The 288358-nt window shown below is 39.6% G+C and overlaps 1 protein-coding gene across 2 annotated transcripts; it reads left to right on the forward strand.

Annotated features, from left to right (window-relative positions):
- Positions 1 to 37633: 37633 nt before the first annotated feature.
- EPHA3 (EPH receptor A3) lies at positions 37634 to 213965 on the forward strand. Of its 2 annotated transcripts, none has more exons than XM_083854330.1 (17): positions 37634 to 37906; positions 53526 to 53590; positions 91227 to 91887; positions 153248 to 153403; positions 153873 to 154208; positions 166161 to 166285; positions 173075 to 173237; positions 174773 to 174875; positions 175327 to 175394; positions 178975 to 179100; positions 183670 to 183855; positions 187486 to 187547; positions 189804 to 190013; positions 196657 to 196806; positions 198764 to 198957; positions 209753 to 209908; positions 211264 to 213965. In XM_083854330.1, the coding sequence occupies exons 1-17, from the start codon at positions 37780 to 37782 to the stop codon at positions 211367 to 211369; spliced, it is 2994 nt and encodes a 997-aa protein (XP_083710456.1). In that variant the 5' UTR covers positions 37634 to 37779; the 3' UTR covers positions 211370 to 213965. The 2 variants fall into 2 exon arrangements, with proteins under 2 accessions (XP_083710456.1, XP_083710455.1); XM_083854329.1 differs by lacking the exon at positions 37634 to 37906 and adding an exon at positions 48332 to 48407.
- The last annotated feature ends 74393 nt before the right edge of the window (positions 213966 to 288358 follow it).

The following is a 288358-nucleotide window of genomic DNA, read 5'->3' on the forward strand; positions in this document are numbered from 1 at the left end:
TTATCACCCTTCTCAAAAAGACTCCATTTGATTTTTTGATTTGGGAGGAATCTTGAAGAAAGGAGAATAGGTAAGTTTTCCCTTGTGAAGAAACATTCCCAGGAAAATAAAATAGGTGTGGAGATACATAATTTTTCATCACCAGATTTCTATAGGGATTTCCAAATCTTTGTATTTGCATTCCAGGATCATCTGCTTAGAGGACAAGTACAGGTCTATAAAATATTTCTGGCCTAAGTGATTTACAAGCTGTATGATACAAAACTGTAAGTGAAATTCACTTGAGTGAGTGAAAATGGAGTCTCTCTTTAAGCTGATAAACAGACTTTTATTCTGCTGTAAAGCTGTGCTGGTTTTTTCCTTTTTTAAATTTTTTCCCCCTATTGGATAGAATATTTAAATTTAGGTTTGAAAACATCAGAAGACCATTTATTGTGAGGAGCCCTGACCTTCACGCAAGAATATTCCATGGAGAGCCTGTGTAAATACTGTTATATCTCCTTTGCTGCAAGGGTGAATTCTCATCTGTTAGTATCTGATATGTTTGTGGGCCAGATGTGCAGCTCCAATGGGATTTTTCTGTACTTCTAGGAAGAAGGAATCACACCTGGGATGAGCCCAGAACATCCTTTTTTACCTGCTTTGGTTCTGATAACCTAAGGCCCTGATGCTTGGCTTCTCCATCCAGCTGAGTTGACTTTCTTGCAGTGAGCTGCAACATTTACATCCAAGCCACCTGGTCAGAATATTTTAATATTTCACACTGAAAAGCTATTTCTAGTTCAGGCCAGGCTTCTAATTTAAAGTAGCCCTGCTGGTTTTGATGGGACATGGTAAACACTGAAGCCCTGCATCAGTCCAGTCAGTCCAGATATCAACAAGGAGGTTCCAGCCAGAACTCAGGATAATTAGGCTGTGTATTTATGCTGTGGTAGTTTGTTTTATTTTCTTTTCTCTTGCCAATACCTGAGCTTGATGTCTTCAATTTATCCATGTAAAGACACATTTGCTGCAGTCATGCTGCTGACTGTGGTGTAGACATAGCCTGTGTCTCATTTTGCAGGGGAAATAGGCAAGTTTTCCTGGCATAAATAGGATAAAAACTAATGGCTACATCTACTTTTCTTCATTATCGTCATCATTTTGCTGCTGCTCTTAGGCAACACATCAGCATTTAGTCGTAAACATCTCTGTAAAAAATGTGTGCTGACAAACATCACGTTACACTGCATGTACACATCAGATTTCTGAGTGGGTTTTTTTGTTTTATTTTGTTTTTTTCCATGACTGTAGGATTTTTTTCTGCGGGTGATACTACTTACTGATCTCTATATTTTTTTCCAATTTTATTAATTGTCCCTTGCTGCACAGATTTGTTTTGGGTATAAATAGTGGGAGTGTCTGGTAAAGAAAGGTACTGTTTGTGAATTCATGTGCTCAAAAGGAAAGAAACACAGAGCTGGTATTTTGTCAATTTTATTTGATGGAAATAAATGTGAATATGAGTTTTACTCTGGAAAAAGGAAGATCACAAGACTTGTTTGTATGAAATACCCATTTGTGGATAAATTTCCAAAAATTTGATCCTTTTTAATTAAGCTGCAACTTGGCAATTGAAGGGGAAAAAATGGTTTGGACTAAATTGATTAAAAACATAGAAAGGACTCTTATGGAATTTTCCCCGAATTTAAACCTCTTGATGTATTTGAGTCAAGTCATTATGTGCCACATTCACAATTTATACCAGCTGACTTTAAGGGTACTTCATTAGTGTAATGCCAGTGAGAATTTTCCACTTACTGAAAACCTAATGAATGCAGAAGATTTAACAACCTTTGAGTCCTCATTAATCTAAAACATGAAGAATCAAAAATAACAATGAAATTTTCACTTATAATGCAATTTATCATGTTAGTGAACACATAGGCTAGAATCATTACATCTTTTTTTGATATCTTGAGAAGAGTTAATGAAGAAAATTTATATGTAATGTATTCCTTGCAGTAAGTGATCATCAGTTATTGCACACCTCCTGGAATTTATTCTAAAAACAACAGCAAATTTATCTCAAATAAAATCTAGTTCTTCAATACCTCAGTCTTTTAGATGAGTTTTGCATTAGCTTGAATAGAATTTTGTTTGTAGAAGTAGGGTGTCTTTTTTTATTCAATGCTTGCAGTAAGTTGTTCCTCTGAAAAATGTGAATGGATTTGGAGTTTTTATCTTATTGCTAGTTCTAGTAATGAATTGTTTGTTAATGTGAGCAGTTGGAAGACTTCTCAAACTGAAATTCTTAAGCTGGAAATTTCTTTTCAACATTTCTATATAAATGATCTGATTCTGGTCTCCTACTTTTTATCCTTGAGTTATTCCAATGCTGCTGCTTGGGTTTCTATGCCATCCAAAGTCATGACTTGGCTCAGTGGGAAACTGAAAGGTTTTTAACCTAAAGTTTAAATAATTAGCACTTAGTTGAGCATTATTTGGGGATCAGTAATATTAATATTTTAAATCTTTATATCCAATTAATTAAACTCTCTTAAGAGCCACCATGACTGCAGGAGCAGTAGTCCTGTTATGTTATGGATCTGCATCCAGCTTTAAAGCCAAATTTGAAATCAGTTCCTGTCTGCAGCTTTTTTAGCAGTCAGACTGAGTTAAGATGGTTTAATAAACCCACAAATGTCAGTAAGCAATGACAGCTTACCATAATTTCTAAAAAAAACTTCCTAATATTACCAAAAAGGAAAGTCACGTGCTGTGCTGCAGAAATCACAGAAATTCGTGTACTCTTCTAAAAGCCTCTAAAGTTTCTGTGCAGCTCTCACACTACAACTCCATGAATATGTTAATTGACTTTTTCATTAACATAAATCTTTATGTATTATGATGTCAAATGAGTGAAGGTTTCAGCACAAAAATTTTAAGCATTTTGGAAGGAGAATGATTTAAAAAGAGATGACAGAGATGGGAATCTTAGCCTCCAGTCTATGCTCCATTAATCTTAGGCAGTAAAATAATATAAATATAGTGACAGGGAGAGCCAAATTTGGATTTCAGTTCCATGAAGGAATATTGAGAGTGTTTTCTGCCATCAGCTAGGCTAAAATGTTGAAAATTTTGAGTCTTAACTATGTTTGCAGAATATTATATCGACATTACTGATTATATATATACATACACACACACACATATATATATATATATATGTGCACACACTTCTAAAAAGTAGATTTTAGGGAGTGAATAATCTGTCAAATCACACTGATCTGACATTTTTTTAGCAGCATTCAGGTGCTGCTCTGGAAATGTGGAGCCCTCAACCACGTGTGCTGCCCCAATATACATCTTGAACACCATGGGAGGATCTAAACCAGCATTTAATGCATATATTTAGGCAGCTGAATACCATTGTAATCATATGCATAACATACTTACCATTTCTATTGCTTTCCCTTTGTATCTCGTGGAAAGAATAAATTTTCACATTGCAAAATTAATTCTATGAAGAAGTTAATGAAGTAGAGCATTTAATTATTTAACTCAGTTGCTTTCACTTCATCTGCTATAGAAAATTTCTTAATTTTTAGTAACTCTTTGAAATATCTTGGATATTTCCAATGGCAGAAAGGTGGTTAATGGCAGTTAGGTGGTTTAAATTGCTGGGAATGTTTATACAAGCAATAGTTCAAGAAATTAAATTCAGACACATAGAGAAGAAGTCATGCTTAACTATTTTCAGATATCATTTTTAGTGCTGTGGAGATGATACTCTGCATTGAGCAGGTAAGACACACAGACATTTAGTTTCAAATAGGCAGGAAAAAGAGGATGTTTGTGAAGAAAACTAACACTGAAAATTAGTAAAATAATTAAAGTTCAATAAATGAAAGAGATCTAGGAGAGCTGTGGTCCTACAAAGAGGAAAGTGCAATAAACCATGATTAACCCCAAGAAGAAGAAAATCAGAACTGGTTCTCACCTGCAAGGAAGAGAAATACTGACAGAAAAAGGTGCAACAGCAAGGCCAAGTCAGCAGTTATCAGCCGTGAATCATGGTATTTTTCTTAAAATTCTGGGCACCAATTTCCGCAATTTTCATAGTTAAAGCATTAAAATTAGAATAGAGTAAGTGCAGAGCAGGTAATTGTATGGATACGTATAATTGCTGTCTTTTCTCTTTCACATAGAGAACACATTGTGATAATATTTTTGCTGAGCATTACTGACAGAAGCTGAGGCAGACAAAACCAATAAATTTTACATGCAAATAGAGGCTCTCATGAATCAGCCCAGTGTCCTGTTTGCCAGTGTAGGGGAAATACAGTATGGGAGACATAGGAAATCAATGCAACTGCAACACCTTAAACACTCTGAGATTCTAAAGGTCACATCAGTCTGGGTTTTCTGCATTCACTTCTGCTACAGATGTCCCTGATGAGGTTGTCTTAAAAAAAGAAAAAAAAAAATCTTTAAACTTACATGATTTTGATTTTGTAATGCTGCAATTTATGGCAGCTCAACAAATAACCTTTATTTGGAAATAAGTGATGTGATTCTTATTGCAAAGAGAGATCTTAGTATGGGCAGGGGTATTTAGAAAGGAAAATCATGCAACAGCATGAAAAAGAGAGCATAAGAAATATGATGTTAGCTTCCAGTTCACATATGAGACTGGTCCCATAATGGGGAATCACAGAAACATTGGCTGGAAGGGACCTGTGGAGGTCCAACCATATGCTCAGTGCAGGACTGTCACCAATGGGCAGATTAACTCAGCTGTGGCTTCATGTAGCTGAGCCTCAAAAACATCTGAGGTGGTTGCAACGTCTTTCTGGACAGAAAAATGAGGAAAAAAGTGCCCATAAATCAAGCTGAAGCCAGGTTATGAGCCATTTCTTGGCCTCATCAGCCATTTCTTTGTGCAGAGCCGAGAGAACACAGACATTTAAAACTGATAATTCGTGTATTCTGTTTAATTTTTCACAGATATGTGGATCCATATTATGTTGCTGAAGAGCTGCATTATTTCAACACAACCCCACCTCCTCACTGGGTGATTTATACACAGCAGCACAAGGCACTGTCAATAAGCCACAGGTACAATCTGGATGAGTAGGGGAAATTTTGGTAGAGAATAATCCTTTATGCACTAAACTGCTATTTTTCAAAAGGGATTCTTTTCATACATAGCTACGGGCTGCACAGAGTACATGTCAATATATAAAAGAGAAATATGCCCATTTCCTTAACAAATGAGACTTGACTTGTACCTTTCATTGGGAGAAAAGACCTGAAGGAGCTGAGTATAGCAGGGTATGTTCCATATTGCAGCACCGCTGGATCACTTACCTCTTCCTCAGTTATCTGGGTGGGTGAACACGTGCTGAGAGTGTAGCACTGAGATTTCAGTGATTGATGCTGCTGGGAAAAATGAAAATGTGTCAGTTTTTCCCACACCTGGTGCAAAATAGATGCAGCATGAGTGCCTCTACAGAAGTTCCTTGAGAACTTTAAAAATGGGATTGTGAGGAAACGTGGATGCTGCTTTGTGATTGCTTTTCTCTCTTGGCTTAAGTTCTTGTTTCTATTTGTTGTTTCTGAATGCTATGGGATTTTGTTGCAGAACAAGAGAGTTCATTTAAATGGTGGGTAATATTTCTAAATAATGGACTACAGCTACATGGATGCTGATTTCACATCATGCTTTATGAAATGTGTGCAGTAAAAAGCAAAGTGAAGCAAACTGTTTCCATGAGAGTAAAGCAGAGTTGTTGGATCAAATTGATAAAGCTGAGGTTTCCTATTGTGTGTACTTTGTCTTGCTTTACTTTTGGGAACTTGGAAAAATACTTATCCAGGTGTACATTCTGATGTTCACTAGAACAGAAACCATCTAATTTCCATAGGATTAGGATGATACACAAAGCAGAAAGAGACCAAATTATCGGCAAAGAATTCAAATTCCCTACTTGGGGCTTCTGTGCCATCACATCTTACAAGCACTACTAAGCAAACCACAGTAATATTTAGTAGTAGGCACCCTAACCAGTCTTGCTAAATTCTGGATAAAACAATCACCATAAAGCTATTTGTAAGTTTTCTCACATTTCTAAGCTTGTCAATATTCTCACGACAATTTTAAGAGGCCAGGAGAATTGCTGAGTTATTGATGCTACTGCTAACAGTAACAAACACCACAATAAACAACAATTTAAAAAACCCTCCATGTCTGTGGAGGATAAAAAATATTAGTTCTGCTTTCTTTAGCATTTCTGTAATGTTTTTGAATATCACAGGACATATAAAAATGAGAATGCTCTACCTTGTGGTAGTCAAGCTATCCTCAGCCCAATGATGGAAAAAGTACAGAAGCTGCAATTTTGAACTATATTTGGGGTTTTTTTAATAGCAAACATTCAAATCATAAGTGTATTTTGGAATTCCATTTTCAGTATTTCTGGACCTGCCCATTTACAGTCCAAGTTGTCCCTTAGTGTTTGCAAAAAGAAGGGAAATTATGTAAATGTGAGGATATTCTCACATCCCCAACTGCTTACTGACTGAAGTATTTTTTTAAAAAATGTATTTTATGCAGTTAAAGCTGGTGTCATCTTTACAGAATTGCTACTCTAGACGAGTTTGAAAGTTGTACTCTATCACTGGAGTGATATTCCCAAGCTGCTTCATATTTGTCTTTGTTAATAGGATTTTATAGAAGTGAATACTTTGAGCTCAGCCTTGTGTTTGCTTCAGGTTGGACTAAAAGTCTCACATGAAAGGAACTGGATCTTCTCATGTTTTTTGGGAAAAAAAGAATGCATGTTTTTGCTTCATCTGGTTGCACTTAAGTTCATTAAGCTGAAAATGAAATCTGTCAAAGAGAGTCATGTGTAGCTTTGTTTGTTTATTTGTCTTTTTCCCAAAAATGCCTGTAGCAGGAGTTTGTGTTCATCTGCAGCCCTCTCCAGACTGGGGTTTCTCTACAAAAGTGTGCAGAAGTTGTGGTTTTTTCTTTCTTAGTTTTAGTTCTTAAGATTTTGCAGCATTCTCTGTTTGAATAGCTGAATAGCAAAGCAGAAAGTCAGCCCTTTATAGCATGTAATCAAGCTTTTTATATGCTGAGCATTTTTTCATTAGTATAGGGGGAAAAAATTGCTTCCTTTGTGTGGTGTTTTGACAGTGAATACAGTGAATACACTTCTTTCATTATTCCAGGTAGATTTTTTGGGAAACCAACACTTTAAACAGAGATTTGCCTTTCTTTGCAAAGGATATGGATAAAGTATAACAGAAAATTAGAGGTGAGCCCTAATGCAAGGCACGTAACAGAGATCACATTTTCATTGCACATCCTTGCAGAAGTCCGTGTGTGACAATTTCTGACAATCAGTGCAAATCAAGCACCGTGCACCACGCTGAGCCTGGAATCAGCATTCACCACACAGCCCTCAGGAGAGAAATAGGTGGTGCTGGTGGGGATGGGAACTGATGTGGATGCAAACTCTGAAAAGTAGAAAAATAGATCCCCCGACGACAAAATCACACCTGGTGTTAAAGCCTAGGCTCTCATTAAGTAATGATTATTGCCTGCTGTGTATAAAAATAGCCAACACAAATAGCAGAGCTTAGCAGTGCTAATTTAATAGTTGACTGTGCTTACGGGTGTTCAGTGGAGCAGAGAGAATAATCTGCTGAGAGTTGTCTATTGAGTGATTTTAGTCCCTTTTTTCTACTTCTGGAATCACAATCACAAACAGATCACAATTTCCTGGAGTTCATCTCTTCAAATATCTTTTATTAACAACTTTTCCCAGATACAATTGACTGGGTTGATTGATCATGAATATTCTCAATTCAAACCGCTGTGTATGCTTATGGTTAATCAGATAAGTCACATTTAATCATTTTTGTTGACTGGCTGAGTAAATTCACAACAGCTCTCAGGGAGATGAACCCAGCCATGTGTTAAAGAAGCAAATGTACAAAACCCCACATACATCTAAAGCATATTTACCAAAACACATTTGCATTAGTTATTTTCAAATTTGGTAAAAAAGGGTCTTCACATTGTGCATTAATTAGGACTAGAATGAGACCTGCAACTTTGCACCTCATGAAAAGTTACGTTTTGCAATTACAGATGTGTATTCTAGTGGGTAATGTGTATGCTATATTTCCTTCACAATTTAAGGTGAAATAAGACTCATCCACTGTCTTTTCAATGTTGGAAGGAAATGTCATTCTGGAAAGGCATAGAAGATTTAAATATTGTATCTTTAATATGGGAAATAGTGACCAGATGATGTCACCAAAATACAACACAGTATGGGACTTTCCAGATCACTCTAATGCCCTTGTGTGATTTATGTATGGTCTGTATCACAGAGGAGCAAGACTTTTTAATATTTATTTTTCAGTGCTTGGGTCAACGGGGAAGCCTGGGAGGTGTTATCATGTTGCAAATCCAAAGTACCTCAATTATATTTAACTTGCTGAATTTTATCTCTTGTAGCTCTTACTTCAAAACTTAGCAGATTCTACCATTCTACAGGTCATCCCATGGTCATGCATTCGTTTGTGGCTGCTGGAAGAAAACAAAGATGAAATAAGAAGTGAAAATAATCTTGGAACATAACTGGTATTGGTTGTCTCATTTAGTGTTTTTCTAAATCTTTCTACACCTGGCAGTTGCTGATGATTTTTCCTCCAAAAAAACCAGGAATTAAATTAGCAATAGTTTGGAAACAATAAATGAAAAGGATGCTTGAAAAAGGAAACTATCAGAATTTAAATACTAAATTGTAAAACTGGAAAATCTTGCTCTGAAATGAAGCTAACCACCTTTTTCTGGGGGCAATTTTTTTATTGATAGGGTTTACTTATGCTTTTCTCCATCTGCTTTCCCTTCTTCCTTTTAAAAAGAAAAAAAAAATAGATAAAATATTACAAAAGAGCAGCTGCATTGGCTGATGCAGTTTGCTGAGGAGGTAACTGTCAGCCCAGCAGGAAAGAACAAGCATGAGGGGATTCTTCTGCTGGTTTCAGACTGTTCACAAGTCTTTCTCCCAGATCCATGAAACCACAGCTCTACACCTCTGACAGTGAGGTATCATAAGAAAGAGCACCATCAAATGGGTAATTGGGACACAAATTGAATTTTTATAGCCAGAGGTGCTAAGCATTTTCATCACTTAGTGATTCACTGACAAGTACCTGCATTCTACACTGCCTAATCCCAAGCTGCTTTTATTTGCATATTTAAACTTGAACATAACTTTTTTTGGCTGCAGAACTAAAAATTTACCCCAAAACAGATCTTCAGTTCCAATTTCGGCATGTGTGTCTTTAAAAACATATCTAATCAGGGCCTTCATTGCTTGGAGATTTAGTAAATCAGCTTTATCTTGTTTATTTGGGCAACTGATAGGGTTTTCAAAACATGGATAACAAGGCATGGACACAGCTGACTGTGCTGTAACAGAAATTAAGGAATCTTCAGATTTTTTCTGTGTCAAAGGCACTGTTTGACATAAATAATAATATTCTGAGTTAAGTAACAACAGTCAGAATTACTGTATGGTCTAAAATATAACCAGAAGTGTGGGAAAGCCTCTGTCTCAGTGAGCTCAGTTATATTCATGCATCATCTCTTTTTTTCAGATGTCCTCCAGTAGATCCCAGCTGGGTCTCCTTCAGCCTGGGAACTTGAGGAGTGAACTTAAAAATGCTCTCTTCACTCCTATCCACCTTAACTGGAAATGATTCAAATCTGTTTTATTCAGTGAAACTTGCTCTCTCCTTTTACCCCTAGGAGGAGCATGTTTTCTAAGGATGGGTGTTGGATGATATCATTTATTTCCTGGGTTTGGAGAGGCTTTTCCTTTGTTTCCATAGCTTTCCTTTAAAGCAGAAACATATCCAGGGCTAGGTAGGTGCCTTTCTAAGTGAGTTCTGCACAGGCAGATACTTGGTTCAACTGTTCCTGACTGGGTTTTTTTTCTCCCTCACTCTTCTTTCCTTCTCCTTTATACACTCCTAAACTGTTCTCTACTTCACAGGTAGTAAATAACTTTAACTTTACTCAGTAGAGTCTCAGCTTGTATCTGTCTCATCTTTATCTTGGTTCTTTTGACTTATATTTACCTCTGAATCTGTTGTGTTTGTTAAAAACCAGAACAAATCTGCCCGACTTTCTGAACTGCACCTGTTGGCTTTATAAAGATTTTACTTCTATCTTCAAATCGGTTGAAGCAGTGGATTTATCCAGCATAATTTGTGTCTTATTCATGTACTCCTTTTTCAGGAAGATAGCATCAAGGTTAAAGACACATCTTTAAAACTTAATTACAAGTATCATGAGGAAGACAGAGTGATCCTGCCTCTCATCTTGCCAAGCCATAGGTAAGCTGTGATATATGACAAATACTAAAGCCAGAGATGACACACAGTTCACTGAGGAAGATTTAAACACTGTAGGGTGATGTAAACACAAATGAATGTTTTCTTGAACCACAGGGGTGATTTATGAAGGCTGTGATTTCTAAAATAAGAAATGAGAATGTTTCATGGAAAGCTGTCTTCCCTCCTCTAAATGAGTGACAAATGGAACAAGGCAGAGAGGTCCCCTGTCACCACAGGTATAGGCTCGCCTGAACTTTTGCTCTGTGGATATTTAAAAAAAATTCCCAAACCCCTTCAATATTCTCTTACAGTGCTTTATGTTACACTAGTTATATCGCTACTGTTTAATTTTCCTGAGCTGAGAGCTCATTGGTGAAGTTCTAAACCAGTGCTTCATTATATTTTCTAATTATCTATGAAGATAGCTGCTGTTATTTGGCTAATAAATGAATTTCAGTATGTGTGGAGAAATAACATTAATAGAAAAAAAAAATTAAAAAGTTATAAAATTTCTAGATTGGCTCAAGTGAATTAGGGGGAAAAAATCAAAAATAGAGCTTTGACTCATTTTACTTGATCTAAAATGATCAGTTCATCCTGCTAGGTACACTTTTTATAATTTGACCTTGAGTGAAAGAGCTTTCGTTCCTGATAGAAACTAATTGTACGTGTAGTGTTCAAACCATAGTGTTGAAATTAAATTAGTACTGCACAGGAGGGGATCATACAAGGAAAAGCACACTGTCTTAATGGGCTATAAACCTGAGTGAAGCACTGTTTTCAAACCAATGAAATAGCTATAAAGTCATCTTTGCTCTTTATGATTCAAATATACCCCTGAAAGTTATAATTTATACCTTAAATACAAAAAACCATAGAGAGTGAAAAACTGCATGTTTCAGTAACATGACAATAAGCCCTCAGTTCAGTTTTTTACCAAATATTTATGCTGAGAGTTGAAATGAAAAGTTTTCTGTATGTTCTTTGAAGGGAAGTCAGGTTTCATTATATTAGTAGGAGTCTTTGAGCTGTGCTTCTCTCTTCTAGGAGCACGTGTTTTAAATTAATGCAGTTTCCATCTCCCTTCTTCTGCAGCACGCCTCCCTTTCAGTGTGCACAGCGATCTGATCTCGGCTTGTTTGCTCTGAGGATAATGTAAGTTTTGCCAATGACTTTGACAAAGAAAAGCACTTTGCCCAGTAATTGCTTGTAATATGCAGATATAACTATCTATAACAATACGTGCTGTATTTCAAAAATGGAAGGAACAAGAAATGTAAAGCCATAATACCGGAGAATTCTGGGGCTTCACTGCACCCTCTTTCATCCTGGTGAGCTCTGGCAAGGTACAGCACTCTTGAAATGGTGTAATTATGAATTTGGGTCACTTCAAGGTTGCTTTACACAATGTAAAGAAGCCTTTGCATACCATGGGAGTGGTGTTTGGGTATTGTCTTCAAACTCTTTTCTTCTGTAAAGAACAGTATGATATTGAGGACTGCCCCAGGAAAAGAAACACAGCACAAAAGTCCTTGTGGCTGTGTGTCTGTTCTTGCATGTGGACGGGATGGTCTGTGCTGGTGTGTAGTGAGCACCATCAGCACATCCCACTGTGTTTGAGCTGGATATCATCCTAGACAGTGCTCAAAGTCAACTGGAAACATCAGCACTGGCTGAGATGTTCATAAACAACTGCTGGGAGTTTGTAAACTGAAATTCTTGTTTGTTAAACCCCATCAATGATTATGAAAGCCTTCACTAGTTTAAATTTGGGACCTAAGGATCTAAACTGATATGCTCTTTGCCTTTTCCTTCCTCTGTTTTGGAAATACTCTTCAGCAGAAGGTGATGAAGCTTTATCACTGAAAGGGGTGAAGCTTGTAGTGCTTCTGAAAACAAATTTATCTGTGCAGAGTGAAGGTAACTTTCTAGAAATTCTGAAATTCAGTAATTTCTGCTATCCTGCCTTCAGACATTTAGAAAGATACAAGAATTACACCTGCTGCCACTCCTGGGATACATATTTAGTGAGGATTCACACTCCACAACACCCATTTAAAGGCATATTTCTGAGTCTGCTTGTTAAGTGGAAAAGTCTCAGCTTTTATTTAACTAAACTTCTGTCTTCAGAGATAGACTTGTAAGTGTAAAACCAAACTGAAGGGAAGAAAAACAAACTTCCTGTCTTGGGCTTTTTTGTAGTTTAGTGAAGGAGGGAATCTGTTCAGCACTGAATAGTTTGATGCCCTTCTCTACTTTACTCAGGTAAAATTAATTTGTTTTCTGAGAGTAAAAAAGCACACAAAGTAAATAAAAACACTTATGGCATGACTTAAGATATCCATGTTCACTTACAGCCACTTTTTAAAAATAAATACTGCACATCAGGATCCTCTTCCACTGTGTAGTGGAATTTTGGTGTTGCAAATGCATCTAAGAAAGAGTTTGAATAAGTTTTGCTTATCAAGAAGTCCTAATCCTGCAGATTCTTGTGAATGAACAATCACCTGATCCTCTTGGGCTTTTATAGCTGAGTAAACTGAGTAAAAAGGCTGGGCCAGCCTTAAAAAAACCTTGTTTTATAACTGTATGCATTCCCATTCCTTTGGGTTTTATAGCAGAGGGGATTTGTGTAGAGATTTTGATGAAAACTGTAAAATATTTACTATTAACATACAGCATCTAACAGAAAAAATGTTACTCAAGTACAAACTACCAGTTCACACCTCTGGACCCTCATTTCTAATTTATTTCTTGTCAACAGAACAAAATGGGTTTGGCATCTTTGTTTAACATTCACACCTCTGAAACTGCTGCTGTGGCTCTTTCCAGCAGGCACTGGAGTTATGCTCCAGTGAAATTAAAGGCATTTCATTTGCCTCTATCTTTGGCAACTGAATAAGGGAGTTGATAAGAGGAAGTCTTTGCCAATTGTCTCCCACCTCAGTAGTGAGACAAGGTGGTGTCTGTGAGGTGCATCTCTGAATCAGGAAAGGATTGAATAGATTACATTTGTCTGCATTAGAGAGAAAAAACCCAAACAACAATTTTTCAAAAATTTCATAAAATTATACAGGACCTATTGGACAAAAATTCAATTCCATTTCTGTGTTGTAACTGTCAGTTTACAGTGGAAGAGCTGCTTTTTTAGCAGTGACTAATAACTGTACAAGACAAATTCAACAAACATAATGATATTGGCTTTCTCTGTTATTTCTCTGAAAGCAAGGCCTAGTTTTCAAATTACAGATGCAGAAGCATCGCTGTCAGTAACCAAATCATAAACATCAAAAGCCACATTTTGAAAAGCCAGAAAAATCATCCATTCTTTGTTTCAAACAGAAGGTTTTCTTAACTTTCACACTGCTATAAACTGTTGTTAACTCCAGGGGGATCTAAACGTATATTTTTGCTGTTGATTCCTGTTTCAGAGTGTTTGAAGTGAACTGTGATCCGTGTTTATGTTGAGAGGAAAGTTGTCTGGGAGTGAGGATGTGACTGAACCACTGTATTTTCACACAAAGTTGGGTTTTTTCCATGGAAAGTACTGGAAGTATGTACTATTCAATTACATGTATGAAATATTTTCACTTTTACATCAGATAAGGACTACTGTGAAACCATTTAGGGGCTTGGAAAATAAGATCGGCAATTTACAAAAAATATCTTTCAAGAAGCATTTGGAAAAACCCCAATCCTATTCCTTAAAAAACAAATTAACTACAAATATCGGGTTTGATGCAAATTGACAAATCACTTCAGCTGATCTGAGCATGAATATTGGTGTGGACAAACAGCTTGGCTGGATAAAAATTAAAATGTGCATATTTTCAATTTATAATGAGATCTAGAGAATACAGATACCCTCCAGACTGAAGTGCATGAGATGAAATTTGAAACACATTTATGGAAAAATGCAAATATTTTGCGCATGAATTATAATGTGGCTGCAACCCTGTTGTTTATAGCTGAGAAGGAAGACACACGATATACCCAAAGTGAAAACACTTGTGAGTTAATGGCAAATTTTTCTTCATCCTGCAAAAACATCCTGACAATCCTTGAGTTTCCAATCCATGCCCAGAGCCATTGGTCCAATTCAGGTTTCACTGATCTGTTTTACCACGAGCAAGGGCCATGCAAAAAGTCCTTTCCAACAAAGGTTTCCATTGTAAGGCTTCAGGCCAAGGGTAATAAATTGCAACACCAAAATCATGTGCATTATTGGTGATGATTTTAGGAGGATCAAATAAATTGTGTATGAATTTAAAGGTGGGATTGATGTAGCAGAGAATTTGAGCCCTGTTGTTTCACACAGTTAATTTTGAATTAGTTGAAACCTAAAGGTGGTAGCACTTTCTCAGAGACCCACAAATATCAATGCACAAAGAGAGTTTTTCTCCTTTTTGTTCAAATAGTGCCCTTGGCTAGAAATCTTAAAAAGAACAGCTCTACACTTTTAACATGGTATTTTTTTTCCTTTTGGTTATGATCTGAGGGTAATCTGACATCTAGATTGGCTTCACACTTTCCTACAGGCAATGTGTGACAAGAGAGGAAACTGAGATGGGCGCATTATCTAAATGATATGAGGAAAAGCAGCAAGACATCCTAATAAACCACACTTACTCACGTCAGAGCAGTAGCATTTATAATTGGCACAATGTTAACTCAGTTTCAGAGTGTAACTCAGCACATATTTTGTCTCTTTTCTAGGAGGAACAGAAAATCCTCACCAGGATTAATTTAGTTAGAGCACATTATGAACTTTTAGGCAGTGAAACATGTCCAGAACTTGGTGAGTGTCCTCAAAAGGGAAGTATTCATGACAGTTCCAATTCTTTTTTAATATAATGCCATTATGTGAAAGTGAGAGATTGCTGGAAACATTTTCCCTTAAAGAGGAAAAAATTGTAGTCACTTTCCCTTGCAGATGGGAGGTATCAGGGAAGCAGCTTTAACCACAAAAAGGGAATAGTTTTGCTGCAAGGAGTAATATAAATCAGATGCATCTTCAAAATTAATTCCACTGCAACTTTTTTTTTTTTGCCACTAGTTTCAGAATCTAGGGAAAATAACACATAAATAAATGAAAATGTGGCTGCTTTCTACCTTAGGGATATAGAATGGATTAATTTAATTTAATTAGATGAATGTGCTGCTTAAGTGGAAAACAGTTCCTTGGTGGAGTAAACAGACAAGAAGGCTGAACTTCTGAAACTTTGTTAAACTTCAAGTTAAGCTCCCTCAAATAAGTTTCCCTTTGATTCCTTCCTTTAGAAAGAAGAACAAGAAGAAAAAAACAACAGAGCATATTATTAATGTTCAGAAATGAACAGATTTTTCCTAATTGTATGAGCTGTTTCCCCATCACATCTTTTTGTTTTCAAGTTCAGATTGCATCCAGTTTTAGAAATTACTTTTTTCCCCATCACAGTCACATCAACTGTTTGCTGTCCTCCTTTCCAGTAAAAACATGCAAGATGGTGATGAGTGTCAATATTTGCCATGACTTCATGTTTTTCAGACAGGAGAAAATGCTATCACAATGTCTGTTATGTCCAGATCATAAAATCAGTACTTTTTCACAAAAGCAGATGGAGAGAAATGTGAATATAACAACAAAATCATTGCTTTCATTTTGTATGGAACCTTCCTCTTTGCAAAACCTAATTATTTCTTTTTCTGAAGTTAAGGCATCATCCAGACTAAGAGCCCCAGATTGGCTGTGCGTGTATTTGTGATTTAAAATTTCATGTTCTTTTAGTACTAATGAAAAACAAATGACAAAACAAGTTTTGTTCTCACAAAAATAGAGAAAGATTTTATCTCTGCAAGAAGAATAAGAGTGATTTTCATTCTCTTACCTACTTTACATGTTTGGGTTGTTTATGTAGTTGATTTTGGCTGCTTGAAACCAGCTCTAAAAGAAACTTACTGTGTTCTGCTTTCCCTGTTAAATCTGGCACAGGGGATGGAATCAGTGCTGGGAAACATTATTTCTTGCAGGAATAATGAAGCAATAGGAACATTGCTGCCCCTTTTTTTTTTTTTTTTTTTTTTTTTTTTTTTTTTTTTTTTTTTTTTCCTCTCTTAAAGTGGATTTGGATATACCCAGTGGTTTGAAAAAATCATACACTGTAATGTCCCATGAGGAATTACATGCTTATTTTTGGATTTATTTGAAAATCCATTCTCACATTCTTAAATTCAGCCTGTGGATAAGAAATGTCATCAAATGGGGAGTAATTCCACTCAGGGCAGCAGGAACTGTCCCCACCTGACTCACTGCAGATAGCAGGAGATACAAAACAGAAAAAGACAAGCAGAATTTTGAACTTATAATTTAGGTGTATTAATGGTACTGCCTGCACAGAAAGAAGTTTTGAAACTTTTCCCTGAGAACCATTTCAGGTGTAGTATTCCTTGATGGATTATTCACTATATTAGTCACAGCCTCAATCCTGTTCCTGTGCCCATTGTTTAATTTATCTTTCTCCTTTTATTTTTCTTTTCTTTTCTGGTTCTCTGAGCAAGTGTCTCTTGAACTTCACTGTTCTAGTGAGAAGTCATTTATGTTCAGAATAATTATATTGCTACACACCTCTGTCAGGGCTTACAGTTACCTGGATCCACCTGAAGCTTTGCAGACCTTCATCCAAGACCTTATTGTGTAACTAAAAGTTACTTTAAAATTGATTATTGCAGAATAGAAAGCATTGCCACTGTGGGACTGTGCAGCTCTGACCAAAGTGTCACGATGCAGGCACAAATTTTAAATCTGTAATCAGTTATTGACCAGCTCTGGGTGACTTAAACTTGCTGCCCTGTGTACCCTTCATCAATGTTGTTAGATCATGATTATTCTAAGCTATATGACTTGTGTATGATAGGGCTGGCCTGTGGTATCAGGAATAGTAATTAAATAACATTGTGATAACCTTTGCAAATGGGCTCATTTGGATTCACAGTGCAAATAGCACCACTGTAGACATGATTTGCATCTCACATGGCTGGTGCTTTTCTGACTGAACCACACAGATTATAAAAATTCACTGTTTATCATATTTTCCTCAAAAATTCCAAGTAGTTTTTTGTATTTTTTTCACGTTTAAATTCTTGAAGTAAATTTATATTTTAAAAAAATATTGCTGAAAAAAGTCCAGAAACTTATGTTTGTATTTCCAGATGCTAAAAAACCCAGAGAGAGGCACAGCAAGCTTCCACTTCTATTTATGAAAAATTGAAAATTAGCTAAGGAGGATGTAGAACTTTTGGAAGGTGTCCCTGTGGTTAATGAGGAACAAACCTTGCAGTTGCCCAAAGCAGACAAGAAATTTTGCAAATTTGTTTCAAAAAAATGTGGAGTCATAACACATAAAAAATGTTTGCATTCTCTGTCTCAGGACAAACTGACATTTTCATCCTTCAAAGTCTTCCCTATAGGTATTATTTGGGTTAAGAACATTTTAGGACAAGAAAGTTCCTAAACTATTCTCTTCTTGCTCTGCATGGTGTGAAGAAGTCAAAGCTAATAACAAATGTGGTGGCTCTCTGGCAGACTCTAGGTGTAACACGTAAAATATGTGACATAATTATCTATATATCTCCTAAGCATATGTGCTTTCTAATTTCTCTCTTGGCAGTTGCTAATGTAATTTTGATCCATGGTAGAAGAAGTATCATCACCTTGGGGTCAGGGAAAATGTGCATTTGAGTGACTAAATGCCCCAGCTGGATCTGGACTTTATTTGGCTGCCCTGTCTGATCTATCCCGAAGTGCAGAAAGGCAAATCAGGGTCCTTCTGTCACTCAGGGCCCTTCAGTCACTCAGGGCCCTTCAGTCTTGGTGGGACGTGCTTGGCAAGGGGTTTTAAGGACATGTTTGGCCTCACTGGGATGGCCACAAGGCTGGTGGCTTCCCTGTGAACCAGCCTGGTTTCCAGGTGTCCATCTGTGTGAATCAGGAAGCAGCAAAGCACTCTGGTGAGGAGCCCGATTTAGTTTTGTTTCGCCTCAGCAATGGCTGTCGGAGGCACACGTGGGAGGGGGCAAGCAGAAGGAGCCAGGTCTGTGGGAACACTGTACCACCAGCCTGAGGCCTTTGGAGCTTCTGCCTTCGGGAGGGTCTTGGATCTTATGCTTTTTGTCTCTTTGGCGGCTCTTGGAGCCTATGCTTTTTGTCTGGATCAATTTTGTTCCTGACCCATCTATTTTTAAAAGAAGTCCTTGCAGTTCCCCACAGTGGAACATTAACGTTCTGGCGTGTTGCTGAGGAACAGTGACAAAATAAACCTCAGCTCCTTAGAGACTCTTGATGCATTTGAGATTTTTTGCCTGCTTGAAAGGGCTAGTAGGACAAATCATGTGGATCTTCTTCTAACCCTGGTTGCTGTGTCTCACAGACGATGCCTGTATTAGACAAATGTGATAACTTGAGCTGCAGCTGATGGGAATTGCCTCAGATGCACAGGCAAAGACAGTTGTGGGCCCAAGGCTCCAATTTTAAGAGTGAATCCTGACTTCACTGTACATTAAGTAACATATCCCTGGTTATCATTACATCTGCATCCAGATAGAGGATGTCCAACTTTATGGCCACCTGTCAGAACATGACAGTTCCTTTTTTTCCCTTGGGGTAGATGTAGAGGAAAGAGGACACCTCAAACCAGGTGCTGCCTTGGAGCAGGCCTGGCACAGCACCCCAGGTTCATATTTAAGAGTGTGAATTAGCTTCCATCACCTGGTTGCTCACAGTCACATCCTTTAAAGCTGGGGCAGCCTCTGCAAAGCTTGGCAAGCAGCTCCTGCTTTTTCTGGAGCTCAGGAGAAGCTGGGAACCCTGATGACCTTGTGCAGCTGGGCTTCCTGAGAAAATCTGGGATCTGTGCAAGGTGAGCTGTGCAGCTTTGTTACCTCACTGTGCTGGCCTGTGTGCTAGTTCTTTCTCCATGCATCCACATTTTCACCTGACACCCTGCTAAGGAGGTGGACATTGCAGTAACAGGGAATTGGGACTGCCAAACTCTGTCACTTGCTGAAGGCAGGCAACTCCTTCACCTAACAAAGCCTTTTATTGCAATCAAATGAAACGGGGAATTAAATGGCCAAGCAGTTTGTCAGCAAGTCAGGATAAATATGACAGCTCTGCCTGATTACATGGAGGTTAGAAGTGCTCAGAATTGCTGTTCTACTGAGAAGCAGATCAGAAGTGCAGCTGGTGGTTTCTGACCTGCCTGTGTTGTCTGAGAAATGTCATAGCAGCAAAGAAGCACAGGAGGGACACTGCAGGAACATGAAGGAGAGGCAGAAGAAGCAAGAGGACCTGATAACTGGAAACTAAAGAGCCTGGCAACTGCAGATAAGCAGATGCTTATTACTTAATCTGTGAAGAAGTATCATGAGACAAGTAGCGGGGCTGACATGCCACAGAATTTATTTCATGTGTCCCTTTTTGTTTTGCTTCTCATTCCTCTTTGGAACTTAGGGTTGTGCTTTTCCTGTTGGTACAGGAATGTACTGATTTAAGTGCACAGGTCCTACAAAGCTTACAGACTTTGCAGTTAGTGGGTTCTGTAATATCTGCAAATCAAACTGAAGGCACAAATGTTGGCTTTCTGGATGCTGAGGTACATGCAAGCCACAACTCATGGTCCTTGTTGAACAGATCTCAAGGAAGAAATTCCACTCATTTTTACAAACCTGACTTTTTCCAGGGCAGCTGCAATGTAAGCTGAAATAGAAATAGTTGTGCCATAGAATTGGAATATACTGTTTGGAAAAAAGCCTCTTACAAAGTCTGCTGTTCTTTAGTAAATATAGTGATAACAACAAAAAGGCTTGATGTAATTATACCTGATTATGTTCAAAGCTTCTTTCTGTTGACAGAAACATGAAGGACTTGGTAGCTGCAAGAATGCAGCAGTTTAGAAGAGAAAGATTCTTTCAAAGACTGCAGAGGGGGAGAAATAGTGAATATAAAGGAAGACACATTACAGATTTTAACCACAGAAGACATTGGAGTATTCAGCCCCAGGAAATTCAAAGAAGGGGGGATTTACTGCAAATTTAAGAACAATGTGGTTACACTGTAGTTTATATCTTGTGGCATTCAAGAAAAGTGGTTAGAAATTGTGTTTTCTGTGCTTAATGAGAAAAAAAGGTTTTGCTTTGTGCTTTGTAATGTTGAAAGCATTAGGATCCATAAACAGCAGCATAGTTTAATCAAGTTTTACCATCAACTCCTAGGATTATTCCAGAAGTTCGAAGCATTCTGGCAAAGTTTCCCCTCTGCCATATGCACCCAGAATCTTCAATTCTCATCTGATGCTCACAAGGAGTCACCACAGAGGTTGTCATTTCCCTGATCACAGTTCTGCACTGGTGAAACTGCTTTTTACTATGAACCAGTCCCAGCTACAGACTTTTGATATCAACATCATCAAAGCCCTAAAGCAGTTCTGTGTTAGTGTCTTTTAAACTTTTTGTAATCTTGAAATCATCCGTGTTTCTGCCTTTTATGTTTTAATTGTAAAGCCAATTTCATGCAGAACACATTTCATTCCAGTATATCTGATTCTCAAAATATCCACATTCTGAGGTTTATAGTTCAGTTTAGTCATGCTTTCATTTGTTCAGTTGTCTTTATCATGCACTACTCTAGGGAGAGCTTCTTCTGGAACCTTCTCAGGTAGTTTAGAAACTTTGTCTGCATCATTGTCAAAAGTACTGGTGTTAAAGAAATGCCATTTCACTGGCATGATGATGATAGTCTGTATTTTACTGTTTTTTTGGGGAGAGAAATTTCCATTTATAAGTGAGGAATAAGAATGCTGGGGAGCTGACTGTCAAGCTGACTTGCAGCATTTCCTGGAACACCACAGTATCAAGGTTTCAAAAAAGTCAATTCTGAATTTTTTATCAATGTTCTGACAGTCCATGTAAAATGCTTTGCATCCCTTTCTTGGTTGCATGATTTGGTATGTTACATTTACACATAAAACACATTTTTCTACTGTTAAACTTTTGTAAAGAATCTGTCTACCAAAACAAACATTATGGGGGAAAAAAAAGTTGTGTATTTCCAGTAGAAAGGGTTTGGTTTTTTTTTCCCTCTCAGTATTTGCTCTATGATATCTCTGGTCTGGAGCAGGTGTTGTGAGAGGGTTTAGTTCTTTGCTAAATGAGGATAGTAGTTATTATCTGGCCAACCATAGCTTTAAATTTGCTGTGAGCACTGTAGTTAAATGCTTCTTAAATGTTTTCATTTAGAGAGCAATTTAAAAATTATTGTTAACAATTAGTGATTGCTTTATGGTCTAAAAAGTATTACTCTTTGCATTCCTATTTTTGAGGCAGTGAATGTGGGAAGATGGTTTTGAACCTGATCAAGAACTTGTATTTTATATACAGGGTCAGAATAAGTTTGCTTTTGTGTTAATTCTGGCATAGTTGCTTGGCTGGAGATATGAAAATAAATTATGATATAAAGATATAGGAACAAAGGTTTCTAAATCAGATACTTTAAGATATGTATTCTTTTAATATAAAGTCGAAAATATCTGAAAATTTCATTACCTAAAATACACAGAGAAAGTTTGGATGCCTTCATTGCATCAAGTCTTTATATCTATGTCAGTGCATCCAGGAACTCTTTTCTTCCCAAATCAGCTTTCCAGCATCGGAACAAAGCAGCAAATGCCTTCCCTCTCATCTTTCTTCTTGCCCCCACTGTTTTTAATAATGTCTGTCTGACATGCCAACAATCAGGCACATGCTCTGCCGCTGCTGCTGTCTCATCTCAGCTGCCTGAGAATGGCTGGAGAGGGATGAGGAGTGGAATTGCACATCAAGGATCTCTTTTGTCCGTGGAGAAACCAGGAGAGCGTTTCCAATTTGCAGTTTGGCACTGGTGCTTCAGAAGCACCAGGCATGTTTGATACCCACTTGGTTGCCTGCCACCAAACTTGAGGATCAATCACAGGAGACATAAGCAAAAAAAACCCACCAAAGCACACACACACATAAACAAAAAACCCCAAAAAATCAAACCAAATCAAACCAAAAATTGCAGGAAAAATCTGATTTTTATTTTGAAAATAGTAGGACTTCTCACAGATTGAGAATTTTATTGCAAAACATGAAGGAAGAGCAAGTGTTTCTGTGAGTGTGAACATACATGCTTGTATTTCTTTTTCATAATATCTCACAGACAAAATATTTCATAATTTGATTCCATGGACAGTTTTTGAATTAAACCAGGGATTGCACTGAGCCATTTTTAGGAAACCACATCCAAGTTTGCCCAGGACTTCTTGTGGCAGGTCTGCATTCTTCTTAATCACTTACAGTCAATCAGATTTTAATTTGTCTTTGTCTTCAGCTCTGCAAAGTTTGGGCCTGAAATCTTTTCTGCTTCAAGGATCAAAGAATGTTTTCCCTGTGTGTGTCAGGCACACTTATGGAATGCTCTCGTATGTTTATTTAGCTCCATAATTATTCCATATTAACAAAAGCAGATTGTTTCAGGAATGTTTTTCAGAAGAGCCTGTTTGAAATCAGGCTTTGTTGGAATTATGGCACCTCCAATTCTGCATTTTTCCTCTTGAAATACATTGTAGGAATTCACTAGGAAATCTATAACAACCCTATTCAGGGATGAATGGCTTATTCTGCTTCTTATCTTGTTAATCAATATTGTTAACTAGCTGTGATGGACATAATTAATGGAATGACCCTAGCCCCTCCTAATTAGAGATAATTGCCTTGTTCAGTCACATTCACTCCCAAAATATAAGTGTGTGAGCATAAATGTCATAATTTATTTTAGACTCTGCCATGATCATTATGTGTTCTGTTTTCTTGGTAAAAACTCATTTTAATTCTCGCTCACCCAGCAAAGTTGAAAGTCATGAAAGGGCCCTCTCACCTCTCAGAGCTGGATGGCCAAATAACACATTACTATCTTGCACACTTACAGTCAGGAGAGTAAAATGAGGAAGATAAAACCAGAATTCCACTACTTGGCTCTGGCTTCAATCCATTGCCCAACAGCTTCTCAGGATGAGGGATGTCTTAGCTTGAAGTTAAAAGGCGCTTGCATCAGAAAAAACCTGGATTTTGGTATGCATTTCATGTATCCTTTTATCAGCTTTATTATTTGTTATGCTTTTGCTGAGCTTCCTTGAAGAAGAACAAAAGGGTACACTTATTATGCAGCTATTTCATGAGAGCTATTTAAAATAACATTTGAGGAGGAAAAAACAAATCAAAATGAATAAAAGCCTGGCAAACACATGATGAAACGGAATGAATATCAGAGCTATTAAATTAATAAGCTTGCAAAGCATTATTTATGGTATCTCAATGGAAGTTTTGAAATTGATAGTGACTGCTCCAAATTAATTGAGTACCTTTATTGTATTTCAGGAATACAGATTCAAACTCACCGTGCCTGTTCCATGTGGGGAAAATTGTTCCACCTGCCAAAAACCTCAGGAGTTTCATCTGATTTTCATCTTCTCAAGATAAACAGTGGAGGTATTGACTCAGGATGGCATCCATTCAGCAAAGCTGTGCAGCCTGAGATTGTCTGCAGACACATGTCCTTGCTGTCACAAGCTGCCCATTAAAAGAGTGTTTGAAGCAACAGCCTGAAACAGATTTGACCTCTCCATGGCCAAACCTGCAGAAGGGCAGATGCAGGATTTGGTTTTGAGGACTGATGCTCAGGATGGGCTCAAACCTCCTGCCAGCTCCAAGGCCAGAGGTGTTACTCCTGTGAGGAGCATCTCATGTGCTTGGGGCTGGGGGACATCCCTCAGCTGTGTCCCCAGAGACCTGCAGAGAAGCACAGGATCTGGCACATCTGCACACCAGGTGATAGGACAGGAGAGGCAGAGGATGGAATGATCATGGAGCCTCCAAAACCAGATTTTTTGGATATTATCTTTGCTGCATTCACTAATATTCACTGGTGCAAATCAGATGGAGATAGAGGTGTCCACTTCTCCAGAAATGGAGTGTCAATAGACCAGAGCTGTCTCCTCAGAGTTAGCTGGCTGCTTCCTGATGGCTTTGAATTGTGGTGAGTGGCTGACATTCCAGTCCTTTTTGCTATGGCTAGGAAATCTCCCTGAGTGCCCACATTTCACCATTAAAAGTACATCTGCTAATTCTTCCAGGATAAACTATTTCTGTATGACACTAGTTTGCTCCAGATGTACTAAATTTGGTTATTTCTGTTATAGCTTCTCATGCAGGAATGACAGCTGGAGAGACCCACTGAGAAGTGAACAAGGAAGATGGAAGAGCACTGACAGAAACGATGCCACCTCTGACATTGTTTCACTTTGCTGTTCCATTTCTCTTCCCTCATTTGTGCTTCCCCTTTCCTCTGATCAATCTTTTTCCTGGAGTTTAATTTTTTTAGTGAGAGCTCTTTTCATTTTCTTTTTTAGAACAATTCCCCTGTGTTAAAAAAATTTGTCTAAGTGATATTTTCCAAGTCTCTAACTGCTCAAATTTTACAGTAAAATAAAAATCTCATGTATAATGTGGTGAAGGTTTTAACTTTGTAGTGTTTGGCTTATTATAAGGGTCCTTCTCTTGTAGCATTCAGCTTTCAACCAGTGTGATTTTGCAGAGAAGCTGGTTCCCCCAATGTGAGCTTTAAACAAGATATTGGATGAGAACCCATGATTTCCAGAAAACATTCAGTGATATGTAAAAGAAACAATAGATTAGATTGAATAATAGCACAGGAACAACCAGTTCTGTAATAAGTCTTTCTTGCAGATCTACTTCTGCAAGTAGATTTTCAATTCTGCCAATTGCTGCAAATGTTGCTTGCCAGTACCACGCACCAGTTCATGGTAAGTAGTAAAAGTCTTGTTTATCAAGCTGTTTTTCCCCCCTCATTTTTCCACTTAGAATGCTGATATCTTTAAAATAAATAGTAAAATTTCCAACCAGAATTTCAAAGCTTTGCTCCTTTGACTGGCAGTCATCACCTGGAAGGTGTTACTTGGTGAGCAGGGCCATCTCCCCGTGTCCTCCCTGCTTAACTGAAGAACCTTGTGGGAGCCTGCTATAGATAACTATCAAAGCTTTGGGCCTCATTCCTTTCTTCTGAGGTATTCTCAAAGCACTATTTTCCCTTTTCATATTGTCATTTTTTGTTTCCATTGAAATGTTCCTAACTTGAGCTTCTGAGATGAGCAAGTGTTTCATCTGCTTAGGGTTGTTCTCAGTAAGGGTGAAAGACCCAGGAATTTTTTAGACTGAAAGAGGCAGAGAAAGAATTTTTCCTGATCCACTTTCTATCTGTACATTAGGTTTTGTTTCTCTTTAATTCCTTGCATATTTTTTTGGGTTAATACCAACGACTTTATGGCTCAGGACTGTATTCTCAGAAAGCTTTAAAGGACATTGTTCTTGGCTGGTATTTCCAGACACTGCTATAATGGAAAAATAAAAACAAAAAAAGAAAAGAAAAGAAGAAAGGATAAGATTATATGTGCTGTTTATATTCATGTTTGTACCTGTAGGGATGTGTTGATGGGGAGGTGTGGTGAAATGATAAAAAGGTCATGAAAAGCAGTTATTCCATCCTGAGAAATCAGGAACTCTTAACGGCACCAATTCAGTTCTGGGTGTTCAGTGAAAAGGACCAGAACGATGTAAAGGTAACACAAAAAAAAAAAAAAAAAAAATTGAAAAATTATAATGGAAAAATCTATATTTCAAGCACTGGCAGGAATATATTTATGCATGGAGAGTCTTCTGTGATTGATCTGCAATAAAACTGAGTGAGACACAGAAACAACACAGAGATGTTTGTGTCACTCTGCAACCTCCACTGGAGATAAATATGAAATACACTCATATTTCTTGGGAGATCTATTTTAAGCCTTTGTCCTTACAATGTGCCCTTAACTTTTGTAGTGGATTTGTAACAAATTCCTTGCTTCTGATGGAGTCATGTTCATCTTTTTGACCCATGAAACGGCTTCAGACTTCTGTCCTCAATATTTAAATGCTTACCTTAAACCAAAAAGCCTACAGTTCCCAAAATACATGATGAGAAAAAGGAGCCCTGATTTCTCTCAGTCAAATCTCTTTATCCCCCATTTTCCATTACACAAAGAAAACCATCTGTCACGTTGTCATTAAACTTATTTTTCTATTAACCACAAAGTAGAAAAATGTCTGGTAAATTGAAGTTGTCTTAGTCTTTCCCTGGGTTTGTTCTTTTTTTTTTAAATAATTGGACTTGGTGATGTTAAAGGTACTTTCCAACCTTAATGATTCTGGGGGGGGAGGGGATGAAGAGGATTTGCAATTTCTCATTATTAATATATATTGAATGCACAAAGAATTGACTGGAAAGAAGTACTGGAAAATATATTAAGCAAAACCTCAAGGTTTTCTGAAGTGCAGAAACCAACAGCCAAAACCACCATCATGTCTCCTGATTTGAAACACCAAAGTCACACTCCTGGCATCAAATTTTACATCACCTACCTTGAATTTGACATCCTTTGTTTCTTTAGGGAACTCTTTAAATATTACATTTCCTGATACAGGCTTGAACTCAATATTATTTAGTTACAATTGTTATGATTTGCTGCCAAAAAAAGAAAAATATATTTGAAGATACTATTTTCCTAAATTGGATTGTCTGTTCAGGCTAAAGTGGATAAGGTCCAGAAATGAGACAGGTCAAAGGTAACTTTGTACATCTTTATTTTCAGGGCCTTACAGAATTCCTTAGTGGGAAGAAATTAGGATAATTTTCAGACATGGAAGGGAGAGGAGACTAAAAATCAGGACAAAAATCTTTCCTTCCCATCTTTGTGGATATCTGATATCAATTCAGTAATACTAGAATTTTTGTTTTCATTTCAGAGCCTATAAAAATTAATTTAAAAAAAACCCAACAGAAGTGGCCAAGTGAGTTCAAGTGAGACTTGATATTTACACTCAAGATTGAATGTCCAAGATGAAGAGCTGTGTAAGGTAGTAAATTGTGTCCATGATTCTTTGCCCAAAATAACACCTTGCAAAGGAGATAATGTCTGAGATCCCCCAGAGATAAAAGGAAAATCTTTTGTGATACGATTGGCCTCTGCCTCTAGAAAGCAGCATGATTTATAAAGTATTTTTTGCATTCAGGCAAGTGATGGAAGAATCAGGTTAAACAGTGGTGAGGCTTTATGATAGAAATCTTATTTTCTGTCCTGGCTTTCAAGATTAAGCCTCAAATTTTGTACCACTTGTGTCACAGCACACATAACTTTCAGAGGAAACTGAGTATTTGGCAATGCAGAAAGCAAACTGAATTCCCTTTTGAGAATATGCAGAAGTCACTGGGGTGTCTGCAGGCTGATAGACACAGTGAGGAGAGTCTCCAGAATGAAGTATTAGTTTAAAACCTTACATTTTTTGCATCATATTCTCTAAGATTCACTGATTTGGTCGATTTGGAGTAAAAAAACCGCAAATGAGATAATTGTCGTGCAATTATTGACAGAATGGGATGCTCAGCAGTAAGAAAACTAATCTGGAATTCAAGCCAGGGTGAGGGAAAGTCATTAGCTATGCTATGTAAAGCAGACATATACAATCAATGTGTGAATGTCACGTTTGTCAGGCCAAAGTGATGGGAAAAGACTTCTACTAAAAGAGAGAAAATTGAACACATCTATAACAGTGCAGGATAGTTCATATCCTGTTGTAATTGCAGTGCACTTCAAGCAGAATGAGAATAGCAAGGGGGGGAAAAGACCTCTCCTGAGCTTTACAGCAGCACTGGAATGTGTGACAAAGTAAAGGCTTGGAAGGTGATGTTGGGAAGAAATCTGAGGCCAAGCAAAGAAGATCAGGAAGATGGTGTAGGAGAAAAAAAGCAAAAAATAAAGGCAAAAAACCAAAGCTGAATTGCGCTTTAGGCAGCCAGGGAGAAAGTATCTGTAAAAGAACCCCAGATGGTGCCAGAAAGAACTGATGGTTCTGTTCCTTCTGTCTGTTAAAATGTGTCAAGTGTGCAAGATCAAAGTGCACATGGTGATTTGATGGCAAACAGAGACATGTTAAAAAATTAAACTACTGTGGGAGTTTGGAGATGCATTATTGATAGGTGTGTATTGGGTAAGATATTGAAATGTTGATTATTAAGTATTGCTGCTCGGTCTGGTGGTGTGAGGTGACTGATGTGCCACCAAGGGCAATCCTTCATGGAGGAAAAAGCTGAAAAATTCCCAAAACTGAAAATTGAAATATTACCTCATCACCAAGCCAGGAATCTCAGATTTATTTCAGCTGTGTAGGGTAAAAAGTCCAAAGCTTCTGAGTGTGCACAGAAGAAGGGACGTTTGGAAGTGTGAAATACTTCTTGCTTGAATTCCTGAGGTATTCTAGGTGCTGTAGTTGTAGTCAAAGATCCCATTACACAGTAATAATAATGATGCTAAATAGAGATTGTGAATTAAAATTCCAAAGCATCAGATCACTGCATATAAAGCAAGGGAAATAACAGGTACAGACCTGCCAGCTCTGTACAGTACTTTGTGAGGGGACAGAGGAGGGGACAGTTTGCTCCAGTGCTCCATTTAAGGCTCCTGTTTCACACCTCTGCTGCTGCTGTGGGTCCATCTAAATGCTAAAGGTGCTCAGAAGTGGTGCAAGAGAGAAGAGAATTCTGTATTCCTGCTGTCAGTTTGGGAAAACCTCTCCTTTCCATCTCACAGGGCACTCCAGAAACACAAGCAGCAGCTTCTGTGTGTTAAGGGATTGAAACAGTAAATTTTACAGCACAATTCATCAGTGGCGTCAGTCAGATTTAAGAGAGAGAGAGCAGGTTTTAGCAAAGCTGCACAGATTGCTGTAGCTGAGGTCAACAGCAAGCTCCTGGTGCTTTTAAAAATTGATTTTACTGAAATCTTACTCAATTTTCTTAGTAATAAAGGCCTCCAAGGATTTAAACTGCTGTAAGTAAGAGCAATGTTTGGCCCTGTTCTCTAAGTAGGTGTGGCTTAGCTCCATTACAATTCCAACTCAAATAATAACATCCTTTAAAAATGGAGTGCCCTTCCTAACATTTTAGTGAGCTATTTTTTGTTTTCTCTTGTAAAAGCTGGGAGGTCAAAAGCTTAAACTCCTAAAGTCTCCAAGAAACCTATTTACCTCCTTTGCAAAAAGGCTAACATGAAATCAGACAACATATGTGGAAGGAATATAAATATATTTGCTGATCTGACAAACCCAGTGCAGATTGCTTAATAAAAAAAAATAAAAAAATAAACAACAAAAAAAACTTGGCAAAATCAGCATGACTTAGTTATCTAATTCTAGACAAAACATTTGAGACTGTATAAAATAATAGAAAATGCTCTCTTTATTATTCTAGAGCTCACAAGAATCCTTTGCAGTCTTTCTTAAAGAAAACTAAAGGGCAGGTGGCCCAGCATGCATAGATCTGAAGTTGATACAACAGCAAATTCTTTAGAAGTAGGTGATGTTATAACTTGGATTTTAATTAAAAAGGAAAAAAAAAAATAACCCCCCCCAGCCCCTCAAAAAACCAACACAGAAAAACCCCCAAACAAAACCAAAACCCAAAAACTCAAATCAAAACAAAACCACAAAACCCCTCCACAAACAAACAAAACTCCCAACCCGCCCAACAATCAGGACCCATAATATAAAAGATCTGATCTCTCTTGTGTCCCCTCTGGGTCAGGCTTTTGCACTTTGCTGGAGGTGTTTGCAAGGTTCTCCATGCTGAAGCAGAGATGGAGGTTCCATTCCTCCTTCCACTCTCTGTGATTTTTCTCAGGACTTCTCACTTCTGTAAATGCTGCAGTTTTTGCTCTCTCCTGGGGAATGGGAATAATTCACTCAGCTGCCATCTTAAAGCAAAGTATTATTTAAAACCAAGTCCCAAATTAAGGGAGCACATCCATAAACCCAGCAGAGTACACTGGGTTTGCATAGAATGGGTTTCGGCAAAACCTTCCCCTCCATGCATCTGACAAGTCCCTGAATTTTTTTTCACAGATCCACTGCAAAACATCTCCTTTTTTTTTTCATTTTATGTAAGGCTCTCATTTTATGTCACTTTTGATGAGTGTCCTCTTTTCTCAGGAAATGCTCTTTGATTCTAGTGGGTTTTGGATTTTTAGTTTTGCAGCTTGGCACGCCATTAAAGTTCAGCTTAGGAATTGAATGGGGACTATTTTCTGCTAATTGTCTCCAGCTTTTCCAATACTTTGGGTTTTGTTTTGTTTTGGTGTTTTTTTCCTATGCATTTTTTACAGCTGCCTTTTGAGCCAGATCATTGCATTCATTTAGGAAAATCCTGCAACTCTACGTAATAAATTTCCTCCACCATATTGTACAAATTATTTGTTACTTCTTTCTTTTAATCTTGCTGCTACTTCCCAGTTAAAAAGCTGATGCATCCAAAGGAAATGATTGAGTACTCATTGGCTTTTTTCTCACATTAAAATCTCTAGAGAGATGACTAATTTCAATGCTGGTAAACCTTTTCCAGTAACTCTAGTTTTGTAACACAAATGACAGAGGCTTTCTCCATTTCTGGTACCAAAAAAGTAACTCAGACATTCTTCCAGGTTTTGGTGACAGCTCAAAGAAATGAGGGAATCTCTTTAATCAAATGTTAAAGCCAACATTTAAGTCATGGGCTGTCTGTCTCATGAAAAATAAGCCTGATGAATAAAGAGGTTTTAAAGATTGAAAATTTAGTTCAGATAAACCAAATCTGATATTGCAGTGGGAAAAGATTTTTTTTTCATGTTCAAGGAGACAAGAAATCTTTGTAATACATTGTCCTGACACAGACAGCACATCTCCAGCTCAGAATAAGAAATGTTTGCATTTTCAACCCTCTTTCGTGAATTAGAAAGGTTAAGGAGCTCCATCCTTCTGTACAGAGCTGCAACTGGCTGCAGGGCTGGGGAAGAAAGCCTAAAATATCATAAAATATCCCATTTAATGGATAAGGGCTGCTTGACTCAAGGTTGACAGACTGTCCTGCTATGGTTCATTTGGGCTGGGACAATACTAATGAGGTATAATTATTTATTGCATGTGTTGTCTAATAATTATAAAGAATAATATTTAGATAATGTTAGCTTAGCCTTCTGCAGAAACTGCAATTCTTCATTGCCCAAGTGGCCAAGGAGATTAATAAAAAGCTACCCTGTGCTTTCTGGCAAAGTAATTAACTCATTATAATCAAGAAGAAAACACTGGAAGACTTGAGAACTTCTCAGCACGCACGGGGTGAGCCGGGGTGATGGGTCAGGAGGATGGGGACGTCTCAGAGAAGCTGAAGTCATCCAGCAGCACAGGTGTGACTGCTGAGAACGTGTTCTGCACCCAGCTGAGGGGTGAATACACCCAGCAGCTGGTTTGGGAGGCTGTGGTTAGGGGCTACCTTGGCTTTTCTGGTTTATTTTTGCTGGTATTATGGTTGGACGCTTAGAAATGTTGATACAAGCCAGGCAGGTGAGGAACTTGCCCATGGAGGAACTTCTGAAGGAGCTGTGTACCCTGACAAATTCTGAGCTTATGTAGCTCCTAATTACTACAAATGATGCTGTTCTCACTTTCCAAGGTGATTAATCTCTCCCCAAAGTCCTGAGTGAAGCGGCTTTTGAAGCAAACAGGAACTCTCTGTCTCCATGCAGGCATTAGAATTGGGAACAAGCCTTTGGAAAATTGCTGTCCCCTTTTGAATTCTGATTTTCCTCTTGGGTGGTAGCATTTAGCTGGGAATTAGTAACCATATGTACAGCGTGCAATCAAATACCCACCCTTGCCATTGTGAGCAAAGGTATGAAATGATTTCATGCTTTGATGCTGGATGTGAAGCCGAGGGTTCTAAGATAATTCCACTTTATGGTCTTTTCCCCATCTTATTCCATCCCCTGATGCTTCCTTGGATGTGGACAGAAGTTGTGGTGCCAGTTCCATGAGATTCAAGAGGAGAAAACCAGGGAGGATATGAGGTGATTTGAGAAAAAAACAGCAAATGAACAGAAAATATACCTCAGTCATCTGCAGAATCTCAGGTATTCTTTACTGAGAAAAAAAAAAAAACAACAAACCAAAACATAAAATAAGATAATCCACTCTTGAATGCAAAAAGTTCCCTATGGAAATGAAACCATTAGAGTGTTCTCACATGTTGTGAATGCAGACTCTTCAGAGTATTTGCATTTTGCTGTCTAAAATTGCAGTTGGCCATGGGTGTTTCTCTCTGTTTTTTAGCTGGCAAAAATAGACGACCTATTTTGCTCTCAGTGTGCAAGCCTGGCTCTGCAAGGGCAAGGGAATTCTTCCAATCCAGCTCAGCCAGATTACGGAATTTTGCCTTTGCACTCTCCAAGTGCATTCCCCAGATTGGATGTTGATCCCTAGTATTAGAAGTGCTGTCATATTTATTTTAAATTGTGTCTGCCTATTTTTTGTCCAACGCTGCCTTGCACTTTCCTCTAGAAAAAAAATGAAAAAAGTCAGTGAGTTGAAATACATGAGAAAAATAATTTAATTTCTTGATTGTGGTGGTTTTTTTTTTGTTTTTTTTTTTTTTTTTTTTTTTTTTTTTTTGCCTTAGAACAGAAATTTCTGAACATTCTTTGTGACTTGCCAAGAAGAAAAACAATCTGATCAAACTTATCATTACGCACCTTACTGGAGGTCTGCCAGTGTCTCCATAATACGGTCTGGTTTTACAGGATTCATGGATTTCTACTGTAAGTGCTCCATCCTAAAGCTAAAATTTGGCAAGCTCTTTCATGGTAGCAATACTCTCTCCTGCACATAAATGTTGCTTTTCTCTGAAAACTGGCAGTAACGCTGGTGAAGCTTTTCTTTTATGGCTTCTATAGATTTTTGTTTACAGATAGGTAAATTCAGTCTAAGTGCTTGGACTGTCACCCTTTTATTGCATATTTAACAAACGATTCAGACTTTATGGGGGAAACTTGCAGCTAAACTGCATTTGCATTTTGCTTTTCTACCCTTTTCCATCTCCATACTCTTTTTCATTATGGGATTGGTGTGCAGTTGTTTCACAATTACAAGTTCAGCTTTGTTGCTGCTCAAAGCTGAGTTTTTTTATGCTGCCTTGTTAATCCATTTGTCTGGATTTTCACATAATTATTATGTAAGTATTGATTGGAAAGGGCTATAGCTTAGCTTTACATGACTTATTTAAAGTAACTTTTCACACTTCATTATCATTTGTTTTTATTGCATCCTGCCTTTTACTCTTCCACATCCTGCATTTCCTCATCTGCTTGCATTTTCAGGGCGACACTGTGCATTAGGAGACCTTTGAGTTATGCTGTAAAACCTCTCCCAAAGAATATTAAAAGTTAATCTACTTGGTTGCTCGTGGAAGGGTTTTTCCTCCTTGGTCACCATCTCCAAGACTGGCTTATGTCAGACTTAGGGTGAAATCAAGGAGCAGTGCTTCCATTTATAATATTTTTTATCTGAACACTAAATAATTAATATTAAAACAGATGCATACATATCTATATATATATAAAATATATATACTGAGGTGGTCATTTGGAGGCCTAACTGATAACTGAAGGATTCAAAAAAGCTGTCCCTGTTATGATTTATATGGAAAAGTTCTGTCACTGCAGGTCTGTGTGAAGGGAGGTGTATCAACATCACAAACAAGAACCTGCATAAATAAATCCCAGAAATTGAGGGAGAAATGTTCTCACGCCTCCCAACAATCCCATAGAGGCACAGGCGAGGCATCACTTGGGGACCATTGTTCTGCCTCCTCCCTGAATAAATGGGTGATTGTCCAGCCACCTTTCTTTATGAGTAGTGAACCTGTCATTAATTCTTTTTGTTTGTTTTTAAGAAAAATACTTTAAATCTCTAAGATTAGAACTTTCGTGTCATTCAATTAATTAAACGATGCCACTCAAGAGCCATAAACATTTAAAAGCTTCTTGGAAGCAGGCTGTGGCCCAGTCCATTGGATAAATTGATTGATTACTTCTGTGGCTATTCCTAATAATCTGCAGCATTTTTTCATTAGGCAGAAAGTTGTTTTCCTATTTAGTATGCAAACGTGGGATCCGGAGCATTCTGCCCATGTGTTATGATTTCTTTTTTCCATTATACAATCACAGAATGTGTCACCTCCCTGTTTACAAAAGAAAAATGTAAGAGATAAAATTTGTGTTTAGTAAGGATTTTGATCTCCAATATATTAAAGAAATTAAAGCCCAGGCTTGGCAGAAAATCATAAATCATAGTTATGCGTTTCTCCAGAAGGATTTTATGGATGCTAGGGCAAAGATATTACCATGTGCACTCTGGTTATGTAGAAATGCCACTAGAGGCTATTTTCTTTCTTCAAAGGTGCCCTTTAAGCTCACAGAAAATTACTCTTAATAGAGTAAACATGCAATTTGCACAAAACTAACACAACGTGCGTCAGAGAGAAAAAAGCCTAGTGAAAAATTTGTAATGAATTTAATCTTCCTTTCCTGCTGAGAATTTTCCCATTTTTTTTTGTTGAAGTTTTTTAAAAATTGCATTATTTATTTCAAAATTTTCCAAGTATTTCTTCTATTCATTTTTTCATTTGAGAGGTTTTCTTTCTTAAAAGTTTGATACTAAAATTTTGCATTACATGGATTGTGTTGTTTAATATTCTTTTCTTCCTGCATAAGATGACTCCACTGGTGCTGAGATATTTACAAATTCAGAATGTGATTGCTGTGAGTAACCTCAAAAACTCCCTTCTTTGGAAATATTTTTCCCCTAACTGAAACCATACTTTTGTTGGGTTTTGAGTTGATTGTCATCTTCATTCTTCCCCATTCCCCACCCCTCAGATTTGTTATCTTTCTTCACCATTTTTCTTTCACTCTTTTTCTTTCGCCTTTTCCTCACACCTTAAAAAAATAGATATATTTGCCTGAAATCATGAAAGTGGCTTCAGAGAGACCAGAACTAGTAGTTCTGAGAACTTTAGTAGGGTTTTAAAGACCTATGACAGAAAACAATGAAAACAGTTGTGTATTCCAAAAAAGCTGAGGAAAATGTTGGCAAAAAAGCCTTCAAACTAAAGAAAAAAATGTTTTTATTATTAGGGAAAGTTATATTTTGAGGACTGTGAATTTCTGGCCTTTTTGCTGTGGAAAAGCATCTTTGACCAATGAATGGAAAGGGGTGGTGAAATGAGACTTGAGAAGGACAAAGGAGGACAGGAGATGTTTTTCTCTGGGCCATCCATAGTCAACTGCATGACCAGACCACACTGCTCCTCCCTCTGCCCTTGGAGGTTTCCTGCTCAAGACCTCTGGGCATTTTTTCCATCTTTTGGAAGTCTGACCACAGAGGAAATGGGGTAGATAGTAAATATGAGTGAAAGGAAGGGTTGGAGGCATGAAACAAATGGTATTATATTTGACAATTCTTTAATTTGGTTGATTGAATAATCAAGTCTGGAAACAGAAAAGGAGATTAAAATCATGTTATTTTTTAGTGCTCATGTCCTCCCCTGTGCTCTCCTGAAACAGGAACGTGTCTGAGATGACATCTCACAGCCTTGTCTTTGCTTTGGCTTCCATACCTTTCCAACCCCTTCAGTGCAGTGCACCCCTGGCAGAGTTAAACCAGATGTTTGGGGGGTGCCAACACTGTGCAGGAGAGACCTTGGCATGAGTCCTGGCTTGCAACCAGTGCAGCACCTCCTCTTCTGCTGCTGGGGGCAGGGAAGCTGCATCGCTGCTGGAGCAAGCTAATGATTCTGTGTTGTTTGATAAACCTGGAGCTCAGGTGCTGCAGGCAGCAGTTCCCAGCTGTCCTGCTGGCCCTGGTGACCCTGAGGACAAAAAGACACACAGGACAACGAAGAAGGAGGTTGTTTAGATGTTCACCACACTGGTTTGAGAAAAACTGGGGATTGGTTTCTCTGCTGTCAAAGAGTTTTGATGTTAATTCTGCCATGTAGTTCCACATCTGTTGCCAAAGGCTTCTCTCCTCCCATCCTGTTGCTTGCTGTGTGTGCAGAGAGCACATGGACTCAGAGCTAGACTCTGCGCTACGAGGATGCATAACTTTGGTTTGGATGGAAGTATTTATTTGACCTCAGTATTATTTAGGTATTTCCCCATTTTCCACAGAACCACGCTGGGTGGCTCTGGAGACCTGAGACGAGTCACTTGGGGAGGAAGTTGTCCATATTGTGAAAAAACGATCTACAGAAGAGGAAGCTTGGGAAGCGCTGCTCTGCAGCGATTCCCCCTGAGAGCAGTGGAATAGCAGCATCTCACGCCTGCTTCTCTGCTCTGTGTTCTGACAGGTACTCTGGGGCCTCTGATGGGCTGCAAGGACTGAAGGAAAGGTGCAAGCACGAAGAGAACGCTTCTAAAAAAGTCCTCATTTCACATGGCAACTTCTAGAGTAGAGCTACACACTGCTACAGAGAGCAGCTCTTAGGTGGAGGCCCCTGCCCCAGTTTGCTTTAGTGATGGCAAAGTCAGTCTGTTCTTGGTGCCAGAGTTGTGGTGCGGGCTGCACCGGAGTCCCCTCGGGCAGCCAAGGGACCAACGATGTAATTGGCGCTTCTCCGGCAAGCCAGCTACGGCTGCAGCCTGGAACTCCCGAGGTTTTACAGCCTCTTTGCCGCCGCATTCCGCCCGGGAGAGCCCGGTAATTGGACACGGCCGGATCGGAGCTGCCTGCAACACCCACCCGGGGCTCCCGAGTTACGTGACTCGCGTCAGCCCCTATTGCAGAGCCCCCGCTCCGTGTGACGGGGCATCTCCCGGGGCTGGGACCGGGATATCTCCTGCGGCTGGGGGCGGGCTCCGGGGTATCTCCGGGACTGGGCTCCGGGGTGTCTCCCGGGGCTGGGCTCGGGGCATCTCCCGGGGCTGGGCTCGGGGCACCTCCTGGGGCTGGCGCAGACTGCGGGGGATCTCCCGGGGCTAGGGTCGGGCTCCGGGCATCTCCCGGAGCTTGGGCTGGGCTCGGGGTATCTCCCGGGGCTGGTAGCGAACTCCGGGGCATCTCCCGGGGCCGGGGGCGGTCTCCGGGCCATCTCCCGGGTCCGCGGGCAGGCCGGGCGCTCGGTGGCCGCGGCGGGCGGGGCGGTGCCGTGGGCGGGGCGCGGAGCGGGGCGGGGGCAGCGCGGCGGCGGCGGCGGCGGGGCCGGGCGGGGGCGGCCCCTCCCGGGCGCGGCGCGGAGGCGGGCGCGGGGCATGGTCCCGGCGCCGGGGCCGGTGGCGGCGGCGCGGAGCGGGCGCGGAGCGGTGGCATGCGGCGCGGAGACATGCGGCTGTGCCTGCGCTCTGCCCCGCCGACATGGACCGCCGCCGCCGCCTGCCGCCACCGCCGCCACCACCGCTGCCGCTGCTGCCGCTGCTGCTCCTGCTGCTCCGCGCCGCGCTCGGCGCTGCCGGCCGTCTGAGCGCCCGCCCCGGCAACGAAGGTGAGCCGCGCCGCGCCCGGGTGGCCCCTTCATGCCTCCTTCTTCCTTTCACCTAGTCCCTTTTCTCTGTTTATTTTTTTTTTCTTCTTCTTCTTCTATTTTTTTTTCCCCTTTCTCCCCCCGTTATTCCTCCCCCACCCCGCTCCTCCTTAAGGTGGTCCCGTGCGGCAGCGGCTCCTCGCTCCGGGAGCGCGGGGCTCGTCCTGGCGATGGATGGATGGATGGATGGATGGATGGATGGATGGATGGATGGATGGATGGATGGATGGATGGATGGATGGATGGGGCGGGCAGCCGCCGTGCCCTCCCTGGAGCAAAGCTGGCGGGGGCAGAGCAGCCCCGGCAGCGATGGGCAGCCCGGAGCCGCAGCCCCGGGGCGAGGCGGCAGCGGCGGGGAGGGGAAGGGACTCGGCAGGTGCCCGGGGCCAGCAGCCTCTGCCCCCGCTGCCCCCGCCGCCCTCCGCCCGGGGATAACTCCGCTCCCTTTCTCCTCTGCACGGCTGATCGTCCTAGCTTTCAAAACTTTTAATTAATAGGCAAAAGAAGCTCGTTCTCCTGTAAAGCCTCCTCCCGGTTTCCTTTAGCGGATTTGTATCGGATCGTGTTGTTTGTGTCGGATGTATGTCAAAGTGTTAAAGCTCTGTGTGGTGTGTGTGTATGTGAATGTGTGTAATTTTCCGGAAATAAAGACTGAGTGGTTTATTTTCTTTTGCTGTGTTAATTTTTAAGATGACATTTGCTGAAAACCCATGCTAGGTTTCAGGGAAAAAAAAATAAAATAGTGACAACCAGACACTGAGAAAGTGATTGAAATACTTGGGGAAAAAAACCCTAAAAGAGCCCTGTCCTTTCCCTATTAAGAAAAAAAAGAAAAAAAAAGAAAAAAAAAGAAATTGAGCTTCTGCTTGCTTGCACATAGAAGGCACTCGGTATGACCAGGATGTCCAGTGTAATTATCTGTAGGGATAAAATCTAGAGGGCAGAGGTTGTGAAGAGTTTCTAGCACCCAATAACCATGTAAAACTCGCACCTGCTTGAGTTGGATGGTTGTGCAGAGAAGCTCTGAAAATCTGTCAGAGCAATTGTTTCTCCCTTACAAATAATGTTGATGGACTTATTGATATTCGCGATGCTTGTGCGATAAGGCAGTGAGATAACAACTTTAAATGACTTCTGGAAGGAAAAAGAAACAGAGTAAAAAATAAATACAGAAAGATGCAAACTTTACAAATCCTGAGTAATCTTTAGTCAGTTGCTTTCATTGCTAGGAAATAATTACAGTACCATTATACAAGAAGAGCAGTACGTCATCTGTTTGTATGTTTTATGTAAATTTGTTTTGTATGAAGTGATTTATTGATTTTTTTTTTTAATGAGTATGCATTCAGCAATCACTTTTAAACCTCCAGATAAATGCTATTTTGTAAATATTGTCATGTCTCAAAAATGATTTTCAGAAATGAAAGCAAGAGTGTGACTAGGGGTTACTGTTGTCTTAGGGAATGGTTGGGGTTCTGTCAGTCAGTGGAGCAGCTCTGCCTCCATGGCAGTGGCAGGCAGACACATTCTGCAAACTGAGAGTGTCTATGCCAGAGATATATTGGAGCATTCCAGTTTGCAAAAAAACCCCCCACTTTTTGTGTCTTTGTTTCGAGTCGCTGGTGCTGAGAATTGAGAGAGGAGGGAAAATATGGGTATCATACGGAACGCATGCTAAGTACACTTGTCCAAGTCAGCTTCCAGCAAATGCTGCCTCCCTTCTCTCCTCTCAGCTTCAGAAGCTTGTACAGAATGAGCAATATTTTCAAAACTGGTAGTGAAAACAACACTAAAAATGCAGTTACTGGAGAGTGACCTGCTTTTGAGTGTTTGTTTTTTTTTTTTTTAAGTGTATGTTTCGCTAGGCATTTCAAAAACAGGAATACTGACAGTTTCTTTTAAGAAAAGAGATCAGCTCTAAAAGGCTTTTAATTTTTTTTTTTTTAAAACCCACATTTAGGAAAGCTCAGTAATTTTTTTTTCTTTTCTATTTACATTATACAGATTGATTGTGTGAGTTTAGAAATCTTAATTATTATAATTTGGTGATCCACTAATTTGATGAACAAGTGTTAGCATGCAGCTTTAAATCATGTTGAAGATGATGTTTTTCTCTATCAAATAATCTTTTTCTAACCACTTTATTTAAATTTCTGCTGTTGTTTCCATAAATTTCCTTCCAAAACTAGAGATAGATGTTTCTACATTTCTCTGGAGTATTTAGAAAAGTTTCTTTTTCCACCACTGAGAATAAAAAAAGATATTTTTGGATAGCATTTGTTAATGTAGGCATGTAGATAAAAAATGTCTACCTTTTCCCTTACATTTTATATTAAAGCTACTGTTGAAATTCTCCCCATAAATTGTTTTAACAACGGATGGAACTAATTTTTGGTGTGTTTGTACAGCTTAGTCTAACTTCTAGGGGATGTAAATGTTGCAATGGGCACGTAACAAGAGTGTGGGTAGAGCTATCAGAGAAGTAGCTCCTGAATTTATTTGACTTGAAATAATTATTTTTCTTGTTTTAATTCCAACTTTACTTAACATTTGCAATTAATATTAAAACTGATGACTGGTGGTGGTAGTAATACTACAGTGGAAGTGGATGGGATGAAGGGAGAAAAGGATGAAAGAGGGGCTGAAGACAAACTGCTGGCTTACTGCACTTTGTGGTGCTCGGTACATTCCTTTTTTGTCTTTTTCCTGGAAAGTTTGAGATTTTCTTAATTTGCTTCATCCCAGAGAAGTTTTATTTAGAGTTTTTTCTGGATAAAGAGTAAAATTTCCCCTGAGTTTCAAACTCTCTGCCATGAGAAATCTGCCTGCATTTTCCCTACAGAATCACAGGAGCTCAAGGAGGTTCTCTGAAGCTCAGATTTATCTCTGTTCACTGGTAAAAGGTGTGTGCCGTTTTCTGCGGGGCAGGAAAATGTCAGGAAGATTTAACATCCAACTTTTCCAGTTTGGAGTTTGCAGACTGAGCCCCATAGGTGCACAGAAACCACAGGTTCTCCTGTTCCACTCTGTTGGATATTCTCTGCTTGGTGAGAATTGTGTTTCTTTTTCCTTAGAAGGATGCAGTTCTCTTTCGGAATAATTCCTGTGGTATCACGAAATCAAATGAGTTCTGTCGTTTTCTAATTTAATAATTTCTCCTCAGTCTCTTCTGTAACTATATTGCCTGCCTGAGGGTACCAGCCACCTTAATTTCACTGTTTTATAACCCACAACAGTTAACACTTGACCTAGGTCATTAACAGGATTATCAGCAAATTTGTTTAAGCTTTTACTGACAACCTGAATTGCTTCAATAATATTTTGACTGTGCAGACAGGAAACTTCTTGTAACCTCTCAATCTAGCATAAAATTAATTTCTTGTGAACACAGCTACCAAAAGATCAATATGGGAAATGTGCTTACAGTACTTGGCTTCAAACAAGTGCCTGTTTTGGGTTTACAGTAAGAAGGTTCCAATCAGCCTCTCTTTTCAGTCTGTATTGGATTTGGGACTGCAGTTTCATCTTTCCAGCATTGATTACACTCTCAGAACTTTGCAGAGCCACTCAATTAAATGCACCATTTTTATCCGAGCTGGTCTCTGTTAACACTTAAAATTGCTAAAGACAATTTACTGTGCCTTTGTAGTAGTGACAGCTCTTGATGTGGTTTTGAAAAGTGTGCTGGTTGCACATGGAACAAAATTCTTGCCCAAGTCTTGCGTGTGATTTTGGGAAAGGCTGACAATACTGGGAACTTTTCAATAGAATCAGAAGAGGGAAATGCTTTTTACAAATCTTACTTTGCTCTATGTCATGTATCATTAGGTCAGGGTAAGTCTTCATTTCTCATGACACTATTCCTGCTGCTGCCCCTGGCTTGCAATTGAGTGCTCATCTGCAGAAGAACTTAAAAGTAGGTTTAGAAGTCTGAATGTGATACCTTTTAAAATTTAGTTTCTGAAAGCTCAGAGTCATGGAGGGCTAGAGACTGTTTGTCATACAGCTGTCTTATTCAAAGCTTCTGTGCTTAATCTTAAGCTGTATGATTAGACAAATAATAAACTTGTTTTAAAATTCACACCATGATGGTTTTAAAGCCAGGAGAAGTTGGGTAAATGCGTCATTTTCTGACAACATTTTTGATAGCAAACTGTAAAAATGCGGAATAACTTATTTTCTTTACTTTTTGTCACTGGGCTTTTTCTTGACATACTACTATTTCAGCATAGTATATTAAAAAGAAAAAACCCTCTCCATTGGCTATAGCAAACTTAAAGCAGGTGTTTGAAACACAGGGATGTGCAAATTGGACACAGCAATTAATTCCTATTGCAGTTAATTTGGACACAACGTATTTGCTGCCCAGTGAAGCACTCAGGGCAGAGAAATGGGTCAGAACTCTTCTGTACCCTCAGCTTCAGAAAAAAGGCACCACCAGATGGGCAAGCATGAAGCAGATAATAGGCACACCAAGTTTACAGTGGTTTGCACAAAAGCTTTGCAAATCAGGAGTGCATTCTGACTGAACTGAAATTTTTCATTCCCAGCTGGGAGGATGTACAAATTAGTTAGAATTTTTTTTTTAAATTATTCTCTGTTGGAGTTAGGTAAATTGCTATTAGTATACTTTCTTTTTGATTCTTTTGGAGAACTTGCAAGTTTTCCTTTAGGAAAATGTCTATAATTGCTCTTGTTCGTGTAATCCCCACTTGATGAAAGTTAAGAAATACAGATGCAGGTGTTCATTTTCTCGTTTTCAGAGCTCTGGATTTTATCACCAGTGAGGGTCACTACAGAGCTGTTACCAAATACCACAGTCCTGTTTGTGGAGTTTTACACAGAGCCTGAGTTAGTGCCATAAGATACCTGTAACTCGTGTAGCTTTGTAGCTGCTCTTTGATTTTTTTTTTTTCTGTTAAAGAAAATAAAAATAAATAAGTAACTGGAGCAATAATCATGCCTTTACTTATGGTGAAGTTCAAAGCTCTGCTCAGTGGAGCTGCTATTGAAACCCAGGAGGTAATTCTGATACCCTAAGGTTCAAAATTGGATATTTCCAGAGTTGTTAGATAAATCTCCAGTGGTGGGGCAGAGGGCTCTCCCTAACCCCCTGCCTTTCTAAAACATAATTCCAGCATCCAGAGTGCTTTTTCTGAAATGAAATATTTCTTTTGCATTGTTAGATTTGTTGAAGCATTGCTGAAAATATATTTGCGGGGAGCAAAAAACTTCCCTTAAGAAATGATAGAGTGAAGTAGAAGAATTTTTTTGTTTACTACTGTAAAAGTGATTTTGAATACTGTTAAATGATCTTTTTTCCTAAAAATTCACCACATTGGGGTAACCCTTATTTCTGTAAACACTTCAGAGCAGTAGCTTTTTTTTTTTTTTTTTTTTTTTTTATACCCCATATTTAAACCATTCTAAACAAGAACAAAAACTTTTAAACAAAAATAGGTTAATTCAGAAGATGAGATATGAACTCCCAGGAGTGTAATTTTGGAAACAGAGTGTGGTAGCAATTTGTGGGCTTAGGATTGTATTCCCCAGCAGCAGTCTTGTGTTTTTTTAGTTTCTTAGGCGCTCGCTAAATCCAATCTGCAGTTCTCATTTTGCAGTGTGAAACAGATGCAAGATTAAAATTCAGTCCCTTAAACTGAAAGTTCCTTTCAAATTTCTGCAGTGAATGAATGAAAGAAATAAAGATGTAGAAATAAAGATAATCCTGCCTGAAAGAAACCTTGGGATGGTGACAGAAAAGTTCCAGTCTGCGAGAGTGACGGGGAGCCAGAGTGAAACACCAGCACGTAAAGCCTTAAATTTGCAGAGATGTTATTAAATCAGACACATTGTAAGCAGAAACGGTTGTACCGCTCTCCTTTTTTTTTTTCCTTTTTTTTTCTGTTCATTTAACTACCATGTCCTGCTGTTTCAGGCAAAATATGGAGGAAAATCCCATTAGTCTACTAGGAAAAATATTGATGAAAGAAGAATAGCAGACCAAACGAACAGTGGTTGAAACTTGCTAGCAATTAAGAGAACAATAGGTTGAATGTTAAGGTTCAGTCAGTGCAGTTTAGTGTAATATGGTGTGGGAATGGTGATTTTTTTTTTTTTATTTCCAGCTAGTTTCTCATAATGTTTTTATATCTATATTTGGATAGAAAGATTTGCGTGGCATTTTTTTTTTAAACAATAATTAAACCTGCTCAAGTATAGCTGCCTCACATGAGAGGACAGTAATTAAAAACTGAAACTTTTAAACTGGTGCCTAGGTATGGAGGGGTTTGCAGGAAATCTAGAGTGACAAGTTACTCTTTAAATAAATTACAATTAAAGTACTAAAATATATTTTGGTCTGTGGTAGTCTTCCCACTAACTTTGTGCAGTAACAAATAACAACAATTGACATGGGATTGCTTAATTTAGTTGCTGAAGAGTTAGAAGGCAGCTAGAGGGGGTTTGTTCTTGATTTTTTTTTTAAGTGGCAAGGCTTTTTGAGAGATACATTTTGGAGGGGGAGAGAAGGATTAAAGGAAGAGAATAAGAAGGCAGAGATGAAGAAAATTGGATCTGAATATTAAAAAAACCCCCAAACTTCTTCTGATTACTGACGTTAGGAACCCAGAGTTCAGCCCTGACAGAGATCCTAACAGTGAGCAAGGCACAAATTAAGAAATTCCGTGCCTCCCTGAAAGTCTGAGCTTTGTTTACATTTGTAAGCTTCGTGACTCTGATTTACCAGTGGTGAATTTCCACTGAGGCTGCAGTTAAGAAAGGGTAAAGGCATTTTTACCGTTCTCTTTAATCTTGCTCTGACAGCGCTTTCCTTAAAAAAGAAAAAGAAAAAAAAAAAAAGAAAAACCAAGGCAAGTTATGTCTGCCCAGCCTTGATGTTCACAGGGAAAACTGACTTGATGCCTTTATCTTGAGACAGGTTCTGAGACGGTGAGGGCCTTACCCTGCAAAAACCTTTTTCCCTGTGATTTACCTCAGAAAACAAATGTCCCAGCAATGCTTGAGTGCTCCTGGAGTATGTGGTTCCAGCTGTGGAAGATGTTCTGTGCTCACCCAAACTCTCCAAAGAAAACCCAGCTGTAGGGAAAGCTCATCTGGTTCTTTATTCCCAGCCCACCTGCCCACCCTTCCTCTCATGGACATTTCCAATGGCCTGTGCCATTTTTTCTGTCCCTTCCCTTCCAGAAATCAACATTCAGCCAGAAAGAATAGAAGGCGAAGATCATCTTTTTCTGATTTGAAGGGCTGTGTGCCCAGTCTTCTTTTTACTAAAAGCTATTTACCAGAGGGAGGGATGCTTTGACCCTGTAGATGCCCAGAAGAAAAGACAAAAGAGAAGAATTGAATGTTTCATGGTATTGCTTTTCCTGAAAGAAGGGCCAGAGCTAGACAGAGAGTGTTCAGGAAATTAAAACAGAAGTTTTCCATGCAAACCAAGGAAAGAAACACTGGAGAAGAGGCGTGAGGAACATGCTTAGTTTGTGGAATAGAATGTAAACCCGAGCCCTTTGTGGTAAGGTGGTGGAAGCAGAAGAATAAGCAGAAGACTTGAATATGAAAGTGTCTGGCGGGTCGATGGGAATAGAGCAGTCATTTAGTCATTTACCTTTGTTATAAATATTTGTGCTTCTCACATATGGAAATAGTGAAAAAAGATGTTAGTGGGGTTTTGGTTGCAAAGGCAGCAAATGAAGTCGGGGCAATTCCATTTTTCATACGGATAGCTCAGCACACATGTTCTGCATTAATTACCTCCATAAATTCTGTTAACCTGGCAAACAATGAAAATATCATGTTGGTGACATCACTGTATTGGAAAATAAGAATGGGTTCAGCATCTTGGTTTTCTCAGCATGACATTTGAGGGGATTTCGTATACTATTGGCATTTTACTCCTGCAGTTTGCACCATGGTGTTGAGTCATTTGTTCTGTGGGTTTATTTTATCTCTGGGGCAGCCATGTAAGGATCCAAGCATTCCATGCAAGCTGGAGATCTTTGTTCATGGAAGTAGAGAAGAAAAGCTTGACAAAATTATCAGGGCACACTTGAGTATGTGGCTTTCCAAATGCAGTGGTTCAGGATTCTCAGAATTGTTTTACGATTCTTGACTTCTGTGCTTTAAACTTAGAAAAACAAAACTCAACCAAGCCCAACCCAACTCTATTTTTGTTTTTCTGTGCCCCATGCAAGGAGTTCCTTAAAAGCAATTTTTTTTTTTTTTTTTGTGAGTTGTGGCATGCTGCCAGTTGATTCACTTGGGGGATATCACAGCCTTTTTAACAAATGAATAGTCATTTCCTGGACTTATGTTCTGGTCCCTGTCTCAAAAATTTCTGTCCTCCAAAGGGATATTGATCATTTGCTGTGGACTTTTTTTAATTCCAGGACCTTGAATATGTTTGAACAGCAGTAAAATTTGTGGGAACCTTGGAACTTCTAGTTAGGGGTGTTTCACATGCCCAAGAGTCTTTTCTGTGACAATTTTAGTGTCACAGATTCTAGAAACTGAGCGTGTCATAGTAGGTTTGGACTTCTCAGCTTACCTTAAGTGAACTTGGACACTGACTCAACATTTATTTTCCCCTTTAAGCTGCTAAAAGTCTTCCCAAGGGGGATCTTTGTCACGCTCCAAATCTACCAGACCTTCAGAGAGCTCAGTTCCGTAAAACTAGTGAATACTGGAAATTCCTTTTTTTTTTGTTCCAAGGGAATGTAGAAGTAAAAAGAGATGTGCAGTGTGGTTAAACCTTTCTGAGAAGTGCTTTAGAAGTTACTGAAATGATTTGAGTAATGTTTGCTGCTGAGTTTTGGCTAGACATAACATGTGGTGCCATTTTATGTGTCTCAGGGTTTGGGCACCCGACGGGACTGACAAATATGACACATCCTACAAGAGAGCCACTTCTATTCTGGGCTGATAAAAGGCAGGGATTGGCAGGGTTTTGGTAACTCAATCTCATCCACAGTTTCTGGGATTTTTTTTTCCCTTTGAGAGAGGGAAAAAAACCTTGGGGTTTAGAGGGAATTTAAACTCCCTTTCAACACAGTAGCCCCCATTTTGCATTTGCATATTTAACATGGTGCCTCAGTGATATCAGATTTAATGTCAGAGTGGTGGAATGGAATGAGATCTGTAGGATTTGTGTTTGAATGTGAGTTCAGCTAAGCTCTAATTCAGGTATCTTGAAGCTTTCTGCTTCTTGCTTTTTGTAGGAGGTACTGGAAAACGACCAATTGGAACCATTAAAAAAATGCAAAGAAGCAAAGGCAACACAGTAATTTGGAACCCATTAGGTTAATCCATTTTTAATTTTTATATCCTTGTCTTAATGAAAAGAACTGGCACATATCAACTTACAGGAAATAGCCTAATAAAACTGAAACCTTATTAGGCCCCTTTGATAAACAGTGCATTCCAGCCCACCACCAGTCATATGTTTTTGCATACTTGGAAATTGAGCTTTGTGCCACTTTAACAATATCAAGAGAACGCTCATGTTTCAAAGCAATAAAAAAGAAATAAAAATCCGTTTTGCCTGTTTTCGTCACTGAGAATGGGTGGATGGTTGTCTCTTTTCCACAGGCAGGCTCCATACTTAGCAAAAAGAGGAAGACCACTGGAGAGCTTCCACTTAGCATGGAGTGCAGGTGATATTTTAATTTATAGGCATTCCTGCACTGCTGATTGCTGTCCTGTATTTCCTCCTTCATGGCAGTCTTTGGAGAGAAACCTGCAGTGAGAGCTTGCTGCTTTGGCTGCTTCTTATTTTTCAGCTATAGGAAAAGCTGAGGTATCTAAATCTGGCCTCAGACGCTCTTGGGGACTGTGTTTGATCAGAAGAGTAAAATCTGGGAGGAGGAAAATTAAATTCTTCCTCTTCAAAAATTGTGGGAAGCTGCCATAAAATTAGAATTTGCCAAATCATCCAAATTGATGGTGGAAGCTTTTATGTTCTGCAGAAGCAATAATCTCTAGGGTAATTTGACATATTTTTCTAGTTTTTTGTCTTTTCATCTGATATTTGTAACAAAATCTCTTAATGTTGGAGAATTTTTACTGAATATTTAAATGAAAATAATGGAGGCTTGGTCTTTCCAGTCTTTTCTGAAGATTCCTGTGGTCAGTATTACAGCAACTGTTTTGTCCTTCATTTTGGTTTCTGTTTGCTTGTTCATCCCTTGCCCCTACCCCAGTGGAGTCCTTCAGTCAGCAATTTGACCACAGATTGAACATGACAGTTGCCAAATTTGGAATGTTCTGCACAAAATCATATTTGTGTTGTGCAGTGTCACAGTGCAGGCAGGGAGGGTTGAAAGTGCAGACCTCACAGGGCTGTGCCTCTCTCAGGACTGCAGCCTGGCTTTGGGCTGCATCAGAAATCTCAGGTTTGGGAAACAGCTTTTGAGTAAATGGGCCAAACGGTTGGCGTGTGGGTTGGGTAAGTGCTGCAAAGTTCTGCTGGCTCTTTTTAGATAATTTTCTTCTGAGCAGTTGCTAACATCTTCACTAAAATATTTGAGGGGAAATGCAGGACCATAAAATCACAGGAGGCTTGACTTTTATTATTGAGCAAGCAGCAAATCAGGCTGCTTAAAACCAGGCTTCACGGTTGGACACCTTTTTATTTGTTGTCCCTTCCCAAAGGTTTCTTGGTCTGCCTTAGCTGGTTTCAGCATGATTTTGGCAACATCAGTGTGATAGCTGATCCTAGCTGGAAATTCAAATTGCATCAAGTTGCGACTTTGGCCTTGCCCGAGTTCTGCCTGCCTGTCTATAAATGTTGGTTCTAGCCCCAGAATAATCCAAGACACAAAGGTGATCTGCTGCCACTGCTGGGCCAGTGGAGAGTTGAGAAGACTCAGATCTGTGTTCATAGGTGGATGTAAATACAGGTGCAAGCCTCCTTTGCTGGGAAGGGTTCACCATTCCAAAAATGTACATCAGGCTTTGTGCTGACTCCGCTCGGTCCCACCCCAAAACCAAGTTCTGGCTGACTTTCTACCAGAGTATTTTCTTTGCTGCTTGGGATTATATGACACATTTCAATTAGACTTTAACCAGGTTTTTTTTTTTTTTTTTTTTTTTTTTTTTTTTTTTTTTTTGGTTGCATATCAATTTTAATTTTTCCTGTTTGTTAGCATTTTTTAAATAACTAACCAGAGTGTTTCTAAACACTAAGTTTGTTGCCAAACAAGAGATGACAACATAGTGGTGTGAGGTTTTTTTATGCATTTTTTTTAATGATAAGGGAAAACTTTAATTAGCTGAAGAAAAAAAAAATTATGTATCTTTTGACATTGGCTCTGTATTTTCTTTGTAAAGAAGACAATTTGGAAATGCATTCCACTGGTGAAGTTGTTTGTAGGTGGTTCTCTAAAAATTGCAAGTTGCAGGATCGTGTTCCCTAGCAGGCTTTCCTCGTTTCTTCAGCAGTGAGGGGAATCTCAGAGTGATTCTACCTGGCACAAGATTTGTTTGTTTATTTTCATTCTTGTGGGAGGTATTTATACTGTTTTCAGTTCATTGTAGCAGTTATTACTCCACATGTTTCTGGAAATGCTGCAGCTTTCAGACTGTCTTCAGGAATCACTTTAGTTTTAGGGTTCTTTTCTGAAACATGCTGTTAGTGTGCCCTGGAGCATCAGTCCCAAGTCTGGAAGCAGTTTCTGGTAGCACAAGTGTCATATTCCACCCAAGCCTCCATTCATCTTCTGCTTGTTGCCATGAGAGGGAGAGTGAGAGAACTTTGGCTTTCACATCTGCATCCCTACTCCATGTTGGAAAGAGATTCGTTCTACCCCCTGGAAATCCACATGGAGGGAGCTGATAATGCTTTCTCTTGTGGCTGTGCATGGGGAAGGCCAAGAGAATCAGGCAGGAGAGAGTCTCTAGAAAGAGAACATGTTCTGATTTGGCATTTTAGGGGTGTGCTGCATTGGCAGAAATGATGCATTGTAGTGTGGTGAGCGGGGCTGTTGTACAGGAGGACCAGATCACTAATTTTCAGAGTCAGAAGTCATGGCTGCTCATCTTAATACCAGTGAATTCTCCTTTAGAATTACCACTAGCTTTAAATCAAGTTAATTACATGATGGGAACCAATGCAGGACACTGAGACAGTTAGACAGCACTTTATTTATTTACTTAAAGTGGCTTTATGAGAGCTCCTCCGTGTCTCCTCAGCACAACCAGGAATCCTTTCCAAGGCATTCTGTTGGAAAGAATTATCAGTAGCAATTAAACTGTTCATCTTTTTAAGAGTAACCCTTGGTAACTGGCTGGTGAGCCTCAGAGATTTTTCTAGGAATCAGCTGAGTGATGGTCACACAGTTTTGCAGGAGGAGTTGGTACAAGGAGAGCAAATGAGTTGTGTGAGAAACTCATAAACTTCTTTCATCTAGTAAATACATGACTATAGGCATTTGTGGGATATTTAAGTATTTGCTTTCATTTAACTGTAAAAGTATGTGGAAAAACGAATGAGGATGACACTGAAAAATGCCTGCCAGTGAGGATCCGACTGGGTAAATCTTCATGAAACATTTCATGAATTGGTTCACAAAATGGACCTGACCAAGGGTGGTATTTTGTTACACTAAAGACTCTATCAGGATTAAAAGAAGTTGTAATGAGTTAATGTAGGAATAAAGTGCTTGGGTGGAACATTTTTACTTTTTGCCTAACCATCCAAATCCATGAAAAAAGCCAAAACAGACAATTGCTTTCTGACCCATTCTTTATGTATTTCTTATGTCTTAGTGTAGGGAAATGCTATTTTCCCCTCCAGTTTCCAGATTAATATGTAGTGTTACGATATACAATGACAAAATGTACCATTGCTTCTTCCAGTCATTTTAGTCTAGAGACCAGGATTTCATCTTCTAAGGTCTGTTTTATTGTTAACTCTCTTAAATCACAGGGAAAATGAGTGCCCTACAAACTTTTTATCAGGAAGAGGAAGGTGGTTTTTTTCAGGTTACTACTTGAAAGGAATTTTTTTTGCATTTTAGATACTATTAAAGAACAGCACAACACACATCTGAACTAGAAGCCTCCTGTAGCCAGTGTGAAAAGCTCCCTTGTAAGAACTTCTAAAATGTAATGACACAGGTTTGAGCATGGAAAAGTAGTGGTTCCAGCCTGAAGGAGATGAGGAAAGCAGACTGAAGGAGAGGAGCTGAAAAATTATTCTTGACTTCATAGATTTGATCCTGATGGTGTCAAGTTGCCCCATGGCAGAGACATCTGCCTGTGGTGGGGATATTGAATATTTAATTGCCACCCATGTCCTGTTGTGATGCCTGTGAGGACAAGCTGGACCATGCTGGGCAGATCTAGAGAGGGGAAACTGCCACCAGGCTGTGGGCCCATTGCCTGCTTATGTTTTGCAGATGCAACTGAAGAGTTTGGATTGAGTTCAATAATTTCAGAGTGGCTGCAATCATGTTTTCAAGAAGCTCGTTGTGAAAGAATAAATATATCACTTAAGTTTGCTCCTGAGTGGTTTGCCTCAGCCACTTCTTGCCAAGTGGTTTTCCTCAGGAGTCACTCTTCCCTCAGCACCATGCAGTGCAGATGCACAGATCTGTCCCATCCTGGGAGATGCAGAATCTGTGGGAATTTCTGCTAACAAAAAAGGAGAAGCATGCTTTTTCCTTCTGAATTTTTATTGCTGTTTCCTTTTTACGGATGCAAACCTTGCCTGCCTAGGGCCACGTGTGCTCAATAAAGGACTGACTGGTTTTTCTTTGTGTTCGTGATTGAGGACTGGATTCAGGGCTAAGAAACATGTAGCACTGGATTAGGTTCTTTCTGTAAGATTAGTAAAGATATTTTGTTTATTGATGTAGATAAAATAATGCTATTGTTTTCTTTTAAAGGGGTGTATAACTGCAGGGGGAACATTTTTCCCACATAGATGGCAGAGCAGCTCAGTTGTGGCAGTGTAGCAGTGCACATCTATCCATACAAAACACAAATATGTCTGCACACAAATGTAGAAAATATGTTTATTTATGGTTCTTTGTAGCACAGTCTTATTTCTAATACTGTACACCTGTGTCTCCTTCTGTACAACCTAATTAACAGTAAAAATAATGCCTTCAGAGCTCTGTTTTTTTTTTTAAGTGGTGTCCAAAATTAGTCAGCAGTTAAAAGGAGAATGATGAAATAATACAAGTAGCTTAACTCAGCTGATTCATAGATATTCTCCCTGATTTTCTTTTTTTGTTCTTCCTATTCTTCTGTTTGCTTGGAGCACCGATGCTCAAGCCATCTGGTTATAGGGACAGTGACAACTCTTCAGGTTGACAAACAGAGGATGAAGTTTCTCCAGTGGCCACCTCTAATATATCTGTCATTGCCAGGTGTCAAAATTCCCTAGCATATGCTGAGATTTATTTCATTTCTCATTATCATTAATTTCCATATTGAAAGGGGAAAAAAATAAAGAGGATATGGGGGGTGGTGAACACACCCAGCAAAACTAAGCCCAGATTGCAGGTAATAAATATTACAGTGTTGCCATGCTGAGTATTAATACTTCATTAGTTTATATAGAGGCTATTTTCTTTTGTACAATATTTTGTATAAATTCACCTGTTCTGTTTCATGTTGATAAACAAGTAGTTACTTAGGGAAGTGTGTGATCAAGCACTTGGAGACTATATGGCCAAAATGAGGAAAAGAATTTGTTTTTGTACTTGTAGGAAAACAAATAAATAAATGCCAAAGAAGAATATTCTTTAATTTGTGTGTATGTATTTATTTTAAATTCCCATTGTGTCTAAAAATAAGTATAAACCCACTGAGATTTGATTGACTGGAAAATGTCTGTCAGACTGTTTACAAATAAAATCTTCCTTCTCATGCTGAAAATTACTGCATGGCTCAGAAAAAAAAAGGTAACAGCAAGATTAGCAATCAATTGATGGCCCTCTTTAAAAGCAGGTTTGTCTGAACTTGTAACATTGTAAATAATTACTTTTGTATCTAATATGTTACACATGACATTTAGAAAACACTACTGCAATACAATTTGAGAACAAATTAGATCAGAAGCAAGAAAGAACTGCAGGAAGGACTTTAATCAGCTTTCATTATTTATCCCTGCATTCTGAGAAAATTATAGATGCCAAATACATGCCTTTAATCGAATAATGATTTAAATATTCAGATCTCACCGTTTCGGTTAGATGCAGTGACCCAAATTTGAGGCATCCGAGGGGAAAACGCTGTGGTTTGTGCAGCTGATAGAGGAGTTCTGTTCCCACCCCCTGCTGCAATTAATTTAGCTAGTGATCCATTGTTTGTTTTTTGTCACTTTCCTGGTTTTCAGAAGTTGCCCTGTCTGCTGTGCATAGTGTTTTAAGCTAAACAAGACGATCCTTTTCATTTGTCTGTCTTTTTCTTCTGTGCGGCTCCACTGCCAGGCCACCTGAACAAATCAACTGCTCACAAGGTCCTCAAATAAACACAGCTCTGGGTATGGGTAACTGAGGTTAACTGCGCAGAGGCAAACGAAACTCATTCCTCTTCCTTGTGTCTTCTTTTGCAGTTAATCTGCTGGATTCAAAAACAATTCAAGGGGAGCTGGGCTGGATCTCCTACCCGTCGCATGGGGTGAGTTCACTAGAGTGTGAAATGGAAAAGTGCTGCTACAGACCAATGTGCTATTTAACCATTGTTTCCTCTTCAGAGGACACCGTGCAATAAGGCTTTGGAGCTTCAAAAATAATCTGCTCTCAACTTGCAAAATATGTCTTACACAGCTGTGGGGCCTTCTCTTTAGAGCACACATCCCACTGCAGGTAAACCCCGGAAGAGCTCATTGCTAGGGGAGAAACATGAAAGCAAGACGTGCACTGAACAACAGCAGCAAAAAGTTCTCTTTAAGTGCTGCTTCTTCTCTATGGTAAAGTGTATTTCTAAAAGAGATCATGGCTCTGCTTCATGGTGTTGCTTGCTAATTTGTTCAGATGGAAGTAGTGGAAGGTGAAAAATGTGTGAACGTAGTTAATTGATGTAAGTACTTGTTTGGAACTTTTGTGCTTAATTGTTGCTGAACTCTTCAAGTTATGACTTGAAGTATTACTACAGAAAGGTCTAAATAATATTCTGGAGGTGGTTGGTGGTTGTTTTGTTTACCTTGTATCCAGATCTAATGAAACTGGAGGTTCTATTGGAAGATTTAGAAGTGCAGTCTCAAAGCACCTGTGCTTTGCTAACTCCATCATTTGTAGTTTTTGCCAGCAGATTCTTTATAAAAAAAATCTTGGTAACATAATATTGATGACTAAATAGTGCGTATCTGTCTAGGTTGCTGATATGTGTTCACTCCCCACCTCCATGTCTCTGTGGAATGTGTGTGGATGGAACATCCCATCACTCTTTCTGCATTACATGGTGCAGATATGCAGGATGACTCTTGCATTCCTGCATTCTGTTTCCCCAAAAACAACAAAAAAAACCCCTCCACTTGGCAAGTTGAACCCCCATGTCCAGAGCTACCCTTGCTCTCTGAGAAGGCTGAGCCATCAATTCTTTGTTGAAAGAAAGTACCTGTGAGACTTTCTTCTGCTATTCTTTCATTTTTTAAGTAGCATTGGGCAAGCTGTTCATTCACCTTTATCACCTTTACAGAATCAGTGTTAACAATGCCTTTGCATCTCTGTCTCATGGGATTGCTTTGCTAATGTTTAAGTTGTGCCTTCTTGATATTAAGCATTATGCAGGTGTTTAGCAGTATTTAAGGATGAAGGTTTGGTTCATTTTTTGAGTTTATGCTTGGATTTCTCTCTGCGTCTCTGGATAAAATTGTTCCATTCTCATGGGAAAGATGTGGGAAGAGGGTTCAGGTTTCTTCCTAGTTGCTTTTTCTGCTGACTTTTCCCAATAAGAAACGTCTCTAAACAGGATGTCCAAGAGGGAACTCTCCAGCAATTTCTAGCTCATCAGGGTTGGTTTTTTTTTTTTTTTTTTGTTTTGTTTTGTTTTGTTTTGTTTTGTTTTCACTTGCATTTTTTCTCTCCCAGCTCCCGCTGCTCCTCTGCTTTGCTCTCCTGCTCTGTTCAGCTCCTTGCAGCTGTGCAGATCTGCTGCTCTGCTCCCTACAGCTGTGTCTCTCCTGTTTGGATGCCTAAAACAGTTGGTAGGGAATGATGCAGGGTATCATGGGGGCTATAAGGAAAACAGATGTGCTGCATTACCCCACCAAAAAGGGCCCCCGGATCTGTCAAGGCCAATTTTATTGGCTTCTGCAAATTTTTGTCAGGTAAATCCAGCCCAACTTGTTGTTTGCGTGTGTTTGTACATGCTGTTCCTATTTACTGCCATATCCACGGATGTCGAAGCCAAAGTAAATCATGGAATTTCACTGATGTTCTTACAAGTTAATGAAATTCTTAGTTAAAAATCGCATGGCAGTAAATTAATGTAGATCATATGCTGTGACTGCATTTGGAAGAGAACTGAGGCTTTAGACTGCAGTCATCGAAATACCTTGAAATTTTAAGCTTACATATTGAAATGTAGATGTAAAGTACAGAAATAACAATGTTTATCCTATCCAAATTGGCATTTTGCTGTAAAATGGTGACAACTTGAACATCGTGTGAGAGAGGCGCCGCCTTCTTACAGCCCTTTATTTATAGTCAATTAATTAAACCTGGTAAATATGGCTGTGTCTGTCTCTGAGCTAACTAAAATATGAACTTAAACTTCAGTGGAAAAACATTATAATAAAGATGTCACATCATATTGAAAGATTGCTAATAGCAGAGCAGTGATTTACAAGGTAAAGCTGATAGAGCTGCACTGGAGGCTGTGACTCACAAATGAGAATATTGGTCCTGTGCCAGTTCCTCTCGAGCGTGGAGCAGCGTTCACCTAAATGTCAGTACACCAAAGCTGGTGACTTACAGAGTTTTTAAAAATAGTTTAACTGAAGTGTTTAACAAACCTCTTACTATGTTAATAATTTTATCCTGTTGATACATGATATTGATTGATTGATTTCTGGCAAAATGACCCAAATTGATTGGCTCTTGTTTCCAGCATTCAAGAGCTCTTCTTTATTCCTTTAAATAGGACTTTGGGCATATGTAATAATAGCTTTCCAGAAATTCCTGAATATTCATGTTAAGGCTTGTAGCTCATTTGTATTCAGGGGTTTGTGTGTCCCACATGAGCACACTGTAATGGCAGTGGTTTAGACTCTGGTGAGTAATATCATCCTGGAAGAATGTGATCTCTCCTTGAACCATCCCACACAGCCACAGCCTTGGCTCCAGGAGCACTGGTCTGGTCAAGCTCATTAAAACCCCACCAGCACAAAGCATTGGCCCCTCCAGATAGCAAGGCACAAGAATTAAAAAATATAATAGCAGGTTTTGCTGATGCTTGAGCATGATTGGCAGCCGCCACAAGGCCTCTGTCCTGTGCCACCATCCCCAGCACCTGCCCAGGCAACCTTTTTGTGATGCCAATCAGTCAAGCCCCAGCTCCATTTCTATAGGTTTCATTAAAAGGGAAAGAAAGAAGAGCTACTTACTCTGTGCAGAGTATATTATTGATATGCTGATTAAGCATAATGCAAATGATCATTAACCGTAATTCACATAAATTACTGCAGCACAGATGTGGGGGTTGGGAGGATAAAGCAAGTCACTTTAATAATATACAAGAGAAATGTGATGGATAATTCATACAGGACAAAAGGACTACAGTCTAAACCCTGGTCTGCATATTCATGGGAGGAATTATATTGGTTTCAGCATCATTTTTTAGGGAGAAAGATGTATCTGACTCCTGCTCCATGATTTTTTTTTTGTGAAGTTTGAAAAAAATAAATACATTAGTGACATAATCTCAATCCATCGTTCTGCAGTCATGCAGCTTGTGACTCAGTCTTTACGTGTTAATTAGTCAGGTTTATGGACTTGAAATTTTTGGTCTTTTTTTTTCACACAGTCAGTAGAAGAGTAACAGAAATCACTTTTATCTTGTTTTGTTTGTAGCTAGAGAAGGGAATGCTGTGGCATTTTTTTACTGTCATGTAGAAGATAATTGTCAAAAAAAGAAACCAAACCAAGTCAGGAAAAACAAACCACAAGAGAAACAACTCTAACAAAAAACCCCCGAAACTCAATGAGTTCTGTACGTGGCAAAAGTTAGTAAAACGCAGGCAAAATTTAAAAGACTGATTGGAAAAATAATGATTCTGTCTTTAATTTTGACAGCTTTCTAAATCCCTGGGTTTCTTCAGGAACATTAGATTTCTTTGAGGGCTGGGTGTACTCCATATCTTAAACTTCTGGGCATGTAGTTGGAAATCTGGTGTGGATAACTTGGCTTTTTCTTAGTGGTCACTCTGATGGTCATTTGAACAACTCAAGCTGATCATTTCAGTAATGGAAACTGGTTCATCAGTGTTTGAGGAGAGAAAGGTAACATTCCCTGCTCCCCTAATAGCTGGTGTTGTGCTGGGCAAGCTAGAGCCTGTGTGACTGAGATTAATGAGAGTTTTTCCATCAACCAAAAATTGAGTTAGAATCAAAAAAAAAAATCCAAGTGAAAGTGAGGAAAATGCCTCCTTTCTTATATTTCAAAAGCCTGAAAGTAGTTTGTCTCATTAGCCTGCACTGCTGCCTACCCAGGCTGCTGGCAGCCTCCTTGGTTTCGTTTGTTCTGCTCTCAATAGTTAGCTAATGTGTGGCACTAGAAAAACTTTTGGGTCTTTTCTCTTTGTGGGATATCATGGACAGAGTGACTGCAGAAGAGCCTGACTTACATAAGCCTTTGGATGTCCCTTGTGACTAGGTGAAGGTAGAGGAGAATCTGTGCAGGGTACATCCTGGCTGATGAAGGTGCACTCAAATAAATGTCATTCAAGGATCAGTTTCTCAGGCCACTGTGGCTGGAAAGTTTCTCTGTTGATGCAGAAGACGTTTTGAAGATTAGTAAGTATTTCCATGAGGTTTGTTTTCCTGTAGCTTTGTGTCTTGCTGTTAATTGCATCCTGTTCTGTGGAAGGTTTGGATTTGGTTTTTTTTTTTTTTTTTTTTTTTTTTTTTTTTTTTTTTTTCAGTAGGTCCTTCATGCCAGTGGGTTTCTTTGTGTCATGCTTCAGCCTTCCACTCAGCTGGGCAGAGTTTTTCTTCCTTGCACAAATCTCATATTTTCACACCACTGTGGAACCTCAAGGCAGCTGAGTTGCCAAAAAACCTCAAAACTGGCCAACAAAAGTACAAAAATTTATCAAACACCTCATTTTAGGTTTTTTTTTTGATGCTGATTGACATCTTAGCCTGTGTTAATTTTTTGTCTGACACCAAACTTGACAACTTCTAAGCAGTACTGTCTGTAAACTGGGCAGTGTTGCTGAAATCACTAAGTGGCTGGGAAAATGAGATTCAAAGTGAACCCAGTGATATCAAACAATTCATATGAGACAAAAGACTGAAACTTAAAGGTATCTTGGTAAATTAAAAAATTGAGTCCTTGTTTTAAAAATTAAAACACTCATATTATGCTATATACTTTCTTTTTTCCTATCCATTAGTAGTGGAATTTCCTTAGTACTTCTTAAAACAATGTGTTCTGTTCAAATCAAGATTTATCTGTTTTGCCTGAGCTCTGGTCTCCTTACAACCTCATACTGTTACCCTGCCTTCCAAAATTTGTGTATCACGTCTGAAATGCAGGCAGACCATTGTGACGATTGCAAGTCAAATGAACCACTTGGGATTTTGGTTTTGTGATTCATAGACTTTGTTTCATCTTACAGTGAGTGGCTGACTGGGAAATTTTTTGTTGTTGTTGTTAATAAAAACTTCAGTATGTTCTTTTGGGGTGCACTGAGAGTGTATTTGTTTCACTTGATTCTCCTTTTATCAAAATAATGAAAATTTCAAAAATAAGAGTTTTCATAAGTTTTTCCTTTTACCTTCAGTTTCCTGTAATCAAATGTGCTTTTTCTCATTTTTAGACTTATTTTCTTCCTGGTGGAATAAAACTCTCTGAATATTCTACTGTAAAGTGAATGATTTTGCTTTGGAGAGGGACAGGTTAAAAATTTTCCTGATTTTTGAATTTTTCAAAATCTCTTAATTAACAGTCAGATCCTTGACTCAGAATGCAGTGATGGTTTCTTCAGTTCGTGGGTGCTGCTTTTACACAAAGTCTGAATTAGAAAAAAAATTATTTGTATTGTCCTTTTTTTCCCTTTCTGATGAATCTTTCTTGTAGCATTATAAAGCTATGAGATAGGCCAGATAAATATGTTAATTCTGTGAATATTGTTACATTCACGACTGATTTTGAATAAATGTGAGTTTTGTTGGTATTTTTGGCAGCAGTGTGTGAGTAGTCAATGACAGTGTATTTTTGGTATATTTTAGTTGATTTTGACTCGTGTTTCTACTCTGCACTCTCTCCTGCTGCTTGCATTAAGCATGTGTTTAAAAGGGAAGTTTAAATCAAAAAAGTTAAGTGAAGTTGACTAAAGAAATAAGGGAAATGCTTTGGGGGAAAAAAACCAAAAGAGATTAAACATATTAGTTCAGAATTTTGTGTATCTCTGGTCTTGTTAGGAATTGTTACTAGAGAGAAATGACTTCCCTTTTTGAATGTGGAGCACTGTAATATTCTAAAGATGTGGGTTTTTTGATAATTGTTGTCTGCATTGCATTCATTTGAAAAATTCAATGTGATCATAATGGTCCTGTGTTTTGGTACATTTTTCAAACAGCTTTTAAGTTGATCTAAAGTAGAAACTGTGCTAGTCTCAGTGATTATTTAAGGGAAGGAGGCTTTTCTTTTTTTCTACTTTTGTTACTATGTTACTTCAAATTAAAGAGATTTCTATTTACAAATAATTATAACAACAAGAAGAAAAAGTACAAAAAGGGTATTGTCCTTTTATAATAGTTTATAATGAAAAATATGGACACACTCCCTGTATTTCATTAGCCTCATCAGTCCCTTTATTTACTAGTAATAAGGTTGCTGAAGGTTGGATATCAGTTTTATGTGGTTCCAAATAAAAAGGAAAAAAAGGAAAGAGCAAGTTTTGGCTTTTCTTCTGAGAGTTAAATAAAGATCTTATTTAAAATTGGAAATGCAGACACTTCAGGTTCTAATTTTCCCTTTTAACTTACGAAGCTTAGAAGCAACATCGTTCTCCTCATGGGCAGAATTTTATTTCTGTCAGCATAAATCCAGGCCAGTTGTGAAAAGTTCTCTCGAATGGTCTCATCGCCAGGAGGTATTTTTTCATTTCGTAAAGAAACGCTTACTTCATAATTTTATTCTTTTGTGCTGAATTTATTTGCATAAACCAGAACAGAACAAAGTAAATACAGGAACCGTCATGAAATGCAATATTATTTATCAGAGGGGCACACTGCAGTCAGTTTTAAGGCTGTATTTATAACATCAAGTCCACCCAGACCAGCAACTCCTGTCTCCAGTGAAAAATGCCCATAAATGCTCTCCCCTGGTGGCTTTGCTGTGCTTGTACTTATGGTCCCAACACTTTGGGTAGGTAGTTTATTCTGGATTTTCTTTCTTTTTCCCCCAAATACCTGTAAGCATTCAGTGTGCGATGACAGCAGTTCTAGAAGGGTTTTTTTTGCGGTATGAGGCGCTTTTAAAGGGAGATTGGGCAGTGGGCACCGAGGGCGCTGGGGCTGTGCGGGGCGAGGGAGAGACACTCGCTGGGTGTTTCAAGGCAGGAGACACGCGTTGCTTGGTTTGCCCCTTCCCCCGGTCTTTTAGAGTTGTTAGTGAAAATAACCCGACGGTTGTGTTAATTAATTTCCTAATTTCGCCCTCTTTCCCTTGCCCGGAGCGGCGGCGGGCGGTGCCGGAGGGACAAAGGGACGTGGCCTGTCCTTGTCCTTCCCTCCCCGCCCCGGACACCCTCACCCGGCCTGGGGCACGGCCAGCCCTGCCACGGGACACTGGGCACACACGGGGACGGGCTGCGGCTCGGGCAGAGCCCCGTGCGGTGATCATGATGATGAGGAGGAGTGTGGTGGCAGCAGGAACCGCCCCGCTGTCCCCTCCCAGCCCCCCGGCATCCCCCCGCGGGAGGGAGGGAGACAGGCGACAGGCGTGTGGGACAGAGCTGGGATAGAGAACGGGCATGGTGGTGTCGGTGTCCCACATCAGGGGCTCGGTCCGCACAGCGCTGCCCGGCTGGCTCCGAGCGCAGCATCCCCGCTTCCCCAGCCCCATCCCGCCTCCCGAGCCCCATCCCGCTTCCCGAGCCCCATCCCGCCTCCCATCCCCGCTGTGTGTCCCGGCAGGTGGCGATGTCCCTGCGGGCGGGGACCGGGATACTGTCCCGCACCTCCCACCTCTGATTTAGGCAGCTGCTCTGCTGGGTCCCTTGGGATAAAAACCATCTGGGTCCCTTGGGATAAAAACCATCTGTGTCCCTTGGGATGAACCATCTGGGTCCCTTGGGATGAGCCATCCAGGTGCAGCCCTCAGCCAGCAGCCGGTGTTTCAGTTCCCTGGTTTGGTGTTTGGAGCAGAAGGTGTCACGGTGAAACTCGTGTTTTGCACTCATATTCTGCTTTTAATCAGCGGTGGAGCTGTGTGGTGCTGAGGGCTCTGTGCACCGTGTGCAGGCACCATCCTACACGTAATAAGGTGATGAAATCTCAGAGTTTTTACTCGGTGACATCTGGCCGTTTCATCTGCGGGCTGGTTTCTCCTGCCTAACTGCGATTACTGGAACTTTATTTCCAGCTGTTGGATTTGCAGAGGCCCCAAAGGGCAGCTGGGACACACGGAGTGGTTTGGTTGCTGCCTGTCTGTTAGCAGGAGGATGTGTGGATGAGCGCTGTGCTGCGCTGTGGTTTGTGCGCTCTTGCAGTCGACAAGGAGGGGCAGTCAACACCATCCTTCCTCAAGAGCCTGACAATTGATTTTAGTTGGACTCCAGGGAGGAAAAAAAATAAATTGAATTGCTCTGTGTTGGTGTTTTTAAACAAAATAAAAGCCTAACCCCAAAGTGAATCTCTTAAATCTTGAGGAAAGTTTCTGTTTGCGGTAGCTGAAACTTAGTTCCTAAATTGGATGTCTAGGTTGCACTCTCTCAGTAAAAAGGTAGGAATAAGTATCCCATATCAATTGTTTATCTTGGAATGTTAAAGGTAGATTTTGACCACTAATCCTTTAATTAGTGCCTGTTCAGACTTCATTGATATCAACAAAAGCATTATAGGGAATTAAGTTGGTTTGAGTGAATTCACCCACAAGTTATGACTGATGGGAGAGGGTGATAGTGTTGGTTATGAGTCAGGCTGCAGAATGGCATAAATCAGAATCTACTTTTCGCTTGGAATCTTCATTAAAATGTGGTACTGAAATGGGTCTTATTTTCAGAGATGTAGATTACCAGAGACAAATTAAAATGTTGTTTAGGAGAGTTGCCAGGAGGCCATTTACTCCATCCAGTCTCCTGCTCGGTGCAGGATTATTGCTAAGGCTCTATCAGGGCAGCAGCTTTGGTTTTGGGTAGTGGAATCTGAGGCCAGAGATATACCAGCCCCTCCAGGCAGCCTGTTTCAGTGCTGCTAGTGGGTAGAATTCTGCCAGATACCTAACCTGGATTTTTCAAGACACATTTTGTGGCTGTTTTCTCTTCTTACACCATCTGCTGTTACTGAAGAGAGTTTAACTCCCTTTCAAGTTGTTGCAGTCTGTAATGAGATCATTCCTTAGCTTTTTTCTTTTTACAAGACTGAACAATCCCTGTGTCTTTGCAATGTATCTGTCCTCTAACTTGGTATTGAACAATCCTATTAGGTGTGATGCCGTACTCACTGCTATCCTGGCTTCCTTAATGGGGAGGTTTATATGGAAAACCTCTAGTAGGATGGTGGAAAAATGTCCAAGAGTGGGATGTAGGTGCTTTATCTGTATAACTGATCGAGCGTTTCAGTCTAGAAACACCTCACAGCAACACTGCAGTTTGGTTTACATTCCTTTGACAACCCGGGGATTTAACAAGTATAAGCTAAATGTGTTCTGGAGGGATTTCTTGAAAAGAAAGATAACAGCATAGTGTGGCTTATTTCTTCACAGCTCCTAAAAATGAGAAGTCTGGCCTTACACTAACTTGTGATCAAAAAGCTCTTATAATAGGAGACATGTTTCTCTAAAATCTGAATGTTTTCAAGACCTTTTCCAATCTTAATAGCTCTTTCCAGGATAGCAAAAAATCTTAAGATTGCAATCCCTGCTCAGAGGGGAGATTTTGCCTGTTTAAAATTCAGTAACAGAAGTGCTTTTTGGAAATTGAGTATTTTGGGATTTGTTTGTTTGGGTTGGGGTGGGTTTGTTTGTTTGGATTTTTGTTTGTGGGGGTTTTGTTTGTTAAAAAAACGAAATGTTTTCTGTGGGTAAACAGGATACAGAAATGAAAAAGGAGCTGAGGAAATAATGGCAGCTGAACTGAAGGTGAGAGCTCTGGGTATAGTGACATTAAACATTCAGGTCTGTGTGGAGAGATGTCAGGTGTGAGGGTGAGTGAAGAATCAAAGAGAGGAGTGAAATCTCCAGAAAGTAACCTAGATTTAAATTGCTTATGGAGCTGTTTCTGCTGCCTTCCATCTGGAAGGTTTGGAGCTTCTTTCCCATGTGACAGTGGGGAATAAAGATGCCACAACAACCTTCATGTTCCAGAGAAAACACAGGACCCTTTGGCTTTCTTAAGAGGAGAGAGCTTGTGTTAACTCCTGGTTTCCCTGAGACTCTGACTTCATATTCAGAGATTGATTCAGTGACATTTGTGCCTGTCACCTGTTCAAAACTCTGCCTTTGTGCACCTCTGTAAACACTCACTCAGAGTCCAAACAATCAGGATTCTCACTTTTCTGCTTTTCACAAGAATTAAAATCTCAACCAGATTTTCAGAAGTTAATTTTCTTCCTGACTGTGTAGTTTGATACATGGTGTGCAGTGCATTCCATCAGACTTATGGGATGTGTAACCTGGCAGAGCCAGCACTGCTACTGGAACTTGAGCGTTTATGTTCCCTGATATCCCTGTGTTACCTGTTTAACTTTCACTAATATTTCTGTGACACTTTATTAATAAACATAATGTATCCGTGATGGTAATTTAATTTTACTTTGAAATCTGGTAATAAATGTTTGAACTGCAGAGCATTTCTGTGGAAGTGTTCTAGCCTGAAGAAATGTTTAGAAGAGAGGCTGAGCTGCACTTCTGCTGATGGCACCGTAATTCAGCAGTGTGTATTCAGAAGTAAATGGTTTTCAGATTAGAACATCCTCTTACAATGAAAACATCCAGAGGGTGAATGTTAATCAGATCTTGTAGAAAAGTGCTGTGTGGATGAAGGACAGGCTGAGGTGGTGAGGTAATGCACAAAATAAATGTGCAGTCCAGGTGGAAACTTTCCCTTTACCACAGGGTTGATTTGCCAGAACCACAGCAGTCCTGAATTGTTACTCCTGTAGACTGAGAACTAACTGGAGTATCTAAAAATACTAAAAGCAGGTGTTGGTTTAAAAGCACAGAGAGTGGGGTGGGATGGGCAGATCTGGGAACAAACCCCTTACTGAACATCAGCACTGTCACATTTTTAATTTAAATAGTGTTTTGACAGAAAATTGTGCGTTGTCTGTCTTGTGCAGGAAGCAGAAGGTGCATTGTGGGCTACACCACTGACTTCCTGAAGAGTTTGGGATTTTTTTGTATTAAAGTATTGATAAAGAGAATGGAGGCAGGAACTCGGAGAATGGAAAACATTTTGAAAATAGTAAATGCTGAATGTTGGTGTTCTTAAGATTTTAGGAAAACTGACATATCTTGCATGCTACATTTTGAAAATTCCGTTGTTGGATTTGACTGCACTATTGCAATGTCTTGATTCAGAAGGTGGAGGGCAGCATTAAACCCATAGAGCTAATTTACTGGGGTAAACCACTATTAATAGAGACACAAAGTGAAAGTTCTGCAATCTGTGTTGTATAGACTGAAATGTGGTAACTCTGAGGACAGACCAAAGAAAATACAAAAGGTTTTACTTAACTCAGAGTTGTGTTTTAATCTGAAGAATGGCAGGTTTCTATATAGAAGTGTAAACGAACAATATAATCTGTTATTAAGTACCTAATTTGCATTAAATATGTAATTGTTTGTGTTTATGTCCTTTGAAAAATAGAGGATTCTACAGTGGAGCAAGGAAGTGTCTGAACTGAAGGTTCATGGATTCTCATAATGCTGATGTACAAAAATTTTGCAGGGTTGTATCTGCCACCGTATTTTGTATTTAACATAACATGCATATTTAATTGCCTCTGACATGTTTGGAAGTGAACTTTTTTAAACCATATGCCTTGTAACTGGTGCATGGTAGAGATATTTACAAACACTGGCTGAATGTGATGTAGGTTTGTTTAACCTGCTTCTCTGGCTGAGCTCAAGGCAGTGCTATGACCAAATGTAAACAGGTTTTGTCATGGCCACTTGCAATGTGTTGTATTTAAGAATCAAGTCCATTTAGTAACTTATGGCAGGGTTTTGTTTCTCTTTGTCTATGCCTTGTTCATATTCAAACTGGAATTGTGCTGAATTTCCATTGCAACTGAGGGTAAAATATGACTTAAAGTAGGTAATGCTCCTGCACTGAGACAAGTTAATGTAAAAGTTTTTGTGTTTTGTTTTTTTTTCTTCCTCTGGCATCCTAAATGTGAGTAATGTTTTGTAAATGCATGAACCAAAATGAATATAAATTGTATTTTGGCATTGCGTTCTGTGCCAGACATTGTGGAACGAAGTGGCGGCTGGAAAGGACAGAGGTGGAGTGAGTGTCCGAAGAGGAATCATTGGTTCAATGTGACTGTAAATGCCTTTGTTGTGAAGAGAAAATGAATGCAGAATTGTAATAAGTAACCACTGATGGCTGGTGTGAGCAATGGATATGGGATTCTGGGCAACTGGAAAGGTTAGGGAATAGCTAATGGCATTATTAAAATGATAATAAAGTAAGAATGCCAAAAGGTCAAAATAAATAATAAAGACCTATTGTATTATCTGAGAAAGAATGGGCAAATAAAAAGAAGAAAAAGCGAAGAATCTTAGAAGTAACGCAGCATAATTTGATTAATGTGGAGTTTGCATAAAACCTAAATTGGGTTAAAAACATTATTTCAGTGCCCACAAATCTCTAAAGATATGTAAACAAAGAAAAATGCAAGAAAGATGGTATTGGGATAACTGACAGAGAATAGTTTAGAAGTAGGTTTTTTGGTGCCACTTGACATTTTGTTCACTGAAATGAAGAGGGATATAGGGAAAAATAGGGGATCACAATATAATAGATATTAAAAAGGAGCAAAGAAGATAGAACTGAGGAAGAGACCAAGAGGAAATTCAGGAAGAAGAAGAAAAGAAAAATGAAGGATTCAGTCTTTAAAATACAGTCATGCATGAACAAGCTGCAAACTGAGAAAGTAACAGACATGGTTTATAGGTTTGTTTTTGGTTTTTGTTTTTTTCCCTCTTGTTTATAAACCAAGAAGAAAATCCATGTTTGCTTCCTGCTTAGGGGTCTGTAGGGCAGCATGGTCCATTCTCTCCTGAGGGCTATGTGTTCCTGAAGCAGTGATTCCTTCCATAGCAGCATTTCCCCCTTTTTTCTTTTCTTATTTTCTTTTAAAGTCTCTTTTTCCATGGTTCAGCAGATACCTTAATGAGTACAATAAACACAGAGTTCTGGTCAAAGACACTACAGTATAAAGCAAAATTCTAATAATTCTTTGCCTACAGTTTTAGGGACAGAGTAGAAGTTCTCTGTGGTCTGGTTTTTTTTCCTATGAAGGTCACACAAATGCAAGTATCTTTATTGCCATGCACATACTCTTGTCTGATGAAGAAGTTGAAAAACAAAAAGCTCTACAAATTTATATACATTTAATACTGTGTGCAGCCTTTGCTTTGCATAAAAACATATTTCATAGCCTTAAAGTAGATACTTATTATCTGTGAGTTGCATTAGGTCCTGACAGTTCAAGGTTTTTTATCAGTCCTGCTATACAAATCTTGTCTTTTCTTCATGCAAACAAGTTGGTATTTTTTAGTGTTTGCATGATAATTTCAAAAGACTCATCCAAAAGAAACTTATATTTATTAAACTAGAGCTTCTGCTGCTGGTATATCAGAGCAGCCAAATGCAGTGTATGTAAACTGAGAGAAACACTTGTGGAAATCAGATTTTTATTTTACTGGAAGTTAAAGAAGCCCCAACCACCCACAAATCAAAGAAGCCTTGCCACTCCCCAAAATAGCACCCAATATTAAGAGAATTCAGTTTAATTCAAATGAAGGCTATAGACCAGATCATTGTATTGATATCAAGTTCTTTGTGATTGATGGTACAAGAGTGAATAAGAAATTAATTTGATAGTCATTGATTTTGTACTGCAGTGTATTGACAATGTGCAATGTGATATTTCCCTTACAGAACTTGAGTACTTTCTTATTGCTCTTAAAGGTTATTCTTTATTTCTCTACTTCCTACCTTTTTAATAATATGAAGAAATGAACATTCCAACCTTTCTGTTTTGAGCAACTCATTTGGTTTCACTGGCATGGGGTGGTTTGGCCTGGAGCACTTCCCTCCTTTTGAGGAATGAAGTCTTCATTAAATCTCTTGCTTCTGAAGTTTTCATAATAAAATTAGATTTGATGGATGGCTACATGTACAAAGGTTTTACTGGGTATGCAGATTAAAGTCTAGGGGGTAATTTTGTCTACCTTCTACCATTTTATTTTTTCCTATGTCTTCTTTAAACTCTATTGCCTTTATTCCACAACTGTTTGAATAGTTTCAAACAGTTTCTTTGAAAAGTCATCAAACTTTTATTGTATAAACTTTGGAACTTGGAAAGCATTTGGACATTAATACTGAGGGCAATCTCAGTTTTTGATGGTGTTACCTCTGGCTTTTTGTACTTGTAGACATAGGAAATTTAAGAGGGTATTGGACCTACAGTTGCAGAAGACTTTTGTGTAAGATATGTCATTAGACCTCTCCAAAGGTCTGTCAAAAGAGTAACTTGCAGTAAAAAAATCCTCATATTTGAGGTTTTGTGGCGAATTGGGATCGTTAGCCTGCTTTGCATAAGAGTGTGCCATAGAATTTGTGTAGAGTGGAACACTGGGACAGGTGGAAGCTGTGAAACATGAAAAATAAATTGCAGTTTTCAAAAGGCACCATGCTACTTGAGCAGCTGGAAGTGTAGCTGGAATTGATCCAAGCCAGAGTTTCAGTTTAGAAAATACAATTGTTTGAGTTTGGTGGAATTACCTGAGGAAAGAGCTGGAAAAAGGAGCAAAAATTAAACATTTCAGTCAGTGAGCTGGATCATTTTAGAAAGAACTGCATTTTATCATCGAGGATTACTGTGCTTTTAAAAATATTATTATGTAACACCTCAACAAAACCTAATTTAAGTTTCATTCTTATTTGTGGCATAGGATCTATGGGCTGTGCTCATGATGTGTTTATAGCTGATACGTATCAGCTGTAACAATGTCACATCACATTTTTGAGTTTGAGCATTTTAATTACACATATTTGACTTGAATTGCTTATGCACCTCCTTTAATGATCAAGTAAATGTATATCATAAATCAGAGGAAATCAGACTGTTTTATGACTTAGAGTTTGAGAGTAAAATAATTTTATTCTGTTTTTAAATTTGCATGACCCAGATGTTGCTTCTGTGTCAAGAACAAGCGTGAGCCTCCCTAGAATATTTTTGTCAGAACAAAATAGTTAACGTTGTATTTCAATCATTTCCATAGCTGGGAAAGTTCATATCATTTGAAAAATTTATGGGCAATATATTACAGGGGAGGACTGCAGCGTGATAAGAGAGCACAGGATATTAAAAGAGATTATACATCCCAAAAAACCCGAGAGATTTACTGTACTCAGGAACTGCAGCGTGGATGGGGAAAAATGAGAATAGAAAATTAGCTCGCAGATAAAAAAACCCCAAACAGCTGAAGGTCAAACACTGACAACTTTTGTGTTTGAGTGGGGCTTTGTCCCTTTGCCCGGTGTTCTCCTGCCCCAGTGCTTCCTGCACAGGATAAACTCCCCCTGGAGCTGCCTTGGTCTGGGCCATGGCTCATGGAGGCAGCAGAGCCATGCAGAATTGGAGTGCCATTTCCACCCTTTCCTAGAGAAGAGAATCACAGTCTGCTGTCCTGCTCTGAAATAAAACACCCGGGTGGGGTGAGGGGATAGGCTGCTTGTTTGTTTCTTTTCACCCTGAGTTATGTGTGTTTCGCTGTGTGTAATTGACACCGCAGCTCGCAGCATCTCTGAATTTGTTCCACTTTGTCAGAAATACCTGATACTTCATTGTCCTGTGGTTTTTAGCCTCCTGCAAATGCAGTGAATAGGATTTTATCTTTTTTTTTTTTTTTTTTTTTTTTTTTTCCCTCTAGATACTGTTTTGCTCAAAGCAGATGTTTTATGACAAATAATTTGAGGGTGCAACATGGAAGAGATGTGAAATAAAGCTGCTTGAGTCCAGAAAAAAGAAAGTAGAGGCCTGTGGAAGAAAAATAATGCAAGAGCATGATTGCAATTGTAGTTGGAAAAATTAGTGTATTTATTTTGATAAAATTTGCTCAGAGAATTTTATTTAAGATGACTGATGTTATCGTGCAGTTTGTAGTATAATCCATTATATGAATTTGTTTTGTGGTAAGATTTCATTCGTTTCTAAGCAATATCTGGATGTTGTTTACCTATTAGTTTTAGTTGTTGTGAAAACTTTGCTCATAACAAAGCTTTTGAGTTGTTCATAATAAAAATACTTCTGCTTTGAGGAGAATTTAGCAGTCCATACCTCACATAGAAGGGGTGTGTGATGGGCAGAAAAAAGCTGAAAGATCAGTCTATGCCTTTGTTTTCTCCTTGTGGGAAAAGAAGTGGAAGAAGTCACCTGAATTCCAGAACTTATTTTGCTGTGATTGTATTAATTCAGTCCTGAAGGACCTGGAGATGCCTATTCTGGAGATAGCTATAAATTGCAAAGCACTTTCTTGCTCTTTATAACAAACACAAGCAAGTTGGTAAATAACAAACTTCAGTGGTAGAAGGTCCATAACAATGAAGTGACCACAAGGAAGTCTGACACAGAATTGAGATGAGATTTTGCTGTCATTTTTTCTTCTCCTCTTTAGGAAACTTAGTAAACACCAATTTAGGACGTGTTAGCTTCCTTTGTCTTCTGCCAGAAGTCTGGTGGTGATGCAGAATTGTGTGTCAGCTTTAGTGCTGATCACACTGTGTATAATTCATTAATATTTTAAGAACATCTGATTTTAATAGCAGAGCTATTTTGCGACTAATGTTTTATGAAGCCATCCAGAAGACAGCTTGACTTCATCTTCTCCTGTGTGTGTTCTTTTACATAACATCTTACATTTTTACTTCATTTTTTTTTTCTTAATCTCTGCTCTGATATTTTTGTTGTCTTGATTAAGGAAAGTCACAAAAGATCACATAAACATATCCTTAGCTCCAAAGTGTTCAGAATTTGGCTGGTCTGGATCCTTCATGTTTTGCACTGTTTGCTGAACAGTGGAATATTTTTGTCCCTGAGAGGTTTGAGATATTTGGGTGCCTGAATGGAGGAATTTGTAGATGATTTTTCATGAGTAAGCTTGAAAACTTGTAATTTTTCATTAATATCTCTGGCTACTGTTACACATTTTCTATTGTCTCAAAATGTAACATGTGCTGTGTTCCCAAACTGGAGAGTGCTTAGGAATTATCAGTGGTACATACCGGTTTTTTTATTATTAATTTTTTTTTAATTTTTATTTTATGAGATACATGTTTAGTCCACTGGAAATATTCAGGGTGGGATTTTTTTTTTCAGCTTTGTCTATTTTAAACCTGTAATTTGAATAGTTAAAGTAGCACAAGAACATAGAAGGTACATTCATTACAATGAATGGAATAAGGCTCTGGTTCTGCAAAAGCATCTACATTTTGGATCCCATTGGAATTAATGAGTTTACTATCTGTAAAATTAAACAGATACATCTGAATTTGGGGGAACAAGTGTTTTTATCAATTTTTTTTTCTGGTTGTTAGAAGGAGAAATCTTTTTCTTTTTTGTCTTTTCTGTTAGAAAAGTCAATGTTGTGAAAGTTTTCTTCTTGCCTTAAGAAGGAGTCAGAGCTGTAATAGGGAAAGTTTCAGGGACTGAAACAGCTTTAGTTTTAGAGCATCAGGATTTACTTTGAGGTTGAGGAATTGTGCTTTTCTAAGAACCTTTTCCAGCAGTGTCTTAAAGTGAGGTTGCTGACCTTGTCTCTGAAGTTTTTCCTGTTAGCAAACTTCTTGTCAGGCTGTGAAATACAAAGGCATTGTTAAAAAAGAAGGAACCTTGTTGACATTTTATTGGGAATTTTTAAAGCATCAGAAAACTTTTAATAGGTAGGTTAAATGTGGGCATTGTATTAGGGAAAAAAAAGTAATCTTGAACTAATTTGAAGTCCACAATTAGTTGGGATCACAGGTGGCAAGAAGAAATTTTAATGATAGCCTGGCCCAGGCCTTGAGGTAAATTATGCATAATTATTCATAACTGCTATTTTTGGCTTGCTTGCATTTGTCCTAGACCTCTGCCTGAGGAAACAATTTGAAATAATTAGTGTGCTAGTGCACTGACAATGATGAATGAATCAAATGCATCTGGTGCCAAACACGGATCTTGATAAGAAGCAGATAACTTTGGCAACTGTGGATTTTTTGTTTTTAGATTTCTGAGACTGGGAGCAGTTTGTTCTTGTTGGTTTTTTTTTTTTTTTTTTTTTTTTTTTTTTTAGACTGACATGTTCAACACGGAAAATTACCACTCGCTGGGCCATGATCAAAGAGCCGCCAGCAATTCCAGCATTGCGAACACAAAACAGGTCTGCACGCTGTGTGTGCAGCTATTCAGGGCTCAGAAAATGAAGGGGGTATTAAGGTGGGACATTTTGAAAGCTCAGGTCATCAGAGCCAAAAGTTAATGTTAAAGCAGCAAGATGCATTGCTTATCTTACACAGGTTGCAAGGCACGTTTTACGTCAATATTCAGCAGCGTAAATACAGCTGTGGATCATTATTGGCGCAAAGTTAAAGCAGAAACAGAAGGATTGTGTTCAGGTTCCTGCACTGTAGCTTAGTTAATGCATCTGAAGTCCTCAGAGGTGTTTTCTTTCTCTGGCTTGAATGCTCATTTCTATCTCATTTCTATCTATCACTTTATATGGGTTTAGGTGTAGGTGCTTGTGAGGCTCTATTGAAATTAGATGTGGTTAATGAAGAGGGGAAAAGCTAATTTTGAATTAATGTGCCTTTATCTTCTGGACTTCTACACATTTTTATCTTGTTGGACTAGGGAACAACTGTTGAATAGTTTTGAATTTGTTCCTAATAAATTGATTAAAACAGGGCATAAGGTAGTGCTCAGGTCAGTGACTCCATAACTGAGCTGTGAACAGTAATCTCTCAATCCAGACATTATTTGGCTTCTACTCACAACCTTGAAATTATAACATCGTGAGTAAAGTTCTGCAACAAATATGTCTCTAAAGAAAGATTTTTCAGACAGTAATGCAAGGTATAAATTTTGTGCAAGAGCTGACAGCCTGAGAGTTGATCTGTTTATTGACTTTTGCATGTGCTTCAGGTAAAATTGTTACAATGAGGATTTAAAATTTTGAGCTTGTCGAATGCTGCTGCATGTGTTGTGTTTTAAAGGAGTTTCTTGGTGACAGGCATTTTACGGCTTTGATTTGACCTTAAACTCTGTGCAAACTTTAGCAGAATGCATATAATAAGTTTTTCAACTTCTAGCTAGTCTTTAACCTTCTGCTTCTATATGTAATTAATGTTTTTCCAGTGATTTTTCCGATGCCAATCCTAATATTGCACCAGAAACTTACACCTCTTTGGGCAGTGAAATCTAATATGTTGAGGATGCCTTGGCAGAATATGGATCTAGAGGAGTTTTTAGCCTATCCAAGCAAAATCTGTGTTCCTAAGAGAAGTTCTGCTGTGATCAGATACTTTTTCTTGTAAACATCTCTCAGGGCTGTGTCCAAATTGCCTAAAATCATTGAAGTTTTTTGTTTGTTTGTTCTTTCATCTCAGTGGTCTCTGGATTTTCTGCTTGGTATTGATGTGGGAGCAGGCTGAGGAAAGAAAACATGGGGAATAACTGTATCTACAGATCCTTTAATCCAGAAACTTTTAAAAAAAGTAAACTCAAGTATTAAATGCTGACTCACTGCCTATGCACCTTGCAGGTTGTTCACTCAGGCAAAACATTTAACTAGCATGGGTTATTTTTATCTTAAATGCCAAAGATGCCAGAAGTAAAATGCAAAATGAATGAATGAATGCCTGAGCAATTCAGTCTCTTGAATTGCTGTCACAGTCAGACTGCTCAAAGCCTCTTCTTCTTCATTCTGGATTCTGCCTTTTCCCAGGACTGCTGAGCTCCTGCAGCTGCCCCAGGAGTTCTCTATGCAGAACAAGTGTCCTAAGAGAGATCCAAGAGGATGCTGCATACCACTCTACAAAATCTAGGGGACCCTTGACCTGTGGAATTCCAGAATATGGAATACAATTTTAAAACTCTCTCTTTCTCCAGAAGTATCAGAATCCAGACCAGATTTTGCCATTCATTAGAATTTCCCACTCCTCTTGAAGGTCCTGTAGGGAAGAAGATGTATAATCACTGAATTAGGTGGCATCACCATGTGTGTGCACCCTGTAGTAGAGCTGAATTTCCACACCTCAAAGACCATGCAGTTGTTTGACATTTTAGTGGCTTTGTGGAAAATGATGTTATTTTCTTCATTCCCTTTTTTTTTTTTTTTTTTTTTGAGGATCTGGGGCAGGGGGTGATTCCTTTCCGTAGATGCTCCAAACTTTTCAGTGAAGAGTTTGCACCTCTGGAATCATCCTAACATTTGTTTCCCACCATGTCAAGAGCTTTTGACCTGCAGGGTAAATACAGCCTCTTGACTTGTCCCTGCTTCCCATTTGTGCTGGATTGTTCCATGGGAGATGGGGCAAGGGCAGTGTTTGCTGGGAGCTGGAGGTGTTAGCTGATAGTGCAGTAACTTTTGAATGATGATGATTATTGGGGCACTGGAGGAATGCCCCTTTTTCAAACTGAAAGGAGTAAAATAATTTACAAAAATAGCTTGTGAGCTCTTGTAAGTTGCTCAAGCTTGCAGAGAATCACAAAGCCTGTTCCACAAGCGGCAGAAATAAGTGATTCTTATTTTCTCTAGACTGACATCATAACTACAGATTGCCCACAAATGTCCTGTAGCTTCTTGCCTTCAAAGCAGTGCCATCAGTCTAGTGCCTGTTTGATCTGCTAAAATATGGTTTGTCCTGTTAACTTTGGGTTTGTAGCAGTTCAGTTCTGCTGTTCTTTGCCCCAGCCCATAGAAAAGAAATATTTAAGAGATTTTTGATCATAGTCAAGTTCCTCTATGCATGTGTCCATAGCAGGCTCACTTGCCACCCAAAGAGGCGAGTCTTGGTGAAAATGGAACTTACATAACTGAGGGTTCATTCATTAGTTTTTGGGATTTTTTTCTCTCTCATAGAAGCAGTGATGCTGCAATAATTCGAGAGCTTAGAGTTCTATCGGCCTAATTTTCTTTCTGGAGAAAAGAACTGAATCCTGAGCTCAGGAGAGAGAACTATTTCTCTTTTGCAGCCATTTCGGAAAAATGTAAAATTTTCAATGTAATGAAACGGGAAGATAACCAGACTTAAATAAGTAAATAATTTACCCTGGAAAGACTCTTCAGTGGTCCAAAAACTAGCCGGATTTTTAGGTGGTCATAGGAATGAGAGTAATTTACCTATAAAATTCTTCTTCACAAATCACTTCAATATATTTGATGTGGGGTTGTTTGGGTTTTTTTTTAATATAAACTAATCAGGGTGAAAGATGTTTTCTCAGGGAAAGAAGTGAGTGCTCTTATGATGAGTAAGAAGAGGAAGAATGTTTGTTTGGGGTTTTTTGCATGTTTTTTGAACAGTATTTCATGTGGTTTTTGTTTTATGATGGGAAAATACTTTGTGGTAGATTTGCATGTAATTTGGAGTTACTGCTTTTAATTTTTTTTTGTTTTGAAGTGTACTCCCTTCCCATAAAAAGCAAACTGAAAATGATAATTTCTCTGAGGCAACAGCATTGAACAATGTGCTGGTTTTTCCCAGATGGAAGCAGAGTACAAACAAGAAGCTTTTTTGAGGAGAAGAACGTGTTCTTTGAAGTGGATAGACTTATTTATTGTTAGTATCTGAAGCTGTCACAGTCAGTCTGTGGACTGAGCATGATAATAGCTGCCTCAAAGGTTATCTTCTTGTGCATTCCAACATCTGCACAGAGGGTGGGGTGTGTGTGAGGGTTAGGTAATAGATTTTGCTTTGGTTTGGTTTGTTTGTTTTCCGGATTGTTTGTTTGGTTTGGTTTTTTGGTTTTGTTTGTTTGTTTGTTTGTTTTGGGGGGGCTTTTGGGGTGAGGTTTTTAATGTGTTTTTTAATATTTTTATATGACTTTAAGCAGAAAAAACAGGTCGTTCTTCCTGCCTCCCTCCTGTTTAGTGCTGTGCCAGGAGCTCCTTCTGGGGTTACCCATCCTCAGCTGTTTTGAGTTTCCATGGCAGTATTTCCTGCTGGGCAGGAGGAGACACTGGCAGAGGTATTCAGGTGCTATTGACACCCAGGTAAATAAAATGGGATTATTTAATCCAACTCAGTGCTGATCCTTAAGCCTGGACAACAAAAATCACTCTCATGTCCTTCCTAAAGCTTCATTAACAGAAGAGAGAATACTATTTTGACACATTAACTAGTTGCCACTCTTACTTTTTCTCCAAGTTAACCTTTCCATTGGTCACTTGATTGAAATTACTGATAATTGCAGGGCTGTTAAGAGTCTGTTTGTGCAGAGTGGACTTGAAGGGGCTTTGCTGTCCAAGAGAGGAGGCAAATGGTTCCTATCACCTGGGAGCTGCTGGGTTGTTGTGCTTGTCCAACACTGCTTCCCTTTAAAAAAAGGGCAACTAGGCAGGAAAAAAAGGCAAAGATAAATCCAACAGAATACCACAAGAAGTTACTTTTAAGAAAACCAGTAGTTTCTCATTGGAAATGAAATGAGATAGTGAGAGTGGGCTGACACAAAATTAGCATAGGGAATATTTCTTTGCCTATTTCCTTCCTGCATTATGTTACTATGTTCTGTGCTCAGTTACCAACTTTCAGGAAGATCAGTACATTTTTAATTTTTTTTTAAATGACTACAGAATAATGTATTGTACTCCTCCAGGAAAAGAGTAAGATTTTGGATTGCTTGAAACTTTCTGGCTAAGTAAAACAAAAAAATTGCATAGGTTAACTTAAAACTGGTATGGCTTCCTGCATCTCAGGGTTTTATGTGTAGATGCTTAACATTGTGCTATATTTAATATTTTGCTTTCCGGGTGTAAGACACAGAACCTCACAAAATTTATTTTTCCCTAGCAGACTTCTTTGGGGTTTTTTTGTTTCTTAGCCAATGAAAGGCAACAATGCTTTCCTCTAAATGTTCTTATGACACTTTGTTGCAACTTTTCTCCACTACTTCAGGCAAAGGCCGGCATTTTTGTATAGTTTTGGTTGCCTTTTTCTTAGCTAAGGTCTCTATTTTCAGAAAATAATGTCATTAAAGGATGACTCAGTCCATTTGTTTGCTCAGACATTTGTATTCGAGTGTTACAGAAAAGTCCACTTGAATGTTCTGATTTGTAGTTATTTTAAACTAGGGCATTACAGATACTGTTTAGTCTGATAAAACATGAACTTCTGTTTTGAGAAATGTTGTATTCTTTCTGCTGTGATAATTCACTGTGGAGAGGCATGGGGCCCTCTGTCTCAAATCTGTGTTACAAAATAGCATCTACCATTCAAACAAAACTTTTTATGGGCAGAGATGAGTCATTCTTACAGATTCCTATTATGCCTTTCACAATGGAATTGGTCCTTCTCAGTACTACCACTTTTCAAGTAATAAAGAGAGCAGTAAAAATACTTTCCTGAACTTGTCTGTTACAAAAAAAAAGTGCCATTACCTCATTTTGAGGAACATTAAACTTTTTTTTTTTTTCTTCAGGTGACCTACTTTGTAGAGTAGATATTTCTGAGAGCTCTTCCTTTTTTCACAGCTAATCTGCCTTTACTGTGTAAATCTCAGTTTATTTGTCCTTTACTGCATCCTAAATAATTTTAATTCTAGCTAAATCTTCAATTTTAAGTTAGTGCTGTATTTTGTGATCATAAACCAGAAATACTTGTGTGGATTTTAGGTTGTTTCTGTGACATGGGTTTGTTTGATCCCTCCTTGGATCACACCATGTGCAGTCACCCCAGAATTGCTGTCATGATTAAATTAACATTATTTAAATTAGTGGCTTCTAAGTATAGCCTGGGAATAGGTAACAGAAGTGGTGTTCCTGCTGTGGACTGAGGATACCTTCCCTGCTAACGGAGGAGACAGGTTAACTTAAAACTGCTATAGCTTCCTGCATCTCAGGGTTTTTTTGTATAGATGTTTGACATTGTACTATATTTCCTTTCCAAGTGTAAGACACAGAACCTCACCAAATTTTTTTTTTTTCCCTAACAGACTTTTTTTTTTTTTTTTTTTTTTGTTTGTTTGTTTCTTAGCCAATGAAAGCCAGTAATGTTTCCCACTAAATGTTCTTATGACACTTTGTTTCAACTTTTCTCCACTACTGATGCTGATGGAGGAGACAGGGCCCTTAAGGTACAGGCTTGAGGAGCAGAACATGTTGATTGGGTCTGAGGAATCACAGAAGGTGTCTGGGAAAGCGCTTTTATATAGGAACAAAAGGCCTTGCACACGTATTCAGGGCACACTCTGCTTTCTCATGCTTGGCTGGAATGGGAGTTCTCTCATCATAATTTAAAGAAGCAACTCTGTGACCTGTGTGCAGGCACAGACGCTGCCGAGTGCAGCTACCGAGTTCCTGACTTAACCTTAAATCACCTGCAGAGCAGGATTTGCTCTGTTGCACTGATGTTTGTGCTGTGCTTGCTGCTGCTGCTGCTGAGATGGACAATTTCACCTGCATGGTCAAATGGTTTGTGCCAGACACGGGGTGCTCTCCTGAGAATCACAATGAGGTGGCTGTAAATTATGCAGGAAAGCAGCAGGGCTGGATCTGCTGCCACTGTGTGCTTTTGAGTGATTCCCCTCCATTCTGGGAGGAAAAACAGTCTAGAAAGGAATTGTGTGGCTCTAGATGTCTCTTTACCAAAGTGATCATCTTTTGTTTGGTGAGTTGATGATGTGGCACAGGAACCCAGTTTTGCCAAGGAAAAGTTCTAAGTATTTGTATGTTGTTCCAAGTATGTTGTTCATCCCACACTTCAGGACTTTGCGCTTTGCCTTGCTGAATCTCTTGCAATTCCTCTGAGCCCATTTCTCCAGCCTGTCAAGGTCCCCCTGAGCAGCACCATGACCCTCTGGCACATTGGCCTCTCCTGCCAGCTTTGTGTCACCAGCAGACTGCTGAGGGTGCTCTCAGCCCCATCAGCCATACCATGGATGAGGATGCTGAACAGGATTGGGCTCTTGGGGTGCCTCCAGCCAGACTTTGTGATCACAACCTCCTGATCTTGGCTATTGAGTTTCAGTTCACCTCCCTGTCTGCTCAACTTGTCTGTGTTTTATCAGATTCTCTGTCAGCATGTTACGGGAGAAAATTGTGAAACTGTGCTGACTCTTCTACCTAATGGTTTCCTTGTCCTTTATGTACTTGGAAATAAATTCCCAGGATTACTTTTTCAGTTATCTTCACAGGGATGGAGGCTGAGCAGGCTCTGGTTCCTCCGGATTTCCCTACTCCCCATCCCTCTCTTCCTGTCCCAGCCTAGGAACTGGCATTAACACTTCATGATTGTTGATCATAGCAGCCACTTCTGTGTCTTTACTTAAGGCTGTTTGTTTACCTTTGCTCTATTTTTAGTGTGGTTTTGCCACCAAAATGTTTTGGTATTTTTGTATTTTTGGTTTGTTTTTGACATGCAGATGGATTTTTTCCTTATATCAGCTCCCAGTATGGGCCCTTTAAAGCTGCTGCAGGGGGCAGAAGAAAAGGTAGGAGTAGGAACAGAGCAGAATCAGCAATTAAGCTGTATAGGGCCATGACTTCACTTTCTGTGCAAGTTCAGTTTTCTGTGTAGTGTTTACAGGTCAGATGCACATTTCTGTACTCTTCACAAGAAAAAAACATCAGAGAGAGTATTTTAGCCAAGTGTTTTGTTTGTGCTGTTTTAATTTGCCTTCCCCAGACAGTGGTTGTTTCTTAAGGGCAGTGAATTTTAATTTATGCTTTAGAACATCATATTAGACTATCTTGAGAAAGACAAGCTCATATCCGAAATGTCTCATCTTGAATATTGCAAATTGTCACTCTTACTTAAATTGTCATGCTCTGCCTGTGGAGGAATCCAGTTTGCTGTAGTCAGGCTGCAGCTTGGCTCCAACATGATTATATTGCCTCTCTATCCTGTCACCTTCACAGCCTTCTGATTTAATTAGGAGTTGCCTTCCTAGCTTTGGAAAGCTGCATGAATTTCCCTCTTTGTCTCTCTCTCTCTCTTTGGCTTCTGTTATATCTACTTCCTGATCCAAACCTCGATCTTTCTGGTTCTTTCCCAAATTTCCCAGTGTCTGGGAATATGTCTGGTAAACACCTTTATGTTTACAGTGCCTGCTTTTTCCATTGTTTCTTTGTATCTACGTCCCTCACTTGATTGAATTTCTTTCTTTCCTGAACTCAGTTGTCCATAATAGTTTCTGAATCATAACTGCTTTTGTATTGGATTTTTGGATAATTTTTTATTCTTTTTTCTGATTGCAGCAGCAGTTTTCTTCAGTTCTTGCTTGGCACTTACTATCCTCTTATTGCCTGGTCTTGGAAGTCTCACATCATTTTATCCCCACTTTTCCTCTTCCTCCAATGTATCTGATACTTGAAGCTTTTTTTTCCTGCTTTATATTTCCCTAAAAGCTGCATTTTTGTTTTCTTTCTACTTGGAAAAATATCCTCATCTTTTGAGACAGAGCAATACAAACAATTATCATTTTTTATAGAGGTCAAAAATGCTTTAATTAAAGACAGAAATCACAATACAAAATAAGTATATGTGGTATATAGAGTATTGCTTTTATAACAAAAAGTTATGCCTTAATATTAAAAAAAATAGTTCTTATATTTTTAACTTCTTGGACTCTGCCCACATAATTCTATTTAGCAGAAGTTCTAAGTCTAAGCAATTTCTTCTAAAACTGTGGTATCAGTAGGCATATAAATAGTATTTTATTATTTTTTTTCCCAAATCTGTATATGGTGAATGAAATGTTAAATGTGTTTAAATTATATCTAGGCATGTGAAACATGATTTTTCAGGTTTTTCACTGAATTTTTGTATCCAATTTAAGTAAATAATTGCTGTCTTATCAATAATGGCAACAAAATTATTTTTCAATCGGAAGTGTTCTTATTTATGGAGTGCAGTGTAATTACAGTAGACACAATTTTTCATTTAGCAGGAAATAATATTGCATCTAAAATTAGCAGACTGGAATATTCCAGAATGTTTAATGCATAAATTATAAAACTCCGGGGCATAAAGTGTATATTTAACGTCACCTGCATAAAATACTCCTGTGAGTTCAAAGATATGTTGTGGGTTTTTTAGTTTGTTTGGGTTTTGGTTGGTTGGTTTGTTTGTTTTCCCTGACAATTGAAATGGATAAACAAATTTGCAATTTTGGTATGTTTGGGGCACAAATTGCTACTTTCATGACAAAAAATGTTAGTTTTTACACCTGGAATTTTGGTATATGGAATATGAGGCTTGATGTTGTCAAAGTTAATGTTTATTTAATGGTTTATTTGTTTGCCTGACTCCTTTGCTTTTAGATGCAGCACCACTGAGGTTCATCAGCAATAATTTCATTCAGTATCTTTTCAAAAATAGAACTTCTCTTGTTATGGTTATGAGCTTCCCATGTTCTCCATCTCTTTTTCTGCTGCTGTAGGTGGCATGTGGGTTCAGTTCAAGCTGCGGTTCTCATTTCTCAAAACATTCCCAGTTGGGATGTTGGCTCTGGGACATGTGAATATGAAACAACTCTGAAATGCCCTTCTGCACTGCATTGCCTATCAGTAAATCTGTGTTACTGGCTGTGTTTCATGGGTTATAAATCAACAGTGATACTCGATTTTCCCTGCTTCCTGTGGCTTGAAGCACATTCCAAGTGTTTTCATGTCCTGGGTTTCTCACTAGGTCCTGTCCATCTTCTAGGGGAGAATCCTGATTCTAGCAATGGGAAGGATTCCTGACGGCTCAGGTTCTTTGTGGGCTTTAAATTTTACTCTCACAACCTGTTCAGTTGGACCCTAGGAAGCAAGGGGCTGAAGCTAAAGATCTGAAAGTGTGCTGCAGACACATGGTAGCTTTTCTAACCAAGTATAATTAAAGTGTAAATTTTATCTCTGGTTTATGGGACTTCAAAGACTTAACTCCCCCAGAAAGGCTGTGATGGCCTTGTCTCAGAGTCTTGAAATTGAGTCTTTATCAGAGATGTAAATAATTTGACACAGTCCCTGACCTTGGGGCAGGAAAAGAGCAGAGACAGGGTGAAGGTTGGTTTGTCTGTCCTCCTTCGGGTTGTGATTCACCCATTCCTGTGGAGATCATTGTCAGGACATCCTGGAAGAAAGACCATGTGGTTACTTCTGCAAGGCTACCTGGATGGCAAATACAGGGACTCATTGTATTCTGGTGCTGCGTAAACTTTCACCTCTGGAGCCACAATTCAACAAAATAAATAAAACACTGAAATCCTTGTCTGAATTTTTTTTTCTCTCTCTCTGCAGCCCCAAAAGCAGAGAACCAAGTCAAACACACATTTATTGATGCACATTCCCAGCAGGCTTGCATTTATATTAGTGTGTTTTGTGTTAAAAAATAACAAACCTCTCTCCTGTGCAGTTGTTTTCATTTTGAGCTTTTCACGTCCAGGTAATCAGTGTCTTACTGAGAGCAGTGCAAGCTTAACTTTCTTTTTTAACCACAGGACCTCGAAGTGAGGCAATTTTGAGTGTTTAAATACAAAACTTGCAGAGCAGTACTATTGAGTGTGTTTATATCTAACAGTATGACAAAGAAATGAAGTTGAGTAAATAGAAGTAATATATGGAAGTATTTTTGGCATGAACTCTTTAGGGTAATTCTCTGAACTATGTTTAATCTCTGCTGTAAGGTATTGATACCACTGATAATAATTAGTGTAGTGGATTTCTGGAAGCACTTTGTGCTCCACTGTACCATAGTAAGCTAGAAAATTAAATTTCAGCCTCATTTACATGCAAGGCCTAATGGAGGAATTAGGTGAGTAGGATTATAGGTCAGGAGTTTCTGTTCCTGTTGATGTCTCAACCTCCCACAGAGCAAGTACACACGTATACCTATTTAATGAGATTTGACTTTGAGGTTCTTTGTGAGCCTTCTCAAAAATATGACAATGCCTTTTAATTTTGGATGTATCCTATTCCAAGAGACATTTGGCTCTTCCTTGGGCTTTCTCTGACCTGTGACCAGATTTTTTTTTTTTCAAGTGTCTCTTTGTGTGTTTGTCAGCTGTTTTATCTAATGAGCTTCTGTTTACCCAAGACTGGAACTGAATGAACCTGAGAGCTGTGAAAGTATGATTAACTCTTTGGGGTTTTTTAAATGGTTGGTTGATTTTGGTTTATATTTTTTTGTTTTGTTGTTGTTTATTTGTTTGTTTCTAAAGGTAAAACTACATATTCTTGTGGCACACTCTTGTAGTTCCCAGTGTGTACAATTTATCAAATAACAAACTGAATTTTTAGAAAACTATGTATCTCCAATTTACTGCTACACTATAGGACTGAAAATCAGCTCATCGCTCCTCAAGAATCTGGGTAAAATCCTGGTTGAGTTACTTCTGTTTATTTATCTCATATTAAATTAGGCATGAGTTCTTCTTTCATCCGTAGTCTGACACAGGAAAAGTAATTGTTTAATAATGTTTTAGAGCCTTGAGAAATCAAGAGTGTCTCAGCCAGAGGTTGAGAAGATATCTGGACTATCTCTAGAATTCCCAGTCTAATTACTTTCTTCTTGTTCAACTGAAACAAATTTATCTTTAGAAAATATGAAATGTCAATGAAATATGAGTTCCTGTATTAAACATATTTTTCAATTAGAACAACTAGAAATATGTGCACAGAACTAACTTCTCCTAATTGTATGGTGAGGAAATTAATTTCCATAGAGTTACAGTAAAAATATAATAATTACCATTTCTCTTTTGACTCAGCAGTTGACAAAAGAATAATCACCTTTTTGGAGGTATTTTTAACTTAGCCTTTTAAGCATAATGGTTCTTGTCTGACTTTAGCATGTGTTTAATTTTCAAGACCCTATATCATAGCTATATTTAAAAAGTAGTACGTGTGCTATTTTTATTTATTGCCTTTTTTTGGCAGTACTTCCCAAGCAAGGGATTGGAGGAGACAGTATGAATATTATGCTTTTCAGGTATATTCATAACTATTTTTGGCTTGTCCTCATTAAAGGGGAGGTATGATGGCTGAGACAGGCTTTCAGATGCTCATTTCTTTAAAGGTGTGTTGCCTTCTACAGGAATAAAAAGACAACCTCAGGAGGAAAAACGTGTTTTGTTGACAACTTAGAAGAATATCATAGTATAATTTAAATACCTCTACTGAAGAATGCAGTTTTCAATGAAAGTATGAACTAATGAATGAAAAGGAAGGCTCTACAAGTTGTTATTAAGAAATGATTTTAAAGATGGAAATATGGAGTTATGTGGGTGTGTAACTGCCCATCTAAAGGATATAAAAAGAGGACATTGCCCAAATACCTTTAAATTATGGTAATTACTCTGAGCAGCCTTTTATGGGATTGATTGTGGTCTCCAGCTGTCATGGAAGTTGTCTGAGTTTTCAAATTAAATTGTTGCCTCACCTGAAGTTATGACACATTAGCTATGTGCCACTCACCCAAATTAAAGGCTTCCATTTCTAGATTAGCTCCCCATCTGGGTTCTGCCAGGGAGTCGAAGATTTCCGTGGAATCAAGGCCTTTCAGAAGGGAGAGAGTTACAGTTCCTGCCTTTATGTGCAGGATTACACCCAATGTTGAGATCTTAAAGATTTTGTTGTGTTGGAGGCCAGAGGTGCTGGAGTTTTTCCTCAGAGCCCATGAAGAAGTCCAGCTCCTCGGAATTGGGATCCTCTGAAGCTGCAGAGACACTGCTCCATTCTGCAGGATCCTGCTGCAAGTGTCACTTTGGTAACGCTGTGGTGGCTTTGCCATCATCAAATCTGCTGTAAAGCTGGAAGTAGGGGCACGAATTTTGCATCATGTCCACAGGGCAACTCTTACATTTCCATTCCTCTTTAACTAAAAACCAAACTGTGTTAACCCATAACAGTTGTGCTCGCCTCCTGCTCATTTCAGGGTTAATCTGCTCCTGAGGGGTTAAACTGTCCTGCACAAAATTGGGAATAAATCTCACCTCTGCACTGGCTGGTATGACTCTTTTCTGCATCCAGCATTGCTGTTTCTTGTCTTTCTAACTTGCCAATATATCTTTATTCGTGGCCTGTGCAAGACAGTGGTTGAAGGACACGTTGCTCCAGGAACAGCTGGAGTAAGGATGCCTGGTTTCCTTTTTTTTTTTTTTCCTGTTCTGTTTTGCACTCTAGAAAACAATCAAATATTGTTTGGATTAAAGAAAAAAAAAAGAAAAAAGTCTGCCATGTAAAATTTGCTCAGAACTCTGTATCCCTTTTTGGTTTAATCATCTAAGAACAAATGTGATTTTCTGTAGGGAAATAGTTTTATATGTATTTGTGTTCCTTGCCCTTGTGCAGTAGTACTGCCAATTATATTTATTAGCCCTAAATATTAAACAGCTGGAAGGATTCCATTGTATATAAATAAGACATTTGAGACCTGGAAGGATGCCATTTCTAATACAGCCAGCTGGTGCTTTTTACAGTTACATTCAGCACAACACTACTGAATTTCACTGTACATTGAGTGTTGTGTTAATGACAATAGGAGAACGTGGGGTGGTTTGGGATTTCACTAGGAAATGCCATTGTGTAAAAATACATTGTTCTGAAAGACAGGCTAGCAGGGAAATGCTATATTATGCACCTGTTTTGTGCATTTTGATGTAAATACTTTTTTTGTTTATGTGTTTTGCTGGCAAATACAAAACAACAAACTGCAGGGGCTTTTCAAATGTGAATTTTTAAGTGTTCTTGTGCCACTGATGTTTTTCACTTTCTCTGTTGTGGTGCTGTTTTCCCATTTAACTAATGCTTTCATTTTTAAAAAGTCCTGCTTGCTGATGCTTCTGAAAGCATTTGCTTTTTAAAATTTTTTTATTTTTTTTAATGAAGGCATCATTGTTATGGTACAAGAAATAAATAAAATAGTGACAAAAAACATTGCCCCACTATTAATTTGTTCTGAATCTATTTGTTGGAAAACTGAGGCATAAACTTAGGTAGCCAGCAAACAGTTTGAAGAAGTTGATTCTTCCCACTTTTGGTTGACTGTGTCCTGATTATTTATTTGTAAAGGTTTGCCATCACTGTCTGTAAGCACAAACTACATCCAGTTTTAGGTGCTAGGTAGTGCTTTAGGTGAAGCAGAGGATGGTGCTGGATAACCTGATACTTTTTATTTGTGTTACTATTAAAAATATTTACAGGAGCGGATTTATATGAGATAAGTGTCCTGTCTAATATGGTGTGAAATAATTTCTGATTTTAATTACTTGAAGACACATTCTTTTCTCACCAGATTGCCATATCCACAACTTTGTGTGAGAAATTTATCTTGGGTAAATTTTAATCTCTGAAAGAGCAACATTTAAAGGCTGAATCGTACCTAGTTTATTGAATGTTGTGGAGAAAGGTGCTTTTATAAAAATTATTGTACAGTACAAATTTCAGCCATGGGGGCTGTTGTGTTGAGAACTTCCCAGAAAATCTGCTTAACCTGTGAGATAAATAAGATTGAAACCTGCTTCTCCAGGAGATAGATAACCTAGGAAAAAGAAAATGAAGCTGTAAATTCTTTGCTTGTCCAAGCTCCGGAGGAGTGTTTGAATGCTGGATTCAGATGTCTGTTAGGAAGTCAGATGTTTTCCTCCTTGTGGTGACCTTTTTACCTCTCTGTGATTAAGAGGCTTTTGCTTGCTGAAGGGTGAGAATCAGCTGTCCTTGCAGATTTGATGATGAAGTACTCATCTGTCTACCAATTAGAGATGGGGGAAAAAGATGGCTTTGCTTGTCTTTCTGCAATTTGGTTTAATTATTAGTTCAGTATTCCCATGATAAGGTGTGTGCTCTTGCTTTCTTATTATTGTTTATGTGTGCTTAGCTTCTGTAAGACAGTTATTTCTTATTTATTTTGTTTTACTTCACTCTTCTTTAAAAGCTCAGAAGCATAACTGCATGGAGACAAATCTGTCTGGTTTGGATAATTTGGGATAAGTTTGGGGCTGGTTGTATGGTAAAATGCTAGACCTCAGTTTTTCTTGGGAAAGTTTAGTATCTGTATGCTCTTAATGCGTTTCTCATCTCACTTGAGCACTCAACAGACAAGATATTAATATTTTGTCTTGCTTGTAATTCTGAAACTGTTTTGCTTAGCTGTGAAGGAACCCAAATTTTAGGTTGAAGCTATAAGTTTGTGTCTTATGAAGGTTTATGTGATGGAAATGGTAATTTCACTGTGTGTATAACTCAATCAGAAAACTCCTTCAATGCAACTTACTCTTGCATTTACAACTTTGAAAAAACTAAAAAACTCTGGCTAGAGCCAGTGGCATGAGGTAATTTAATTGATTTTTGAATGTCAAATGTAGAAGAAAGAATTCCATGGTACTTTTAAAGTTTCTTAAAATCCCAAATCAGATAATCTTCTGTCCTCTGATCTCAGCTGGTTGGTATTTATGGGCCTTGAATCAGCATCTTTGGTGATGTTATGAGGAAAGTTTTCATACTGATGAGCTGCCCTGGAATGCATTCTCCTATAATATGGTCATTAGAGGGTTTTTGTTAATAGCAACCTTTCAGAGCTCTTGTGTCCTGCTATTTTGTTAAGCTTTTAAACAGTATGTGGGGAGGTTGTTTTCTTTTGTTTAGACTTGAATTATTTTAATGCTCATCTGAAGTTGGAGTTTTATACTTTGTAGTTTAAGAGTTTTATAGCAATGTGCCGCTGACAGAAAAAAAATGGGGATTTTTTTTGCAATCACACAGTTGCATATATGTTGTATTGTAAATCACAAAATATCCCTCTGTTTCTTATTGTAATTCAGATTTTTTTTTTTTGTTATAATGGCTCAAAAGACACAAAAAGTGATGTCACAGGCAGGATGAAAGAATTGAGATCACTCATGTCCCAGATTCCCACATTGAGAGGGAGCTTTCCATTGAGACTGCTCATGACATCCTAGAAACATCCTACATTCACTTCTGTACATTTCCTTTTGTAAAGAAATTGCAAGAAATAACCCAAAGCCACGAATCCAGCACAGTGCCAGATATTGGAGAAGAAAATCCTTTTTGGCCCAATTTTGTCACTCAGAGACATGAGTTAGACCCTCTCACTGGGGTTCTGGAGATTTTTCTACACCACTGAAAGCAATTTTTGTTTCCTGTCATTAACAGCATCCAAAAAAGATTTTAAAAAGTGAAAAGCAAACAAAAGAACATTTTCCAAAAGTCAAATTACATGCTGGGAAGGGAGTGGTGCTGTGACACTTCTGGACATGCTTCAAATGTATTGAAAGTGCCTGAAGGCATCAGGGGAATATGACATAAATACTGTGTAATAATATGAATTCAGAAATAGTGCCCCACATCCTTCTGTCACAGAGTCCCTGACACTTTTTTATAGACATCTTCGTAAAAAAAATTGAATTTATCATTTCTTTTGGACTTGGAGGAGGGTAGTCCTGTCATTTCATTGTTCCAGAATTTAGGACTTGCCTCTAAATTTCCTCTCTAACAATAGCCAAGACTGATAAATATCCATTAGTTTTATACAGTATTGAAAGATAGAAATTCCAGCTGGGACACCTCTGCAGTGTAATTGCTCCATGGACCAGAGCTACTCAAGATTTAGTTTTTATTTGATCTCATTTGATTGATAATAAATTAGGTCTGTGTCCCCAGGTTGGGTCTGTTTTGTCTGTGGCAGTAACAGATGAGTGATCTCTTCCTCTCATCTCGACCTATGAGTCTTTTGTTGTATTTTCTCTCCCCTGTCCATCTATTTTACTGTTTTCCCTGCCTAATTTCATCCCTGGAATAAGAATTTATCTCTATTTATTATTTTTAATTTTTCAAAATAAATTTTGTAATGATTGTAACTTTACAGAGCAAGTTGAACACGTGAATTGCAAGTACCAAAATAAAAATTAAAACAAGTCAGAATACAGGTGTTTGAGAAACCTGACTTAATAGTAAAAGTTCAATCTTCTTTGTCATCTGTTTACCATTGAGATCCTTTGAAATGGCAATGCTAGACTTACTGGGAAGACTTGTAATGTATGAGCAAGCAAATGTACTGCTTGTTTTTTTACTTTGATCATAATAATTGAATTCCCAAATGTAGTTGAATCTGGTACATGTTGCGATTTGAATGCTCTTCCTGTAGTTTTGGTGACTTATTTCATCTTTTTCTAATGAAATAGCTGTAATCTCCACAGTTTTATAACTGTTAAAGTATTTTAGCCAAATTAGCACCCAGTGTGTGAGTGGCATTTCCCTTCAGCAATGCTTCAGCATTATGTGATAGATTTAAAATTTTGGTTTTTTGTGTAAGTGGACTAACACAGACTTCCAGGCAATTCGATCTTCATTGAAAATGACTGAAATTATAATTGCATGAAGTTATCAATTGAAACTTCTGGATGAAGATCATAGTAGTGATGCTGCCTTTGTTATGCGAGTCCAGTATCTACATTCAAAAGTCTGTGTAAGCATGTTGGATAAGAAAATTATGGCAAAAAAAATATACCATGAGACTTGCTCATAAAACTAGCATCTTGCTGTGGAGATGTTTTTAACTCTGCCAGTTCCTGGTCTTGTCTCTGTCTTCCTCTGGACATTTAGAATAGAACTGATCAGAAATATGGAAATGATAATTACTAGATGACTTTTGAATGAGTGTGAGCTGCTTAAAATGTCTGTAAAATTTGATTTCATTAAATAATTTTGTCTAGTTCCACCTAGGTGTTGTCACTCAGTGTTTATTTGTCCAGGTAAGAGCTGCAGATAAATCAGTGCATCCAGCTTCACTGGAGGCAATTACAGCTCTTGGAGGCAGGGTTAAATTGTTGGCTCAGGGCCTGTGCTTGTGCAAGGACATCTGTCAGAGGAGAGTCCTTCACTTGGTTTTGGGAGGCTGGCAGAGGCTGGGAGCCAGGGTCCAGCTGCCTCCTCATCCTGGTATGGCTGGTGCCAAGCTCTGGAGTGGCCATGAGCTCCAGTGTGGTAATTTTGACTCAAAAAGTCTCTTGCACTGCTGGCTCTTTTTGGAAATAGATTCTGTTGTGGCATGCTGCGGCGTATCAGCTGCTGTAGACACATCCAAGGCTGTTTTAAACTCTGTTGAACTAGTCAGGAAGAGATAAAACTTGTGTATAGTCAGGTCTGTAAAGTGAACTGCAGTAAACTTGGTTTCAATTAGTGGAAAGAGTATTTACACTGCTTTTATCTGCTGGTTTAATAACGTGGTTTAAAATCACATCTTCAGTAGTGTGTGGATGATTTCATTGTGCAGGCCAGCTCTTAGTCAGATCAAAACTTCCTTAAATTAGTGTGTTGAGACTGAGAACTCTCAGATGCTACTCTGATATGTCAATGTTGGGGTTTTTTTGCTTTCTTTGTATATGTCTGTGATATTCATGCATTGTAAACCCAAGAAACTGTATAAACTTCTGCACCATGACTTTTGTCTTTATAGTGGGTATAATTCTTTTTTTCTCCTCTCCTACTGTCTGCACTACACTGAAGTCCTGTAACAAAAGGTGCTTATGTAAAACAAATAATTATTAGACTGAGTTCTTAAATAGGAAATTGAAATTACTTGATTTTTGAGGGAAGATGTTCTTCTGGAAGAAATTCTTCTTTGTCTCCCTTCCTCAGGAGTGGCAGTGACTTCTGATAACATACTTGATTCTCCAGTTTTTGTTGTGGTTTTTGTTTGGTTTTCGTTTTCCTGTGATTAGTAAATATTCCTCTTTGGTAAGCGTGACTTTGGAAACCAAATGTGAGTAATTCTCAAGTAGGAAGGCCCTTCCTTCATATTTTGAGTCAAGAGAGTTTGTCAGCTGATGGCTGCTGTAAAAAACAAATCATGAGCATGTGTTCTTCAAAAACCATTCCAGTGTCACAGCTTACGTAGTCTACAGAAGAACCAACTAAGGTATGGTAAATTGGTAGTAATTCTTAGTCCAACTCAACCCAGTTTCTGAGTTATTGTTTGTCAGGAGTACATACATCCCAAGGAAAATCAATTGTCATGCCTTGAATAAATGTAACATTTTATTGTGACTGTATGGAATTTCAGTTGGAGCCATGGGCTTTTGTTTAATCTTAGAAATAATACTGGTTCTAACAATGCAAATGTGTGTTGTCTTTGAGGATGTCTTCCATTTGCGGTGAGTGTAGCTGTTGTAAAGACATGGAATTGTGGGTGAAAGGACAGCACTGCTTATTGTTTAGGAAATTGTTTTAGGTTTTTATTTCTTTCATTCACTTTGAAGTAACTTGGTAAAATCTGAGTTATTAAGGGTGAATGCTGTGTTCATTTAAGATGTTTCTGTTTTTTAATAAGAAAAAAAGTAAGAGGAGGTTCACTCAGACCTTGCTGTTTATTTTATTGTGATGTCCAACCAAAGTTATTTTTGCTTTTTCACAGCTTTTGGTCTAAACATTATCTTTGTTGGCATAACAGGTAATCTTAAAACATTTTCTTTTCTTCCTTTTCATTTTTTTAATCCAGTGGGAAGAGATTAGTGGTGTTGACGAGCATTACACTCCAATCAGAACTTACCAAGTGTGCAATGTCATGGATCACAGCCAGAACAACTGGCTGCGGACAAACTGGATCCCGCGGAACTCGGCTCAGAAGATCTACGTGGAGCTCAAGTTCACCCTGAGGGACTGCAACAGCATCCCCCTGGTGCTGGGCACCTGCAAAGAGACCTTCAACCTGTACTACATGGAGTCCGACGACGACCACTCGGTCAAGTTCAAGGAGCACCAGTTCACCAAGATCGACACCATTGCGGCTGACGAGAGCTTCACCCAGATGGACCTGGGCGACCGCATCCTCAAGCTGAACACGGAGGTCCGTGAGGTGGGGCCCATCAGCAGGAAAGGCTTCTACCTGGCTTTCCAGGACGTGGGCGCCTGCGTGGCCTTGGTGTCCGTGCGGGTCTACTTCAAGAAGTGCCCTTTCACTGTCAAGAACCTCGCCATGTTCCCGGACACGGTGCCCATGGACTCCCAGTCGCTGGTGGAGGTGCGGGGCTCCTGTGTCAACCACTCCAAGGAGGAAGAGCCCCCCAAGATGTACTGCAGCACGGAGGGAGAGTGGCTGGTGCCCATCGGGAAGTGCTTGTGCAACCCCGGCTACGAGGAGAGAGGCTTTGCATGCCAAGGTAACGTGTCCGTGGTTCTGTGTCCTTACTAATAATAATAATAAATAACATGATTTGCTAAAAATATTTGGTAAGACCCAACAATTGATTTTTAGTAACACATTGTGTAGCCAATCTAGGCCCTCTTGCCACTCTTGGACCTTCTTCCAATTCACAATGATTTTCTTAGACGTTTGTGTCAAAAAAGTGATTTGTTGGAAGTGCTTGTGCAATGTTGGCTACGAAGAAAGAGGCTTTGCCTGCCAAGGTAACGGTGCCCTCCTGTGTCCCTGCTCCCTGTGTTGGGCACTTTCTCCAAGTTCTGGAGAGAAATCAACTAGGTGGTAAAATTGACACAGAAATTGGAGCTTGTTTAAGCTGTGTGAATAACTGTGATTTGCTAAAAATATTTGGTAAGAGCCAACAACTGATTTTTAGTAACACATTGTGTAGCAAATCTAGCCCCTCTTACCACTCTTGGACCTTCTTACAGTTTGCAATGGTTTTCTTAAATGTTTGTGTCCAAAAATGCGTTTTTTTGATGTCTTTTTTTTATCTTTTAAACTTTGGTCTTGATACACAAATTTTGCCACTGAGCTGTGTTGATTAATTGAGATTGGTTGGTAAAAAACATGTGGTATTACTCCTGTAGCATAATTACTAAATGCAGATACATTTAGAAGATTAATAGTTGAAGTTTATTCAGAAATACTCATGCATTTTACCTCAATTTTCTCCAAACCTTTGATTTCTGCAAACTGGCTATGTGAATGCTCCCAAGAACAAGAGTACATTGGGATTTGGATTTTTTACAGAAATAGTCTTTTAAATTTTAGGGAAATGCATATTATATTTACTAGTTTTCATATCAACCAAGATGTAACATTTTTATGCTTTTTATAAAATTGCATTTTGGAGTTTTGTGCCAATTCAATCTTTTCACAGAGTGCCTTAAAGGGTGCTGGCTGTGGCAAAGGGTCTTCCATTAAATATGTAAAAATTAAACAATAACGTATGGAAATCCCATGGTTGGAAGTAGCATAGCTGAGATGTTTACTGAGGGATGTGTGTATGGGTAGAACAGAAATATAAAGTATTCTGAACCTGCTTGGGACAGTGCCTACTCCTTTTTAATCAGCCCTACAGCAATACTTATGTCAAACAAGTAACTCCTGGGGAGCTACTGAGGACCCAACAAACCACAGCCATGACTTTTTCTCAGAAAATGACAGGGAAACGTCTGGGGGAAGGGGTAAGAGTGTTCTTGCTTTGATTTTTCTTTTAAGCAGATTTTAAACCATTTTTTCCCCTTGAATAAATTGAATAGCCAGATCTGAGGATGCTCGTCTGAGGTTAGATACTGTTATTTATAAAAAAACCAATGTAAACTCTTCTGTTAAGGACTTAATTCAGGGGAGAATGTTTTATTGTTCAGAAATGTTTTATCCAGGGCCTCCTATAGCTGCATTTAGAAATGCTAAGACATGAGTGAATCTTTTATCCACTGTGTATATTCTTGCTTGCTACGGAGCCTGTGTTCCTGTGAATGGTTGAAGGCTGTTGGTTTAGAGTTTCAGTTACACGTGAGCACAGAGAGACAAGCACTCCAGAAAGTGACAGACTACAACTGAGCAAAAGTAAAGCTAAATAAATCAAACTAAACTTTTATTAAAAACAAGTTCTCAAATGCTTGGGGCAGGCAAGGCAGCTCCTACTGAGTTCTGCAGAGAAAATCAGACCATAGAATGAATATATTTTTATATTTTGCTTTCTTTTCTACCATGCTTTTTATTTTGTTTTTTTTTTTTTCTTCCTCACTCACTGTTGATCAAGGAGGTTATATATAATGAGGCTGTTAACAATAGCAACAGGTCCTTCTGGTTTATTCTGATTTAATGTAGAATGTTCTGCTGACTTTTATTGGTAGTCATATTGATCAGATTCTTTCAGTGTGCTGTGATTGAAGTGGCTCTTTAAAAGCAGGAACTCAAAACCTCACATTTGTCAGCATTGGTGGTGCAGCAGGAGTTGGAAAACTCAGAAAACCAGTTCGGTTTTGACCTCAGTCTCGAGGCTGCTCCTGCATCTTTCCTTTTCTTTTTCTTCTCTCCTTCTTTTGCTCCATCTTTTAGGGAGTTTATGGATTTTTATGGGTTTTTTTATTTTTTCTTTTGTCACCAAAAGAGCAATAGAATCAGGATTCTACCAATTTAACCCTAAAATGGTGTTACAAGCATGGGCTGGAATGAAGGCATAACTTAGGAAAACATAAGTTTCAGTTGAAGTCTGAGGGAGTAATTAGAAGCAGAGGTTATTGTCTTCCCAGTAGTTGAAAACATTTAAGGGCTTAGTGTCCATCACTACTTGATCCTGTGTTCAGACTGTTTCTGATTTTGTTTGTTTCCATAATGCTGTTTTCATAAACAATGTCATTTTGCATTAGCAGGAGATTATTACTGAGGATTAAAATGAAGGACCTTAATGGTATAAGATCAGCCTATTTAAACTTCATTCGGAACAGCTTTTCTTTGTACTTGGAAAATTAGGCACAGTTATGGCCTCCCAAATAACACAAATGTCACCAGTTTCCTTGACTGCTTTCTTTTCTCTGCATAGCCAGGAAAAGCTGACATAAACTCAGACCATGTTTTGTTATTGGTGCATGTTTTTGTAACACATTTGTATGTAAGCTGTGAAAAGCCAGCTCAGCTGATGGGGTCTTGCTGGGTGGAATATTGTTCTGTTCTGGATCCTGTTGACTGATTTTCACATGTACAGCAGTAACATCCCTACCTGTCAGTCAGTCAGACACTGTGACCATCCTTGTCCTCCTTATTGTGTGTTTGTGGAGCAGAGGTTTCCCAAAAATGATACGCTGGAGGTTAACAGCTTCAGATTTAATTCCTCCTCTAGCAAAGGCTTGTGCCCCTGCTCAGTGTTTTGGAGGGATTAGGGTTTGTCTGAAGTGAAGTAAGATGTGTAGGGGAACAAGTTGGAAATACCACCCTTTCATACCCATTTTTCACTTTAATGAATACATATATTAGTTAATTAAAATGGTATGTATCATACACTATAGGCTATTTGTTATTACAGCTTTTTTAGCATCATAGAGATCCTGTCTATTTAACCTTATTTTGCTATTCCTGGTTGAACAGGACTTTTTCCTCACAACGTCTTTTGTAAATTGTGTCTTCCTGCCACTCTGACCAAACTACATTTCTATGGAATCCTCTCTCTTAGAGTTAGTGTGTTTTAATTAGGGGGAAAACCCCCCAGCTGGCTGGAACTACACACTAAGCTTAATGCTTTCTAATAATCTCCATCCTGCTCCTCAGTCAACAAGATAAAAACCATCTTTTCAATTTGTTCCCCATCAAACAGGCAGAGTAGTTCAGCCCAGATCTGTCTTAATATTCTTTCTCTGACAGTGACTAATGGTATCCTCCTAAGGAAACTAAGGGAAAGTATAAGAAACTATATAAATGTGCTCCTTTCCTGGGTAAAGATTCTGCCAATCTACTGCTGACTTTTAAAGATACATTTTGTAAGACTATGTGCAATACTAATCAGTGACCAGTCTCTTGGCAACTTGTCGGTATTTTGACTCATTTATATTTTTAGTCTCTTAATTTTTGTGGCAGTGAATGGCATATCTTGCCTTGTGTGGAGAACATAACTTCTTGTGTTTAACCCTGCTCTTTTAGAGTCACAGGGACAAGGTTTTCCATGTCTCTGTGTAGTGAGGAAATAACTGCTCCCTTTTCAGCTTCCATAATAACAAATTCTAGGATCTCTTTCATGTCTAATATCTCACCTCTAATACCTCTTTTCTGAACTTTTCCTTCTTTTTTAAAGGACAGTCATTGCTCTATATCTCCTCCTTTTTGACTGCCTCTGTACATATTCAAAGTAAACAGTGTGATTTTTTATGGAAAAGGCAATGAGTCTTGTGTGCACTATTTAAGTTTCAAGTGCAGGAAGGGATTAGACAGTGGCTTAGAGTTTGGAACAGCCCAGACACTGAGTTTAAAAAAGGAACATTCACATCACCTGCCCAGTGAGAGGGGTCTGTACATGGAAAAGCTTGACTCAGTTTTACTTTGAACACTATAGAGGAAATAGGTCTCACTATCTGAAGGTTGATTAGTTGGGGTATTGATACCAAAATAAATGGGAAAATGTAGGATAAATGGCAGAAAATCTATCTGTAGTTCTGTAATGATCTAGAAGGCTCCTCAGGGAAATAATGGAAGCCTCATTTCAGGAGTTGTTTTTTTAAAAAATCGCAGTAACCAGATGATAAAGGAAATCCTGCACTGGCAGGTTGGGACTAATAAATCTTTTCCATCCTGAATGTGACTATTCTGTTGTTCCTTATTTCATGCACTTCAGAAAGACCAGTTGGACATGGAGAAGGTTGTTTTTCATTACAATATGCTTAATTAGCAAGTGTGCAATTGTTTATCCATTTTTGGGACTATGAGTGAGCTTGAATGCTCTTTTGAAGGCTTCCAACAGGTGACTCTCTAGACCAAAACCTAATTTTCTGACTCTGGTTATCAAATGGAAAATTTAAATTGGTGTGCTTGAACAGAATGACCCAAAAAAAGCACAGAATAACAGTTTCTGCATGGTGTTGTTTCAGGGTACAGTTCTGACTTTTAGTTGATGGAATTGAGTGAGTCTGAGCTGTAAATTTCCTGTGTAATGGTATGTAATAAAGTTGTAAGTTTTAACCATGAGTGACTGATACATTTTCTATAACAAAGCCAGAAGGAAAAAGAATGTAACCCACCAGTTCTTCCTTATGTATTTAATTTTAGCTATTAATCAGGTGGATTGAATGGGAGAAAAGGGAGTGAAGGGTAAAGGAGGGAGAGGATAAGTTCACCCACTGTGCCTGGTTATTGCAAAAATGACTTCACAAAATTTCCCCTAGCACTAAATTTTTCAGTGCTTCAAGTTGTGCAGTGAGCATCTCCTAAATCATATTTCTCTCTCTGAGTTTCTGGAGATATGAAAGGAATGCCATCTGTGGCTGCTAAATCTGAACCATCACATATATTGCTTAATTCTTGGAGTGGAATGACTGCTGCACTTGAGGTAAAAATATGTAAAATCATTAATACCAAGGAAGCAAAGCATTTCTCCAGACTTCTTTTTTTTTTTTCCCTCTATGCTTTAAATAACCATTTTGTCTTGCATAAGTAAATCTAATTTTTACTTTTCTAGATCAATAGGAAAAAAAATGTGAATTTACATGTAAAGACAAAAAGATACTGTGAGGAACTACTCAATTTTTATGCAAGTAAAAACAGAAAAGGCACAAATGCTTTTTTGCAACTGCAAAGTTTTCCTTGGAATTAATTGAGTGGCTTGGATGTGTTACACTGTGAAAATGTGTGGCCTTAACTCTTAGACTCTGCGCAAGATCCATTATATTTAATAAAATGTAGGCACTGATTAAATGGAGATCATACAATATAATAATGGAGCTACCAAGAAAGTTCCATTTTACATGAAACCTGAAAAAGTTGGGGATTCAAATTTTTTAAAGCAGAGGTCTGAGGTGGTGTTTTTTTTATTCCTTTGGTTTGTATTGTTTTGATTTTATAAAGCAGGAGATATGCTTTTTAAAAGGACTTTTAATCTTTCAAGCTGGTAAACTAAAATGACAGCAGCTATAAATTATGAATCACTTTATTTGTAAAATATTCATTGTTTTTATCCACTTTAAATTCTAAAAGTACATAAACAGAGCACAACAGTGAAGGATTTACCTTCCTGCATAAAATTTATTTAACTCTTACGAAAGTTATGTTGACGATGTCCAGATGATTTTTATGGGAGAAGAATTATGTTGCATTCAATACTTCCTAAAGATCCCCAGCCAACTTTTTATGTGACATTTTCTGACTGTTACAAATTTGGAAAATATTCTCCAATTTGTTCATCGTCAGCAATAGATATAAAAACGCAAGTTTTTAAGGCTAAATTTATTCGGCACAATGTTGTGGTTTTTTGACTGCTTTTGTAACATCCTGAAGAAAAAAAAAATCTGAAATTACTGCAGAAGAGATTTTTTTAATACAATACTATGCACATTCTTTCCTACATGTAAGAAAAAGTATTCTTTCAGCCTTTTTAGTTTCTTGAAAAAACCTTTACCTTATTTCTTGGAGGTTGTGATAGAAGTATTCAAAACATGATTATAAATATTACTGTAAAGTTTTTAACATTTAATGATTAAGAGCTTGAATGTAACATTACTGTTAATGTTCTTTGAAAACTTAGCAATACATCTCTCCAAGTTGTTCAGTACTACAGTGTCAATATATGGCAGGATTAGATAATTTAAAACTGAATTTTTGTATTCAAAACCAGGTGGGAAATGAAAAAGTTCACTCAGAAATAATGGAAATATTTGCAAAAGTGTTAATGACTCACAAAACACGACTTAATACAGTTGTATGTTTGTTTAATCCACTTTTTAAGTGTTTTTTGTTCTGCCACTTTGTGGGTGCGTTGACAACTTTTTCCTTGTTTCCCTTACCTGCTTTTCCAGCAAAAAAATGACCACCCCACTCCAAATCCTGACAAAAAAAACTCCTCAAACACACCACACCCCACTGCCTGGAACCCAGACACTCTCCAATTTAACAAGTTTATGAAACATTTACTGGCTCTTCTCAACACTCAAATATTTGCCTTAATTCTTTGATACTCACATGTTTGAGGGCACTATCACTGAGTTTGTGTGCAGGATTTTCCTGCAGGAATCTCCTGGGTGTCTGTCACTGAGAATCCTATGGGATCTCACTGGCATTTCCTTAACCTTTTCACTGTAGTGGGTTCCCTTCTTTGGAGGTTTTCAAAAGATTAAAGCCTAAATAATGGGCATCATCCTCAGCAGGTTTCACTCGCCGTGCCTTGGGTGGTTTTTCAGTCTTGGGATTGCACAAAGATTGCATTGTCAGTGGGAATTCAGGGAACCTTTCCCATTGGTGTCCCTGCCACTGGGCAGGGTTTATAGAGCCATTTGACAATCACCTATTAGTTCCAGAGTGGGACTTACAAAGGTTAACAGGGGTTTGCATTACCACTGGCAGCTGGCACTGGGCTTTAAATAGAGAGCAATTGCAGCAAGAGCTGTGAGTTTTGATAACACAGCTCTGAAAACGCTCTCTGAGTAAGGACCATCTTGAAAGATGAGTACAAGATGAGGAGATTCTTCTCTCAGTCTGCTTCTCCTCAGTGTGAAGCACAAGATGTTGTCAAAACATGCTGTTGGCAGACATCTAAATAACCAGCAATTGATAGCAGATTTTATTGAAGCACTCAGACTGAGGGAGAAGTATCAGCATTTGCTGTTTCTTGGATGACAAATTGAATAACGTTCACTTCATTTGTATGTCTCCTTGTGTTTGAAATTGCAGCGTTATTCTTTGTAGCACGCCAAGAAAATAATAACTTGGACTTCACACAGCCTGTTTAGGGAGAGAAAATGCAAAGTTCACTGCCTGGAATTTGTTTGTAGCTTCAGCTTTAAGTACCTGCATCAGATGCCCTGGCAATTAGTGTAGGTGGTGTTCTGGGGCAGGGAGAGACCTAAACAATGACAAATCCTTCCCAGGTCAAGGAGGTGAAATATTTCACCGTCATGGCTCTGTGGGTTCAGTGGTTGTCTACTGTAAGGTTAAAATTTGATGTGATAATTTAGAACAGCTGCTCTTTGACAGGAAGATTCACTTTCAGCAAGGGAAGAAAAAGCCATATGGTAAAAGCTGATGCTGTGCCAGGGCTGAATAGCTGCAGAAGTGATACAGGACAGTTCTCTTCAACAATATTCTTGAAGTAATGCATTTTACTTGCCATTGGTGTTTTCAATCTGTGTGCCTTTTTGAGTCATAATTTCAATGATGTACAAGTACTTTTTTCTAGCTATTTTTGTATAATGCTTTTTATTAAAAATGATGATCAATTGACAGAAAAGGGTGGGGGGCTTTAACAATACAGAGTTTATTCATAGCCAAATCCAGACTACTTTTTGTACATATCAAAGTTTTAGAGAATGATTGTGTCACAATTTTCAAGTAAATTGAGGTGTATTTTTAGAGGGTGTGTCCCACACTTGACTTCAGATACTTTTAGCAGAATAATTCACTTAAGTGACACTGCCTTTATTCACATGCTTAAATTTTAGTAAATTGAGCATATGAAATAGCGTGAAACCTCATGAAATAGTAATTCCCACTACTCATCCTAAATACTAGTGGTCAGTATATCAGGAGTTCAAAATCTTGTGGACAATTCATCTGTCCTCCAATTTGGAGGAGGGGAATCATTGGTCACAATAATTAGTTCTGTGTAAAAAAACCCCACTGATTCATTTTTATGTGGCAGAGATTTTTAAGGTAAGGAGAAAACCAGAATAAATTACTTAGAGTGCCCAGCTCTTACTTTTAAAAAAATGCCACTGGACAAGTGACCAAAGACCTTCCGCCAGCCGTGCATTCCCATCTAGAAATACAGATTTTTGGTGTCCTGTTCCCCTGTCTCCTCCCGTGATGAGGATGGGACAAAAAAGGTGTTGTTTAAAGAAGAAAAAAATTGTCTTTTCTTCTCCTAGGAAAAAAAGAAAAGAGAAAATCTCTGAAGTGATTATAGTAAAGCAGTAAAATATGCTGAAATGGTCATCTGTTACCCAGCTGAGCTAAGAAAAGACCTGAAGTGTGGCAAACGTATTAAAGTTAAATATTAAACATGTTCTTTGATGTTTTGCAACCCTCTACTGAGGTCACTTATGCAGAATTTGACCTAACCTGACCAACCTCTTTATCTCTGTAAGAGGTAATTCTGTACACACATAGAGAAATGTTGACATATAAATACCTTCTGTAGCAATTATTTTGTGCCACATTAGTATTAGGATGGTGTAGAGTCCAGTAAGTAAAAGTTCCCTCCTTTGTTTTCCTATTGAATGGCATCATGTAATCTTATCATTATTATTATAAAAAGAAATACAAGCAAATTATTCAATATTATATAATTCAGATTTAACAGGAGCTTCTCCAGTTCCTATAATGTGCCTCTTTAGATGCCAGAACAACTCAAACTCTCTGAAGGTCTAACAGGATTTTTTTTCCTGATTTTGGTAACGTGATCCTAATACTGGGATGACAGCTCTGGGCAGTTTATTTTAAGAAGTTACTCTTCAGATCTGTTCTAGGAATTTTCAGGTTTTGTTCCCAAAAGGATAAAATGGAAAACTGAAACAGGGCTGAGGGTCTGTGACTTGAAGTGGAGTCAAGGTGTATTAACCACGAGCATGAGATCACTGTTGCAGCTGCAAAACTGGAGTTATCCTGGGGAGGAGGAGGAGGAGGCTGGGTGGAAACCAGGACATTTTATCTGAGGAAGTAGCAAGTATGAAATCTCAGATAACCACAGCTAATAACCCTCATCTTCATTAATTGATAAACCATTCCTTCAGCTGCTGCTTTCATGCAGTGTATAATGTCTCTGACTTTTTTGACTTTGAGTGTCCAGAGCCTTCATCTGGATGGAATTAGGAAAACATTAAATTTTTACATGGGTGTGGCATTTAAAAGTAATGCCAGTCTTGTTTCTCACACTGTGTGAGGGGATGAACTGGCAGTGAAACTAACAGTAAAAGGGGAATCAGCTTCTGTGTCTTTTCTCTGCCCACACCAACCACAGCAGATGGTGAAAGAAAACTAGAAGCATTTTTATAAGAGGGTCAGAATAAGAGAGAGAATGAGAGGAAAGAGACTAGAGAGGAAAAAAATCACCATAAGAAATAAAATAGACTTATTTCACTGAAACTTAAATGCTGCAGATGGTATTCTGAAAAAAAAAAAAAAAAAGTTCTGTGATTCTGTTAACTTGAAAGCCAAAGGACTGCATCTTGTTCTAAACCTAGTGGACTATAGTTTTGTTTTGTTTTATTTTGTTTTTGAGCTTGAAAAGCCTGTCCAGTGGATTTCACCCTAGTCTGCAGTATCTTTAGTAGAGAGACATGAAATAAAGCCCTGGTCAGTAACGTGACATAGAAACCATGGTCACATCCATGGTTTCCCTTTGTAGGGATGACTCAGAGGTGCAATTTATCACCCTCATCCTTTGGGAACAGCTGCTCCGTGCCATATTCATGGGCAAGCAGCTGCTGTGGCCAGGGAGGACGTGTATGTGCAGCAGAACTGAGAGTCCTCCTCTCCCTGCTTTCTTCAGCCACTTACAGAAGGTGAGAGGAGGGTATCAGGGGATGGATCCCTCAGAGGCTTGGAGAGAGAAGGTAGCAGAGCTTTTTGGGCTGGGGAGAAGTTAATCCTTGTTTGCCCTCACACTGCAGCCATGCTGCTGATCCGTTCTAATCCACAGCAAATCTGAAATGTGATGACAATAATACAGCTGGCAGGAGTTTTCACTCAATTGGATTTCGAGTTTCGCCTCTGATCCACATCTGCAGTGTGATAACAACCTAACCTTTTAATTTTTAATCTCTTCCCTGAGCAAGTAGGCCCTGCTTCCCCCCAAAAGTTAAATACTAGTCTTTAATTGAAAAATACACAAAGCACTGCCAAATCCTGTGGTAAAAGCAGGTGTTCAAGGCACAAGCCTGTTTAGTAAAGAGCTTATTTAAACATGGATTAAAGGCTTCTTTGGAATTGAATGCATTGCTTTTTTTCTGTGCAATAATTACTTTCCAGAGCCTGTGCATTTAGATGTCTGCCTTAAAACCTAGCCTGCCCTCTATCCCAAATTCTCTCGTAATTAGGGATTATTTTATAGCTTGTCAGTTACCCATCAGCTGGGAAGCTTCCTTGTCTGACTTGCAGTCAGGACAGCCAAACTGTCACCTCCTGCTTGCCCCTTGTCATCAGGTCCCCAGATGGACATCCACAGATTGCACATCCATGAGGTTGAAGCAGTCATTCAACCTACAGGTGTTTTCTTGGGTTTGAATGGTTTGGAGGAAAGAAGGCTCCAGGCTGTGGCAAGGTCTGGAGCAGCCTCTTCTCCCAGGGAACTGCAACAGGACAAGAGGACACAGCCCCAAGCTGTGCCAGGGAATGTTCAGGTTGGTCAGCTGGAAGAGTTTTTTCCCTGAAAGGGTGAGCAGGCATTGGACTGGGCTGCCCAGGATGGTGGTGGAGTCCCCACCCCTGGAAGTGTTCCAGAAACATCTGGACATCTGCGCCATGGTTTGGTTGGAATGGATGGTGTTTGGTCAAAGGTAGGACTGGATGATGTTGGAGGTCTTCTCCAACCTTAGTGATTCTGTGCTCCCCTAAGATTTTTTCATAGGCACATTGGATTCTGGGTTGTGCTCCTGCCTTCCACATTCATCTTTTTGCTAGAATTGAGGTTTGAAGGCAGGAAGGGGGTTTTATCCTGGATCACTTTGGTCAAGTCTATCAGATTCCCAAACACCCTGCCTAAACTCATGTGAACACAAGGTTATGCATTCATAACCCTGCTGTGGGATTCAACTGATTTTGTGGGATCTTGTGGGAGACTCTGTAAAAAGTTGCTGGGAATTAGGACTTCAAAAATTGTCTTGAAATCTTAGAGGTGATGTGTTTTGATACAGTTAAGACTTCTGGTCTTTCCTTGCAGGTTGTAAATCTGCTTTGGGGCATTTCACTTTGTTTTGTGGTGTTTGATGATGTGTTTGTTGACTTTCTATAGACTGTTTCCATTACTTGAAAATCTGTCTGTGTCCAAAGGTTGACTTAAAAACAACTGAAGGAATAAACAGTGTTATATAGTCTCTCTGCAAACAATTTAGAAACACTGGTTTTGTATAACAGTCACGTCCTGCAGTAATTTGAGAAGGTTTCTAGCTGAGGGAAAAAAGAAAATGTATCATTTTTCCTTCCTTTCCTTACTTCCCATCTAGTAATTGTGAAGATTTTTGGAGTGAGATGTACTTGACTGTTATGTACTGGAGACTCTGGGATGTGAGCAGGATCATTCTCAACAGCTCTCATTAGGAGTTCCCTTTATGTCAAGTTGAACACATGAAGAGATGAGACAACTGTGATTTTATGTAAAGATCAGGGAAAAAAGTATTTATGAAGACAACTATTGATAGAGGTATTCAACATTCCTATTGGAGAGTTATCAAAAATGTGTTTGCAAGGCATTTGTAACTTCCAGTAGAAATTCTCCCAACAAATAAAGGCTTGTTCATTCTGGGGCTATTCAATGGAAGACAAATGAGTAAAAATGACCAGTGGATCTGGGAGTCCTTTTCCCTGAGGAGCCAGGAGCACCTTCTGCACCAGCAGCCATCCATAAGGTCGGAGCATTCATTCCTCCCTTTGTGGTTGTTAACATAACTTTCCACTTCGCCTCCTCCCGCTGTGACAGACCTGCAGAGCTCTGCACAGGCTGCCTTTCCTGCCTGTGTGCTGTGTCCCTGTTTTGGTTAGAGGCAGTGGGTAGGTAGGAGAAGGCAGCTTTCCCACCTCAGAGCTGGCAAGCTCTGGCTCAGGATTGATGCTGGTGGCTGGCTCACAGTGGGAGCTACTGGAAGCAGTGACAGAGACAGATGATGGCACGCCAGAGCCTGTCAGCTGAAAATGGCAGGGCCAGAATGAGGAGGAATGCTTTCCTCATCAGCAAAGCTTGATTTTTGCCTCCCGTGCAGGTGGGGCATTGGGGAATGGCTGCCTGCTGGAGGATGTATTTTCTTTTGCCTTTACATTTTAGATGCCAAGTCTCTAACCACGTGTCAGGGTTGTTGCTTGTGCTGTCACTGAAATCACTTGTGAAGTTCCTGTTGATTTAATGGGAAGAAGTCAAGAATTTCAAACAATTAGCTCTTGGACGAATGAGAATGTGTGGCTTTTTGATAAAATGCTGTTCTTCTTAAACAACAACATATCTCTCTTCAGTCAGGAAAGCAGTGCAATTCATTAGTGAACAAAGTTTTGTATGTGTAAAATACAAAATCAAAATACGAATCAGATCATGGAATTTGCAAAATTGCGAATTAATCGTTTAGCTAATTTACCAAGAGAAGATCTTTAGCTTTGTCAGTCACTCAAAATCACTTTCTTTGCATTGTGGTTTAAAATACAGGACAGTTGGTGTGCTAATAATATTAATCAAGTGGCATCCTTTTAGATTCCAGCCTCTATAACTGACATCAACATAAACTTTGAAATATTTCAATGAAATGTTTACCATTTGTGTGCTGTTAATTCTAGTGAATGTTACCCAATTAGAAAACAAAAGCATTTGGCTGTGTGACTTTACTAATAGATGGAGTCCAGATTTCAAATGATCAATTGAATAAACAAATATGTAGTTAAAGAGATTCTTTAGCACATATTTAATCTAAAAATAGTATCTCCCAAAACAATAAAAAGGCAGCAGCTGAGCTTCACCAGCACAAGCACTTGCAATAATTTTGTGTGTTTAAATGTTATTTTGTCCAGCTGAAACTTAGGTTAGACTGTAGAAAGCTATGTACACCCTGGTGTTTTTACAGCTCTCATTATTCAGGATCCAGCCCTGCCACTGAGAAACTTAATGCTATGCTTGTACATCAAGGCTTTATAAAAAAAAATAAATAAAGGTTTTTATCAGTTACAAAAAAAATATCACCAGTGGCCCACACATGTTTTGTTACAGAAGAATTATGATAACCTGAAGGCTTTGTTTTTATTGCTATTGGGTTTGTCTTTTACAGAGTCCTCGTGGTCCCAGTTTCATTACAGCTAAACGCATGAAAAATGCTCCAATTAGCAATATATGGAAATGGTTTGCAAATGGTTTGCTCGTTCCCTGTAATTTAGGAGTTTGCATAAATTACTCCATTCACAGGACTGAACTTCCAGCATGCCTGAGGGCTTTGGGTCTGGGCTTCTGGTTCAAATCAGTCGATGCAATACCTTAAGAGAAAACCTGTCTTTTTTCTGCCTTTTTTTTTTTTTTTTTTTTTTTTTTTTTTTTTTTTTTTTTTAAATCTTGATGTATATTTTCTTTCTGTCATACCTATATCTCTGTACATATATATATATAAAAGGATAGATACTTCCCACAAAGAGAAGAACTGAGAGTCTGTTCTCTTTGCATGCCTTGAGAGAGCAATTTGCAGAACACAGAATAGGGAGATTTATTTGAAAACATATGGAAACTACGGGGGTGAAGCCTGAAGAGGCCACTTGGCCCAGCATGGGATGCTCCACCTTAACCTGAACAGAAGCTGCTGGATCAGGCTGGGTGACCCCATGCTGGGGCTGGCAGCCTGCAGGAGCTCAGCTTAGTGACCAGGGAAATCTGCCTCTCAGTCCACTGTCCATAAAGCCAAAACTTGCCAGAACATCGAAGAATTTTGCCTAATGCAAGTTGTGTAATCAATAAAAAGTGAAACAAAAAGCAATTAATAACAGTTACATGTTTCATCTGAAAAAAATAGTATTAAAGGAAAAAAAAGACATGTATGTGAATTTTATTGAATCGATAGATTGATTTGTTGGCATACATAATAGTTGATGCTTTTAAATGTAGGAGGTCTGTTTTAAAACTCTGTTTTAAAGAACAAACTACCAAGGCGTCTGCAATGAAAAGAAAGCTTGGTGCAGAAATAAAGTATTAGAATGATGTAAAAGCCCTAGAGGCTCTTGTGTCTGTAGCCAAAAAAATGTTTATTTGCTGGGCTCAAGCTGAAGTGTGATTGGAATACTTAAATTTTAGCTTTTTTGGGCTGGTCTTCCATGAGTAAAGCTCATAATTCATTTAGCGCTTCAAAGTAATTACTCAAATAATGCAGTAAATTATTATGATCTGAATGGGTGTTTTTTTCTTAATACTTTATAGTTTGTGTCATCTCAGCTTTGTTCATAAGTGTTATGTATTTTTTATGAGAGCTGAAATGTTCTTGCTTTAAGTGGCAGTCTCTTGCTCACTCTTTTTAATTCTGAATTATGGGTTATTTTAATCAGATATTATTTCCTGGCAGATTTGTTGAGCTGAGGTGCTCAGTGTTGTCAGTTGTGTTTGTAGTTGTCTCCCTCCACTCCCCATCTCTCTTTTTTTTTTTTTTTTTTTTGGTGTCCAGTGGTTGCACAGCTCACCCATACTCCTGGTTTTTTTTACCCTTGATGCAATCTTTTCTTATCCCCTGGATTCAGCTGAGCTCAGGACCTGTCTGAGTGTAGCTCATGCTCCTCACTCAGGACAATCACTACTTCTAGAATTTCTGATAAATACCCCTCAGGGGCTTTTTTAGGGGAAGGTGACTCTAAGAATAGTATTGATTATTACTTCCTGACCTTCTTCTCACCATGCCCTGTTCTTGCTTTAAGTGTGTTGAAAGGATCACTGCTACAGAATCAGCCAGTCTGCTGTGTTTCAGACCTGATAGCTGCAGACTGGAGAAGTCACTTCCCAGTTTTGGGAGCTCTTTTTTGATGTGCTGCCCTCCTGGCCTCTCTGAGCTGAGCTTGCCTTAGTCCCAGGCATGCTGGGGGCAGGGCTGGGGACTGTGGTGACACCAGTGTGACCACAGGCCAGCACTAGCACTGCACAGGTGCTGCCAAAGCAAGGCCATCTGTGAGCTTAGAGGGTTTGGGGTACCACTCAAGAGGTGGGCACAGTGCACCCCAAAAGTGTTGGGAGAGGTTAAATTCCTGTAAGGGCTCAAGTTATTTCAAGTGTCTTCTCTTTTGTTTTGCTGTTTTGTAAAATTTGTCTGCCATATAAGGTCCACAGACGCTGGTGGTTGTAGGAAATGTATTTTTAGGGAAGATGGACCAAGCCACAGCTTTGTGTTATGGAAATACTTTAGCTTTGTTAAATGAGAGGTTTCCTGTTTCCCCTGCCTCTCAGTGGATAGCATCTCATTCATATTTCATCGTGCTGATGATTATGTTTGCAAAGAAGTCTCTTTGTTTAATGATCAATCAGGGAATTTAATTCATTAATCTGAAAGCACTCTGCAGCACAATAAAACATCACCTACATTTTACAAATAGAGTACTAAAATAGGAAAAGATGCAGTTGCTTGGTCACATAAATCTGTCACCCAGTGAGCAACAGAACCCAGATTTCTTGAGTCTCATCTCTCTGCTTGCTTCATGAACCGTAGCCACCTCATCACTGTTTGGGAATGATAAATGCCTCCCATTTATAGGCACATATGCATGTTCTGGTCATGCAGTAAACAAAGGGGCCTTTCAGTATTAATGAAAGTATTCACAAGAGGCCAAGCCTGTGGTCCTCATGCAGACAAAACTCTTGTGGGCTTGTGTCAGAGTTCTGCTTTGAATGATTGCTAGACCAAGCTCATAATGTGTGTTTAAACCTTCTCAGGGGAGGAAAAGAGCTAGCATGAAACAAATCAGAAGTGCGGGTTTGGTTTGGTTTGTTCTTTTAGAATGAAAAGGAATAAATGTAGTATCACTGTGGATGAGATCATATGAGAAAGCCCCTTGCAAGCAAAGTGAGGTGACTTCTGCTGTTCCTAAAATGTCTTTCCTTTTGGTCACTTAATAAGCTTTAACTTTCATAACTCATCTTCCCAGTGGCTCACAGAAGACTTTTATTTGCCCAAATATTGATGTAAGAATATAATGGGTGCTATTTCTTATGGTTATCCTTAAGATAAAAATTTAGTGAAGGCTCTGACATTCTGTGTTTCTGCAGACACACTATCTGTGCTTCGGTTTTGAAATTTAAATTTCAAATCAAATCTCTCAAAGAGCTTTTCCAACCTAAATTATGAACTCAAGTGCTGTTTTCTCCAGGCCACTTTAACAAAGTAGAGATGAAAAAAAGGACTATGGACATTTTTAAAAAACAACCACACAAAACTCCCAGGCTTTACCAGAAAATCATTCTGGAGGTGAAGGTACCTCAGAGTGCTTTGATAATACAGAATTTAAGAATAATTATGTTCATCTCAAGTGGACATTGCATTCTGAGGTGAAATAATCTCTTCCTAAAGGCAGGTTCATAGCTGCTTGAAAGAAACCATAGTATTCATATATCTGTGTTTTCCTTTGGCAATATCAGCTGTATTTCATTTCTATAATCTTTGTCTTTAACCATTCTGTGTTTATCTTTAGACACTTTGTAGAAAGTAAAATGAGCTTGTCAAGAGGAAATGGAATAAAATAAAATAAATTTGAAAATAAAAAATTAGGCCGTGTATCATACAGTAATTTCAAAGAGGATACAGGGAGAATTAATTCCTTATCTCTAGATTTTGGGTCTAGTTTGATTTGTTGGTTGTTTGGGGTAATTTAAACACACTCCAAAAAATTAATATTTTTGAAATACCAGATGGTAAGCTTCCAATAACCTGATGACATTTTTGGATTTGTATGTTTCAGCATAGGTAGTTCATTTACTTTCTCAGTCACTCAAATATTTATGCACATGCACACATCCTGTCAATTTTGAGGAGGAATTTCAGTCTTGATGGACCAGTATTTTTGAGCAGAAAATTGTTTGGTGAAGGATTTTCCAATCAGCTCTAATCCTGCATGTCTGAGTAGCTTTGAAGTAATTCTGGAAAAGAAATACCTGTCCTGCTTCAAATATTGAATGTTCCTACTGAAACCAGCTCTGTCCAAAAAGGAATGGAAGCCAAATTCAACCAGGGATGACTTCCCTGTTCCTAAAGGTATCATAGTTTTAGATTGGCATCACTGGTACCATTAATAAAGGTGTCAACTTCTAAATTAACTACTGGTGCCAACAAAGTTTGATTTAAGAGTTTTGTCTCCTGGGAAAGAGAAAATTCCCACCTTTCCATTCCCATTTCTATTTCTATCCTAAGAGTACCAGGATTAAGGATACACTCCCTCAACTCCCTACAGTACCAACTAATGTAAATTATCCACAATATGTTGGGGTGTGCGATAATAGTTTTATCCTCACATTTCTAGAGGACATCTGTAGTTATTTCCTTACTTAAACCTGTTTAATTATTGTCTAACTGCACTTTAAGCTATAGTACTGGTAGCCTTGAGACACTGGGGATGCTGAAAATGCTGTCAAAGGTTATTAAACACAAAGGCACTTTCTCTGGCTCCGGAAGTCCCTTTGCCACAAATACCTGGAGTGTAGGGGAATATTTCTGAGGAAGCATCAAAACCCATTTGTCTTCTTGCTGTACTCTTTTCAGGCAGAGGCAGTTACAAAAATAGTTTCAAGTAACCAATGGAATCTCTGTGGATGTCTGGTCTTATTTTATGAAATACTTTTTGTAGTAGTTCTTACACTTGTAAAAGTATTGGCTATGAAATATTATCCTTAAGGAAGAAATATAGCTTTGCTTCAAAGTGGCATTGAGAGTAAGCAGATGTAAATGTAAAATGGGTGTTGAGTAGAGAAAGAAAAGTAGCTCCAGAGTTGTCAAGTCCCAGCTTGACTCTAAAATTAACTGGTGTTTTACGTGTCCAGTGCCATGTTTCTTATGCTATCCACCAGTGGTGCCCAATATATGAATATTAATAGGGTAATATTGAACCCACTCTGGTTTATGATGTGAGTTACTCTTCTATTTACACCAGTGGGGTCTAACCCAGGTTTGAATTCATACTTCCAACATAATAAATCTGAACTTCAAAAACTGGAGACCAAGGGGTCTCCTCCTATCCCCATCTTTTTTTATGACAGAAGGATGTGGATCTCACATGAGACATAATTTTGGTGGAGCTGGAACCTGCTCCTGTTGTATAAATGCATTTGATAAACGATTCTCATGCTAATAAAGCACCAGGAGGCAGGAAGGAGGATATCATGTGAGTCTTTATCAAACCTGCCAGTACCTCAAAGTAAGATTATTTGCTTTTCCCTGGAGCTATAGCAGAGAAGTCTGAGGACAGTGAGAGAAACATCTGTGAGGAGCCCAGATATTGCTTTCATAGATACAGATGTGGTAACATCGAATATAATTTTTCATTGTTTTTATTGTGTAAAATGAGTTTTACTCCTTCATTTGTAAACAAAAAACCCAAAATGTTTAAATAAAATAAGAAATAGATTTTTCAGATGACTAGACCATTCAACTAGCTGGAATACCAGACCCACACTTACAGAGCTCAGTCCTGGTGTAACATCTTTTTCTTTTTGTGCCCTTTCTGAAACAGCATAATTAATCAAGGCACTATTTTCTAATAATTCCTGTGCAAAGTAATTTGCTTTGTTCTTGTCTCTCAAGTGACAGATTGCTGAAGTTGAACCTCTGCTCAGGCGCCTCTTCCACAGACAGTTTCATATTTCAGTGAACATTTCCCTGGCCTGGTTGACTTGATTTATAATAGCTGAGGTTAGTGGGAAATTAAAAATTAATTAATTTCAATGAATGTGTAATCAAGCAGAGTGGCCTGAGCTGTGGAGGTGCTAATAGGTCTCTCCTGGGTGTCCCTCCCCAACCAGCTCAGTCTTTAGGGTGTGGAACATCCCAATGGAGGCAAAGGGTCAGGGTTTTGAGGCTGGGTCTCCTCCTGGTGCTGCAGGGTTAGGAAAGAAGTTTGTCAGCTTTTTAAACACTTTGTGGGACAGGGACATCTCAGTGAGTCATTGGAGTTAATTTTTGGTACCTGTTTTGGTCTTTGGGATGCTGTGGATTGCTCACTTTTATCCCATGCAAGCTACGACCTCTTTCATGGGAAAGAAGTTAAAAGCAGCTCATTCAAGAGTTTAAAGGACCCCTAAATGCTCAGGGATCTGAAGTGTTTGCAGGGGAATACATCATAAATTTGAATCCATTATCTAAAAAAAATAAAAGTCCCCTTCATACCAGTTTTTGTATGGCAGGGAGATAATTTTCTGTTAACTGCTCCTTTCAAATGGGAACATGAGAGAAATTAAACACTGGTTCTTCTCCCTGTTTTTCCTGAGAGAGAAGAAGAAATTGATAGAAACAATAACCTCAGTGCATTACTATTAATATGAGACCAATTTTAACCCTTTCCTAACCTTAATAATGCAATGACTCAGTGATTTTAGCAGCACAGAGTTCCAGAGTGTATTTGTGATCCAAATTGAAGTGGGAAGAGTAGCTCTCACTCATAGTGATGCTGAGCTTTCATTATTGGAGCTGTGGCTGGTGGGAATTTAAGCACAACCCCACCTGATCAGCTTTGAAGGTCACTGAGCCTTTGAAGACTCAGAACAAATGGATGCATTATTAAATATCTCTCCTGTCCTCACACTACACTGCATTTGTTTATTTATTTAAGAATCTGGCCAGAGTGAGAAAAGCAGAGGAATAGTCTCATCCCTTCAGAATTCTGCTAGTTGCCAAAATATGATTTTTGTGTGCATGTGTGTGTGACTGCACATATGTAAATACTTGTGTGTAAGCACACAAAAAAATTCTCAAAAACAGTTGAGGGATTTCCTTTCTGTTGAAGGAAGGTAGGTTAGTTGGAGCAAAGCTGTGAACAAAGATGTTTTACCTTTGCCAGAGCTGTTACATAAAAACCATAAATAGCATTTTCTAAAATATCAGTGTACTTTCTAGCACATTATACCCTAAACACTGTTTCAGCTATAATAAAACATGGCAAATATAAATGTGTGCATTTGAAATTTTACTGGAACTAAATACTCAGTATGTAAATTTTGCAGAGTATCTTAGAAGTGGTCCAAGAACTACAGTTTGAAAACAAAATGCATAAAATACATAATGGGGTTTGGGGTTGTTTTGGCCCTTCTTTCCAAAGGTTGGTGAGTGACACTTAGATTGTGACACCCTTCAATTTTGACTGGATGCTTGTCAAATATTCCTGAAAACAGAAATGTATTATGTTTTAAATAAAATGTGCTACAGCGTGAGAGGCATTTAAATAACCAGGATTTTTGCAATGATTTCTCCATATATGGTCACAAGTGAAATATTCAGTCCATATTAATTACAATAGCACGGTTGTTAACTGCAGGACAGGGACACAACTTTATCTCTTATTCCACTTCAAGAATGCTCTGTACATAAAATAAGTATATTTAACATGAACCTAGTCGTAATAGTTTGGATAAACCTCTCAAATTCATCTGTTTTGAGGAAATGTGGGAGTCTTTAGGGTGTTTTTTTCATCTCCAGTGCTGTTCCCAGGTGTCATTCAGTTATTCCCAGCGATAATGAAAGATTTATGCATCGACAAGTGTGGAGGTGAAACTGTGGTTAAAGCAGTGCTGCAAGTGATACTCCTGATCCCAGCAGGAGCTGCTGCCATGCTTGCATTTTTTGGAAGGTTTTGCAAAGTTTCCCCTCGTGAATAACCATAAATTATTGCAGTGAGACTTTTCTTGTGGAAGCTAAAGTCACCTCTTCTGGCCTGGAGATTCCTGAGCTGCATAATAGAAGTTAATCCAGTACATTTTTTGCTCAGAGGATCGAAAGGCTTTTATTGTATAGAAAAAAAAGAGGATTTGCAGGCTTATGAAATAAGAACAATTACCATCAATTAATAGTTTGAGTGCTTTTTATTCCTTTCTCCCACAACTTTTTTAACAAAGAAAGGAATGAAAGAACCCTGCCCAAACAAAGAAAGAGAGGCAAAAAAAAAGCCCCCAAACTTTTCAGGAGTCAAAGTAAGCCTCAGTTGCTGTGATTGTGCTGTAACAGCAGTTAATCTCTTGGGAGCTGTAACATGGATTGAATTCATGAAAAAGAGAATGTGTGTCAGAAATGACCTCGTGTATAATGGGCAGAGATCAGGTCCTGGTTTCATGGTGTATTAAAAACTAAAGTCCCACAGTTTCAGGTCCCACTTATAAAGAAAAGAGGGGAGATTACCGAGTCAAGCAGGGATGTTATAAATAAGCACTTGCCTTGATTAGCCCGGCACAGGCTGCACTTGCAAATATTTGGGGCTTCAAAAGCCTTTGCTGATAGCAGGGAGATTCTCAGAAGAAAAAACACCCAAAACAAAAAGTGCAACTCATAAAACTTTGGTCTGTCTTTGCAGAGAATGAGGATATAATGGTAGCTTTAGGAAATAGATTTCAGCTGTCTTTTTCAGTAGCACTTAAAAACCAATGGCTATCATCCTATACTGCATCCCATTGTTTCCAAGGTAAGACCATCCTCAAAGAGTGTCTGCACACAGTGCATGTATCTTTGGTTTTAACAGGTGGGGGAATTGAATTTATGATCATCTGAACTGCATGGGGACTTTCATCCACAGATTACATTGACACAAACAAACAAACAAACAAACAAACAAACAAACCTCCCCAAAACAGGAATTTCTTTGATTGTGTGCAAGGGTGGTTAGGATGCACTCAGGATGTCTCTGAGGTATCATAGTAGTTTCTAAATGTGATTGTAAATAAGATTTTTGTCTTTTCTTAATGTGTCACTGGCCTGTATACAAAGCTATACATACAGCACTTTTCTTGCTACAAAATAGAAATAAGACCAAGGTCAGTCAATATTTGTTCTTCTGTGAGTCTTTTTGAAGAAATTTTGGTCCAACCTTAATTTGCTGTTGGCTGTTTCTCCTTTGGAGACGTGAAGGGCACAGCAGAGGACACAGTTGTAAAAAGCAGGTAAGTTAACAAATGGAGGCACTCCTTTTGGGAATCATCCTAAGAGGAATGTTGAGGGAGAGACCTTTTCCCAACATTACAGGAGCTGGTCCCTGAACCTACAGTCAGCCACCCTACTGTTGTTTTCCCCCTGTTGTATTATGATTTGTTTTACACTAATTTTATCTTATGGGGATTAAAGAGTTCACAGATGAAAGAAATTGGTGTTTAGTGTTGAACAGAAAATGAAAGATGCCTTCTCCAGAGCGTTCTGGTTATTTGTGGAGTCCTTCAGGGTGCTGGACCATGAGGAGCTTCCCCAGCATCTTCATCCTCATTTTCTCAGTGGATAAACTGATGGCTGAAATGGGAGAGAGGATGAGGTGGATATTAAATCTTTAAACTCTTTCATATCCTTCACTTTACCTCCTTGCTTTCCTGCTGCCTGAGAGTTAGGTTTGGGATACTGGTGTGGAGGCAAAGACTGTCAGAGAAAATTGTGGAAGAGAGACAAGGAGTGGAATGATAATTGTGGGTTCCCTGTTAACTGCAGTTATTAACAGCTCAAGGTCAGCACTAATGAATGTTTCCCCAAGGTTGGAATGAAAATTGCCCAAACCACTAAAAAGCTGCTCTATGGTCACAAGCAGGGCCTGGGCACTTGTGGTTGGACAAGGAAGAATTCATCAGTGCAGCTTGAGTCTGCTGGGGTCACCAGATAATGCCTTCACTGGGCACAGCCTGCTGAAATCATAGGCCACAGGTAGAGGTTTGCTGGTTTCCCTCATTTTACAGTTGTTCTGTTCTATCTTTGAGAGGAAAAGTTGCCTCTTTCAAGAAAGCTGGGGGTACCTTTGGCAGACAAAAATATACTGTGGCTTTAGTATTCCTGTGGTATGGGGAAGACTGCTGTAGAGCAGCAACAGAAACATGAGAAAAGTTGTGTGCTTTTTGTGATCTGGAGTGTAAATAGCAAGTGCGAAAAAGAAGGAGGTGAAGTAGGATGATTACTGACCTTGTAATTTGTCAAACTCCCCCATCCATAACATTTTTGCACTGCTTTATGGATATTATATTTTGTTCCAATACAGAGATCTTCCTGCTCAACCTTTAAAGTCCTTCAAGAGTAGTTGACCTTTAAAAACATATTTAAAACAAAATGCCAGATGAGAATTTTGTTAAGTGAAACTTGTGCCTACATCCTTTTCCTCAGATATTGTTCATTGCTTAGATGTATTTTATGCTCTCTTGCTATTACAACACAGTCAGGTTTGTTGGTAGAGGCTGAGGAGAAGAAGGGAAAAAAATACAATCCAGACCTCAAGACTACTCTTTTTCTGTGGTAACTAAATTACAAATGGAACTGAGTAAAACATGTAGCAGAAAATTAGTAGAAATCAAACTGGATCAGTGGGAAAAAGTAACCTTATCCTCAGAATGCCAAATTCTGAGTTACAGAAAATGTTTCAAGGCCTCCAGAAGTAATTTAAGGAGCTGGTGAGCGGCATTATTGTTTGCTTTGTAAATGAATTCAGTTGGCTGTTTGCTGGTGTGGGAGCTGGAGTTCTGGGTAGGCAGTGTGCTGTGCGCTCACTGAAAACATGAAATTAATTATCTGCGCTGATTTCATGCTGTGGATAAATCAGACATTACCAGGCCAGCAAGCAGGGAAGAAATACATTGTAGGAAACAATCACATACTGGACAAATGGGGAAGGAAAGAAGGAGGGAGGGAGGGAGGGGAAGCAAAGGCGTGGGTGACCTAGGTCTTTTCCATCTCCCATCTAGGAAATAGGCTTACTGGAGCCTTGGGATAGTCACATAAAAAAAGAAAAAGAGGAGTCAGCAAATCCTCCATGAGCAGCCACACTGCAATTCCCTGTGGAAATCATGGAGGAGGAATGATAGAAGAGGAAATAAGTGTCCTAAGAAATAAAGAAATAAGGGAGCTGCTGGGCTCAAGCCTTGGTGTGCCAGCCACAGGGAGGGGTTCAGCAGGACAGCACATTCTTGACCCGTGCTGGTTAAATCAGGACACTTCCAAAGGTTTCTGTGACAAATAATGGGAAAACACACTGCACTTGTGATGTGGTGCCACAACCTGAAGATTGCTTTGGGACTTACGTCTGTGTACAGCACGAATATCTTGGTCTGTTTGCCTCTGCCTGTTTTTATGGGCTCTGGTTCATCTTTTAGCAGCTTTGGAGAAACTGTCCTTGCTGTTACCTTGGGCCTTACATGGGTACCTTACATTTTTAGTTCCTGTTTTAGCTTCTTAGGTCTGACCTGTGACGTGGGTTTTGTACCCATTTCTGGTCAGGGAATGCTCTGAGATAGGGGAAAGCAAAGCAGGCACCACGCTGTGCTGGGGTGTTGGTTGTTCTTTCTGTCCCTTTTGCCTCAGCCTTGGCTGCCCTTGGTCTGCCTCTCTTTTCTGGGACACATCTGAGTCATCTTCAACCCTCTTTCTATCCCTCTGGGGGCCTCCTGGCTGCAGGGAGAAGGAGGCATCCAGCCTTTCCACAGGCAGCCTCCGGGCTACCTGTTGGACTGTGGCGCCTGTGGATAAGGAAGGAGGGACTTAAGTGCAAAACCCAGGGGTTTTCTGGCTGCCAGCTGGTTTCTTTTTACAGATAAACTGGATTGCCCAAAGCCTCATCAGTCAGGAATGTGGAAAATCAAAGTGTTCAGGTTTCACTGCTTGTGCACATCAATTCTGCACCTCTTCTTGGTCTTCAGTGGTTTGCAGGAGCGTTGGTGTGAATGTAGGGCATAATTCTGGTATGAAGTCATTGATTACACCAGTTTCAAGATATTTTATAAGACCGATCCAAATCTTTGAATAAAACCAGAAATGAGGTTGGAGAAAATCCCTGATGGCTTGAGAGTTATGTGGTCTGCATTTTGACAGAAGAATTTCACCACCTCCCCCACTTATTTCTCACAGCTACTTGGGGCTGAATCCAGACCCTCCACTTATCAGCCTGTCTTTGTTAAAATAGGTGAGGAACCTTCTTCAAACAGATTTATTTATTTTACTCTGCAAAGATTTTTCTAAAGAACCATTCCCAATATTTTATTTTGGTTGTGTGCATCTGTAGAGACTGTTTAGACATTTTCCTGATTTCCTACATGGAATGAAGCTATGGAGTCCATTCAAAAGCAGACCAGTATGGCATTAAGTATTTCACTTTCAATTGCTTCAGAGTCATTCTAGAAATAAAATTTAAAAAACAACAAAAAAAAAAGGCAAAAAGGAGATCCATAACACAGAATTTCTAATGACAAATTTAGAAATGTCTAAGCTAGAGGTGAAATAAGACCTATTTTGTCTTTCTCATTGTTGATTGCTCTGACTTCCATTATGTGTAATTCATACACCTGAGGCTGGAATGGGGCAGCTTTAAGGCAGGAAATTGTCTTCCTCTGCCTTTCTCTGCTTCTAGAGCTTGGCAAAAATGCCAACATTTCTGCCAGCAGGATCACTGGAAGTAAAACACTTGAATCCCTTCCCACTGCTGGTATTAACTAGGCTGAGTCAGAAAAAGCTGTGCCAAGCCCTGCTCTCTTTCACTCCCAGAATGGCAGGGAATTACGCGTTTTTTGCTTGTGCTGAAATGCTAATGGCCAAGCTGCTGTTGTTTCAGAAGAAAAGTGCTTTATTGTCAAGGGTTTGAGCAACTCCACTAAATCCCCTTCCCATATTCTACAGATGGTTTTGGTGACTGTTTTTTGGCCCTCAATATTCCATCCCCACAAAGGAGCTAATGTTCCCTATTGTGGTGAGAGCACTGCAGTTGCAATTTAGTTCCTCTTTGTGATGCCCAAAAACACGATGGGCTCACATATTGGTAGAGAGGAAGGAGCTCTATCAGGCCTCTCAGTGAGGATGCTGTGCCTTGCATCATAACTTTTGCTGGTCCCGTTTGCAGCTGTTCTCTCCCTGGTTCATGGAATGTCTGTCTGCTGCTCCTTTTCTTTTTCCTGTACAAATATTTAGATGTTAAGCATATCCATAGGTTAATAATGACTGAGATAACAGAGGAAAGCTGTGTAATGTTCCTGGGCCTTGAATTCAAGAGAGGAAACCTATTTTTAATATTTTTGTAGGTGATCCCTTTAATTTTAATAAGTAAACCTTCCCCTGGAAAGAGTTATCTTACTAAAAATTATGTTTTTCAAAAGGATCAACAAAGCTCATGAATAGGCTTTGACTGTGGCTGTCTGTGGGTACTAACTTACTGATATTTTCTTTGTTCACACAACCACAATTTCTATTCCTAAAAACACTGTAACCTGTTTTGGGGGGCTGTGTGAGCGGGGGGAAAATGTGGAATAAATAATCAGGATCCTTCTTTGGGAGCTTGATGTTCTAAGGTAAAATTGTGCAGTCATTGATATTGAGCAATGAAAGCTTCAGCTCTGTCCAAGGTTTTCAGGAAACCTTTTAAGGAGTGAGAAGAAAAAAAAAAACCAAAACCATAAACAAATGTTTAACATAAACAAATGAATTGGATTTGCTTTACTGGTTTCCTCTACAGTTTTCATAGAGCACCGATATTACTGAATTAATGCTAAGTGAAATGGGAAGATGAAAATCATGGATTATGACAATTCTTCTAGGTAGCTTTAGCCTTTGCACAGTGATGCTTGCATTTAACTTCAAAATCTGCTGTTTGAAGTCCCAACAGGGCTTCCCAAGGGCTAACAGGATACTTTGTTGTAAACGGGATATCGTCTTTCCATGTAGTCCCATGGAAATTCCCTTGAGAACCATTGGGCGTGAGGAGGAAATGTCTCTTCTTCTTTCTTTTCACCCCCCTCTCTTTGTTTTGTGTATTGTTCATAATGAGTTCTAGATTATCTTTTTACTGAAGGGACTCGAGGAGCACAGCAAGACCACAAACTCTGCTTCGTGCCTAATTTAGAGAGGATTAAACATAGCGTTGGAAATTTGTTCTTGAGCATCTCTTGCAGCACTGAGCCGTGTTCAGGGGGCTGCCATTGGCTCATGGACTCTGTCGTCATTTTGAGGAAAATCAATGTGAACCATTTGAAAGGAAAGCAGTTCTCTGATGCTCTCACACGATTTCTCTCCCTCCTCTCTCTGCAGTGTGCTTTTCAGCTTTGAGCTGCCTGCCATAAATTTCTTTCCTAATCCAGCCTCACTCCTGCAAATTCAAAGTCGTCCCTGGGATCTGGCCACTGGTTACAAGTGATGAACAAGGGAGTTTTGTGATGGTAATGCTGACCCCGGCTGACCTGCAGCCGTGAGCATCCTGTGCTGCTGGAAGGGCTCTTGGACAAGGTTCAGCTGGGCTCCCACTGCCAGCATCCTTCCCTTCAATTGATTATTGATCAATTATTGATCATCCTACCTGCCCCAAGCTGGTGCTCACAGGGAGGGCAAGAGGGCAATGAATGGAAGAGTTATTATTTTTGGTTTTTTTATGCCTGCCACTGCTCTTGCATTTCTTTTATACTGTCTGATTGAAGCCTGAATCATGCCAAGGTAACTTGTGCTCTTCTATTTTTGACACAGTGGTTTCACATGTAAATTTTGGAAAAAAAAAAAAAAAAAGCAAGAGGTGAAAGCAGCAGTGAAGGGTAGACACCCAGCTGAACTGCTTGGATGTTGTTTTTTTTAAAAAAAAGCCTTGTTTCATAAGTTTGATTAAGTAAGAGTGAATTTTCCTGCGCTTTCCGCGTTTGGTAGGAAGATTTATGAGAATAAGCTAAATGGTGCTCTCAGGAAGCCAAAGTTCCCACAGAATTCAGGAAATCATGTCTTTTTTTTTTTTTTTTTTTTTTTTTTTTCCTGCAACACTAAAGAGAACATTCTGCATTAAAAGGCATATCTGTAAGTCACTGATGTTCTGAGGGAGTGCAGCTGTGGTACTAATCCAGACCACTGTAATTTTACTCCCTGTTAGAGAAATAAAATAACCAAAGATGGATTTACATATATCTGGAAAATACTTTGCAATGAATAATTTTATTTATTTTAAACTGAAAAGTCAATCAAGACAATTAATTTCAATCTGTAATCTTTAAATACTCTCCCTGTTGCTTCCCCATGTATTGTTTCCCAAATAAAGGGTACAGTTCACATCCACTATGAATATTTCAGGAGCCTTGCTGTTCTTCTCTTCTTCTGTCATCTGACAAGTCTTTTTTTTTTTCTTTTTTTTCTTTTTTTTTTCTGAGGTAAAGTATTTGGTCTGAAATTTATTTCTTTCTCCAAGCAATTAGGGCTTAGTTTTTACTGGGTGCACTTGTGATGTTGCTGCAGTTAATGGCTGTGCTCTGTCCCCAACATTTAACAAAGTGCAAGCACTTAAGTGAAATGGAAACTCTGATTTAAGATATGTTATTTCAAGCTTGTTTTCATAGTTACTGTTTAATTTTGCAAAATGTGAACATGGATTGTTACAGGGATTCCAGGAGATCATGTTTTGGCTAAAACTATAACAGCAGCTTTTTTGCCATTATATGTGCTCTCCCTGCTTATATTTAGTGAGCATCGCATTGAAGGATTAAACTTGCAGCTTTTAAGGCAGTAACATTTTTTAACTGATTGTCCTATGAACTGACCTTTCTTTCTCTGGAATTTTATGGACTGGAATTTGTTGTACAGCAGGATATCAGCAGGCTTGGCAGCCGAGGGTCATCTCTTCCTGGGAAAAGCAGCCCCTTGTGTTAAAGGGAAGGTCCCACTGTGGATTTTCTAGCCGAGGTATTTTTGTCATTGAATGGAAGGCTAAAAATTGAAATAATCTCTTAAGAAAGTGGATAGAAAAAACATCAGGGGTGACTTCGTGAGCCACAAACTTGGGCTGTGTTTCATTCCAGACAGCTATGAAAGTAATGTTTGTGCACAAAAAAAAAAAAAAAAAACCAACAAACCCAAAAGTTTTCAAAGTTTCAGGTAGCTTATTTTTTCACAAATAAGCAACACTTATTTAATTTAGAAAGACAGAAATTAACATCTTAAAAATATGCAGACTCATTTGTGGATGAGTATTTTTTAGTTCACCAGGAGTAAGCTGTTTAAAGTGAAGCTGTTTAAAGTGGAACTGTTTAAAGTGGCATTGAACTTACATTAGAGGACCAAAGCACTTGTCTGGGGGTTTGTATTTTCCTTAGCAGTGAGGTAATGATTAGATGATGAAATAAGTGTATAAGCCAACAATTTCTCAAAGCAAATGTTTGCATTAATGTGCCTGTCAGGATATCGGCCCCCAGACTGTGGTTACATCTCAGAAAGTGATAATATTGCTAGCAAATAGTTGCATTTAAAATGATCACCTTTTCCTGACTCTTTTTAAATTATGGAAGCATTTCCACATACCTTGTAGCTTTTTACACTGAGCTTTTTACTGTTTTGCAGTAATGAGCTGTCAGCTTTTTACAGTTTCTTAGCACTTCACATTTCAAACATGAATCTTTATTTCTCCAGATTCTAAGGGCCTAATATCAAAAGGGGCTTCCTTTTTAATTTTACTCCTTTAACAAAAGCAATTCAGTGCTGTTTGCCTTTTTCTTCCAACTGTGTAAGACCAGAAATTAAATACCTGTTTAGTTCATCTACATTTAGTACCAATTTGCAGTAACAACATGATAAAAGACAGAAGTTTTTAAGCAGCAGGGGATTTAGAATTGTCTTGATCCTGTCTGAATAAAACCTAAATTAGTGGGATTAACACAATTGGATCTGTGTTTTACCTGGTAAAGACACTCTAGGGGATAAAAATGGCAGAGAGGAGGGGAAAAGGCATTCATCTAGAATAGCACTTAAATATATGCCTTGCCCCTTAGGATATAGGTACGTGCTTAAAATAAAGTGTATTTTAAACACACTTCCTGAATCAGAGCTGTAGAGAGCAAGAACTCCTGGAGTACATAAAATAAAGGTTAAAAAATAAGGAGACAGTGAAGTCAGGAAAGAAAGAGGAGAATTTATAACTTTTTTAAAGTATGAATAGTATCTGTTATAGAAAGAACAACCAGTCATGCCAGTTCATATTTTCAGAGCTTTGATCTAATTTCAGGGCATGACACTTCTGTCTGTCCTTTTCTAATGGGGAAGAAAGTGACTTGTGAGTGAAAAATGGTTTGGCTTTGAGGAGAAGGTTACAAACCTGAACTGTTGGTAAATCTAAACACAAACTGGAGAAAGAAATTCACAGCATCATTAGTTTTTTTTGGTAGCCAAATACAATTGATATTCAGACATTGATATTCTGGAAGTTTCAGCTCAGTTCACGAAGTTTTTAATCGTTATGTGAAGAGTAGCACCACTTGACTTTTTTAGGTAGCTGTTGATGCTTCATGTACAAATGACAACTACAAAAATATTCACAGAGGGTACTTGTTTTTGCTTTTAGAAGCTTCATGCTGGGTTTATACTTTATATAGTGTGTCTCTGTAACAGCACCCTTTAATTTCCCTGAAGCCTTTTAAACTGGGCTTTGTCAGCTTTGCTGCACGAAGATCACCCTGAAGACAGATTTGTGGTAACTTTTTTTGGCCACTTTCTCCTTTTTCAAGGTATGTTTCTAATCCCAAGCACACTGGAGCATGATTCAAGACATATTGCCTGATTTTCTTCCAGTGCTCTACTGGTTCCTCAGCAGTATCCAGGCATGCCATATCTCTGGAATAAAGGCAGCAGTGAGCATGTGCTTGGCTCTGTAGGTGGTTTCAGGTTGAAGAAGCTGCCTTCTTTCAGGTGGGGAGTCAGCCTGTCAGGCTGAGTTATGGGAACATGATTAGTGTACCAAGTTCATTAAATGAAAACTTTTGCAGCTCTGGGTTCTCATTGCTGCCTGTGTTTGTTCCAGTGAAACAATCCAGTTTTTCATTCACTGAGTGGATTACCATGTGTAGGCCCAGCAGGAGGACATTCCAGATTCCCCATCGATTTCCTCTGCCAGAAAGTTGTTTTGTGATCTGGCTGGTGTCATGTTTAGTATCTGTATTATCTGTTGTCTTTTGCCATGGTGGGTATGAGCAAACTTGTGTTTGGATAAAATGTGGAAGATCAGTATGTAGGGACATGGATATCTCATGTCATGACATGAATATCTCAACCAAACTATTACAGTTACCCTTAAAATATTCTGCTCAGTACATTTAAATATGGTACATTTGCAACCCAAAAGGTTGAGCCCCATCAAGTAATCTTTTAACCCTGAATATGGCGCAGGATTTGATAAAGAAGGGATGTCCTAACTCCAGATGTTGCTGAGATTTGCTATTTTGATCTGCTAAGGAGCTTCCCAGGTGAGACACAGAGGTAAATTTCACTCTACCATCAGCAAGGAACTGAAATGTGGTACCTGTTCACTTTATCATTGCTATTTGCTGCCTTCATTCATAAATGAATCTTTCCTCAGTGGTTGCAGTCACTTAGGGATAGAAAGGGCTGCAGGATCTGGCATCAGCCTTTGTGGGGCTCTGGGATGCAGAGAACATATTCTGAGAAGTCATTCCTCCCACAAGGGCTATCTTGTGTAGTTTTCAGATTTCCTTTTTTTTTCCTTTTTTTAATAAGCAGTTTTATTAAAACTAAAACCAAACTAAGTGAAACAATTTATGCAGGCTTTCAAGGGCACTTTGAAGATGTTTATTTGGCATCAATATTCATTAGGAGTGAGTTGCCTTCAGTCCATTTTGTGTTTCTTAAAAGTCAAAGACTAAAAGGTTTTTGATGGGGGGCAAGATGCTTTCTGTTGTTATTTATTTATATGTTTGTAACTGGGAAGAGTGACCTTCTTCCTAATGAAATGTATCCTTTTCCGTTAAGATAAAAGTGGCCATTTCCGACTAAAAAGCAAACTGTTATCAGTCAGGTATAGATTCTTCTCAAAGCAGTGAGCAATATCCTTAAAAGGTTGTGCAGACCTGTCTGCTACAACAGCTACACTCTGCTTGTCTTTCAGGGACAAGATGGAAAAGGTCAATGAGGTACAATTGCTGTACTGTAATATTTACAGATAAAGTACCAGATATGCCTAATTTAGAAAAGAAACGTTGTGAGCTTTCCATCATTAATCCATTTTATACTCTCCTTTTAAGCAGATCTCCACAGACGATTGGTAGGGGGCTTAGAGATTAGTTTAATAAATGCCTAGGCTAAATGGAGCTGAAAATTCAGAGGAATGGCTCAATTTGCTCAGTGTTCAGTGAAATAAGCTGGTGTGTCAGCCAGTTGTACACACTGGATTTTTGCTAATTGATCACAAGTCACATCCTCCCGTTTCTTAAATGAGGATATTCGTCTTCAGGAGTGTCCTGCAGAGGTGCAGATTTTTATGTGCAAAAGGAACCTCCCCTACAGCATACCTGAGGGGTGTATTTTAGGTGCTGCTGGCTGTCCTCATTAATTTTTAGCTTAAGGTACAGTTAAATTCTTTTAAAACCAGGTAAGATGCCCACACACAAGTACTGAGTACAAACTAAGAGAAATCTAAAGGTCCCCCTAATCTGTAAATGCATGAATCGGCATTAAATGCATCAGTAAATAACATTAATTATGCTACTTATTATTCAATCTCTGAAAATGCTTCTGGAATTCTTTCAGTACAACATTTTATTTCACAAAAAAATATATCTAGAAAGTTGAGACCTTTGTAGACTGTTGCATTAGACAGCAGGTCTGCATCCTCACAACAGCAGTGCAGGGAGGGCTGCTCAGATTTAATTCCAGATCAATATGAAGGCTGCCAGGGCCTGGTGAAGCAAACCAGGGACACATTGTCATCTTGTCTGTGCTGCCTGTTGTACAGCTCACACAAATCAAAGCACTTCAGCGGAGACAAGCGACATTTCCATCCCGATCGATCTGGGCTGAGGAGCTGTCCTGGAGGCAGTGGCTGTTTTCCAGAGTCTCAGGTGTCTGTGGTTTGGTTTCAGATGGATTCCTATCAGAGCAGCTGTTAGAAATGGCTGGAGTTCAGGTCAATACCTCCCTGCCTTGCAGGAGTGGGTGTGGTGGAATGCTCGCTACGTGTTTTTGATCCTTTTGATCAACAACCTGAAAAGGGAACTAAGTAAAATTATTTGGGAATTATTGGAAGCCACAGATGTATTTGCGGCGTCAGTGAACCTGACCCCTTGGTTCTTCTTCATTCCATGGGCATCTAGCAGAACCAAAATTTTGAGTTTAGCCTCGAAAGCAGCACATGCAAGTTGAGGACAAAAATTAAAGGTGGGGAACAGTGAAAGTGTGTTGGTTTTGGAAACAGTGTCCTGGCTGGCCATTCCATCACATGCTGCTGTTTCAGCAAAAGTTTTCTGACTTATCATAGTCTTCCATACCAGTTAAAAGACTCTTTCAGACTTAAGTAAGTGAGTACACCTTCTCCAGAACTTCTCCCAGAAGGAAGATGCATGGCGAGAAGGAGAATGAAGGAGATCAGCCTTCAGGGATAAGCTGTTTCAGGAATTTAGGCATAACTTTTTTTTTTTCCCCCAACTATGAAATAGCAAACCTAACCAAACATAATTTCTGATGATTTTTCTCTCAATAAAAATTGAATTAAAGCAGCTTGAGTAAAGTGGAGGTTAAATAACACCTGAATCAAAAACTTATTGAAATAGTTACCTATTCTGAGCACTCCAAAGCAGTTGATTTTTATCAAGATTCAGATTTTAGGAAATCTTTAGCACAAAATAAAGGCAGCTAGGCCTTCACCTTGAGTTTCATCAGTGAATTTCTAACTCACAGAAAAAAAATAAGTCTATAACTGAATATTTACCTGCTGTCTTAATATTTTTTATGTTCAAATTACTACCTGCTATGTTGATGTGCAGTTTCTGGTGTTTTGACTAAGAAAAGTATTGAGTGTTGTAATGTGCTGGTAAGGGAAAAAAGAAAAAAAATGCTATGAACCCATAGAGATCTAGGTGGGACTGTGATATTCACATGCAATGCATTTTATGTCATCATAAACCCCAAGAAGGAGAGAGAGAAGAGTGTGACACTGGTAATATTTCATAAACTGCTTTGCATTCATTTTGCACTGTTTTCAATACCTGCATGTCAAAGAGCACAAGGAATCCAGCTGAGACCCCAGCAGCCCGAGGCAGGAATGATCCTGCAGCGTGGAGTTTGGGAATTGATCTCTAGGAAACTGATATTCATATGCTGGGCAAGTTTTACAATAGCTGGAACGCAGGGTTTGATTGACACTATTTCTTCTTCACTCCTTATCGTTGGAATTGCATGTAGGAACTGTTGGATTTTGAAGTGCATGAGGACATCTGTCATGGTAAATCTATTTTTGAGCAAAGCCTCTGTGCCAAAACTGTACAAAAATCTGTCAAAGTATATACTTCTCATAAGTTATGTGGGCTCTACCATTAATAAGGAATATTTTGATGGGCAAATGTTGCCTTCAGGACACAGACACTAAAGCCTTCATTGTTTTTTGGGTGGTTTTTTTGGCTTTTTTTTTTTTTTTTTTTTTTTTTTTTTTTTTTTTAATTTGTTTGGGGTTTTTGTACTGCTTTCCAAGGTCAGTATGTTACAATTCCAGCCAGCATGAAGAGACATTCCTTTTTGGATTTACTCATTCACTGGTTTTCTGCTAGCACTTACATTCTTCTGGAGTCTGGTATTAAATATTCCTTGGGCATTTCCTATTTGCAGCCAGCTGATTTCTGTGAGCTTTTCAAACATCTGAAGCTAGGCTGCTGGCAGTGGTTAGTGCAGCCAGCTTTGAGTGCCTCCAGGAACCCAGTTTTAGCTCTAGCATGTAGAAGTGATAAAAAGTAGGAGGTGGTGAAAGGAGAAGTTGCAGCTGGCAAGTGGAAATAGAGGCTTTTTGGAGCCTTTGCTCCATCTTTGAATGCATAACCTTAAAAGCATTTTTCATCCATGTGGTGCCTCGGCTACCACAGGTACACAACAAAGCAAGTGCCCTCTTGCACAGATGTCTCTAAAAGAGTGACAGAAAATGCAAAGTGGCCTTGCTACAGGTTTTAAAGCCTCATCTCAACTCCAGAGTTCTCAGTAGCCAAGCAGTCTTACTGCTACTTTGGTGAACGGATTGTCTGGTGCTGAAGTGTTCATGAGGGGCTCATCTTCTCTGTTCACAAGGAACAAAAAACATCCGTTCTCCACCAATGGTCTGTAATGACAACTCAAGTAATTCTATCTCAGCCCCCCAGGTGCATTTTTTTGCCTTCAAGTGTCTGTGGAGGCAGTGGAACTGTTGTTTTTTCAAATGCTGAAGATAAAAATGACTCTGTTGACACAGATTTGAGAGGGAGCAGGCTGTTGGCTTTTACAGCATGTCCTGCATAGCACAAACTCAGAGTGCTTTAGAGGGAGCAGGGAGGATTCCAAGGAGCTGGAGATGCCCAGGACTGCTGCTGGGAGCATTCAAACCTTGTCTTCTGGATGTTGCCACAGTCTCATATGTCTAAACATCACTCTGTGGCAGGTATTCATAACCATGTGTTAGAGATGCTGGTATTTAGGCATTGAAATACATTGTTTTATCTTTCTTAAACTAATAGAACTTTGTTCTTAAACAAAGAAACTTTACAGTGTAGGTGACACTGGAACAGGTTGCCCAGAGAGGTTGTGGAGAGTCCCTGACTGGGGATATTCCAGAACCCTCTGGATGCAGTCCTGTGCCCTGTGCTCTGGGATGGCTGGAACTGATCACCCACTGTGGTGATCACCCCTCCAACCTGACCTACTCTGGGATTAATTTAGTAGGAAATGGAGCTCCTAAAATTATGATACTTTAAAAAAAAATATTTTAACAGAAAATATCTACTCTAAAATTATACGTGAAATCCAATACTCCTATAAGTTATTTATTTGAAGTTCTTTCCAGATTTATTTCTTAGTTATGCAATAAGATGCATTAGGATTTCGATATCCTAATAAATTTTTCACTAATGTCTTGTGAAAAACTAATTAGACTGACAAGTAATTGATGCTTCATTTTAAAATTAGAAGCTTTAAAAGCTTAATTTGAAGACAATTTCCATTTTTGTATCCAGTATACCATTTTGGGAGAGATGTTTCTAGATGGAGTGTCAGTCTGACTTTGGTTTTTTTTTACCTCTTATAAAGAGAGTGGTTGCATTGGCTTGTGTTGTCTTGCATCAGAGTTGTTCTGCCTTAGAGGAGGTTTGATGACTGCAAAAACTCAGGAGAAAGAGAGAGAGGAAACAGAATTGTTGCTTTTTATGGTTGGCTTGTAACTCGGTGTGCCAAGTTTGGTATTATTTTTGTGTTCTGTTTTCCAGATTACCAATAAAAAAGAAGTTTCTTATTCCTAAATCTCTAATTAGGCTTGATTTTACAAATTATATTCTTTAGATAAAAGCTGTAAGATGACTCACATGGACATGAGAAGAATTGTTAGGGACATGAGATAATCCTCAGGAATTTCTGATTACCCAGTGTATCTCCTTTATAGATATTCCTTCCAGGACCTTCTCCAGTGATATTAAGCAGGCTGTGATGGTTTGAAATGGTATTAAATTTTTTTTAAAGTTACAACTGCATTTGTAAACAAGAACATCTAAAACTAGTTGGGAATTTCAATCTCTAGTTCTTGAGAAACTTTCCTGTTATCAGTGAGTCATAACACTGACAAAATATTCCAGAAGAGTGAAAAATGGTGTTTTTCTGATCAAGTCCTGGTTTTAGTTTTGTCATGGCTAAACCACTGCAATTGCAAGTAACTTGAGTTGAACAATAATAATTTTGGACTGTATGGAAAGCCTCAATATAGTTTATTTTCCACATGCATCTCAGAGTCTTCTCAATTTAGTTCCCAGGTTATCCTGCAGGACAGCAAAAGAGAAGGCTTAGCAGAAAGTATTTTTTTTTTGCTGTTAGCTAATTGTAAACTTCTTAATGCATTTCTTGATATGTGGGAAAGTTTTTTTAACATCTCCCCAGGCCATTTTTATGATCAATTTAAATATTTGGTTCTGGCATCTTGCTTGATGAGCATCCTTTGTAATTTAATATGGTTGAGATGAGTGTCTTCCACTCACCAAAGAGTAAATCTTTTGTGTTTTGTTTCTCTGAAGTGGGGAGTGCAAGTTTCTAATGTGAAGTGCATAATAAGTGATGTTTTGGGGAAAACATATTTCTTTTTATTATGAATATCTATAATGACTTTAGAATACTTTTTTTTTTTTTTTCTAATTTTAGTTTTCCTTTAAAAGGAGTCTCATGGATAAATCCTTTGTGTGGTTGAGTTTCTGGCTCCTTGGGGTCCTTTGGAGAGCTGAGTCCCTCTGGCTCTTTTCCAGTTCCCTGACTGTGGTACCAAGTTCTTATGTGGGTGTATAGCAATGGCTTGGACATTAATAGTGGTGTGACTGAATGCCATTTAATGTGATCTGTACTGATGAGTTGTTTCTTTTCTCTATTTCTGGTGTGTTTTTTTTTTTTTTTTTTAGATGCATGAGCATATTCTTAGCACAAGTAATTTGTACGAAATGCAAATGTGCCAGTTGTCCTGGCACTGGTTACCTTACATAACTCCACCAAATGGCCATGATTCAAGAAAAAGCTCTGTTTGTGCAGGTGCTAAGTGCATTTTCAGAAGCCAAAATGTGAAAGTGTTTGTTGTACTGTCAAGAAATCATTCTTTTCCCTCGCAACTGAGATGAATTATAGATTTCCAAACCATGCTTGTGCTATTTGTGATGCACTGCCCGTATTCTTTACAGCGAGTCTGGCAGGACTCTGGTACTGGTTAATAGAGGTTAAAAGGCTCTACCTGTGGTAGCTGGGCTTCAAACAGGGATGATTTTGTGTGCCTTACATGATTTCAGCATCTTGAATTGACAGCTTCCATGCTTTGGCTCTGACAGGAGTAGCTAAGCAGGTTTTTTTTTCTAGACTCGATAAATATGAGTAGAAGATGTCAGATTACAGGTGAAATAGTAATGCCTCAGATGAAATAATTTGGTTTTAGTCTTAACAAGATGGGAATTGTGTGGAGTAAGGTTGATGGCTTGCTGGGGACGAAGTGCTGGAGAGATCTGTGCAGAGTTCATGCCCAAACTGTAGCTCTGTGACACGAGGAGAGCACACCTTTCTCAAACCTTGGTCAGAAACCAGAGTGGGGCACGGCAGGATCCTTCCCTTTGCTCCCTGAGCTGAGAAACAGCAGAGAGAGAGAAACAACAGAGAATCTCTTGGCTTCAAGGGGAAAACCCCCAGTATTGATGTGGTTTTGTAGGTTGCCATCCTTACAAAGGAGATAATACTCAAGAGCTGGCCAAAGAGCTCAGACTTTCCCTGTGTAATTTCCAGTACTCAAACAGCTTTCTAAGCCACCTCTAACCATAAATATGATGATAACCACTGCAGCAAGCCCATATGCTTGCAGCAATGCAAAGGGGCATACAAAAGCAGTATTTAGCAACAAACTCTAGGACATGATTTCAGACTTGTGACACTGGAGCTTTGTTCCAGTCTTTGCCACTGCAACTGCACCAAGTGCAAGGTTTTGTCTCCCAGTTCCTTGCAGAATAAATATTACTGGTTCAGGCATTCAGGAATATAATTGTGAAAAAAATGGGGCTCATCATACAAAGATCACTCTGTTTGCCTGCTTTGTACATTATATTTCATTTTTTCTCTACAGCTTTTTAAGGTGGCCCATGGAAAGGGCTGTAAATGCCAACAGGGCACAGCACCACAGTGCCTCATTTCTGCCACAGAAGGCATTTTATCAGTTAAATACTGAACATACCCAGAATTGTGTTTGGCATCCGTTTAGGCAGATGTTCAGCATGAAAAGCATGTTATGAATGAGATGCCTCTCACTCCATGACTGGCTATGAAAAATGTGTTAGTCATTAATTGAGAAAAAAATGCTATTTTTTTAGATAAATCTGACAAAGTTAGGATGATGTTTTGGTATTAGGGTATGTACATGTCAGTGTGTGTGTGCATGGTATAATTTTAAGACCTGTGGCAGTGCAGTGGTAATAGAGACCTGAGGGGAAAAAAGAAAAGAAAAACTTAGAAACTATTTGGGTGGTCTTTTTAAAAAAATATATATATATTGTCACTCCTTTCAGCATTAAAGCCTTTTTTCTTTTCCCTCAGTGTCAGAGGCTGAAACCTCACTCCAGTATTTGATTTATTGAACTGGCAGCCTTGCTGCTGTCACAGGTACAGGAGTGGCAGTGCAGTGCATTTTATCTGCTCACTGGACTACATCAATATAGAATGGATGTCTTCAGGTTTTCAGTTTAGTGATTCCCTCAGAGTGGTCTAACTGGGTGAAAACTCTGTTTTAATAGCTGAGAATTAGTTGGAACATTGATGCATTTCCCATGAGGTTGTTACCTTTTCCCGGGAAAATGGTTTTTATGAAGAAAATTAATTTCCAAAAAGCAGCATGACATGCAATAGGTGATTTTTAAAAGCAGTGTTTCTGCAGCCTCCTTCACGGGGAGAGAGAGTTGTTGATCTTCCTGTGGACACAGAACAGCCCACAGCCACACACAGGAGTGGTATCACAGCCCAAGACAAAGCTGTGAATGTTTCTTCACTCAAAGATGTGATGTTCCAGAAATGTTCCAAAAGCCTTTGAATGTGTGTGTTACATGGCTTTGCTCAGGCTGACCCTTCAGAGAGCCATGGTGTCTTTCTGGGGTAAATACTTGGTGGAAAATTAAGACCTCAGCTTAAACATCAGGAAACTTGTCATTATGTCAGATGTAAAATATGTGGTGTCAGGGGGTCTATAGGCGTTTCTACCATTGGCCATGAACTGGGGAAAAGCTTTTAACCTCCTCTTTTATTTTAAGTCATTTACAAAAACGTGGTGACAGCTCACAGCCATCATCTGAGGAAGGTCCTTAGAAAGAATTTTTAAGGGTTTTGATCAGTTCTTTTTATAAACATAAAGAAAATTAAAAAGCTGTGCCTGTGCTGAAGTGTGAGTCTTGTTCAGTTTGCTGGTAGAGGTTTGTATTTTAATATGGAAAAGCTCTGCCTTTATCCCCAGGCAAAGCTGAATTCTGGAGTTGAATGAACTGGTCCTGTCACTTTTGAAGTTATTTTTTGGGGGAATGGGTGATAAGTTTTCTTTTTTTTTTACTTGAGTCTAATTTGCAACATTGGTAATTTTTTTAAAAATACATTTCAGCGTATTTTTGGAATATGTGTATGATTGAGTGGGTTTCAATAGAATTATTTTTATAGGAGGATAAATGACTTCTCTCAAAGTTCAGCTTCTGGCCACATGAAGTTTATAATACTTTTGGTGCAGTTTGGAGCAAACCAACCCCTTAGGTCCTGTGTTGTGAGGAGATACCTTTAGCATGTATCTCTAATGTTTAATTATTGACATTTGTCACTTCTGGGGACTCCAACCCTCGCCTTTCCCCAAGGACAGAGCATTTGCAAACATCCCAGTTCCACAACAAACTGTTTCCTTTAACATTCCTGAGGCACTCGAGGGATGCCTGGCTTGGAGAAAACCCATGATTTTTCTAAACCCACTGAATGAATTATGTAAAACAGTTTAGGTGCATATTCAGAGACGTTAATGAAGGCACTGAACAAAAACCCAAGCCTGGAGCAAAGGGGAGGAAACAACAGAATTTTTCACAGAATATTTGAATAATGAGATCAGTCCAAGACTGCACATTGAAGACACCTTTTAGGCAATTTAGGTACTTAGGCTGAGGAGCTATTATTAAACCACTGAGGGCCTAGAAGTGCAACGTTGCATGAGATGATGTGCAAGGCTCATTTCCTACACTTCATAACTCTGTCACTCACCGGCAGCCAAGAGAAAGAAACTTTGTTGTGCGCGGCTAAAAGTTTGGGCTGATTTATGTGACCTGGGTGCCCAGCTGGCATGATGCATGGAAATACCTCTTCTCCTGATGAACTTCTTGTTGTTTCACAGGGGCTTTGATGTATTTGGAGCAGGTTTACAGCCTGCCCTGTGACAGCTTCAGTGCCCAGTCAGTGGAGATAAATTGAGAGATGGCTGGCAGTGAAATCTTAAAAAATGTGCTGAAATCCCAGGTGAATGAATCACAGACATATGATTTGATTGATTTTGTTTCCGGGTGGGGGGTTTTGCTTTTCCTCCCTTTTCCTCCCTTTTCCCCCCTTTTCCCCCCTTTCCCCTGCTTTTTCCCTTTTTTGTTTTTTTCTTTGTTTTCCTTTTTTTCCTTTTTTTCCTTTTTTCTTTTCTTTTTTACTTTCCCCCCCACTTTCCCCCCCTTTTTTCTTTTTTCCTTTTCTCCCCCTTTCTTTCTTTTTTTCTTTTTTTTTTTTTTTTTTTTTTTTTTTTTTTTTTTTTTTTTGGGTCCTGGGTGAATGCAGAGAGTTGCTGTCACTTGAGGTCCCTCTGCTCCGTTCGCCTCAGGAGATGGGGGGGTTTTTAATTGATGCATGCAGAGATAAATCAGAGCCCCCTTTTCACTCAGCACTGATGCTTCTGTTACAAAGTTTGCCGGCTTTCTCTTGCTCGGCAGCTCTTTTGGTGTGGCGTGATCTCAGATGCTGGAATATGCAGTCAGCACTTTCTCATCTGTCTCTCTCTGGTGTTAATTACAAAGCCTTTGCAGCCTGCACCATTGGTTCTTTTCAACTGTGTTTAGTCAGGCTTATTTCTGAAACTAAATAAAGGAGAAGGAGCTGAAGAATTAATACTGGCACCTGCCAGTGCTTGAGTTAATGAGCTATATGAAGGAAAGCCTTGAGAAATTTCCCTTTTTTTTTTTTTTTTTTTTCTGTTTTAATTACTCTGGTTGTCCTATAGCACCAGTCAGCACTCCAAGTAGTGTTAATTTCTTTGCCACAAGAAATCTCATAAAAAGAGCTACTTCCCTGTGTAGTTTTAACCCTTATTTTATTGTGACCTCTGATACAAAGAAGGAGAAAACCTAAGCATTTCTGCCTCTTAAAAATGCAAGGTTTCACTGTGAGATGTTCTTCCACTGCATGATGAGCCGGGATCCATCAAGGCATGAACTTACCTTTCACTTTTTAACTGAGTTTTGCAATTCAAAGAGGTTTTTTTTTGTTTTGGTCGTGTTTTTTTTAATAGATATATGTGAAATATAATAATGGTTAAATGACACACAGCAAATTGAGCTGCATTCCTGTCTTGCTGATCAATCACACTGAGTTTTTGTGCAGCCTGGGCAGTAATAGACAGTAACTCATTACTGCTTCATGCAAGTGAGTGTCTCCCTTCAAAATATCATGGAGAAGCAGCTTTTTGAAAGCCAGAGACCAGCACTGTGTCTGTGAAGCCTCTGATCTTAGATTAAAATGATGCTCAGCGTGGGAGGGTGAAACTCAGAGTGGTGGTCAGAGTTTGGGAAAGGTGACACAGGAAACAGGAAATATCAAAAGGGTATTTTGCCAGATATTCATCAAGCAGTGGTTTCATCAACCCAAAGGCCATAAAGGCTGTGAAACAGCACTCACAAGAGGATGCTACTTAGGAGAAAAACACCTAATTAATGGAAGATATCATTATATTAGAGTGCCAAAATAGCTGTTTATCTGAATTGCCAGTGGGTCCCTGCTAACTCTTCATAAATGTAAAAAAAATCCCTTCCCATTGTACAATATTTGCCCAATATTCCCTTTATAGAGGCAGAAAGTACAACTTCCAGACTCCTTGTTTCTAAAGCTTTAGTATAACCATGGTGTGAGTACAGTAAGATGTTCCTTTTCCTGTGCCTAAAAGGTAAAATGCTTCCAGTTTATGGAACATTCATTCATTTTTAGGTGCCACCAAAAAAACCCCCAAACCAACACAAAAACAAACAAACAAACCAAAACACCCCCCCCCCAAAAAAAAAAAAAACCAAAAAAACCCCACCCAAACAAACCCACAAACCACTGCATAATTTCATAGGAAAAAGAGTTTTTTAACACCTTGCTTTTAAAATGGGAATTGCATCTTCTGCTTTCTAATAATTGGTTTTTATTTAATTACTGAAGATTGACCTTTCCTCCTTTGGGAATAGTTGCGGTTTTATCTTCTTTTTTTTTTTTTTTTTTTTTTTTTTTTGCTTTGTCGCTGTTTCTTCTCCTGTTTTTGAGAATTAGACACAACGTTCTTACACATTAATAGTTCAAAAGTAAACCTAATTTAGTAGTGTCATCATAGCAGCCTCTTTCTGAAGTACAGTGGCAATGTAATAAGGAATCACTGAATTAAAAGGGAAATTAATTTTCTGTGTCTTTACTGAGAGTGGCTAATTAAAAGGAAGGTATTTAACTGATAAAGATTGGGTTGTGTGTGATAGAGCTCTAAATAAAGGGTTTGGGGTTGCCTGTGCTGCTGCCTTGACAGCTTTCTTTAGGATAACCAAACACGCTAAATAAATAATCAGAGGAAGGGAGAGAACTTCTCCTAACTGTCCACAGCCAGATAAAATATTTTTGCTATGATTCACCTGACTCTATTACAGCATTTATTTGTTTTTTTTTCCTCTTGTTTTTCTCTAATTTAATATTGGTAGTTAAGCCTGAAGCATCTCACTGTCCTGTCTGAAAATAAGAATAGTAGATTGTAGACAAAGCATTGGCCAATCTGAAATATACCTTTAAAATTTTCTCTTTTTTCCTACACTTTAATTTTATTTCTTTTTAACAAGGATCCAAAGTACCTTATTTATGACAATATTAGGATTAAAGGACATAATTAAAGGCTATTAGCTGTCAGTGGAGTTGCATCACTTGGGCAAAAGCAGGGCCCCTTATCTCTGTGTGGATGCATGAATAGCACCAGTTCAGCATCTGCCACGTCTGTTTAAAATAATAATGAATTTAGTCCTTAGGAAAGCAAAAGATTAACAACAACAGCAGCTCCTGGCAGGATTAGAGCAGGGAAGTGCTGCAGCAGCGTTTCTCAGCCACTCTGCCAAGACACTTGAGTTTTAGCTGGTAAGAACAAGGCTGTTTGAGCCATTTAAATCCATCCCACTTTGCCAGAGGAGCCCCCCAGGTCCCAGCACACGTGTGCCCAAGATGTGGGTCCTCACCCGTGGCTGACAGGCAGCAAAATCTTTATGCTTCTTTGTTTGTAATAAATTCATGTCGTGGCAAAGGTTGAAAGTAAGATTCAGAGATATTAAAAGCTTAAAAAGAGCTTCTGGAGTAATTTTGCCCTTGGGTTTGTGTTACTGCATGATAGTGCTGCTGGTTTGCCACAGTGGTTCTTTGTCAGATCCAAGCCTGAGCCCTCTGCTTGCAATGATCTCAGAATCTCCTTTGCCAAATCATTACACTATTTGTTTTCAGTAGTTTCTTTTTCATCTTTTAAGATGTTAGCTTTAATTTCTTGGCTACAGGCATTTTTCTCTTGCACTTGCCTCACTTTTTTACGAACACTTCTTAGGCTCTTACGAATAATGTTAAATTTCAGCAGTGTTTTTCCTCTGGGTAGCTGTTGGGACCACTTTTAAAAATGGAGACTTTCTACAAAGATACAGCATTCTGCTTAGTGGCACTTTCTGGAGGCTGTTCTGGACAGAGTTGGTGGCATTTTTAATATAAACACTGTGCACAAGCACTTCACCACCAGGTGCTGGGTAGGTGGACCAAATTCTCTCCCACTGGATGAAAGACAACAATAGCCTTCAATTCAAAGTCAGAAATGTCACCATCTTATCCCTAAGACAATGGTATTCTTTAAAGTTTGGAAAGGAATGTAAGATGTTCTGGTTGTATGAAGCAACCTAAAATTTTATTATAACTACTCATCTTTCTCTCTCTTGTTCCTTGTTCTCTTTTATTATTTTTTTTTTAATATTGTTATCCATTATGAAGCCCAAAGTTCAACAGCAAAATAAACCAAAGAATGATGTTGCTGTTTTTCTTTTGTGCTGGGTTTTAATATTGGAGACAGAAAATTAGTGGTAAAGATAATGAAGAGATTTCGGGTTTTTTTTTAGCTTAATATAACAGCAGATAGCTGAAGGAAATCAACAGACTAATGCTGAAAAAGATTGTGTTAACTTTCTCATATTTAATGTTTAGGATTATAAAACAGTAAATAATGGAATACATTATATGCATTCATTTTTCTCCCTCATAAATTCCCACAACTAATGTTAATACATTAATTTATTAGTTTTTATACATTTCTCCATATATATATATATGTATATATAAATATGTGGTTAATAAATCTTTAGGAAATCATAGAAAGTTGCTCTGGAAATATAATTGTACAGGTAAAGTGAAAAGAGGAGCATAATGAGAACACAAATGTGATTTTTTGGTGTGGTTTATTCTGCACTCTAAGGTGCCCAGCTAGGAGAGACCAAATGTGGGAAAGCTGTCACAGGAGAAGAACACTCAGTGCTCAGCTAAGAAAGCAAAGTGAAAAGATAAAGAAGTCCTGAGACTCTACTGTGGGAAGCCAATGAGAATGGAAAAACAGGACAAGATGGGACTCAGCAGTGCTGTCCTAAAATTTAAAAACTAAGTAATCAACCTACTTCTGTAGAGTTTGTGTGGTTTTGGCCTCTTTCCAGCATATGTTGGGATTTTCCCCCAGAAATGTTAGAAATGCCACAATCAGTCATTTTGCTGTACATGTTTCAGCTCAGATTTTTATCTGTGTTTATCAGGAAATCATGTTGGCTCATGTCAGTTCTTCTCTTGGACATGCTGATGTCCCTGGTAGTGAGAACAGCTTTATTAGATAATTGCAAACACATAGGGAGACATTATTCTGATTTAAGATACTCTTTGCTTGGATTCAGTGCTTATATTCTTGTTTAGCACATCAGCAAGCTGTCTGGCTTCAGATGAGGTTGTTGTTTGATATTGATTTATTTAAGTTACTGCTACTCTTGTATAGATCCTGGCCTTATTTCAGGCTAATTTGGTTTTAACTGAAATTGATGAAGCAGCTATTTAACATAAGCTGCTAGAAATGACTGCTAAGCTAAAGATGTGCAAACCCCCAAATAAAACCTCCAAGAAACAAAGAAAAAGCTAAATAATGTTCCTATTATGTGTGCATTAGAAGTAATCTTTTGAGCTGCTGCAAAGGGGGGGGGGGGTGATTTTACCTTATTGCCAACTATAAAAATACAGAGCTTCAGATTAAATTGTGAAGGTATAGCTAAGAAAAATATCAATACACAGGAGATGCTTTGCTGAAAGATAAAAATAGGCCTTATGCATTTATATTAGTGTAATTCTGTGAAGTGTAGAGACTCTTACAGATAGGAGGTCCTACCAGGGGTAGGATGGGGACAAGTGGCTTTCTACTCATGTGTTCTCTTTCTGACAGTGAAGAATCCCAGGTGCCTGTGGTCTGTGGTCTGCTTTTTCTATTTGTGAATATTTAATAATTCAAAAGAATATTTTATGGGTTTTAAAGGCCCATCCAAGAAGCTCCTGGCCCCTGAGGTGGCCCTTAAGGAAGGACCTTACTGCAGTGCTATTGCAGGTCAGGGATCTGGAGAGGGCTCTCACTCTCTCCCCAGAGGCAAGATCAACTTTAGCTACTTTTCTCATGCTGCCTGGTTTTTTTTTTTTTTTTTTTTTTTTTTTTTTTTTTTTTTTAATCATTTATAATCTGATCATGCTCCCTTTCACTGGTGTCACCCCTGGAAACAACTCTAAATGTTCCAGAGGAGACAGTTTTTATTTCCCCCACTTCTTTTATAGTTTCTGTTCTCTTTACCCCTGAACTTACTCACTGCTTCAGTAGCTAAGGATCTCTTGGAGTCGAATCCTGTTTTCCATATGTGGGCAACAAAAATGGCCTGTACAGCAACTTTTTAATAACTTTTTCCATTATTCTGTGTACTCATTTTACCAGTCTCAAATATATAATTAGGGAGATAAAGCCTACAGATAAAGCCAAGCCCCTGCTAATCTCTTTTCGCTGCTCAAAATTCCTGCAGTCAAAAGCAGGCTGCGTAGAAGCAAATGCAATTCCAATTTATTTTAATGGGAATTCAGGATTTTCAGATCGTGGCTGATTAAAACTGCTCCTGATACCAATTCGTTGTAAATTATTCTTGTTTTGCATAACTCCCAAACATATTAATTTGCTGCTTAAAACTGCTGCTGCCTGCTGCTAACAATTAGATAACCAGGCTGTCACTCCAGGTTTTTTTCCCCACTGAACTTGGCAGGGTTTAAGTGGCCCTTTTCTGCCTCACCTCTGGGAGTCCATCCCCAAAGAGCCAATATTAAATTTAGCCAAAATGAAGACTGAATAACCACATGGATTCTGAACTGCTCATCCAGGCCAACTCTTCTCCTGCCTAAGCTGGAACCGTTTCAGGAGCACTTAGGAAACTGAGTTATTTTAGTAAGCTGGAGATCACGGAATATTTGGCTGTGAAAATAACACAGTAATTTTTTCCTCTATATTGGGAAGGACATTACTTAGCTATTGCACACAGCTTCTACTTTTTACTGGGACAGTGGTATCTTAGTGCAAATGAATGTTGAGGTAGTAGACTTGTTTGAAAATAAAAGAAACTAAATGACAAAATGCTAATTAAAAATGTTTAGATTCTCCTCCTATTGTTGTTTCATGATTATTTTCTACACTTTTCTTTATGTCCTTAAATATTTCCTTCCCTCTGTTGATGGTCCTGTAGTTAAATCAACTTGGTATTTGTTTGCAGGCTTAATTTACAAATTGTTTTGGTTGTACAAAGCTTTTCTGGGACAGAAATTACCTAATCAAAACTAGCCCTTGAAAGGGCAATGAGTTTCTTTTTTAGACCTTTTTTTCAGAGTGTCTGTAAAAAAACCTGAAGAAGTCAAAGGGGACAAAAAAAAATGGGGAGGAAGCTCCACTGTATCCTTTACCACATTTCAGATGCAAAGGGAAAATACATTTGTTTTATTTGGTGATCGCTGCCATTACAGCTTCCTTAAAATGGTTGATTATTAGCTATATTAGCTATGGTATTCACCATGGATAAGCATTCCTAATTTCTGAGAGATTTATTTTCCTTCCTCTGCTACTTTGGAAGTTTTGGGATGCAGTTGCAGAGGCTTGGGATGGTGCTACCTTAACCTTGTGAGGTGATCCCTTTATAAACCAGGAGTTTTAAAAGCAAGGAGGTTTTCTGAATAGAAAGAAGTTAGTTTGTTTTTTTTTTTAATAGAACATTGTCCTTTATTACTAGATGAGCTCTAACTCCTCTTCTGATTTTGTTGACCCATAAATGTAAAAGATGCAGAAATTACTGTGATAAGAATGAGGTAAAAATATCCATATCTTACTGGGACTGTGGAGAGTGCAGAGAGAGATTTTCACTATTAAATGCCAATCTAGAATTTTATAATGTGATATAAAAACCTGATATTTTCGAGAAGGCTGAAAGAAATGCTGACAGCAGGTTCAGTTCTTTAAGAAGTCATGTCTGTAAAACCAGCTTTCTTTTCAGAGCTTGCATTACTGCAGGTACACAAAGACTGATCGATATAAATCATCCTAAAAACCACAAGTCTGGAATATCTGCCCCTGGCTGCTAAGCAGCTTGATGTGAAAGGTGAATTTATATAATTATTTTGGTCCCTGCAGATTCAAAATGAGAGGATTGTAGGGTGCACAGGAAGTGCTCCACATATCCCTCTGGGAATTATTCTTACTTCATGCCCGTAATCATCCACTGATTTAGAATTGACTTCTGCACTTTGGAAGTGGGCACCTGTGCAACTGGGTGTGAGTGTCACACTGAATCCATCACAGTTGTGTCACTTTTGGAATAACTTCTGAGGGAGTTCCCATTGCCACAGGCGAAGCACAAGGAGGGTGCCACCAAGGAGGCAGGGCAGTAACACTTCCCACTTGCAGGGTAACAGGGAGGACTGATCTGATTCAAGCCAAATTTACAAGCATTGCCTCACTCTTTTCTACACTGGGACTGTTGGCAGCTGTTAAATCAATTGTAAGCATTACAGCTCTTAAGTTACATTATTCATCAAGAATAACAAGCCTGCTTGCTGCTTGCCTCTTTCAAATGCTTGCTGTGCACACATTTAACCCAGTCCTCACTGCAGCCGAGAGAAGAAATGAAAAAGGAGCAAAATGTTTTTTTTAAGAGAGAATCCTAATGCAGAAGGAAATATTTCCTTGTTAGGGAACAGTTAGAAAGTGCAAATAAGTGTCTCAGTTCTCAGCTGGACCTGAACACAGCAGCTCAGGATTCCTGTCCCAAGCAGCACAGAGCAGCAGGGAAAGTGCTGATGGGACTGAAGGAAGGTCCCTGTCCCCACCCCTGCCCTTGCCTTGCCCACACAGGGGTAAGTAGGATTTATTTAGCAGTGCTGAAGGCAGCCCAGAGGAGGTTCACTGCACAGTTAATTTATAAGGAGGGAGCAAGATGAAGGGAAGGGCTGTGTGTGCCATTTCCTTGGCACCAGGTGGGTATGTGAGGGATTAATCAGCTGTTGTGGTGGGGTGCTGGATGTGCAGTGCCAGGTTTGTGACTATGGCAAGCTGTCACAGCCTCACTTCATGATGTCAGGCCACAGCATTGATGACATTCATGTTAATGAGAGATCATTTCAGATTACTTGGGCTCTAATTTGGCTAATGCATTTTGACAGTACCTTCAAAATACAGTTACACTTGCCTATCTTAATCACTTGTTATATATTTCTAATCTGACACACAGGACAGGCAGCAAGGAGAGGAGGAAGGAAAAAAAAAAGTACAAAAGCTTTAGTGACTTACATGGACATTATTACTATTACACTTTAACTGGATGCCTGTCTGAAGCACAGAGCCTTTTATAGAAGAAAAACTGTACAGGGGATGCTCAGAGCTGACACACACCCTTACTCTGTGGGTTTGGTGGGGAAATGAGGACTCATGATCATGGCTTTGCAGAAAGACACAGTTTAAGGAGCTTCTTGTAGGGTTATTTCTAGTCCAGGGTTATCTCAGGCTGAATCCTTGTCCACCCATGGTACACATTCCATCCCAGCACAAGGCTGGGAGCTCCAGTTGTGGCTGGAAAGCTTATATTGGATCTCACCAATCTGCTAAGCTTTTGTGTCAGGTGGAGAGATGGATCCATCAGCCCTGGGCTCTCAGTAATGCCCCTGGTTAGTTATGAATGTGGGATGTGTAATCACTTAGTCAAGGACAAACCTTTTTCCTATTCTCCTCTCTGTATTGGCATTTGAAGTGTAATATTTAGTGACAAAAAAGCCTCGATGATGTGTGTGCTGGAAGCCAGTTGTCCCAGTCAAAGTTATAGCAATAAGCAGGAAATTATTCCTGTTATAACTTTGGTTTTCAAGAATAGATTTCCTTGACTTGATTGCTTAAAATTGTTTAGGTTTATGTGCTGTTTTGTACCATTTGTACCAGTTTAATGTGTACAGCATTCTTTTTTCTGGACTCATTCTTGAAACAGCCTACAAAGAATACAGCCTTTTTTATTGTATTGGGATTTGTTCAGAAAAAGTAAAATAGGTCTTTTAGAAACAGACCTGTGATCAGAGTTTTCCTAAGCAAAATAACCAGATGGAATTTGACTTCTCCATTTCCAAGATAAAGCACAAAAGTTATTTCAGCTCAACTGCAGAAATAACTGGCTCAAACCTCTTAGTAAACTCCAAAGAATTCTAGTGGGAGTGGTTGGGAATATTCCTAGTAGGGAAAAAACCTCACCTTATCCTGCATCAGTTGGTCCTGATAGACACAGAATGTCAAATCTCATGGTGGATTCCCTAAATGCTTCCATCTTTTTTGAGGGTTTCACATGTCCTTTCAGCCTCCTTGGTTTCTGCTTTTGACTGTTAAAGTAAGAAGTGGGAAAAAATTAATCTAAAACCAATGTTGTAGTTAAATCCATGGTGTTTGCAATATTGTTCCTTCAGTCAGAAAATGGCATGATGCCTGTATAGTAAAACCTTTCATAGAACACAAGGCAGAGTCATGAAAGGCATTGTAATGCTGCTTTTTGATTCTTTTCCCCATAAAGTCCAGTGGAATTGCAAACTGTTAATTGAACATGTGGCATTGGATATCAGCACACAATATTATTTGTTAGAGAAAGCCCTGAGCAGAACAATGCAAACTTAGTTTCCTGTCCCTTCTGATGAATTTTCTGCATTCAGAATGAATGCTGTTGGAGAATATTGAGTTCTTGTTTCTGTTACTGATTGTAAGGATTTCATTCTATACCCTGTAAAATGCAATACATCACATTCTTTGTTTTCTAAACAGCTGAGATTCTGCCTCCCTTGGATTCACACAGGTAGCAGGGAAGCAAATAAAAATGCTGAACTGTGAGATTTTAAAAGAAATTTACATTTAATTGGGTTTTTGTTCAGCAGATAATTGCTTACTCTGCAAACCCAGACATTTTTAATACACACATACAAAATCCATGTTAGGTAATTAAGAAATTTCTTTTTAAAAAGGAAAAATACCAAGGAAGAAGAGGCAAAAGCTAAAGCAGACAATGTAGAAATGCACTTGAGTGTTCAGATAGTTTTGTGAAAGCCTTTCTTTTCAGCTGTGAGGAGCTTGTCAGCTCACAGATGTCCCCAGGGGCTGGAACTGTTTAATTTTCAGGCTTTCTGCTGGAAGGATGAAAATACAGTTGGTGAAAAAGGCACATGAAGAGGGGAGGAGGTTCTGACAATGATGAAGCCATAATGTTTTGGGTCTTCTGTTTAAAGCTTTTTCTTTAGCAATCACTGAAACCTGTCTGCACATGACAATATCTGTTTATATGTTTAATGGCTTCAGATAAAATCATCCTCCTTTTGGTAGTAGTGGCAAAAGGAGGATGATTTAGCTAAAGATGGTCTTTTCCATGTTTGTTCTTGTGGAAGCATCCAGCAAATTTAACAATTCTGACAGCACAGAGATATTTGAAGGCTGGTGCTCATGGCTTCAGTCTACATTAGCAAGGAGTGTGGCCAGGTAGGAGCAGATCAGTGGCATTCAGCAGCTGGAATTAAGGACTCTGTGCCAACACCATGAAAATTTAAACATTTTACTTCAGAAAATCTCTATCAGGTCCTATAGACTTCTTGTAGCAGGGAGAACATTTTCCAGTATACCTGGAATATAGACATTTGTGTGGTCTGGACACACTTTATGCTGTGAATCATATGAAAAGAGGGGGGAGAAATGGGATTTTGCTTTAAAAGTGTGGCTAAAATACTTACATAGATGCAGCCATTAAATGGCATTAACAGCATCACTAGCAAAGCAATGGCTGTTTCCTGTACACTGCTACAAATTACATTTTTTTGATACCCTAAATTATATCCCAGATTTAATGGCAGTGGCTTAAACCTTAGGGATTTTTTTCCTACAGGTTTAAGTGCCTGCCATTGCAGCACCATTTCTCTTCCTAAGAGCTTCCCTTTCCCAGCACCAGCTCTCAGTGAATTCAAGAAGTAATAAGTCAGTGGCTGGCAGTGGAAGTAGCACTGAATAAGGGATAAGCACACAATTTTAGCTTCAATTTTAGCTTTTCAGCTCCTGTTCACATCAGTGCCTAAATATGTGAACTTTGGGTTTGGTTTGGGTTTTTTTTTGGTTGGTTGGTTGGTTGTGTTTTGGAAGGGACAGTAAAGTATCTCCAGTGTTTGCTTCCTAAACTTCATGTACCTCTGGCCATGTCTTGCCTCCAGTGGTTGAATTCAAAAGTATGTTACAATTGGGAAAAAGAAGCAACTTTGAGGTATGAGAAAGTGAGAATTTGTGGAAAATGAATGTATAGACATTCTAGTCACTGGCCATTAACTGAGCTATTTTTATTTTATCAGTATCTGGTCTATTTAGTGTTGTGAAATTTCCATAGTTAAACCTAGCTGACAACTATCTCCCTGACAACTCACTGCCTCTCCCCTCACAGGGTGTGGGAGGGAACCAAAGGAGCAAAGTGAGAAAACTTTGCTTTTAGCATAGTTGAGAGAAAGACAGTTTAGTATGGAAAACAAAAACCATGCACAAGGAAAACAAAGCAAGGAATTGATTCCCCAGTCTTTAGCAGCGGGCAGGTGTTCAGCCATCCCCAGGAAAGGTGGGATGGAATATCCCTTTGGTCAAACTGGGTCAGCTGTTCCAGATGTGTCCCCTCCCAAAATGTATGAGGTATTGAGGCTTCTCTGTGGTCAGTTTTGAGGGAAAGAAATCTTAGTGGATCACTTGATCAGGTATTTAAATCAGGAATTTAATAAACCCATGTTTGTAAGCACCAGCTTTTGCTTTCCCTAAACAAAGAGGTTTTCCTAACTCAAGGCTGAGTTGTGAGTTACACACTGAGATATATTAAGCTATCATTTTGTCAAACAAAGTAATTTCATGTTTTGTTCTCTTAAAAACCCTTTATCTGCAGACAGATGAAAAGTAACTTGTTAATTCAAGCAGCACTGTAATGTCAATTCTAAATTAAAGAAATACCAGGAAAAAACCCACCAGAACCAACTCGAACAGTAAAAAAGAGAAGGTTGTACAAATACACACATGAAGAATTTTAAATGATCAGTTGGGAAGGATAAAAAGCAAAGAAATGCTTCTTCTCTGAGCTGAACTTAATACTACAAACTCCTCAAAGGCGAAACAGATATAGTATTGTGATGTCTTCAAACTGTAAATTTTAAATAAAAATTAATTCAAGCCGAGAGTGCCACAAAGGGATAACTGTGACAATGCTCAGGTTTAGTCTTTGCTCAACCTCCCCCCTCTATGTCAGAAGTCTAAAAAAAATCAAAACAACCACCAATCCCCCCCAGAGTAAAGCAAACAGACCTGGCAGCCCCTGTCCCACAGGCCACCAGCTTGTGATAAGGCGTTTCCCCTCCAGCCCAGCAGAAATCAAGATAGTGCCTGGTAATCCCTGTGGGCTAGATTTAGCTAAAGAGTAAAAAAACTACTGTCCTGCCTTGGGGATGTTTATGTAATTTCCCTGTGCCCAAAGCAGGCCAGGTGAGCAGGCTCAGAGCAGGAAAGGTACTATAAATAAAGAAGGAGAAATTCATTTCCTTGCAGACCCTTACTCAGTACCCATCTCACACCTAATGGTAACATCGTATAAAAGTGGAAGAGGGAGGCCAAGAGAAAATCACCATTTGCAATCCCTGATTATTTCAGCCTCACACCTACAACCCAAATAGCATTTCAGAAACCTGGAAATACAGGGTTAGAGATATCTGTTAATTTATTTTTTTTATAAAGATAATTATGTTAATCATCATTGTACTGTCCTTTGTGTAGATTATCCAATAATTTGCAAAAATACCCCAAATAGTGGTCTCAGTGCATCCTGCTCCAGCCTAGATAGTTGATATGGAGTCTAAAATTTCATCTTTCCTTCAATTTACCTTCAAATTTGTTACTTTTTTTCCACTAAATCAATGTACCCTTGGTTTTTATTACATGACAGGAAGACCAGCTGCTCCTGATGTGTCCTCTCAAAGCCATTCCTCATCTTACAAAGATCTATCACGAGTTTATCTTCTCTATGATGAACAAACACAAACTTTTCAATCAGCTTTTAAAGGAATATCTTCTGATCCTTTGATCATACCCATCTCTGTTTTTACACTGTCATTTATCCAGTGGAAAATGTCCTTATTTTTTCCATAACATGTCTGATGAAACCAATTGATTTATATATTGGACTACAGACTATATCTTGCTCTCTAACACATTTGGGCCTTTGTTTTTTATTTTGAGCAATCCATGGAACATCTCTCCCAGTTATCTGTGTCAATGCACAGATCCCAAATCCAAAGAGTTCATTCAGACATTTAAAAGGTATAAATTTTCTCCCAGAGATGGAGGGAAGATGCTGATGCATTTACTGAGGCTGAATATTCTTTTGCAGCTTTCCACCTCTGCTAGCACATACAGGAGACTGGTGCTGTCCCTGTGAGAAAATTAATGCAGAATAGGCTCCAAATCCAGTGTCACCTTCTAATCAAAATGCTGCCTGGTGGCTTGTGTGATGTTGCAGAGAGCTCAGCCCAGCTCCCCAGTGACACAGGTCCACTACTGCAATTTGCATGAATTAGTACTTTTGTTAGGAGTCTCAGCAGAGCTGTCAAATTAATTGGAAAAGAAATTTAACAAACGCCTTCTCCCTCAGAGATTTGCTCTCAGGTCAGGGTTGAGGCACATTGCTTAAGCAGTGTGGGGGAAGCTTGTGTTCCTTACACCCTTGCTGAACTTATTTATTTTGTTGGTAAAAAAAGAGAGGACTTTGGTTTCCTGTGCTGTTAATTTGGTACCTGTCACAAGCAGCCCACTGACATAAAAAATACAATCTATTTCTAATGCTGCTTTTGGCTGGAGTAGGATTAATTTTCTTCATAGTAGCTGCTTTGGGGCTGCATTTTGGATTTGTGCTGAAAGCAGTGTTGATAATTCAACAAAGTTTTTATTTTTTTACTGCTAAGCAGTACTCCCACAGTGTCAAGGTCTTTTCTGAGCAGGCTGCAGTTTGGCCAAAGGGATATTCCATCCCACCTTTCCTGGGGATGGCTGAACACCTGCCTGCTGATAGAGAGTGGGGAATCAATTCCTTACTTTGTTTTCCTTGTGTATGGTCTTTGTTTTCCCTATTAAACTGTCTGTTCTCTCAACTCACAGGTTTTCTCACTTTGCTCCTTTGGTTCTCTCCCACACCCTGTGAGGGGAGAGGGAGTGAGTGGCTTAGTTGTCAGCTAGGCTTAACTATGGCAATTTCACAACACTAAATAGAGCAGATGCTAATAAAACAAAAATAAAATGGCTCAGTTAATAGCCAGTGACTTCATTGTCTATACATTAATTTTCCACAAATTCTCACTTTCTCATACCTCAGAGTTGGTTCTTTTCCCCAATTTCTGAATTCTTTTTCCCAATTCTAACATATTTTTGAATTCAATGGCACTTTAAACAACGTGCTGGCAGCAATCCTGGCTGTAATGCACTGCACAAAAAGAGATAGAGAAGCCCTGCAAGGCACAAGGTGCAGCTAGTACAGACTGTGGTGGAAAGGTGCAGTGTTGTTCCCTCAGGACAAGGCTATCTCTTATGTACATATAATTAATATGTCTGCCAGTAACAGTTATTAAAAAAAGAACAGGAATTGTTTCTGCTCAATGGCTTGACCTGGGAGTAAAGCCAATTTAAGAAGCAGCTGATTAAAATACGTTAAGGTCACAGATCACTATAGAATATGAAGCGGGGAGGAAAAAAGCAGGAATTTACTCATGAGGAAGATTAAATACTCCTTTTTTTTTTTTTTTTTTTTTTTTTTTTTTTTTTTTTTTTTTTTTTTTTTTTTTTTTTTTTTTTTTTTTTGTGCTAGCAGCAGCTTTCAGGTGTAAATAATGAGAAGTTCTCATTCTGAAGAGTGTTTTCACAGAGACATTTCAGTGTGACCTTGCACTGAATCCTTGCCCCATGCATATCTCATGGATGGTATAAGAATACAAGCACTAAGAACATCTGTAAGTTTTTATTTCTTCAACAGACAGAATGGAATCCTGCAGGCAAGAAGAGAATGTCAACATCTTTACCACTTTCTGGGGATATTCTTACAGTAGTGGTAATGGGGTCCAATCACAACAAGAGCTTTTATCCCTCATTAGAGCCTTTTTTAATCTTATTTCCCTCTTCCCTCAGCCCATCACAGGGAAAGCCTGCTCTGCATGTACAGCAACAGCCTTTAGTTTTGAGAACTGCTCACTTAAGGTGGTGTCTTTTTATTCAGGTCTAATGACAAAAAGTGTGCCTGAAGTTTGATGGAAGTAGGAATCAAAAATACAGTCTAATTTTTAGAAGCATTTTTCGGTTGAGTTGGTATTCAAGAAGTTACACAGAGGCTCAGGAGAAAGAGAGGATGATACAGACATATAGAATGCTATTTATGGCTTTCCAAATACTAATAAACAATGAGATTTGCTGAAAGTGGTTTCATTGCTCTGAGGGACTTTGAAGGAACCTACATTATATATTTTGCTGGTGAATGGGGTGCCATGGTGAAAAAAAGGGGGAGAAAAGCTTTGTAAAAACTTTTAAAAGGAACTGGAGAACAGTTCAAAGATGTGTGTGGGCATTGAGGTGAGCCAGTCAGCAGCATTTAAGGAAAGGCTGGCCATGTTCTCATTGACATGGTGGTGGTAGGTGATAAGTTGGACTTGATGGTCTCAGAGGTCTTTTCCAATCTAATTGATTCAGTGGTTCCTTTCCCAACACACCTGCCCAGCCAAAGGTCATCCTGTGGCCTCAGGTGCAGCTTAAGGACCTCTGCTGCTGCTCAGGTGGCAGTGGGAGCAGTTTGCAATGCCCTTCTAGGAGTGGCCATTCCATGGGGAATGTTTCCCTGTCCTCTCTGCAGGGCACAGGAGGTTTGTCCCAGAGTTGCTCCCATCCGTCTGGTTAATGCACGTTCTGAGGACATGTTACCTGTGTGTTATCTGTGAGCTGTATGGGTTTGTCATTGAATTCCCTTCTTTGTAAATGCTGTGCCTTGATGCCTCCGTGCCATCTCACCCCTGGGCTGTTTCAGTGAGGAGCAGAGGAACAAAGAGAGGAAACAATCACTTGGCATGTGGTGGTCAGCCAATGCCATGGATGTGTGATCCACTTCCAGCGTGTTGTGATGCTCCAGCCTTGCCTAAAAAGCACAAAAAGCAGAGCTCCTGCAGGGCTGGGGAGTGCCAGGCAGTTTGCAGATGGAGTTTCTCTGACCTTGTGCAGGAGATGGGCCCTGCCAAGCTTGGAGTGCTGGGGCTTCACCAGCGCGGGCTCCACTTGTTCCTTGGTGTTTACAGCTGGGAATTGGTGGGATTGCTCTGTGTGCAGGGGGCTGCAGGACCTGAATGCTAAAGTGCTCCTGTTTACTAACAGATTTATGTTTTAATTTAAAATTAATTCCAATTTAAATTAATAATTTAACCCTTAATTAGGAGCGTGTTTTCATCCCAGGCAGATTAGTCAAGCTGAGGCAAAAATCACTTTGCTGTAGAAAAGACAATCACATTCCTTTAATCAGTAGCTACCACAGACTGTTACATGCATTTGTTTTGCTCTCACTGAATTAACTTTCCCTGCTCTCTGTCTCTGAGACAGACTCATCAGTTAGAGCTTAAGGAAATTCATTTTCATACAGCAACAAGGACAACCAGAGTCCTGAAATTCTTACTAACATGTGGCTCAATAAAGGCATCACACTCAAATAAAAGAGACTGAAACCAGACTAAATACAGTTTTTAAATGCTGCATTTGGGAGTTTCCACAGGAGTCACCAGAGCCAACAGGCTTGAGGAGATCTTCCTAAAAAAGCAAAACCAGCCAGTCTTGCTGTGTTTATATCACATATGTAGAAACTTCCAGAGTTTCCTTTTTTCACTTTCAGTGTGCTAACAGTTTTTTCTTCCACGCTCATTGAATCTATTTCCTCCTGCATTGTTCCCCATTGTGAGAGAAGGAAAAAAAAAATCTCAGTTTTTGCAAGAAACTGTTGAGAAAAAGCAACTGCTGTTCACAGCTGGTTTCCATGCTAAAATTAGAGATCCTGTGAAGACTTCCTATGCTAATTCCTATGATTTTTTTTTCAATCTAACTGAACCTTACCTAACATGGTACTTGCCTCAAAAAGCCAAACCTTCTTCTATCAGTACATGTAATCAAATTTGTCTGACAGAGAAATTAATGCATTTTAAAGTAACAACTTTATTTTTTCTGTCTTATATACTCAGCATTTCTCTCAGAATTAAAAAAAAAAATAAATATATAGTAAGTACATTGACAATATTTTTCATTGGCACCTCCAGTTCTGAGCTTCAGTTTCAAGTGTAAATGCACTTTTTTTTTCCCTTTTGGGCTGCAGTTGGGAGTAATCTTAAATTGGTCTGACAGACAAAGACAGAAAGTGCAAGACAGCCTGAGGGAAGACATGAGATTGGGATGCCCTTGCTGGGGTATATTGGGACAGCAGGAATCTGACTGCCTCACCCCCTCACTCTGACCATCACCACCTTTTCTTAAATGAGGTTCCTGAGTTTTCCCCTGAGGGATGAAAGGGACATTGATTAATGGAGCAATTTCTCTTCTTCACCCTTCTGAATCTGTCAACTTCTAATGCAAGCTTGCTTATTTATATTAAATTCATTGCTTTATTAAAATACTGGTGGTAGGGTCTTTCTTTTTGGTGATTACATTAAACTAGCATATATATTTATTAAAAAATACTATTGTGTAGAATCATAAATACATCATTGTCTCATGTGTGACTGCCCATAAATGTTAAAGTGTCCTTTCAAGCTGGTTAAGCAAAACCACTGGAGTTTAATATTTGGTAGCAAATTTCCATGAGAAGTCTTGATAGAAGTTTGCTGTATGAATTAGGCAGATGCAGTGAGATATTTATTCCTTGTTGTGCTTTCTTAGTTATTGTTGCTGGCAAGAACAGGGTCGGCATCCTTTCTTTTCTGCCTGGTTTCTTGTCTCAAGGCTGGGAAGAGAGGCAGTAAAATCCCTGGAGGTTCCTCTGTCAGCCAGAGGGGCCTGGGACAGCACAATGGGAATGGCATTTGAGATGTAAAAGGCTGCAAAAATAACAGTTAAACAAAAAAAAAAAAAACCTAAAACAAACTCAGTTGTTTCTGGCTGCACTTCATCCTGGTGGAGGGCTGTAAGAAGGACTTGGGTTTCCTTTGTTTCCTCAAGTTCAGTGGGAATCCCCCAAGCCCCCTGGCAGCCTCTGAGGAGAGGGAAGCACCAGAATTGCCAGCTGGATGGGCTGTGCCAGCCCCGGCAGGTCCATGCTGGTCACACCGGGGCATTTTTAGCAATTCTGCTGTAACAGATTGTCTGTTGGGCCCATGACTCACAGGCTCAGACTCTGGATTGTTTCCTCAGGGCTTGCAAGAGAGAACTTGGAGCAGGAGCTGTCTTTCCCAGCTGCTTTGCTGAAGCCTGGAAGTCAGAGGGAGCAGCTGCAGCCAAGTGCTGCCTTTTGCCAGGGCTGAGAAGTGCTGAGGGGTGGCTGGGATTGGCACTTCCCTGTGAAACCCTTGGTGCTGCTCCTGCTGTGTGCAGTGCAGGGGGAGGAGGCTGCCCCTCCTGTTTCAGAGAAGAGCAGAGTCTTCTCTCGCTATTCCCCCAAGAATTTCATTCAGGTGTTTGGCACTGGGAGCTAACCCAGAAATCTGCCTTGCCCAGATGTTTATTTAGGTTTTGGTGATAGACAATAACAATCCCTCCCTCCTCCATCACTTGCAAAGATGCTAGGATACTTGTTCAGACCGTTTCCCCACCTCAGGCTGCCTGTCTAATGACTTTGCTAACCCCCACAAAAAAAATCTTTTTTGTACAGGTCATGCAAGTTCCAGAAACAAGTTTCTGTATCAGAAACAGCTCATTGACATGATCCTTCAAAAATGGAAGAGATCTTTCTCTGTTCAGGTTATTTTCTTGGTTTTGGCTTGCTTATTCCTGACGTGATGAACTGAAGAGAAGCAGTTTACAATCAGTGTGCCCTTGTAAGAAAATGTTAGCAGCAGAGAGAGGATAAAGTTAGTTTCTTATGCAGGATAGGGCTAATGTTTTGGTAAATTAAGCAGAAGAGAAGAAAAAGGAGTAAAGTTTTCAAAATGAAGCATAGAAAATTTTCTTCTTAGTGGTGCAGTACATTGTTTTGTTTTCCAGGCAAAATTAAATGCAAATCCAAGTTGATGCATAAACTCCATTCTACCATGAGGTTTTATTTCTGTCAGCGCTCATTATGAGAAAAATCTGTAATTTTAGACCGTAAATGTCTGCAAACTGTGATCCACATATGGGTAGGTTCCAGGGCAGCCGTCACATGTTAGAACCAAGATGTCCCTGGAATTTAAAACTCTATTCCTGTTACTTTGCAGCCTGTCGAGCTGGGTTCTACAAAGCCTCTGCTGGCAATGTGAAGTGTGCCAAATGCCCCCCTCACAGCTCCACCTACGAAGATGCATCTCTGAACTGCAGGTGTGAAAAGAATTACTTTCGCTCTGAGAAAGACCCTCCATCCATGGCTTGCACCAGTGAGTAGCGTCATTCTGCTCGGGGCTGTCATCCTCGCTGCTCCATCTGTACCTCCACAACAGCTCGCTCGCTTGCTTCCTCTCATGTCCCACTGCAGTCAGCCATCCACTCCCTCTCGTGTCTTCTTGAGTCTTGGACAGGCTGCTGGAAATTGGTGGGCTGGGTTTGTGCCTCTTCTGTTTTCATTTTTCTCCTTCTTTGTACCCTGTCAGACTTGAGAGAAGGAGAAATAGGATTTTTATATTGCTACCAGTACTCTCAGCCCTCAATCCTGAAGTGCACCCTGAAGGGATTCTCTGTTTATAAGAAAACATGGTTCTTGTTAGCTTAGGTCTGTAATCTAGTGAAATACTTCAGGAGTCTCCACAGAAGTGTTTGGTTATTAATGTTTTTTACTTTGATATTTCTGCGCCCTTGTAAGGAGCATCTGTGGGGAGAAAGCCTCATTCCCTGATTTCCCTTTCTCAGGACCGCCATCTGCCCCGAGAAACGTGATCTCCAACATCAACGAGACCTCTGTCATCCTGGACTGGAGCTGGCCTCTGGACACGGGGGGCAGGAAGGACGTCACCTTCAACATTGTCTGCAAGAAGTGCGGGGGTGGCGGGCGGCAGTGCGAGCCGTGCAGCGGCGCCGTGCGGTTCCTGCCACGGCAGAGCGGCCTCACCAACACCACCGTCACCGTGGTGGACCTGCTGGCACACACCAACTACACCTTCGAGATCGACGCCGTCAACGGCGTCTCCGACCTCAGTGCCCTGGCCAGGCAGTTTGCTGCCGTCAGCATCACCACCAACCAGGCTGGTGAGTCTCCTCCTGCTCACCTTTTCCTTTGTTAACGGCTGCCGTGTTCTGTGTGTGCCTCTGTTTCCCCTAACTATAGGATTTACTCTGTGCTAGTGGTGCCTTAAGCTTTACCCTGCATATTTTCAGATTCTGTGCTGCCCAGGGGTGCAGTTCTGAGCCGCACATTAAGTGTCAGTCAGCTCTTCACAGAGCAGGGAGACAAAACAAATCCTTTTCCTGCTGAGAACCAAGGACAACTTCCAGGCCCAAAAACACAAATAACAGTGACTGAAGGGAGGAGCAAGAAGGATGAGACCTCACAACCTGGAGGTTTAATTGGACAATTAATTGGGCAATTAAACCCCAATATGCGAATGGACCAAAACTGATAAATGTAAGATCTTGTGACTGTTTGTCTATTTTGTGACCATTTTGGGTCCACCTTGGACCTGGTCAGGCTCTGTCCTGCCCAAGGTGTATCCTGGAGGCCTTTCAATAAATACCTGCTTTATTCTCTAGCTCTGTCCAGTCTCTGTTTCAGGTCAGCCTTCCAAGGCATCACTAGGGTAACTAATTGACTTGGATATTGCTGTAAAAGTAAAAGCAGGAGCAAACCAAGTGTGTGTTTCTGTCAAAGAACCTGGCAGCATGACTGTTATGATTAACTCCCAGTTCCCAGTTAATAGTCTCTAATAGCAGGCTCACATGATTCCTTAGCCAGAATGTGTTTTATTAATAAAGCCAGATTTTAATAAAACACTCATTTCAATAACCTCCAACGTAAATTACTGTAGTAATCTTAGTGATTAATTTTGATTAAATAGAAGTGAAAAAAGGCTTTGATGTTAGACGCATAAAAAGCCAACATTAAATTAGAGAGGTTTAAAACACAGCTCTTTTTTTTTTCTTTTTTTTTTTTTTTTACTCTTTCTCTCCATTACAAGTTGTCTCACCAACTCTGAATTATTGCCAACATGATGGGGGTGTGGAGCTGAATACTGAATTAGATTGTGGTGTCACAGTTGATGGGGTACAAAAGGGCTGCTCTCCTTCTGTGGAGACTTGTTAAAGCCTTTGAGGCCCTGTGAGCAGGGCACTGTGCCCTGGCTGTTGGATCAGAGCCTTTGTCATCACTGCACTGTTCTGCCATTTGCCTCTCTTTTGACATGGCTCCATTTTTCTGAAAGTTGTGAAGAATTCTAGACTCCTCCCTGGCATTTGGTTAGGTGTCAAATTTTTAGGAGCAATGTTTGCCAGTAAAGAGAGAGACTTGATGCTGAAATATCTGTAGTTTTGCACCGTGCAGCTTCCATCAGAGGCTTTGGACAGAAAGCATGCCTGTCTTCAGTAAGGCTCCTCCCACATCCTCCCATCCCACACCGTGTCCCCAAAAAGCTTCCAGTTCTCTCTTCCTGAAAGCACAGAGAAGTTAACATTGTTCTAAGCAGGCATCCTCCTGGTGGGCTGTGTTATTGCAATGTTTTTCACTCTAGAGGGTGTATGTTTTCTCCTTAAATCACAGATTAGATGTAGTGGGAGGCATAAAAATGTGAGAACAGCTATTTCCTGACCCCAGTCACTATATTTCCCAATGCTCTGAGGGGCTGTCTAACTGTGCAGTAGGCAGACAGAGGTGGATCTACCCAATTCAGCTCTGGAACCTGCATTTTGTGTCCATTTAATGTGTTACTGCTATAATTCATTGTTCTGGATTTTCTGATCAGTGACTTGCAGGATTCTTGTTGGGTTACCCTCTCTTCTTCTGTTTCTTCTGTCAAAGGTGTTGCCTTTCAGGCTGTTCATCACCTTAGCAGTTAGAAATCACCTGAGAAGAGTCCACAAAAAATAAACTGTCCATGATCAGGGAAGTTCTTTCTCTGCAGAGGCCTCCTGCTTTGCAGCATGCTTCCCCAGGACCCAGAGCTGCTGCCTTTGCACTACAAGGTGGATTTTGATTTTGTTGTGGAACACACAGTGCCTGGGATGTGGCAAAGTCAGAGCATTTCAGGCAATAGCAGCTCTGTTCACTGTAACCTACAGGCTGCTTAAGCAGTTTATTTTCTACTTTTATGCGTAGCCCATTTATTTCTTTAAGTAGGTGATGTCGTCTAATTGTGCTATCTCTTGATCATGGCAGTTGGTTTACTGTATTAGAATTCCCTTAGAAACTCTGCAAGTTGTTAAAATTATATTTTAAGTATCCATATAAGCAGTCTCCTAAAGTATAATTACAAAAATATGATTTATCTTGCATTCCCTCACAGGTCAGATCACAAAAGGGATGTATCAGCAGCACATTTTTAGCTCTATAAGATCTAGAATTCTGTCCCAAGAGAGCTTTCCTACAGCTTTATCCTTAATTTCCATGTACCATATCCAAATGGGTCTGTGTTACCGTGGGGGGTCACAAATCCAGGTTAGACCAGAGGGGCCATGGGGCAGAGCAAGCAGAAGGAGCAAAATGAAAACCCTCTAGAGGGTAGATGAGAACAAGAGAGTCAATTCTCTGACCCTCCTTTTGCAACAACATTTTCCTGGCAGCTGCTCCACATCAATCTGAATATTGGGTCTCAAAACACCACCTTTGCACGGGCATCTTTCTGAACTCTTACCCCTTCCATTATTTCTGATGGTTCAGTGTTCATGCTTCCAGCAAAATTATTATTAGCATTGAGGATTAGTGAAAAAAATTTAATTTTCTGTATTTTCCCAATCTACTCATGCTGATCCCCAAATATTTTCCTTATTTTTCCCCCTAGTACCTCAGTTCTTTGTTGCATTGATAATAAAATAGATTGTTTTCTTTTGATCACTAAAAGCTACTGTAAGAGCTTTAAATGGAGCTTAGTTCTTAAGGACTTAAGGCCTTTTAACCCAAAGTCTCAACAGTGCACCTACAAAAGGTGGTAGCAACTAAATTCAGCTAGGATAAGACAATGTCTGCACTAAACCAGTTCCAAAGGGGTTTGTGCTCTCAGGTATCCTGGCATCAGCAGAGGAACAAAGGGGACGTGTTGTAACAAGAGACTTCTTCAAATTCTGTCCTCAGCTCTTCCACACAATGCAGGTAGGATGCAGAGAGGTGCCAAGAGTAAATAAATTGGATAATAAAGAGGAATCCCTGCAGAGGAAACATAGAAGGCTTTTTGTGGGCTAAATTTTGGCTAGAAATGTCAGTTTTCCTAATACCTGTAGAAAGTGGTTATGCTTCTCAATTGAGAGCCCAAAAGTGCCTAACCCTGAGTTTTGGCCTCTCCACAGGTCAGTTGTGCACCTGCAAAATTTTGATTCCTTTCTCTGCCAGTGACTTTTCCTAGAGGGAGCTTAGAGAGTAACCACCCCTGCATCCAAACTGAGGCATCTTCTGCAAAGCTATTATTATATTATAAATAGTGACAAACCCCCAGATCTACCTTATATCATCTCAAGCTTCCCTAGACAAGCAGTAGTTTGATTATTGGATTCTCCTCCTTTTATCTTTTATACTTCTAAAATCCAGAAAGCAGAACAAGTCACGTAACTTATTTAATTATCTTACTTAATTGTTGAACCCAGGCATGAAAAGCTATAGGAAATCAGTTTGTTTATGGAGAAGGTAACCAGTAAGCCACTACAGAGTTTTTACAAGAGGCTAGGATGAAAATTATTAAAAAAAAACCCCTTAAGAACAAAAGTAACCACTAGATAGAGAAATTAGGATCATTCTAAATGTTGAAGGGCAGACATGGCTGCTTTGCAGTATCTTGATCTCCCTGTGCCACTGAAATTTCCAAGCCATATGTTAATTTCAGCTTAGGGAGATAAACATTTACAATGGAGAAAGAACTAGTCAGTTTTTCAGTCCTGTTTTAAGTAGAGACTTCTGTGGCTCCTTGGAAAGCTTGTTAATACCTCCTCAGAACCCAAATTTTATTTGCCTGAAATCTCTGGCTTCAAGGGAATAAGTTCAGCCCCAAGCTTTGTTTCAGTGTATGTATTTGATTATTTGCAGGTACTTTGATGCTATTTATGTGCTCAGCCTGCTCTGCACTGTCTTCAGCAGCTCACAAATGATGTGTGATGCTCCCTGTTTAAATAAAATCCATATTTAGAGAGGGTTGTGTGCACTTTACAACCTATATCCCAAGGCAAGTCCCTTAAGAAGATCTGTCTTCTAAGAGACACAATTTGAGAGAGGCACAGATGTTTGGGGGATGATATATTTCTTTCTTTCCCTATGGCCCTTATAAAAAGGACAAGAAGATAGACTTATTAAAAGTGAGCTAATGACATGATGTAGGGAGTCTCTGGTTCACTGACTGTTATTACAGCTGTGCCCCATTACGTACTGAATACCTAGGACATGCTTGTTTTTTTGAATGACATTTATCTTTTGAGTTTCAAACATTCCTGGCATAAATAAAGATTTTACGCTCTTCAAATGTGTTTTACAGTTCAGCCCAGAGGCTATTCAAGGATCATTTTAACTCAATAAAACTCCTTTAGGGATATAAAAAGGGAAGTGTTTTAACAATGTCACTCCATGCATAGCCCATTATTAGCTAGAGACGTTCTGCCTGCAAAGGCTTTGAAGCCTTGGCAGAGCTTCCTTGACGTTCAGGGGAAAAGGGATCAAAGTCAGTGACACACATTGTGCTCTTCAGTGCCTGCTCAGTCCTCGTGTGAACGCCCCTGACCTGACAGAAAGTTCGCAGGTGAATTTGCGGCTCGGGGAGTTTTTTCTCTTTTGGAGCTTTTTTTACACAGATCATGGTAATATTTCATTCAGAAGTCAGTGGATAATGGTTTTCTTTGCTTGCTTCTGTTAGTCTTTCTCATCTTAGTTTGGTACAAGAGTAAAAATGAAGAAATACAGGTAAGCAGGATGCTTAGTACTCCATTAATAAACCTTAGACTTCTGTCTCTCTCTGTTATCTGTGCTGGCATTCTCAGCTTATTTGAGGGCAGTTGTCTTCTCCAGTTTTGGATAATGGCTTTTTCAGAGATAGTGCCTAAGTATATTTGTAGATTGTACATGGGATTTCTCTGGCTGAGGAAATCATCAAATTATCACAGAAATGGAAAGGCTGCTCAGCACCTGAATGTTGATGTTGTGAGCATGGTGAATAAATTCTTCTTTCTGAACACTTCAGGAAATGTGAGGCTCTAAAATCCTCTGAGATAATGTAACAAAGGGGTAGGGAAGGCAAAGAAAAACAGTTTATTTATTTAAACTGATAGGGTCTTAACACGTTCAGTGAAAAATATGAACTATTGCAAAGCTCCCACCATCACCACCTCAACAGAGAGCAGAAAGAATAACATTTGTGTTGTGAGTACCTTTGGGATGAATCCTTATGAAAGCACATCCAGCATTTGTCTCCTCTCTGAAATAACAGCTGGGAATGCCACAGCACCATAATTTTCAGTTTCTGAAGCGAGTGCCTTGTGCAGCCTGATCCTCCCCAAATGGACATGGCATTTCCATGACTTATTATACATGTGTTAAACACATGAGCAAATCAAACGTTTTGTTTGCTCTGGGGAAGGCATTTGCTATCTCTTTTAATAAAAAGAGGGAGAAGCAAAGAGCATGATTGCGCTACACTTAACGACGTTTTCTTTTAATTTAGAATTTATTTGGAAAAGTGAGAAATGATCTCTGATAATCACTTGTCCAGTGACAGCTGCTGCCCAGAAGGTTGCCTTTCTCTGCACTTGAGAGGGAAATCAAGCAGCTGCCTTTTGGTGTAATTCCTGCTGAAGCTGCTTGTTTCCCCCTTTCCAGTTCCCTGCAGTCTTTCTTCCCCAGCACCTGTGAAATGCCTGCAGCCACTCTGGAGTCTGTAACCACAGGCTGGAGCCTTTCCCAGATGCATTTGGGCACTTCTGCCATAATGCAGGCAGTCATCCATTAGAACAGCTATGAAGAAACCAGTTTTTAATTTTTTTTTTCTGTTCCTGGGAGAAATCTGCCCAGCTTTGTTTCGTCCAGCAGCAGCCTGCTTGTGTTCGCCTTTGAAGTTTTGTCCTATTTCTTTCCTTCCATGTTTTGGCGTACATAAATGTGATCTTGATAGCCCTTCTCCCAGAAACTTGTGAGCCTTTTCACCCCCTTCCTTAGGATGGGATCCTACCAGGGTCCAGCCTGGGGCTAATGTGAGATGAGTGGACTCCCTCATGCCTTGTGGAAGGCATATCACCTTCAGGCTGATGGTCACCCAGTGATGCTACAGAATCAGGTGACATTTCACAGCCCAGGTCATAAAAATAGATTGAGCCTGCTCCATCTGAAGGAAAAGGTGCAGGAGGACAGACACAGGCACCGTGTTGGTTTAACTACATGTCCTGGAGATTAAAGGGCAAAGGGCTGTGCCTGCACGTGCCTTGAAGTGGTGGGGAGTTGTATCTGGAGGAGCAGTGTGCAGGGTTTAGCAGGCTTCCAAAGAGTTGTTAAAGTGGGACTGTTTCCTCCTCCTCCTGCTCCCTGGGAGGCACCTGGGGACCTTCTTGGAACATGCCTGTGGGATGGGGCTTGCTTGCCTCAGCACAATCCTGTAAATTGTGCTTAACAGAGAAAGTGAATAGGAGTGCAGCCAGAGAAGGTTGAAAACAGGGCAGGTCCTGCTTTCTGTGAGCAGGCTTCTGTCATAAACCCCCTCTACACTAATCCATAGAATAAATGCTGGAGATGTCAAAGATTCCAGGTACAAGCACAGCTCTTCACAGACTTCATGTCAACGTGATCATGTCATGGAGGTGTGCCATCATTGTACGGATTTGTGAGTCAGTGCTTGGCACTCTTCAGAATTGAAGAGTGGAATTGATGGATAAACCTAAAGAAAAACAGTTGGTTCTCAAAAAACCCAGATGTTGGGTGGCTTTGCACGAACCAAAATGTTTGTGTGGAGCATTATGAGCAGTGCCAGATCCAGCACTATGATAAGTTCTCTCATGTCCTGACTGTGGATGTGGCTCCAGTGTCCCAGAGAAACTACCTCCAAATGAGAGATCAGTTTGTTCATTCAAGCACTGGTATTTCTGCTTTGGATTGTATGATAGTTCTGTGGTTTGGATGCTGGTCCTCTAAGACTGGCAGATTTAGGTTGGAGTCCCAGTGGATCCTACTGTCAGAGAATGCAGATTTAATTTTCAGGTTATGATCTTTATTTACTGCTCTTGTTCTACATTACCTCCTGGGGGCATCATAGACATTAAAGAAAATTTATAGGTTATATCAGATTGCAGTATTATGATTAGATAATAAAAGCATCAGTTTTCTAAAGAAAGAAAAAGGAACAAGCCTTCCATTTGTTCAGCAGGGCAGAAGTTGAAAATTGAGTAATACAGTCAATTCTGCTTGGTCACCACCTTTCAGCACAGTTTGGAATATCCTAGGCAAAGCATATTTTACTCTTGTTTGCAAGCAAAAGCTGGAAGTGAGCTGTGAGTCATTTTAGAATTAAATCCTTTCCTAAAATTTAATTTGTGACCTAGAAACCTAAGCCAGAAACAATAGGACTCTAAATGTTTCAGCAGTTGTACACATGTGCCTTCCCAGAGTTAATACTGAGTTCTCCCTGTCACAGGGCAGGGAATTTTCTTTCAGTGCATTTATACATCTGTAAGCCAGTCACATATGAAAACAATAACCAAGGAATAAGGAAAAAGTCAATAAGGAAATTTATATATAGCTGCTATTAAACTGGAGGAAAACAAATCATCTGTTGGGGTCAGTTTCAGTGGGAAATCAATTTGAGCAGAGTTTTATTGTCGTCTCTGCAGATCCTTCATGTTATTTGCTTTCACCTTTAATAGTCCTGACTGAGGAGGTTTTTACACTTGAGCCTAAGCTCTCTGAATCATTGTGTTTGTTACCTTTTCAACATCCACATTCCCAGTTGTCACAAATGCTACCTAACAACACCGAGCGCTCAAAGTACATTTCCCCTCTTAACTCCAGGGAGTTTTCGAGGTTCCTGTTAAGTGCTTAAAGCAGTCAGGCTGCAGTGCCGGACAAATTCTAACCATGTGATGTGTAAAACTGCCTCTCTGTGCATTGCATGGGACTGCTGAGACTTAAACTCTTCATATATGTCCATGCAGGCCTAAAGTTAGTCATAAAAACCCAGCTCTTATTCAAGTGAAGGAGTTGAATACTAATAAATTAACCAAAATATTGAGAAAAATGTAAATATCTAGCAGCATACGAGACATGGGATTAATTAAAAAAACTTCTTAGTCTGAAAAAGTACTCCCCTTAAGTTTTACCTTTAAATGCAAGTTTTCTAAACGGTGAACTAACATAACCTTTGCATTCCTGTTGATACTTTCATACAGTTTTTAAAATTTCAGTTAATCCTAAAAAGCTTCTTAATGTCTCATTATTTGCTAACCCGGAGTGCAAACTTTGGTTTTTGTCAGTGGGAGCTGCAGATTTAAGAGAGGAATTTAATTTTTAATTTTCAATTTAAGATAGAAAAAATAATGGAAATTCAATGAAAAAGGCTGTTCTAAATATCATGTATTTCGCTTCCTTTTTGTAGCCTGATTTTGAGTTTGATCATTCTTTTCAGGAAACTCTTGATTCTCTCTTCCTCATATGGAAGACTAAAGCCTAAGCATTGTTGCACAAGGTGGTGCCTTCACAATTTAATGGTTTATAATGTTAACTGCCTTTACCTCGATTTTTCTTTTTGCTGCATTTTCAGACACTTCCAATTAAATAATAAAATACAGTAACTGAGCTGCTCCAATGTTACAAAACAGAAATTAAGGCTGATTTCTGTTCAGACAGTATTTAAACCAGAGCTTATTAAGTTTTACATTGTATTCTGGGGATGTGTACAAAAAGAAATTAATTAAATGGTCCAAATGTCAAGTTATTTCTCCGAAGGATCCCCCAGCCCTGAGTTGAGACCATATTCAGGTTACCTTAACTCTTAAATTCATTATATTCTAAATTCATTGATTGCAGTAGATTGAAGCATAAACATGGAAGTTACCTGAACAAGATATTTTCTTTAATTGGGTTCAAGACTTCTAACGCTTTTCGAACCCACCTATCCAACAGGTATAGCAAAAAAATCCCAAAGTATGCATTAAAATTTGAAACTGTGACTGACCAACAAAGAAAGGTTTTGTGCTGGGAATTTTTTTCCATTTTATCTCACCTAGATGTGGGATTAAAGGTGGCTGAAACGTGATGTTCCCCTGATTATTTATTTCCCCTCCCTGAGCCCGTGCAGGGGGATGTTGGCTCTTCCAGACACTCTGGATGTCTCATTTCTGAGCAGCTTTGGGAACCCTGGGGATTAGGGAAGGTATATGAATGTTTTATAATGTTATTGATAACTGCAGAGCAGATGTTTTCTAATAAACTGCTGTGAGATAAGTTACTGGTAGCATCTGCAGAGATGAGTGCAAATGAGCTCAAAATAATTAATACTGTGTTAGAAGAAAGATTTTTTTTTAAGTTTATCTGTATTGGAGCATGCAAGATTGTTTCAGTCTGCCCTGAGAATCTGTTAGAGCAAAATTACCATAATTTATTAGGGGAAAAGCCATTTCTGTTAATCATGTATTAATTATTCATAAAATCAGTATTAATTTTACCTTAATGGGAAGTGTTACCAGCTGGGTATTGGGCTTGACAATCTATTCAGATACAAAAAAAATAAATAAAGAAAGAGAGATAAATAGCGTGACTTAAAAAGAAGACATAAAAATGACTTAGGAGAGCATAAAAGCAGCAAGTATGGATATATGAGTTCCCATGGAGCTGGCTACAGCAGGGAAGTTCAGCCTGCTAAGCACTTTGTGTTTTGGCTCAGGCACTGGTTTGTGGAATTCAAGTGGAATTGCTGAAGGATGTTTGCTGCACACAAATCCTGTCTACTTCTCCCAAACTGATTTTAGGAATTTAAATTCAGGGTAAATTTCTCCTGCTGGTAGAAAAAAAAAAAGCCACTTTTTAATCATTTGTGAACCATGTGAAATGTGAAAATGCTGTTCAGAGAATGTGTTCAGCCTGGAATGAACGTGAAAAAGTGGGTCCTCCACTCTGTTAAAGGAGGATTTCAATACATAGATAGTGACTCAGGACTAGAAAGTCTATTTTGCTGGAAGTTTAACAAAATCAAAACCAGAATGATATTTCAAAAATTTATTTTAATTAAAACATTTCTTTTTCTTTCCTTTTCTTCTTTTTTTTTCTTTTTTTTTTTCCTTCTGACAATTGAAAGTTTTTTTGCACAAATGAAATCCCAAACAAAAAGGGCATTGGCTGAAGCATGCAAATATGAAGTGCCTGTAAAGTACAGCTAGTTTTATATGAACAATAAAAGCTTCAGAGGATTCAGCTGATACTAAATTGTTGAGATCAGCTCTACAGCCTTTTTATTAGGATAGCAAATGTTGAACTTATAAACAGATTTTATTTACATGTTAAGATAAAAGGCTGTTTATTAGTAGAAGGGTTTTTTTGAAATGACAGTTACAACCTTCAGTGTGTGTGATCTGTAAAATAGAATCTGATGAATTTTGGCCAAAGTCATGGAAGAGAAGCATTTGGAGTGGGAAGCGAACCCAAAAAAAACAAAACAAAACAAAATAATTTTTAAAAATTGCATGGCTTTCAGTGAGTCCAGGAAACCCAGACCTGGTCTTGGAACAACTTATGGATCTGGGTGGTCTAAAACTGAACTAATGTTCAAGAATCTTAAGTAATCACGATTTTTTATGCATATGTTGAACATTGATGATATTTCCAAGTTGTGGGTGGTGGGTGAACCTGTGGTATGCAGTTGTCATGCCTAACCCTGATCAATGCACATTAAAAAATTACGTTATTTTGCAGTTTAGATTTTTCTTTTTAAGTTCATTTTCATTTTCAAAGAAATGTGGTGAAAGAGGAGTGTGTATGGGAGCAATTTTCATCTGGAGAACTTACCAAGTCATGATGCCAAAGAGTGCTGATGGTTATTCCCAGCCACGAGTACCAGGAGCTCCTTGTACTTAACGCATTTTCCTATCAAAATGTTATCACAGTTCTGCAGAGTCTGGTAATGATAATACCTCAGCCATATAACAAATAGGTAGTGCTGCTATTTCGCTCTGTTATTTTCATGCACTGAATATATTTCATTGCTTACACTGTAGTAGCAGATCAAAACCATCTGCTGCCTTTTGCCACCAGTCCGCCAGTGGGGGAGAAAAATCTCAGCTTGTTTTCCATGGGGCCAGGGTGCTCCAAGGCATGAGCAGCACGGCTGGGATCCAGCTGCTCGCTGTCGGTGCGGGGCCAGACCTTTGCTTGGGGGTCCATTAAATGGAATGTGGGGTTTTTATCTTCCTTTCTCTTGTTGGAGCTGGGATTAAATGCTCGAAAGACGCAGTTTGTGTTCGGACTCAGATGTTTATTAATTCATATCTCTAGCACAGTTTCAAAAGTTGTGAGTTCTAGCTAGCGCAAAGTAGAAATAGCTGTCTCTAACTCTTTCCAAGTTCTTTTAAGTGCAAATTGTCCAATTATGAAATGACACCTAAATTATTTTTACTTTTAACCCAACCACCCATGGTCTGCAATGTGGATTTTTCTACCCAATTACAGAATATCACCCAAACTCATGAAGAAGAAGGTGAAAGAAGACTTTAACCTATGCCTTAAATCCTCCATTTTGCTTTATGAATATTACAATATACTAAAGCCATAAACTCTTAAGTTTTCCACCCTGTGGCATCACACATTTCTATTCAAACCACCCACCCATAATCCCAATGCTGTCACTCAGTTTTGGAGGACTTTTCCACAGCCTCAGGTCAAATGCAGTGTTTGCTTGGGGATCAGTGCCTGTGAGCACAGAAAGTCTGAAATTCTCAGTGCCCAGGGTTCCAACAATGGAAACCACACTCTTTGCCAGGAACTGGAGTAAAGATAAACTAACTCAGTTTGCTTCTCTCCCTCCCCTCCTTCCCCCACCCCCTCTGCAGCTCCGTCCCCCATCACGGTCATAAGGAAGGACAGGACGTCCAGGAACAGCGTGTCCCTCTCTTGGCAGGAGCCTGAGCATCCCAACGGGATCATCCTGGACTATGAGGTCAAATACTACGAAAAGGTGGGAAGATCGAAGGGGAGGGGTTCTCCTTAGCAGTTGCATCTTGCCTGTGTTAAGGGTTCAGAAACACTCAGGTTCCTTTAATCTGCCTCAACAATTTTTCTTAAGTGTTGGAACTGCTTGATTTTTGGTAATGAGAACATCAGGAAATACAAGGTGGAGTGAGTCATTGTGTTGTCTACCAAGCACCTCAGAACAAACACAAAGTAATGCAGTCAATATGTAATTCCTTTCTTTTCTTACTTTCTTGACTAAAACTGTTGCAGTGCATTCCCACACCCAAGCAAATGTTTCCAAATAAAAGAAAAGGGATTTCAGTTACACCCCTGATTTTTAAGGAAGAAGCACCAGAACTTTGTGTTCTTGGCTCAGTGGCAGCACAGAGGCACCTGTTGGTCTCTGTAGCTGCTCCTTGGAAATGCAGCTAGTTTCCATGGGGCAGCAAGCCAAAAGCTCTCCTAAAACATTAAGTACTGAAGAAGGAGCACAGAGGTGCTCAGGGATTTTTGGGGTGTCTTAGCTGGTTCTAGAGGTTTCTCTGCACCGTGCCCAGCTTTTGTTGTGTTTTTGTATCATTTGTTCTTTTCTCATTTATTAAAACCTTTTGATTTTCAAAGCACACTTGATCAGCTGTCTCGCAAATAATATTCTAAACCATTCTGAGAAGTGCTGGACACCCTCAGAACTTGATACACCTTGGTGAGACTCATTACAGGCTGGCCTCGTGTAAGATTGTATCATAAAACTTTCTTATTATGCTGTTCCATCGTGCTGCCAGTGTCCATACATTCACCCATGTGCTGGTGGCACTTCTCTGTGGCATGAGCATCTTTTACATGAAAATTACTTGGAAAATGTTGACTGGACTACTGGGCTGGTTTGCACTGTGAAAGTTCTTTCTGTTGATAACTGAATTCCTCATAAATTGTAAGCAAATGACTGCAAATGAAAGAAAATCTGCCTTCTGCTTTTTATTGACATTTTCTTTTATTTACAACTGTTTATTTAGGCATCCTATAGAGATCCCTGTTTAGAAAAAAAAAAGTCTTTGTAATAGAATGTTTTTAGGAGATCTTACTGGTAAAATTGAAAAGACCATAAATTGCCACAGAGCTTGAGAAGTGTTGTATTAGCCATTTTTTGATAGATCTATTGATAGTTCTATTGCTCCTGGAATTAACAAACTTGGAAAAAAAGTGCCAGAATTCTGGTTTAGTTGAGCATTTGCTAATAGTCCTCATATATAATAATTAGGGTTATATTTCATACATACCAGAGAAGATGTACTGATAATATCATCTAAGAAGTGCTGTTAAAAATACTCTATGAGTATTCAGCTAATCTTTAGAAATTATTTTTTCTTTGGAGTGGGACAGTGTGGTGTTGGTAGTTCATGTCTGGTCTTCAGATGAAGAAAGAGGATCAGAAGGCTGGATGCTGGAAAGATTTCTCCCAAATTTATGTAGTGAGATTTTGGTAAGAGTTTTTTTGGTGAGCCACAAAAACTACATTACCTCCCAAATCCTTGTTCACCCCCTTGTTCCATCTTTGGAAAGGTGTAAGAGGCCTTGACACTATAACCACTGCTCAGCAGTAACAAAATTATCTCTATATTATCAAACCTGTCTGTTTTCAGTGCAATTCCCAAAGCCACAGCTGGATACTGTGAAGAAAATTAATTCTACCCCAGCCAAAAACAGCACAGGTGGTCTCTTGGGTTTCACTTGCCCCAAAGGGAGAGATTTTTTTTTCCCCTGCTGAGACCATTCAGTTAATTTTAATTAAATCACCAATAAGTTTTATTTGTGTTTGGGATGTTTTGATCACCTTTCTACACAGAAATTGGAGTTTTCTGTTGAAGAAAATTACCATCCAGTGCTGTTTTATGCACAGACAGAGCACACAGCCCCTATTCCCACCGGGTGTATCCACTCTCAGGGAGCAATTGGCTGTCAGAAGACAGCTTTATAAGACAACCCACCAGTCTTAGGAGGCTGATCTTGCACATGTGTTTCTCCCCTTTGAAGTCTGTGATCAAGAGTTCACATGCACCAGACAGTTTTCTTAAACCAGGGAGCCAAGTGCTTGACAATGGGAGCCAGGCCATTTAGAGCAAAAGGCTTTTAAAAAGCCAACCTTCTGGCACCAGCGTTTTTAATGTGTGCTCTGCAGGCCCTTGGGGAGTCAGAAGCCTATTCCTCAGGGTTTATGAGGGGAAATTTTTTTTTAAAAGCAAATCTGTTGTCAGAAGACTTGAATCTATGTATTTTTAAGCTTTGCAAATTATTATAGGTTCAAAACTAGTTCTCTGATAAACTTACCCAGGACCAGAGCAGCTCATACGGAATTGTTGCTTTTCATTCCTCCACCAAACACGTTTGCAAGATGATGCTTTTCAGTCTGGGATCTCTAAGCATGATTCCTTCCCTCCTCTTTTAAAAGGAGATGGTTTTTTTCAAACTGGTCCAGTACATTTGATTTTCTCCTTCAGAAATCATCTTAGTTGTGCTCATCAGAAGATTCACTGTTGTTAGGTGAAAATAAACCCTTCAGAGTTAGCAAATCTGAGTATTTCTCCTGACAAGTCATACCTGATTGCTGGTAGATGATTTATGCTGAGCCATCCTTTTTCATCCTGCTTGTTTTCAGATGATACGTCTTTTGTCATCTCTTAGGAATTAAAAAATAGAGCATTAATAGAGCAATGCAGGTCAGCCCAATTCTGTCATACATCTCGTTCATGACATTATTTTGCTAAGCTGGTCTTAAGGTATTTAGGACATTACAAGAGATTTGGAATAAAAAATATGATGTCATGTATCTAAATTACAATATCTTGTATTTTTTTGTCATGGATTATTGTCATAAAATATGTGAAATATATTCAGTTTCCCAAGGGTAGTTAACTAACCTGCTCATTTGTGGTTTTTTCACCAGTTATTGCCTTTGTGTAGCCGAAAGAGCAGAGCTTTATATGTGTCTAAAGAAATTAGCCACTACAACTTTAGGAAACTATTTTAACTCCTTGGAATTAATCAGAGTGGCCTGCCTTGGAAAGGACCTTTAAGTTCATCCAGTTACAACCTCTTGCTATAGGCAGGGATCATTTCCTCTGTCCCAAGTTGTCCAAAGTCCCACTCAGCCTGGCTTTGAGCACTTCATAACATGATGAACTGAGTGGCAGTTTTTCAGAAGCAATGTTTGAAATAGGATTGTATTTTTTGTAAAAAAAATTGAGAGTTTTATTATGAAGCCCCAGGCAATATTTATTCAAAACATTGAAAAGAAACAAAATCTTCTTTCAGAGGGAGAACATACGGAATTTTTAGGCATTTATTTTATGGTAAGGCATAACATTTTATGTTAAGTTAATGGTACTACATGACTCCTCAGTTTAGTTCATCCATGTAATGCTGTGCTGAATTTTAAGTGTCTCAGCCATTAAAGTGCATAAACAACAAAGCCATTTTTTTTTTTCTTGCACAAACCCCATTCTTTGTTTCCTCCTTGTCCTAGTTCATATAATCATGTTCTCTTGAAGGAGTATCTTGTCATGTGAAGGTACAGAAAAAAGCCATCTCTTAAATACCATTCATAAACTATTAATTGCTTCAACTAAATATGTGAGTTACAATTAAATCATGTACACTTTATTAAGATGGAGCCTTCTGCAAACAATGAATGAAATTCAGCTGCAGGCTCACATTGCTAAAATAGATTTCCTTTTGCCATCATAAGAATTGTATGATCAGTGGTTACAGCCAACACAGAACTCTGCACTTTGAGGCTGAAAAAGTGCATTATATTCAAATGTACTTTGTTGCTTTAAACTCTTATTATTCTGGCTTTAAATACAGGTAGGCCACGAATACTCCACAGGACTTGTAGGAAATGTCATGTCCATGAAGAGTTCACTTCTGGCAATAAAGGAAGCAGTATCAGGACTGTGGCCTCCTCCCAGAAATGTGTAGTCAGGTTTTGGCCTCTCGAGTGCACATGAAGCTGACGGGAAAAATATTTTTCCTTCTATAATATAAGCACTTTCTGTGCTTATCTGGAAAAGGGCAAACCATTCACCCGTGCTGGTCCCGCCACTATCAATTTAAAATGTCTCCAAAATATGTTTTTTGCAAAACAAAGTATAAAATTATAAAATGTCACTTGCAAATGAGACACTAGCAGTTGTAGGATTTGCTTCCCAGCAAAGATTGTGTCTGGTAAACTATGCAGAAATATTCAGGCAGAAATTGCTTTGTGCATCCAAGTTCAAATTTATCCTGAGTGTTTGGGTAAAGATCTGCTTGGCAAAGACTGACTCTCCTTTTTGTGTATTCCTTCTGCTTATGGCAGCTATAGTGCTATATCTCTGAAGTTTTGCTTTATCCCCAAGAAAGATAAACTTGGGCTTTTATGTGGTGTTGCACTGATTTGATTACTAGTAACATAAAAAATGACTTACAAAATATGTGTGTAAAAAGCTTCCCATAAACTGAGATACCATGACATCCTCCATGCCATTGTTTTAAAGGTTTATTTTCCAAGTTCCAATGTGGATTATTAACAGACAGGGCCATGACTGTATTTTCCCTTGCACATATGTATCTGCACCAGAAGGAAATGTTTGCATTTCATAAAAGCAGCCTGAAGCGAGATCAAAATGAATGTCCAGTCACAGCATACACAAAAGATGTTGTGTTTTAAAGACAAGATTATTATGTCTTTGAAATTAAAATAGTTGCCTACGTCCAGCTGAATGACGAGATAAGGAAAGCCTGCAAATTATAATACTAGGCCTTTGTTAGTTCAAAAATAAATCATTTTACACAAGCCTGCTAGCTCCTTAGAGTGTCTCCCTGTAAATTTGCTCTCCTGAATTTAAAACAGAAAACATTACAGAGAAGTATTGGGAAACTCTGAGGAGGTCCAGCACTGATTTCCTTTTTATTTTCACTGTGCAAAGAAAATGGGCCACGGGCAACATTTCTATAGTCATTCTTTGAAGACTGGGTCCAGCTCACCCTATCTGAAGTTTGGATCCTGGGCGGTTTGGATTCTGGATTTTAGGCACATTTTTGGGGGATTTTTTGTTTGTTTGTGTTGGTTTTGGGGGTTTTTTTTTGGGTTTTGGGTGGGGGTTTTTTTGGGTTTTTTGGTTTTTTTTGGGTTTTTTTGTTTTTTTGGGGAGGGGGTTAGGTTTTTGGTTGGTTTGTGGGGTTTTTTGGTTTTTTGTTTTGTTTTGTTTGTTTGATTGTTTTTGGAGTTTTTGTTTTTGTTTTTTTGTTGTTTTTTTCATTTCACTGTGATTTCTCATGAGCACAATGTTGAATATGACGTGGAGCTTCTGGCAGTTCCCCTTAACTATGGTGTAAATGTTTCTGCTTCTCTGTATCAAAGACTGCCAATAACAGGGCACTTAGGCTTTCTTTAGCACCAAAGTGAACAGTTTCTGATGTTCACCTCCTAACCTGGAATATCCTGACTCTATTCCTGCAGACAGCACGGCAGGGCAAACACCCTAAAACAACTCCAGTCGCTTGAACTTTACACGTGGAGGTGAAATGCCCTTGGCAATGAGTGTGCTGGGTGTTTTCCAACCCCTGTGCTCGTGCACTGGCACTCCAGTGTTGTTCAGAGTTGAAATGTCAGCCCCTCACCAGCTAATGCAATGCCATAAAACGTGATGAGAATTAGGTGAGATTCTCTGTGTCCGACGTGCGTTCGCTCGGGTTCTGCTCTCAGCCCGGCGGGATTCAATGGCCGCAGTGTTCAGCACAGTGTTCAAAGTAAAAGGACATCACATGAAATCCCCACCACCTCCAGAAGTAAAAAAAGTTCATGGTGGGGAACCTAAACAATTGAGATTCTCACAGTTTCCCACATGTGTGGCTGCTGGCCAAGAGATGTTTTTTTTTTTTCCTGAGACAGTTCCAGCTGCCATATTTTGGACGCCAAAAATGCTCTTTTGGTACAGGATGGCTTTAGTAAAATAAGCAGTACCTCAGGCTCCAAAATGCATGCTTAAATGTTAAGATTATATGCTTACGGTGGGACTGAGACATACTTTTATCAGGATTAGCTTTTTACACAGTGTGAAGTGTATCCAAACTTACCAAATTACAAACCAGTCCTCTTATTTTATGTGAAAAACATTATGTCAGACATAGGTGACTATTAAGCAGAGAGGGGTTATGAGCATGGTCTAGGATTGAGTTCAGTGTGGTTTTGTCCAAATGAGGATGGACACAACTATCTCATAGTTTTTATAGCATAATAGAAAACCAGCTAAATCTGCCTTTTTGCTGCTCTGAGGAGCCCAAGTGGGGTTTCCCTTCTGACTCTTATAAAGGTAACCACTGTCTTGTAAAATGTGAGGCAGTAAAAACTGCATCCTGCAACAGCTCTGCAGGGCCCTAGAATGTCTAAGTTGGCCTATTACAACTTCCAGTTCAGTGCAGTAGGCAAATCTGATTTATGTTTTTTTAAATAATCTTTTAATAATTTTCTCATTGTATTACAGACCACTGACAAAATGATGCAAAACCATTTAATAAAATGTCATAAACTCAGCATGTCTAGTACTTGATTTACAGCTCAATACCGTAGCAGATCTGATGATTTAAGATACCTTGTTAAAAGATGATTGAAAATTAATGTTTGTACAAGCATGTTTTAGGCTTTAAATATTCAAAATATGCCTGTCCTTTCCAGGACGTTCGTAGTAATTTAGCGCCAACCCCCTCTTTTGTTTTTAGGGTGTGGTTTTAATCTGATAACATCTTTTTTCAAAAGCAGGAACAAGAGACAAGCTATACTATCCTGAGAGCCAGGGGCACCAACGTGACCATCAGTGGCCTCAAGCCTGACACCACCTACGTCTTCCAAATCCGAGCCCGGACTGCAGCTGGATACGGGACAAGCAGCCGCAAGTTTGAGTTTGAGACCAGCCCAGACTGTATGTATTTGTTCAAATGGTTTGTGCTGACACCCTGCCCAGTTCCTCACTGACACTGATCTCAATGTCTGCTTTCATTCCTTTTCTAGCTGAGGAAACGTGTCTCATAACTATTTATGATGTGTCTTTCTTGGTAGCGTTGCTTTATAACTTTATGTTTTATCATTAAACTTGAAACAGGCTGTAAAGAGTATCCCAGAACTATCACAGGTGGTGCTTTCTTCCATTCCCTACCCCACTTCTATCTCAGGCCAGAACTGATGCCTTGCTAGACCATAGCTCTTGCTGAGGGAGGAAGTGTGATAGAAAAAACAAAGAGTAGTGTCAGGCCAAATCTTTCACCTTGATTCTATGTTTGAGATACCTTATATATTTCACCTCCACTTCCTTCTTGTCCACCCCAGCTGCTACTCTGAAAAGCAAACAAACTTCATGTTTAAAAAAGAGTTACAAATTGCTCTTATGGTGACTTGCAGCTTTGGGATTTTAGCTGAAACTAGAACTCAAGATAGGACAATTACAACAAGGAGGGGAAAAATCAGGTGCAGATATAAAAAAATTAAGTGTCTCGAAGTTAATGGGTTTTCTCTGCAAACTAACATTACCAAAAGAAGAGGAAAAGAAAAAAGTAGAATTGTGTAAAGAGGCAGTGGTGCACATCTCGATAATAAGTGTACAAATTACACAGATGACCAGCAAATGACATAAGTTTTCTCTTGTGTTTCCAAGTTACCATGACTGGCTGCAGTTATGGGTGTGTAACAGGCAAAGATTGGAGTGATGTGACCCTGAACAGAGGCTCTCTAACCTGTGGGGACAGCAGTGGCAGCTCCCAGCTCAGTTTGGGCAGCTGACCTGAAGCACGGTGTTAAACTAGGAGTTTTAATTCTGCTGTGCTCAGGGAAGCTCAGGAGGTCTCTGCTGGAGACTGGTCCTTACACCAAGGGCTTAAAGTCATCCTGTCATTGTGTAACAGTCTAAAGTTCCATGCTTAGGGACCACAGGGAAACACCCAAAATAAGGCAGAAAATAGCCCTTATTTTCCCTGTAGACAACCTGTGTATGTGTGCCCTGGCTTTCCACAAGCTTCATGTGGATATTGTCAGGCTTAGCTGGGAAACTTAGCTCCTAAAAGCATTTTCTGTCATACAGAAGGGGGAGTGAAGGTGAAAATGATGGGATTTCTTGCCAAGGAAATGTTCCTTAATGAGCATGACATAAAGTATGTATGGCATACATGACATGTATGTGTGTATTTATATATTAGCATCAGTTTGCCAGCAGTTCCTACAATTAGCAAGAGTAAAAATTTAGAGTAGCAGAAACAACTTTGGTGAATTGGCAAAGAAGGCTGAAGTCTTATGTTTTCTTCCTTTGTATTTGTTTGATGAAAAATTATCTCCTGGATTAAAAATCTGCCAGGAGACCAAAAGCTGTATAATGATGTCTGTCCCCTATATGCACGTAAATTCTGATGTGATCAATGAGATGTGTGACTCTGAGGTTATTTATATGATTTTCTGTTGGCTTTGCAGCGTTCTCCATCTCCAGTGAGAACAGCCAGGTGGTGATGATTGCCATTTCAGCAGCAGTGGCCATCATCCTCCTCACAGTGGTGGTGTATGTCCTGATTGGAAGGTGAGTCTGGTGTCTGATTTGCACATTTTGTCCTGTTGCCATGTCCCAGAGGGGCCCTGATGACTGTGGCACGTCGGGGGTTGTGGTGTGGCTGGTTTTTAATCCTTTGTCTGCTGCCCAGGAGCTCCAAGCTCTGCCTCGCAGTCAGTAATGAGCCCGCTAACGTTAGCAGCCCAAATCATGCAGCAGTTGTTAAAAAATGCTATAAACACATTCTCAGGCAATTGTAAAATTAAACTGTAGGGGTCAAAAATCAACAAATCCTCTCATTAGCCAATTTCCTCAAATTCCCTGAGAACATCACATGCCTCTATAGGGCATAGAGAATGTAAATATCATTAAACTTTCAAACAGGCATTTAATTGTGCAGGGAAAACATTCTATTCTGTTTCCACCTGCAGTTAACACATAAAATTCTCTGTATTAATTTTTTTTTCTCTGTTGCTTGTAGATTCTGTGGATACAAGAAGTCTAAACATGGCACTGATGAGAAAAGGCTGCATTTTGGGAATGGCCACTGTAAGTTACTAAACCCTTTTAATGTTTCCAGAATTCAGTGAATTCATCCCCTAGGTAACTGATATTTTTCAATTAAAAAATAAAGAAAGAACCATACCTCACTTAAACCAAGGTGAAATTAGGAAGAGAATTATCCCTTCTCTTGTGGGTAAGGAGATTTTCCCCAAACAATTATTCTTTGTTTCAACTTCTTTCATCTGTGTTCAGGTTAGTAATGAGCAAAACATCCCTGTCTATGTTCAAACAATGCATGTGGTTGGAACTGTGATTTTGATTCCTGAAATCCAGAGTACAACTGCAACTTCCTCGTTATATAAAGTCCAAGAAATATATTTTTCTTTCCCAAAGCAAAATATAATTCAGTTAAACCTGTATTGATGAATGCTAAACCTACTGTGAAAACTGTTTGCTTGACAAAGTTCACCTACAAACAATAGTAATAATTTGATTCTGGATCCTCTTTGCAATGTTTATAACTTTGTTACACTTCTCCACAGCAGAGCTGTGGATCCTGAAGATTGACTCACAGACAAAGTTCCATCCATACACTGTTTAAAACAGGAAAAAAATAGTTTTGGAGCAGGAGAAGCTGAGGGGGAAAGAAGGTGATAGCCTAATTCCTGATCAGGAATGGGAGGATTACTTGGTTTTCTTTTTTTTTTGTTTTGAATCACTGTACTTTGGATTTTTATATCCTTACAGGCAAAGATAATGCCCCTCATAGACATCAAGACCAGACAATCGTTTTTTTACCCACATAATTTTTGATGTCTAATGAGGCTTTATTTAATAAGAAGCAGCAGTTCATCTTTGAAACTGTTTCAGCTCCAAATGAGTGTCCTGCTACTCCATGTAAACCATGGTTGAACCATACATTTCTGTTTCTTAGCATGTTGTAACATTAATATATGTGGGGTTTTTCTGCACACAACATTGGCACTCTATTATTTGCAAGAAAAGAGCTGCTGGTACCATAATCAGGTGCCCCCTCCCCAAATATAAGTGAATTAACATTTTAACGAGGGATTTACCTGCAGTAGCTGGAAATTAGAACTGCTTCCCAATCCTCGTGACAATGGAATAACTGTTCTCTGACTGTTCAAATTATTATTCTTTTAAGTTTCCTGCCCCTCCTTATCTCCAGAGAGCCAAGAGCATGAATACCCTTGATTTCTGTCTCCTTCCCCAGCACTGTCAGGGGATACACAAGCTGCAGCCCAACAACTGCAAACCAACTCTTCTCAAAAAAATCTCTACGGTTACATGTGGCCCATTGAGTTAATGCTTCATCATCCAAATTTAATGAGGTTATAAAATAAAAGCAGCCAGTAAAATAAGTGTCACAGACAAATAACAGGTCAGAATTTGCTCTCCTTACTCCCACACAATGGAAAGTTGCAATCACTATTCTTAAACATGTCAGTGCTGTTAAATTCCTGTGGATTAAACTGCTTTTAATTTGGCTTTAGATATTTATGTACTGTTTTCTGAGTAGTGCCATGCTGATTCACTGTGCAGTAAGACCAGAGCCAATCATGGGCATGGTATGTCTGTTGGAAGTTCTTGAAAATTATTTGATATACATTTTGCAGATACTTATCTGTTAGAATTTGTAAGTATGTACGTGTGTGGCTGTTGAAACTTTTAATCTACCAAATTACAGGCTTTCCCAAAGAAAAAGAAAACTGCTCCTATGAACTAAAAAAAAGGACAAAGTAACTTCCATGGCTGTCGTAAACTTTCAGCATCTTAAATACAGCAGCTGGTTTATTTCAGTCAGTTTACTCTGAATTACTTTTAAAAAGGCTCCAGCCATGAACTATTCCCTGCAGCCTTATTACAAATCCTATAATATTACTTCAAAGGAACAAAAATGTTTCACCTCCTCAGATCCTCTCCCTTTGCCTTCTCTGGCTGAGCCTTTTTATTCTTTTGCTACCTTTAGGGCAATTTGTGCTGTTAAAATGAAAATGTAAATTATGATGTTTGCACAGAATGAGCTGTAAAGTAGTGCAGCTTAACACATGTGCACGTGTTTATTATCTGTATTTCATGACAGAACCCAGTTACTACACAGGCCGCCCTTAATTATTGGTGTGAAGGGATTATTCTCCTTGCAGCCACCATCACCTGATCTTGGGAACCTCTGGGGTCAGCATTAAAAATCCCGAGCCAAAAAACCCCACGGTGCAGAAGCTTTTAATTGTTATTTTTATTGGGGATGTGAGGGGGCCTGTAATGTACATTCAGCATGGACGGGAAGGAGCATTTACAAGATTTTTAACCAACAGCAATATACAGCCAATTACTTTTTGTTTTACTTGCAGGTAATTCTGTAATCATCAGGCCCTTGAAGGAAACACAGTTGGCTTTTAATGCCGTGCACACGCAGCCCTTGTGTGGAGAGCATGGCTCTTACTTTGCATTGTTTTCAAGGCAATTAGCTTGGGAACCCACTTTTATCATTTTTTTGTCAATTCTGAGGCCAATAAATCCTCATAAAATTGGGTTTTTTTCTCTTTTTTACGTACCTTTTGCATTGTTAGTTAAAAAAATTTTGTGCTCTCATGGTCCAAAGGTGGTTTTTTCCCATCTGTGCAACCCCAGCAAAAAAAGGTTTAACTGTTTTAGCAGTGAAAAAATTGCTGCAGTATAATAATGCTAAGCTGGAAGGGATATTCCTGAGTGGGTTAAAGCAGTGTTTGTTGAAGGAGTTAATATCTTTTACAAGACCAACTGGTACAGTTAGGGAAAGCTGGAATACATGTCTGGGAATGTAGGGCTTGTGTCAGAAGCAGAAAACTTCAAGCTGGGTATTTCACTTATTGTTAATAAAATATATTCCTGTCGTAAAATGAGTACAACAGAAAGTACTGGGTGCAAACACAAGCAAGGCTTTGAGCTGGAGAGGGGGAATGAGGCTCTGCTTTGCTTTCAGCATTTTTGTTGGAGGCAAAGGTTGGGAATGATCTCTTCCAGCAATCCCTAGCCAGGAAACTTTAGAGGGGGCCAGAATAATAACATGGACGTATGGGGAAAAAACTCTAGAACCAGCCTTTATTCAGAATGATTCTCTGCCATCCTTGTATGTTCTGGCAGAAGGGTTGAGGCAGAGGTGCATTTTTTCATGTTTAAGTTTCTTATTATGCATCTTATCGATGGGCTTAGGGAAAACAAAACAAAACAAAACAAAACTGGAGTTAATCTGATTTCTTAATATACTCCTAAGAACTTTTCAGGTTGACTGTAGCAACACATTTTGTTCCTTGCCCCTTTGTTATTACTTTGGAAGGGTCAATATAAGGCAGCATCTAAATGTAGCAGCCTAGGAGGGGTGAGTGGTATTTTAATATTGGAAAAACAGTTAAATCCTACATATGCAGATGTTTGAAGTGGGTTGTCACACAAACTTTGGTTTCACTCTGTACAAAGATTCTGAGAACCCCCAAAAATCAGTACAATTTGAAGAATTACCTTTTCCTTCTATTGATTTGGTTTCAGTTGTCTCATGAGCTTTCTTTAGAAGGATGATTACTCAAGTCTGAGTAACATTTTCTCTCTGAATTTGTTTTTTACACAGTAAAGCTGCCAGGTCTGAGAACTTACGTGGATCCACACACGTATGAGGATCCCAACCAGGCTGTGCATGAATTTGCCAAGGAACTGGATGCTTCCAATATATCCATTGATAAAGTTGTTGGAGCAGGTAATGAGGACCAGATTTGTTGAACTAAAGATACCTTTTCGCTGTGTATATACTGTTTTATATCTTTAGGTTCATAGTTGTGACCAGAAAGAAAATGTTCTAGAAAGCCCTCAAATTAGTAGGTCACATTTACAGCTGATTTCAGTGTAAAGTTACAGGCACACAATTTTATATTTCTTTTTTTCCCTCAAAGAAAGGAGACAGCTTTTCAAAGGACACCAAGCCCATACTTGAGTGCACCACTGTTGGAAGGAGAAGATAATTCAGCCTCACTTCTATGTTTCTCTTCAAAATCTGTCAGCACAGAAAATGTTATCAACTGTGAAGATGTTTTCTTTTTTTTTTCTTTTTCCCCATAAAAGAACTCTTGGCTATTGTGCCTTGAATGAAACCACAAACTCATTTCATAGCAGTCACCACACATCCATCAGGCTGCAGTGACCTTTGGTCCTTGGATTGATTTTGGTCGCTGCTTTGGATTTGAATTATTGATTTAGGAGGAAAGGGTTGTCTGTCCAATAACTGATTGTCTGAGCCATAAAGATTCCATAGATTGTTGGATTTACAGGAAAGAAGCTGGTGAAATGATCAGATTTTTGCAACAGAGGAGCCAGATTACAGAAATTCTCATTACACTGAGTGTTGCAATGGAGCATGTAGCTCCTGATAGAATGTGTGATTCCTCCTTGAAGTGAAGTGGCAGATTGTCTCATTGAGCCAGAAGATCATGGAGTGTTACCTTGCCTCCTTTATTAAAGCATTTGTGAGGAGTACTATTGATTTTTAATCCACTGAAAAATACTTGTTCCTTTATTATTGATTTTTTTGGCTTCTCTCTAAGTATATGGTTTGAATTAAAACCATGGGATTGAGAGACAGACTCCGAGTGCACAGCAGAAGATTTTTCAGCTGGAAAAAGTGCAAAACCCAAGGTACTGTACTCAGTGCATCTCCTGAATCACCCAGAAAAAAAAAAAAAAAAAAAAGGAACAGTGTTTCATCCTCTCCTGCTGAAGCTACTCAACTGTTCTTAGTTTGAAGTTATTTTATGGAAAGGTAGAATCCCTGTTCCTTGCTGGTTTTAATTTTGTCCCACAAGAGTGCACTGTTCCCCATCATCTTCAGTCAAGGGAGCAACGCTCTGCTTATTGCACGTAACAGGGAATTTGTGTGGGGATGGAGAAGGAGGAATACTCTAAATTTATGTCCAGGAGCAGTGTGTTTCCATGTAAGACTTTCAGGAGCCTCACAAATGCAAGCTTTCTAAATTTGGGCTGTCTGCAGTATATGAATCTAGAAAAGGACTTCCTAAGGATCATGCTATATCTTACAGCTTGGTTGTTCTGACCATATTTATTTGTAGTCAAGAGACACAGTAGAGTAAGAAGTAAACCAAAATTTGTCAAATATGGCCCCTGAAAACAGAGGAAAAAATTTTGAGAGGCTCCAAAAAAGATCTATGTTCTAAAGGAGTCAGGTGATTTAAGTCTCTCTGCTCTTCTGCAGTGAGAATCACAGATTATCCCAGGTTGGAAGGGGCCCCCAAGGATTGTGAAGTCCAACCCTTGAGTGAATTGGCCCCCACAGGGATTGAACCTGGACTTTGGAATTATCAACACCCTGCTCAAACCAACTGAGCTAAGTGGCAGAGGGTTCCTGCAAGCTTTTTACATTAAAACTTGCACTCGAGCTATAATTACACCTTTTTTTGAGGGGGGGCACCATAGCTCAATTCACGTAGTCTGGAGTACATAAGGCATTATAGTCAACATTTTCTCTTAGCCTTTGCTTGAGGTGCCAACAGGAAGAGCTAGGAAGGGAAGAAGAGATAAGAATCAGGGCACAGAGAGCTGGGAGCTTCCAAAAGGAGTTTGTGGCATCACTTTACACTGCTATCACCCTGGTAGCTTTTACATTCAGAGTGCCTCTTAGGCAACTTCTTCAGGAACACTTCTCCCCAAAACCAGAAAGGCATTTCCTGCCTCTTATTGAGTCAATGACTTGTTTGAGTGAATGACTTGGTCTCTTCCTGCCCTTGTCCTTTGCAAGGCAAGTGTGAAGGAAATTATAAGAAAAAAAAGACAGGGATTTGAGAAGAAGGGATTCATTTAACTGCCCTGAAGTGTGACGTAAGTAACAAGACCTTCAAGTCAGGCAAGCGATCTCGACAATCTGAAGGGCTCCAAGCAGTTTTTCACAGCTTTAGCCAGAAGTCTCTGAGAAGAGAGGGCTTTCAGAGCTTACATAGCTTTGAAAACACACACAAATGCAATAAGGAAATATTCTTATCCAAAAGAACCTCAAGAAAAACACAGGGGATTTTAGCAGGAGGCTAAGCATAAGAAAATTGAGGTCAGAAGCCACTTTTTCAGATTTTTCTTTACAGTAATCTTTTCTTTTAAAATAACTCACTTATTTTTATGGATTCAGTTCAACAAACCACTTAAGAAGTTTAAATCCAACTGGGCAGTAGGAGAATACTACAGAAAGTACTTTCTTGACTGGGGGTAGGTTTAACTATGTGCTTTGCTGAACAAGAAAGGAAGCATTTGCTTCTCTTTCGAAGTTGAAATACACTTGTAGCACAACATCTTGTTGATCAAATTATTCACAAAATTCAGGGGATTTGTGAACTGTCTGTGAACTTACTGTAAAGGTTTGCAGTGTCCCAGTGAAGGCATGAATGTTGCTGATGTTCCCAAGGTTTATGAAACATTGAGCTTTGCTGCCTCTCCCAATCTGAGGCAGTTCTGTGCACAGATTTAAAACGCAGCAAAAGTGAAGGGAGTAGCTGATTTCACAGAATCTTCATTTACTGTTCCCCTGAGTCTAAATGCACAGCAAACACCATTCCCTGATGTGCTAAATAGCCTATTTAAAAAGAAATTAGGATATCCTGAAGAGAGATCTTTGTGCCATGAACAGCCCTCCTAAATAATCCCTATCAGCTTTCCACATGTAAATAGTCACACCAGTCTGCAGGGCAGGTTATACAATCTTTATGTGTGTGGCATAATTAAAAATAAACGCCTCAGAAAGGCTTTGTATGAAAAGCCATCATGCTCATATCTTACAGTCAGTGCCAGGTTTTCTGGCACTCAAACACAAGCCCTTCCTCCTCCTGAACAGTGTCTGGTGAGGCCCAGTCCATTTCTTACTGGGATCGTACAGTAATGATTTGCAGGAAAAATTGTAGTGTAACTGCATGGGTCACTCTGGGTGTTGACCAGATAGATGTACTTAGAATCCATGCTGCTCTGGATGTAAAAAATCATAGGCTAATGTGGTTGGGCTGCCTGGGGAGCTCTTTCCAATGAAATAATTTTCCAAGGAAGTAAACCTGCTTTATATCCATAGACAGCAGCAAACTTCATTGCTAGAAAGAGCCCATCTTTTATTTTCTTGCAGCATCTGCTGCCCTTGAGGTGCTTTTGGAATCTGATTAATCACTCAAGTTCTGGGTTGTTCAGCCATGGCTAAATGGGACTGTGTTGATGGACATTACCCGTAACTTTTTCCTTCCCAGAAGTTAAACAAATATCAGATCCACAATTCCAGCTTTAAAATGAAGGATTGATGGCTGGGCTGCTGGCTGAAATCGTAACTAAAGTCTCCATTGACAGTAACTGTAAAAGAGTTCTAAGAGTTTAGCTTGTTATAGCTTTTTGGACCATTAAAACATCAAGAAAATGGGGTTGGAAGCTGGGTGCTACAAGATTTATTTCAAGCATTTCTTCCCCCTTCCCTCTGTTTTCAAGATGTGCTTTGGTCTTCCTATTTGTGGTACTCTGACAGCCTTGAGCTGGGGTTGGTGCTTGAACTCTTGGTTAAGTATAATGGTCATTTGGGCTTGCAGGAGTTGAATGCTTGTAATGAAGTCTGAAAAGAACTCAACTCCCATTAGTTACTGGTAATAGCTTTTAAAATTTGTTTCCTCAGCTGCTGCCTGTCTTGGCAGCCTGAAATACAAACAGTGTTAGAATCAAAGTATGTAATGTCAGTGCTTTTTAGCAATATTATGTGTATATACACATAAAGATATATCTTCCTTTTAGTGGTTATTACCTTGATAGTACAGTTCTATGCCTAGAGGATGAAGCAGTGGTGATAAGATATAGTGATATTCATTTCTACCTTGTTGACTCGAATCTAGCCTGGGTTAGCAGTGGAGAAAGGTCATTGCCCTGCCACACATTTATTCAGGCCTTTTTTGATTACTTGGCTGGCTTAAAAAAAAATCAGAAAAAAAAGCTGAAAACGAGTTTTGAAATCAGTTGCTGCTCAAATGATAACATATTGAAACTTCCTTATGTGATTTGTATAAAAATTAGTTAACTGAAAAAAACTCTCAACTGAGATGTTTTCTTCCAACAGTTTTCTACATATTTAACGCTTCTGCTTTTCAATGCTAGGATGATTTTCCTTGTGCTCTGCTCTTTGCATATTTTAAAAGGACAAACCAGTATACACCACATTCCAGAGGGTTTTTTGAGTGCTGATTCTTCTTTCTTGGATCCCTACGAAATAACCACATTTCAGCTTTTGTCACTTTTCCACTCTCTCTTTTAGGAGAATTTGGAGAAGTGTGCAGTGGACGCCTGAAGCTGCCTTCTAAGAAGGAAATTTCAGTGGCCATCAAAACCCTGAAAGTTGGCTACACAGAAAAGCAGAGGAGGGACTTCCTGGGAGAAGCCAGCATCATGGGCCAGTTCGACCACCCCAACATCATCCGACTGGAGGGGGTCGTCACTAAAAGTAAGAAATGACATCTGTGCGTGGGAATTGTCATGGAGTTGCCTTCCAAGTAAACAATTCCCTGATTTGCTGATCAGTCAAAGGAGAGCAAAAGTGAATTATAAATTAAGTCAGCCAGGTTTGTGCTCTGCAAAATGCTCAATAATAAATGAGCAGGTTTAATAAACTCTAGAGGTGCAAATTGCTCCAAAAGGGCCAAGAGGCACTGGGTGATGGTTTGGTGAGGAGTCGTGGAGTCTGATGTGTTGGAGCTTCCTAATAGCACTGAATTGCACTGTGTTCTGCTTTCAACTAAATAATTAGATTTATCATTAGCACTAATTAATGAACATCGTACCTGGTACAATAAGTGATTCTAGTGAATTATTAAATAAGGCCAAACCTTTTTCCTACATGGTTTTCATGCTGGGGAAATATTCCATGGGATATTCAATATGTGCCAGCATGAGGCATTTTAAAGCTCCAGAATTCAAACATCTTGGTAAAAATCTCAAAGAAGTCTTGAGGATTTAATGTGTCAGAAGTAAAATTAATTTTATCTCAGTTTATATATATATATTTACCTAAATGCCTTTTCTAAATCTGCCTTTGGATGCTTTTGTTATGGGTTTGGTTGGGTTGGGTTTGTTTTGTTGTTGTGGATTTTTAATATTTTTTTTGTTTGTTTTTGTTTTGGTTTTTTTGTTTGTTTGTTTGTTTGTTTTTTTTGTTTTTTGTTTTTTGTTAAAGCATATTCTTTGTCTTTGTTTATGATAACAAATCACCTTCTCCTTTAAAAACATTTAACTGAAACCTCCATGTGCATGTGGTACCTTCCTGGAAAAGTTATATAATTCAACCACCCTCTTCAGCCACACTTTCTATATTTGCACTGCAGAATGAAGTGATGCATTTAGTGATCAGATTTATCTACCTACATTAGTTATTAAGTGGGAGATTTTAAAGAAAATTTTGGTTTTTAATTGTGTGATTCAAAGTTTCACAGGGGTGGGTATGAAAAAATTCCATAGCATACTGCTGAAAAGTATAAGAAATTAAAACCCCACCAGAATATGTCTAAAAGTCACTAGTAAAACACTGTATGTTATGAAGAGCCATAATTATAATAATAACAATGCCTTCTCTGTGTGTGATTCATGCAAGTCTGTTTTGCTGATTTCAATAACAAAGAAATTATTGTTTATCTTAGGTCTCACAGTCCTATTAGGAAAGGTCTGCCTGCATAAATTGAGGTTTATCTCCTGCTTTGTAGTGACACACATTTTGTACAGTCAGAATAAGATTTGCAGTCACAAAGTCACTTGAAACACCAGCATCAGTCTGCACACAGCTGAGCTAAAAAACCTATTTTGTTACATTTTGTATTCCTGGAGCACTTGAGACAATAATTTAATTGCTGTACATGCAGGAACTTGTGCGTTGCTCTTGAATGTGCATTGCTAATTCTCTCTGTATTCTGTGTAAGTGACTTTGAGTGAGTTCCACTCAGGCGTTTTCACAGCAGTGCTGTTGGCTTTGGGAGGCTGGGGGAGGAGGTCAGGAGTGCCAGCTGCCCATCACATCCATGTGTGAGAGAGGAAACTCTGAATATTCCCAGCTGAAGCCAATAAAGGCCTCAGGGGCACAGCACCCTCTCCAGATAGCTCCAGTACAGGAGTTGAGAAATCTGCTCTGGAGCTATTTGTCTCCATTTTACTGGGTAAAAGTGTAAGGCACAAAGGGAATATAATAATAAATACAATTATTTGTTTTATTAAACATTCTGCAGGGTGATAGGAGGACAAGAAGCTTGTGAGTTTGGAGGGGGTTTTGTTTGTTTATTTTTAACAAATCAATCGCCACATCAGGCTTCCTGCCTTGCCTCCAGTGCAGAATTGTTCCTCTGCTCCTTATGGATTTCTGTCCTGTGTTTCTCCGCTGCTGCCCTGCACTCCTGGGCACACTGCAGGCTTAAAAACCAGCACACATGTTCTGCTTAGTTTACTAATAATTTACAGCAATTTGTAGCCTGCTATTATAATAAACCTGGGCAACGCTGTTGACACAACTTGTTATCATTTATAAACGGCCGTGCTTTGATAAATGGATGCAGAGGGTTCTTTTAAAACTTCAGAGCATGTGCTTCTTATTATGGGCACATTTCCAACTGAATGAGAGTGAAACCCTGCACTTAAAGCTTTTTAGAGTGTGGGTGAGCAAGGCAGGAAGATGCTCTTGTAATAATTTGGAACATATATTTCTTACTCTAAGTTCTTCTGATAAAGTCTCGTAAAATTACCTGAGTTTGTACAGAAACCAGGCACCTGTCTTCTGGCTTCAAAGTGCAGAGCAAAGTAAATTGATTTATCACAGAAAGTTTTGGGTAGCCCTGTACTTGAAAGGCCCGGCAGCATCTTCTCTCTGTTATCAGAAATTCCTTTGAATTCATGTTACACACAGAGTGCAAGTACTTAAACTGTGTATTTCTGGCTAGCAAGACTTAAGTATGAATAGAGTTTTTGTTTGAGCTTTTATATTGTTAGATCTTGTATCTGTATCATCTCTTATATCATTCAAGATTAATATTTTGCATGCAGTATTTCCTACTGGTGAATGGATGACGGCCAATTACTCATTAGTGTGACTCCCACAGTATAACACATCATTTGTACCACAGAAAGAAGATATTTGATATATGAATATATTAATTCCTAATGTTCTTCTCCTGTTAAACTCATTCTTTGAAATTACTGTTTCTCTTCTAAGATTTCTATTTGGTAGAAGCTGTATTTTTTGAAAAGCAAGCAGAAAAAAGTTGTTGTTACCATTCACTTGGGTTTTTAATAGCTTCCTTGTTCTTAATTAAGCTGGGTACCTTTTCCAAGCCTCGTGCTGTTCAATTTTGAAAGCTAAAATTTCACCATGCCCACTATACAATATGCAGGCCTTTGTCCTACTTTTATGGTCAGATGCCTTCCTGTATTTTATGTGCAGTAATAACTCATCTCCTTAAATAACTTCATGCTCTTACCCACCTTTCTCTCTACCACAAAGAGAAAATAAGCTAAGCATTAGTAAATATTATGAAATAATAAAATCCATATGATGGTAAAATACTAGCAGGGCAATGACCTTGGTCTGAAAACTTCCCCGTCATCACATTAATTTTTTTGCGTTAGTTTCTCTCCAGCATGTCAGAGCTGCATATAAAATCTTGGTTGTGTCACAAAATTCCTTCCTAGGGTGGAAGGAATTGTTTCAAAAATTGGACTGAATATCTTTGGGTGAGTTTTGGAAATTGCTAAAGGCTTTTTAGGGGCTGTTTCCTTAGAGTTTGCCTGTGGGTGCAACATGTCAGGTCCAAGTTTGTGCTGTCAGGGATCCCACCACAGAGGGAAGGAGTGCCTGGAAGGAGAGAATGCCCATCCTACAGCTCTGCTTCTCTTTCTAGTGCCCTGTGTTTTACTGTGCACTTTCCATCTTTATCTGCACCCAGCCTCAGCTTGCCCGCGCATCTTTTGCTTCCTTTCTAAATGTAAAAATTATCCTTGGAGTTAGGAAGATTTAGACACATTCCTGAAATGCTTGGGTTTGCTGATTGTGTTCCAATGTGTTTTTCTGAAAATCATGACCCCTGTGCTCTATTTTCAGGTAAACCAGTTATGATTGTTACTGAATATATGGAAAATGGCTCCTTGGACAGCTTCCTACGAGTAAGTGCAACAGGAAACTAAATGGGGCAGAAAAGGCTCTTGTTCTGGACTTGTTATGGGTTTGCTGCCACTCTGCATTGATTCATCATCAGATCTTGTTCCTTGATATTCCTTTATTTTCATTTGGGTTTGTGAGTATCATGATGTGCTCAGAAAGCCACGTAGAGATCTGCTGATCCATTTGCAGTAAGCAGTATTCCAAAATTAAGACAATCTTGGTTGCATTAGTATGTCACATCTATTAAAAAGGAACAAAACAAAACAACATTCTGGCACACAGAAATGAGAACTGTTTTTCTGGAGGCTGAATTATGGCAGTAATGCAGTTACGCTTATTGTTTCGCAGCCTCTATGTCTAAGCAAGAGATTTGCAAAATGAATAGATTAGTGGAAATTTTATCAGTAAAGAAAAGCTGAGAGAATAGCACCATACCTGAGGATGTTAGAAATGTTTAGCTAGCAAAGTTTACTGGCCTGTTTTCTTTTTCCAACCTTAGACATACTAATGCTATGGCTGATTTATCTTTGTTTTCTGTCAAAGTTGGTAGTGAGCCTAAAAAAATTCAAACGCTCCCTGTGTCACCAAGATTTACTTGTGGCAAAACAAGGAGTGTAGGAGAAATGAAATCCCATCTGAGAGGAAACACTGGTTTAATTTTAATTTGTTAGGGCAAACTCAGCTTTGGCTGGGAGACTGCTTTGGTTCTGCCACGGTTGAATGACATTATCCCCCAAATTCATAACATTGAACTAGACATTTAACCCCAAAAGGGGATAGATTGTCAACCTGAGTTTCACTATGTACTATATATGTTATGGTGTCCATTGGAGCATGTAAAATACATATAAATAATGTGTCAGTAGAGCTGAATGAAATATCTCTGTACTGAACTATACATATTTTGTTTAGGCTTGAAATCCTTGAAGAGAGAGCCCTGAGGAAAGGAGAATAATTTCTGACTGCACAGAACAGTTGTTCAACTTGTTCTTTCATTTTAGTGTGATTTTTTTTTTTACTACTCTTGTGTGGAAACATAGATAAGAACCTCGTGACTCATTAATATCACAGGCCACTCAGGCCATATAACCCTTTTTATAAATGCCTTTTGGAACTACTTAGTTTGCTTTCCCCATTGCCATTGAAAGGCTCTCTGAGCATCTGATTCTGTTCATGATTAGAAACCTTCTGGTCTTTAGCTAAATCTTTTCCAGAGTCTATATAAAATTCTCTTGTGTTGGCTCTGATAAAAAAGGGAGAGACAACAGCAAAGAATCTTTTAAAATAATTCATTTCTTCGTGAAGGGGAATTCTGAGAGAGACTCTTTAAGCATCCACTGTGTGTTAGGTTTGTCTGATGTTTACAGTGCTAATATCACCCCCAAGTACAGTAATCAGAATTGAAATGTGGGTGCAATCAGTCTGGCAGACTGATTCATGTCAGATCATCTCACGTGGCAGAGCCAGCTCCCCTGCATTTAATAAAATTCCAGAAGCAGCAGCAAGAGGAGTTGGAGAGCTGCCCATGAGGGGATACATTTACAGCACTGGGGAATTCATCTGAAAGCTGCACTACAACAAATGTTGTCCTATTGTCTATGTATCCATATATCAATAGCAAAAGTGGATGTTAACAAACAGGATTACTAAGAGTTGGGAGATTTTAATTATGCCCAGAAGTAGATGATTAGAAATATATCCAACTAATGGTTTCTAGGCTAATTCATAATGTGTTTCAGTAATTTTTGTGTTCCTGAAGTTGAGGAAAATTTTAAGGAATGAGTTTAAAAGTAACAGAATTTGAAAGCTGCTGAATCAGATCAGCATTTGCCTTTGTTAAATCAATTTCTTGTGTAATAGAAAACTTTCATTAGGGCATTGGGGAAGGGTTGGATTTTCACTAAAAAAATCCTGTGGCCTTGCAGGGAAGTTGGACATCTGTTTCTCTAATGTTCTGACACTCCTGCCTCAGGAGCACACACAGCTTAGATTTATGTCTTGTTTTCACACGTGTCCCATCTAGGAAATTAAAATTCTGATGACAGCAAGAAGGGGAAAAATGAATTTTTATCTGAATTGCAAATCTGTCCCCTTCCCTCAGCTGATTGGGAGAGCAGCATGGTTCCACACATGGCATTTAAATCACAACGCCTGACTCACAAACTCCTCATTCGAGGAGCTTCCAAGGTATTTGTGAAAAAATCTGTGCAGGAAGGAATGTGAGCAATCCCTGAAATGGCATTTCCAATGTTTTCCAGAAGCATGATGCCCAGTTCACAGTGATCCAGCTGGTGGGCATGCTTCGAGGGATCGCATCTGGCATGAAGTACCTGTCGGATATGGGTTACGTCCATCGGGATCTGGCTGCTCGTAACATCCTCATCAACAGCAACCTGGTGTGCAAAGTCTCAGATTTTGGTCTCTCTCGTGTACTGGAGGACGACCCAGAAGCTGCTTATACCACAAGGGTGAGTTCCTGTGCTCCTTTGCCCTTTTAAAGTTCTTGTTGGTTGTGACAAAGGCTGAAATCTGATGGAGATCTGAAATCTGAGGCTGTGTTGCAGAGGGCAGTCAGTCCTGTATGCCCAGAGTTGTTCAATAAACCAGAATCTCATCACAGTTATTTTTAAATTCATGTCTTGAAGAAAAAAGAAAATGTACATACAAAAAGTGTGGTTTGTGTTGGTGGATTACTTTCCTTAGACTATGCAAAATTCTTGACTCCGTTTCTTTCTTCTGGATCTACAAAAGAGTGAATATCACAATTAAGGCCTGAGTTCTTTTGGCACACCATAATTTTAAGAACTCATGCATGCTCTGAGAAGTTTTAGTTACACTGCTGATTTAGCTCCCACACAGTAAAAAAACAATCCCACCCATCAAATTTTTGTGTGTTTTCCAGCATGATAGGGCATATGTCTGACTGGAGCATACTGATATCACTGTTCTTCAAGGGTGTATCATTCATACCTGCTCTTTTACCTCTAACTGAGTGAAAACATGAGAAAAACAAACAAAAAAAATGCACATCTGATTATCACCCCATATAACACTTCCATTTTTTTGTGGAAGCTTTTAGCTTTATGTGCATATGTGTATTACACTTGGATATCTGGTTGCTCATTTTAATGCTATTTAAAGTGGATTTGGGTAACTGTATAAAAAATTGACATTAACATCCAGTATCTTAGTCAACTGTAATTTGCATTGCTCACAGTAATCACCTCATCTTCACTGTACAAACCAGATTAGAATGTATCACCATAACCTTAATGTGGGTTTTCTAAGGTTTCCTTCATTCCTGAACACTGACAGGAGCAATCAATCATTTTAGTAGTTTGCATGCTGCCTTCTTCATGATTGAAATAAAATAACATGTGAGAAATGAGTACAGAAATGATAGTTTCCTTACACATTATATACACATACATGGATAGATATGTATTTATCAATCATACCTTCATAACTTACCAGGTATAAAGACTCTATTCTTTACTTGGCCTTCCAATGTTTTCTTTGCCCTCTGATAAACTTTGTCATGGAGGTAGAAATATGCAATATATGCCACTTTGGAAAACTGTGCAGAGATCTGTCATGGTTAATATAAAGAGACATTAGTAGGAGAAAGCAGTTTTAATTGGCGGTAGTGTTACAGCATTAATAAATAAATGTTCCTGGAATGCAACAGTTCCTCCATAGAAAGTGGTCTGTGGTCCAGCCAGGGGTGTGTTGCTCTGTCAGAAAACTTTTGGCTCTCCTCTTAAAATGAAGGTGAAAATGAAGCATTGGATGAAGCTGTCACATCGGTGATGTGTCTGTGGGTGGTTTGGACAAATCAGGATGCACAGGGTGTCAGTGTTTTCTCCAGTGTTTTGTGGGAATTTTGTCTCCTCCTGCTACCTACTTTCTGAGTCTACCTGCCTGTTTGCAAATAGATAGTGAAATCAGATGGAAAGAAACTATTTTGTAAAGTGTAATCATCTGTGGTCATTAAACTCCATCTGGCGTTTATGGTATGTGTACAAACTGCTGCAGGAAGATGCCCAGATAATTAAAACCTTCAAACACAACTTAGGACAAATCTGATTCTTTTTCAAGAGTTGTTGCTCTGAATACACCTGTGCCACATGTTGGCTCTGAGAGAAGAGCAAGGGTATTTGATATTCACCTTTTTGCCCACATTTCCTTTGAAGTGAGTCTTATGTAGATGTCAAGGGAGTGTTTCCAGGTGGGATGTTTGATCCCCAGCTGAAAAAAACGGAGACCACAGATGTGAAACAGAGCTTCACTCCACTGGCAAAAAGATGAACAGTTCATGTTCCTGCTGCTTGGATATTTCACAAAACACAGGACCATTTCCTAGGCTTAGCACATTTTGCAACCACTAATTATAAGACAAAGCCAAGACAAAAATGGTGCCACTTTTTAAAAATAATGGCATCATCTCAAACTATTTCATGCCTAATAATGGCATTGTCCCAAACTATTTCATGTCTTTAAAACTAAAGGATGACAAGATATTTTTTTAAAAAGCAACAACAAAAAAAATCTAAATTATAGCTCAAATTTTAAACATTACAGAATGTGTATTATATTGATGTCCTCCTGTCCTCCATCTCTTCCTACTCCAGTTGTCAATTTAGTACCCATGGTATTAGTGAAATTTATAGAGTTAGCTACCAAGATGGATGCTTTATCTATTTAGGCTCCTTATCTATCCCTGTTTTCCACCTATAAATGTCAAAGCCCGAGAATGATTCCACTGCTTTAGTTCATAATTGCAAGTCAGGATTGATCTACCTCCCAGAAACCCAGCCAGGCTTTCAGTCCTCACCACTGCCTGGGTGAAATTTTATGTTGTGCTGTTCTCAGAAGCAGTGTCTGAAGCTTTGCATAAAGGCTGTGAACATGTATCCTTTAATACATCAATAATTTATGTATTCCTTTATATAGCAATGCATAATCTGTGATGTTCATGCTATTGTACCAGAAGCCTGAAGGACAATGCAAAGATCACAAGTGCACATGTGAAATACAGGGAATCAGGAGTTGTAAGGAACTTTCCTACCTGACAGGGTCATTTTTTTTACCTCCTGAATTATTGTCACTGCCTTGATACCACAAAAGGCCTGTGGCAGCCTGGGGTCTGCCTGCTTACAGAAGCAGAAGCCAGCATGTGAATCAGGCTGACTGACTGTTTGGACTTTTTTTTATTTTTTTCACTGAGTCTTTGTTCCTGAGGGGATGTGCTGTAATTATCTACATTCTCCATATCTATTCACTTTTAATTGGAACACCGAGATTGTATTAAAATTGTCATTGTCAGTTTATCCTTATTATTTTTCAGATGTCTGTTTGACAAGTGGGTGGACTAATGACACAGGATGAAGTGGAAGTGAATTTAAGCCATCACTGTTGCAGAGGGACTGTAATTATGTCTCTCAAAGACAATATTTGGGTAATGAGTAGATGAACTTTGTCTATTTAAAGCACATAGATACATCACCAGGATTCATGGCATTTTAATGTAAATGCAGCCCATGCTGGACAGAAATCAGTTGTATTTTCCCTATATATGCAAAACCACAGTGATACACTCTGAATGTATTGAAGGGTGTGGTAAAAAAAGGAAGCAAAACCCCAAAAATTCTCTTGCCCCAAAGCACAGAGGAGAAGAACAATATTCTGTCATTGCTGACTACTCAAGGAGATGATTTCAATATAAAACATGCATTTGTAAGGGACTGACAAGCAGCATCTGATAATTCCAGGTGTGTAAGAAGGTAAAACAGGCTCATCTCACTCACATGAATCTGTCTTGTTCTGTACCATTAAGATACCTCCTGAACTCTCCCAAGTCCTGGTATAATGAATGAAAGTCAGGCTTTTATTTTCAGCTTTTTCTGCAAAGTCCTTCTAGTCATTCAGCTAGAATCCATTTTTCTTGATTCTCCCCTCCCCAGGCCTGTGGCTTAGGTGCCTGTGGCTGTCACCCTGTAACAGATTATAAATCAGAATATTGGAATGGGTTCTGAAATCCTGGAAACAGCTGCCTTGTGCTGGAGTGCCAGACGTGTTAGAAATAAATTGAGGACTTCATTGACTTCAGATGAATTATGTTGGAGAGCCAGATACTGCAGGAGTAGCAGCTCCATCCACAGAAGATAAAACTTTTGGTTACTGCGGGCTCACTGATTTCCAACCCTGAGAGAGGTTCTCTGACCTAGACTGCCTGGCATCTTGAGCTGCAGTAACCAGCTCCTACAATCTCTAACACCAAAGCTTTCTACTCAAGTTTGGGGAGCTTGGCTTTATGATGAGCATACTCTTAAAGGGAGACCTTAACAAAAATATATTAAAACTGTATTTATCAGGAATAATACAGAAAATAGAAAATAATCAGTAAATACATTGCTGTTCGTGTTCTTAAACTATTCCAAAAAAAGAGTCAGCAAGATCCCTTTTTAAAAATAATTATGACATTTTTATGACAAATTGGGCAGCAGAAGAGCAAAATTACACTTTTAGACTCTGTTCAGTGGCATTTGATTTCTTTTTTTAACTACATTTTCATTAATATTTTTGTCTTATTTATGGTAATGCTATGTGTACCTGCAGGTTTGTACAAGATTACAGCTGAGACTTAGCAAAGAAAATTTGAAAGCCACTGACTCACACTCATTGTAATAAGAATCTGGGGTTGATGCACCTTCCTTTTTCAGTAAGGCAAAGCCAGAAATTGTTTCATTGAGTTTCTAATCTTTCTGCAATAAAGCAGTCCCAATATGTGAGAAGACTAATTAATGCCTTTTTTTTTTTTTTTTTTTTTTTTTTGGAAATGTGTTTCTCTGGTTGCATAAATTACTTTTTACATAAGATTATAAAGAACTTCTATCCAGTATGAAATTCCTGCCCTTGTCTAGTGGGAGATGTCTGATTCTCTTCATGGTGGTGAGGTCTTTGTTGATGTAAATTTAGGATATGGCTTTCTCCCAGGCTTGATGTTCTTTATTGAAAACCAGAGCTCACTTCTAGCATAGAAAACAGAGAGATTGATTTCTTTATCAGCCTCACATCTAAAACTGTAAGTGGATTTGTTGTGAAAACATGAGACTACAGGAGAGCTTTCCTTGTTTCTTGGCTGGGCCTTGGACTCGCTGAGGGCCCCTGGACACTTGTAAAGGGAGCTTATTAATTGAGTATGAGGAAAACAAAGTCATTTTTATGTTCTTGGTCCTGTTCTGGAGCAGCACTGGGAATTGTGAATAAAGTTATAATGCATGGAAAATACAAAGTACTTTTTGTGACTAAAGAACATCACCTAATAGATTAAATTCCTGAGAGAGAGAAAGATTAGGCTCTTCATCTGGCTTCAGTGGTAAAACAGGGCTTTCCAGTTTATTTTCTGTTCCTATTTCTGCAAGTGATGTGGAAATTTGGTGTTTGCCTGATTTTGAGGATTGTGTGTGAAATGAAGATTTGTCTTTTGGTATATGGAGCTCTGCTAAACAGAATGGGATCCATGAAAACCAAAAACCATATGCCAGGATAATCCCCTCCCTGACCTTTGTCAAGCCCCTAAGACTCATCTAGTCACATTTTGGAGGCCTAAATTGTAGACTGAGTCTGGACTGCCTATGTTGTTTATAGTTAATTTAATTAAATGAAGATGCTACAGTGTAGTTAGACTATTTAGGTTTCTAATTAACAGTAATTTCTGCATTTCTGTTGTTAACCAAGCTAGTGAGTCTAAAGCTGGTGATTTTATAGGTACCCTCAGTGCAGGTACAGTTTATGGGAGTATAGGAAAAGCAGTAAAATATTTAAATCTTTTTTTCTTGCTGGTTACTCAGTGGAAGCAAGAGCACTCTCTCCCCACAGAGGTGGTTGTGAGGAGAGGTGTGTGACTGGAGTATGATGGGGGTGTCAGCACTGCAAAGAGCTGGTCGGGTGTGAAATCTTCAGAATATATTCTGTGCATGTTGTGCACAGAACTGGAAATAACTTTAAACTCTCACAGTTTTCTGTACTAAAACACATTCACTCCAGAATTGCCTTTGGGAACAAGTTTTGCACTGCTATCTTTTAGAACTTTATTTTCTCATGTGTGACTCTCAGAAAACTCTGCCAAAGCTGGCATCACCAGGAATTGTTTCTTTCCTCTCTAGTTCTCACATTTTAGAAAGTCAGCCTGAGGTTCCTTGTGTGCATTTTATCAACTTGACCTACAGCACCAAGTGGTGGCCATGACCAGAGAGATGTTCCCCTATCTACCATATTAATTGTACTGGTAGCTTCAGTTCTCTTCAAGTTTGGCATTTAATGATGGCTTGCTTCTCTTAAGACTGTAAAAATGTCCAGGGCCACTCTCCCAGCTGACATTTCTGCACTCTTCCCTCTGCACAGATGACCCCATCTGAACCTGACTCTCTGTGTAAGCTGGAGGGTTGGCTTTAGTGAAATGAAGCAACATCATGGTCCCTTATTTTCCTTGAATGTCCTAGAAAGCCTGGTGTAGCCATGCAGGTTCCACACCAACAGGGAATTCACTTCAGTGCCTTAAAATCAGCCAAATCCAGCCCTCCTGTGCTGTGCAAAAGGACCTGGGTAACAAGCAAGGACCTTGGACTGGGTTTTTCACCTTTAATGCTATATGACTGTCGTGGCAGCTTCCGAACATTTCATAACTGAAAATCAACCAGACTTGATTTACCATTTGCTCTTATCTGTGCAAATTATGCTACACACACACACATATATATATTATCTATTTATATGTAAAAAATACGTGTGTGTGTGTTTATAAAGTATGTATGCTGTACTGTGCTATATATCTATATTGTAGATAGATAAATCTATGGTAAATCTATTGGATATCAGTAGATTTTGCACTGAAATGTATTCGATTTTGCACTGAAATGTATTTTACTCTCTCTTTTGCTCATATGGCAAATGGCAGCAGCGTTTTCCAGCTTACACTGAGTTTTTTTACACCAGTATCACTGGCAATAACTGATAACTGAGAATCTCAGGGATGAAATAATCAACCACACAACATCATATTTGTTGCAGGACAGTCAAATGGACTCTTTGGTTTTGTTTTGCTCCCAGGGGGGCAAGATTCCTATCCGATGGACGTCCCCAGAAGCGATTGCCTATCGGAAGTTCACGTCAGCCAGTGATGCCTGGAGCTATGGGATTGTCCTCTGGGAGGTGATGTCCTATGGGGAGAGGCCCTACTGGGAGATGTCCAACCAGGATGTGAGTAAATTGTTGTCTGAATTAGGTTCTCAGATAGGGGATCAAGCTGTGAAGGGAGGCCAGGACCAGGTGGCTCTGAGTTTTTGATGAATAAGGTGTGGAGATGAACATGGCTGGATCACCCTGGTCAAGTAAAAGTTCATTAGAACTTAAAAAACCCACCATCTTTATGGTCCTCTGAAGGAGCAGAATAAAGAATTTTACCCCATTGGTGGTTTGCTGTAAGATGATGCAAATAATTCCACTGCAGTGAGGTCACTGCCTTTTACATTCCTTAGCTCATTGTTAGAAAACTCTCCTAAAATTCTGTTGATCCCCTTTGGTTCCACTTGTATAATACTCTGTAGAAGTTTTCTGTAAATGTCAAATGCACAGAATAAATTGCTCTTGGCACTTGTGAAAAAGAGAAGCAAAGCATTTCTGCTAAGAATTTAAGGAAACCAAAATGCTTCTGGAAGTAATCAATGGATAAAATAGAGAAAGAGAATGATCTGATTAGACTTCCAATACAGGTTTCTTTGTAACATTAGTAAACTGTCCAAGCCTGCAATCCAAATGATTAATGGAGCTCTCCCAGTATTTTTTAAAGAAGCATAACATTTCCCCAAACAAGATTTTTATTATATCTATTTTGGGTTCTCTTCCTCTTGTTTCATTAATTTTAGATGTATTCCACAGGGGTTTCCTATGGACCAAATTTTGTGGAGTGCAGTCACTCACACAAATAGATTTTCCAAGGAGATGATATATATTGTTACTTGTTCTAAATTAAAATAAATAAGTCAATACCTTAGTTGTAGTCAAACATTTTTCTGTACTACTTTATGTTAAATAAGGAAAGAGAGAAGAAAACTTCCTTTTAAATGGGTGCCTCTGCAACCCCAACTCACTGCAGAAAACCATGCATTTCTTTTAATTGGTAATGAATGTTTTTGTGGAGATTATTGTATCCTGCAGACTGATATATTAGTAGAATGCCTTTAATAATATCCCATTAAAATCAGAAACAAAAGGATTAACCTATTTACGTGCCTCTCCTTCATGGCTGCTTAAACCATTAACTGTTCTCTTGTCCTTGTTCTAATTCAGAATAGTTTGTTCTGCTTTTCTATTAATTGACCCAGATGAAAAGGAAAGATTAGCAGAATATGGCTTTATCATTTTCTGCGTTGGATACATTGGGTTTTTCTTTTCATGGGCCAATAGATACTGTAGGCCTGATCAAGAGGTGTTAGATTCTAGTGAAAAGGCTGGATTAAAAAGCTTCTGGACAGCATGAATTCTGAAGTTTCGTGTTGTGTCAGTCTGGAGAAATTGTAGAAAATAAAGACAAATTTTATCAGTCTAGATAAATTATGAGGAATTGGACTTGCAGTGCCTAGTAGAAAGTGTGCAGTTATCCATGAGGTAAGTTTTAAAAACATTTGGTGGCCCTGTGACATCATCCAGAAGACCTTTTGTTCCTTAGTTCAGGATGACCTGTGAGGGGGCAGGTTGATTTTTCGGCAGGGTAGGTTGCTTTTTCTTTTGGTGTTTTGCGTTCAGCGCCCACTGCAGGATGTGGAAAGGTTGTTTTTTTGGAGTTCAGTGTCCACTAGAGGATGTGGAAAGCATGTGTTGCTAAGGGTAATCAGAGGAGAGATATTCAAGACCTATTGAAGTTTGGCATACGTTAGCAACCCTTGCTAACTGTGGCTTTTGTTTACGGATTTAGTTGAACTGAGTGTGAGCTTTTGAGATCCTTTCCACACACTCACCTTCTTCAAAGTCACACACTGTATCTTAACTCCCCTCTCTGCATGCCTAATCTACTGCCTGGTTTACTTTGCAGATAAACGAGAGACAATTAGTGAATAAACACGTTTGTTTAAACAGGGAATGTCCACGTTAACAGCTGATAAAAACCGAGTTGCTGTAAAGTGCCTTTAAGTTCCCTCAAACTTTTCTCCTTGTGCAGGTGATTAAGGCTGTGGATGAAGGGTACCGCTTGCCGCCTCCCATGGACTGCCCAGCTGCCTTGTATCAGCTGATGCTGGACTGCTGGCAGAAAGACAGGAACAACAGACCCAAGTTTGAGCAGATTGTCAGCATCCTGGATAAGCTGATCCGTAATCCCAGCAGTCTGAAAATCATCACCAACGCGGCGGCAAGGTGACATGGCAGATCTTTTATTGCTCGTGAACCTCTTTGATTCCTGCGTCTCCTGTAGTTAGGATTTGTTTGCTCTCTTTACTGCCCCTTCACCTTTCAACTATAGCTGTTTGTAGAGAGAAGGATTTATTATTATTATTATTATTATTGCCATGTTGTATTTGTTAGTTAGTTGCAATTATTTATCCAATTTGTGAAAGGGTTTTTATGCTAAGGGTATGAAACTTGCTGTAAGACTGAGCAGAGTTTTGTGAGAAAAACACAGCTGGCAGATTTGGCCATCATGTGATTTTCCTTTTCCTTCTGCCCTTTGGTGGTGTTTTAAGTGCTTAGTATTTCATAGGTTACAGCCAGCCATGTTCCTAAGTGTCTTTCTGAATTCAATCCAAATACACTTATGCTCTTCTCTGACAAGTCATGTTAACTTTAATCATTTGAATATTTTTTTTTCCTTTTCGTAATGCTCACAGACCTAAAAATGCACTTACACTCCCTCTTAGATCAATGTGTTAACTAGGAATTAATTTTCAACCTGTGCAATGTTCCTAATTGCATTTAAAACATTCGGTTTTAATCCTGGGTTTTCAGCACACTCTGGAACATCATCACTACGATGAGATAAGAATTATCTCACTGAGAGAGAGCAGCTGAAGAGTGTGTTGACACCTAAGGGCATAATGAAGATGTGGTGAAAGAAGAGCTTTAGTTAAGTAGGGTTAAAGAGAATTGGTTTGCACAATGCACAAAATGTCATACTCTTACTGAAGGAATGTAAAAGATGTAAAATTATTTCTAGCATGAATGGTAGTGCCAAATCCTCTGTCAGCAAAGCAGGCAGAGTCAGGGAGAAAAGCACTCTGCTCCTCTCCTGTTCAGACCCAACCCTGGAGGGTGTTCGGCGTTTCACTGGGCAGGAGACCAAAGCCTGACACGAGGCAAGTTTCAAAAGGGAACACAGAAAACCTTCCTGTCAGACCTCTCCTTGTGATGCAGCACACTTCCCAGCATGGCAATTGAATGGGAAGGCTGAAGGAAATGGAGCAAAGGCAGTGGAAAGAACTGCATTGATCCTGCAGCCTGCTGTGTGACTGCCATGGACCTTGCTCCTTCTTCCTGGCCCCAGCTTTGTGCTGCATCCTCAGCTAGAGACTGGCCACTCTAATTACCTCCTGCTGCCATGCCAGAAGAGGGGAAAAAAAGGAAGAGATGGGAGGAGAAAGGGTCATACTAATGGATTCTGCTTTTAAATTTAAGTATTGAGAGAAGATGGCTCACACAAGATTACGTTTCAATAATTTTGCTTGGTGAGTCTTTAACACATAGGAAACCAACATGCTTACAGAAGCAATTATTTGTAGGAGGTGACAGAAAAAACCAACCAAACAAACAAAAAAAATGACAACACATTTTTGGGAAAAACACCAAACTGTTTAAACACCATTTTCTCAATCAAGTACATTTCTTCCAAACACCTTGCACAACTATATGGCAAACTATTGGTGCAAAGAATTATTTTCTCAGGATGTGCTGCAGCCATCTGATGACTAGGGGAGTTGAAAATCATAATTATCTTGTTTGGGTTTGGAGACTTGATTGCAGAAACCAGGGCTGCATGTTTTTCATTTCAAACAGAAGCAAAATGCTCCCTGCTTGTGGTCCTTCCAGTTACAGATTTGAAGCACAGTGGAAATAAAAACAATGTGGAACCATAATTTCCAGTTACCTGTTCACAGCCAGTAGAAGCTGATACCCTCTAATGGAGATGAAATCCAGTCTGAGCACCTTTTCCACCTGCTGGGTTCTGTGCAGGAGCTCCACAGGGGGATATTGTTTCCCTTCTCTCTCTCATGCTCTCTTTGCTCCTCTTCTGCCTGCCCTGCATGTTTCTAGGCAGTGCATTGTCTCCCTTTCTGCAGCCCCTCACTCACTCCCTGGTGTCAGGCAGGTCACTGTGGAATCCCAGTCCCTCTACGAAGGAGCTTCTTGCAAGTTCAGGGAATGTGTGATCTGTGATCTCTCCATCTCCCACTCTGTCAGTGTCTCCAGGCCAGCCCAGGCCATCCTTCAACACAGCCGCATAAAAACACAAGTGAGGGGTGCTGGGCAGTTCTGTGCCATGTAACCATCATCAGACCAGACAAATCTCAAACCTTAGACTGATCTCAAACCTTAGACATGGCTGAAAATCGTCAGCCAGCTCCACAGCCCCGTGGTGTCCTGCAGAGAGGCACTGGTGGCAGGTAACAGCCCCTGGTGCTGGTGGCCAGGGTCTGAGCCTGGAGGTTCACTGCCACTTTTTGACAGACTGACAGAGAAAAATGAGTTAGAAAAACAAGAAGTGAGACTGAAAATGGGGTGGGGCCTTGCCCCAGCCTTGTGTGCATGAATATGTAACTGATACTGAGGGGCTGTGAGTCAGGGCAGCTCCTGGAGAAGGGGACACAGTGGGATCCCTGCCGGTGCTCCTCTGCTGTCAGCAGCCAGAAGGGGACAGACATCACTGCAGGGGGAAAGCACTCAGGGACTCAGCCCTGAGGGCTCGGGGATTCCTTTGGGAATTTCCTCAAGTGCCTGCTCTCAGTTGTTATTTGAGACTGCAGCACTCGCACACCGCCTCTCCTCCTGCCCATAATAAGCAATTAATCTAGGTTATAGAGGTCCCAGCTCTCTTTTAGCTGTGTCTGTGGTGCTACTGGAGGAATGCTAAAGCTTGATGCCCACCATATGCTTGTAGGTGATCAGAATATACTCAAGTCAGGGGAAAATGTTTAACCTGATGACGTCTGCTGCAGATGCAAAACCTGTCTCCTCTTACAGATTTAGGCCTGATGTTTGTTTAAAATAGTCACAGCAGTGTTGTATCCTATTTAAAAAGCATATTTCTGGAGGTGCATGGGATATCCCTGTCCTCTGGGTGCTGTTAACTGACCTCCACCGAAGGATGTGCTTGGCTGAACATCTGAGTCCAAGCCGCAGCCCAGGCATGTTTTACACTAATACCTCACAGAAGAGGAGTCAAAGCCTTCAATTCTCTCTTTCTTTTAAAGCTTTCTCTCCCTTCAGGCCACTCCATGGTATCTAATAATTTCCTGATGCCCAAGGGGATGTTTTTATCCTTATTGATCATGGCTTTGCAGATCTTTCTACGTGCCTTTGAACCTTACACGGACAAAAGGTTTTTGTAGCCTCAGCACAGCAAACGTTTCATAATACCTTTCCTGGTGTTGTGTTTCATCTCAGATTCACGTGAAAAATCCATTTCTAGTCCTTGTAAAGTACAGAGTAGGGCTGATTTCTTTCTTACCTGTCAAAATTCACTTTTTAATCAGGTGGCCACCTTGAGCTCTTGCTAATAAGACCTGCACTGGTTCTGGACACATGGGGTTTTTGTGTCCCCTAGGCTGCCTGGAGTTAGGCAGCTCTGTAAGGGGCTGTAGGAACAGAACTCAGTACAAGCCATGCGGTTTTCTAAAGCACAGTCTCATGATATTTTTATTTGATTTATGTCTTGCTGTTCTTTCCTGTTTTCTGAACATGATGTTCATTTTTCTAACAGAGTCTTTAGATTGTTTGGATATCTTTAGGGTGGAAGTGAGTTCATCGTTCTTCCAGTTTTGATCAATTTCATTATTTTTCCTCTTGAGGTTATTTTTTTTTCAGTCCACTGTGTATTACTTCACATTTGTGAACATTTCATACAGATACAAAGCAGATGGAAACTTTTCTCAGCTTGGGCTGGGGAGTCAGAATCACTTCACCCACCTGCAAGCAAGTTGGTGAGGCTGAAATGGCTCTTAAGCTGTTCTTTCATTTGTGTGGGGAAAAAAATGTAACTTGAGTCATGCAACTGGAAGTACTTTGTGTACCATACAAATTTAAAAATGGACTCATGAAATTTTTTTTATCCATTTCACTATTTTCACTGATTTATACTTATGATTTTTTTATTCTTACTTAAATTTCTGATTCTGAATTTATATATATATATATTTAAGTATATATATATATTTACAATGTATATTACCATTTTATGGATATGAATCTTACTCTTACATGGCCATTTGAAAAAGCATATTTATAACATAGTGTGTCATTTAATATATTTAAAGCATTTATGTGTCCCAAAGCTGTCATACTATAGTGTGATCTTGAGGTATAAGGGTTGTGACACAAGATTCAGGCAGCTCAAACATTGTGGCAGCTTTCCCAAATTTGCTGTGTGTGCTCACATCCATGATGTAGGGATAACTTAGTCTTCATGACCCTATGAAACAGGGATAGCTGAGTTAATACACAGCCCCCACTTGAAAGAAAATTGAAATTTGTTTCTAATTCCATCATATGACTTCTAGAAATTCTGAATTTCTGCCAGGCCTCTGATTGATTACAAAACTGACCTGGAATCTGCACCAAAAAAATTCCAGCCTGCTTCTGTGTTTGCTTTTGGTAGTGTGAAAGGCAATGTCAGGTATTGCTGTTGTTGTACTGCAAGCACATATTTAGGAGAAGAGGAATTAATTGTATTGCAAGGAAGAGGAGAAGAACACCTGAGAGTTCAGGATATTTCAGATAAATCATAGCTGAAATTCTTTTCATATAGCCCTGAAAATTTAGGGGGTGAGGGTGAGTTATTCTTCCTGATGAAAAAACATGTATGAATAATTAATTCCTCATACATTTCTTTTACGTGATAGCAATTTGATTGCAATCCTACCTTGATTTGCTTAAATTTGATGTGTTGTTTGAATTACCCTGGCTTGGGTAATTTCCTTGAGCAGTCTTTGGAAGAGCTGTTATTTGTGAGTAATTGTTTGCAAGGGTTCACTGCTAAACATGTTTAGCTTTGTTGTCTCTCATTGTGCTGCTCTCACTGGTGACATCCAGGGGCAGTGGTTGCAATTTAAAATTTGACGTTTGCTCCTCACAAAGTTCATTTCCATTTAAAATCTGACAATTCAGTGGAAACACTCTACATTTTAGATTGGTAGGGGTTTTATGAAAATCAAGCTCAAAAGGAGCAGTGAGCAGGGCAAATAAAAAATTCAGACTTTCTCCTTTTTTGCAGCATAATTCAAGCCCTGTTCTTACAAAAATATTTGCAATGAAATTACTGTTTACATTGGCTGAACACTTTGTTGAGAAGTCCCTTTTTTTATTTTGCCATTCAGGTCAGAAGGCTTCAGACACTTGACATATATTGCTGACCTTCTGTAATATTGTTTGTTTGCTTGTCCCTGTTAGGAACTTCCAGGATGGAAGAGAGGAGGAGATTTCAGTTTTCATTGGATGTTGTCAGGGTCTTCACCACAGGGTTTGAGTTTGGCCAAATGCTGTGTAGAGCAAGATTCTGTGTGGGTTTTAAGCTTCAAAGTTTAAAATCCAGCAACAACATAATCTGTGTCTTAAACCCAGACTGTTGTCTCTCAAAGAATTCAAGTAATGTAAACTTAAAACTCCAGCTCTCTCTCTAAAGGCTGCTAAACATGAAATATTGAATTTATGGAAGAGGTGGAGGAAAAGAAACTTAACTACAAATCACAAAATAGAATACAGAAATACACTGCTCCTCAGTGTGTAAACATACTTTGGATTGTGCAGGGGTTAGACTGAGGAGGCTTTTTGGGAATTCCTTCAGCCCTGTTTCCACCTGATTTTCCCAGCAGTCATTATTGTTGAGCCAGGGGCAGGCAGGACTGGGCCATTGTCTTTCCAAAGTGAGTGGTTGGAAGTGAGCTGGGGCTGGCTGTTAGCAGGGACAGTAAAACATCTCCTTGCACTTCCACACGTCTAATTCACCTCCACTCGGGGAAACTGGGTCAGGAATTTACAGCAGGACAGGGTTGGCCCGGCCAAATTAAATAGGAAATTAATTATTTAATTATTCGGTTAAAATAAATTAAATATTAATGTATTAATATTAATTAAATAGAAATGCAGCGGGTGGCCTGATGGGGAGGGGAGATTTTGCTGTTTATTGAGATTTCCAAGGGGTTTTTGTTCTGCTGCTCTCAGCTCCTGGAGTCCTTGTCAGTGGTGGTGGCAATTCCACACTGGGAATGCTGGAAAGAGGTGACAAAAGTAGAAATTCACAGTGATGCCCAAGCTTTTTATATATTTCTCATACATTTGTAGCTTGGTAGATTGTTAATGCATGGCTGTAGCTCCAGGACTTTTCCCGCCCTTTCCCCCTAGATTTTGAAGCAATAAGCTGACCTTCTAAACACATCCCTGAACTATTGTTTAGATTAATAAATGATCTTTATTCCAAGTAGGGGACCTCCAATAAGAAGAGAACCCTTTGAACCAACTCCAAGGGCCTGACCCAGGGGTGGGTTTTTGGATGCACCTGTTAAACATCCTAATTAATTAACCCTATACAATCACAGAAATTTGGTTCTAGGTGTGCCCATCACCACTGGGACACCTGGAAGCTTCCAAAGGTCTGCTTTTTACTTTACTATTCAAACACTGATGCAAGGAGTTTTTCTCTTTGGATTACAGGCAACAGCAGTGCAGCCAAAAGTGCGATCTAAAGGGAAGCTCTCCACAGCAAATGGTAGATTTTAAGCATTTCAAGAGCTTTATGAAGCATTTTTCTCTGCCTGTTCTGAGGAGCTTACACACTGTCCTAACAATGATGAGTGGTTGGCAGTGAGGGTCTGTGAGCCAGCTTCACATCCCAGGAAATGGCCATGTGCCTCTATTTCTTTAAAAGCACAGCTTAAGCTTTTTCCCTGTTAAGAGGGGAAAAAAAAAATCAGCAATGTGCTGGGGGGGTTTTTGCCTTTAAGGGTTTGGGGGGTTGGGAAAAAGTAAATGAAGGAGCATTGATACACCCAGGCATGTGGTTTATTATCCCACCAAGATGCTGAAAAATAGAAGCACATTGAAAATAATGTTCTAAGGGGCAGCTGAAGGATTCACCTTTGGGGCAATTGAAATTTTATTTGCGTATTATCCTAGTGGAAGCTGTGGTAAGTTGGGTTGTTTTTTGGGTTTCTTTTGGTTGTTTTTGGTTTTTTGGGTTTTTTTTTGCCAACAATGGAGCTAGAAAACAAGAAATATTGACTTTTAGAGAGGGGGACCATTTTTGCAGCCTCAACTGCATTGTTTTTCCCTTTGGTTATTTGTGCTGCCCCTCTTCATTTCTGCATCTCTCCTTGCACTCCAAGGAGCAGCCCATGAGATGCTTATTTAGAGAGTATGAAAACAACACATTAAGCCCCTTGGGACAAGCAAATCTGCCCCCTTTAAGAGGTGAATCGAACTTTAGGGACTAAGTTACCAGTTCTGCTAAGAGCATGTTAAAAATGGGCATGAAGAGATGGAACTCCAAAGATTTTTATCTTTAAGGTCCAGGGATAATCAAGTAAAAAGATCAGCTCTACTTCTCCTTGGCATGTAATTTATTTACTAGTTTCCTGTTGATACACATGTATGCACATGACTCTGATTGCTGGAGAAGATAAAACTGAAATTTGCTTTCTGTGCCACCTTGTTGGTTTTGGGGTTATTTTTCTCTTGAAATAAAATTCTTGTTAGAGCTGAATTCTGTGCTTCAGCTCACCATAATCATAAAGCCCATAGGATTTGTGTTCCAACCAGGCTCATAGGGAGCAATTTCACTTTACAAAATCAGCTTTTAATTACCTAAAATTTGCCACAGGAAATTACTTTATGTTTTTGTGGGGCTTTTTAAAATGCTTTCCTCTTTAAAAGAAATGGACTGTGGAAAGGAAAGTCTAGATTTAAAAAACTGAAGGCTGGTTGTGGTGTTTGGAGGAACGGATGGAAAGAGAGAGGCTTCTACAGTACAAAGTCTGGGATTGTGTGTGCACAGCTCCTCTGTGTATTTGCACAACAAGTGGCAGGACATTTTCATTTTCTTTGTCTCAATTCCTGGATTTTACAAGTCAGTTTGTCTTTTTTTCTCCCCAGACAGCAGCCAACCAGTGATGAGATTTTCATGCTGCATTGAGAAGGGCTGTAATGATGTTTTCTGTGTGTCTTTTCGTTAGTGCAGCAAAATTTTCCCTGTGTTTTGACAAAAAGCTGTGCTAATGACAATACACCATAGTTCTCCTCTCTGCAGATGGCTCAAAGGTTAATTCCAACTGTTAAAGTAATGGACACATCCAGAGAAAGCTTCCAGCCACAGGATGTTTTGTAACTGGTATCTCACTGTTCAATTTGTCTCTCCAAACTGAGTCTTGCTGTTTTTTGGGGTTTTTTTTCAGGGCACCACATGTCAGTAAATACAACTTTGTAGGTGTAATAAGCACAACAACAGTCAGGGTGAACAGGAGAGAAGGTCTTGCTATGACTGTCAGAAGATGATATGGGAGGGTGTATCATAGTTAGTCAAAGCAACAAAGTAAAAAGAGTTTAAAAAAAGAAAAAAAAAAAAAAAAAGAAGAAGAAGAAGAAGAAAAGATGGAGAGAAATGTTCTCTTTCACTTCCCCTGAGCAAACATGTAATTTCCATGATTTCTTTTTAATGACTCTCTACTGAAAGTGGTAGGTACTGATTTATGAAAAGCTGTAAAAGATCAGGTGGAGCCCTGCAGGACGTCGTTTACAGCTGCACGGACTGCAGCCCGTCTAATTTGTCTGCTAAAGTGTGAGCTCATGGCGCACATCACCCACACCATAAATTTCGTGCTCAGCCCTTCTGTCTAGGGGCTGGGTCAGGGGGAAACAAACCTGCCAGGGTGTGCAGATGCTCGGCAAGCCCAGCTTTCCCCTGGTGCACACGAGGAGACATCGCAGGCTCTTCGCAGCGAGGCGAATTCCTGCCCGTTGATAAACAGTCCAGATGTCCTCTCTGAGGAGGAAAGTAACTAATTTTTGTTTGGAATCCTGCGAGAAGAAAAATGATACTTTACAGTGCTGGTTACTCTGAGGTCACTCACATTGAAATTAGGTCATATTTTTTGTCATGATGATACTTTGATCCAAGTAATAAACATAAAGGCTCTTTTGGGCCATTCTAATTCCTAATCCTAGAGAGCTGTTCTATTTCAACTTGTTTATACTTTTTTTTAATTAGTGATTCTTGAGTCAGACCTTGTTTTATTAGGCTTAAGTTAAAAAGGCATGCTAGGCTGGGAAAAAGAAAAAAAATTGGTGCTTTATCACTAAGAACAGTTCATAAATACTCTTAATTAATATCTTCGGATTCCAGACACTATATCCAGAAAACTATAAATAAAAACCATTGGCTCTTCACAGGGCAAACAGTAGTCAGTGAAATTCAGGGCTTACAGCTACTGATTAGAACTATCTTGGGCCTGATTGTCAAACTGAGCCTTTAAAGCTGGGTGTCATGTAGGTATCTACGATTTGGTTTGACCATGTTCTGAAGACAGAGCAGGTTTCTGGTGTCCTCTGTTGCTTTTCTTTACGTGGGTGGCTGTTCCAAGAGTTGGTGTCAGTGATCACAGTCCTGGCTGGGCTCTGGAGGGAAGGTAGCCAGGCAAAAGCTGTCAGGGACATCACAGCTCTGGGACCTGGTGAAAACTGATTGTGTGTGTTTGGAGTTAAGATTTCCAAGCATCCAAGTAGCTCTTTAATTATGCCCTGCATTCCCAGAAGGGAAAAGACACTCTATTAACTTTCTGGGCCTGAAAGAAATCAGCTGATTGAAAACAATTGGGAAAATGTCAGAAGTTAAAGGAGCTGTTTAAGATGTGGTCAATACCAAAAATCACTGTTCTTCAAAAGTCAAAGGTAAAAGTCTTGGTGTAACTAATGTTACTTATGTAACTGATGTGGTATCTCCTGATTCCAGGGCAGGTCAGGTGTACTGCAAGGATGTGCTGTTGTAGTGCTGCTGATTTTGATGAAATTTGAGACATAATGCAGTTGAAAAGGATTTGGATTTTCTAGGCTTCTTAAGAGGCTAAAATCACTATGTTTAAATATGTGGTTCTCTTAGTGCCTTTAAAATCTCCTCCTATTTATGTTTGTTCCAGTGATGAACAGAGATGACTTGGGTTTGGAGTGAAGAGAGTGTTTTACAACCCAGATCAGTTCTCCAGTTCCAGTAGCTGTCACCTGCCTTTTACACTGTGTAATCACTGCCTTTAAATTATGCTGTCAGTCCAGCCACCTCTCATTTTCACTGCTTTCAGTGACAAAAGTCACTTCAAATGTGTTCAGCAGCAGTAGTCAGACTCCTGTGCAGGTTACTAGAGGGAAAAAGAATTATGGGGCAGAAAATAGACTGTGAAGTTGCAGAGATAACTGCTTTGAACATTCTTTAGTTCAGTCTCAGGCTCAGCACAGCTGAGCACATGCTTAGCTTTAAGCCTGCAATAAAAAAATAAAAATAAGGTACTTTGCTTATTGCTGAAGCTTCTGACTTAGCAGCAACTTTTAGGATTTGTCAGTGGGCCACAATATTCTGAACATTTGATATGACCAAATTCTACCAAGACACTGAGCTTGGAGCCTGGAGTGTGCATCATCTGTGTGATGTTTGGGACTGCATGAATCACATAAATATCACCTAATTTAGTCTTTGCACATTAAATTGTGAGGTAACGATCCACTCTGTGAATGCTGCAGTGATTTAAACACGGGCATGGGAAGCTGGTGCTCTTCAGCAGGATGATTCCACAGCATTTTTCAGAGCTGCCAGCACCAGTCTCGTGGTGGCCTCGGCAGCTGAGAACTCCCACAGACAAACAACAAAGCCACATCCGGCCTGGATGCTTCTGCCCCTCCTATGTACAAAATAAATCTGTATTTCTCCCTGTTCCCTAAACTTCATTGCATTTCTCTTTTATTTCAGGCCCTCAAATCTCCTCCTGGACCAAAGCAACATTGACATTTCAGCCTTCCGCACCACGGGTGATTGGCTCAATGGTTTTCGGACAGGGCAGTGCAAGGACATCTTCACTGGGGTGGAGTACAGCTCCTGTGACACCATAGCCAAGATTTCCACAGAGTAAGTTGCAGTCTGCTCTGGGTTTTCATCACAGCTACAAGTTCAAACAAAAGCAGGAAGGTAGCACTTTTGTACGGCATTTCCAATTCTTAGCCAAAATTTTCTTACATTTAAAGAGGCAAATGGGAATCATTTGTTGTAGTTGAAGTAGCCATGAAGGAAATCTATGTCTGGTGACTGTGTGAAGGCCGTGGTCCCACAGCTTTTTCTCACTAAATACAAAGAAATTCCCAGTTTCTTCCAATACAGTAGCACCATGCATCATCTGGTACATTAGCCTCACTTCCTTTCACTGAAGTTTCTCTGTTGATTCCTTAAATTCTGTGTTTTATATGGGAGTTTCTCTACAGCTGGCACGTTGCCAATCTTTCCCTTTATTATCCAGCCCATATTCCACCAAACCACAGTTGAGGGTGCAAATTCTTTGTAGCTGTTTTCCTCCTCCATGCTAATAATTACTCAGGGGCTGAACTCCCTCCTGCTATGCTTGGAAGTGAGCAAATGGCAAGTTTATGGCATTCTAAATGCAATCCATCTTTGTTCTAGTGACAAGTAAGAGTAGGGTAATGTTCTTTCTGCACCTGAAAAGGCATCAAGTACAGTTAAAAATTTAATGCCAAAGGAAATCTTAACTCCCAGTTGGGCTGGCTGGATATACAAGTTATGGAGAAGTATGCAGCAGCTGTGCTACCAACAATTAAACACATCAATGCCATTAATTAGTGTATTATTGCCTCTATAAAAAAGGGTGCTAATGGCTTTTTGTAACAATTACCCTTTGGGGACAGTGCAGAAATCCTCTAGGAATGCCCAATTTCCTGTGAGCCCCTGGTTAATTAGCCCTTCACAGGTGTTAAACCACCTCTGTGTTGCACAAGGAACAATGAGACTGGAGATCTTGGACAAACAAGAGGAGACACTGGAAGTTTGGCCATGGACTCCTTCAGCTCAGTACTGATAGCAGAGTTCAGAGCACCATTCAGAGGAAAATGGAAAAGCCATCAGTTTAGTAGGGGGATAGAGGTTTTAGAGAGGCTCAGCTGATCCAGCAGTGACCCCCTTGCCCCAAAGCCCCAGTGCTTTCATCACCAGAGAACAGTTTCATTGCCTTTTCTTCCAGGTAAGCAAACACCACGAGGCTAAATGACCTTCACTCTATTTTTCTGCAGCCCCCTTGTGTTTTCAGAGAGTTGCTCAGCGTTTTTTGCATGAGGGCTTGTGTTTTAGCAATATCCCTGTACCTGGAGGCTCCTTCAGTGCAGCAATGAGAGAGGGGCAGATTCCCTGCTGTCTGCTGAGATCAGTGCTGTGAAGATCAGTGTCCTCACTCACAAACCTTCTCTTTTTTTTCCCAGTGACATGAAAAAAGTTGGAGTTACAGTGGTGGGCCCTCAGAAGAAGATTGTCAGCAGTATCAAAGCTCTAGAAACTCATACAAAGAACAGCCCTGTTCCTGTGTAAGGTACCAAAATGATGTTGCTCAGGAGAGGAGAAAAGAAAAGAAAAGAAAAGGAGAAAAGTTGCATCGCAGGTCAAAAGTGGTGGCTGATAAATGGCAGAATTTAAAGGAGTCCTTTGCAACAGCTTTGGAAACGCAATGGTTGAGATTTCAAACCCACAAGACACTCAAATACTGAGTATAAATGCCTTAAAAATAGGAGCAAACTTGTTTTCTATCTGTTAATCCTAAAGGGTGGGTGCTCTTGACTGACTGTTAATGCAAATAGTAAATATCAAAAGTAAAAAAAAAAAAAGTGAAAAATCCTTCCAAGTAAAAACCAGTGTTACTAAAACTAGAGCCATTTGAATATTAAGTGACTGAATAACAGAAAAAAAAAAACATGGACATAAAAGCTGTGTATTTGATCTATACAGCAAACAAGAAGAAAGAAAGACTTGCAGTATTTTTATACAGAAGAGTTCTGTAACAGGTATTTTATTTCTTTAAAAGCAAGGAAAATAGAGGACTATACCTCACAACCTGTCTGGCCATATATACTATAATGTCATTGTAACATGCTATTTCAACTTCAGGAAGGAACAGAAATAAAGTTTGTAGTGACTTTGAGTTAGTTGACAGAAGATTTTCACCATTATGTTAGCTTCCCTAACTGTGTTCATTTAAATAGTAACAAGTCAACAAGTCTTAATTTTTACAAGGCTTATTTATTTTAATTTTTTTTCATTATTGTTTATATTTATGCTTAAATACCTTAACCTGGCTGTATTATTGCCACGTGCCAAATGTTATCCAAACTTCATTGGTTCAGCCTGAGAAATTGTCTGAGGGTTAGCTACGAGCTGATTTTACACTCATAGCATCGTGCATGAAATCCAGAAGGAAAGAAAGGTGGTCTTTTTTCCAGCACTGACACTATGAAAAGCATCTGGACTTTTCTTTTGGAAATGAGATTTCTTCCATTTGCTGTGAGTGGTATTTTCAACCAGGCTAGGGTTTTGACAGTGGTGTGTGCATTGATCTTTAGATCAGTATCTGCCCCAAACAGCACATCCCATTTCCTTCCCCAAGGCTGCTTTCCTGGCACAATAAGGAGCCCTATTCTTGGGTGGTGTTCAGGTGAGAGATCTGCCAAGAAAATATCAAAGAGGGCCAGGGTTTTTGCATCCTGCTTTAACTGATGTGCTTTTTGAGTTCCCTGGAAAGTGACCTTTGTTCAAAAGGATGACTTAAGGTGTCAAGTGAGGTTTTGGTGTGGAAATTTACACATGCCTGAGCTAGAAACACCCCTGTAGGGGCACTGCCATGCTCTAGGGGACCTGAATTGTTGGCACAGCTTCTGTGGGTACCTGTTCCTTGAAAGAAAGCAGAAAGGAGCCCAAGTCCAGGAGAGCATTCACATCTACCACTGGAAAAAGGAGACTGGAAGGCAGATTTTGAGGGTCCTCCACCATTTTTATTGTCTTCCAAAGAGCTTCCCAACTCCTAAATTGTTGCTCTGGAGCACATCAGTCCCAGTTCTGAGCAGACACAACTCTTTGCTCTGAAAATGAGTGGCTTAAAACACAGTGTGAGCCACTTCTTGCGCTTCTCAACACTCTGATGTGATGCCAGGCACACAGACAGCAGGCCTTGGTCACCAGGGGAAACCATTCTGCTTCCCAACTTGGCATTCTGGAATCTAGACCTGATTCTGATGAATCCTTAGAAGTCCAAGAAAGTGTGAGAGGTAGATTAAAAAACGGCAGATTGTGTTTTCTCTGTGCCTGTAAAAGCAGGTAACCAGTTGTGCTTTCTTCTGTTGGCTTGAGTTTGGAAGGTACATAAGTGAGGAAAGAATCAGTTTCTAGGGTTTGTAGGGCTGAAATTGTTCTACATGAATGCAGGACTTACTAAATGTCCAGGCATAATGTTTATCACACACTGCTGAAGAAAAACAGAGTTAGAGGCTTTTTCATGAGTGCTGGTAGTGAGCATGCTGCAAAGGACTGGTTTTGAAACACTCACAGCATAATAATTAGCAATCCTTTCTGAAAGAGAAGTGAATGGGTTTTAAAGTTAAAATTAAAAAAAAAAAAGAAAAGAAAAAAAAAAGGAAGAAAGGTAAAATAAAGCACTTAAGCTGTAAAGAACACTTCCCCTTATCTGCCCCAATCTCCCATGAAATGCAGCATGCTGGATAGAAAAGCTGCGTTTTGTGTTGCTCAGTTCATTCAAAATCTTTCTTTTCTTTGGTTTGAGATTGCTCTAAATCAGACACTGTTAGTGAATTTAAGCCACCGAAATCCAGTGTCAAACACTTTGCGTGGGGACAGCTTTTTGTAACATTTCTCCTCAGCTTCATTCTGCTGCTGGAGTGTGGGGGTGAGGGGCTGGGATGGGGGCTGACCTCGGGGAAATATTGCTGGAGACACAGACCCAATCCTCAGAGCTTCAGACACTTGAAAACTTTGCACCAACCACCCTCCATTTCCTCCTGCCATGTGTCCTGCCGTGTTCCTTGCCCTCTGTTCAGGCATGCTCAGCATAAAAGATTCAATCTCACCGAGGGAAAAAAAAATAAAGCAGCTCGGTTTTGCTTTTCTTTGCTGTTAGGAGTTGAGAGTTTTTAAAACCCATTTGGTTTTCCCTCCCTGTCAGAAGTTGATTTGTACTGTAAGTGGCCTCTGTTGCAAGCATCCTGTACTCCCTGTCCCCCTGTACATATGTAAACATAGCAGTGTACAATTCTTCAGTGTGGAGTAGAGAAATAGAGGTCGTGTGGCCATCTGCCTGTACAGGTTATGGACATCAAGCAAAATGCAAACTGCTTCATAAAAAGACATGCCATATTATTGGGTTTGTACCTTTCAATATAGTTTCCATTTTATTTATTTCTGTTAACATAATCTAGTTTTTGTGCTGTAACTTAGCATCCAATAAGCAATGTATAGATGTGATTTGATTGGCAATATGTATTTACTTTAACTTGTATTTCAAAAGCATTACTTACTCATTTAGATTATATATTGTGCAATTGTAGATGGCCTCTTACTAATGTAAAATGATTTGTAGTGGAAACATTTATATTTTTATAATAAACATAATGAAAGTATTTTTTACATACTGAAATACTGAGGTGATTGCTTGGAGGACAAAGTAAATTTATTTGATTAGTGTGATAAAATTGTAATTAAATATGGATAAATTCTGAGTGTTAAAGCATGGGTCTGGAGTGAAAGCTAGATATTACCTATATTATCTATTAAAGAAACAAGCAGTGCAGGTTTTAACTAAGCAGACCAGCATTTGTGCAAAACTGACTTACATCAGTTGAAGACTTTGCTTTCTCCATGGATACTGGAAAACATCTTCTACAGCCTGCCTATGGGATATTAAAAAAAGCTATCATTTATTTTAGTTGTGTCAAGTATTTCCAAACTTTTGCTTTTTTTCCTCCCTCACCAGTGGACCTCTTTTCATCTTATTGCTATGTTGAATCCAGTCAAAGATGTACTTTTCAACAAAATAAAGTAGCCCACCACATACTGTAATTTCACCCCATGATCATTTCTTGCCTCTGAGTATCTGTGTTAGATAATATTTTGCCCCTGTTTTGTTATGTCCCTGCCATGTTTTTTTTCTTCTGTGTGCTTCACCCAAATACAGGGTCTTTGAAATTGCCAACACACACAACTCAGGAATCCTCTTCCTAGAAAAATAGGAATGGTTTTGATGCTTGCCAGTTTCTTGAATTTTACAGGTTCTTTCTGTACCATAACTGATTTTGCATGCTTTTGTATACTACTCTGCTTACTGGTGCAAAACAATGAATGATATACCTGTTCTGGAGTCTGTAAGCTGATAAACTTTATGAATGTGGATGTAGCATCCTTTTTTATTGGGGGCTTGGGGTGGGGATGGATTTTGTCTCAGTGTGTTCAACAGAAAGGGAATCACAGAAAATGGACTTGTCCTTGCATGACCACAGCTGGACTGGAAGCCATTTGTTCTTCCTGGCCCCAGAATGTTTCATGCTGTAGTGGATAAATGGTGTCATTTTAGTTTCCAAACAGGGGGGGTTGATGCTCTTGAGCACCAGGGAGGTGGCTCTGATGAGATCTAATCCATGCAGTGTGCAAACCATTTGCTCTGTGAACAGATTTCCCTCAGCAGTTGTGTTAGCCTGGCTTGTGCCTATCCCTTGGGCATTGCTGGTACATTATATTTGCTCTAGATCCTAGAGGGCACAACGGCTATTGGTGTTTTTATTGCTTTTACTGTAAAATGGTATTAATTTAATTAATTAATGTAGCCAGCTCTGGAAGGGCACCAGTTGTTGTCACTTAACAACAGCAGAACAAGGAACTGCCTGGCAGCTCCCCCCCACCACAGCATCCCAGAATATGCTGACTTGGAAGGGATCCATCATGATCATCGACTCTGGAGAGGTAAATTGCTGATAATCAGTTCCATGAATTCAATATGCCTGTCGGGGTTGGTTAGTGCTGCCCAAGTGGTGTTTTTCCACTTTGCATTTCTTCCCAAGGATGAAGAAGGATGATATGTGCCCAGGCCCAGATCTCTGTACCATTAAAAGCCCAAGCAGTGCCAAGCGAAATCAGAGCATTACATCTGCTGCCTCACACGTGCCACTCCTGTTAATTCATATGGTTATCCATGCTATTATTGACTTCCTTTAATTTTCTGAGCTCCTCTGATTCCTCAGATCCTTTCCAAGCTACCACTGCCTGGTCAGTAATTCCCCATTTAATGGGTGTGCACTCAGTTCCTTTTTCAGTCCTTGTTCCAATGCTTTGGGATTTCTTAATGAATTTTACTTTCCCAATTAAAAAAAAAAAAAAAAAAAAAAAAAAAAAAAAAAAAAAAAAATTAGAGATAATCTCTCTCAGCTCTGATTCCTTTCCACATACAAACAGACACATGGTCTCCATGAAGGTTATTCATGCAAAGGTGAACTGCAGAAAACACAAAATAGAACTTTCTCTTGGCTTCCTCATGATCCTTTTCAGATGGCCTCTGGTAAATGAAGAGTACTCAGTACACAGGATTTTTCAGCTCACTCTGCTTTCACATTAAAATGATTTCATAATAGCCCATATTTCCCCAGTTAGCTCATGAGAATGTCATGGGAGACAGCATCAGAAGTCTTAGTAAAGACAAGATAAATCACATCCACCACTTTTTAGATTATCCTGCCACAGCAATAAATGAGATGAGTTTGACAGGATTTGTTTATTCTTGACAAATCTGAGTTGGTTTCTTAAGACCTTGTAATCCTCCAGCTGCTTAGAAATGTATTGTGTGAGATATTTAAAAATAGCTCTTTCTGGGTATTTGAGGTTAGCATACCTGCTCTGGAATTGCCTGGCTCTGCTTTTCTCCTCTCTTTAAAGCTGAGGATGATCTTTGCTCCTCTCCAGTTGCCTGGGCTCCAGGACTTCTCCAAAAGAACAGCCAGGACTTGGACCAGTCCCTTGTTGCTCTAATAAATCCCACAGACTCTGGAATCTTGAATGCATCTATCACTTTTGACTGTTAAGATTCCTGATCATGAAACAGAAATAAAATGTACACAGACAAATATTTTAGTGCACAACCAGGTTCTGCTTTGAATTTTTGCCATCAAGCAATGACTTGGAGTCATCATTAAGGGAGCATTTGCTTAGCAAATTTCATTATTTATTTTTAATTTGATTCAGCAACTAAGATTCATCACTGATATATCACTTTGAAGGTAGCTGAGATGTGGGTGCATTAGAATATTTGAATTCACTCTATTGCTCTCCATGTAAAGGGAGAAATACCCTTTATCTCCACTCCTCTTTTATCCAGTAGTCTTGGAAAGCTCAGTTTTTAAGTTTCTTTGGTAAAGTGAGTGTTTACTCACCATGGATTTGTAATTAATACTGAGTTTAGCTTCCAGCCCTTTAAAGAAGTGCATGTTTGCAGGCGAGAGTGAAATAACCAGAGCTTTTTATTCTTAATTTTTGGCGATTTAGGGAAGCAGGCTTTTGGCTTCTTCTCCTGCCTCAAGGCTGCAAGGACAAAAAAAAGTTAGTGTTTAGTCTCATGGTGTTCATGAGAGCATAGAGTAAAACATTTTATTTTAAGGCACTGAGGTGAAATGAAACCAGTAAAAAAACATATAAATGCTAAGCCCTATTTGTTTAAATGGGGGGAAAAAATAAAAATGGAGGTCTGGTTGTTTTGCACCATAGTCTGACCAGGGATTCAAATAAGCATCTCTGATGTCAATTCTCTTGTTCCCCTCCCCACCCAGCAGGAAATTGTCCTTGGGTATATTTTACATTTTATTTGAGGCATTTTATTTTCACAGGGTGGTTCGCTCATTTCACTTTCATTACTCTCAGAGTTCCTGCAGCTCCACGGAGGCTAAAACTGGGCTCAAACCACGGGAGTTTAGTGTGGCAGAGCCCCTTCCCCCTGCAGGTTTTCCCTGGTACCTGCTGTCCCCTGCTGTCCCCACCAAGCATCGTCCTGACCCCTCCTCCCTCTGCTGCCAACAGGGGCTGCCCATCTGCTCTGTCTTACAGCAAAAATCCCAAAAAATGAGGGTGGGAGATGACTTGAGGAGATGTTTCAGAGTCAAAGCAGTGTTTCAGTGGTTGCACAGTTAATTGTTTGCCTGTCTGTGCCATCCAAGTTTAACTCTGTGAATCCCACTGGACATTTGGGTTTGCCTGGGATTCTTTACCCCATAAATCACGTTCAGTGCAGACATTTTATCCCCATATTTTCTGGGTGGCTTTTTGCAGCTCCAGCTGGATATTTGCTGCCAGGTTTTTGACCACTGCTAAAACGTGCAGCTTCCCCTCAGGCTGGTTGGCAGCTAATCACCAATAATGATTCCCAGTTTTAGTGTGCCCCTTTAAAGTTGCATCACCTTTTATTATTTAGCTATTTTTATTCTCTTTCTTTCACTCTCATAAAGCTTTTGGGAGGGCTTTAGTAGAGGACTAAGTCACAATTCCCACTTGTATATACTTTTAAAAAAATGGTGCCTCATTTAACTGAGTTAATACTTGCCTAATTGTAATAGCAAAGCAATAAAATTCAATCCCTACAACAATGTGATGCTGTAACTTCCTTTCCTCTCACTGATGGAGCACTGGGCTACCTGCCAAGGAAGTCAAATGAAAATAGGAAACAATATGAACAAATAAAATCTATTTCTGAGATTTGGATATAGATATTTTCTTGAGTTTTTTGCTTGGTTTTGGTTGGTTGTTTTTTTTTTCAATATTCAGTTATTACTTGGTTCAATTTTTTCCTTTCTGTTCCCAGCTTCTCTCATTGTGCACGTGGGTTTTTGGAGACAGAGGAGCTGGCCCACAGAGAAATTTTTTTCCTGCCCCTTTTTTTACCTCTTCATATAAGGTTCTATAGGGTTTTAGTGAAAAACACCTCCCTGGTTAAATAACTAATTAAGCCAAAGAAACTACTTCATTCCTTCAAATAAATATAAAATAAAGATTAAATGAAAGCAAACCCTGTCCCCGACACCAGCCAGCCTTCAGAATTGTAACACAGCTTTATCAATTTCCTGCTGCGAGGTAAGACATCCCATCAGAAGAAGGACAGAAGGCAGAAGGAATACAATGAAGCACAGGGCTGAAGAAGTCAGAGACCTCTGCTACTCTTAACACCCAAAAACTAAAAGTGCATTATCTCTCCCTTCTTTTGTAATTTCTATTCAATATATCCTCTGCTGAACAAGTGCCATAGCCAGCTAAGCTATGCATTTAGACTGTAAAAAAAAGAATTTAATAGCAGCCACACACTAAGCAGCTTAAGATAATGTTGGGTGATTGTGATCCAGCTCTGCAGGGTGCAGACCAGGCTCCATCATCTCACCGTGTGTTTTGAGGCATAATGTACATAAACATTGTGAACACAAGCAGCTCTTTGGCCTTTTCCCTCTGGCTGCCACAACACCTACTGCAGTTTGGGTTTTAAGCACTCTGCCTGAAGTGCATTTTTGTGTATCTAGTCTGTTTTTAACCATGACGAGCACAGCACCAGAAAAACCCTTTACCCCCAGTTCTGCTTCGATGTTTTCACTGGGATCTGTTCGGTGCCTTTTCAGAGGAACCTCTTTCACAGGGTTTCTTCCCAAGCCTTTACCTTTAGTATAGGCAATCGCTGGCTGTTAAATGGCCTCCTAAATGAGTCCTTCCAATGATTTTGGCTATGGCCTTTTGTTAAGTGTCTGCTAGAAAAGTGCTAAAATTACCGATTAAATAATTTACTGCTCTCAACAGGAAGATCACGGTAGGAGACAGAACAAAAGTTTTCCATCTTGTGGGAAACCAGTGGAACAACCAGCTTGGATATTTTGATCATAATCCTTTGGAATTTACAATCTGACATTTAGATCACACCCTGTTTTCATCCGTGTCCTCGGTGTCTGTGCAGTATCTGACTCAAATGGCACAGAGCCAAGTGAACCAATGGTCAAAAATGTCTCAGTGGCTTCCCAAAAGGGAAACTTTCAAACTTATCTGCTACTATTCTATCATTTTATCAACAGGACTTCTTTCTCCAAGTAGCTATTCTTATCACGCTGTAAAATATATTGAGTTTGCTATGACAGGTCTGGCTGTGTGTAGTTACTGTGATACTGAAGTGATAAAACTTTTGAAATATTCTTGAAATATTTTTAAAATATTTAACAATTAAAAGTTTTATGGGCTTGGATCACCAGGTCTATGAAATCTGCTTGATGTTTTAGGCTGTTAGTCCTGTATCTTGAGGGAGAGGTTGCCACTACTATGCAGAGAAAAACTTTATCTTCCAGTACAAAGGAATCTGAAAAAGCTCAGAAGGGTTGTCAGAAGTTTCACCTACAGTTTGTGAAAAGCTGATTAATTTTCCACTGGGAGAGTGAGAGGAAAAAAAAAAAAAAAAAAAAAAGATCTGGTTTAGTCCCTGAAATACCAAGCTCAGTAATACTGGAGGCAGGAGTAGAGGACTCGGGGGAAGCATTCCTGTTTCCTTCATTTAGCCTTAGCAGGGTTTGGACACAGGGCTAAAGTTACCCCTCTCTCCAGGGATGCTGTGAAGGGGCTTGGATGTGGAATGGGAGCAGTGCATTATAAATCTCTTTGCAGAACATAAGAGGGTAAGATTCTTGGAAGAAAAATACGTCGGCTCTTGTGTCATTTGAGGGTTGTGGCACTTCCAACCTCTCCATAATTGCCTTGCTCTTTGCATTTGTGAGAAAGCAGAATGAGATGCCTTAAAAGGGGGTTCTGCGTATTGTAAAAGTCTGACTGCAACTTGGAGAAACACCCCTGAGACTTATTGCTACCATTAGAAGCTTAGAGTAATGTGCACATATTTTTCTTTTTAGGCCATGCACACTTTATCCAACCCTCAGAGGTAAAAGGAAAAAATAAAGGAAAGAAAAAGAAAAAATGTTCTGTTAAGTATGGAGTGGTTTTTTTTTTTTCTTTGCTTTGATCTTGCCACCTCCACATCCCTGGCATCACACATCATGGTGCCACAGTCCCTGGGGAATGTGGTGAAGGCCACAAATTCTCCGTGGTGCTGATTTCCAGCACTGCTGCTCAGCTGCAGAAGGGTGTGAAGGAGCAGCTATGGGGCGAGGCAGGAAGGGAGGGGATTTCATTCCCCAAAACTCAGCTCCAGGCTTCCCTGTAGGTTACCAGCACCTTGCTGGGGCACTGCCAGGTTTGGCAAGGCTAAATGGTCAATGGTGGTGGAATACTTATTAATTGAGGAAAATGCTCATCACTGGAAACTCAGGACATGTGAGTATCTGTTGTGCCTCAGCAGCAGGGGAGAGCTAAGGTAGAAGCCTGACTTTGTGAAGTTCCTCGTTGGCTTCGGTTCTTGTTAGGTTTGTCATTGCATTTTAGAAGATCTCAGGTCTATTTGTAGCCTAACAACTGGAAATGTTCTCCTTTCTGCCCAAACTTCTTGATGTGCCTTATACAAAACAGTGGAAATGATTAAATCACAGCAAAGAGGAAAACAAATACAATGAGGGGTGTAGCTGTGGAATAATACAGATTTTTTTCACTTGGACACTAGCTATGCTCCAAAATCAGCAGCAAAAGCAGGTTTGAAATCTTTATCACCAAAGGCTTACAAGAAAATAATAGTCTGGGGTCTCACAGAAATCTTTTAGAGTGGCCTGAGGCAGACAAACCTCTCAGTTTTTGGCTTCAGAGTTCATGATCCACACAGAGTCACACAGCTCTTCCCATCCCTACACCTGAGAAACCTTTGGCCTAAAAGACAAATCCCATTTTACTCATGTCCCAGGCGTGGCGGGCACTGAAACATGACAACCTTTGCAGTCTGAGACAGGTCTTAATATTGTATAAATATAATAAATAAATATAATAAATAATGAATTAATACTGCTGCTGCCCAAACTAGGGCTGATCCCCACCCAGCCTGGCCCCTCTGCCCCCGGGCTGCTCAGCCCTGCCTGGTTATTGTCACAAAATCCTGACACACTGTGAGAGCCACAGAGTTGGGGGGCTCTCAGTTTGAGATAATTGAAAGATGGCAACAGCTCACATCTGCCAGCAACAGCCAAAAATCTTTTTGTTACAGGACTTTTTCTAAAAGTTTTCCAGCTAATAACATATTGCTAAAGCTCACAGACAATTGTTCTAGTCAGTCACTGAAAGCACAGCTACACCTGCTTCAAACCATGCTTGCTTGAATGCTTTCTATTAACAGTAAACAATATTCCATTATTAAGCTTAAACCTTTTCACTATCTTGCTTATCATATTTTTCTGCAGTCTTAAGGTCTATCCTAGCCGAGCCTAAGAACCCAAACTATTGTTTCATGTCCTTGTTTGCTGTATCATTGTATCTTCTCCTGCTTTTGAGCTTTGTGCAGTTGCAGCTAATTCCAAGTTCTTCAGCTCTTTCTGTTTCTGTTTTCACAGCTTCCTGAAAGCTTTCTCACCTTTAGTATTTCCCCCACACCCTCAGCACCTCGGCAACAAGAGAAGAACCTGTGCAGTGTGTTTGCTTGGAGGACAGCTTGTATGGGGACAATTTCTGTGGGTTTGTTACCTTCTTTTCTTCTGTTAGAGCCGGGATTAAAGCTCGGGAGATGCAGTTTCGTGTCCAGACTCAGATTTTTATTAATTCTTATCTATAGCACAGTCTCACAAGTTGTGAGTTCTAGATAATGAGGTAGAAAATGGCTCTGTCTCTAACTCTTTCCAAGGTCTTATAAGTACTAATTGTCCAATAATGAAATGACACCTAAATTATTCTTACTTTTAACCTAATAACTAAACACCCATGGTCCACAATGAGGACTTTTTCACCCAATTACAAAATACCACCCAGACCCATGAAGAAGAAGGTGAAAGAAGAAGAACTTAGCCTACACCTTAAATCCTCCATCTTGCTTTATATATAATACTATATACCAAACCCTTAAATTCTAGTATTTCCACCCTGTGATATCACACACTTCCATTCAAACTCCACACCCATAATCCCAGTACTATCAGTCAATTTTGGAAGCCTGTTCCACACCCTCAGGTCAAATGCAGTGTTTTCCTGGGGGTCAATGCCTGTTAGCACAGAAAGCCTAAAATCCTCAGCATTCAGGGTTCCAACAAATTTCTTCTCCTCTGTTGTTGGATATGCCTTCCCCTGGGTAGGTGGGGGTTTTGGCAGTCTGTGCAAAGGCTCTCAGAGGCTGGAGCAGGAGCTGTAATAGAGCTGTTATGGCTTGACAGCCCTGTTTCATAATGCACCCGGGGATTTGGTTACAAGTCAATTGTAGCTTCAAGAAGTTTAAGAGTATGGCATCAGCTTGTAGGATTTTTTTTTTTTTTTAGATGCTTAATAAATGAAATTGCAGTAGGTTTTAATGTGGAGACTATGGCTGTAGCAGGATGACTTAATAAAAACTAAAATCAATCAAACAACTTGATTTTGTTGGCGAGTTTTTGCTCTGTAAGTGGAAATAAATGTTTTTGCAACCCTGATAATTTCACTCTCATTTCTTCAGGCAGTGCCAAAACCCAGGGTTTATATTGTTTGCTGAGTGCAGTTTTGCTGTTTTATTTTTGCTGAATTTGTGTTTAAAGAAGACTCTGTTAAAGATCCTGTAATGTAACCTTTGTCACTACAGTGTCTATCAATGATGACCAAAAGCATGAAGGAGTCCTGTGGCTTCAGAAAAGACTTTTCACCTCCCCACTCTCTGTAACCTTTATTTTTCTTGAATTAACTAACTAAGGGACATGATGAAGACAAAGTTTCAGATCACTGACTCCATGTGGTCACAATACAGCTTATTTTTATTGTAAGATAATGATTCACAGCGAGGGAAGGAAAAGGGATAAGGTTTTGAACAAAGAGATGCAAGGAAGGGATTTTAATTTGATTTTAATGGGAGCATGGTGAATAAAATTACCTAAATCATATAAAGCTACATGGTGTTTGCTCCTTGGTAGACCAATGGGAGGTAATCAATAGCCTATAATTGGAAGAATATTTGCTTTGCCTCTACTCTCAGCCCTTCCCTGGGCTGAAAGACCTTATCCTTCAAAACCAGGTAGTTACAACACCCGTTATAATCTCATTTTGGTGCTGCATGTTGAGCTCTGTATCTTGCTCTGCTCCCACAGAATTGAGCTCAGTCCCCAAGCCTGGCTGAGTACCTATGTGCTCACAAAACTTTGACATTTGTATTCCAAAAAATCCCACTTTTTTAAAAAAAAGGAGAAAGAAAGAAAGAAAGAAAGAAAAAAAAAAAAAAAAAGAAACAAAATGTGTTTCATTTTAATTATCCTGATTTAAAAAAAATATTCTGTTTGCATTTGGGGACTCAGAGTAAATTCTAATGATAATTCAGAGATAGAAACAGTGACACAAAAGTTAAAAATAAACCAAGTAGGATTTTTTCTGGGTTTTTTTTTTTTGTTTGTTTTTTGTTTTGTTTTGGTTTTGTTTGTTTGTTTGTTTGTTTTTCACAGTTAGAAAGAAGACCCCTTTAGTAGATACAATCTTCTAAAATATTTTATACTCTTGCTGGCAGTAGACATATTCCTTTCCTTAGGCTATGATTTTTAACCACCATCTTAGAGAACCTGTTGAAGCAGCTGTTCAAAGCATATGAAAATCAGAGGCAGTGGCATCTCCAAAACCTGAAAGTTGCCATTTAGATAAATTAAACTGGAAGAAGGCCCCATGTCCTGTGGCTAGGAGTGGAAGAAAGATGCCAAGCAGGACCCAGAGCCCTGCAGGATGCACAGCTGCAAGGCACAGCCACCTCACCAAGGGTGCTGCTGAAGCCAAGGAGAGGTGAAATTCCAGCCTCTCGTATCTTTTTTCCAGTCTTCAATGTATGATTACATCTAGCTCTGGATTCCACAGCATTACCCTTGGAGGATTTTTTTTTTTTTTTTTTTTAAATCCTGATTCTCAAGGCTTTGGAGGTTTTCTGGCCCATGGAGCATAAAATCCTGAGGAGGCCGGAAAAAAATCAGGATTTACAACCCGGCTGAAGATTTGGAAAGACCTTCTGGGATTCCTGCCCCCACACACGACTCCCAGGAGCCCAAAAGAGGAGAGTCTGGTTATCCATGCCCACCTGCCAAGAAATGGGAAATTTCTAGGCTCAAGCCAGATGTGTAGCTGGAGTTTATATGACTTCCTGTTCTCTCCCAAATACATGGCTTTCTGCTCTGAGACAGTCCTCAGAGCAGAAAAACTGAGCCCAGCACATCTGTAGACTTATTAGCTGCTTGTCAGGTTGCTTTGGGGATAAATATTTTTCGATTTTTCATAGAATAATTGGAATTTCCACAAATGAGTGTTTTTCTGCTTAGAAAGTGTTCTCTCAATGCCACAATCCTGAGCAGTGCAGGTGCAGCCAGTGGAGAACTGATATCCTTAAAGAACTTTTTAATGGGTCAGCTAACAAACTCGACAAAACCAACCTGTTTGCCAAGGTGGGCATTTAGGGAAGATTTTATTCTCTCCTGCAGGAAAAGATTGGTCTTGTTAAAGCCTCTTGCTGGACAGAAGGGCATGAAGGTTTTTATGTCACCTGTGCAAGCTCTGATGTCATGCCCTGACCCTTTTCTTTTTGTCCAAACAAGGAGTTTCATGAGCTACAAAAAAAAAGATAAAACCTATCCAGGGGCAAAACATTTCTTGAACATACAGCCCTGAACTCCTTTCCCCCTCATGAGTTTTCTGCTGAAGAGGCCACAAAGTCTTTATAGCATGGTAGCCTTTGGATGGGCTCAGAGATTGGCAGAAACCCATCAGGAACACATCTGGGGTGTGCTCAGGTTGCAGGTGTTTCTCTGAAGGTGTTGTGAAATCCCAGTTTTGCATCTCCGTGGTCTGGATTGCTCCAGACTTCCAGTTTTCCCCCAGCTGTGGTTTCTCAGGGAAAATCAGGGTCCTGTTTGTTACCTGTGAGGGGCTGGTGAGAGCACAAGCTTCTATTTATTAACTGAGTGATACCACATGTGGAGTCACTGCATGTTTACAAAACTGCCTGGGTGGGTTGATCAAATGAGCAGGGCCTTTCCTTTGGTTTAATTCCTCTTAACTGATGAGAGTGAAAAAAGCCCCAAACAAATCTAATCAAAACTAACTGAACTGTGGCCAAACAAACAAACAAAAAACCCACAAAAATGAAAGATGATCAAGCTGTATTGTGTTTGTATCTTGGTTTTTTTGAGGCTTGAATAGAAAGATGCCTGTCCCCTTTCTTGCTGTTCCAAGCCTGGCACAGCTGGAGCCCCGTAGCCCCTGGAGATACCTAATGACTTGAGGGTTTATTCCAAGGCAGTTAAGGGATTTAGCTCCTTCCAGAAACTGCTGAGGAAATGATCATCTGATGCAGAAGAAGTGGTTTAATGTAATGACATGCAAGAGAGGAATATGCCAAATCCTCAGGGGCCCAAAATACATCTCCCAGTCATCCAGATGGATATTCCCTGGTGCAGGATATGCTCTTGTCCTGGACCTTGTGGTCACCATAGAGCAACACTGGAGACCCGAGCAACTAGAAACTTGTCCTACTGACACAGGAACCTTTCTTTTTGTTGTAGGAGCTTAACATTTGACCTGTGCAGCTTCAGCTTTTTCCTTTTAGCGTCCACAGATCTTTAGGGGAAACTGTGTAGCTGAGTTTTTAAATGGGATCAGTAGCAACTACCTGCACCTGCATCCATCTGCAGCGAGTTAATAAAGACAGCTTGCATTTAGATATAAAAGTGTGTATTTTCCCATGCTGTAACTTGATTGTCTTCCACAGAGTTACACAAGGGACAGATTTGGATACAAGTAAATCCAGTCCAGCCTTTTACTCAGGGCAAAACTTATATTGGGATTAATAGGCTACTCTGGCATTCTGTCCTGCAGAATCAATTAAAAACATTTATAAAGGAAAAAACAAACCACCCCTGGGGGTTGTGTGCCTATTTTTTTATGGTCTTTTATCATGCATAGTCCTCAGCACCTGTTTAAAATGCTGTGTAATCTGAAGAGTGCTTCTATGTTTGGGTGTAAATGGAAGTTCCCCTGTCCCAGCTGTGCATACTTAAAGCAGTGCTTAAAGCAACTGTGGGCAGGATAAGTGTGTCTGGCTCTTTCTGATGACCAAGCACATCAGGACTTCCTGAGGGCTGCTGTCTGCTGGCTGGCAAAAGGTAAAATAACCCCTGATATTGTTGTTTTTTGGTGCTCTTGAATTGGAGGTAAACCTAGAGCTGTTTTGGGTTGGTTTGTAGGCTATCAAAGGTTAAAATCTGGCTTGGAAGAGTTTTCTGTGGCAGCTTGGAGGGGGTTCCTGGTGTGGCTGCTCTGCTGCAGGTGACCTGCAAGGCCCTGGGATAGGCAAGGAACCCATTTCCATGGAAGGCCCCTTGGTGTGGGTGCCTGGCCTTGTGACCTGGGAGCGCTGCATGGGCTGGGAGCGCTGCATGGGCTGGGAGCTCTGTTGTGCCTTGGCTTTGCCTTGGGGTGATGCAAAGTTTTTAGGGTTTTTTTGTGGCTTGAGAAGTGACAGTTGGTGGACTGAAAGCAGGAATGGTGGTAGCCTTGGTTTGTGCCCCTGCTCTTGTGTGTCCTGCCCACCTGGGCAGATGTGCCCTAAGATAGGTGCTTGGCTTTTCTCAAGTGTTAGCTAGACCCAAGGGTTCCTGCTTTTATGAAGTGTGTTATGAACTGTAAGGTTTTCAGGTGTGATGGTATGAGTGCCTTTTAAAAAAGGGAGCTAAAACTCCTTGTAGCATTTATAATCTGCATGGTGGAAATAGAACTGCCTTATTTCCTTCAGTTCCAGGCTTCCTCTTACCACCTTTTCCTTGGCAGATGGGTACTGGACTAATTTACCATGAAGATATTTCCTAAATTGAAGATTTATATGATGGGAGGGAGGGAAATAATTTTATGCTTAAGGACAGGTTAGGTTTTAGTGGCATCCAAGAGACTAAACTCAGCTTGGAGTGTGATAGTCTCAGCCTCTTTTGCACCCTTTGAGCTGCAAATCTTTTGCTGAATTATATGTTTTCCTTTATGAGTTGGTATGGAATGATTTACTTTTCTTTTGGTTTTTTGAACTCAGGGTTGGGGAAGGGAGGTGATTGTGGTGGAAAAGGAGTGAGGTGCATTGCTCCCCTAAAGCAGCACTTTACCCAAAGTGAGAGGGAGCACTGCCTAGTCTGTGCTGTGTGCCCTGTGTGTGTCAGAGCTGTAGATGCCAGACACAGCCACGAGCCAAGAGCTCACCCATTTAATGGTGCTGGCAGGCAGAAGGAGCAGCCCTGAGGTGCTCACACAGAGGAGGCATTCTCTGTGCAGGGTGTGTGGGATAACCAGGCTGCAGCCTGGCCAGGATCGCTTTCCCTGCGTGCACAGGGCACCGAGGCTGCCTCTTGTCAGGACACTGAAATATGAATTACATTCCAGGCCTGAAACTCAACCTCCCACCTTGACAAATTGGCTGTGAGCTGAGCATGATTTGAGCCTCTCCAGTGCAGCCTGGCTCGGTGTCACCACTTGGTGCCCTGTGAATGGGATGTGTGAGCATCAGACAGCTTTGGCAAAGGGGAAATACTGCAGAGCACACGGCCAGATTGTCTCCTTGGTGGTAAATAGATGGCCAATAATTGAATAATGCTGTAGTAGGGGAGGAAGATCTGCCTAACATAAGGCACAAATTATGCTTCTCTCTCTCTCTCTGCCCCAGCTCAAATGTTTCAGAATCCTTTTTCTTTGCCATAATTGGACATAATCAGTAACACAGTCAGTGACTAAAGGCTGTCTGGTATCAATTCCCGCATTCAGCAACCACAACATCTAGATTGTGAGAGAGTTAATGTGCTCTATTAGTTGATTAGTTCAGTTAATTTGTTGTGTCCCATGGTGATTGTAAAGTAAATACAAAAGGGAACTCTGTTTCAAATGTCTTCCTGCAGCTCTGTGTGTGTTATGTACGTGTGATACATGTGTATGTATGTGTATATCTGCTTGAAGGTGTTGAGAAACTGCAGTTTTCCCTGGCTTCAGAGGAAGCTTCTGGCTCAGCATCTCCTAAAGAAAAGTTGTCCAAGAATATTTCCTTTGGTTCAAAGGGAAAGATTTGTTTTATGGAGCAACTCAGAAAGAGAAATGCGTGTGACTTAGAAGAATTTATCTCAATTTTACTTCTAGATATAGCCTGTATGTCTTGCCTTGTTTTCTAATGGAAATTCTTTGGGCAGGACTCTTTTTCTTAGGGAATGTGACCTTGTGATTAATTAATCAGCTTAATATATATCATCCTTCCCCTTCTCCCCAGATAAAGCTCATTTCTGCTACTGCAGATGCAAATGTGACTTCTTTAAAGTATAAACCATGTGTAGACAATTAGTTGTGTATTTTCCTATGACCTAGTGGATTTATTATGGGTTTCTGAAGTAGTTCTTTATGTCCATCCATGAAAGACAGTGCATATCACTGCACAAATGCTTTTGTTATCTTTGACAAACTGGAGATGCTGAAAAAAAGCAGAGTATTTCTGGTAGGTATCTGGTTGACAAATAGCTTTCTAGGGGACAATGTTATTTTTCGGAGGATTCAGATTGAACTGGAGTGAGAACCTGTTGGCTTTGTACCATGGAGAGACCCCTGCCAGCAGTTCTGCATCTTCAGAGCAACCTGAAACCCTCATGTGGGGGAGTTGCTTGGATACCTGTGCTCCAGCACCATTTGCTTCCTCCTGGTAGGTACCAGCAACTTCCCTTGGCTTCTAGATTAATCTTTATTCCTGAAAATGGGCAGAGATGGCATTTCCCACTCTGTGACAGCTGTGGTGAGGCTCATGATGATGAGCCCAAGTGCAGAAGGAGCTTTCAACTTGGTGGAGAACAGCAGCTTGTAACAGTGCCATGATTAAAGTGTTAGGTTACTGCTCTTTTGTATTATAGGTGAACTGCAAAAGATTAATGCCGGGTGATTTATCTTGTGTTGGGTTTGCTTGACAGTGAATGAGACTGTAACCAATTTGCCTGGAGCAAGGGAACTCAGAATAAACCCTGAAGGGTTTAGGGAGATGGACTGGGACAGCCCTCTGTGCCCTTCCTTGTCTTGGGGAAGTCACTTGTGGAAACCTGGAGCGTTATGTGGTCGCTTTAACTCTTGAACCTTAGCGCTTTGAAGCTTCAAATCACCTTTTCCACAAAGCAGAGTTCCCCCAGACCAGACTTCAGCTTGCCCACACTCCTGCAGCTCCCCTGTTGCCCTGTTGCAGTTTTTTATCACTGAAGGCTTTCTGAATGAAAACCGCTTCTTCTGCTTTCTGTTGGGGAGGGGGGTTGATCCTTGGTCTAAAATTTGCCTTTAATCCTATGAGTTGTGGAGTGCCATGGAATTTTGTTCCTTCTGGGCAGTCTCTAGCAGTGGGTAGGGGAAACATCCCCAAAGCTGGCTGTGAGCACCGCCGCCTGCCTGCTGTGGGTATTCTGCACTCCTGGCTGTTCTATAGGGATGTACAAACGCACCTGCTGACTGGAAGCCAGTGCTGCCCAAAGGTCTCTGCTAATTACCCCGCCTCGTTTGCATGAGAAGCTTTGACAGGTGGAGGAGAAAAGCGTCTGTGGCATTTTCTGCCAACAAATTACCCGGCTGACAGGAGGGTGTCAGTGCTCATCAGAGAGTTGGTGCTTGTGCAATTAGGCAGGGTGGAAATATTGCCTCGGAGAGTTGACTTTCTGCGAGTGATTAACTGTGGGTGTCAACGCGTGCCCATGAAAAGGAAGAGGATGTATTTACTAAATATGCGAATCCAGATTAGGAATGATTAGTCAGTGGTTTAAGATGATCACCTCTGCCTCCAGCCCTTTCCTCCTCTTGTTTTTTGCATGTTTTACTGCAAATTACACCAGGGAAGGATAGAGGGCCATATCTACGCTGATTAGGCTCTGCTGATCAGAGTTTTGGCTGTTTCTCATCTAAGTGAACCTTGTGAGCTTTAGTGTGGAAGATTAAGGCATTTTTTAAGGCTTATTGTACAGAGATACCCCACAGTTCTGGTAAAGGGCTGAAGCTGCAGCAACTGAAACAGAAACACAAGGGAGGTCTGGAGGAGCTAAAGGAAAATCTGACTTTTGGAAGAAATCTGAAGGCAGGAGGCCCTTTAATTAAGAAGATCATTGGCTTTGAATGACTCTGGTTCTGCATGTCAAATTTCCATTACCAGAATTTCAGTGAGGGCAAGGAAACTGGGCAGTGGAAGCAAAATCCCTTAGGCGTGTCTGTTGATTACCTAAAGGTGAAGTCGATCAGGACCAATTTCAGGATGTAAAAACATCGCTTCAGATGAAAGCTTTTATTCAATAGGCATTGGTAGCATGATGGGGCTTGGCTCCAGCAATTAAAATATTGCCAGAGATATGTCCTAGAACATGCCAGGTCTGGTCTATGTCTGTGTCACCTCTGTGTATCTGTGACTGTGGGACACACTGCTGAGCCTTTGCTGTTGAAGAGCCAGCTTTTCCTTTGGTGAGAATTGGGCAAATTCAGTTATTCAAATCTGTATGCTCTTTTTATTTCCCCTGACTAAATCAAGGTAGAAAACAGCAGTAGCTCCTTGAATTTGTCAGCTGAGCTGACATGTTTTTTCTAACTCCGTCCCTCGCTTTTCTCTGTTATTGTTACACATTTAAACTGGCTTCAAACAAGCTGCCTACCTACTTATTAAGTTACAGAGACTTCAGGTCCTGCAGAGGCCCAGTGCCCGAGCCCTGCTGTCAATGAGTGACAGGTGAGTGTGAGTCCTTCATGCTCCTTTAAACCTTCCTCCTTGTCCCATGCACAGAACATGAACACCAACTCTAAAACGCACGACAAAAACCCTCTCACACAGTGAAGCAGTGGCTGTAGCATCACATAAATCAGGGCTTTGACTTACCCTTTGCACAACAGAAAAATACCTGGAGACAGAAAAATTTGTCATGCACTGGGGTCCTGTGTGTGGTCACAGGCAATGCTCAGGGGGTGGGGTGATAGAAAATGCTCCTGCTGTCCACCTGGGTGCCCATGGATTGGGATTGCCATGTGGATTTTTATCTTCTCCCACTGGGTGTGGTGGTGCAGGTGTGGCATCTCCTCTTGGGATGTTTTGGGGGCCTGCCCTGCCAGCCCATGGGAAGGTTTGCTGCACCTGAGACCCTGACCCTTTTCTCTGGCACAGCAGCAATACTGTCCCATCTCACCAAACCAAACAGAGCTAAAGGCACACCACTTGCTTCCTTGCAGGAAGTTTCACAGCTGATTTCAATCCCATTTCAATGTCTGAATAAGCCGCCACCTGAGAGAAGCGAGGCAAAAGTTGCTGTCCCCTACAAATAATCCTTTGCTTGGTTACATAAGCTTCGCTGAGTGCTTTGTTTCATACCTGTTGTCAGGCATTACTTGTGTTTAGGAATTGAATTCATACAAGGTTTGAATTGTAGGGCAATGGTCTGAATGGTTAATTCAAAGAAAAAAAATATCCTCAGATGGTAGATGGGAGTCTTGAGATTAAAGCTTGGAGCTGGGTCAAAAGTAGGAGGGCACAGTTATTGTCCCCAGACTGGGATGATAAACTGTGAGTAAATAAAATGGCAGAAAGGACAAGGCTGAGGACAAGTCTTGAAATAAGCAGTAGGGTTAGAGAGGAGTACCTTGATAGAGTTAAGGAATTTTACACCCATAGTTTACATAGCATTTTTGACTTTGACTGTGCTAGGGCTTGCTAAAGACTTCCAAAAATCCCCTGTTTAGGCTTTTATGTTTGGTTTTCTGATAAACATAAAGGTGAAAGAGAGAAATTTACCGCAAGAGATAATTTCCAGATGGAAAACCTTCCTAGCTCAACCGCCTGAGAGGTCTGCGAGGTTTTAGTTCAAGTCCCTTCATAAACTAAAAGGTGCTGCTTACAGCATGCTTATTTTCATATTTGATTAGTAAGCACACTAAAAATGTGGTAAAGAGCAGGACTCTGCAGGGAGGCCATTTCTCTCCATGCCGTGCTATCATTTGTCACTCAGTGCTGTTAAATTAAAAGCAGCATGGCTGCAGCCCAGCTATTACCTACAGCCACTTAAAGGCCAGCAGTTTCAATTTTAGAATGTTGTACATTTCTGCGAGTCTCAGTAACACATCTTCATCCATGACTGCTCAGCTTTTTATTGACTCTGAATGAAAGAGAAATGTGAAACCATTTTTGCTGTGCGCCTTGAAGTGTTCCCAGGAAAAGGGAATGTGCCAGTGTGTCAGGTTTAGGTCTGTTTTTTTGGGATTTGAGGGGATTTCAGTTTTTTCTTCCTTTTTCTTTGGAGTAAAAGTGGGGATGAAGTAGTGCCTTGAATACACAGGAAACTGTTCTGTGGTGGAAATGTGGTGCTGGAAGCTGCCTGAAGTGTCTGCTACAACTGCTTGTGTTATCATGAAACCACTTTGATTTCTTTGCCTCTGTAAATGTAGGGAAACCTTATTAATAAAATTAGGGTGCTGGTAGAGACAAAAAAAAGCTTCATTAAAGAGAGGTCTAGAGAATGTTGATATCACTCTTTATCTTACTTTTTCTATTTTTTTCAGGTTATGTAATAATTCTCAGTTAATTCTAAAAAGTAATAGCTGATGGGGTCTGTGGGTGGGAGGCTGTCTGCCCAACACCTTGCCTGCCTGTATTTAATGTGGGCTAGAGGGAGGAGGGGAAAAAAGATGAAAATCCTGCTGGGTTACCTTTTCCTATTCTTTCATGTGTCTTTAGTCTCTCATGGCTCCCACTGAATGACCACAACAGCCAACATAATAATTCTTTATGAAGCAGAAACAATTGCATTTGCAATGTCTCATGGCATGGACTATTTTAATGTGTCACAATGAAACTTACAAGGAGTCCATTACACTGGCAGCTGAGAGGATACAATGAGGAAATACTTGATATTTATCTATTTGAGGACAAAAAGCAGTTTGCAGACACATGGCTTAAAAGAGCTGACATTCCTGGACAAGGAGATCTCCCAGAGTTTTACACTTCCAATGACTGGGAGACCTCACAAGGTAAACAATTTTCATAAATTATCAAGTCCCAATATATTGTAATACTGACAGACATTAAACTCAGCTGAGGGAAGAATAATCCATCTGGCCTTCAGATGATTGTGCAGTGATGCATAACTTTTCTATTAAGAGCAAATAAGCCTTCAAGGTAAGCCTTCAAGCCGGCAATGCTTTTGCTGGTGGAACTGGGGAAAGTAGAAAGAGAATAAAATCTCAGAACTTAGTTTGGTAGAAACAGTTGTTGCAGCCAAATATCCTGATATAAGGCTTTAATTTTTTTCCCTGAGGTGTATTCTATGAGAACAAAAAAGATGATCTTAAAAAGAAACCCAAAAACTATCATATTAAAGCAATCATCTGGGGATGGATGTGAATTACCTTTTTTATCTAAACAGTAAAGGAGTGTCTGAGAGCTGCTACTACATTGAACTGAAAGACCTTCCAGGTTTGCTCTTTCTTGTGTGCTTTGCTCAGTTTGAAAGGTGATCCAGCTGATTTTTGAATCTGACCATTGGCTGGTTTCAATGAGAACTGATCCTGGGGGAGGAGAAATACCTGAGGACAGCAAAGGTGTTTAGGAATTTAGACAGAAGCCTAAACCTTGTTTGCTACTCCCCCTGTCAGGAACATGTCTCTGAAGGAGGCTGTTGCCATCCTGTACCACTGATTTTATCCTTACTGAAATATTAGGAGAACAGCATCCATCCTGACAGGGAAAGGGGAGCTTGAGGGCAATTTCATAACTCAGCAGATGCAAACTGATCAGAGACAAAAAATTAATGTGTATTAAATTATTAATTAACCATGCGTTGGAGAAAAGGCCTGTCTAGATGCTGGAGCTGTATTGGCTGGCAGAAGACACCTGTTAGCTGAGCTGCTGGAATACACCTTTCCAAACTCCTCTGATTCATTTGTGCTGTGTTGGTATTCTCTGGTTAGCTGTAGAGCTCCCAGCCTGCTGAGAGGGTTTCTGCAGGATTGGGACATCTTCTGGAGTTAATATTGGCTTTCTGGTGCAGCCTGGAGCCACTCCTTCACACAGAAAGCTAGAAATATGAATTGTGAAAATGCCAGTTTGTATTTGAATGTGGAAGAAAGCTTAATATAATTGAGAAACTGGTTCAGCATAACCTTAGACATTTTATAGCTACATTGCTCTCTGTTAAAAGGAGCTCATGCATTGCAAAATAATAAAAATGAAAATCAGTCAAAGGCTAATTTGGTTTTATTTGATTTTGATATTTTTTAGTTGACTGGTTGTTTGTGTTGTTTTATGTAATTTGTGGTTGTTGGTTGTTTTTGTTTTAAAACTGAAATGTGAAAACAAGCTAGTAAAACAAAGCTAGAGAAACTAAAACAGCTTCTTGGCCCTCCTTACCATGAAAGAGATCTCCCCACCACAGCTCCAGGAGCTCTAAGCTGAGAGCAGAGCCTCTCACAGGTGACACAAGGCACTGGATTTCCCTTAAAATAGGCATTGCATGGTCCAAAGTGTGTGTGTGTTTGAGGGAGGGGGAGCAGTGAGCACCCTTGCTTTGAGAGAGAACTTGTGTTGTTTTCATAAACCACTGGGCTGACAAATCTGAAATGCTTGCAGAGATTCCTGAATTGCCTTTAAATTGGAACTTAATGTCACTATGTTCAAAACAATCAGCTTCCCTTTTTTTTCCTCTCTTTCTCCCCACCCCCAACCTTAGAGTTTGATTTCCTGAATATTTTTTTTGTATCAGCTCAAGCTGTTGTGCTTTTGGCTTCACTGCCTCTGAGGCTGCAGGAATCTCTCTCACTGTGGGGAAGATGAAGGCCTGAGTACTGTGGTGGGTTAGACTTTGTGAACAAAACAGAAAAAGCCATTGAAAACAACCCTAAACCCACAAAAAAAAAAAAATCCAAATGCAGAAGTCTCTTCTTTTCTACGTAATGATATACATTGGCTTTCTTTAAATCAATATATGAGCAGCTCAGAAGCCAAAGTTAGTTGAGGGTTGATGATGACTGTGGAAGGAGCCTTTGTAAGGCACATTCTGCTTTCTCACCTCACCTTCCCCCAAGGAAACCACCTGAAAGCCTTTGTCAGTGAAAGTCAAAGCTACACCACTCACTAGTGTTTCAAAGGGTATCCAAAACTCTAATTAGGTGGGGGAAAAAAAGAGAATATATTTAGCTTGTTATGCTGTTTCAAAAATTCTAATGGAATGGCACTGCTGTTACTGTGATACATTCCATATTAAGAGAAAAAGTGAATTTCTGAAATGTGAGAAATGTAACATCCTGCCACCCTTTGCAGGGCAAGAACCTGATTTTAACACATTTGATGGGAAAACCAAAGGGGGAAAAATTCTTTTGGCTGTTCTGCATTGATTAAGATGATTTTACTTCCTTTCAGCTTGATACTGCTAAACTACAATATTCAGAAAAAAAATAGCAAACCCCAATAAACCCCTCTAAAAACCTAGAAAACCCAGCCCTAATGTGCATCAGTAAAAATTATTATTGGTGAAGTTCCATATAAATACATATATATGTGTGTGTGTGTATATATATATACTCTGAGAACATGGACAGGGAACCTTAATTTGATTTCCTACTTAGAACTTGTGTACTTGTGATTACTTCAGATACCTGTACTCCAATTATAAAACTTCTTGCAAGGCCTTTAAAACAGGCACACTTGGGGAGAGGCAAAAGAGAGACAGAGAGAGTGATAATCCTGCTGTTTCAAAAGCAAGTGGGGTGGGAATGCATTGGGGTGTTTAATCTTAGAGGAGTCTTTTGTGGTGCTTTGACTTTTGGACAAACTGACCTAAAATCCAATGGTTTGGAGTTATGTGATGAAAAATACAAAAGAGAGATTAAGAATAATGAATATTTACAACACTGATGCCCTCAGTGTAGCTCCAGGCAGTTATTAAATAGCAGATCTTCTTTCTCAAAGTAAAAAAAAATCATATTGTTTTCATCTGTGTAGTAATACTGTAAACAATGGATTTTAGCCTACACAACTTTGGTGTTTAATGCAACATTTTCATTGAGTTTAATAAAATGTGTTTATGTTCTGTGTGTGACTGACAGTATTGAATGAGATAAACAAAGCAATCTCACATTGTCACATCCTCACATCACATCCAGGTGGGGATGCTGGAAGAGCCTGAGTAATTAAATCCAACATCCAGAGGCCTCAATCCACCTTGAAAGGATATTGGAGCAACCTATGAATTTTATGTCCTGTTTATGTGCAATCACACTTTGGTTCTTTGGGAACAGAGTGGGAAGTGTTTCAATTCTCAGCAAAGCCAAAACAAACATAAAAGATCATGAAATAATATGATCCATCTACAGTGACTTATTCCAGGCATCATTTTAGTGTCACTCACCTGGAAAAGGTTATGCCAGCATTCAGTCTTTCCCAAGCACATGGTCTTGATCCAAATGCTGGGAAGCAGGAGTTCCATTGAAGCAGGAGTCTCAGTGACCAGAGCAGTCAGCTATCAGCAATCTCTTCCTGATGAGTTCACAACCGCTTTGATTGCGCATTTTTAGAGGCATGTGTTCAATAACTATAGAACCTTATAAAATAAATGAGCTTTTTGATCAGGTTGCACATCAGCATAATGCAAATACAAACCCTGAAAGAGCAGCATTTAAACATTTCAGTTTTGAAGGATGAGAGTATGTAAGTACCCTCCCTGAAGATTTTTTTCTTTTTTTTTTGCCCCCTGATTAACTCTCTTTCATTTTCTCTAATCTGTTGCCATGTGCAGCAAAAAGACAAATTGTGTTTACATTACCTTGGTCCTTCCCTTCATTTCCAAAACAACTGCTTTTATGTACTTCATGCAGCTCGAATCAGGCCTAATTACCAAGCCCTACATCTGCTTTCAATCTGTGGGCTAGCACACAAGGTTGCTCTTGTTTTGAGCCTTGCACGGTGGTTCCACTTGTTTGTTTATGTTTTGCTTCAGAAATGTCTATCTGTAAACATCCACAAGGACAACAGCATCCCAATATTTGACATCCATCCTGCAACAGCCAGGGAGGATTTCTACTTGGGTGCTTTGCTGTGTCCTCAGGACAGGTACAATGCTCTAGACTAACCAAGCTCACTGAATCCATATTGGGCATCACTATTATCCTCTTTTTGTGCCTTTTCCATCAGCTACCTTTGGTTAACAAGCTTCTTAAAGAGTTTAATAAAAACTTCCATCTCCACCATTTGGTTAGTTTCCCTCCATGATGGAAAAAGTTTTGCTGAAATAACAGATACCTTCTAAAGGCTATAGGAAGGAAAGAGATCCCTTCTGCTCTGTGTTGCATTCATCTCAATTTTCCTTGAAATGGTTGTTCATGAAACACTAGAAAGCTGGTTCTGAGAATTTCTGTATTAAATTTTAGGGTAAGTGGATGGCAGAATTTGCTTGACAAGGAAACAATCACTTAGAAGGTCATTTATGTACAGGCACCAGTATGTGCATCCATGGTAAGGTCACTTTGTGTGTGAGAGCAAATATGAAATTTATTTAATGGAAAGCCAGGATTATGTGATATACATTGTATAGCAGGCAGTGGTGGGAAAGCCCAGGAAAATGCGACAAATAAGAACCAAAGAAATCTCAAATTTCACATATAATCCAGACCATGATGCGGAACTACTGTTGATTTTTTTGATTAACTGTTTTCTTTGCTGGGCCACCAAAAGTGATGTGGGATGAATCTGGGTTGAAATACTTTATCTGGTCTCTTAACATACAGAGGAGAAAGGAGCAAGCAGTAAGGCCAAGGTGAGATTTCTGTCACAAAATGCCATCAGGATTTTGTGTCTTATTCTGCCAGTATCCAAACCAGTTGTATGCCTAATGAAATATGTATACATTGCATACAGGTGTGCTCTCAAACTCTAAATGAGCCCCACCACTTATGTGTCAAATGTTTTAATTTTTTTTTTTTTTTCTTTTTATCTCTGAAGGTGTAAAGCTTTTTAGGGCATTTGAATGTTTGGTTTGATCTCCTTTGCTTCTTTGATGTATTTGTGAACAAGAGTGCCAATATTCTTTCACCTTAGAGAGCCTTTTGTGTTGTGGGTTTTTTTAAGTGTATATAATTATTGATATTATTACGGAGTGCATCTGCTATAGGACAGCTCTCCTAGACCTGTTTTATGTTGTGGAGTATCTTTCACGATGTAATAAGACTGAATAAAATTGAGAAGGCTCCTTTGCTCCGTTTAAATTACTCTCTGTCTTGACATCACATTCTTCATTTCCTTCATTTCCTCAATGACTTAATAAGTACTTAAATTAAACAAGAAAGGCGTTCTAACACAGGGGTGAGGAAATGCAGAGCTAAAGCTGCTACTCTGCTCTTAATTCACCCGGTGGTGCATAGGCACTCTATTAAGAAAGCCACAGAACAGCAGGTGAGCTTTTATCTCCTGTTTCTGCAATGTATATTCCATATGTGCTGCACAGGTCACTGCCTATGCTGTGTGTGATCACCCACTGCTCCGGACCCCTGCTGCACCAGGCTGCAGCCAGGTGATGTAAGAGGATGAGGAATGACTGCCTGATTAATATATTCCTGTTTTGCCTGATGATCTCTCTGCTCACAGCACATTCTTTCAGTGGAATGGGACCAAAACCATTCCCCCACCCCCTCTGTAGCCTCCTGTTCTTTTGCTGCTTAACTTGTGTAATGTGTGGAACCTCTTGTTGTGGTCTTCAGCTTATTAGAAACAGAGGCCCTTTCCTTGAGTGATAAAAGCTCAGGAGCCCTTTTTGGTTTCCCAAATTACCCTTATGTGTCAAGAAATGAGTCCTGGCATGTGCCAGCTTTTGTCACTGCAGGATGTTCCTGCTATGACATGGACAGGGAATGTCCAGAGCTGCCTCACTTCTTCTTTTACCGAGTGCCACAGCATTTTACACTCTGGACAAGGCCGATGCTTTCCATGCCTGCAATACCTTCTGTAAGTTATTGCACACCTAGTGCTTAGTAGTTGTTTAATGTAATCCATTCTGAGGGAGCTTGACAGGACATAGGGTGTTAATCTTCAGTAATGCTCCTTAACACTCTTATTTAGACCACAATTCTTATATGGGAAACTGTTTTAGTCTGATTCTCCAGCCTCGACTCCCCGTGAGCCTGCACCAGTGAGGAGCTGACCAAGTGTGTTCTCCCTCCTGCTGCTCCATCCCCAGGCTGTCAAATGCCACGAGGCACACGAGGGAACGCTGACTCCCTCCTGTGTGCAAGGCACCAGCAAAGCTGTCAGGCATCTGTGGTGCTCCATGCTGCTCATTCCTGTCTTCTGAGACAGCAGAAGAAAAGGGGGAGAGGAGGGTGAAGTCAGAGCAATTCCTGCACACTTCTGGAGCTGGCTGTGAGATGTGTGTAGGCACACTGCAAGCTGCAGCTCCCTTCGTCCTGGAAATGCACTGATCAAAGGCGCTCTGTCAGTATCTGATTAAGAGCCATGTAAGAGTGCTGAAGACATTTCCTTCTGGCTAACAGCTCTGATTACAGGCGGCTCCTGGAGTGAATTTCCCTGCTAGCAGACAGCCTTGTCTCCAGGCTCCACCTGACGCTCTAGGGTTTCTCAATGCCATGGCTTCCTGTTGTTGAAGGCTACTATTCATTCACAGCTTGTAAATCAGGGGCTTGTAAATCAATGGATGAAAAAAACTACTGTTGGAGGAATGTTCCTCAGCAAATTCCTCTCCCTCCCCCAGATATTTTTTTTCCCAGGGTGTACAGTCCACGATCATGGAAAAATATTTTAAAATTCAACATCTGTAACTAATGATAGAGGTGGAAATGAAGGGCCATACCTTCTTCATTACCTAGGAAATTTGCTGTAACTACTTTAATGTGATTTTTTTTTAAAATTTTATTTTATTTAGGATTGGGTTCATTTTATAGCAGAGCCAAATTAACATTTTTATTGCTAACAAGCAATAGACTCTCATCTTTACAGTAACCTTCAGAATGGCTGAAAGCTTAATGTAAGCAAGAAGCAGAGGAGAGATTTGGGGCTGCTTAGCACTGATTTTCCTGCAAAAATGATTGAAATAGTGTTAAGGAGCTCTGCCCTGATGAATGCATCCAGGTGAACACCAGCAGCTGCTGCTACTGCAAAGAGCACAATACATCCAGTGAGGATCTCTCTCAGGGGCTGCAGAACTCCAGGAAGCAATGATAATTAGAGGACAACATTTGGTAGCCAAACCTCAAGAAACACACACCCTTCAAAACAGAACAGGCTTGAGCTGAATTACTGCCAGACATGCTGCTTATCTGGTGTAACACTGAGAAATGTGCTGTGCATGTCATTTTGAGCTTTAACTCCTTTCTCTGTCAGCAGGCAGAGCTGCCTGCTGGCCTGTGTGGCTCGTGGTGTGCTTGCAGAAATTGTGCTGGGGCAGATTTGAAGAAATCTCAGTAGTTAATCCCAATTGGCACTTACAAAGCTGAATTTAGGGCCTCTGCCCCTCAGGCCAATGTGCTCCTGCCTTTACCCCAACCAGGTGCCTCAGGAGAGGAGCCTGGAGCTCTGTGCTGTGCTCACCTCAGGCGTGGTGCAGATGCAATCCTCTGCCGGTCCTGAATAAACTCTGCAGCTGGTGTTCCCAGCTTCCCTTTGCTTTTTAGCCAGAGTGGCCTATTCCAGCCACAAAAAGTAATTTTCAATCTAAGCTCATTTAACATGTACCAGATGGGGTTTTTTTTGGTACTGAGCCCTAGAACAAGGCAATAACTGGAGGAGGTCCATGAGAGAGAGATAAAGAGAGAGAACTGCTGCAGCCACAGCTCTGAGAGAATCCATGGGATTTTGTAGGGGGAAGATGGGATAAAGGTGACATAGAGATTTAATGAAGGGGCCGAGGCAAGAATTGAGGGAATATATGAAAAGTAGTAAGAACTGATCTAAGAAAAGAAAAAATTGAAAAGAAATATAATTTCTCATTCAGTGAAAAGTTAAAATATGACAACTTCTTAAAGGGCAGGGGAGCAAGCTCCTTTTTCTATCAAACTAGATGATACAGCAGCCAAAGAAACATCTGATAATGTGTGGGGCAGGAGCAAAAAGTTATGGTCAAGAGATAAAAAGATAAAGAAGGATTAACTCTGCTTTGACTCTAATAATCACACCATTAATTCTGAACTTAGAAAATACTTGCTGTGTTATTACTCTTGATGATGTGGTTAGTTGGTTATGCACTTTGTTACTTGTTGCTGTGAGAAAAATCTGTGAGTGTGCTTTGAAGTAAGAGCTGAGACACAAGAAAATGTGTTTCCTAAAATGTACTGACAGCTTGCAGAAGAGACTGGGCTAGCAACAAACCCTCAGCTATGGAAAGAATAATGTGCTTAATTTCACAGCTCCTGGAAGTGTTGTCTCTGAAAGAACTTTGTCTTTGCACAAGGATAACCTATATAGGGACTGCATGAATCTCTTTGGATTCATGTTCCTAATAAAAGCAGGTCAAAATTTCTTTTTCTTAAGTGAAATCAGAATTGAACTTGACGTATAAAATACTTGCATGAGGTTTTTCTGTTCCTTATAACTCTTAATTTTTATGCTTATTTCCATTTCTTGGTTTTAATGCAGAATAGATATGAAAATGCTGAAATATCGTAATTTAAGGGTTACATTTGCAGTATTTCCATTAGAAAAAACTAGAAATATGGTGGCTTATCCAGTTCTGTGTAACCAAGAGGGTACCTCAGCTTCTGGGTCTCCACACATCCAAAAATCCTGGACTCTGAGCTTTTCCAACAAGTACAAATCAATGGAGATGGCTTGTTTTCTAATTTTCTCCCCTTAGCTACTCAGAACTTCTGAACAGTTTCTTTAATTGCTTTTATATTTAGGAATAAAATTTCCTTAAGTTAGGTATTTAAAACTGCAGTTGTAGAAGACTTGACCATCAATTCTGTGCAAGACTCTTCAGATGAGCTCAGACTGCAAGCCCTGTGACACCTGACCCTTCAAAATCTCATTATTCACCTGAAATTGCTGACTTGGAACCAAGCCCTTTTTCTGTTTTGTGTTTTGCTGTCCCAGTGAAATGCTTTGCTCTTCTCAAGAATGCTGCAACTTTTACCTGAACCTTCTCTTACTTTTCAAAATTGAACCTCTGGACATAAATTCATGTAGAAGTCATTTATTTTGAAGCCATTTTAATAGGTTTAGGTACTAATTAGTTTCGATTTCTTGATTACTGTCTTTAATCATTTTGTGGCTGGTCACTTGACCCTAATGACTCAATTTTTCTAATTTGATTAGGAAGCTATGGGCACTGCTAGGACAAGTTGCTTGGATATAAACTCTTTCTGGAAGACCCTTTAGAGAAATGTCAAAAGAATAACTGCTCAGATCCATCATTTCTCTCTTATTCAAGCTTGGTGCTCTCCCAATTTTGTAACCAAGGGCTTGTAGGAGACCTGGTGGATGCTCCTTCCTTTTTGATGTTGTCTGGGCATGGCTGGAACTTCATCACTGAGAAGGAGACCTGCCTGTAATTACTGGGACTGTCCTTGTGATGAAACTTGTCCCTAGAAAGGGACCTTAAAGCAATAAGACAAACTTAATATCCGTGAGCAACTCTGGTATGTCCATTCTATTCTGAGAGTCATGATGCAAACCTCATTCTGCTCTTTGTGACTGGGGAAGAATTAAGCATTTAATTTTCCCCTGGTTCCTGCTGCATCTCTTATTTGTGTAAATAGAAGGCACAAAAAAGCCCAGTACAGAACATTTTTTTTGTATTAAGTGAATTGATTTTTCGTTTGCCTGTATTTGCTTCAAATTTTTTCAGTTTCCTCTTGTTATGTGTGTATTTTTCTTTTTCATGCCTCTGCTTTTGACTATTTTTTTTCCTTCTGTCAAACACCAGTTTTTTGATTTGTATCACATTTCCTTCTCCTTCCTTTCCTGCCCTCTGAAGTCTTCACTGCTTTTAACCGGTGTCTTGTTTAATCATTGCATTAGTCTCTGCTAAAACTTGCATAAGTGGGGATGATCTGTGACATTAATGGCAAACAAATCCTGTGATGTATCCCACTTTCCTTTTATTTTGCTATTGGAGCTTGGATCTGCAAGGGTTAGAAGGCATTTGCCCCAGAACATCTTGTGCTGACCTTGCAGAAGTTTGAGGAACTTAAATGTATTAGGAAGCATTTAAATCCAGGCAAAGCTATGGAATCTAAGCACTTGTTATAGATACAAAGAGTGCTAAAGCTTTAAAGCCTTTCAGAAATTTCTTTTTTTAAAAAATATCTCTGGAATGTGATTGATTAGAGTCTCAATAATCATTTAATAAGTCATTTCAAAGCCTTAAGTGGCTGAGGATTTTTTCAGGGGTACCAGTTGCCATAATTTTTGTCCAAATCTCTATTTAAAAAGTTAGTGAAGAACCTGAAAGCTGCTGATGAAGACATTTGATTTCTTTGCTTCTAGCTGATGTGGAGGCACTAATCTCTGAAAGCAGGGTTGAAGAATTATTCCACACTATAACTAAGCTCAACATCTCCCCAGTTCTGTAAGGAGAGAAAGAGATACAACCATTAATTGAATAGTGGTCTTTGTGGTGTGATAGCCAAGATGAAAAACTGATTATAACTACAAATTGATGCTGGAAGCCACTGGGAGGTATAAAATACATCACACATTTTCCAAGGTGCATAAGGATGTTTGGGCAAGGTGTGTGTATATCTATTTATCCACAGATTTTTCCCTCTATCTTTTTTCTGTCTGAAGCTGGATCAGAAGGGGTGATGAGAATGTGGAGAAGAAAATTGTTCAGTGCTCATGGAACAGAGTTCAGACCATTGGGACTCTGGGCACTGGGTTTTAGTTTTGGTTGAATGCAGCACCAGGTGAAACAGACTTGGGGTCCTGTAGGAAGCTTCAGGAAAAGCTTTTATAGAGAAATATTTGATAAATAATTGGTCTAAGATAATGGTTGCCTCCAAAAATCTCTGCTGTGCACTGGAGAGAAAACCTCTGAGGGGAGGAGGGACACTTTCAGTCACCTTGAATGTGTGAAATATTAAAGCCTGATATATAAATGTTGATAAGAATTCATGAAGGCAATAAGTTTTCCTTTTCTATCACATTCTGTCTAGAGAAAGAAAAAATATTGTTTTGAGTGACAACAGTATTTCCTCTATAGGCTCTTCATTCTCTTTCCAGTGCACAATGCTTATCTCTGCAGTTGCTGGAGCAGCAATCTCTTGGATGCATCACAGAGGGTTTTCCCCTCTCTGGAGCCTGCAAGTCCCTGCACAGCAATATTTGTTCTTCAGGTGCACTCCTTTCACACCACTTCTTCCTGTCCCCAAAGGCTTCTTGGCCTTTTTTCCCTCACCTGCTCCCCTGTATCCCCTCATGAGCCATGTATTGTGCCTTCCAATAGTTGAGTCATTATTTTTCTTTGTGGGAACAAAACTCTTATTCAACATATTTCTAAATTAGATCCTCAGGGGAGGAGGAGCAGGAATTTCCAGCTACCTATTCCCAAGTGAAGTACATTTTTTTTTTTTTTTTTTTTGCGTGTGTGTAAATTTAAATGCCTTTTATCTGTAGAGAATGACAAGAAATTTATTATGAGAGGGCAGCTCCACCTCTAGGGATTAAAGCAAAGATTTAAAGTATTTTCTACTTTTTTGGGGGTTTTTTTGCATAACTTATTTGTTCTGCATTTCATTGATCGGTTGAAGACCTCATAAAGAGACAGTGAAGAAATCAGTAGAGTTACATCTTGGGTATGTGAGGTTTATTTTGCTTCCTTGTGCATATTGAAATTATTTTTTCACAGACTTTTAAGGTTTCTCTCTGAAAGTAGTATAGAACCACCTGCATGTTGTTAGAAGAGAAAGAGAGGGAGTGACAAAGCTGAGGAAGACCTCTTCAGTGTTGGGAGCAATGTGGGTCAGCATCCTCTTTTCACAGAAGGATGGGACAGCTATTATAAATGTTTTTTTTTTTTTTTTTTTTTTTTTTTTTTTTTTTTTTTTTTTTTTTTTTTTTTTTTTTAATTTGTGTATGCATGTTGTCCATTCAATATTCCCAAATTTAAGATTTACCATCAGCCTTGTTTCTGAATGCACTGATAGCAGTGCTTTCAGTTGTGGTTTGTTTGTTTGACTTGTGGGTGAAACAACAGGGAGCCCACAGATGGCATCTAATATTTAGGCAGGAAGAAGTCAGCACCAATGTCACAGAGGAAAGTGTTATAAATAGAAAATGTGTCTGCAGAAGAGCTAATTAATTTACAGTGAAGACACTGAGCAAGATAACTGGTGCCAAATCCACGCAGGAATATTTTAAACTGACATTTTTCTCAGTCTTCAGAATAACTTCCACTCTGCTCCAGCATGAGGGAGTGTAAAGAAGCTGTGGGAAGCCTGGTGCTGTGTTTCCAGCTTTTTCTGAAAGTGGGCTCTGCCAAGCGAAACTCTCAGTTGTACAGCATGTGCTGGCAGGGGAGAGAATATGTTCAGCTATCTCATGGCTTTCAGTGGCAGAAAGCATTCCCCCTCACTCCTGGGGAAGTGCAAGGATGCAGTCCTGGTGAGAAGTTGTGCAGCACACTGAAATTCCTTCAGTGCTGAGGTGGGGCTGTAATCGAGTTAACCAACAACAACAGATGGATTTGTTCACTTGTTGGTTGGGTTCTTTTCCCTTGGCACACTTTAAGACCTGGATTTAGCATCTCTGGTTAAATGATACTTCACCTTCCCTCCCACATCTGGCCCTTCCCTTTTGTGCCCTGGGTGCAAATGAATGGCTGGTCTGTTCCCTGGGCCTCGCCTTAAGCCTGAGATCTGTGGCACAATTTGGCTCCAGTTTGATAAGACGCAGACACGAATTCAATCTGCTGTAACTAAACCTCACCATTTATAAATCTCTTGATGATACTGAGGCATTAAGCAATTTTTTCTCTCTCTCTGATAGATGGGGCAGAGGCAAGTCTGATGTGAATGCCAGCTAAACTGTGAGAATGCAGCACTATACTTGGGTCAGGAGCTTGGTCAGTTATTTTTATACTTTTAAGTTGAATCAACACAAATTTCTTTCACTTTTCCAGTGTTCTTAATTTTTTTTTTTTTTTTCAGTTAAATATATCTTTTTCATATTGGCTTCGAGTATCCAGCTTTAATATCTAGAATTTTTTAATTCCCTTTATGGTAGTAGGAGGCTCTCAACTCTTATTCAAGGTAGAGGTTACATGATTTTGGAATATCTGGGGAAACTTTCTAGGGCAATTAATCTTTCTGCTTGGAATACATTCATTTATGGTGTATTGTCCTGGGTTTTGCAACAATGCAATCTGGTAGCTCTTGAAAAATAGCTGTGGGATGTATGCAAATAAAGGGACTAAAATACTTTGAAAATGGCTCTTCCCTGTTTTGACTTTAAGGATTTTTTTTCTATCGTTTTATTTTTGTGGTCACCCGACTTCTTCAGCCACTCTAGTGAGCAGGGTAAATGCAGTAGCAGTCCTACTCTCTCTTTTAGCACTTGACAAAGTTGCTCTCTGTTGGACTTATCTCTGGAAGTATCACTCAGGCCTCCTTATGCAATACTCTTGTTCAAAAATACATTTTCTCTCGTGGTTTTTGGCCTCACTGAAAACTTCCCCCTTCTTCCCCCTCCTTTGCCTCTTCCCCACCTCCAGCTCCAGTCTAGAGCCATATGGACTCCTTCACTCTGAGCACTAACCTTTGATGAATATGCCCTTTATTGCTGCTCACTCCCAGAGTCTGCAAGGAGCAAGACTGATTTTGCAACTGGTTTATTTCATATCCCAAAATCATCCTGGCTAAGGAAGGATCACAGAAATCCTGCATCTGAAAGTTGTTTTTCACCCAACGAACAAGTTCAGCAGAGTTAATCTCTTCATAAAGCCCAAACCATTCCTTGCTAATGAGAACCACGTGCACATCAAATAGCACAGGTCCTGGAGAGAATACTTTGATGCTCCAAATACAGAACATCTTCAGGTTAAATGTTACAGGAGACCCAGGGTGGTGGGAGAAAGTGGAGGTGCAGAATGGAAATGGGGTTTGGACAGGGAGACAGGAGCAGGGGACAGCTCAGGTCATCATGCAGGGGCTTTGTGCTGAATGCAGCTCCAAGCTATCACCAGAGCAAAGATCTCCAGAACTCATGTGAAATATATCTTTTCTTGGCTAACACCTTGCAATTGGAGGCCAGGAAAAATACCAGGGGTTTGGGGAATTGTTGAAGAAATATTTCATACATAATCTAAGTTTTGAGGTGATATTAAAGCTGATATCATCACTTCTGGTGTCACACAGCTCTGTTTTCCATTCTGAGTGTAAACCAGAAATGAACTTACCTTCAAACTGGAGTGATTGTTTGGAAGATTTCAGCCACCTCTCTGTGTTTTAGAGGGACTGACCAGGAGTGGGGAGAAGGATGGAACAAAATCCAATTGTGACCATTGTCCTCACTGCTAGCAGACCGTGTGCTGTGGCTGGCGGGTAAATGTGCAGGCTTTTTGTGCATTTCTAACCAAGATTAATTACGTCTGCTCTCTTACTCTCTGTAGCATTGCAATGAGCACACGGCTTCACAAGTTCACCATTTGTGCATCTGTGTGTTTATAGGAAATGTTTCAGCTTTATTTCTGGCAATAATTATTCTTTCACTTCCAGGGACAGCTCTGACATTTATGTCTGTGTAAAAGGATGCACTCCCATTTTCTTTCACTTCTAATAGTTAGGCCAGTAGCTAATCTGTGTCAAGTAGTTCCCTGTGAAGGGATCACTTTTCTGCTGGTGTCCTTAGCTTTGCATGGGGAGTGACTTCTGAAGTCCCTGTCTTCACATATCAAAGACAAAAATAGCTGTGTGGGTAAAAATGAAGTATTAGGGCTGAATCCTCAGGTATATTAGACTAGAAGATGTACACAGGGTTTTAAAGGTGTCCTCCCACTCTTGCAGGTATTGAGAAGATCCCTGCATAACTGTTGCTGGTGGTTTTGTTCCTGTGCACTGAAGGCTCTGTCCAGCAGATCTGTGTTATCAGCACACAGCCTGGCTGGCTGAGCTGTGCCTCGTTCTGTAGAGGGGGGTGAGGGTGTGGATGTGGGGAATGTGTGCAGTGCTGGGTTTTTTTAGACTGCATTCAACTTGGAGTAGCTTTTTTTCCACCTTCCTCTGTCTCCCTGCTGCCTGCCACTATCAGTCCACCTGAGAGAAAGAATTCTGTTAGCTATAGGATCCTAATCAGAACTTCCCCTTCTGCCATGCCACAGCTCTTATTTGTAATTGTGTTGTGTGCATCTGTACCTTCTTTTTTGTTTTAATCAATAATCGAGGAGTATTGCTCCCTTCTGATCCCTTGCTGTGTCCCCTCCTGGGCTGGAGACAGTTCAGGTTGCAGAAGCTCCACCTGGAAGCCATCCTGCTGCTGCTGCTCCCCCTGCCTGCCCCGCAGGGAGAGAGAGTCTAATGGTTTACACGTGTATTCCAATTATCTCTTCCCTGCTTTCCAGCCCTGTTACCTGCCATGCATCCATCACTGTGCAACAGCAGCTTTGGGTGCAGCACCCAGGCTGCATTAAAGCCCTGCTTGATTGATTCCTCATAAAGATTAAAGTTGCTGACATTTTTGTGCCCCAGCTCAGATAGTGCATGCTGACTTTGATTATTCTCTGTTCCACCCCAATATAAATCTGAGCCAGTGGAGTTATGTAGATGCAAGGGGAAAATCAGATGTGCTGCCCAGGCCTTTTGATGTCACCAGCTGCCTGCTCTGATTTGCATCCATTGCTGCAGAAGGAAAACAGGAGCTCACCTTGTAAGCAATCACCTCAATTCAATAATTAATCTGAGGGTGCACAGTCTGTGTCACAGCTGGAATTATTGTGCCAGGTTTCATCACTCTGCCTTTGTTTTATCTCCTGGTAACTGGCTGGGACAGGGGAAGCAATTGGTTGGTTTCCTTAACCAAAATGTTAAAATGGAAAACACATTAAGCTTTAGGTGCTAAAAGGATTTCTGGGGTGAGATGGGGAGAAGAAAGTGTGTGAAAGCCTTGTACCAGTGATGCTCAGTTTGGCAACATTGTTTTTATGCAAGCAAAGCCCTCCCAAACGAATTTAATTTTTCTGTCTTTCTGCCACTACAAATAGTAAATTTCTTTTTCTGTCACTGCCCTGTGCTATGTGGAAAACTTGTTCTCCAGCTGCAAGAAAGCAAAGCATGTTTTATTGAGCACCCCAGTCCAAACCTCTGCAGTGCTGCCTCAAATGCCACACTGGCTGTGGATGCCAGGCAGAATATTTCTACATGTATTTTCCCTTCAAAAAAAAAGGAGGTCACCTTGCTTTCCTTTTGTGGCCCGTGGAAGATCTTAAGGAGCCAAAGAAGCTGAAGGTTTGAGCCGCTGGGATGCTTGGGCACTGTACCACTGACAGTCCTGCTGTGAGCTCTGGTGTGGCTGTGGTGTCTCCTGGGGGCTTGCAGAGAGACCCTGTGGTCTAGAGAGGAACAACAACACTGTTGGAAGTTTGGAGAGAAGAGGTGAAAGCCTGGTCTAGGACCCAGTGTTTTTGTTCCGCTCCTGTTGATTCAAATGTTTCACTTCTAAATGAAAAAAAAATCCGATATCTATGTCATAGGGTGGTTTTTTTTGGTGGGTTTTTGGTCAGTTCTTTTGTTTTGCTTTTTAATAAAGAAAGCAGCAAGGAACAAGCTTCTGTCAAGACTAGGACATCTCTGTAAGTGCCCAAAGGTATGAATGTAAGCCCTTATAGGATTTTTCACTCTAAAGATAAAACTAGAAGAGGCTGGGGAACTGAAACTCTTATAGCTTGGGCCACAGATAACTATGAAATTTTAGACCCCCAAGTTAAGTTTGGTTTGTGGGCATTCAGAATATGAACTTGGTTTGAAACCTGGGCCCTGAGGGTAGAGGAGCTTGTGGTGCTGTGACTGGTAAGGGAGCAGAGGAAAGTCTGCCTGTTTGCTCAGCTCTCCCTCATCATGAACCTTTCTCCTCTGTCTCTTCTGATTCATGCTTCAAACCACAAATCACACAGAAAGATGCCCTCTGTAGGTCACTTTATAGAGCTGTGATTTACTTGCAGATGCTGCCCCAGGTACTTTTCTGTCAGTGTGTCTTAAATTTCATCCCTGTAGGAGCTGAGGGCTTGCAGCTCCCCAGTTCCCTGCCATGAGCACATCTGTGGCTTCTGGTTATAAACCTGCATTACCATATTCTGTGTACTAGTTGCTTTTCATTATCTCTTTGCAATTTTCCAGCCCTCTACCCACCAAGGAAAAAAAGAAAAAAAAAAATCAGGTCTTCATAAATTGTGAATAAGCTCCTGTCACTTGTGATCCATTGGTTTGTAGAAAACCATTAATTGTGATTCTTCCTCATTAATTCTGGCCATGAAGATCATGCAGAGCCCAGTGTTGCATTAAGCTTTTTATTGTTAAGAGACAGCAGTAAGCCATGACCTTATAAAGCCTAGCAGTCAGTATTTTTATTAGTATATAAGATATGATGCATTATACCTGCCATGTCTGTGATTTTCATGGATGGTTCATAGCTCTTAGGAACTCGGTGCTTGACATTTAAGATGGATACAGCACCAATTAATTTAAAAACACAAACTTCCTGGCTATTCTCATTATTGAATTAGCACAATATTGTGAACCACTTGCCTCCTGTGTGTGAGAAACAATTCATGAGCAGGACATCAATGTTAATGCTGTTTTAACCTTTGCTGGTTTGTTTAGGAATGGGACACTCGATGAGAGGCTTACATCTTCTGGCAAAACTGCTCATTTCAGCCAGCTAAATTGACCTGCTTATTGGTGTAGTGGTGGGGAAAATGTGCTTTGGGTACAGGTTATAACCTGGACATCCTGGGATTCAGATTTGCTTGGAAAAAATGGTAGCAAGAATGGGATCAGGGTAAAATCTACCCCTAGCCCCAGAAGCTTGAGGTTAGTGTCAATGGAAAGAATTATTGTGTTGCTTGGAGAACATACTTGGAAGTGTAATGAAAACTCTTAGCTGAGCTGGCATAGCCCAGATTTAAAAAAAAAAAAAAAATCACTTTTCTTCCAGTTTTGCCCCAAACTCTTTAAAAATCTGTTATTGTTCCCACTTGTGTCTGGATATGAAAAGTTCTCAGTATTGAATTATGTCCCCTCAGAGAGGACAAGCAGCTGCGTAAAATACCAAACAGCCAAGAAGTTTTACCTCTGTGTACTGTGCAAGAGACAAACCAGCTCTGACATACAATAGATAAGAGAGAGGTTGGTTATTTTAGTGCCTGTGTTTGTCTTTGAAGCTGGATCAGCAGCCCAAGAAAAGTTGACTCTGCTCTCACAGTGAGCCCTGCAGCTGCAGGCTTCATCCTTGGAAACCATTATGGGCTTTACCTTCTCTGTAGCTGCTTGTTTGAACTTCCCAGAAATGTTTGAAGGTACTGGAGGGGGATGTGGTGCAGTTTCACAAACTGACCTCAGTATCTGGAAAGCTGTCTGGGACTGGAGGAGGAGTAGCTAAGTTTTCAGACCTATATTTAATTGTGTTTACTTTGTAGTATCTATATCAAGAATGAGACTCATTTTAAAGAATGAAGCTCCCTTATCCATCATTTGGATGAAGTTTTTGGGGTCAGTGATCTGAATGCTGAAATAAAGTAGTTTAGGTTTGGATAACAAGAGCACAAACTGCTGTGGAAATTGTAAGGTTTAAACTGATCAGGATGCAAACACTGTTAGTTTGAAAACTAAATAAAGGTTAAAAAAGTGCATGCTAAGCCACCAAGCAGGAATAATAATCATAAAGTGGTATTCAAATAGCTCTACTGGGGGAAACTGCTAATTGTTCCTCTTGGGTAAGTAGGTACAAGAAGACAGTAGCCTAAGGCTAAAAAAATTACAGCCTTAAGCCAGACAGAGAGAGACCTTCTGGGTGTCTCAGCAGCTGCTGTAGATTTGGATTCAGCAGTGCCAAAAATGTGCCTTTCGTGGGCATTCTCCTCCCCAGGAGTCCAGGCTGTTCCACCCTGGGTGTTCTGTCAGCCCAGGATTGGGCTGCCCTGAGGCAGTGAGCAAGGAAAAGGGACAAGGACCAGAGATTTTATTGTTTTTCTGACTCTCCTTCCTCCCTGCTGTTCCAAGCCCAGGCTCAGACACGGAGCTGGGCAGGGGCTGCCAGGACAGGAGAGTGAGGGTGGGTGCCTCGAGAAGAAGCACTCTAGACAAGAGAAAATTCTGATGTCAAACTATAAATAACTTGAGCAATCCTGCTCCTTAAAATTGGCAAATAAATTAACTTTATCAGGCTAAAATGTAAGCTTTCTGTCATCCTTGGTGTCTCAAAACTTTTTTTGCTTTTATTTTAAAAGGAAGTCAAAGGGAAGAAATAACTTTCAAGAGTTAGCACTGCCTGCACTGAGCAATGTAAAAGTGTAAGATCTATTATATCAACACTGTAGGTCGGGCCTGTTAAGTCTCTGCCTTAAAATTCAGTCTAATCTGGTGTGATGTATTCCCTAGATGCCATATGAAAAATGAAGAATTTGCCTCTTTGGAAACTGTTTCAGTCCTAAGCCAAAATATCCATAAAGCGGCAGCTACTGTTTATCCGCTTGCACTGAAACATCCACGAGGTTTTACACTTTTTGGATCCAGTTACAACAAATGTCACAAGCTGAGTAACAAAACCTTATTCCCAGAGATCTGCCTTCATTATTGATGGTGCCTTTAACAAACAGGAAAACAAGTAAAGAAGGGTGGGAGTCTGACCTCCACTTTGATCTCGAAGTGGGGAAAAAGCATCGGCCAAGCAGAGGGATGGAGGAGGAGGACATTGGCAGGCCAGCCTCTGACCTTGTGTCCATAGACTGTCAAAACTCCACAGTTTTTTGGGGGTTTTTTTGGTTGATAAATGAAATAGCTTTTAAATACACTTCTATTTCCATTTGTTCCCCTTGCTGTTGCCTCACGACAGAATTGTGGCAGCTTCCAGGTGATTTCTCTCAAGCCCTGGAGAGGAACACTCTGCTGACAGGGAAACCTCTGCACTGATTCATTCACTGTAATATTCATACCCTTCTGATCCTTAGGACTTAAATGAACTTTTACTGGCTCTTCATCCACAGTATATGGTGTTAATTTATCAATCTAATTAGTTCTTTATATATCTACTGGAGACTGTGTTTGGGAAGGAGGGGTGGAGCTGGGAGGTGATGTGGGAGTTGGCTGCAGAGCTCTTTCTGACAGCAGAAACCAAGCTTTGTCTGTTCAGGGAATATCCTCAAACACCCCAAGGTGTGTACATGGGCCTTGGTTCATGTCAAACAACCGAACTGTTCTGGCTTGGAGAGCAGCAGGTGCAGGGATTGTTATTTCTGGGAAACATTGTTATTTCTGGGAAACTTGATGAAAGTGCAGGTTGTTCTGATTTCATCTGGAAGGTGATGCCTGACCCTGTGAGGGTTGGTGTGTAGATCCATTTCTTTCCTCTAGAAAGAGGCTTTTCTACCATAAAGGTGTGGAGTTGGCTTAAAACTGTGTGCTCTTACCCTTCTGGGCCGTCTCTATGTAATACTTGAACATTTTGGGTTGGGAAATGTTGCAAAAACCATAAAGATATTTATGGCCAACAGTGAGCTGCTGATTTGCCTCTTCTGTTTCAGCCAGTGCTGTCTCTGTTGTGCTTACCCAGAATATTTGAACATAAAAGAGTTGTGTCTTCCATTTGTTGCAGCAACAGGCAATTGAAGGACTAAAATAAATGCAATATTCTCAAAATAAATCTGGGGAAAACCAACAGCCTATCTTCAGCATTCTGGCAGCCAGTGTTTGTATTTATTTTTCTTTGCTCTGAGTCAAACTGGGACTTCTTTCAGCAGAAGGAAGCCAAAAGCCTGTATTGGGGTGTTTCTGTGAATAGCTAAAGCACTGAAGACATTTAAATAAGGATGTTTTGCCCAGCTGTTTAGGAGAATATTCTGCATAATTGGTGTACCATAAACAAAGTGACTATTGGTGAACACAGCTGTCATTTCTATAGTCAGACTTGATGGAGAATCTGGGAGTCACTTGTTATGAAAATCTGATGGGTCTGTTTTGTCATTCTTAATTTGTAGGCTTCCAGAAGATCTAGAAGATTTCTCGAACACAATGTGCTTGTCTTTTGTGCAGGAAAAGCTGTAATCACTTTCCACATTGAGACACAGTCCTGCTTCTTGGTGGGTGCAAAGGGAAGTAATCAAAGCAAAGTTAATCAGAGCTTTTGAATGTAACCTAGGGTTTTTTTGTTTTGTTTTGGTTTGGGTTTTTTTTTTTTTTTTTGGGGGGGGGGGGCATTTGTTTTGGTGTTTTTCTTTTTTGTTGTTTTGTTTTAATGAAGATAGAAAGTAATTTTTAAAACAAGCCAGTAGGTTTTTTTTGTTTTGTTTTTGTTTTAGGTTGGGTTTTTTTTTGTTGTTGTTGTTGTTTTGTTGTTTTTTTGTTTTGTTTTTTTTAATAAGTCATGTTCAGTAATCAAATTTTTAAAGCTTAATGTGCTGAAAGGACCAGAAATGACTTCTTGAGTCATATCATTGCCAGATATGAGCTACTTTGCTGAGGCTGTGAAATGATAAGAAACTGGTTCAGGGTAGGAATCTGTCCAACTGCAGGAGCTCCCTAAACAAGATATGCTGCAGAAATCATAATGGACTATTTCTGCTGGTGTGGTGATCTTCCAGCCGGAAAAAAGGGAGAGAATTTCTTGTCACAGATCTCTTCCATCTCAAGGGATGGGTGGAGGACAGCTGACTGTTTAGTTATTGGTATGAGAGCTCTTCTGTCTTCAATAAAGCCATGTACCACTAACATCTGGCCACCTCAAAAGTCTCCCAATTAGGTTTAACTTTTTGGGTAAGTGTTGTGAGGCTTGAGCTCTGTTAGGTGGATGTGCCCGAGTGCTCTCCTGCTGTCAACTCCCCAGGGGAAATTAAAGGCTTCCAAAAGTGAAGAGGGAAAGATAAGGCTTAACAATTTGTAATTCCTCACCATGGTCCCTTTGTGTCCAGCCCCAAAACTACAAATAAGTGACCAGGAAAAAAGGGGAAAAAGACTCTTCTCCCTGTGTTTCTGTCTAGGGAGGGACTGTATCTCTATTATAAGGACCATGTAACAGAAATAGGAGCAGAACAACACCAGACACTGTCCAGCACAGTAAGAAATCCCAAATGAGGATTGTCTTCAGCTTGGGAAGATGGCTTGGGTAGTTTTTGTTGGTTTATTGCTTGTTTTTTCAATCAAAGACTAGAAGAACTTGTAATATGAAGCTAAGCTGTAAGCGTTTGTTAAAAGAAACCCAAAACAAAACAGAAACCTCACACACCCTCAAATTCCCTGAAAATTGGGAATGGGACTGTGAAGATTTTCAATGTATTAGTGTTCCCTTGGAAGCCCACAGGCAGCATCCCAGGTAGCTGTGGAGGAGACCTGATGAGAAACACGTGAGGTTTGAACCTCTTTGAATAATGATGCCATCTGCAGGAGTTTCCCAGCCATCAGCCCTGGTCCCAGAAGACCATTTGTACTTCACAGCATTAATATTCATTAGGTGTAACACCATATGTTGCACAGCAGGATGCATTGCCAGCAGACTGTTTGTCATAAAGCCAGATTTAATAAAGCATTGTAAAACAAACATTATGATGATAAATACAAAATGACAGGCTAATTAAGAGAATCTTAATTGCCATTTTTCCGTAATAACATTTGTTTAGTGTGTATCTGTCTTGTGCTAGTACCTTCCTTGTACAGCTTTTCACTTTGTATTAGTTCCATAAGGGAATCTGTGCCCTGGATGTTTTAAGGCACTTAATGTTCTTTTGCAAGAAATAAATTCAAGATTAATGAATTGTTGCTAGACTAAAGATGTGCATAACCATCTACCTCCAATCTTGAGGAGTGCAAAGAAATCCAGCCCTGAAATGTAGATCTCAGAGGGGTGTGAGTTTGTTGGGGACAACTTAATGCCCCCTCTTGAGGGAATAATTGGACAATGCAGCAGTTGCATTTCTTTAGACAGGCACTGTGCAATCCTTTTACAGGAGGAGTGCTTTTCAGGGAACAGCTTAGATATCCATGGCAATTTTCACATTTCATTGTGAAGACTGAAAGGCCTCTTTTTTGCCTCCTTCACTAGAGGAGAGTTTCATTATTGCTCCAGTGCCCTACACTGGTGGCTTCACGGGAGTGGAAGGGATTTAAAGAATGTGAAATGATATTGTGAATTAATGCAGGGAAGTGACACCTATTTTTCTTCTTGCTATTACCTTTTTATCATGGCACTTGCTGCCAGAGTGTCAGGAAATTAATATATCCATCTTCAAACCTGTCAAGGTGGCAAGTTAAAAACTTTCAGACACTTGTAGAAGGAAGATGGAGAAATAAAATCCTATACCATACAATCTATATATTCATACCTGACTCTTTTATATGGGGAAGATAAAAATCATGACTCAAGAAAGCCACAGCAAAACTCTGGGAGGTTTGCCCATCATAGTTGGGCTTGTAATTGGATTTTAGTGCTCATCATAATGAGGTTTCCTCTTCCACAGGTGTCATTTTCTTCTGTAACGTAGACTTGGAGTTCTGCCTCTGGGTATTATTTTGTTGTGACTATAACCAAAACCAGGTACAAAATTGAAAGTTGGGGAGAAGGAAAACCCCGAGTCTGAGTCCAGTGACATATTTTGAATTTTACCACCATGTCTTTATGCCTGGATCCCTTAAACCTGTCGCACATTTCACAGAGCAAACTGTCCTTAGGGACCAAAAAGACTAAAAAGGGTCCAAAACCTTATAATTCATTAAATCATTTTAGAAATATTTCTTCTGTTATTGTGCCTCGGACGGAACTTTTAATGTACTTTGGCTTGTAGATTTTCAAATAGTAGTGTTTCAGAAACTGGATGGTACTTGCTTTTTGTTTGAGGTTTGGGGTGGTTTGGGCTTATTTTGCCTGTGCTGTTAGCCATTTTTAATTATTATTATTAATTTGTGATAAAACTGTAACAGAGATAAAACAGAGAATAAGCTTGGTAAGTCTTGAGCTATAGTAGTTTTTCTTTTGTTTGGTGCTGTGGGTTGGTTTGTCCATTGTGGATTTTTTGTGTGTTTTTTGAAGTTTTGGTTGGTCTGGAGGTTTTTTCAATTTGAATAGGTGAAAAAGATTTCTTCCCTTCTGTGAACACTTCCTGGACTGTAATTTACAGCCCTTCCCAGTCTCCCACCTGGATCATCTCCCAGCAGTACCTTATACAGAGCTTTACTCTTGGTTTTCTCACTGAGTACTGCTTCTCTCTGTACCCTTGGGTTCTGACTGTACTCTCAGGTTTCAGTGCTCTCTCCTTAGCACACATAAATTATCAGTGAAGGATTTTCTAGCTTTATTCTGGTTTTTTTGAGGGGGGTTTAACTACTTTCACTCCAGGTTTTAACCTTATTAAAACTATTACTCCTTCTCTTTGCTTCCTGTGCTACCTTCAGGTGGCTGATGGGTGTTTGACATGGCCTGTGATGATCAATTCCCTTTACATCTTCCAGAGTATGAGGTGAGCGAGATGTCCACCTCCACCTTGTGTAGTCTCAATAGGTCTCATCACAAAAGAAGAAAAAGGCTCAAAATTATATAAAAAAGAAAATAAATAATAATATAAAAATCTCAGTGGATTTTTTTTTTGTACTACTGTAAAATTCATAGGAAAAAAAACTACTGGGGGAAAAAATGCATATAGGCTTTACCTGAAACTCTTCTGCAAGAGCCACTGAATGGCAAAGAACCAAATCATGGTATTTAAATTATCCTGGGACTGCAGAGAGAAGTGGGATGGCTAGGACAAATTAATAACTAATGAGTGCTTTCCCTTCCTCCAAAGGATGGCCAGGATACTCATACTGTGGAGCAGGGAAGATGAGGTAACTGCAGTGAGGTGTTGAAGTGGAGCGATTTTTGGGAAACTGGAAATGGAAGCTCAAGGCACATAATGAGCCATCTGATCATGCTCAGAAATGGTGAATGCTGTCTTAAAAACCTGCATCTTCACCAGAGAGCTGTAAAGACTTTAAAATATTTGTGTTGCAATCCTTTTATAAACATCTTTTATCCTTTATGGCATCGGAATTGTCACGGCCAAGGGGCAAAAATGATCGATTCACAGGCTCTGGTTTAGGGAAGTGGTTCAGCACCTTGGGAGTTGAGTGGTGAATAAATATACTGAGTTCCTCATGTGTTTTGTGCTACTTTAATTTATTTGGAGTAGCAACCATACTTTTTTCTGTCCTCACACTTTCCTCTAGTGATGTGATCAAAAATGGAGAGGCAGATGTTGGATATAAGATGCTTTTCTGGCCCTTCTGACATCAGTGGGATTTTTTTATTTGGAGAAGGGAATGTGTACTTCATCTGTTGTGGGCTGGAAACTTGTTTGTGGTTATGGCCCATTTGTGTTTTTTGTGTGTTTTTAGTAGTTTCACATTGAGAAATCCCAGGGTGAGTTTCCTCTATACAAAAGATTATCTGTCTGTGAGTGGTGACTTAGCAAAATCTTCTCAGTTCTTACCCTGTTCAGTAATACCACGTTAAGAAGAGACTTGTGGTATATGCTAAGAATGGATTCCTGAGAGCTCTTAGACAAAATATTTTCAGTGGATCAGTGTTTCTTGTTTGACACCTTTGTCATCTTAATCTCTTCAATAAGTAACAGCAACTATAGCTGATTTTTTTTGTACTTTAACACACCAAAGCTTTCAAAACAGTGATAACAAAAGAAAAAAAAAAAAAAGATTTTTGCCTTTCCATAGCAGACAAATCAAGTTGTGCTCCATTGCTGAATGTGTCTTTGGCAAAAAAGATTTGTGACAGAGTTTTCAATGAATGACTGAGGATAACTGAAAGATTAACAGCTGGGTACATGCAAGAATATAGGGCCTGGGCAATAAATAGCATTAAAGAAATGAAGGGGACAACCACTGCAATAGTGATCCTGTTCTTTGATTTGTGGCCTCAAAGTTCAAAAAAAACCAAAACAACCCAAACAAATAAAAGCTTAGATAAAGATCAGAGCTGAACACTATTGAAGTGCTGGGCATGTCTTTCAAAAGGAGTTAACCTTGTTTCCCTCATGGTACAAATGTGTGTTGTCATCTGGGTAGTTCTGAAGATCACCCAGGTGTCACCTCTCTTCCTCCTCACTGCTGCAATGCCTGTGACATCCAGGCTCTACACCAGCACAGGCCTCACTTCCAGAGGAGGTGGAAGTTTTCATTTGTTAAAGGGCATCCAGGAAAATTGATATACAATGCAATTTATTAAGTCAGGCTCAGGAACTCTGAATTGCAAACAGATGGATGCTACAGGAATTATTTGGGAGACAGGAGTGGTGCTGGACCCTTGTTCTGACTTGGTGCTGCTGCTCTGACACTGGTTAATGGTACTAAAGAGCTGTTAGATGGCCATGGCTGGCTGAGCTGGTGGTTCAAATGCTCCTTTGCTTCCTAACTGGACTTTTGGAATGGAGGATGAGTGGTCCTTACTGACCAGCCCTTCAGGGATCACCAAAGGGGTGATGCCCTGACCACTGCAGAGTGATCTTGTTGATCAGAGGGGGGTCCCATCCACCTCTCACTGCCAGCTTTTGGCTCAGCACAGCTTCTTAAACACCTGGCAGCACAAGAAGCAGGCAGTGAGCAGTACTCCAGCTTATTATTTCCAAGGGCTCAAAATATAAATCACCTTTGCCAAATGAGATCAAAGTGAAACGTGATGAAATGGAGCAGGTATCTGAAAAGATTTTATAAAGATCTCTGGAGTATTTATTTTCGAGCCAGCTAAGGAGACTGAGAACAAAGCATCCAGCTGGGAAGGCTAGGAGAATAAAGCATCCAGAAGTCAGACTTAGGGTTCATAAACATCTTCTGCTGCTATGAGTTTAATCTAAAAAAATTATCTTGAACATTATTGAGGGATTTGCACCCAGAGAAGAGAAGTGCTGTAAGAAAGCTTTTCTGAGCTACACTAAACACTTCTTACCACCAGGAAGAAATGCCATCAGTTTGTGACTAGCTTTTTAAATTATTCAGAGGCAGCCATGGGGATTTGGATTAAGGCTGATACACAATGACATTCTGTGCTAAGTTTCAGTCTTGGAGTGACACATTAAAAACAAGCAATGTGTCGTGTGATTACAGGACATGAAGATGTGTGCTAGAAAAGGAACGAGAGGCAGAAAGAGAAAAATCATGATTAACTTTAGGAAATAACTGTGAGCTTCAGTGTTTACATGCAAAAAATGAGGTTAGAAAGGAACTCAGAGGAGAGACATAAAATGGTTAGATGCAATTATAAATGAATGCTAAATGAAAAGATTTAGGACCTCAAATGGTACCAGTGAGATCCAGACTATCTTGTTTCCTCACTCTAAAATTACTTTGATTTTATACACATAGTGGACATTCATCTGATCTAATGACTTTCTGCAGCAAGTCGGTATTCTAAGCAGATCAGTAAACAATGAATTCATTACAAACAAAAAACTCAGCTTGGAATAAAACAGCCTAAATCCTAAATGGGCATTATTCTTAAATTTATCTGTGATTACTTATGCTCTCAGCATCCTCTTGTGCATTTGTTGGAGAATGTCTGGCTAGGTGTTTTCACATCTGTCAGCAGAGCCAGCCCCTAAATGTGGAGTGCAGCACTTGGGAACACTTTGCAGTGATCCCCAGAGGACCTTTGGCCTGTAAAAAGCAAAGAAAGGATTAGATGGACCCACAAATGCATTACTTTATTTTCATCTGCAAGAGGAACAGCATCGCTCCAGCTTGGTCCCACATGTTCCATCACTTTGGACAATGATCTTGCCAGACTGTAACTACTGCTGTGTTTGAGAGGTAAAAGTGTTATATTTAGAAATCCTCAAGGCAAAGTCAGAACTTGAAGGATGTATTGTGAATTACTTTAGTAAATATTTTTCTTCTGTTGTAATAAATGAATAAAAAACCCCAAAACCCAACCAACCAATAAAAAAAATCCTTTAATAAGTGGCTTGGAAATAAAATAAAATAAATAGAAAAATAAATAGAAAAATAAAAAAATGCACTGCAGAAAGGAGAGGAACATTAGCGTGGGTGGTGCTGCAAGGGATAGAGAGATTTAGCAAAACTGGACAGGCAAGGAGAACTCTGGAAACCAACACCTCAAAATAATCGTATTATTTCATCTGTGGGAACTTTTAGGAGTTCTTTCTATTAATTTTGTCATTACCTATACCTGGTGTGGTGCTGGATGAGAGAAGAGTTCTTTACAGTGGGACAATTTTCACTGTGGAAAAATATGAAGTGGCTTAGGTCAGAGTCAGATCCTCAGCAGGTAATTAAGTCTTTTAGAATTGAAATATGGTAGTGACAATAAATAAGTCTCTGCACTTTTAGTTGGAGGTTGGTTCTCCTGTTTGTTTCCCCACTCTGGATGTCTTCAGAAGCTGCCAGATAAAAGTTCGGTGTCCTGCCTAGACAACTATTTCTTAAACAAGTTATTGATGATGCTTGGTTTTGAAAACTGCTGGAACTGTGATGCACATGTGTGATTTTAAACAGTGAGACAGGAAAAGTTAACAAACATTAACTTTGTGTGATGGCAGTAACTGGGGGAAGCTTTGATTTGCTGACCTACAATACTTGTTCTTTATTTATTCTTTCATATAAATATTTTGTTTAGTGTTTACTTTGAAAACACTGAGTCAGTCTGAAATAAAGTTGGAATATTTTTAAGGCCTGTGTACTTCTCCATAGTCAAAAGAAAAGTTTTTTGTTTGATTTTTAATGTGTGGAATGGGGAATCTTCAGAAACTCCCCCAAATTTACATTCCTGGGGGAGACCTGAGCTTTAAGGGCAGTGGGTCACACGGATAGGGGAGACACTCAGCTGGCTGATTGCTTTTCTGTAGACTCTGGCCTAATTGCTCTCATTTGCTATTTAGTTGTGAATTCGTCATCTATTCCTTGCCACTAAAGCCAGTTGTGGCTTTTTATGAAGGCATGGGAGCACCTTTTTAACTGAAAAAAGAAAATTTTGGACTTGCCTTTTTTTTTTTTTTTTTTTTTTTTTTTTTTTTTTTTTTTTTTTTTTGTTGTTGTTGTTGTTGTTGTTGTTGTTGTGGTTGGTTGGTTGGTTGGGGTTTTTCATTGGGTGTTTTGTGTGAGTATAAGATTTGTTTGGTTGTTGGGTTTTTTTCCCCTTCTGTTCTGTGTATTACTGAAAACCAACACCACTTAAAAGCACCCCTGGTAATTATAAATTTCAGCCTTTCCCTTCCCGTGGCAGACAAGAATGAAATACAAGTCCACAGGTAACAGAACATGCCAGTAACTTGTCGGTGCACAACACTTAAAGAGTTTTCATTGGATATCCATCATCAAAGTGCCTTGTAAACAGTGACAGCCAGAGTGGTTGAATGAATTCATCACTTCTGAGAAGCATTGGCTTGATTACATAATTATCCAGTTTCTTTTATGCTATGGGGCACTTCACCTTTAGTCTTTTGCTGTTGGCTTCTGGAGAGAAGTATAAATTACTGGACTGTGATTTTTCCCACATATATTTGTTGTGGTACCTGATAAAATTTCTGAACCTCCTTAATTCTCTATCTGGCCTCAGGTATGCTTCTTTTCCATGAAAATCTTCAAAGATACCTTTTCTTTCTCTGTGAAAAAGAATGGGAGAAGCAGAATGAGCTGCAGCATCACCTTTCCTGTCAGATGTGTCCTGGGGGGTCCAGCTGGCAGAGGCACCAATGCAGCCTGGGCACAGCATTTGTCCCTTGTCCCCAAGGTGCCTCTGCACCACTTGAAGCCGAGATTTATTGTTGGGAGGGTGGACTCTGCTCCAGGAACTCAGCTTGGAGAGTTACTTATCCAGGAATACTGGTTAGTGCCTAGAGAGCAGTGGAGGGAACCGGGTTGTTTTCCCAAGCTTGCCCCTTTTGACCCCAAAGCCAGGCCCAGAGGGGGATTTGTTGCTCTCACATCTTTGTGCTAAGACTCTGGAAAAGTTTGCCAGAAAAAAGAGGTAATAATTTTTTTTTTCAGTGAGAGCTGCCTGGAAACATTGCTCTTTATTTCTGCTCTGCACCCCTCTAGGCAAAGCAAATCAGTGTAGTATTGTGGGAGGAAGAGACTTCTGCTGTTCAAAGCCTTCCTACTCCTGGCTTTATCCCTTGGCTGATTTTCCCAGGAAAAGAGCCAGGGAGTGTAATCCCCACCTGCAGTGGGGGGACAGTGACTTGAAACCCCTTTACAAGTGATGCTGCTGCCACAGAGGGTAGAGCCCTTGATGAAGAGTGGGTTCCAGAGGATATTGGGCTTTGAGGGGAGGGATAAGAGAAGCTGGAAGAAATGGGAACCTCTTAGGGCAGGGATCTATTATTTGGGAAGTCTTTAGATGAGTTTGGGTGATGAGCATTGGAGATGTGGACTGTAGGCTTTCAGGAGAAGGTGCTGCTCTGTCCCTGGCTTCCTGGAGACTGCCATATCATCTCTTGACATCCTAGTGGGGTGTACTCTTTTCCAGCAGTAGAAATAATAATTCCTCTAAGGAAGGGATCACTTTGCCATCAAAAGGTTCCCTCTAAAATTCTCCCAGTTGCAGACTGAGGCTTGTCTACCTCTCCTCCAGTCTCAGTGAGTTTGGCAACTGCACCCTGTGCCTCCAGTTTCCAGTAAAACCTGATGTGGCAATAAATAATGATCTGTCCCTGAAGCCAGTTAAAATAAATACATCTTAAAATGTCTAATTAAAAATCATTCAAACGGCTCATACCTGCATTTATTTCTTTCCAATAGATCCAGATTTAATCTCTAGGGCATAAATAAATTTTCCTCTGATGATATTTAGAGTAGGGCATTATGTATCTTTTCTATGAACTATGTTTCAAATATCAATGTCCACCCCCCATAACCAAATATTGTGTGGTTGTATCATCAGCAAAGGTGGCAGCGAGCAAAGTTTAGATATTTAATGAAGTAGGTTTAGGGTTTTTTTCCCTCTAACTGTAATTCACATTGTCCAATATTACTAAAACAAATGGGCTCTAACTCCTCACAGAGGGGCATGTTTTTAGCATTTGGCTTTCAGGGAGGTTCCCAAGCGCTTTCACATGAAGTCAGCATCTCACCCTCGGCTTTTACAGATGGAAAAGCTGGCATCCACAATGGGAAGTGGCTGGCCTAAGGCTTCTCCAAAACCCTTGGAAAGTCCCTTAGTTCCCCTCCAGCCCATTAATTTCAGGCAGCAGCCAAGCACTGGATCCTTATTTGTGTTGCAGCAGCACTTAGCAACCTCAGCTGCGGTCGGGGCCTCGGTGCTGCCCCAGCCAGCAGTGACCATCCCATCCCATCCCAGCCTCTGTGCCTTGCAACACAAACAGCTGCAGCCAGGAGCCAAAAGAGGATGGAGAAGTGTTGAAGTGACATGTCTAAAACCAGACCTCAGGGAAGCAAGAAACATCAGCAGGAAGCTCTTGAATTTCAGCCACTGGATGATGATCTGTGTTTTGGTGTGAGGAGAATATTCCTCAGCTCCCAGGGGGGAGCCTGCAGCTCTCAGGGGGGTGGGGGAGGCAGAAAAAACCATCAGCCAAACTCAATGCGTGCTGGTGGCAAGAGGGTGTTGGTTCTGGTCATAAATTGCCTCAGGAACTGGGTGTCATGTTCCAGTTTATCACAGCACATTGGGGTATTTTGCTTTCTCTCAGTGGTCTGTATGTATTGTATGTACTAAGCTGAAAATTTTTTTCTTGGAAGAAATGCAGTGATGGTTCAGCAACACAACACTCACCAAATGTTGTCTGTAAAAGAGAAACTCCCTGATTTTTTCCATCTCATCATTTCTAGCAGCTGTTTTCTTTTTTTTTCTACTGTCACAAGACAGTAACTTGTTTACCCTGGAAATATATTTCAGCTGGGTGGTTACAATCCTTTCCTTGTACTTTTTGAACAGTAAATGATCCAGTTTGATAAAAATTCTCCATGTTCTAATCAGTCAAAAATAGTCCTCTCATCAGACATGTATTTTTGGATAGCTCTAATCATGACTGAATTGGTCAGATGCCTAACTGCTAATTTAAATAGAACCACATCCTTTCAACATCCAAAGTGCAGTAAGTCACTAAAAGGAAAAAAATAAGAATCTGTCTTGAGTGCTGTGCAGTAAAAATGAAAAATTGAAGAGCCTTCCATTCCCTCATGGAATCAGACAGCAAAATCCTCTGCCCTAGCATTTGATAAGTTTTTCTTCATTAGTTCTATATATTTTCTTAAAAATAGCTGTAGTTGTGTTCCCTCCTTGAATTGCTGACCATCACTTGAAGTTAACAACAAAACAGACTTGTTGGACAGGTTTTATGTGTCTGTGGTGTGGGTATTTGCAGTGGAAATGAAATAATGAAAACTCAGGCAAGATTCCACCATTTGCTGAGAGTCATTGCTTTGTCAGGTTGCTTTAAGGCAGCAAGGAGGGTTGGCCAGGAGCAGAATGGTGTTTTCCTGGTGACATTCAAGCTGGACATTCCCTCTCCTGCAATCACCATACTGGTGTCTATTGTACCAACAAGAAGTGCAGGTCAAGCAATAGGAGCTGTCAGGAGGAAGAAAAAGGTTCTTTTCCAGCTCTGTGGCTGAGGACAGCCTGTCCTTTACAGACCCCACTCTCCCCACCTGCATTCCCCCACAGCACTCAATTACCCATTAAGGTTTTTAAGAGAAACAGAATGGCAATTAGGCCCAGTACAGCAGTGAGGAAGCTGTGGGCTTGCTGAGAAATCTATCTATAAATGAATTAACTGCACAAATAATTCCAGCTAATTAGAGGTGTGCATTCCCCAAATAACTTGATTCTCTCATTTACTTAATTGAGTTGATGGTTGCTCTGGGATGAAACAGCAAACTGTGCAGTGGCTATTACAGTAAATATCACTTTGACTAAATCTGTTCAAACAGTATAGACGTTTTCTATTAACTTAGAATTTGCCACGGAATCAAGAAAAGTGTTGCTTTGTTTTTGTTTTTGGTTTGGGGTTTGGTTTTTTTTTTTTTTTTTTTTTTTTTTTTTTTGTTTTGTTTTGTTTTGTTTTTAATTATGTCTTTGTGTTCGATATTTTAGAAGATGAAGGTAAGGTAAATTCCATTTACAATTCCCAAGTTTAGCTGAAAAGTAGGGGCTATAAATAAGGATTGTTGGTCAGAGAAATAGGGTCTTTGTTTCACGCTTCAGAGAAATGCTGATGGGACTGACAACTTTTCAGATGATGACACAGGTGAAACTGCCATGCTTAGATTACAAATCCAGGTATTGCCTAAGGTCTAAGCAAGCTTCTTGTGGATTTACATAATTTAGGATCTTTCCCTAGATGGAAAAATAGAGGAGAAACCAGCAAGCCTTACTGGTGAGATGATTTCTCCCTAAATGATGAGAGAGAGGCTTCAAACAGTTTCAGATTTTTCAGCTTGTTTGATCTTATCCCTCCTCTTCTTCAAATGACCACTCAATCTCAGTGTCCAGCTTCTTGTTCCATGTTCTAACAACTTGAAGAGGGCCACACCAACCACTGAGCATCAGTAAAACATCTTTCTTTTCTGTTAGTTTCTTTTCTTTGTTTTCTTAATTATATTAAAGAATAAGAACAAAAATACTGCTGGCAGTGAAAGCATCCCTTTTCAAGAATAATAAATTTTAATTCCTGCTTTGTGTTAGGACCAAATGAGAGGAGACTTCACCAAGATTTTTGTTCTCTGGTGTAATCCTGCTGGTCAAGGATTTCTCTTCTGGCACTCAAGGATTAGGGATGTTAATGAAGGAGAAAAAAAAAAAAAAGGAGATAAATTAAAATATGGGTGGCAAACCTGAAAGAAACAGACAGTAGACACCTTTTTCTTTAGGAGAAGTAAAGTTGGAAACGTGTTCCTGTTCTCTATTTTCTTGGAATCATTAAATGTACTGCTCTTTTGCTAAGGAAATAATTTAAGTACAAGGTAACAGCTATGGTGCTGTTTGTCATTAGCTTGTACCTGCTCATAAACAGGGAAATCCATCTGTTATGGAGTCATTTTCCTAATGGACCTTCAAAGACGTGTTCCACATGTCAGTGTTCGTGGGGAAAACAAGGAAGGAGATTGCCAGGCCACCCAAGCCCTTTGCAAATAGATTTGTTCAAGGAAACCTTGGAAAGGTCCAACACAATTTCTCTCTATTGTGTTATTACTTCACCAGCAAAACCTTTCCTCTGTTATTTTGATTCTCACCCTCTCCCAGCATTACATCCTCGTGGAAATTCCATTTCTGCTCAGTCCTGTACTTATTTCCCTTCCCCTTGTTGTTCTTCTGCAGTTTATTTTTCTTTTCACTGTTGTATTTCCTACTGGCACCAGTGAAGTAAATCAGTGGGTGGGTTTGAGACAGGGCCATTTTGTATTCTCATGAACTTGGGAACATTTCACTTCAAGCAAAAAAGCAGGGTTGCTAATTTGGTACACTGCTGTGACTTTAGTTAGTTTCTAGATTTTTTTTTTTTAATTGGATTTGAGCTTCAGCAGATTCAGCAGATGTTGGAAAGCAAATAAACCATATGCAATGGTTGTTAGACATTACTCATGGTGTAATCCCTTTATCCAAATACAAAAGTTAAACATGTGAAACCATATCCTTTGATAACTGCAGAAGTTCAGCTCATACTCAGAAAGCCACCACCAAGTAATTCCCTTCATTATTTGGTGCAGCACATCCTCTCTGAAGGAAGGTGGGCAGACAGAGGGAAGATGGATTCATGACTGTGCTTTAAAATAAATGTCAGGCAACCACAAAGGGTCAAATTCATTGCTGATGTAACACTGCTGACTTCAGTGGATTTACACTGGGGATTAATGTAGTCCTTTCTCTAATATATGTTCTCTAATATATGTTCAGGGGGAAGGAAGATGGTTTTTATATAGATTTAGCACAAGATCTGCTGGCATATAAACAACCCAAACAGAATTGTTCCCTTCTCAAACATCTGTTAGCATAACTGTCCAAATCCTGTGTATCTGCCACAGGTTGTTATAATCGAGCTGCATTACATTAACAAAAATACAATAACCATTTGGTCTCTACTTTAAACAACAGCTTATAAAAATGGCTTTCAGGTGGAGGGAGTGGTGACTTGGAAACCTTCTCTTGGCAGGGCTGTGGATTGCACATGAGGGAAAGTTGTTTGGTGGTAGAGCAGACAAATTGCTTAACAATTAATAAAAATAATGCCTTGTGTTTCTGCATGACAGGGTGCAGTGTAGGAATTCTCCTCTCCCCAGCTGCTCTCCACTAATAAAACACAGTCAGCTCTGTAGGTTTTTAAATTGCACAAAGCGAAGTAGAACAGTGCTTTAAAACATTATACTGGTTTGCACAAGTAAAACTTGTCCATGAAGGTCCATGGGTTACAAATCTAATTTCTCCAGACTGCCCTGTTTTTAAAAGTCTTTGCAGCCTCACAACAGTCAGCACTGTTATTTTTGGGTTTCTTCTGTTTTATTTAAGTTTCTAAGAGCTTTCTTCTAAGTAATTAGCCAATATAGTAGAGTGTGTAGAAAATTATTACAAAAAATCAGCTGCATCTTTTCAGGAGATGTATGGGTATGTTTTCATCAGAATCAGAGCAGATTTAATATCTTAAACCTTATTTTACAAGGCAACTGAGACTCCACAAGCCAAAGTGTGATACAAAGCGATAAAAGGCTCGAGAATATCTTCTTAAAATCAGAGGTATATTTGAAAAATGTTATTTTTTGTTTTGGACATATGATGGGGTCTTAACTTGTGGAAGAGACAAACTTTGTCAGCCAGGCTACAAATCAGATGGGGAAAATTCTGCCTTGTTTTCTGTAAAGCAGCGTTTGGGTTTATTCTGCTGAAAGCTCCACAGCCAAATCTCTTTCTGAGAGAATGTCCCATCAGTCGCTCTGGGGTTGTCTGCTCTTCGTGCTCTTGCTCCACTGGGCCTCTACTATGTCCTCTTTGAATAAAACCAACCAGTTTTATTCTCTTACCAAGAACACTTTCTATGTTTTACATGACTTCTGAAAGTTTTCCTTCCTGAATTTTTTTTTTTTTTTTTGGGGGGGGCCCCACTTTGAAAGTAGAGATTGTTTTCCTTGGGAGAATGTAGAAATTTCTTGAAATTGCGGCACTGTTGGCAGATGTCAATTTTTAGAAAAGAAATCCAGTTCCCTGGATGTAATTTTCCTTCTTAGTATAGTGTGTGTGATTCTCATAGCACTGATGATGTTTTATCAGTGGTAATTAGAAGCAAGATACTGTGTGAGGATTTCCTCTTTTTGGGAGATGTAATTGAACGTTTGTACAACACACTCAGCATTTTCCTGGAATTAATCCCCATGTTTCACATTTGATTATCTTGTTCAAACAGGGATTTTTTTAAACTTTAAACACATAGGTTTGGAGCAATATCTGTTATTTTGCTCAGAGTGCAAAACCAGTTCAGACTAAAGTACTAGAAATGTGCTGGAAATCTGAGATTGGACTTGGCATAGAACAGAAGCTGATGGGACATTTGGTTTGGGCAAGGATTTTGTCTTGTAGCACTTGAAATCAATGGAACTGGGATAAATTCTCTCATTGGTGCATAAAGATGAAATAATTACTTTTCGTTCTACTTTTCTCATATACTCACTGGTTGTCTTGATTAAAATTATTTCCTTGGGTTTGGTGAATTAAATAATTTAATTATTGCTTTAAAAGATGCCTTATTTGTACCTATATCAGCAAAGACTGAATACTTCAATTTGGAGTTTATAAAACCTCCTAACTGCAGCATTTTTTCCTGCTTGCAAAGAAAACATGGTCAGGTAGAGCTTGGATGGCAAACTAGTAAAGCTCACATAAATTATTGCTGAAAAACTTTGAGGGAAAATAAACAATAACTTTTAGGATGTGGATTAAGGTAGGAATTAATATGTCTCCAATTAGTTAACAGATTTGTGTCCAGAAAGGATGAATTACATCTTGTTAAAGTGATTTTTAATATATATATATGTTGATTTTGGAGAAGATTTTATGTTTTAATGCAATACTAATAAACACAAGTGTTTGCTGGTAAGGATATAATAGTCAGAAGTTGTCAATATGGTCTTGATTTCCTGCTGCTGGTTCAACAGGGTGTGCTCAGGTGATGTGTTAAAGAAATCTGTGTGGTTTGATTTTTTTTTTTTTTATTAAATTAAAGTTTTATTCTCCTCAAATGCTTCCTTATTAAGATTCTTGTAAATGAAAATATTTAGGTGTCCACTAATCACCAATAGCAGCCAATATACTTCTCAATTAATCAAGTAAAGCCTGTTAAATGCAGTTTAAGGACCATTTTATGGGGAATCTCAGTGACACCTCTGCAAATGTATTTAAATAAACTTTATTTGAGACCTTACCTGAGCTCTTGGGCAAATAAAGCTTTACTCCTCCAACTAATAAGTGACTGCATTGAGGGCTGCGCAGCATTCAGAAGCAGTGAACCTGTAAATCTATTAAATTTACTGTGTTCTGCAGCATACAATATCCATGCCTTCGGTGGTTTCCAAACTGGTCATAGGGAAATGCAAAGAGGTCGAGCAGAGGGGCACTACTACAAATCCCCATTCCTAAATATCTGTAGAGATTCTCAGACCAAAAGGGGGATACAATTTATTTTAGCCGATTTTTCTTTAATGCAGTCCTTCACCAAAATAATTATGTTGCTGAACATAACAGAGACTTAAATAAAGTCCACCTTTGACAAGGATGAAATTTCCAAGTTCTGTGGCTCAGAGGTGTTTCCATCAGATGCTCTCTCTGCAGTCAGGGTGTATTCTTTTTTGGGGGCTATAAATCCTCAGAGGTATTTTTAATGGTGTGTTAGCTGTGCCCTATGGAGGGGACCTGGGTTTCATTTGCCTAGCAGCTTTCATTACAGGTGCCTTTGGAAGGCTGATGGCTGGAGATAGAATCAAAAATAGAGGTGAAAAGGAGTTATTACTTGTCAGAGACCCTTATCTTCCCTGCTACTCTACAGGGCTCTGTGAAATGGCCCAGATTACAGATCAATAAGGGAGTGTTTGCACTCAGCTAAAACCAAAACCCCAGAAACTTTAAAACACAGAATTAGTGCTCGGCTGGGAGCTTGCTGAGAGCTGAGCTTTGCTGCCTGGCTCATCCAGCTGAGATCTGGGGAGTATTTACCTTCTCAGTGGTGTCAGTGGAGGCTGAGCTGGCTGCTCTGGTAGTCTTGCCATTCTTCTGCAGTGACATCAGTTAAAATGCTCCAAAGGACTCTGCAAATGCAGTGCCTTCCTACCTATCCTGCTAAAGGATTGAACAGTGTCTTCCAAGGGAATAATAGCACCTGAGAAAATGTGCTTCTCTATAATGTCTGCCTTACCTTTTTGAAGTTTGCAGAGGACACCCTTTCTTGTTGGTGAGATTAGCACTGTGTCTGGACAGCAGTGCACATCTGTTTTGTTTTTTTTTTTAATTCTGCTTTTACTCAAGTGGTCATAAGTGTGGCAGATGTTTCAGGTTCTGATACACAGCTCTAGGGGTGGGTTCTGAGGAGTTTGTGAGGTAGTTCTAGACATGCTGTGTTATTCTCCTTATTATTCTCCCTTTGAGCTCTTTAGGAAACCTGAGACAGCACAGGCCAGAAACTGGAGCACTCCAGGACAGTCTGTGCCCTCCCCAGCCTGGATGAGTGCTGGATGGACAGGGTGGGGTGATGGGGATGGACTCCACCAAGAGCTCCTGGTGCAGTAAATTAAGGCTTGCAGGTGTCCCAGAGGCCCAAAATGCTACATCACACAGAAATCTCGACTTGTATGCCCCTTTCTGCAGTATTTATACTTTTTTAATCATAGCTTTACGTGCTACTGTGGCTGCTGTACTTTCTCTGTATTTATTAGGCTTGACCGAATATTATTATATAAATAATACCTTTTCTTATCCCTTTTTAAGTGCTCCCTTTTTCCCGTCTTTGATTGTCCCTGCAGGTGTATTAACACAGAATTTGTACCTTTATACTTTCTCGCTGCAAGGTGTGCGTGAAAATCTCACAAGAGAGCTGAAGGTCACTTTTGCATTGCTCAGTGGTGACAGCAGGACTTCAGGATCACAGGGGACCAGGCAAGGGTCCACTGTAATATTTCTAATGCTCTTTTAAAAAGCTCTGTGAAGCTTGGAAAAGTCATGAGAGAAACACTTGTGGGGCGAACATGAATTTTCATGGGATCAGAGGGCAACTAAGTTGGCAAGGAAGCTCGAGAAGCCTCTAATCCAGCTTCCTCCTCTCAGAGCAGGGTCAGCCCAGGTTGCTTAGGGCTTGATCCAGCCAGGTGTTGAAATACATCAAGGCTGGAGACTGCACTGGGCAGGAACTGCTCCACTGCCTCACTGATCTCACGGGGAAGAGTTTTTCTGCATTTCCAGTATGAAATACTTGTTTCAGCTTCTGTCATCATCCTGCTGAGCACCCCTGGGAAGGGCCTTGCCTCTATCTTGGGATGGTCTCCCTGTGGGCAGTGGGGGCAGCTGCTGGGTCACCTCAAAGCCACCCATTCCCCAGCCTGAATGGGCCTCAGCCTGGTGGCTTGTTATCTACTTTTCTTCTGTCAGAGCTGGGATTAAAGCTTGGGAGACACAGTCTTATGTTTGGACTCAGATGTTTATTAATTCTTATCTACAGTACAGTCTCACAAGATGTGAGTTCTTGCTAACAAGATAGAAAATGGCTCTGTCTCTAACTCTTTCCAAGGTCTTTTTAAGCATAAATTATCCAATAACGTGATGACACCTATATTACTTTTACTTTTTTTACACCTATATTATTTTTACTTTTAACCCAATAACAAACCACCCGTGGCCCGCAATGTGGATTTTTCTTACCCAGTTACAAAATGTCACCCAAACCTATGAAGAAGAAGGTGAAAGAAGAACTTAGCCTACACCCTAAATCCTCCATCTTGCTTCATATATACTACTATATACTAAAACCTTAAATTCTAAGTTTTGCACCCTGTGATATCACTTCTATTCAAATTCCACACCCACAATCCCAGTGCTGCCACTCAATTTTGGAAGCCTTTTCCATGGCCTCAGGTCAAATGTGGTGTTTACTTGAGGGTCAGTGCCTGTCAGCACAGAAAGCCTAAAATTCTCAGCCTGCAGGGTTCCAACATCAGCTCCTCAGCCTTTCCTCCTAGAACACATTCTGCAGCCCCTGCTCATCCTGGTACCTGTGTTGTGACCTTTATCAAAGCCTTGTTTTGTCTTGGGGACTGAGGAGGAGGTGGGGATGGGATGAAGTGCTCCAGATTCACCCTCACAAGTGCTGAGTGTGAGAGATCCCTTGATCACCTTCCTCTGTTTTTGCTCCTGCTGCTCTTGGCCCTTTTTTGTTGTTTCATACCTTTTGAATTTCAATACACCTAGACTAAAAGGGAATCCCTTGTCTTCATTCTTTGAAAGATTTTTACCTCTTCTAAGGTTCATTTCCACTTGCAACAGGTTACAAAATGCCTGGGAGTTGTTCACTTTCACCAGATACTCCCAAAATCACAGAGTGTTTTAGAGCACCACAGAACATTTGCAGTGCATGTCCAGATAGGAGCTGGATAAAGCTAAAGAAAAGAGGAAAAAATAAGACTGAAAGTCAAAGATCAATAAAATTCTGAACATAAGATTCAGGAAAAGTCTTTACAGGTAGAAAGGATTTACTCTGTCAAGAAGAATTGTTAAATAAAGCCCTATTTTATTTTTAAAAATACATGTATTAGTTCTGCTCTGAAAAAGATTGCTAGAGAGAAGTACTATCAGAGAGTAACTGCTTCCAGCTTTGGTGTTTTTAAAAGTTGGAAGTTTATTTTTAGGCAGAGGAATAGGCCACAAACATCATACCCACTGCTAGACTAAAAATTAGGCAGCTGTGAACCCATAAAAATAGATGAGTCTTCATCAGCCCTCTGAGCTATTTTGGCTTGTTTTACTGTAGATTCAAGCTTCAAGGGGATCTTTGCAGCGTGAACACAAAGTGGATGAGGTTTGTTTATGAAGGGATGAAGTGCTGATCCTTCTGCCCTGATAACAGCCATGTATTTAGGGCCATGCAATACCTTGGCATTACTTTTTTATGTACAGAGGATTTCTGAAAATGGAAGGAACTGGAAATAGTTATCATATTTCAGGTCTCCCAAGCGAGAGTTAAAGCTGCAGGTGATGTTTCAAGAGCTATGAATTAGAGAGTTCCATTTAATTCGTTTAAGGTCACGATGAACTCGTAGCCTTTGGTAAGAAGACTTGAGCCAGCCAGAAAAAGATTGAATTACTTGTCTCAGGGGAGGCTTTACTCTTTTGCTGGAGACTCCAGGCACTTGGGGGTCAATGTGGAACAGCTTGGACAATGTCCTTTTGGCTGAGCCCCAAACCATCAAACCCTTCTCACTGGTTTTCTTTGCCAGCGCTTGCTTCACCTTCACCAGTCCCAAGATATGCAAAGCCAAATAAAAGAGAAAAAAGGAGTCCAGATGGGAAAAGATGACCAGATGTTTTGGTGAGGTTGGGGTGATCCATTACAAAAGAATTCTGTTTTGTTGCCACAAACATAAAGACTGTTCTTGTGCATTGAAATGCAAAGCTTTCGTTATCCCAGGCCTTTGTTCTTCCCTTTCAGACTGATATTTCTGCATCTGCACTCTACTTGCCTTTGCACCATGGGTATAATGGAAAAGAAATGGCTTTTTCACCTGCCTGTAACAATCATTTCTAGAAAATACTTTCTTAAGGAGCAGCAAGCCTTTCAAGTTCCTAACAGTGTTCCTTGGAAAGGATTTAGCCACCGTAGGGCTGCTCCCAAAATGAAATGAACTGCAAGTTCTTTCACAACTCCTTACCTCAACAAGCATGTTCACACATTCTCAGCAAATATTAATGTAAGTTATGGCTTCTTTCTAAGCAAACAAAACCTGTAAATAAGCTGGAGAATCCATAACCTTTGGACATAAGTGGTTTTAACTCATTTAATGTGAGGTATGGCTGTGGTGTTTAGTGAGAGTCTCGGACTATGAAAATATGTAGACATGAAGCTCCTGGGGAAAAAAGTTTCCTTAGGTGTCATAACCTTTAATATCACTTTTGTTAATAAATGATAATTCAGCCTGACATGAAAAGAAAGGCTTGTAATTTGTAAAGTCTTTTATTCTGAACTGTCAGGCCCTCAAAATACAAAGTTAAAAACATATCAAATAATTCAAGAACAACAGGCAGGCTATGTTTGCACCTAGAGTACCCAAATTTGCTTGAAGAGCAAACTTGACACAAACAAGGCTTCAGTTAATTCATAATTAATGAATAAATAATTAAAGGTAAAGACACTAAATAATTAAAGGTAAAGAGGCTAATTTGTAAAATAAAATAAATTTGCTTCCCCAGGACTACTTTCTGATTCCGCTGATCTGTTGAGGAACCTCTCCTGAACTGTAGTGGTTGTACATATTTAAGAGCAATGTGAGAAAAAACAGGTTCTTGAAATAGATGACTGACTGAAATTTTGGCTTGACACTCTGTGTCACCGTGTTCTTCCACAGAGGTTAAAACCCCCATGTGTGGTTTGTGTACCTTTTTTTTGAATGCTTGTGTAAGTTCACCAAATTGGGGTTTTGGTTATATTTTCAGTCTCACCTATAATGTTAAACTTTTAATTCTTACTTTAACAAAAGCTTTGCCTATCTGTCATCAGAACCTTATTATTTCCACCAGGTTTTGACTACTTCCATAAATAATTGCATGTTATAATACCTGCCCTGCTGCCAGAGCAATGTGAAGGGCTCCAAGCTCACCAGGACTTCACAGAGAACTGAGTGTGTTCCAACTCTCAAAGATTTACAGACTGGGAGTTTTAAAAGGTTCGTGCTCACAGGAAAAATGCTGTTCTCATGATTGAAACTTGCTGTGGAGCTCCAGAAAAAGTGTGAGTTGAGTGTGTTTTATTGATTTGCTTAAATATTGAGTGAGTGCTATTTTAGCTTTTTTAACCATCCCACACCAAAAGAAAGTGGAATAACTGATAATCAGTTCATGTTTAAGATTTGTTTGAGCAGGAGCCCAGTGGCTTCTTAATGCATCCATCCATCTATAGGGCCAAAAAACCAAGTCCATCCTGTAGCTCAAGGGTGTAGCAGATGTGCTCAGTCTTTTGCCTTCAAGGATTGTTCTCGGAACTCTTGTAGTGGTTTTGTCTCAAATTGGACAGCTCAGTTTCTCAGTGAGATAATAAATTACTCAGATGAAATGCTCTATTTAGTTTGCTGTAAAGAGGTCTACAAGCAGGGTGTCTGCAGAAATGTAAATGTTCAAGCTGTTCATAATCCTTATGAGTGATATTCAATAATTGGCATTATTTCCACAAAAAGACATCTTTGTGCATTATCAAGGCAGGAAAAATTACAAACAGAAAATTCAAATACGAGCAGATAAAGTATATTTCCCTTCTCTCGGGCTGTTTTATTTATTTACTTTAAAGTCACTAGAATTTTAAAAACTATGTGAAAGCTTGGCACAGTTCATTTTAAAATCTAATTTAAACGAAGAATTGGCTGATTAAGACTCTTAGCCTGCCTGTGTTTTGAAGGCAACTAAAACATCATTATCCCAGCATGATACGATAAAGTAGCAGATTTGTGTAGGAAAATGTTCCTTGTTCCATTCTGGAATTACCTTAAAAAAAATACATTGCTATTTTATTGCTTGTCTGAAGAAGTTTTAGATAAATTATATATTATCTGTTGAAATGGAGAGAAGATTTCCTTTCCTTTATGCAGACAGGAATGTTTGAGTTACACAGGTGCAACTCCCTTTTTTATTTTTTCCAATGGCAGATTTTGGCCCCTTACCCCCTTCCAAACAATCCAACAGCAGCATTTCCCTCCTGGTTTGGAAGGCTGAATAAAGTTATATATTTCCCATTTCTTGACTGTTTTGGCATTCCTCCCTGAAAGGGAGGAAAAGCCTTACAAAGTTTCCTTTGGCCCAAACCCCAAAACATCTGCTGCAGCTGGGGGAAGGCAGGTCTGGCTGCGGTGGTGCCCACAGTGGGGGCTATGGGGTCTCCAGCAGCCCCCAGGACCCTTCCTGGGGAGGGGGAGATGCTGAGCTCCTGAGAGGGGATGGCTGGGTGGCACTTTTAGGCTGCTAATTAGGAAGGTTTAGGGTACAGAAATTCCAATAACATGGAATCGTGGCATGGTTTGGGTTGGAAGGGACCCTAAACTTCATCTAGTTCTGACCTGGACACTGGGGGCTGAGTCTACACTCCCCTTGTGCCTTTGAAGGTTTTGTGAATTTATTCTGACCTCGGTCTTATTCTTTTTTTTCTGAAAAAGTAAACATTAAGTGGCCTGTTGAGCAAGCTGAAAGGCTACAAAATATTTTTAAGGCTGATGGGAACCTGAGAGAGGCCTGGTTTTTAAAAAACCAAATAATTGCATTGCCGTGTTCAGGTTGCACTGAACGTTTGTGTTTATTCTCTTCCAAAACTCTGGTGCCCAAGCTTCAGTGGTCCCACCAATTGTCCATGTGCATGCTTGTGAAAAGCAATTCTCTGTCAAACCCACAAGAAAGAGGATTATTTTAATCAGCATTAGCTGATATCTGCTCAGGGTGTGGACTCTGGGAGCTGACTTGTGGAAATTTGCTAAGCTATGAGTGAGTGAAGCTGAGAACCTCAGTCACACACACAGGGCACTGTTTGCCAGCTGCTTTGGAGCTCGTGGAATAAAATCCATGAAGAGAGGAAGACAGTTTGGAAGCACAAGGCTCTCCCAGGGCTGACAGGGCTCCTTTGCTGAGGGGTTTAGGTCCTCTTGTTTTCCTTGTCTCTCTTCCATGTCTTATAAAAAGTGAGGATGATAAATGACAGTTTTTATTTTGCTTGAGGTGTCTGGGGGATAAATGCTTTGAGGGCTGAATGCCTAATGTCTATAAAGAGTACGAATAACCTACCAAAACCTAAAAAACTCTGTAAGCATAGCCAAGCCCCCTCCCTATTTATTCCTGTGTATCTTGTAAAACTCCTCTTCAGGTAAGACACCTCTGTTATCTGGCAGCTTGGCAGGAGCACCATTCAGGCTCATATCTGCAGGATGAGAATTTTAATTGAGAATGAAGCCACTCAAGCTCATTAAGCTGGTCTTAATTCGTAGCTTAGAGGTAGCTAGTTTCCATTAAAAGCCAGATATAAATATATGCACACAGTGTGACCTGCTGGGTGCTTTGGGTTTTGCTTTCTATCACAGAGCTTCCTGGGGGCTAATCACCTTCCCAAGGGAGTAAACAAGGGGGTGAGAAAAAAATATTAAATTCCCACTGCAGAGCTCTCAGCAGAGCCCTTGGTCTGGGGAAAGACTTTGCTTTCCTTCCAAAGGAAAAGACAAAGCTCTGATGCCTCAGAGCCCTTCAGCTTGGGCCAAGACATATGAACAGCTTCAGAGAAAGGAAAATATTTTGGTGAGCTTCAGGTCCCCTCCTTGTTCTCCTGTTCTCCTTCTATTGTTATGGTGTTGTTTTCAAAATATCTTCTCTTCTACAGCCTTAGGAAACTAATAAGAAAAAGTATCAGTTACTACTCTGAGAGTAACTTGGGCTGTTTTTCGAAGTGTTTGTGGAGAAAACCCTTCTATCCAGCTGGCAGCTTATCTAAATTAAAGCAGAGGACACTGAGGTGAGCGCTATGACTGCCAGGTGATTCACTGAGAATACTCTGTTCTGTGGCCCAGGTTTTATTGGCAGCTTCTTTTTGCCTTTAACATCCTCAGTTTCTTGCAAAGAGACAGGGTAGACATATTTTTCCAACTGGTGTTAAAAATTCTTCTTTTATGGAAGGCCATTAGTGATGTTTCTTCTTCTTTTGCACCAAAAGCGGTTCTTCAGGGGTGTATTTAAATATAAAACACATAGATAGGATCTTTGTTTGGATCATTTGTCATGCCATACACATGCACAGCATGAAAAATGGTCCTTAAGTCTTCTGTTTACTTCATGTGTGGTGCAGCTGCAAAATATGGTGGAATAAAGTGGTTTTTTATGCATTTTTGGAGCATGTTGTGTTACAGAACCAGTCTTTGGACATTCCCCTCATCCTCACCTCTCTCTCCCCTCACTATTCTCTGCCTCAGGGATCACCTCTGGGCCAGAAAAATGTGTGATTGCAAAGCAGGTAAATGACACCCTTGAAAGGTAAAATAAGGATGCAGCTGAAGGATAGGTTTGATGAGGTTACTAAAGCAATTATAAATAGAGTTTGTGGAAATTTTAAGGAGAAATAATTGTGTGTATAGTTACAGGTCAGAGTAAATTCAAGAAAGATAGCTATAAATTTCATATTTGAATGTTCAAATTGTCTGATATTTTTTATTCTTACTTCACCTGGTTATGATATAATCATGCTTCAAATCTGAGAAATACGGACAAAGCCTGTACAGATGTATATGTACATAACCTTAATATTAATATGTATATTTACTTTTAGTAGTTGCTATTCTGAAGGAACTTGTTGCCAATACTGCTTTTAGAAAACTTAATGCTTGTTCACTCTCCCTCTACAAAGTAAAATCTGAGTGAAATAAACACACTTTCATCGCTGTTTTTTTTGGTGTTCACACAGTTCTTTCAAACCCAGTCTACGCTGAGAGTTTCAGACATTTCTCAGTACACTGCATTTTCAACCTGTTAAAATTCTGGTTTGTGCAGTTAGGTGTACAATTTTGTAATTTGATACTCATCTCAACTTTTCCCCTCCAAACCCCACTCTGTCCTGCCACATAACAAATGTTGAGTTACATTAAATAATAGTTAAAAAAAAAAAAAAAAAAAAAAAAAAAGAGACAGTTTAAGGAGACTGGATTTATAATTCCCTAGATTTTGGAGCCGTGTAGGTGAAAGGCAAGAGGCAGAGAATTGAAAACAGGCATAGACCTACAGCCAGGGAAGCTACAGCCAAATATTATGCTGACATCTCTGTCCTTCAGTCAGCATGTGTTAAATTAAGAACAACGGTTGATAATGTCCTTCTGAAAGGACATGTCTATGTTCCCTGAAGCTATATGATATCTGACACTACTAGTGATGAATTCCTGGGGCCACAGGAGAACTTGAATCCCCTTTTCTCCAGTGTCCTTGGGAATGGCCTCCCCACCCGTGTCATTGTTGAGGCAAAACTGAGGACATCTCTTGGTTTTCTGTGAGAATTTTGTAAATGTAAATGGCAAAGGGAACATACAGCAATTCCCCAGCTCCAGATGTGGGTCTGTATTTGACAGAGCAGAATGAGGACATGTAGGGCTGTGCCTAGAATGGCAAAGCTTCACCCATTTATCAAGAAAAGCTATTTGGTCAAATAAAAATCCCAAGGGATCCTGACAACTACCTGGTGGTGTCTGTGCCACAGCCAAAACTATCAACCCATCAAGTGAAAGAGCTGATCACAGCTGTGGGCCAATCCTGCAGAGAATGAGGAGCTGCCTGCTCTTATCCCATTTGGAAAGGTTTGCTTTTTACTGCTAAAGAGCAGAATTCCAGAATTCCTGCTACAATTATAGCTGCACTGGCACTGCCTGCTTGCCTGGTTATGGTGTTCATGGAGAACTTCCATGAAAAGTAGAGATTTATTCCCACAGTCTTGGTGTGACTGGAGGAGTCTGTGAAGATTTTTTGGTTTAGAGGAAGGTGCAGGTTACCTTTTATCAAGTATTTGTGCTTTAGTTTAAGGCTAAGAGTCCTTTAAACACCTCATATATCTGGGGTCCCACCCATGCCATCAGTCAAAATAAAAAAACTCCACAAAATATTCAATGATTCTGTTTAGTGACAGTTTAGGAAATTCTGGGCCTCACCCAAAAATTCTTTTCTGTAAGAAATAAGTGAAAAAGTAGATTATATGAATTAATTGTGTATTTCCAATTAATTGTTTGTTTATTTCCAATAATTAGCAAGCTGTGTTAAACAATTGAATTTTAAGTCAAATTTTTAACTGCAGAAAGCCCAAGTTCTGGTTCTTGGTGTGTTTCATTCTGTGGCTTGGTTAGATTGCTTTATTAGAAATGGCTTATCTGCCTGAACTGGGTTTCATTGCAGCTTATTATTTCAAATATATTTTTCCTTCAAGTTTTTTTCTGCAGCAATTTTAACTCCCTTCAGCAGAGATTGTAAAGTCTCTCTTAGATTCAGTGTATGAAATAAAAAATATCTATTTCATGTCTGAGACTAATTCCAAATGTGATTTTATTTTTAAGTGAGCACTTATGACCTGCTTTATTTGACCAAATTCATGATTTTTGAGGAGTATGTTAGGAATATATATCAAAAGCTATTATCTGAAATACATTCCTTCAAAGACATAAAGCAGGAGCAAGTCCCATCTCTGTTTAGAAACATCCTATTTGACTACTAGAGAGGTTTAAAATGAAAATTCTTTTGGTTTTTAACCAGTTTGCCCTAATACATAATGAACCCAGAGTAACACGTTGAGTGCTTGCAGAAGTCTGGGCTGAGGCCCAGGTATCCAAGTCCTTTCAGATAATCAACCTGTCTTCTCTCACTCTCCAACATCAGGTCTGCAGGGCCATGATGTAATATGGGAGATTTTTGGCGTCTGGGAGAGAAGTCCTCTAGAAAGTAAAGCAGCAGTTCCCTCTGCTGAGTCTGGAGTCTGGCACTGGGCTCTTTTTTCCCCTCTCTGCTGGAACCATTAGGCAGTTTGGACTGCTCTTTGTGTTCTCCCATCTTTTCATGGGGAAAATGGGGAAGTGTTGTGTTTTATCTTCTTTTTGCCAGAGTTAGGATTAAATGTTCAAGACAGTATTTCTTGTTTGGACTCAGGTGTTTATAATTCTTGTCTACAGTACAGTCTCACAAACCCTGAGTTCTACAGCACTTCTAGCTATCAAACCAAAAATGGAGCTATCTCTCTCTCTCTACTAGACATTTTAAGGATAAACTGTCCAATTATGAGATGACACCTAAATTATTTTTACTTTTAACTCAATAACCAACCACCTGTGACCCGCAATGAGGATTTTTCTGTCCAATTGCAAAACACCACTCAGACCCATGAAGAAGAAGGTGAAAAAGAAGAACTAGCCTATGCCCTAAAACCTCCATATTGCTTTATATATGCATATATTACTGTATTCTAAAACCTTAAACTTTAAGTTTTCCACCCTGTGATATCACACACTTCTATTCAAACTACACACCCACAATCCTAGTTCTGTCACTCAATTTTGGAAGCCTTTTCCAAGGCCTCAGGTCAAATGCAGTGTTTTCTTGGAGTTTTAGCCTTTTAGCAGAGAAAGCCTAAATTCTCAGTGCCCAGGGTTCCAACAGGGAAGGGAAAGATGGAAGAGCAGAGAGAACCCATCTCAGGTTGTGCCTTCCATGGCTGTGCATGTGTGTCTGACCCAATTTATTTTGGGCTATGAGCCCTGCCAGCACTGAGGGCCTCTGGTGTCTGGTCCAGCCCTGGTCAGCACAGAGCAGTTTGTTTTGAGGATTTTATATGTGACACTTCCAATATCAAGAAAATGAAATATAGAATATTTCAAGTGTTATGAAACAATAAAAATGTCCTGAGCATTACAGTGAGACAGACCAGTGGTGCTGGCATGGGGAAGCTGCCACTGATTTTGTTCAGGTTTGCAGAAAAAGGTAATAATGATGATGCCCACAGGGTGTCATTTGTCAATATTGCTGCTGGGAACACTGGGCTGTTCTCTGTCACTCCTGCTGATTATGACATTTCAGAATAAGCTGGATAAAATTCCGGAAAATGCTCTGTCAGGAACCCTTCTGACCAGGAATGGGGAAAAACATTAAGCAGTAGGAATCTCAGCCAAATACTCCCATCTCATTTTATTTGATCATTTTAATGATTTACCATTTCCTTGACTGACTTCTATGACAACTTTGTCTTGGGTGTAAAGTGGTTTTAAATTTATTTTTTAAATTTATTTTTACGTATGGCACTATTTCCCTTTCAGATGGGCTCTGAGTAGGGGTGGCTTTTCCTGATGCTCACTTGTCAGATCAGCAGAGACAATTGAACAAAGGAAGTTTCCTTTGATGATTTATGATCACAGGATTAATCTTCCTGAGCAAGCAAATGAAGGGAAGCATGATATGATTCATTGCAGCTCAGAGGCACTGCTGAAAATCATGGAGATGGCAAAGGGTGGTCATGTCTTCAAATCCCAAAAATGGGAGCTGGACTTTCTGCTTGGCCTTCTCATCATGCTTATCAGGCTTCTCTTACTATTGCCTTAACTCTTTATTTGTTTTTAACATTAATGTTTTGGTAACTAACAGATATTAGAAGCTCCCTGTACATTTGGGGAGATGTTAGAATTTGTACTTGTTGTGAGCCCAGCTGACAAGACACAGTCAAAATTTGAGGCCTCATTCAGGATGTTGTGACTGTTCTTTTTGTCTGCTTGTCTGTAAAATGAGGATAATTCTCTGATTCATAGTAGGCAAAAAACTTATGGCTCTGGGTAAAAGACTTGAGGACATGGTTAGAATATTTTTGTGTTCAAAAAATGTGAAAGACTTATCTGTTCACAAGGTTGCAGGCTGACAGTGGAAGAAAATGTCTAGAACAGATGTTTAAGAAATAATTTTATTAAATTTAAGATTAAAAGTGATTTGGAATTTTATCCAACTTTGCTCTTGGAAGTTACAAAGAACAAAGGGTGTTTTAAATTGGGGTGGTTTTTTTGAATGCTTTGAGTACCTCATTGAGGAGAAATCAAAGAGAGCTATAAAAGGTCAGTACTTTTGAATATTAAAAATTCTTCAAGATCAGCAATCCAGATTTCTTGTTTAAAAAGTGCACTTTGCAATTTTGGTTTATAAATGTTGCTCAATAATTCAGGTAGAGCAAAATAGATATAAACATATTTAAAAATTGAGAACTGGGGTCTTTACTGGTTGCAGGAAGATAATACTTGTCACCCTGAGGGAGAAATCAGTAAAGGTTAGGAGATGTATCCAGTGGAGAGTCAGGAATGGATGAAGGAAGCAGAGTTTCAAAGCAGGGAGTTTTAACTATCAACTCAACTCCCCACCCTAACCAACCAAATAAAAAACCTCCCCACAAAAGCAGAGAACAAAACCCACAAAAAACAAAACAAAAAGCCAAAACAAAATCAAGGATGGAAGAAAGACAAAAGACCTTGAACAGCAAGGAGAAAACTTTGAAATTTTTTCCTTTTCCATTTCCATGGAAGTTCTGCTGGCAGCTGAGGAGCAGAGGCTGAAAGCAGCCAGTGCAAACTGGAATTTAACCAGCATGGGTGCTCTTTATCAGGAGGGCTTTCTGCCATTTCTCTTCCATGGCCCTCCTGGCATGAAGAGCCATTCCAAGGTTTCCTTCCTAATGCAGAATCTGTACTGGGAGGAGTGTGGGCCACGAGTCTGGTTTGCATCACTGTTTATTCCATTTGTTGATAGGTTGCCATGTGCCCTGAGGCTTTTTTCTCCCATCTCTCCTTTTCTCCCTCAGTTGAAGGATTTTTTTTTTCCTTCTACCTCTATGTGAGAAATCCCTGTGCTCACCAACACAAATACTGTGTCAGGGGAGTGAAGAAAATGGATGGCAAGTTTGGGAAGAGAAGATATTTCTAGTTCTTGTGTTGCATGAAGATCTTTTCTGTAGTGAAACCACTCTGTTTATCCTTATTTCTGCATCCCATCTGATCAGTTATTCACCTGATAAAATCTTTATGGTGTTTGTATATTTGTTTTACAGCAACAATTTGTTCAGGACAGAACTCTTGGTATGTGGGTTAAATAAACACGTTGTTGACTTTTAATTGGGTGACAGTAGACTTTAGATTTCTGAATTCCAAAGGGATGGATGAAAATGGAGGGAAACAATAGGGATGGAGGCATGAGAGGTAAAAATGGTAAAACTGGTGAAAATGTAGAGAAAAAACTACACATTTTGCACTTAAAATGGTGACAGATTTTGTGCCAAGTGGCAAGGAGGCAAACAGAGAAACCAGAGCAGCTGCTGAGACTGTAAACCAAAGAATTTCTGGAGAAGAAATTGATTATTCCACTCAGCAGGACTATCTGGATATTTTGTCCAGGGGTGAATTTGACAACACAGCTGATAGCCATGAAAGGATATATTCTCTTTTCTCACAACACTTAGCTCATCCCTGGGAATTCGTGTCTGAGCAAAGTCTTTTCCAACAGAAAATTGAAGCATCCCTGAAAGAGTCACTCACAGAAAGATAAAAGATGTATTAAAGCTGTAAGATTTTCTAGCAACAAAAGTCTTTATTTACTGGTTGAGTTATAAATCTACAGTAATTTGGATGGCTTGACAAGTGTGATTTCTTCCTTGCAACTCAGTTAAAAACTGCAAACCCCGTGTGATACCAAAAATTTATTTCTTTGGCAAGCAAAAGACACTTTCATTGCTGACTCTGTTCATTTTCAAAAATTAACACTTTGGAAAGAAGACAAGAAATTTTATTCTTACTGAGAAAGATAAAGAATGACTTTGCTTATTACTCTGATCTCTGTATAATTCATAGCCCAAAACATAGCTGATCCTAAATCATATAAACTACAGCACTGCTGTTGATATGTGAGAAAAAAAAATTACTCAGAAAAGTTTATTATTTTATAAACAAAATAATCTACAGCACAATAGACAAGAGAGCACTTGAATGTATGTGAATACCGAACAAATTATTCTTCTTCCTCAAAACTAAAAGTCAGAAACAAGGAGATTAAATATAAAATTACTGCCAAAGTAGGTGTGTAGCTACTCATGGCTTGGACTCTGTCCCCACATCACTGCCTGGGGGTCCTAGGTGGCCTCAGCAAAGGTAATTGACACCAAATTATTTAATATAACATTTAGTTGACTTTTAGGATTTTTAGTAACTGTTCTTGGACACCTGGATTTCTTTTCCTGTTTCTTCTCATTTCTTTTTTTATTTTTTATTTTTTGTTTCCATTTTGTCTCTGAAGCCTTGTATTATTTTAGATTAGGCCAGAATGAATGATGCTTGTTTACCATATAAAGTCACATCCTTTGCTTGCAAAACCAGTAATTTTCCAACCCAAGAGCAATTTACACAAAGTTTTGCAGTTTTATTGGTCTCCAATGGCAGGATATAATTTCAGAAACAGAGAAGCCCTCAAGAAAACATGGATTTTCATATGCCTCACTCTCTAGGACTAAGTAGTCAGTTGGGGAAGGAGGAAGGAAAGGAGGAAGTAAGCAGTTGATATTAATCCAAGTAGATGATTTTGCCAAAACTACCCATGAGACAGCAGTGACTTTTTCTTGAGAGATGAATCAATCTTTCTTTGTGATATTTCAACAACTCTTTTTCTTTTTGCAAAGGAAATGTTTTTCAAATTGTGCAGTACTTGATGGCCCTGACAATAATGCTTCCCAATTCCTAAAAAGTAGGCAATGGACTACAGGGAAAAAATCAGTGTGTCATTTCTTTTCAAACAAAAGTTTCAGGGCTATTAATTCAAAAAAATTCAAGTTAAACTCCAAATTTGAAGAAACTGAGTGTTTTTGGAGTGTGTATTGGGACAACGTGAGCATTGCAGAAGGGAAGGTAATATAAGGTGAGAAAATTAAAATAAGAATGAAAGATTTTGTTGTCTGCACTGAAAGGGGATATTTGGCTCTTTTAAGGGTGGAGTGTTAATAACTGGGAATTGGATGAATCTGAGAGGAAAAGTCTCCAGTACTGCGTGTTTTGTGACAGCAGCAGCAGAGGCAGCAGAGTGGAAAAGCCTGGCCCTTTTCAAAGATGTTGGAAAGAGGGAAAAAAGTGATGGAGAAGCCGTGCTGAGAGTCATCACCAGGAGACAGAAAAAAACCCGTGGGCAGTAAGATTCCATCACCTACAGTCATGTAAGCAGCAGGGGGGCTGACAAAAAAATGTGGGAACTTTGACTGCTACAGGATGAAGAAGTGGGAAAACACCAGAACTCGTGATACAAGGATGTACCAAGGGGAAAATAAACATGATTCAGGGATAAGGCTGCTTGAGAGTGTTTTGACAGGATCATTTTATAGCTCTTGCTTCTAATGGAAATTTTCAGTATGGACAAACTATTATCAGGAAAGTATCCTTTTGGCCAAAATTGGAGCAACCCCAGAGAGCAATCCCGAAATATCTTGCATGGTTCCATAGGAAATGCTGACTGGAGATGTGTGAGGATAACAGAACAGGAAAAGTGTATGATATTAA

Source organism: Zosterops lateralis (assembly GCF_965231275.1).
Source record: "Zosterops lateralis genome assembly, chromosome: 2".
Taxonomy (NCBI): domain Eukaryota; kingdom Metazoa; phylum Chordata; class Aves; order Passeriformes; family Zosteropidae; genus Zosterops; species Zosterops lateralis.

Coding starts and splice junctions, on each gene's coding strand:
- EPHA3 (XM_083854330.1), top strand. CDS start 37,780: ATGGACCGCCGCCGCCGCCTGCCGCCACCGCCGCCACCACCGCTGCCG. Junction 187,548..189,803: donor CCTTGGACAGCTTCCTACGA/GTAAGTGCAACA, acceptor AATGTTTTCCAG/AAGCATGATGCCCAGTTCAC. Junction 209,909..211,263: donor ATAGCCAAGATTTCCACAGA/GTAAGTTGCAGT, acceptor TTTTTTTCCCAG/TGACATGAAAAAAGTTGGAG.